The 288,358-nt window shown below is 48.5% G+C and overlaps 1 protein-coding gene and 1 long non-coding RNA gene across 4 annotated transcripts; both read left to right on the top strand.

The window, feature by feature from the left end:
- The first annotated feature begins 45,755 nt into the window (after nucleotides 1–45,755).
- Nucleotides 45,756–100,599, top strand: LOC146839404 (uncharacterized). Of its 2 annotated transcripts, none has more exons than XR_014981071.1 (4): nucleotides 45,756–45,914; nucleotides 76,674–76,793; nucleotides 80,986–81,248; nucleotides 100,234–100,599. It is a non-coding gene; the product is annotated as an uncharacterized LOC146839404 (long non-coding RNA). The 2 variants fall into 2 exon arrangements; XR_014981072.1 differs by having other exon boundaries at nucleotides 45,779–45,914; nucleotides 80,986–81,059; nucleotides 100,234–100,529.
- Nucleotides 100,600–103,031: 2,432 nt separating this feature from the next.
- SSRP1 (structure specific recognition protein 1) lies at nucleotides 103,032–271,069 on the top strand. 2 transcript variants are annotated; one of them, XM_085651439.1, is made up of 17 exons: nucleotides 103,032–103,224; nucleotides 128,567–128,727; nucleotides 158,756–158,941; nucleotides 159,514–159,619; nucleotides 159,747–159,937; nucleotides 167,170–167,400; nucleotides 178,932–179,035; nucleotides 179,518–179,646; nucleotides 208,205–208,426; nucleotides 213,235–213,307; nucleotides 235,522–235,654; nucleotides 236,517–236,562; nucleotides 236,929–237,055; nucleotides 237,878–238,048; nucleotides 240,558–240,652; nucleotides 254,273–254,486; nucleotides 270,343–271,069. In XM_085651439.1, the coding sequence occupies exons 2-17, from the start codon at nucleotides 128,674–128,676 to the stop codon at nucleotides 270,418–270,420; spliced, it is 2,160 nt and encodes a 719-aa protein (XP_085507565.1). In that variant the 5' UTR covers nucleotides 103,032–103,224; nucleotides 128,567–128,673; the 3' UTR covers nucleotides 270,421–271,069. The 2 variants fall into 2 exon arrangements, with proteins under 2 accessions (XP_085507565.1, XP_085507566.1); XM_085651440.1 differs by having other exon boundaries at nucleotides 103,091–103,224; nucleotides 270,346–271,069.
- The last annotated feature ends 17,289 nt before the right edge of the window (nucleotides 271,070–288,358 follow it).

The following is a 288,358-nucleotide window of genomic DNA, read 5'->3' as shown; positions in this document are numbered from 1 at the left end:
AAAACGATAAAGGCGGATTCTCCAAAGTCACAGGTCAATGGAGAGGTGGATGGGAGAAACATTAGCTTAAAACCAAATGTGGTCCAAATGGTAGCTGTTAAATATGAGCCAGTCCACCTCCTCAAACACACTGTGCCCCCGCGCTTGTGATCCTCCGCGGTCAGGAGTCTATAAGTAATGAGTCCCTGGCCAACCAGCCCCAACATACAAGGGTCTGGTCTGGGGAGAGGGGCCTCCAGGGACTCAAACCTGACACTACTGAGGTGGTCGTGGTAGATGTAGGGTCCTACCCTGGGCTGCAAAGTGTAACGCCCTGAACGTCTCGGGATCGTTTAACAGACACGATAATGAGGACGCAACCACTTGTGAAGGGTTAGTTATTTTAATGAAGGCAAAAATAATACAAAGAACAAACAAAAGTTATAGTCACTGGAATCCTCCAGGTTAAGTACGTTACCAGCCCACCGCACGGATGGTCCTAACCGTCCTCTGCATATACGCCGATCCCGGCGTATGCCAACAGAGGGCAGAAATGAAATGGCCGACAATGCCAATCGGTAGGCTGTGAGGGGCACGAAGAGTGTTGGGGAGAATCGAGGAGTCAGGGAAACACCCAGCCGGGGTCTCTACCTGAAGGGAGCAGCCGCTCAACCTCTTCCTCAGACTGCACCGGGACGCGGAGTCACCTCCTGGTGATGCGTCACCGATACCCCAATCAAAAAGCAAGAAGACTGAACCGAGAGCAGCCGCTCGATCGATCCTGTGGACTTCCGAGTCTGTAACGCGGCAAACACCTCCTAGTGTGCGTTACAGCTGGCAGTCCCTGTATCTCTGGTCTGGCTGGGAGTTACGACTCCAACCAGCAAAAGCGCCACTGCGCTTTGACTCAGCCGAGTCAAAAAGCGAAGCTCAATGGTTGACCGGTAGAGCTTCCGGGTCCTTCACAGGTGACGATGGGGCAAGACACGGCCCAGGGAGTAACGACTCGACCTACCTCCGTTCTTGCCTTACTGGAGCACCACTCCGGAACACTGCTCTTCACGAAGCAGGTACGTCGGTGTAAACACAATATCCGACAGCGTTGTACCTCCCGGTTCCTCCCTTTATAGGGCGTGTTTTCCTTGAGTTATGTAACAGCTCTCCTGTTTACATAAGGGCGTGTTTTCCTTGAGTTATGTAACAGCTCTCCTGTTTACATAAGGGCGTGTTTTCCTTGAGTTATGTAACAGCTCTCCTGTTTACATAAGGGCGTGTTTTCCTTGAGTTATGTAACAGCTCTCCTGTTTACATAAGAGCGTGTTTTCCTTGAGTTATGTAACAGCTCTCCTGTTTACCTAACCTCTCAACCGCTAAGCATCCTGGGAGATGTAGTCCGTTTTCGCTGGTTACCGTTTTCTTCCCCTCGCATGACAGGAATTCTTGACAGTACATCCTCCCTCTCAGCGGCTCCCCACGGGTCCAGCGCTGGCAGGAAAACGCCGATGGAACAAGGAGACCAAGCGCGGAGCATGAACCCCTTCAGCCGGTTCCCATGATTGCTCCTCCGGGCCATAGCCTTTCCACGCAACCAGGTACCACAGTGTGAGGGATTGCGCGATGACCGCCCGAGACTGACGTCACGGAAGCACTCTGGTCCTGACCTCACATACTCCGTCCCTCACTCCGCCCCTCTGAAAGAGAAGAGGAACGTACGGGAACCACAACATCCATGCTCCTCTCTGGTTTCTTCACAGACGGGAACCAAAGACCCGGAAGAGGGCGGGGTTAAACCCGGAAGTACTATCCCAGCACCAATGAAAGCCGGAGGAGAAGAAACGTCGTCGTCGAGGACCAAACGCGAGAAAGAGGAAGGAACCCGGAACGAACCACACGAGGAAGACGAAGACGGAGAAAGCGCTGAGGAGAGAGCGGACCCCGAGGACCACAAGCAGACGGAGGACCGAGACGAAGCGGACGCAGAGGATCGCTGGTACGAGGAATGGTGGTGCCCTCCGGAGGACGCTGAGGAGCGGCCGTAACTCTGGAGAGTTACGGCGGGGGTCGGTGAGTGAAACCGTCTCCGGGGTGTGAGCTGGAAGGGGGATTGAGGGAGGCAACGGAGGGACTGGGTCGAGACCTGGGAGGCCCGAGTTACCGTATAGTTGTCGGGACCAAGTAGAAATCTGTCTTGATAAATGTCTGACCTCACTACCTCTCATAGCCAAAGCTAACTATCCTGCTAAACTCGTTACTCCCAATACTTAGCCGGACAACGTTCAACCTGCATTATTTCCCTTCACGTCCATACTTCCCTTCACGTCCCTATTTCCCTCACGACCCCTCCTACCGATCCTGAACAACACTCGCTGGTGCGGTGACGGTGTTAAAACAAACGTATCGCAATATATCACCCTGACAACCCCTTTCTTTTCCCTCCTATGAGCCTCCGGGAAGACGGCCACGCCATCGCCAAAGAAGTCCCCGATACCTCCACCTTGAACCCTACGGAGTCTTCGGACCGGGAAGACAATCTCTCAGGAGGGAAACCAGAAGAACCAACATCGTCAGGATCTCTATTTTCACCGAAAATCAATAAAAAGCCTTCCTTAGGCAAATATATACAGCCTCCTCGCCTGTTCTTTAAGCCTGCCCTCCCACAAGTGGTGTCAGAAGTGGGATCCCAAGGCGTCATGGAGGCTGCCCTAGCGAAAATGGCTGAAAATCAGGAGCATCTGGGCAAAGTGATGGAACGCTTCCTGACAGTGGTAGAAGAAGACCGAGGCAAGTTGCAACAAGTACTTAGTGGACAGAGCGATACCCACGGGGACCACAAGCAGACGGAGGACCGAGACGAAGCGGACGCAGAGGATCGCTGGTACGAGGAATGGTGGTGCCCTCCGGAGGACGCTGAGGAGCGGCCGTAACTCTGGAGAGTTACGGCGGGGGTCGGTGAGTGAAACCGTCTCCGGGGTGTGAGCTGGGAGGGGGATTGAGGGAGGCAACGGAGGGACTGGGTCGAGACCTGGGAGGCCCGAGTTACCGTATAGTTGTCGGGACCAAGTAGAAATCTGTCTTGATAAATGTCTGACCTCACTACCTCTCATAGCCAAAGCTAACTATCCTGCTAAACTCGTTACTCCCAATACTTAGCCGGACTACGTTCAACCTGCATTATTTCCCTTCACGTCCATACTTCCCTTCACGTCCTTATTTCCCTCACGACCCCTCCTACCGATCCTGAACAACACTCGCTGGTGCGGTGACGGTGTTAAAACAAACGTATTGCAATATATCACCCTGACAACCCCTTTCTTTTCCCTCCTATGAGCCTCCGGGAAGACGGCCACGCCATCGCCAAAGAAGTCCCCGATACCTCCACCTTGAACCCTACGGAGTCTTCGGACCGGGAAGACAATCTCTCAGGAGGGAAACCAGAAGAACCAACATCGTCAGGATCTCTATTTTCACCGAAAATCAATAAAAAGCCTTCCTTAGGCAAAAATATACAGCCTCCTCGCCTGTTCTTTAAGCCTGCCCTCCCACAAGTGGTGTCAGAAGTGGGATCCCAAGGCGTCATGGAGGCTGCCCTAGCGAAAATGGCTGAAAATCAGGAGCATCTGGGCAAAGTGATGGAACGCTTCCTGACAGTGGTAGAAGAAGACCGAGGCAAGTTGCAACAAGTACTTAGTGGACAGAGCGATACCCACGGGGACCACAAGCAGACGGAGGACCGAGACGAAGCGGACGCAGAGGATCGCTGGTACGAGGAATGGTGGTGCCCTCCGGAGGACGCTGAGGAGCGGCCGTAACTCTGGAGAGTTACGGCGGGGGTCGGTGAGTGAAACCGTCTCCGGGGTGTGAGCTGGGAGGGGGATTGAGGGAGGCAACGGAGGGACTGGGTCGAGACCTGGGAGGCCCGAGTTACCGTATAGTTGTCGGGACCAAGTAGAAATCTGTCTTGATAAATGTCTGACCTCACTACCTCTCATAGCCAAAGCTAACTATCCTGCTAAACTCGTTACTCCCAATACTTAGCCGGACTACGTTCAACCTGCATTATTTCCCTTCACGTCCATACTTCCCTTCACGTCCCTATTTCCCTCACGACCCCTCCTACCGATCCTGAACAACACTCGCTGGTGCGGTGACGGTGTTAAAACAAACGTATCGCAATATATCACCCTGACAACCCCTTTCTTTTCCCTCCTATGAGCCTCCGGGAAGACGGCCACGCCATCGCCAAAGAAGTCCCCGATACCTCCACCTTGAACCCTACGGAGTCTTCGGACCGGGAAGACAATCTCTCAGGAGGGAAACCAGAAGAACCAACATCGTCAGGATCTCTATTTTCACCGAAAATCAATAAAAAGCCTTCCTTAGGCAAAAATATACAGCCTCCTCGCCTGTTCTTTAAGCCTGCCCTCCCACACACAGCTTCCCCCTGCGCCATTTGGACGCCCGTATGCCCGATACTTCATACTCCACCTCCGACTCCACGCATACCGGCCTAGGTGTCCCAGACGGCTTGGAGGGTGCAGGTTTGAGCAATGATACATGAAAGACAGGGTGTATCCGCAATGACTGGGGCAAGCACACCTTCACGTTCACGGGACCCATACACTTGGCAATTCGATAGGGGCCCATGTACTTGGGATGGAACACACTGTTCTTTCGAAACCTCATGTTTCTTGTGGATATCCAGACGTAGTCTCCAGTGCGGTACAGTGGCCCGGGCCTTCTCTTCCTGTCTGCCGCAGCCTTGTATTTTCTCTTGGCCTCTATTAGGACAGCCCTTGAGCGCATCAACGTGTCTTTTATGTGTGCCACCCTGTCCGCTGTGGCGGGAATCCTGTCCTCTCTGAACGGATGTAGAAATGGCAAGAACCTGGGATGTTGGCCATAGTTGCTATAGAACGGAGATGACTGTGTGGAGCTGTGAGTGGCGTTGTTATAGGCTATCTCTGCAACCCATAGCAAGTCGACCCATTCTTCCCTGCCCTGGTCCACAAAACATCGCAGATACTGTTTGAGCGTTTGGTTCAGGCGCTCGGTTTGGCCGTCCGTTTGAGGGTGGTAGCTGGTGGACAGGGCGGTCTTAACATGCAGCGCAGTGCACCAAGTCTTCCAGAATTGCGCAGTAAACTGCGACCCCCGGTCCGACACGATCACCCCAGGTAATCCATGCAGTCGTACCACATTCTTTAGAAGTAGTGACGCCAATTCCCCGGCCGTAGGGACTCTCTTGCAGGGGATGAAGTGCCCCATTTTCGTCAAGTAATCCACCACCACCAGTATTGCCGTCATCCCCTGGTCTACCGGTAGGCCCACCACGAAGTCCAGTGATATGCTATCCCATGGTCTATCCGGGGTCGGAAGTGGATGTAAGAGCCCTTGGGTTCGGCCATGGTCGGCCTTCATGGTAGCACACGTAGGACACTCCTGTCCTCACCTCCTGACATCCACTCTCATGGTTGGCCACCAGAAATGCCGTCCCATGCTAGCCACCGTTTTTTCAAAGCCCAAATGACCTGCGCATGGAGAGTCATGGCACCAGATGAATGCTTGTTTCCTTAGCCTAGGCGTGGGTATCAATAGGCACCTGCCCTTCAGGGGTATCCCGTCCTTCAGCTGCCATTCTCTGTGACTGAGGAGCCACCTCTGCCATGCGAACGACCTGATCCCTCTCTTTATTCCCCTCAGGAAAGTATCCGGTTGGATAACCCCCAATACCATCCTCGGGGAAATGATGGAACGCTCGGTCGCAGGCAATGGTTCCTTAACTGCAGATTGACGGGACAGGGCGTCCGCCTTCCGGTTTTCCGTCCCCGGCCGATATGTGATGCGGAAGTTGAACCCCGCAAAGAAGATCATCCACCGCAGCTGCCTGGGAGAAAGGTGTCTTGTGGCCGTCATGAACTGTAGATTCCGATGGTCTGTGTACACCGATACCACATGTCTTGCCCCCATCAACCAATGCCTCCATTCGGTGAAGGCGTCCTTGATTGCGAGAAGCCCCTTCTCCGCAATATGGTAGTTGCGTTCTGCGTCGTTGAGTTTGCGGGACATGTACGCAACGGGATGAAGCACCCCTGTGTCGTGGTTGCGTTGGGACAAGATAGCCCCCAGCGCCACATCCGAAGCGTCCGCTTCCACCACGTAGGGGAGATCCGGATCGGGGTGAGCCAACACCGGCGCCTTACCAAAGGCGCTTTTCAGGGCCTCAAAGGCTGTGTTCGCTTCAGGGGACCAGACAAACTCCTTGGACTTCCTCAGTAGCTGTGTGATGGGGGCCACCACTCTTGAAAATCCATCTATAAACCGCCTGTAAAAGTTGGCGAAGCCAATGAAACTTTGGACGTCCTTCACGCTTTGGGGCACCGGCCATTCTTTCACAGCCTTGATCTTTCGTTCTGCCATCTCCTGTCCCTCTGGACTCAGCATCACTCAGAGGAATTCCCCGGACGTGACGTGGAAGTCACACTTGCTGAGTTTACAAAACAGCTTGTTTTCCCTCAGCTTTTGGAGCACAGCTTTGACGTGGTGTACGTGCTCCTCCACACTGGACGAGTAGATGAGGATGTCGTCGATATATACGACCACGTAGATATCCAACTCCTCTCTGAATACCTCATTCAAAAAGTACTGAAAGGCTGCCGGGGCGTTGCACAGACCGAACGGCATGACGAGGTACTCAAAAAGGCCGAACCTGGTCTTAAAGGCGGTCTTCCACTCGTCTCCGTCCCTCATGCGCACCAGATGGTATGCCCCTTTCAAATCCAACTTGGTGTAGATACGAGCTTTCTTGACCTGTTCCAGAAGTACACTGATGAGAGGCAAGGGGTACCGATTCTTTATGGTTATCGCATTCAATGCCCTAAAGTCCACACAGGCTCTCAGCTCCCCATTAGCTTTCGGGATGAAGAAGAGTGGCGAGGCGGCCGGAGACTTGGACGGGCGGATGAATCCTAGCTTGAGGAGTTTATCCAGGTACCCCCGGAGATGCACGTTTTCAGGCTCCGTCAGGGCATACAGCCTGCCGCTGGGAACGCTGGCCCCTGGCACAAGGTCGATCTGGCAGTCAAACTGTCTATGTGGTGGTAGCACTTCCGCCTTTACCTCATCAAATACATCCTCAAAACTGTGATAAGCCTGGGGGAGAGCCACATCTTTTTCTGCCGCTGTAGCCACCGTCTGACTCCCGCTCTCATCTGCGTCAAGGGATTCCGTTCTTTTTCCACAATGCAGGATGCAATACGGTGACGTCATTTCGACGCGATGTGTTGGCCAATCCACAGAGGGGTTGTGTTTCTGTAGCCACGGCAATCCCAATATGACGCCATATTGGGGCGCTCGGATGATGTTAAAATCGATTTGTTCCAAATGGTTCCTCCCATATCTCATCGGAAGGACCCCCGTGTGCTGCCCGATGGGCCCCGTCACCAATCGCCTTCCGTCTACAGCATAGACGTCTTCGGGTACAGCTTTGGGAAGAAGCACTAGCCCTAGCCTGCATGCCTCGTTGTGGTCCATAAACATGCCAGTGGCCCCTGAATCCACCATGGCCACAACGGGTATCCACTGGTCATGCACTCCCACGTGCACCGTGAGAAACAGGTGTTGGTGTCCCTTAGTGACCGAGTTGGAAAGTGAAGGGATGGATGAGTGACTCCGAGATGCCCCTTCTTTTGTCTGGAAGTCCTCTAGTTTTCCGCCGGTATGTCCACCACGGCTGTTACCGACCGGTTGGCCCGATAACGTGACGTCTTCGGTTTGGCAGGGCATTCACGTACATAGTGGCCTTTTTTGCCACAATATAGGCACAATCCTTGTTTACGGCGTGACTCTTTCTCCGTGGCTGTGAGGCTCGCTCGTATTGCGCCGATGTCCATGGGTTCTCCCTTGGATGCGGTGGAAGTTTCAGGACTTCCCACCGTCACATAGGATGGAAGGGATTTTCCGTTTCTCCCATGATCCCCTTTTCTTTCACTTAGCCTATGTTCCAGCCGTAATACCAGGTTGATAAGGCCATCACATGTCTTGGGTTGAGGGTCAATATGAGCCACGGCGTCTTTGAGCTCATCGCACAGCCCATGATGGAAGAGCGCCGTCTGTTTAGCAACAGGCCACTTGGTTTCCGCAACCAGCCGTCGGAACGCGTTGAGATACTGCACCAGGTCGTTGGATCCCTGTCTCAACTCAAGCATTTCACGGTGGGCCGTGTAGGAGTCAGCCCTTCTGTCGAATACCTTCAGGAATTCCTCGCGAAAAGCACCCCAATCACATAAGATGGGGTCGTCCCTGCTCACCAGAGGTACGGCCCATTGTGCCGCGTTTCCAGCCAAATAGGAAATAAGGAAAGCCACACGAGCCTGACTCGTGGGGAACGCCTTTGGTTTGCACGATAAATGTAGCGCCACTTGTGTGAGGAATACCTGCACTGTGTTAGGATCCCCACTGTACCTCTCTGGTGTGGCCAAGGGGATGGCTACCGGCATTTCCACTACTACAGCAGGGGTCTGGTCCGTGAGGGAGGTGCTGGGCGTGAGCGGGTCCAAGTGGATAGCATCCAGTCTGGCTTTTACATCGGCTGTTTCTTGCCTAGAGGCAGCCAATTCAACTTGCACGGTCGCTAAAGCAGCCAGCACATCATCAAGTGTTGCCATGTCTGTTATCGACCGGGAGACAGTTAGTGTATTAAGGTCGGATATTTTGTAACGCCCTGAACGTCTCGGGATCGTTTAACAGACACGATAATGAGGACGCAACCACTTGTGAAGGGTTAGCTATTTTAATGAAGGCAAAAATAATACAAAGAACAAACAAAAGTTATAGTCACTGGAATCCTCCAGGCTAAGTACGTTACCAGCCCACCGCACGGATGGTCCTAACCGTCCTCTGCATATACGCCGATCCCGGCGTATGCCAACAGAGGGCAGAAATGAAATGGCCGACAATGCCAATCGGTAGGCTGTGAGGGGCACGAAGAGTGTTGGGGAGAATCGAGGAGTCAGGGAAACACCCAGCCGGGGTCTCTACCTGAAGGGAGCAGCCGCTCAACCTCTTCCTCAGACTGCACCGGGACGCGGAGTCACCTCCTGGTGATGCGTCACCGATACCCCAATCAAAAAGCAAGAAGACTGAACCGAGAGCAGCCGCTCGATCGATCCTGTGGACTTCCGAGTCTGTAACGCGGCAAACACCTCCTGGTGTGCGTTACAGCTGGCAGTCCCTGTATCTCTGGTCTGGCTGGGAGTTACGACTCCAACCAGCAAAAGCGCCACTGCGCTTTGACTCAGCCGAGTCAAAAAGCGAAGCTCAATGGTTGACCGGTAGAGCTTCCGGGTCCTTCACAGGTGACGATGGGGCAAGACACGGCCCAGGGAGTAACGACTCGACCTACCTCCGTTCTTGCCTTACTGGAGCACCACTCCGGAACACTGCTCTTCACGAAGCAGGTACGTCGGTGTAAACACAATATCCGACAGCGTTGTACCTCCCGGTTCCTCCCTTTATAGGGCGTGTTTTCCTTGAGTTATGTAACAGCTCTCCTGTTTACATAAGGGCGTGTTTTCCTTGAGTTATGTAACAGCTCTCCTGTTTACCTAACCTCTCAACCGCTAAGCATCCTGGGAGATGTAGTCCGTTTTCGCTGGTTACCGTTTTCTTCCCCTCGCATGACAGGAATTCTTGACACAAAGTTACTGACCATCAGAGCTTGGCGCTCACCCGGACCCGGACCAACCAGTCAGTCACTGTGAAGCAGCTTCAACTCGCGCCTTCTCTCGCCCCTCAGAGTCCTCCGTAGTCTCCCACTGAGCCTTTAATGTACGGGGACTGAGGGACGCCCTCGTGAAGGAACATTCACAGGCCGTTTCACAAACGAAGGAATCGCAGTGAGTTGCAGAATCACCTGCCGAATTAATGTTCATTGGCCAGGTGGCAATTTGTGGTCCCCTCCGATTGGCTGCAGTCACTGGGATGGTGGCCTGCAAGGGACAGCACACCACCAGTCCTGTAATGGCATTCCAATACGTGAAACTTGATTTAAAAAGCAGCCGAGTCCTTAAAGGAGTCAGGGATACTTCAACAAAAAATGTTTTTATTATTTGGAAGACTGGGGTGGCAGCAACGCAGTGGTGCCCTGGAACACACACTATTCCATCTGTAGCTGCCAACTTGATTACCAACGGGAAAGTGGTCCAAAGGAAATGGAATCCACTCCCCTTTTTCAATCAATTACCACCCGAAAATAGGAGTCGGTAACTGATCATTGGCTGCGACCGGAATTACAGTCACAAACCATTATTACTTAGGTCAGCGAAGGAACACACTGTCATCGTGTGGACAATGCAACAGTAAACAGAATAAAAAGGAATGGTAGTTTGACTCTGTCCCAAATTTGCCGGCTACATTCAATTAGCATGACCTAGAAAATCTACAAATAAGAAATTACTTCGTGTCTTTTCTTGCTTCCTTTGTAATTTTACTTTTTTTTTCTTCATTCTCGCTTCTCTAAGGAGAGTCTTGTATTTCCCTTTCCCCTCTATGAATACCTGCCATGGTATCCCACTCCCCTTCTCATAAGGTAGAAAACCAGACAACCTAAATCTTTATTTGTATTGGTTCCGAGCATCCCTGGCTCGGGTTTGTCTTTGGGCTCTGGTCAGAGTGTAGCGTACCACACCTTGCCTCTGTTCTACGTGTACAGACTATTGAACATGGCGTATCTGCCTGTCCTGCTTCACAAATGGATCAACACAGAGAATTCTAAAACCACTTTTTTTAAAAATGGAATTGCAATGGCAAGTGCTGCATGGACATGAAAACATGCCCAGTTATTGAAATAATGCTGTAAATTTGTAATTTTCTTTAGCTCCTTTTTAAATTTGTATTAATGAATGTGATTCTGTATCTCGTAGATCTCATTGAAAGATCTAACTCTTTCATAAAACTTGACCTTGTCTCTGTTGTAGACACATAAGCAGCTCTGTAGTAAAATGAGGAAGGTCCAATCCAGGTAGTTTTCCATGTAGGGTTTATCAAGGTAAGGAGTTACACAGGGGAGAAGCCCACCAGGAGCAGCCTCACTGCTGCTCAGCCCACCTCCAACTGACCCTCACACACAGGCTCATTCCATTCACCCACATTCTCCCTCCCAGGCACTCAGGCTGAGCAGCCGCAGTGTACCAAGCTCACTCCTGTTACTAGTGGGGAGCTTCTCCTGACACCTCCTGATAGCATGCGTTCTGAGTGTGGGCCTGATCTCGCGTGCAACTTTAAATACAAGCAAACCCAGGAAACCAACGAATAATCCTTTGCCGTCTCTGCTCTGACTCCCTTAGCAAAGAAAGACGCTACAAGAACGGCATGGCCACTCTAACATTCCCTTCCGTGCCTTCTAAACGCTCACAAGTTCTAGGCACCTGGTAGGCCACGGTTTTGTCCCGGATTGTGGCAGGAAAGATGGCTCGACTGGTGGAATGGCGGGGACCACCACCCTTCATCTCAGTCATCTTCAGCGTCTTCTAATTCTAAAGCGGAGTTCATGGACAGCCCATCTGTTTTGCGCGTGGCATCACGGGGTGCCAGCATCACCCTCTGAAGTTTCTGATCAGTGTCCTCACCAGGGATGGGGTCAGCAAAGCCTTCTCTCTGTCGGTGTCTGTGGCCTTTGTTCAGCATTCCTCGTCGGATCCACCTCTTCCTACTGTTCACTATTCATTGGTCCACTTTCTGTGTTTAAATGTGTACATTCTCTGTCCCTTAGTCTGTCTGCTCTCTCTATTTTATCTTGTTGTCCTTTCTGTGTTTTCCAACTCCTCTGACCCTATCAGTTTTTCCTTTCTACAGGCCACATGCAAGTCTGAGTTGGCTCTAATTCTGACCAGGTCTTAAGGGAGTCAGCTAAGCTAGGAAGGTGCTCTGTATGCTTCCTTACCCTACACATGCCCCGCAAGATATTCAGATGGCTCCCAGTCAACACCAGAAGGACCGCCACGCAGGCCCTCGTCACCAGCAGGCTGGACTGTGGGAGCACACTTTACGTGGGAATCACCCCACGCCTCCTGATGAGACTACAGACAATACAAAACTCAGCAGCAGGACTCATCTTCGACCTCCCAGACGAACCCACATCACATGTCCCTTCCAACTTGTGATTTTGTAATATCTGAATTCAGGTAGGTATCCAGGATTTGAGGACGGCTTTGAAGACCCCTGCGAGGCATATTCCTGTAAGACTGTGGTGGACCGGCCTGTGGCGCCATAAAAAGTATGAAACGTCTGGTTCAACTACAGGACTTCTGGCTCACAAGAGCCTGAGGCAGTTTTTACGTTTTTCAGCAATGTGAAGGGTTAAGGACGCTGCCTGGCATCTTTTCATGTTGTGTTAGCTCTCTGTTTGTCGCCAGTGCGCTCACCGCTTCCCGTACCCCCACCCTTGCTATTATTTGTTTCCCTTTACAGTTCCTCGGTATTCGGACTCGTTTGCCTGTTCAGCTGACCTTGCTCTTTGGATTCTGTTTTCACTTTGTTGCATTACTGTGTTTTCCCTTTTTAGGTCTCGCCTGACCCAGCGCATATGCTGGTCTGGCGAGACTTTTAGTAAGGGCTTAAAAAAATGCTACAATGGCCGGCCTACAGCATGTGCGCGGGCGGGCGCTTACGAGCAGAGGCACCATATGGCTTTACTCATCATGCTCATTAAGCAGCACGCACATGCACGCAAACTGTAGGCCGGCCATGGTAGCATTGTGATCGCGGTCACTTTCACTTTCACTTTCATGCGGCGTGCGTCATCACTCCTGGTTAATCTCTCCACTTCCTCTGTAGCCGTCTCTCTCTGCCTCACTTCCACTTCTGTATCTCCTCTGGACCCCTCAATGCACAGCCCTCAGCAAGCCACACTGCCAGTGCACACAGCCCTCAATACGCACAACTGACAGTGCATGCAGCCGTTGGTGCAAAAAAGACAACGTACCCCTCATCTTGCTTTGTTGCACTGATAGTGTAAGCTGCCATGAGTGTGTCCCACTGACAGTCTTCCCAGCCCGCACCACTGTCAATACACTGAGCCCTCCATGTGCATAACACTTGAAAGGCAGGCACCATCAGTGCACGTCGCAACAGTTCTGAGAGCGCATGCGACCCTTAGTACAGAACTTCATGCGACCATTGACCACGCCTTCTGTGAGTCCCTGTGACAGTCTGCACTGCCGTTAGTAAACATGGGCTGGCGGGGCACAGAGCCCTCACAGTGCAGCACAGCAGAAGATGACACTCACATTTATTCTGAGTAAACCGGCCTCACAAGTGCAACAGCATAAACATGCACACGCCTCTGTGTACGGCCTCCAGCATTACACATAGCCTTTACTTGACACAACATGACAGTGTACCCAGTCCTGCATGTCAGTATGCAACATTGTTACGAACTGCAGAAAACATGGGTGCACACACATCTCTCTGCGGACAAAGGCATCTGTGGGTGCACTCTGCCCTAGTGTGCAACAGATTGTCTGACAATGCATGCCGCAATAAGTGTGCAACTCTCTACACACAATGATCGGAGCTCCCAGTGAATGCTCACACGCAGCCCCAGTGTACAGCAGAATATCCCTAACATTACACATCTCATTAAATGTGCAAACAACTGCACACTGCAATCTGAGTTCCCCGTAAACACGCACACACTATCTATGCATGAGGTGCAACTCTAAGAAAATACATGGCCCAGTAGTTACAAAACAGTGAAGCAAGACTTGTTGTACACTAGTTATTACAGTGCACCGTCCTGCTCATATGCAAAGCCTTACTTGTGTTTGTGTAACAGCACATGCAATACAAGTACACATGTCTCAGAATGCAGGCAGCCCTCTCAGAGCAACACACTGCTCACAGCAGAACTAAACGCGCACCACGGATGGCATTTGCAGTTTATTTCCAATATGTACTTGTGACTGTGCTTAGCTTGAAGGATCATGTGATATGAATTTATTTATAATTAATAAAACTTTCTCAGGGGATGGAATGTTTACAGGAGAAACACATAGTTTTTATTAGGAATTTATTGTTTATTGAGTTAGGACCTGCTGGGCTACTAACAGTGTCACAGCCCTTACAGCCTTTTAGGCTTAAACACAATGGCTAAACCAGTAACTCTTACTAAACACTTAAAAGGCCCCACAGGCGAGACCTATTGGCTTTGCCAGTGCTTGTTTGTTTCCTGCTCAGAAGAGCCCTGGTTCGTTTCATGAGTCTTGGACTTAGCGGCACTTCTCCCACTTCGCTTAAGATCACTCTCGCCCGCCGTTCCGTAGCTGTTGAGTATACATGCCTACTTTGTGCATATTGGGAATCTTATGTGTCTCTGGTTAATACTAAAACACTGCACCTAGTTTCTCTAATTAGTGGGTGGTGCTATTAACAAACAGTCTACGCGTGCACCCATGCTTCAGCCGAAGGCGTAGCACCTGGGAGAGCCTTGCTACAAAATACATTAGCGTGCTGTGTCTTCCTCTAGCTCTCAAATCCATTCCCCTTACCCTCTGGTGTTTGGCTTTGGCTGGGACATCCTCCTAGGTACGGCTGCAGCCACCCTCTGGGAAGCAAGGCGGGCTATCCCTCGTCAGATAACATTTGCAACTCCTGACAAGTAGTGATTTTCTTAATGCATTGTAAAATGAGGTTAGTTCCATGGGTGTGCAAACATTATGCACTTGTAACGCGCGTAATTATGTGAAATGTTTATATAATTGAGCAAAATTATGTTATTTCATGCTAAAAAGGCACCATGAAAACAATTGGTCACATTCTGTTTTTCATGCGCGTTCAGGGTAAATCTTTACTATAAATGGCACATGCTCAGGAACTATTTACTGGGAATGGCGCGTAATTTCGCAACGTGGAGCTATGGAGTCATTTTGAGAATTTCATGTAACATGTGGAACCCTAAATTTCTGAAGATTAATTTAAAGTTCCTCCAGACTGAGTTAGTACATATGTAAAATAGGTTTTGGGGTCACAAAGCGTATCTTTAACCAAACAGGAGGGTTAGCAACCTCGGAAACCCTGTCCGGAATAACCAGGTTTTGTGGAGACTGGCCTTGCATGTGAAGAAGATGCAACCGGACCTCCACAGGCTGCCTGTGAGCCTGTGCCTACAGCAGCAGGGCCACCAGGAATAGCCTGGGAAGGTCAAGAGGGCGGGACTTCCAGGTCATGAGTGACAGCAGTGCTTTATAAACAGGTCACTTTATTTGGACATAAGCCTGGTGACTCTACTTGCTGCATTGTCTCCTACTCTGTCGCTCTACCGCGTTCACCATAGTACCGGAGTCCCTCGGTTCCATGACTTACTGCCTCTACCTTGATCCGTTTGTGGATTACGATTTGCCCTGGTTTGCTTTCTTTATCCTTTGCTTCCGCTTACCTCTCTCCCACGACTGACGTCCACCTAGAACTCATCATTTCCGATACCCGCTTCCTAACCGTGATGTATAAAATTAATTTAAAGTAAGTTAAATATATTTTAATAAAACGTATTGTTCCAGTTATTTATGAATTCAAAAATGGTAGCTAAAATATTTTAAAATTAAATAACATGTTTTATTTTTAGATTTTTTAAAACATTAAATTACATTTATTTATATTTTTAACCATTTTAAATAATTGTATTTAATTTAACACTATTCCTATGAGGGTATATTTTCAAGTCCCCATCTCAATTATTTTCTATGGCAGGGCGTTGCAGTACCAGTGGTGGCCATGTGTGTTGCTGGACTTATCTGAGCTGGAATAAGTCACTACTGTTTTGGGTTCTTTTTAGCTGTAGTCATTTTAGAAGTGCTGTTTATGAATAGCAATGGGCTTACTCTTTTGTGGGTGTCTGTTTATCCCTTCCCTATCCCTCTATAAACAGCTCCTTTTCCCGTCGCTCCCCCTGTCCCTCCTTCACAGGAGGATCTCCCCATAGAAATGAGTGGAGAGATGAAGACGAGGAGTTACACTGCTCCGTTTGTGAATAGCAACTCGCACTACATTTATAGTACTGTTGTAGTATGAATGAATGAAGGAAAATTTATAACGCGCAAACTAAGCCCAAAGGCATCAAGGCGCCTAACAAATAAAATCAGATAGACCCAGAACCAAAATCACGGATATGCCTTGACAAAAAGCTATGTCTTTAATGCCTTCCTGAAAAGAGGGACAGATTATTGAGTTTTAATTTCAATAGGAAGGGTGTTCCACAGCTTGAGGGCTAAAGAGGAGAAAGCCCTTCCTCCTCACTTGACTCTCCTGAATCGGGGCACTGATAACAAGCTCTTTGTCGAAGAGCGGAGATTTCTACAAGGGGCATATGGTGCCAGCAGGTCCTTAACCCCCCCAGCTCCAAAGCCAGATAACGCCCCGTAAGTCAGGCAGAGGGTCTTAAAAGTAATCCTGGCATAAATCGGAAGCCAATGCAGACTCTTCCTAGCAGCTGTAGCCGAGAAAAGCCTCGGGGCATCAAGCACGAATTTGGCTGCCGCATTCTGGGCGGTTTGCAAACGTTGCACAAGACCTTTATCTATACCAGAATAAAGGGCACTGCAGTAATCGAGCCGTGAGGCAACCAATGCAACCACAATTTGTTTGCGAGCCTGTGGAGCTAGGTAGTGTTTTATTTTCCTAAGAATATTACTGATGCCCCAACAGGTGGCAACCGTCCTATTTACCTGCTGAGCCATAGAAAGAAAGGGGTCAATCAGAACTCCTAGATTACGAGCCGAGTCCGTGGGAATAGGACACACTCCCAGAGTAGGAGGTCACCACTCAGAGGACCAGATGTCCCTCTTTCCACCAACGACAAGAACCTCGGTTTTTTCCCCATTCAGCTTCAGTGAGTTATAAATCATCCACTGAGAAACTGCCTCCATGCAATTCCTAAAGCTGAGAGCAGAGGAATTGCCCGAGTGTGAGAGGGACACCATGATCTGGGTGTCATCAGCGTAAAAAACCACCTCCATCCCGTAAGATCTTATTAACCTGGCAAGTGGGGCCACATAGATAGTGAAGAAGGTTGAAATAAGAGCCGTCCCCTGTGGGACCCCACATTGTACCGGCAGGGATGGAGATAGATACTCGCCCAGTTTGACCCTCTGTTCCCTCTGATCAAGGAAGGAGGCCAAAAGGCTCAAGGCCGAACCTTCCACCCCTATCTCCCTGAGACGAGATGTTAGAATCGAGGGGGATAGGGTGTCAAAGGCGGCTGTCAGGTCTAACAGGACTAGGAGAGTAGTATGGCCCTGGTCCACCTCCGTGCGGATGTTATTTAGCACAACCGTGAGAGCCGACTCCGTGCTGTGAAACCTCCGGAAACCGTGCTGGGACTGATCCAGGAGACCCGAAGTATCCAGGAAAGCCGCCAGATGTTCATTTAAATGAGTCTCCAGCATCTTTGCAGGTGCAGGGAGCAGTGAAATAGGCCGAAAATTCTTAAGAGTTTCAGGGTCCAAAGATGGCTTTTTTAAAAGCGGCTTGACCACAGCACTCTTCCACGGGGTGGGGAAGCTGCCCTCCTGCATTGCCCTGTTCATGATATCTAATAACAAGGGCAATAAAGTTTCCCTGCAATCCTTAAGAACTTTAAGAGGACAAGGGTCCAAAGGGGACCCCGACCTGGTCTTACTCAGCAGCACGTCCAGTTGATGTAAGGAAAGCGGGGGAAAGCTAGACAAGCTCGTCGAGGAGGTCAAGTTTCCATTTGCTGGGGGGGATGTGACAGAAGTGGGAGGGGAAGGCATAGAGGTCCTTTGCAGTTCAAGGGCAGAATAGATGTCGGCTATTTTAGAATGGAAGAACTGGGCGATCCTATCACAGAGATCTTGGGAGCTGACAATAGGGTCGGGCATTTGCAAGGTGCACAGAGAATCAACAATTCTAAAAAGGTCTTTGGGGGAGGATAGGGCGGTAGTTAACTTGGAAAAGTACTCCTGCTTTTCTTTAATCACCTCGGCCTTATACCTTTTCAAAAGAAGTTTGTGCTTTTCCCTCTCTTGATTGTCCCAGCTAACCCTCCACAGCCTCTCCTGCTTCCTGCAACCCTGCCTTAAGAGTCTCAAAGAGTCTGAAAACCAGGGGGCCGAAGGTCTCTTCCTGGCGGAGTAGCGCAGGGAGACGGGGGCCAACAAATCAACAGCCCTGGCAATGGAGGAGGTCAGTTCAAGAGCCGCCGTGCTGATATCGCTCACTGTGGCAATATTGCTATTAGAAATTAAAGGAGCCAAGGTATCGTTGGAGATCATCTTATAGTTTCTCTTAAGTTCTTTTCTACTAGGAGCACTCGGCCTAGTATTTGCAGGAGAGGCCTGGAGCTCCAGTGGGACAGCTAGATGATCAGACCAAACAAACGGAATAGGCAGGTCTGTTGATAACCTAGAATCATTTGAAAATACCCCTTCCAGGATGTGACCTGCCTGATGAGTAGGGTTTTTAACCAATTGCTGAAGGCCACATGCGGACAGCGAATCCAAGAGGGATAGAGTTTCCCTAGAGTCTAGGTTATCAAGATGAAAATTTAAATCCGCCAGGACCGTCAGCTGGGCACAGCCAAAATAAGGTTCTAAAAAGTTAAGCAGGGTCTGGCTGAACTCAGCTCTAGGTCCCGGCGGTCTATAAATCAAAATGCCCACAAAAGGAGCAGCGAGGGGGGAGGTTATTACAAAGTGTAGGGCCTGAAGAGAATCTGAGGGTGCAGATAGGGTAGTAATACGACAAGAATGGGATGTTTGGTAAAGAATCCCCAGCCCTCCTCCTCTACGTCCCACACGGCCCATCCTGACTAGCGCATAGCCGTCAGGAATGGCATCTCCCAAATCCGGGCCGGAAGAATCAGAGGCCCAAGTTTCCGTTAGGAAAACCCAGGAGGGTTTTCTTGCCGACACAAACTCACTAAAGGCAATATTATTTTTCACTTGCGATCTAACATTAATAAGGAAACCGCTCTCAGTCATGATGTTAGAGATGGCACTCGACTTAATGGGAGGACTAAAATAAGAGGCATAGTCTGACGGCAGCGTGCATTTTCCAGAGTGACAGCCACAGCCCAAAAAGTCCAGAAAAGCCTCCGGAGGGCAAGAATAATGACATTGTAATCGTAGGGGTCTACGGGCAACTAAGTCATGATATGTATACGTAAAGCTTACATGTCTGTCATCTCTATGCCCAGCTACCTTCTCGCCCTGCCCGTCCTCTAGCCCGTCCTTAGCGTGGACGGGTGCAGACGGGCTGGATTCTGGCGCGACTCTGGCGCGATTACAGCGCGCCCGCTGCGCGCTTGCATAATTGCCTTAAATAGAGGTCTAGCGAGTCAGCCTGACTGCTAGACCGCTACCCAAAATGGCGCACGCTATCCGTCCCTTCCTACCCCCAAGATGGCGCTAGGTGTCCGTTTCACCGCGCTGGGGACCCGCTGAAACCGCGGTGTGTCTATTAATTTTATAGTGCAAGTATGCAGATTTAAAAACAGGGAATAAGCCAGCGAAGAAAAATAAATAAAATACAGCAGAACGGGGTACTTTTAAAAGTTCAAATAAGGCACAGGTTCTAAGGAATTGAAGCGCAGTATGCCAAGGCACTAGCGTGGTTTGGTTACCTTGTCAAGGCTCACCCACCTGCTTCGCCGCCTTAAATACACATCTAGCGAGTCAGCCTGACTGCTAGACCGCTAGCCAAAATGGCGCCCGCTATCCGTCCCTTCCTACCCCCAAGATGGCGCTAGGTGTCCGTTTCACCGCGCTGGGGACCCGCTGAAACCGCGGTGTGTCTATTAATTTTATAGTGCAAGTATGCGGATTTAAAAACAGGGAATAATCCAACGAAGAAAAATAAATAAAATACAGCAGAACGGGGTACTTTTAAAAGTTCAAATAAGGCACAGGTTCTAAGGAATTGAAGCGCAGAATGCCAAGGCACTAGCGTGGTTTGGTTACCTTGTCAAGGCTCACCCACCTGCTTCGCCGCCTTAAATACACATCTAGCGAGTCAGCCCGACTGCTAGACCGCTACCCAAAATGGCGCCCGCTATCCGTCCCTTCCTACCCCCAAGATGGCGCTAGGTGTCCGTTTCACCGCGCTGGGGACCCGCTGAAACCGCGGTGTGTCTATTAATTTTATAGTGCACGTATGCGGATTTAAAAACAGGGAATTATCCAACGAAGAAAAATAAATACAATACAGCAGAACGGGGTACTTTTAAAAGTTCAAATAAGGCACAGGTTCTAAGGAATTGAAGCGCAGAATGCCAAGGCACTAGCGTGGTTTGGTTACCTTGTCAAGGCTCACCCACCTGCTTCGCCGCCTTAAATACACATCTAGCGAGTCAGCCTGACTGCTAGACCGCTACCCAAAATGGCGCCCGCTATCCGTCCCTTCCTACCCCCAAGATGGCGCTAGGTGTCCGTTTCACCGCGCTGGGGACCCGCTGAAACCGCGGTGTGTCTATTAATTTTATAGTGCACGTATGCGTATTTAAAAACAGGGAATAATCCAACGAAGAAAAATAAATAAAATACAGCAGAACGGGGTTCTTTTAAAAGTTCAAATAAGGCACAGGTTCTAAGGAATTGAAGCGCAGAATGCCAAGGCACTAGCGTGGTTTGGTTACCTTGTCAAGGCTCACCCACCTGCTTCGCCGCCTTAAATACACATCTAGCGAGTCAGCCTGACTGCTAGACCGCTACCCAAAATTGCGCCCGCTATCCGTCCCTTCCTACCCCCAAGATGGCGCTAGGTGTCCGTTTCACCGCGCTGGGGACCCGCTGAAACCGCGGTGTGTCTATTAATTTTATAGTGCACGTATGCGTATTTAAAAACAGGGAATAATCCAACGAAGAAAAATAAATAAAATACAGCAGAACGGGGTTCTTTTAAAAGTTCAAATAAGGCACAGGTTCTAAGGAATTGAAGCGCAGAATGCCAAGGCACTAGCGTGGTTTGGTTACCTTGTCAAGTTCCTAAACGTACTACCAAGTTCAGTTTGTGACCAGGCTTCACAGTCACTTTGGCCCACAAATATGCTCCAGTTAGTACGCTCTTAGCGGTCACAAAACTGCTCCCGTTCAGAGTAAGTAGGATGTGTCATGTAAGACAAGTAGTAACTGGTGGGGCTGTTAAGATCCTTCATACTATGCCAAGAGTCCGGAGATGTGTCTGCACATTCAGGGAGCAGGTGCCCATGGTAGACCAGATCAAGGCCATCTTCATTCGCGCTGAGGGGTTCTCCAACCAAAGGCCGGACCCAAATCCATCAGCGAGCAAGTGAGTACAGATCTAGCATGAAGAAAGGTTCATCGTCTTGTGATATTTCTCAAGCAACATCAAGTGGGAGTTGTTCTCATTGGCAGAAGCGCAGCTGCGGTCACAGGCCGATGCGGTCCAGTTTGCCTTCCTGCAAACTCCCCATTCCAGAGCTATGAGCTATCCCACCGGGAGCCAGAGGCTGAGGCAGCGGCAGGGGAAGGGGCCAGATTCATAGAGGGATGAAGCATCTGGGAGATCAACTCGGATGCAGGTGGTAACCAAGCGATGGATGCATCACTGCGGGGCATTGGAGGAGCAAGGCAGAGGGGCTGACTCCTTCCAGGGACACGCAGAGCTGGCCGGCTTCGGGTGTCTGGTCCAAGTCCAAGAGAGGAGGCAGGAGCTGCGTTAGCAGAAGGCCCTGGCCTAGGGCTTGGTGCAGGTGCGGAGATGGGCATAGGTGGGCAGGGGCCTTGCGGGGGTGAGCACGCTTGCACCAGGAGGAGTGGACCATTTCAGGCTGTGGCATGCCTGAGATGGTGATAAGCAGAACAAGATAGGGTCCCTTCCAGGGGGCTACAGTGCAGATGTCCTCTGGTGCACCTTCACGCACCCCATTCACCTGGCTCAGAGGTGTAGCAAGCTTCGGTTGGACAGTCAGATGAGGACGCTTGAACCTAAGAAGAGAAACTGTAGAAGCAGTGAATGGTTTACTAAAGTACTGGAGAACCGCGTCATCATTTAATGCAGGTCTGAGTCTTGAGGTGAGACTGATGAGGTTGAAGGCGACATCATAGGGCATCGCTTATCTAGTAGGAACTCAGTCTGGTTCCTTGGATTTGTAAGGCCCTGAAGGGCCATAGTGCCAAAGGCTAGGCTTCTCGCCACGTCAGCTGTGTCTCAGAACATATCTTTGCTGTCTTGTTCTTAAGCTTGTCGTTTTTTCGTTCTACCTTTCCTGCTGATTCAGGGTGATAAGTACAATTAAAGTGTCGCGATCCCTAAAGCTTTGCAAATCTCCTGTACTACTGCTGAAGAAAAGTGCCTTCCTCAGTTACTCATGGAGGGACTCAGGATTCCAAAATGTAGGATGAAGTCCTTAAGGAAGGGGCTGATTACGATGGCGGACGGACTTCAGTCTTTCCGCCATCGTATCAGGGATTGTGACCGCCCGCCTACAAGGCGGCGGTCCCACAGGGCCAATTATAATGTGACCACCACCATGGCGGTCGCATTGACCATGTTCTGCATTGCGGTGGGTGCTGCGCTCTGCAGCATCCGCCGCAATACAGAACCGAGACCCCACTCACATCCCTGCACTACATGGCAGGTGCCATATGGTGTCTGCCACATTGTGCAGGGATATGTACGGGGTGCACCATGGGTGCCCCTCAGGGCCCATATCTGGGGTGCAGAGGCAACGGGGTGCCCACTGCAGGGCCCCAAAGTCCCTTCCGGCCTGCCTTTTCATGGGGGGTTACCCGGAAAGGGACTTCAGAATCCCTACGGCAGTGCCTGGCATGATTCCCATCCGACAGTCTGAAGGGCTCTTTCCGACCGCCAAAGACATGTAATGTGGCGGGTGTAAAACCTGCATACGATGGTGGTGAAACCGCCCCCGACAGGCTGTCGATGGCGGTTGCACCACCATCGTGATCAGGCCCTATGTGCTTCGCTACAGTTATGGCATCTACTTTTCAACATAGATACGCTGCAAACCACCATCAAAATGATAAGAACGTAGGAATATGGGGCACATTTTCACATCTGGATAAAGGCCACTTGGAGATGGACAAAGGGGCCCCAGGGGAGGGAGGGGCTGAGCAGCAGAGGCGATCATGATTCCTTTACCAGTGATATGTGAGTAGCAGATGACACACATCTCTGTGTCAAGGGTTTTCCAAGTGCATGACTCGCCATCTCAGGCTGCGCCAGAACCAAGATGCCCAACTGGATATGAGATGCTCTCGCTTCCGTCATGCATAATCTCTTCCTCCATTGGCTGCATGTAAAAGTTTATGTAGCCTTCAGGATCTTGTATATTATTTGTCTGTCAATTGATGACTTCTTCCTTCGAGCAGAAATGCATCACGACTGACTTGCCTGGTAGACAGCTCAGATCTTCTTTGGCTCACTCCCTCTCAGTTCCCCAATACTACTTGGTTTGATTAGGTGGTCACAGCCTTTCAGTTCTAGCCCCTTCCCTCTGCAACTCTTGTCCTATTAAACTTATCGGCATCCCGTCGATCTTGGCTTTTTGGAACGCATTAGAGCCTGGGTTTGTCAAGGACCGCTAACTCTGATTATCTGAGAGTTCCACTTCCAACACCATGGAACCTTTAGGGGGCCAACACTTTACAGAAGTCTTTTAAGATAATGTGGGATGAGCACATGTCTAGACTTCGACCTGTAAGACATCAACCAGTCGTACAACATCAAAGAGCTCTACATGGCTCCTGTCTGTGTCAAGGCCGGTATACTTACATGGGAGCAGAATGCAACCACTCGCTACCTTCACCTCGATAAAACTGTTGCACGTGAAACAGCGACAACAGACTGTGGTAAATGTGCGGAGGAGTTTAGGAAGGAGGGGGCAGCCAGGAGTAGATCCAGTAGACGAGAACGTGTTGGCATCTATTATACGGATGGTCTTTGGATAATTAGGAACTTACGGAGAATCAAATGTAAGAACTTCCTTCCCTTTGGGATGGACTCTCACCCTTCATCAGAGGGCAGAGATATTCTCTTCTTTTGAAGATTGATGATCAGTCTCTCTCTACTCCCAAAAGGAAGAGAGGGTGATGCAAGCTGATGTGCTGCATATGGCCAGCTAGTCATCTGGAAATCAAACAACTGCTATTTCACTGCTCCATCGATCATCATTCAGTCTCTGATCAGTTCTAATTAGAAGCCTTCCTCCCCAAATTAGATCTACACAAACACCCAATTTTCATTCGAAGTCTTTCACATCTTTATAAATCCAGACTCTATGCTGTGGTTCCAAAGTGTGTTCGTCCATGGTCCAAGTTCTCATAGCCCTTACCCGGCACTCACAGTGCTATAAAACTCTGAGAGGTCCAGAAGCCCGACTCATCATGTTCTATTATAGAAGAATGTTTCCTAAGAGGGGGCGAGGGGGTTAACTTGACAACGTTGTGTTCTTTTCTTTTCACCTGATCCTGAAGTTTTCCAAATTAAAAGTGGAACAGTAGTGCTTGAGGGCTTGAGGATGACTGTGTGTAGTCTCTATACGCTCCAAGTGTCCGGGCTTGAATTGGCGTGATCAAACTAAGGGGCTGATTTAGCTCTCGGCAGACGGGATTCTTCGTCACAACGGTGATGGATATCCCGTCCAACAAAATTTAAATCCCATAGGATACAATGGGATTTTTATATCTGTGGATGGTATATTCGTCACTGTTGTGAAATGAAATGATATTGGTGGCAACTGTTGTGATGGAGTAACCCGTCCACCCAGATCTAAATTAGGCCCCAAGTCTTTCTTTCCTTAAGCTATATGATGACTTAATCAACATGAAAACCAGTCCCGTCTTTTCTGCACTTGAGGCTCAGTGAGGGAGTCGGTGCAATGTTCTTTTCTGATTCCTCAGGGCAGAGGGATCACGGATGCAGTCTCTCTTCTCCGCGATCTCTCCTCTGGGCAAGTTGCACAATAACTGGCAACTAGAACCGGGCGGGGCCTCATTACATGCGTGGGCCTCACCCAAGATGGCGGCGAGATCTTGCAAAATCTCACATTTCTCCTGCAACATATTGCCAGGTCTCTCCTCCAAGAAGCCTGCTGTCAGTAAAGGGGGACAGGGTTTGAAGCCCCAAAGAGACATAAATGTGGAAGGCTGCAGTAAAACCAAGGTTTATTCGGAGCACAGCAAACAGCGAGTACATGAAAGTATTGATGCTTAATCAAAAGATATGAAATGGTTATATAATTTAATATATTTATTGATCCAAACAGAAGCTAAACAAACACAGCTGGTATTAGCAGAAAAGGTGATGTTGTTATAATAGTGAAACCCAGGTAAAAAAGGTTTGTTCTGACAATCAACCACGCCCAACAGGCGACAGCTACTCCAGCCAACACGTGTTTCATCACAAAGAACGACTTCAAGGCTATATGACGCATGGCATAAGAAATAAGGGAAGTTACAACAAGTTATTAGATAAAACATGAGGAATGGACAGTCCAGATATCCAGAAGTTCAAAAGACCAGAAGGTGTTGTAGGATAAGAGCCAGATAACCTTAGTTAAGGTGCAAAATAGTGTACGAAAGTACACCTATAAAACTGTGAAATCCCAGTCTGGGAAGAAAGTGAGAGTTGGCTATCGACATACATACATACATGATGCAGAAACATTCATATCTAAGAGACACATAGAAGGGAAAGCAAAATTAGGATTCTAAGAAGATTTTGCACCTTCCTCAATTCCAACTTTCTGGAAACCAGAGCTTCTTCCAGCAAAGCAACCAACTCTGCTACTTTATTGTCCGGCATCCTCGCTTCCATGGCCATCATCTCCAATTCAATGCCCAGAAAAGTGAGGGTTGTGCTCGGTCCTACTGTCTTCTTGGGGATCAATGGCCCCACAGTTCTTCTGCCATACATTGAAATGTCAATACATCTTACCGCATGGCCAGCCTGTATCTCTCCCTCAAACAGAAAATCCTCTAGATCGTGCGTGAACATCTCATGACCTGAACCCGAGACAAAACTCCACTGCCAAAAAGAGCCAAAGGTTTCAAACAACTTGCAGGATATCATGCAGCCCATTGGCAATGCATTCTCGAGAAACATCTCTCCCACAAAGTAAATGCCCAGCAATGCAAAATCAACCCGATGAACCGGTAACGAACTGAAAGTCGACTCAACGTCACATTTTGCCAATTCTGCACCTACCTGTTCCACATTTCTAATTAAGTCAAAGCCACAACCACAGAGGCAAACTGCACCATCATATCAACCTTGAAGATGAAATTATTAACTGATTGACTCTCTGACCATGACAAGCTGAGGATCATTCTAAACTCACTGCAGTTTTCTTAGGCACCACGCCCAATGGGGAAACCAATACATTCTCTAGTGGCCAGATTGGAAAGGGGCCAGCCAGTCTGCCTTCTTCTATCTCGCTCTGCAGTTTCTGCCTGACAAGGAGTGGCGTTTGTCTAGAAGACTTCAGTTTGTCAGCAAATCTCTTAAACCTACGCCCTCGATATGCTAGCCAGAAACCTTCTCTGAAACCCTGTTCCAACCTCACCGCAACCTCTCCATTTCGATAATACGCCAACCATTGTTCCAACTTCTAGACAGCTCTTGTTGCCAAACTGAGATTGTAAGCCGTATTCTCTCCCTTGCGGAATTTATCCAGGCATTGGTGACTCCCCCAAACATTGCTTGATAGCATGTCTACGCCCTCACTTTGAACATTCGTGTTTGTGTCATCATAGGGTTTTGTTACAGATGCTTCTGTTAAAACCCCTGCATTGAAAATCTATCCTCTGCACCCAAGCCCCACCCCGAGGTTGGGATGTCCAAAAAAGGTCCTATAAGGCACTGATAGGCCACTGGCTGTATGTAACGCCAGGGCCGGTCTCATGGGGGCCATCAATTGGCGCCCCAGCTCATTGTCAGCTTCATCCCAGTATCTCTGGGGCAATGCTCAACCTGGTCTGAAACTCATCGTAATGCAGGCAAAACCACCTAAATCCATTTGCGCCTTTCTAATAATATCAATTTATATTCAAAGATATCAATTGATCTCTTTGGGTATTCTTCGTAAGGCACACTATCATATATTAGAAATGCAGCTGTCCGTGTATCTCTGTTAACCTGCCCTCTAGCCTCCTTGCTAGCCCCAGGCCTCCATCTTCAATCCCTCTTTTGCCTCGATCTCCCTATTGAGTAGCTTGGAAACATCCAGGGATTCCTTTGGCCGCATTAGCTTGATGTGCCCCCAGTGGCATGGATATTCCCATGTATGCATTGATGCCTTCATCCTGTCTTCATTCTGCCCCTCTTTTTCATCTTTTTCACAACTCTTTTTAGGCCCGATTTAGATCTCGGCGGACGGGTTACTCCGCCTCCAGGGTGACGGGTATCCCGTCTGCCGAAATATAAATCCCACAGGATATAATGGAATCTATATTTCGGCGGACGGGACATCCGGCACCGTTGTGATGGAGTAACTCGTCCGCCGAGATCTAAATCAAGCCTTTTATCTTTATCCAGCTCCAAATTAAGTTTCTCCTCCTTTATGAAATGTTGTTTCCCATTCTCGACTACCACTATTCCTGCTGATTTCTTATCCCCTTTCTTGTGGACTGCCCCCCCCCCGTCCCCTCCCCCTACCTCGCCCCATGCCCAAAGCCTTATCCACACTACACCACTTGATTTCTTGTACCTGCTTATCTGCCTAGAAATCAAAGTTGCTTCCCACCCCAGTGGAACGTTTTAACACACTTTCTCTGTCCTTTTCCCAGTCCACTTGACCCCAACACTCCCACCACTTTGACCCACCTGGATGCAGTCTTTCTCCCTGTGCATTATTCCTCGACCTCCTTCCAACCTCCTACCGTGTCTCAACTTCCTTTCTCTTGCTCCGCCATGTTCCTGAAAGCAGGGTGGTGTCATGTAAAACACAAGGCTTCTTCTACTCGTTAGCCAACCCTCCATTTGCCTGCCCACCTGTCCCCCTTCTTCGTCGTCGTGAGACGTCATACTTCACCAGCTCAATATCTCCCCTTCGTCCAATTTCTCCTCTGCTTCATCGTAATCCAAATGGAAGCCCCTTTCCCTTGAAACCCCATCTCTTCCCTGCAGGCACTCACCCCCAGGAGTTCACCACCACCCACACCACCTTCATACTCCACCCAGTCAGCTCTGACATTGGTGCTCTCTTCAATATCTCAAGCGCTTGATGGTTGGAAGGGCTGAGGTGGAGTCAGTCACATAGTACGCTGATGCGCTGGGGGAGGAGTCACACCTCAGGTTTATGAACAGGGGTAGACTCTGACTCTCTCAGGCTTATGTCACAGCAGGAATTTGCAGCTCCAAGTGTCACACATCTGGGGCTAAACTGTTGCATTTCCCCAAGGTCCCAGAATGGTCTCCTAAATCACCTGAACCAATTGCTGACAGCGGTGACCTTTAAATATCCTCCTGTTGGTGTTTATTGATTTGTTCCAGCCCCGTCCTAGCATGTACAGCCAATCAGGAGGTAGGCTGGGCAGTGATGATGCCAACGGTGGCCCCGCCCCTGCGCGGGGCTGATTTTCGGATTGGCTCCGCCTCTGTGCACTGACTATGATTGTTGGGTCTTATCTAGTCCTGGGAAGAATTTCAATTAAGCCAGAGTACTAAAAGTAATTTCGTTAATATTGCATTTCTGTTTTATGTGGAATTACTGATAATTACGCAATTACTCCTGCCTGTTATATTATGTTATGTTTAAAGTATTTGTAGAGCGCACTCCACCAAACGGTTTCATGGCGCTGAGAACGGGAAGGCGACAATGGTATGATGACAGAAGCTTTACACATATGCCTGAGAGAACAGAAGGGTCTTAAGGAGTGTTCTGAATTGGGCGTAAGAGGTCACACTGACCTCCGTTCAAAAGGAAGAGAGTTCCAGAACTGAGGGGCCACGAAAGAGAAACTGAGGCCACCGTATTATTTCCGTTTAAAGGAGGGGTTGGTGACCAGGTTCAGATGGGAGGATCCAAGTTCGCGAGAGGGGGCATAGCGATGGATCCTAGATGAATGCTGGACCGTGACCGTCAAGGGCTTTAAAGATGGCACAGCCCAGTTTGAATGCACCGCGTTTGGCCACCGGAAGCCAATGGAGGCTCTTCAACAGGGGCGGACATGTTGGTGTCTGGCTTGATGGAAAATGAGCCTGGCTGCTTGGTTTTGAACCAGTTGCAGACGGCGGAGTTGGTAGGCCGGAATGCTGACATAGAGTGAGTTGGCATAGTCCATACGAGAGATGACCAAGGTCAAAAGAACTAAGGTCAAGGCCTCGGTGGTCAGGAATCTACAGATCTTCCGGATTCTCCGTAGGTGGAAGAAGCAGGTAGATACCACCGCACTAATCTGAGATTTCATTGACAGATCGTTGCTGATTATGACCCCGAGGCTTTTTACAGATTCTACCGGGCGAGGGGGACTGCCTAGAGGAGGGTGCCAGAAACTTGAATTCCAAGGGTCGGAGGTGCCTCCAGTCAGGATCAGATCAGTTTTGTCGGGGTTGAGTTTTAGCTGGTTGGTGTACATCCATTCGCTAATAGAGCTCCTGGTGGATTGAAAGTTGGAGACTGAGGTGTTGGAAGAGTCCATTTTGAACACCAACTGGAGGTCGTCAGCATAGTTAAAAGTTACAGCTCTAGTTTTGCGTAAGGACCCCATCAAAGGTAGCATGTATAGATTGAACAGAAGTGGCGAGAGAGAGGACCCCTGGGGTACCTCGCAGGTCAACCTAACTTTCTCGGCTGAAAAGTTGGCGAGACGGACTGCCTGGAATCGATTGTGTAAGAAGGAGGAGATCCACCTCAGAGCCAGGCCCTGGATGCCAGCATTGCCGACACGATCGACCAGGAGATCATGATCGACCGTGTCAAAAGCGGCTGACAGATCCAAGAGTATCAGGGCCTGCGTGATGTTTTCATCGGCCCCCTTCCTAAACTCGTCCATGACTGCTAGGATGGCTGATTCCGTAGAGTGTGCTGGCCTGAATCCTGCCTGCTGGGGGTCGAGGAACTGAGATTGCTCAATGAATGAGCCAAGACAGTTTGCTTCGTGGGCCTCTAAGATCTTACGACGGTAGGGGAGTAAAGAAATAAGGCGAAAGTTGCACAGGATCAAGGGGTCAGCGTTGGGTTTCTTTAGGATTGGGACAATTTCTGCATGTTTAAAGGTGTCTCGCACAACGCCTTGTCTAACAGAGTTGTTGTCTGCATAATTAAGAATAATTGGGGGGGGAAATTGTTCTGTGAGAGCACATTTAGTGACCGGCCACTCGCGCTCCCTATTGTACTCTGCTGCATTTATCTCTGTTTCTTAGCACAAAGTGCATCCTCGTGCCTGGATATGGAGGTGCCTTTTGTTTTAAGATAATAGTGGTAATTGCAAGTGGTAAATTGGGGGAAAATCCTACCCCAAGAGCACAGTCGGCACAAGCAGCCGCTTGCACTGACTATTCATGCACTGTCGTGTTTAGCGCTATTTCTTAGTGCAGAATGCGTCTACGCGCCCATTTTAGTTTCAAGGGGGCATTTTTGCGCTAAGAAATAGCGCTAAATGCAGATACGCTTCTTGCGTAATTCAAGCTTAATCTCACAGAACTCTTAGGTAATTCCAAGTGATTACACTATATGGAATTACGTGAGTTGCGCCCACCCCTAATTTTACGTGCGCAAGCCCTTGCAGCGCACTCTTGTATCGGACCACGCAGGTCTCGTGATGTGTGGTTGTGGCAGGAGCCCCGGTGTGATGATGACCCACAAAGGACGGAGACGCATGGAGTGTGCCCGGCTACTGGCAGCGGGGTCTGAGATCTGCCTCTGAGCCGCGACAGGTGCCAGGGCGTGGCAGGGGTGTCTGAGGGATCTGGGGGTGCTCTGGTGAGAGCCCCCAGCCCGAGGCTTGTAAACAGGACAGTCTCGAGGACTTAAGGACTATCTCTTTCTTTCTTGCAGTTATTCTCTCCCCCTCTAGTTATCTCTTTTTTTAGTGTATGTCTCTTTTTACTTCACTTCTTCTCTCAAACTAGTCCCTCTTTCTCCTCATTCATTCACTCTGCCAGCCTGACAGGTCTGTGTTTCTTGTGCTTCAGTTATGAAGCGTCCCCTGCTGCTTCTGTTGGTGGCACATCTAAACTGCCTGTCCTGGCATCTGAGAGGAGGCCAAAGCCATCCCCAGGTGCCCTCCTTCCCTATGAAGTCAGTCAGACTCCACAGCTGGCAGCTGTGGTGTTCATGTGCTATCAAGGATGAACAAACAGCGTCGGAGAAGCACCTAGAGGCGTGTTTCTGCTGCAGAGGAGCACAATATGTATCTACTCCCTTATATGAACTCCAGAGGAGTCCATGTCACAGCCTGAGGCCCAAGGGGACCCATTACTGATCTATACGTGTGGTTACTTCTCAGGTAGTTGGCCTAATCAAATGTCAAACTTTACCTCACGCCAGCAATATCTAGTATTTTTACTTCACGTGAGCAGCATGTAAGAGCAACCTAGGACTGCCTGGCAGGATACTGATATAGAAAATAACAACTTTAGGCCCATAGGAATGAATGGGAGATGGCATGCGCAATTTGAGAGTACCAATAGGTACTCGCAAATTGCGCATGAAATTTCAAGGGTGCAAGGGTGTCAAAAGGACACCCTGTTGCACCTCTGAAATTGAACTGTGCACACATGTTGCACATATGTGTAACCTACAACTTTGAAAAATGCACTTTAGTGTATTTTTCAAAGTTTTTGGAAATTACCATCAAGTTCAAATTGATGGTAATTGGCTCCCCCTATTAGCAAAATTGCTATTTGCGATTTCATCATGCATTGCATTTAAGGAATAGCAATTTGCGATTCCTTAAATGCAATCGCAATTTAGGAAATCGCAATAAATTGCGATTTCTTAAATTGCGAGAGGCTTTCAGTTTCATGCATCGCAGATGCCCTTTTGGGGGCGCAAATGGCTGATTTTTGCGAATCGCACCGTTTGCACTCGCAAAAAAGGTTGATGCATGTGCCTGATAGTTTAATTTCTGTTTCAGATTAATTGGACAAAAAGCGCAAAATAATATACGATGCTAGGCAGACAAGCACAAACATTATGGAAGGAAGGATGTACCCTCCAAGAAGAAGGCGTTTGAGTCTTACAGAGACAGGAAATTGGAAATTTTAACAGGGGCTTTAAATCCAGGAAAAAAACACAAAATGAGCAAGGTTAATTGATAGAAGACAACCAAACTTTGTCTCTTATTTTGTAAATAAAGGTAGTCGCCCATTCCGATTGGTCTGTAATGTAGGAGAGTAGGATCTGCTTCCTATGCTTACCCCCACTTTTTGCTGGTGTTTCACTGTTTGTCGACTTTAGTCTGGCTGGGGCCCTGCTATTCAGGACCCCAGCCTAGCTGCTTCCTCTCTAAATTGATTCCATTTACCTTAGGTACATCACAGATTGGATTCTGAGGTGCCCTTATAAGTCCCTAGTATATGGTATACTATGTACCCAGGGCATGGGTACCCCACAGGCCTACCAGGGGCTGAAGCATGTATTATGCCACCCCTGGGAAGCCCTCCAAAATGACACCACATGTTTGCTACTGCAGCCTGGGTAAGGTGGTGTATGCACCCCTTACTGAGGTATAGGTTCACTATACCTCACCTATCACTGCACATAGAAACCTATCAGTCACCCCTATGGCAGGCCTTATCAATCCTGAAGGTAGGGTGCTTAGTTATATGTGAGAGGTTGCCCAGGCATGAGTTGAGCCCCTCTGCAGCCTTCGGAATCTCTTCTCTGGGGTTGTCAGTGGTGCAGCCTGACCATATACTCTTAAATGCATTATAACTAAACGGTTAATGCTAACTTTGGACTGGCTGCACGGAAACATGTCGTGTTTGGTGTCAAACACCTTTGAATCATACTCCCACACCAGTAACTGGTGTGGGAGTATGACCCCACCCTTCTAGAGGGAGAGACATGACAGCACCGGTATACCCGGTATCAACTTAAAAGAGCCCTGGCATCACAAAATGGATGCTGCAGCCACAGACACGGGTCTGGCCTCCTGCTGCTGACTGAAACTCCGGCAGAGGAGGCCTGGACAATAGGTTTCCTGTCACAGGGAGGTGTAACCACCTCCCAGACAGGCTGATGTGTATTGGCGCTGGGTGGGAGCACTCTCAGAGTGCTTTGAAGTCCTGCCCTGGGGGCACATTTGGTGTCCCTGTGAATAGGCCAGCTCAAACCAGTGCAGGGGATTCCAGACCCTGCTCTGGCGCAAAACTGGACAAAGGAAATGGGTGTAGCCACCCCTCTTTCAAAACCCTCCCATAGGTGGGTCCCCTGAGTTAGTCCAAGGTATAAGTAAGGAACCCCTGGCAACAGGACTTTAGATATCCCTGGACGATACTCTGCAACTGAATCCTGGAACTTCAACGCTCAACTCAAGATTAGAGGACTGAAGAAATCTCCCTTGGGGTCAAGGAGTGACTCCCCTGCTTGGCAGGCACCAACGAAGCAATTGCCGGTCTGCATCTTCGAAGCTCCCGACGGACTCCAAAGTATCTGCAACCCAGGAAGAGGATTTCCAGACTTCTCAGAGGCTGACCTGAGTCCCCAGCAAAGCTGAGACCCGCAGCCCTCGTGAGTAACGTGGAACCAGAACTCCTCATCACCGTGCACATTTGCAAGTACATTGTCTACTCAACGTCTCTTGAGGTCATGCTTGGGGTTACTTGTAGCCCCCACTTGAGCAGAGAATCCACTGAAGATTGTCAGCCTAGTCACCCCAAGTGACCCGTGGGCCACCATTTTGTGTTTCCTCCCGAGGCTCCTTCGCGATCCCTGGTCCGTCGACTGGTGAGTTCCTGAGAAGGCAACTTTGATTTTCTTAGGGCTTCTCTTGTTGCTCCAGACGTGCCCTGACTCCCTACCAAGTGGTGAGTCCCTCAGACCTTGCTGGTCTGCACCAAAGCATCTGTCTCCTTTCTGCGTGGGTTGCTGTTGCCAAGGCTTGTTGTGTCCAATCCGGGCACCGATGCTGCAGCACTCGACATCCTTTGTGGGACAGCTCGAATCCAGCTTCTAGTCATCCTCGATGCCTCCTGGTCCTCGTGGCTGAAGAGTCAAGCTTCACCTTCTTCACCTGAAATCACCCGACATCGGTGGGCATTAGCCTATCGTGCCCCTGGTCACTGGCTAGCGACCCAGACTCTGTCCCCTCTGCTTTCAGGTTCTTCTCAACTTCGATCCAGGCTTGGATCTCTGCGGACACTTCGCAACTTCACGGCAGCAGCACTTCTTTGCCAGCTCCCATTAAAAACGACGACGCGGCCCGACACCATTTGACACCTGTGCACCCGGCTTCCCTGGGTGAGGTAACTCGAGTACTCCGGTGCTCCCATGGGTGTTGACCCTAGAACTTCCTAAGTCCAAAAGGGTTTGGTCCTAGCTCATCTCTAAGTGTCCCTAAACTTTCAAAATCTAACCGCGACTTTCCCCATAGAAGCTAACAGGAGCTCACAGCTGTGTCACTACCTTGGGTGGTTCATTGGGGTCCCAGCGATTCTACAGGCTCTAGGCCTTGTTCTAGTTAAGTCGTGGTTCTTGTACAACTATTTTAGTATATGGTTGGGCTCGCCCCTAGGGCCTGACGTGTATTTGTGCTATTTTCTGTAACATTTGAAGTGTAACTTATGTTTTTGGACCTCTAGCCTCATAAAGAGACTAGTAGGGTGTGTTTAGAAATAAATACATATATTTTATATATATACCTGGTGTGGTTGCCTTTCATTTAGCCATTCAAGAGAATATAGACTGGTAAAACAAGCTGCTTTACATTCCTTCAAGACTTAGCCTGAAGGCTGCTCTCCATAGCTACCACTAGGATAGCTTACAATAAAGGTTGTCTTTAACCTATCATCAATAAGGGGTTGTTTGGACTGGTGCAAGGTGCCCACTATAATTAGTGGACAGCATATGCCAGGCCAACTTCTCACATGTAATCTTTGTTTCGACTTAGCAATCTGTACATTTTGCCTTTATTTCTCCTGGACCGTCTTTAACTTTTCCAATGAAACTTGATCTTCATGTCAGGCGCTGATCAAGAGCGCCTACCGAATGTACAGCCAGTTGAGGACTACGACACCCAGAATCCTCGGCTGTACGGAGGAGGGGCCAAACACCGAGTAAATACGCGGCTCGAGAGCCAATCGAGGCGCGTAATACTGGATAGTGATTCAAGCTGGGGCCGACGCCCAGCGCACAGCACGGAAGACGCGTGCACTAGCGTTTACGACTTACGGAGCATTGGGAGCTCGATTGCCAGGAGGATTGGGATCTTCGTAGGGAGAAGAAGACGCCGAGAACTATACAGCGGATGCTGTGGTTCCCTCATACAGGAACTTTAACGTGGGACGCTGACGTAAGCGTCGCCACGTCTTTCAGGATTTAAGGATTACCGGGGGGTGCCGTGAGAGACCGGAATGAAGCAGAGGATTTCGCGACTGGTTCCGTGAGAACTCACCAAGACATCCGATCAGAACAGAGAGATAGTTCAGCAGCCCGTGAGTAAGAGCGTGCGCTCAAAAGCTTGCAAGACTTTGTTGTGAGTACACGTTAGGGCAGCGCTCAGGACGAGCGTGGTGCTTCATTTAGGATGTACGAGACATTTGGTTACTAACGCTCTCGTCGTATTCAGGGGAAAGAGCGTGGGGCTTCATTTGGAATTACGAGACAATTGGATGCCAGCGCTCTCGTTGTACTCAGGAGAAAGAGCGTTGTGCGTTATCTTGATTTACAAGACATTTGGTTACCAGCGCTCGTTGTACTCAAGGGAGGTGGAGTTCACTTCAAACAGCGCTTAGTGTTATAATTTGCAAAGAAGGGGCAAGGTGAACCGGGGGAGTGTTAGCTCATGTTGTGCTTAAATGCTGATGGTGCAGCGGTATGCCTGAATGGACACATTTAGTGAGACCTAAATGAGAGTAGCTTGGTTAACTACCTTTTGTCATTCCTGATATACCTGTCCCTGCTTTCCCTTCCCTGTCCCTAGTCCCTCGCCTGATTACTCTGGTACTCTGTGTTTCTATAACCAGAGCCGGGGGCATCGGGAGGTGGACCCCTTGTGCTTCGCTCGAATCTACAGGAACGACGGCGGACGTGACAGAATTACGCGCCCACGAAATATTCCCTGGGGATTCGAGTGACACACAGAAATGGCCTCAGTAGACGAGGTGTTGCAGGCTCTCCTGGTGGTGCAACGGGAATTGGAGGCCTCAAGGGCAGAAACAGCCGCCCTGAAAGAAAGGTTGGACCGACAGAGTAGGAATCCGTTTGACGCCACCTTATCTTCGTCACCCATACAGGTGAATGTGTCTCCACCCATTCCCCTGGCTAGCCCGGAGAGATTCTCAGGGGATCCTCTAAAGATCCAAAACTTTTTAACGCAAATTGCCTTGCACTTTTCATGTAAACCCGCTTCCTTTCCGTCCAACCATTCACGAGTGGCTTTTACAATTTCGTATATGACGGGAGACGCTGCCAATTGGGCGGTGCCCTTGGTCAAATACGACGATCCCCTACTGTCAGACTGGAATGCCTTTCGGACAGAGTTCGAGAGAGTGTTCGATAGAAGGGCTACCACCTTCTCGGCAGATAGAGAATTATTGAAGCTTCGACAGGGGAAGCAGGACCTCGTGACGTATCTGAACCAATTTAATCGGCTCGTTGGGGAAACCGCCTGGCCAGAGGAAAAAAGAATGTCCCTTTATTACCAGGGTTTAAGCGACGACATGAAGGACGTGCTGGCCCAAATTGACCCACAGCCCACCACCTACACGGATCTAATGAACCTCACATTAAGGCTAGATCATAGATTAGCGGAACGCAAGGGCGAAAGGGTGTATTCTCCTGTCGAGAAAACGGAGAGAGAATCCCGACGGGTCGGGGCCTCTTCAGATGGCCAAGCCGAACCCATGGAGGTGGGTGCAATCCGAGCCCCGTTGTCTAGGGCCGAAAGGGAAAGCCGTAGGATAGCAGGCTTATGCATGTACTGCGGAAAAAAGGGGCACTACGTGAGGGAGTGTCCCGTAAAGCCAAAAAAGAGTGGGTATGCCGGAATGAAGAGGGTGGCGGTAGCCGCGTTGCAGGAGTCTCCCCCAGAGGCTCCGATCAGAAGAGAGGGAAGCCAGAGGCCCGCAGATCATACGTTACAGCTGCCATCTTTGGCGATTATAGATTCAATAGCTTCGGAGTCACACGTTGTGATAAATATGCTCTTAAAGGTGGGTTCCTCGGAACACATGGTCAGGGTGATGATCGATTCCGGAGCCACCGGGAATTTCGTGGATAGTGGGTTAGTGCGGATGCTGGGGTTAAGGCGCTGCCCGAGACAGAGTCCGGAAAAGGTATGGGCGGTAGATGGGAAGCCTCTTAAATCAGGACCCATTACAGAAGTCACGGAATCTTTGACCCTAACGAAAACAGGGTGTCTTTGGGATCACGTGGAGGAAGTCGCATTCAACATCATAGAAGCACCTCAGTATGAGGTAATACTGGGAATGCCTTGGTTAACCACACATAATCCCACGATAGATTGGAAGAGTAAAACAGTGGAATTCGAAACCACCTTCTGTAAAGAGGAGTGCGCGAACGCTCACCGAGCACACCTTCTGGCGCTTTCCCAGGGGTATCATGTTCTCACGGCAGCCGAGAAAGAAACTGTCCTCCCTGCAGCGTATGAAGAGTATAGGGACGTGTTTAGCGAAAGCGAAGCGGAAGTCCTACCACCCCATCGCGTATATGACTGCCAAATAGACTTGATCCCAGGGGCACAAATGCCGGCGTGTCGAGTGTACGCACTCTCGGATCTGGAGACGGAACATCTACGACACTATTTGGAGCACTATGTGGACATAGGGTTCATCAGGCCTTCTCGTTCTCCGGCCGCTTCACCCCTGTTCTTCATCAAGAAAGCTAATGGCGATTTAAGGACATGCATCGATTATCGCGTTCTGAATAAAAACACCGTGAGGAACAGGTACCCTCTTCCACTCATCCCGGTCTTGCTGGACCAGGTGAAGGAGGCAGCCATATACACTAGACTAGATTTGAGGGGGGCCTATCACCTGGTTCGGATAAGAGAGGGAGATGAGTGGAAGACGGCGTTCAAAACGCGATATGGTCTTTTTGAGTATAGGGTGATGGCGTTTGGGCTGTGTAACGCCCCGGCAGCGTTCCAATACTTCCTAGATGACGTGCTCAAGGAGTATATCGATAAAACAGCGGTGGTATACATAGATGATATCCTAATTTACTCCACGAACCCTAGCGCACACCACACTCATGTGGCCCAAATCCTGCAGAAATTAAGAGAGCACAAACTGTTTTGTAAGTTGAGCAAATGCGAGTTTGATGTGGAGAGGGTGGAATTCCTGGGGGTGGTACTGAGTCCAGCAGGGTTGAGTATGGCGGAGAGGAAAGTGACAGCCGTACAGGAGTGGCCAATCCCAAAGACAGTAAGAGACGTTCAGTGTTTTTTGGGTTTCTCAAATTATTACCGGAGATTCATTTCTCACTTCTCGCAGTTGGTCTCTCCTCTCACTCGGTTGCTGAGAAAAGGACACCCGTATTCTTGGACTCCAGAAGCGATGCAGGCCTTCAACGAGTTGAAACAGGCGTTCACTACAGCCCCGATCTTGCAACATCCACGCTCCGAAGCGCCTTTCATAGTGGAAGCCGATGCTTCCGACATAGCAGTGGGGGCGGTACTCTCGCAGAGAGAGGCGCAATCAGGACAACTGCATCCCATCGCCTTTCTCTCTAGGAAACTGACACCCGCGGAAGCAAACTACACCATCGCGGAGAAAGAGTTGCTCGCCGTCCGAAAAGCATTTCAGGAATGGAGGCATTACCTGTGGGGAGCCAGACATCCGGTAACTGTGTATACGGATCACCGGAATCTGCAATTCCTAAAGACTGCCCGACACCTTACGCAAAGACAGATGCGCTGGATGCTGTTTTTTGCAGGATACGACTTCGTCATTACCTTTCGACCAGGGTCAGAAAACAAGAAGGCTGATTCGCTATCTCGACAAGGCGGAGAACGCCTGTCTCCCAGGGAAGTCCCCGAGGCAATCATATCCCCGGCCAAAGTAATATGTGTCATCAGGGCGGATACGTATTTACAGGCAATCAGGACACATTACACCATAGAGCAGTGGCTTCAATGGGAAGACCAGGGGGTAGATCGGCGGATTGAGGGAGGTTTGCCGTTTTTCCGCAACCGATTGTTTGTGCCGTCAGGAGCGCTACAGCGGCAAGCTTTCAGGTGGTGTCATGAATCTCTGATGGTAGGTCATCCGGGGTGCGCAAAAACCCTTCAGCTTCTGCAACGACACTTCTGGTGGGATCACATGAAGGAGGATGTCAGAAAATGGATACATCAGTGCGACGTGTGTGCTCGAGCCAAGGGAGACCGCTCGAAAACGAAGGGCAAGTTGGTACCGCTACCTACTCCCGCTGGGCCCTGGCAAAACATCAGCGTCGACTTCGTGGTGGGCCTGCCAATGGACCAAGGATACGACGCGATCATGGTCGTAGTGGACAGCCTCACGAAGATGGGCCATTTTATACCATGCAAGAATCTTCCCTCAGCCAGCCAGACCGCCCAGCTATTGTTATCTCACGTGGTACGACTGCATGGTTTTCCGAGAGTTATCGTGTCGGACAGAGGCCCGCAGTTTATTGCTCGATTCTGGAAATCCTGGTGTTCGGCTCTGCAAGTGGAGGTGGCCATGTCCACCAGTTTCCACCCTCAGACGGATGGGCAGACGGAGCGTCTTAATCAGACACTAAAGACGTATCTACGCTGTTACTCCAAGGAAGCAAGCGCCTCGTGGGTGTCGCTGCTTTGGCTGGCGGAGATCTCCTACAACAACGCGTGGCATTGTTCCATCAAGGAGGCGCCCTTTCGGGCTAACTACGGCTATCATGCCAAGGTTCTTCCTTTGTCCTTCTCGGCGGAGGTCCAGAATCAACCGGCGTTGGCGGCCCAGTTGCAGATACTGGGGAGATTACATAAACGCCTAAGGATGAATCTGGAGCATGCAAAATCCGTATACAAATCCTGGGCAGACCGCCACCGGCAGGACGGCCCTTCCTACCAACCGGGCGATCGTGTATGGTTGTCTACGAGATATCTCCGTTTCAAGTTGCGCAGTATTTTCCATCCTCGATTCATTGGTCCATTCCTCGTGGTTCGCCGAGTGGGCGCGGTAGCGTATCGATTGGCGTTACCCGCCTCGTTACGTATCCATCCGGTGTTCCATTGCAGTTTGTTGAAACCGGCGGCCGGGGCCCGGAGGATGGCGGCTCCGCCGATATTCCGCGACGGCCATCTAGAGTACGAGGTGTGGAAGGTATTGGATTCCCGGTTTCGGAGGGGGCGACTGTGGTACCTGCTGGCCTGGAAGGGCTATTCGGCGGAGGAGGATTCCTGGGTGCCTGCCGCGGATGTCCACGCACCGGAGGCTGTGCGTACCTTTCACGCCCGCTTCCCGGCCAAGCCTGGTCCTAGGAGGCGCTCGGCTGGGGGGCATACTGTCAGGCGCTGATCAAGAGCGCCTACCGAATGTACAGCCAGTTGAGGACTACGACACCCAGAATCCTCGGCTGTACGGAGGAGGGGCCAAACACCGAGTAAATACGCGGCTCGAGAGCCAATCGAGGCGCGTAATACTGGATAGTGATTCAAGCTGGGGCCGACGCCCAGCGCACAGCACGGAAGACGCGTGCACTAGCGTTTACGACTTACGGAGCATTGGGAGCTCGATTGCCAGGAGGATTGGGATCTTCGTAGGGAGAAGAAGACGCCGAGAACTATACAGCGGATGCTGTGGTTCCCTCATACAGGAACTTTAACGTGGGACGCTGACGTAAGCGTCGCCACGTCTTTCAGGATTTAAGGATTACCGGGGGGTGCCGTGAGAGACCGGAATGAAGCAGAGGATTTCGCGACTGGTTCCGTGAGAACTCACCAAGACATCCGATCAGAACAGAGAGATAGTTCAGCAGCCCGTGAGTAAGAGCGTGCGCTCAAAAGCTTGCAAGACTTTGTTGTGAGTACACGTTAGGGCAGCGCTCAGGACGAGCGTGGTGCTTCATTTAGGATGTACGAGACATTTGGTTACTAACGCTCTCGTCGTATTCAGGGGAAAGAGCGTGGGGCTTCATTTGGAATTACGAGACAATTGGATGCCAGCGCTCTCGTTGTACTCAGGAGAAAGAGCGTTGTGCGTTATCTTGATTTACAAGACATTTGGTTACCAGCGCTCGTTGTACTCAAGGGAGGTGGAGTTCACTTCAAACAGCGCTTAGTGTTATAATTTGCAAAGAAGGGGCAAGGTGAACCGGGGGAGTGTTAGCTCATGTTGTGCTTAAATGCTGATGGTGCAGCGGTATGCCTGAATGGACACATTTAGTGAGACCTAAATGAGAGTAGCTTGGTTAACTACCTTTTGTCATTCCTGATATACCTGTCCCTGCTTTCCCTTCCCTGTCCCTAGTCCCTCGCCTGATTACTCTGGTACTCTGTGTTTCTATAACCAGAGCCGGGGGCATCGGGAGGTGGACCCCTTGTGCTTCGCTCGAATCTACAGGAACGACGGCGGACGTGACACTTCAGTTACAGGATAATCACTTTCCATGGGATCTGGACAGGATTTGACATGAATCCTGTTGAAGTGAAAAGGGTAAAAAGCCGGCAGAAGTGTGAATCATGCTATTGTCGGGAAATCTGCTGCAGGAAAGAGAGATTTCCAGTTATCTTGGGCAGCAGAAATGTAGCATCTTATGAACTCTTCAAAAGTTAGATTTAGTTTTTCAGTTTTGCCATTAGCTTGAGTATGAAAGCCAGAAGTCAATGTTCTTTGAATGTAAAGTTTGTTACTGAGGCTTTTCCAAAACTTAGAGATGTACAGAGGAGTGAGGTCAGAGATCATATTCAAGGGTAGTCCATGAAGTCTAAATACGTCTGAGGAGAAGATCGCAGCCATTTCTGGCACTGTGAGTAATTTGGGAAGAGCTGAGAAGTGAGCCGTTTTGGTGTACGACTCAACAGTTACCATTATCGTGGTGCGGTTCTCAGATGGGGTAAATCTACAATAAAGTCTATAGAAATGATTTCCCAAGGGTTGGAGGAAATTTCAGGCGTCAATAACAATCCTACTTTTCTTTGTGTTTCAGATGACAAAACTGGAGATATCCTGATGAAGAGTTTGCCACAACAATCTTTTCCTGAGACTCTCTTTCATTTTTGTCCAGAAATCAAGGAATCATGGCAAAGCTGAAGTTTGTTTTTGTGATTGTTTGGAAGAAATAAAGAGTTAATTGTGAACAAAAATCAGACCATTTGTATTCTTTAAGTGAATTTGAGGAAAATTTATTTCTAAATCTCTGAAATTAGCACCGGTGGTTTATTGATGGATAGTTTTGATACAGGAGGAAGCAATCAAGGAGATATACGTCTGTGGAGCAATGGTCTTCTCAACAGTCCGTGAATCCTCTGATTCAGGTTACCCCCTTGACAGAGATTCAGTGACAATATTTTCTGATCCAAGAATGATAGAAAAAAAAAACCTAATTTTAAAAAAAAATAATGTCCAGCAGGCTTGTTGATTATTCTTATATTCAGCCTGTTGGGGGACTTGATGTTTTCTATGTTCATTGTAGACAGTAACTCTAAACTGGGCTCCGAGTATGCAATGTCTCTCCCCAATGAAGGCTGCCTTAATAAAAAAAAGTTCCTGTTGTAAAGCAGAATCACTTCTTTCTGCTGGACAGAATTTTTTTAGAGAAAAAGGTGATGGGGTTTTCTTCATCGTCTTAAGTGAGCTGAATTATGAGATCTCCGATAGCTTGGTACGAGGTATGAGCATCGAGGATGGAGGGTTTTGCGGCATCAGGTTGTTGTAGTACAGGAGTTCAAATGAACGCTTCTTTAAGCCTTTCGAAAACAGCGGGGGCACTATGATTCCACTGCAAGTTCTCATGCTCTTTGAAGTAGATCAGTGACAAGAGAAACTAGTTTAGAAAAATTCCTGATTTACATCCGATAATAATTTATTAAACCAAGGAAACCTTGTTTCCTTTATCGAAGAAGGAAGGGGTCAGCTTAGGGTGTGTGAACTTTCCGGGAGTTCATACTTATGCCCTCTAAGAAAAGCGAATAACATAAATACTCCTCTCAATCCTTCCCAAATCAACATGTATCAAGCTTAGTCAACAACTTATTCTCCCTCAGACACTAAAGTACTTGTTTGACATAAGGTGAATGTTCTACAGGGTCTTGAGAAAAAATGAGAATGTCACCCAACATAGACGTGCACTGTCTGGAGGATAAGGTCAGAAAAGACGGCATTCATAAAGTGCTGGAAGATAGCTGAGGCATGACATAGGCTGAAGGACATTACCCGATATTCGTAATGCCCAAAAGTTGTTATAAAGGCTGTCTTCCACTCATCATCCGGCCAAATCGGATCAAATTATAGGCTCCTCTTAGATCTAAGTTAATGAATATTTTGGCCCTTTAAACCACCCCCGGAAATATCAGGAATGAGGAGTATAGGAAAACAATCTTTAACAGTTAATGAAATTAACTCTGTAATCTATACGTTGCTGGAGTTCAGAAGAGCCCTTCTTAATCACAAAAAATAAAGATGCTCCAGCAGTGTCTTAGATGAACCAATCAACCTGTTGTCTAAATTTGCGTCAAGATACTGTCTTAGAGCTTGTAATTCCACCAGGGACAGAGAAAAAAGACGACCATAAGGCCGATGAGAAGGTACCTCCTTAGTGGTAGATTCCTGAACCACATCTCGGTATTCTTGATAATTCTCAGGAATCTCGGTTAATTGAGCGACGTTTTGATTGATTTAGTAGGAAAGGAATTCCAAAGTTTTCGGTCGGAGAGAAGTGTACAACAGCACAATATGAGATACAGAATTCAGAGCCCAAAAATAAGGTCTGTTAAGACCAGTTGATGTACGGGTAATGTCAAGAAAGCCAGTTGATGCTCAAAAAGGACACGATAACGAGGAGAAGAAAGGTTGTAATCATCTTTTCATAATGTGGTTCCTTCTGTCACAAGACCAGAAGTCACTAAGGTACCATCAACAACTTCGATATCAACAGCTAGGGCATTCTTTTGAAGAGTAATGTGATGATTCATAGCCCACTGAATATCAACAAAGACACTAGAAGCTCTACAGTCAATAAAGACAGGAGCAAAGAGATGTTCATATTGAAATAAGAGTTCTTCTTTAGGCAGAAGAAAGTTAGATGACTTGAAAGAAGAAGGCAGAGATGATTTATTAAGACTTGCTTCTATTTCCTGCACAAGGGGTGAGCCTTCTAGTTTTCTGACTCCTTTGATTGACGACTCGGGCATAGGGGCCAAGAGTCCAAAAGTTGACCCTTCCCTCAGCAGTACAAATAAAACCCATGTTTATGCTGCCTAGATCTTTTTTTGGGAAGTCCAAGGGCCTCTAGTAAAACTCACTTGCATGGGTTCATCTTCGGAATCAGTGGTCTTGAGAGGTGTCTTAAATACAAGTTTGGAAAGAGGTTCAAGCTGAGGATGTATACGATCTTCCAATCTTTGTTCTTGAAGGCGACTTTCGATCTGGATGGTCAGCTTAATAAGATGTTAGGAGAATGCTGCCCAGCAACTCTCACAGGTTCATCCTTCAGCTCATCATCGAAAGCCTGCTGAAACAAGGTGAAGACCGCAGAGTCCGGCCAGTCAATCTCTCTTGCTAAACTCTGAGATGAAAGTATGCAAATCCATGGACCCTTGTCTTCTTTCCAAAATCTCCTCTTGGGTGGAATATTTTAGATCGAGACAGTCAACTGTCTCCTTAAATTCTGTAAGGAAGGCAGGGAAATTATCCAGAAGTGGACTAACATCTAAAACTAAAGGCACAGCCCAGCTCAAGGCATTTCCAATTGTGTCCCTGTGAAGCCTACCTTAGATCTGTCCGTGACGTAGATGATGGTCTTAAATATGAAGTGGAAATTGCATGTTGTATGTTGTATGTCCAGACTCACCGAGCTGGGACAACTGACTGATAAGAACAGGGAACAGACCAACAATTCCCGGGACATACACATGGTCCTGACGAAAGCCCGGGACCCCAACACCCCTTTCCTAGCAATCACTGAAACATGTTGATGCAGATAAGGGTGTAGGGACATCATACCCCATTAGCAACCTACACATATTTTTTCTCCATACCACAAACACCCATTATTAAAATGGGATATCTGGGTGATTTGAGTTTTTTTTTAACTCCTTTAGAAGACCAAGGACCACTATCTCAAAGTGCTCCCTTGAATATGGCTGTGTCCATCCAGGTTTTATGGGCCAGGATGCACCCGATGATGACGCATGCCACTGCTAGAGTAGGTGAGGGCTTTAAACCAACACCTAATGGTTTTTATCCACATGGGTCTATACCATATACTTTGCCATGACGTACATCTCAAGTCTTCAGGCAGCAAGGCTATAGGATACCTTTGAAGTGTACATGAATGAATTACGGAGACAGTATCCTCTGTTCCTGAATTTCTCTCTCCTCTTCCCGTCTAACAATCGTTTAGTTGTATTCTAAGTTGGTTAAAATAAACCACAGAGGACCTGCCAGCGTGATGACACCCGCAGACCTGCAAGACGGGCTGGGCGACTTGGACTGGAGGCAAAGCAGAGCTGGTCTGAGAGGAGCCGAGAGCTTCAGTGTGATAGCGCTGCCAGACCACCCCCAAGGCCAAGAGGAGGCTTACCTGGCAGGTGCCTGAGTCTGCAGCCCGGTGACCCCCAGCACACCCACATGAGCCCGCCAATCACTGTCACCAGGTGAGTACAGCTGGGGGGTCAGAGTCACATTTGGAGGCGGAGTCCAAGACTTAGTTAAAAGAGACTGAGAATATATATTTATATTCTGTCATTTTGTTGGTCATTCACCTTCAAATAACTCTATATAAAATAACGGTGCGCACGCCTCAATATGAAAGAAGTGCGAGTTAAAGTAAATGTTAGGAAATGATCTCTGAAAGATCACTGTTTAATGCAATCACTGGTCATGTCTGTGTGTGAGTGTGTGTGTGTGGTGTGTGTGTGCTTGTGTGTGTGTAAGTAACCAGAGAGTAAAGGGAGGATACACCAGTTCACTGGGAGGGTGGCGGGAGGAGGAGAGATGGTGACTTGTGTATTTATAATGCTACAAAGGTCCCAACCTGTGACTGAAAGCACTGTGAATATAAAAGTCATTATTTTATTACTGGACACACAATATGAAAAAGGCTTCCAGAAAATGTGCAGGTATTGTGTTTAATATAAAGCAAGTGCTGGCAAAATATATTTTTTTAGTAAAATGCCATCAGACTGTACGTAGTGCAAACCTTCTATAGAATGATATGTATCTCTTTCCATGCACTTCATTGCGTGGTTTTACTCGTGAGAAACTGTGGGCCCGATTTACAGAACTAATTTACGACAAAATCCTAAACTTACTACTTTTGGTGTTCATAGAAGGCATTTAGTAGTCTTAAATTAGGATTTTGTCTTAAATTAGGATTTTGTCTTCAGTTAGGATTTTGTCTTAAATTAGGATTTTTTCTTAAATTAAACTTAAGTTGGTCTTAAGTTTAATTTAAGACAAAATCCTAATTTAGGACAAAATCCTAATTTAAGACAAAATCCTAATTTAGGACAAAATCCTAATTTAAGACAAAATCCTAATTTAAGACAAAATCCTAATTTAAGACTATTAAATGCCTTTTATGAATACCAAAAGTAGTCAATTTAGGATTTTGTGAATCGGCCCCGTCACTCTAAGTGGTTTTACTCGAGAGGATGTGCCACTCTAAGTGTCAAACAGTTGTCAGTAAATGTCACTCATAAGTACAAAGAAACCATTGAAATGTCACACATGATCAATATGAAAACTTGACAGTTACATATCTGCAAAGATTTCATTTTGGAACAGGAAAGAGGGAGATTAAAAAGAAAGTTGGGGAATTTTCCTGTCCACTGACTTACATTGAAGCAGAAGCGGTTTAAGTGGGCAACAGCTTAAATAAAGCCATTTTGGGCTTAAGGAAGTCGGGAGACTCCCGACTGAATCGGGTCTGTTGGCATGTATGTTATGAGTTTGTTATAAGCCAGGCCCCAACCCTTCCAGACTTTCTGAGGCATTAGCCTCTCTGGAGTCCTCCTGCTTTCTCAGTGACCAAGTGTGGTGATCAGAATGTTTGACTCACTGCTTCATCTCAGCATCCTAATGGCCGTTATAGCAGAGAAAGTGAGACGCAAAGTCCAATTCCAGTCACAGGGGGCTCCCTAATCCCTCACACAGACCTCGACCATCTAGAGGGGTCTCTGATTATTCAGGACTGCCCCCCTCCACCTGAGTGGCCTGAAGACCTGCTGGGGGCTCTGGGAACAGAGGTGCCAGAGGCCCTACTTTGGTGCGGATTGCGTGGCATTGCCCCCACCCCTCCTATACTGTGTGCTGGACATCGCCCTCTGGAGAGAAATGCCTGGAAGACGCTGGGCCCCTGTAGGGGGCACTTACTTCCACCCCCACACTCCACATTTCTTTGAGCAGAGGGTGCCTGCTCTTTTGATCCACTAGAACGTCTTTGAAAACTTCTGCAAAGATGCTCTCCATGTTGAGAGCCGAGGTAATGATTTTTAGGTCAAAGTCGACCTGACAGCACAGCTGTCTGCTTAAGCAAAGAACTCTTGTGGGCATTCTAAAAGCTTTCCTGAAAATGCATTCGACCCTTTCGCTATCCCTCCGTGTATTCTTCCCCGAGTGCTTGGTTTCTCTAAACAGGCCTTTAAAGTTTGTTCTTATCTCATCACCTTTGCTGTGCGGTGTTTACTTTCTTTTCTTTCTCTGACATTCTGAGAGGATTTATGTGACAATCTTGCTTGGTATTGAGGAAGAAAAGTTATTTTTCTAACATACAACAAAATTTAAATGTATTTAAATGAACTGTGCACGCTATGTGCATCTTGGCCGCTCTCCAGTAGGCCTGGGCTGTAAATTCTGTTCCAGTCGCGGAATTTGGGTAATTTCGCATTCCGCAGAGAATGCGGAATTGCCAAAAATTCTGCGATCCGCGGCTTCGCGGAATTTTTTGCTTGTTCGCGTTTTTTAAAATGCGCGTTCGCAAGATATTTCCCCCCCGAGCACGCAAACAGCGTTCGCAAACAGGAAAAAAGCATCGCGAACGGGCAGAAGAAGCAATTCTGCATGTTCGCTGAATTTCTGCATGCTCACGGGGATTTTTTACAGTTTCACGGAGCTTTGCGTAGCGCGACTATGCAAATTACGCCCACCCCTACTCTCCAGGCACTTCCGGTTCCCTCAGCCACCTCCAGGCCTTGGGGTCAAACTTCAGGCCACTTGAACGGAGGGGGGCGGGGGGGTTCTGGTCCTGAATTGTGTGTGAATACCCCCCTCACTGGATGAGGTCTGTGTGAGTGTGTGAGCACCTCTAGGCACGGCATTGGGTTTGCTTTTCACTGTCTCTGCAGTAATGGCCATTACATCACTCAGGTAAAGGAATGTGAGAGTCAGACATTCTCATCTCTGCACTCGGTCGCTGTGAAGGTAGGAGGGGTCCAGAGAGGGCCCTGCCCTGCAAGGTGGAAGGGCTGGGCCTGCCTTATAAAACCCCCTCTAGCATATAAGCCTGCGAAGAGACATTCTCATCCCTTATGCATTAACTGAGATGTGACTGCCTCCCTTTGCATCTGCGAGCTATGTGACTGACTCCACCCCAGCCCTCCCAGCCATGAAGCAGCGAGTCCAGCCTGCTCTGCCATTGAAGGCCTGGCCTCCAGCCCGCTGTAGGACAGCGCTCCCGAGGCCCCCGGACTGGAGCCAGCCTGCCGTGGCTTTACCATGGAGACGACGGCGCCATCGCCAGGCCCCACCCCACGCAGGTGAGCATCCTGCGGCTTGTTGAAGGTATCTCCAGGGAGGTGTGTCTGCGGTGTGGTCAGCCCCCACAGCCTCCCGAGAGCCACAGGGACTCGTATCCCAAAGGCAGCGGCAGAGAGTGGCCGTGAGCCAGACTCAGGTGGGCGGAGGACGAGCCGGTCTGACAACTTCCAGGATTGCAACATATAGAACACTGAGGTCAGACAACTGCAAACACGCACCTGGGAATGCACAGTGTGCACTGAGTTCTGATCCGTTGTGTACATTCGGTGGGTTCGTCAGACATCTCACGTCTCACTGAGCGCGTCTTCCCACTCCTCAGAGCACGATGCACTCGCTGAGTGCGAGTCTTACTCCTCAGAGCATGGGTGCACTCACTGAGTGTGAATCCCACGCCTCAGAGCATGGGTGCACTTGCTGAGTGTGAATCCACTCCTCAGAGCATGGGTGCACTCACTGAGTGTGAGTCCACTCCTCAGAGCATGGGTGCACTCACTGAGTGCATCATCCCACGCCTCAGAGCATGGGGGCACTCACTGAGTGTGAGTCTCAATCCTCAGAGCATAGGTGCACTCACTGTGTCATCCCACTCCTCAGGGCACGGGTGCATTCACCAAGTGTGAATCCCATTCCTCAGAGCTTGTGTGCACTCGCTGAGTGTGAGTTCCACTCGTCAGAGGACAGATACATTCACTGAGTGTGTCATCTCACTCCGCAGAGCACGGGTGAACCCGCTGAGTGGGAGTTTCACTCCTCAGACCTCGGGTGAACTCAAAGAGTGTGAGTCTCACCCCTAAGAGCACTGGTGCACACACTGTGTCATCCCACTACTCAGAGTACGGGTGCACTCGCTGAGTGTGAGTCTCACTCCTCAGAGCACGAGTGCAGTCACCGTGTCATCCCACTCTGTTGAGCACAGGTGCACTCACTGTGTCATCCCACTCCTCAGAGCACGGGTGCACTCGCTGAGTGTGAGTCTCACTTCGCAGAGCACGAGTGCACTCGCTCAGTGTCAGCTCACTCCTCAGAGCGCAGGTGCACTCACTGTGTCATCCCACTCCTCAGAGCATAGGTTCACTCACTGTATAATCCTACTCCTCTGAGCACGGGTGCACTCGCTCAGTGTGAGCTCACTTCTCAGAGCACGGGTGCACTCACTGTGTCATCCCACTCCTCAGAGCATAGGTGCACTCACTGTATCATCCCATTCCTCTTAGCACGGGTGCACTCAATGAGTATGAGTCCCATTCCTCAGAGCAGGTGTGCACTCGCTGAGTGTGAGTTCCACTCATCAGAGGACAGATACATTCACTGAGTGTGTCATCTCACTCCGCAGAGCACGGGTGAACACGCTGAGTGGGAGTTTCACTCCTCAGACCTCGGGTGCACTCACTGAGTGTAAGTCTCACTCCTCAGAGCACTGGTGCACACACTGGGTCATCCCACTCCTCAGACCTCGGGTGCACTCACTGAGTGTAAGTCTCACTCCTCAGAGCACTGGTGCACACACTGTGTCATCCCACTCCTCAGAGTACGGGTGCACTCACTGAGTGTGAGTCTCACTCCTCAGAGCACGAGTGCAGTCACTGTGTCATCCCACTCTGTTGAGCACAGGTGCACTCACTGTGTCATCCCACTCCTCAGAGCACAGGTGCACTCAATGTGTCATCCAACTCCTCAGAGCACGGGTGCACTCGCTCAGTGTCAGTCTCACTCCTCAGAACACGGGTGCACTCACTGTGTCATCCCACTCCTCAGAGCATAGGTTCACTCACTGTATAATCCTACTCCTCTGAGCACGGGTGCACTCGCTCAGTGTCAGCTCACTTCTCAGAGCACTGGTGCACTCACTGTGTCATCCCACTCCTCAGAGCATAGGTGCACTCACTGTATCATCCCATTCCTCTTTGCACAGGTGCACTCAATGAGTATGAGTCCCATTCCTCACAGCAGGTGTGCACTTGCTGAGTGTGAGTTCCACTCGTCAGAGGACAGATACATTCACTGAGTGTGTCATCTCACGCCGCAGAGCATGGGTGAACAGGCTGAGTGGGAGTTTCACTCCTCAGACCTCGGGTGCACTCACTGAGTGTAAGTCTCACTCCTCAGAGCACTGGTGCACACACTGGGTCATCCCACTCCTCCGAGTACAGGTGCACTCGCTGAATGTGAGTCTAATTCCTCAGAACACGAGTGCAGTCACTGTGTCATCCCACTCCTCAGAGCACAGGTGCACTCACTGTGTCATCCCACTCCTCAGAGCACAGGTGCACTCACTGTGTCATCCAACTCCTCAGAGCACGGGTGCACTCGCTCGGTGTCAGTCTCACTCCTCAGAGCACGGGTGCACTCACTGTGTCATCCCTCTCCTCAGAGCATAGGTTCACTCACTGTATCATCCCACTCCTCTGAGCACGGGTGCACTCGCTCGGTGTCAGTCTCACTCCTCAGAGCACGGGTGCACTCACTGTGTCATCCAACTCCTCAGAGCACGGGTGTACTCACTCGGTGTCAGTCTCACTCCTCAGAGCACGGGTGCACTCACTGTGTCATCCCACTCCTCAGAGCACGGGTGCACTCGCTCAGTGTCAGTCCCACTCCTCAGAGCATAGATTCACTCACTGTGTCATCCCACTCCTCAGAGCATAGGTTCACTCACTGTATCATCCCACTCCTCAGAGCACGGGTGCTCTCAATGAGTATGAATCCCACTTCACAAAGCATGGAAAACTCCTCAAAGCACCTGTTCCCTCACTGTGTGCGAGTCGCACTCCTCAGAGCACAGGTGCACTCTCTCAGTGTGAGCCTCACTCCTCAGAGCGCGGGTGCCCTCGCTGTGTGTAAGTTTCGCTCCTAAGAGCATGGGGCACTCACTGAGTGTGAGTCCCGCTCCTCAGAGCATGGGTGCGCTCACTAAGTGTGAGTTGCACTCCTCCGAGCATGGGTGTACTCACTGAATGTGAGTCCCTCTCCCTAGAGCATGGTGCACTCACTGAGTATGCTTATGAGTGTGAGTCTCACTCCTCAGCGCACAGGTACACTCGCTGAGTGTGAGTCTCAATCCTCAGATCACAGGTGTACTCACTAGGTGCGGTATTCCACTCCTCAGAACACAGGCGCACTCGCTGAGTGTGAGTCCCACTCATCAGAACACAGGCGCACTCGCTGAGTGTGAGTCTCACTCCTCAGGGCACGGGTGCACTTGCTAAATGAGTCCCACTTCTTAGAGCAGGGGTACACTCGCTGAGGCCGAGTCCCACTCATCAGACCATGGGTGCACTCAATAACCCTGGAATTTGTAAAGTGTGAACTAATCACCCGTAAGGGTCTCAAGGCGCCGGGGGCTGTCAGGGAGATTAAGTGAACTATTGCCCAGAGTCACATGATGCTGAGCTGATTTGCCTCTGACGCTGGGGATCGAACCGCGAGCCCCGCGCTCTGGAGTCAGCCTCCCTAGCTGCTGCGCCACACCTCTCCCAGTGAGTGTGAGTCTAACTCCTCAGAGCACGGGGGCCTTCGCTGGGTGTGAGTCTCACTCCTCAGAGCACGGGGGCCCTCGCTGGGTGTGAGTCTCACTCCTCAGAGCACGGGTGCCTTCGCTGGGTGTGAGTCTCACTCCTCAGAGCACGGGTGCCTTCGCTGGGTGTGAGTCTCACTCCTCAGAGCACGGGGCACTCACTGAGTGTGAGTCCCACTCCCTGGAGCATGGGTGCATTCTCTGAGTTTGAGTCTCACTTCTCAGCGCACGAATGCACTCGCTGAGTGCGAGTCTCACTCCTCAGAGCACAGGTGCACTCAGTGAGTGTGAGTCTTACTCCTCCTAGCACGGGTGTACTCACTGAGTGTGAGTCCCACTCCCTGGAGCATGGGTGCACTCTCTGAGTGTGAGTCTCACTTCTCAGCGCACGGATGCACTCGCTGAGTGTGAGTCTCACTCATCAGAGCACGGTTGCACTCACTGTATTATCCAACTTCTCAGAGCACAGGTGTACTCACTGAGTGCGTCATTTAACTCCTCAGAGCATGGGTGCACTCACTGAGTGTGAGTCCCACTCCCTAGAGCAAGGGTGCACTCGTTGAGTGTGAGTTTCACTCCTCAGCGCATGGATGCACTCACTGAGTGCGAGTCTCACTCCTCAGAGCACAGGTGCACTCAGTGAGTGTGAGTCTTACTCCTCCTAGCACGGGTGTACTCACTGTGTCATTCCACTCTTCAGAGCACAGGTGCACTCGCTGAGTGTGAGTCTGTAGTAACGAGGTATACGCAGGTAATAATAATAATAATCCACATTTGTAAAGCGCGAACAATCACGTGTAAGGGTCTCTAGGCGCTGGGGGCCGTCAGGAAGATTAAGCAAGCTATTGCCCAGAGTCACATGGTGCTGGGCTAATCTGCCGCCGGCGCCGGGGCTCGCACAGTGATCCCCAGATTCCGGAGTCAGTCTCCCTGGCCGCGGCGCCACACCTCTTCCCAAAGTAGGATGTAGTTTAAGTAGATTTATTGAAGTATGTTACATGAAGATGTGTTCCTGTGAAGCAGCCCCACCAGGAGCAGCCTGCCTGCTGCTCCGCCCACCTCCAACTCTCACACTTCACCTCACAGGCACCCAACATTCCAATACAGATCATCACTCCACCATTCCAGGCAGCACACAGCACATCCACACTGGCTGAGCAGGTGGTGAACATGGCAGAACATTAACAAGAGCAGAATACTACATATCCCCCTTACTTATACAACAGATGCTTAAGTCATGTATCTTAAATAAGATATAACAATAAGAACCCGGGGAAGGGATACATGAGAGGAACACTAATGCAACAGAATAAATGTAATAGAAATTAACAAATAGGAAAGAGCGAAGAGATGGGTGGAAGAAAATGGAAAGGAAATACTGGATAAATATACACAAAAGAATATGAACCATCCTCTCTATCTAAAAGTTTCAAACAAGTAGAATAAAGTGAAAAGACAAAAGAAACCACAAATAAGCAGATGGATGAAAACGCACCAAAGGCAACCCCCAAACACACCCACTGGCCAGGAAGGCATGCAGGGAAGGAAGACATAGCACGATACGAACTGAAGACAGGCTTTACACCCAGCCACACAGAGTAGAGGAGAAGGGATCTCCTCTAGAACATAAGAGAAAGCGAAACACACAACAATGAGGGAAAGGCTATGGACAAAGGAAGAACAACAATCAAACTATAGTCCAGGTTCCACGGATGAAAAGAAAATGTAACATCACAAGGAGAACTGAACAAGTGAGAAAACAGAGAAGAAAAGAAGGAAATACAATCAGTATAACTCATCCTCCCCCATTTTCAAAATCAGAAATAATACAAGTAATTGAACAGCAAAGTCTAGGCAAAGTCCAGGCATAGACTAAAACAAAACAGTTCCCCAAACGGGGATAGATAATGTAAAGGATAGTGACGTGAATACTGGAAATGGGAGTAAAACCCAAAAAGACACACCCAGTGTAAGGGTAATGAAGTAACACTAGTACGGGAAGATGGAACTAAAACCCATGACCTACCCCTGACATAAGGGTGGATAGCTTATGACCTAACCCTGACATAAGGGTGGATAGCTTATGACCTAACCCTGACATAAGGGTGGATAGCTTATGACCTACCCCTGACATAAGGGTGGATAGCTTATGACTTACCCCTGACATAAGGGTGGATAGCTTATGGAAATGGGACTAACACCCATGACCTACCCCTGACATAAGGGTGGATAGCTTATGACCTACCCCTGACATAAGGGTGGATAGCTTATGACCTACCCCTGACATAAGGGTGGATAGCTTATGGAAATGGGACTAACACCCATGACCTACCCCTGACATAAGGGTGGATAGCTTATGGAAATGGGACTAACACCCATGACCTACCCCTGACATAAGGGTGGATAGCTTATGACCTACCCCTGACATAAGGGTGGATAGCTTATGTAAATGGGACTAACACCCATGGCCTACCCCTGACATAAGGGTGGATAGCTTATGACCTAACCCTGACATAAGGGTGGATAGCTTATGACCTAACCCTGACATAAGGGTGGATAGCTTATGACCTACCCCTGACATAAGGGTGGATAGCTTATGACCTACCCCTGACATAAGGGTGGATAGCTTATGACCTACCCCTGACATAAGGGTGGATAGCTTATGGAAATGGACTAACACCCATGACCTACCCCTGACATAAGGGTGGATAGCTTATGGAAATGGACTAACACCCATGACCTACCCCTGACATAAGGGTGGATAGCTTATGACCTACCCACGACATAAGGGTGGATAGCTTGTGGAAATGGGACTAACACCCTGTGATTGTGTACGACCATCCGACAGCGGCGGCGACCAATCCAATATGGCCGCTGCCGAAAAACCAGGAAGTGAAGTCAGCGGTCTAGCTGACTCGGGAGGCTGGGCGGACGTAGCCGCTAGAAAGGACTGCTGGGAGGCGGAAGAGACGGGTGGTGTGCGGGAGTCGGAGGCGAGAGAAGGCGAAGAGTTGGGAACGAACGGAGCAGACAGCGAGAAGGAAGAAACCAGCGCCGGCTGCAGAAGAAACATCCCACGGGACCTGCCTACTGATTGAGTGGAAGGCGAGGAAGACAGCGACAGCTCGAGGAGCACTGCCCATGAGACCACTACTCTCCCGGACAACGAGGAGACTGGGTCTCCCAACGCCACGGCCCAGGAGGCTCGTGGAAGCAGGCAAATGCCGGGCATTTATTCTTCACTGATAAAGGGGCTGTGGACACGCATGAAGGGCACCCACGAATAACTCACAAACATCCCCTGCACATTAGGCACCACACCGACAGTAGGGCTCTGGTGACAGTATACACTTCCCCTCCCTGTGTTCTGAGCCTTGGAAACAGATAGCCTGAGTTTCTCCTATTTTTTTGTTTTCCTTTATTTGGGTCCGCGAGTGCCTGACACGGAAAGAAGAAGGAACCTGGCGCCCAGAGAAGCCTACAGTAGCAGATCCACAAGCTGTAAGCCCTCTCCCTGTGCCTTTCATAGGCTGATTTTGTTTACTTTATTCAGCGCATGTGAAGATAACATACGCAGAACAATAAAGAAGAGAGTATACACTCATAGAGCATTGAGAATACTTATTAAGAAAGGGGGGGAGAAACCCGCCCAAGGGTCCCGTCACACACCCATGACCTACCCCTGACATAAGGGTGGATAGCTTATGACCTACCCCTGACATAAGGGTGGATAGCTTATGACCTACCCCTGACATAAGGGTGGATAGCTTATGTAAATGGGACTAACACCCATGGCCTACCCCTGACATAAGGGTGGATAGCTTATGACCTACCCCTGACATAAGGGTGGATAGCTTATGACCTACCCCTGACATAAGGATGGATAGCTTATGTAAATGGGACTAACACCCATGGCCTACCCCTGACACACCCATGGCCTACCACCTGACAAATAGGAGGGAGCAACTGTAAACTGAACTGACCCCCAAAACCTACCCCGGGTTATAGGGGTAAGGAGCTACTGTAATGGGACTAACACCCATGTCCTACCCTAAGACTTGAGGGTGGGAAAATGTGTGTAAATGGGACTGTGACCCATACAACGATGCCCTGTGTGAAGGTTGAAACCGTAAATAGCCCATGTAGGCAAATGTGCTATATGAGAATGGGGATGGAACCCATTCCCGTCCCTAATGTAAGGGAAGAGTAAAGTGTAATGTATGTACATGGGAAATGAACAATGAACCCATACCCATGAAGAAGAGGTATGTATCCAATGACCAGAAATGTAAGATAATGTGAACCACATTCCACTGAACAATCCCATGCAGGATAAGTGGGCAGCTCAGGAGGTATGTGTAACAATGTAAAATATGTAAAGCAGAGTATGGCACATTACCAGAGAATGTCACTGAACACAAAAACCATTAGTGCCAAATGTCACAAGCATAGGTGAAATGATGTGACCTTAATAGTTCCAGCCAAGACTCAAGATGTAAATGGAATGCCCAAACGATTTGTAAATACCCACAACTGGTATAATGTTCTGCAGACTGGCACAGAGAAATACGTCCAGCAGCAACTGCATAATTCCAAATGTTGACTGATAAGAGCACCTGTGAGGAATACTCACATGAATCAGCTCAAAGGTTGTACAAAGGTACTGATGGACTGATGAAAGAGACACAAAGCGCTAAAGTACCTCCATGCTGTTAACAGTGTGTTAAAGAAGTAACAGCAGTAGGAAATGGTGATGTCGGTATGCCGATCGTCAAGAAGATCCACAGAGGAGATCCAATTCGGTGCACACTGAGAGAGAAAACGCTGTGTAGCCATTCCTGAAGACGAGACTGACTGTTCACGAATGTACAGTGCAGTGTAAGATGGCAGCACGTACCTGACGCCGTGCAGGATGACTCTTGGCGCGCACAGGCGCCAAAAAGTATCCCTCAGGCGTCAAGATGATCCGCGCGGTTCTCTGCATGAGGTAAGCAGCACGAGCAGCGGCACACTGACTAGCAACCGAAATAACGGTTAAAATGGTTGCAGTAATGGCGGACGTTGAGTTGTGATGAAAACAAATGATGTTAAGGCACTAACCTCGAACCATGTGTAGAGGGTGATGAAACTCTGACAAGCGTGGATTGACACCGCAAGAGCAACCTCACTCCTACTGTCTTTCAAGATTTCTGTTCCCCGGAGAGGTGAAGAGAATGTGTACAAGAGCACACAATGTAGACAGCGTGTGAACAAACATGCCACACAAGGGTAGTGTAATGAATGTGCTTTTCACTAAAAGGACACACCCAAACCCTGCATTCCCACCTGGGAGGCAAATTTACCACTGCACCTTTAAATAATACACGTTTGCACAGCACTCCCACTCTGGAGGCAAAAAGACAAATTCAGGTGCTTTTTAAAATAACACACAGAAATTTATTAATGCAATGTTTAAAAAGGTAGGCCAAATATATCAATAAATGCAGATTACCAAGTATCAATTAACTACAATGAACAATTAGAATAAAATGCAGTATGTACAGGTAGCAAAGAGTAGAAAATATATACAAAATGGTTAGGAACACCTCACCGATTGAATTTACATCATCCGTGCCAACTCTTGGGAAGCCCGTCAAAAGCCCAGGAAGGAGTTTCAATCAGGACTCAAGTTCCTTCACTTCCACAGCAATACGCCTATTCTGTGGTGAACTTCCACCTGGCCCCCGAAGGCTCCCAGCTTTAATACCATTACTCAACGTGAGGCAAAACTTCTAGAAAACCTTGCCCCCTTCTCATGAGAAAGAACCGAGCTGGCTGTACCAGTCTACATCAAAGCCAAGACGGAGGCGGGCCATGCTCCCGTATTTTGACTTCGCGGCAGAGTTGCACATCCCACAGACACTTCCCACAAAATATTCCAGTTCACTCTGGTCGGTGAGGTGCGAAAAACAAGTGAGGAGCAGAAAGACCTTGAATATGAATCGCAAGCACTATTGTGCGTGCAGGAGCAAGGCAAAGTCAGACATGAGGCCATGTCAAAGCCAATAGTAAGCACTTATAATTCAAGCACTGCTGTACACGCAGAAGCAAGGCAAAGTCAGAAAACAAGATGACATAAGACTATGTCAAAGCCAATAGTCAAAGTCAGAAAACAAGGTGACATGAGACCATGTCAAAGCCAATAGTAAGCACTTATAATATAAATGTACTGTTCTACTCCATGACAGCTCCCACTAAAAGACAGCAAGATTACAAGACAGAAGAGAAGCAGGCATATGTAGGATCATCCTACATTAAGGCTAGGGTAAAATTACACACTAAAGTCAGTTAAAATGGTGGTAGGCGAAGGTCATCATAGGGTGCCCAACCACAACAGTGGCTCTTTCACTACAGGTAGTTTGCCCAATCCTGTATGTCAGCCGCAATGCACCCAAGACACGTACTGCCAGACAATCCAAACACCAATCCAATGGCATAATGGTGTGTGACCTCCATACAAGTGCGCACGCCAAACTTGACTGAGAGCTTGCCAAGGGTCACGAAGAGGACATGAAAACATTCACTGCATGATCCTCTTCATGATGTAGACTGAATATCCATGCGTTCAGTGCAACGCGTAATACAAATACTTGTGCAATGTAGTATTCAGCAAAGTCTTCCACAGAAACGTCATCCTCTCACCGGCAAATATATATGTTGATATGACAACTGCCAGTAAGTGGTAGTGAGGTTACCACAGACTGATGAGGAAAAACCAAACACCTTTCAAAAATGTCATTGAGCGCAGAACGCTTAGACTGGGGCTGTCTGATGGAAAGACACTGGTGGGGCTGCAGGGCATTGCGCTTCATTTTAACTTGTTTCTCGTTGACATCTTCGTTATTCTGAAAGGAACATCTTGCTTTCTTCCTGTCGTCTTTGTTGTACTGTGACGAACATCTTGGTTTCTCGCTTTTGCTTTTCTGTGGATACCTCCTCTTTGTAGTACACGTTACGTTGCCAGCATCTGTAGACTCTGCATGAAACTCCATCTTCAGGTCCTCTTTTCACAGCCAGGTCCCTGAATTCCAGTTGTAACACGTAGGTAGTCACCAACTCGTCGCCAAAATAATGTAGTAACGAGTTCTACGCAGGCAGGATGTAGTTTAAGTAGATTTATTGAAGTCTGTTACATGTAGATGTGTTCCTGTGATGCAGCCCCACAAGGAGCAGCCTGCCTGCGCTCAGCCCATTCTCAACTGTGCCACCTCACCACACCGACACCCAACATTCCAATACGCATCATCACTCCAGGATTCCATGCAGCACACAGCACATCCACACTGGCTGAGCAGGTGGTGAAAATGGCAGAACATTAACAAGAGCAGGATACTACAGAGTCCAACTCCTCTGAGCACGGGCGCACTCGCTGAGTGTAAATATTTGGAATCTCTTCCCGTGTGACACACACTCCCAGCCAGGATATCAATGACAAAAGATGTTAGCGATGGCCCATTAAAGAACGGCTTCCCGCATCTCATTTTGTTTCTACTGAAAACAAAGCACTGCTATCAGCATAATGCTTCTTTTGGCAGAGGCTGGGCAGGTGCCCCCCTCTCGGGGATCGCTTGAGGCCCCCTAGAAGGTCTGCCCACCCATTGTGAAGACCCCTGGCCCAAGGTGAAAGTATAGGCGGCATGGGTAAGAGGTAGAAGAGTGGGCAGACCAGCAACTGTAGGGTGAGAACATATGATCAGAATATGATGCTCCTCATGACACTACACCAGCGTTGATGGGGACCAGAAAAGTAGAGGCTCGCCTAGTAATGCTCTTCGTCACTGTCAGGTCCCAGCCCCGGTAAACACTGATGGAGTCGCAAGGGGCAACCAGGAAGCAATTGAACCCTCTCAAAACTACATTCCCAACAGGCCTAGCGGCGTCGCGTCACACGTGACCTCCGCTACGCAGGGAACCGGATATAGGCGAGCGAAACAGAGCTAGCGCTGCCGATTATTCTCGTCCCGGATGGCGTTCCGAGTAATGCCAGTTCCTCCTGAAGACCCAGCGGTGTGAGGCCGCATCGCTTTGGTGCGGTACCGTGAGTACACGGAAGTCTGTGTTCTGGGTGACGTTGTTGGCGCTGGCGCTTCGCTCGTTCTTCTGTTGGTGAGACAGCCTACCGGTGTCTCGTGCAGAGGAGCGTGCTTGCGCCCTTGAAAGCTTCTGTGTTTTTGGTAACTTTGTTGGCACTGGCGCTTCGCTCGTTCTTCTGTTGGTGAGACAGCCTCCCGGCGTCTCGTGCAGAGGAGCGTGCTTGCGCCCGTGATTACTCCGCTGTTTTGGGTGCACTAGACTCCCGAAAAAACTCCTGCACCTAAAGCACGCTTGTATTCCGTTTCTCTGTTGGCGAGCCGGCACAGTAGAGGCTCTTGCAGAGGAACAACAGAGAAAGAGGGGGAACAGCTCTTCTCCCCTCAGACTCCTCTGTTAGAAGAGACCACGGAGTCGTAGGCCTCCTTGCAGAGGAGATTCCAGAGGGATCGCTGTATCCCTACCTTTCATTGCCTTTATTCACAGGGAGTCCTGCTGGGTTTCGAACATTATCTCCTGCGTTCAGGAACCAAACCAATACTCGGGGGGACTTAGTGTTGACATATCGCTCCCCAATGTATGGCTGTCTTTGGTCCGGAATTGTTGTGCTCGCAGCGCGCCCCTCTTCTATGGTATACCCTGCTTTCCAGTATATCAGTGGCATAAAGAAAACCCTGTGGAGTAAGGTGCAGTACTATTAGCCGTGGAAACAGCTATAGCAGTACCTATGGATTATTGCAGCACTGTACAGAAGATGAATGTACTGTAGCTGTTGAATCACGTTGTTTTGATTTGCATATTATATATCATTTCCCTAGGAGAGAGAGTCATTGGAGGGTGTGTCAGTAGCCGCTGGATTGCACTATCTACAGATCCGTACTTACCTCTGGGTAGGTTGAGGGGGAGGAGGATATAGCCTTTGTGGGTCGCAGTAAGTGAACCGTTGCACATGTGCCCTGTTTATGGTATGTTCTCTTTTTTCCCAATAGTCTCGTGTCGGATGTGTGCAATCACCCTCGTCTCTCTTCGGGTATCAGTTATCCACTCTTTGTTTCAGGTAGGGGGTTCCCCATAGCATCCAATAAGTACTATGGGCTGTGTGTAAGGAGGTGGGGTGTTGTGAATGGACAGCAGGGGCTAACCTTGTGATCTTGTGTCCCCTCAGGTCTCCCTCCCTGCAGTCCTCATCCTTTCCTTCCCCCGCTTAACTATCTCACTAGTCCGAGTATATTGCTCTTCGGACTTGGGGCAGTTGAGAGGTGGACCCCTTTGAGCATCAGCACAATCCCGAGGACTTCGGACGGCGGACCATGACAGTCACACTACAGCAGTGTTGATGTGACCAGAAAGGTAGAGGCTCTCCTAGTAATGCTCTTCGTCACACTACACCAGTGTCAATAGTGACCAGAAAGGTAGAGGTCCTCCTGCTAATGCTCTTTGTGACACTACACCAATGTTGATTGTCACCAGAAAAGTAGAGGCCCTCCTACTAATGCTCTTCATGAAACTACATCAGTATCAAGGGTAACCAGAAATGTGGAGACCCTTCTAATGATGCTCTCTCTGACACTACACTAGTGTCAATTGTGTCCAGTAAGGTAGAGACCCCCTTAATGACGCTCTCTGTGACGCTGTACTAGTGCTAAGGGTTAGCATAAGGTATGGACACCCTTTACGATTCCAGATGACCAGAAAGGTAGAGGCTTTGTTAATGATGCTCTCCGTGACACTACACCAGTATCAATGGTGACCAGAAAGGTAGAGACCCTCCTAATAATGCTGTCTGTGACACTACACCAAAGTCGATGGTGAACAGAAAGGTTGAGGTCTCCTTAATGATTCTCTTTGTCACACTACACTAGTGTCAACGGTGACCATAAAGGTATGGACCCTCCTACTGATGCTCTTCATGACACTACACCAGTATCAAGGGTGTCTAGAAAGGTAGAGACCCTCCTAATACTGCTCGTCGTGACAATACACTAGTCGCGAGGATGATCAGAGGTAGAGGCCCTGCTAATGATGCTCTTCATGACACTACAACAGTGTCGATGGTGACCAGAAAAGCAGAGACCCTGGTAGAGGCACAGCTAACAAGGTGTTTGTTCACTGTTTCAACCCCACTTCCATGAAACTTCCTTATGACCACTGTGGTCGTGTGTGGGTGGCGGGCTGGAATGACAGACGAGGAGGCCGGATGTAGTGGGCAATAGTGATTGTCTTTAATGAACACAAGTTCCGATTACACTGGATAGAGGGGTAGGGGTAACTGGGGAATGGTCTCCAGCCGAGGTCGTCTGGTGTCGATGCTTCTCGGGCGTCTTCACTCTGGGTTGTAGCCGGGGATTGTAGACCAGGCGGTTGCTCCTCGGAGGACCGGAAGAGAAAGAAAAGAGGAGCCGTTAGTCCTGCTGGGACTCCGAGGCAGGTGCCGTACCTGAGACCAAAAGGTGGTGAAGTGGAAATAGACCGTGCGGAAAAAGGGGAAGAAGGGGAAGGGCGAGGCTTGGAAAAGGAAAGGGTGCTCGGAAAGGACCGTGAGAGAAACGGAACTCGCACAGTGCAAGGTGCTGTATATTTTTACAGGGTGGCTGGACGTGACTTCAAAAGAGAGGGAATCTATATACAGGAGGGGGGGGGTTACTTCTTTATACAGAGCACCTAACGTGCTGAGGATATGGTGGAAGGTACTCACGCGCCCGCCGTAACTCTCCTCCGAGTTACGGCCGCTCTTCAGCAACCTCCGGGGGACTCCACCAGTCTTCGGACCACTCCTCGAGTTCTCCGCTTCCGTCTTCTCTTTCCTCCGTATCGCCAGTCGAGAGTTCCTGCCACGATCTTCCGACGCTCTCGGTTCCTGCAGTTCCGTCTTTTCTGTTGTCGTCCGTCCGCAGGGGGGAGGGACTTCCGGGGCACCGGTCGAGTCCTTCCGGTCCGTCGTCACTCCTGATTGGACCCTGTAAGAGAGAGAAGGGCGGGGTCTCCGTTGTCACGGACGCTTTGGTGATCGTTCTGTTTTGGGTGTCCTGGAAGGGAAAACGCCGTAGAGGTGATAATCCGGGCGGTGTGCGTGAGGGTTTGGGGACCGGGGAAAAGGGTCCATCACAACCACCTTTGACAGTCGTCAGTCCCTGAGTAGAACAGCCCACTCTGCGGAGGGATACTGAGGGAGGCAAACACTTGGTTGTACTGGCACAATAGATAGCTGTCCCTGAAAGGAAAGTAGATATTCACACAGTTGTAGTTATCAAGCTTCATTTAATGAGTAATCCACGTACAGGAACAGGTGTGCCAGGTCCAGCAGCAGCAACAGTACTGAGCTGGAACCTTACAATAGAACACGAAGGGTCATAGAATAGAACCTGAGTGTGTCACTGCACTCTATAGGAGAATGCAATCACAACACATCCCCCTCCTTATAACAACTAAATGTGTAACAACTAACACCCACCTCATTACACAACAACACGACCAAAAACAAACAAAAAAGATCAACCCACAAGAAAGTCTTTCAACCATGCAGGTAAATTCCTTTTCCTTCCACATTTACCAGCAACTCCACATCGTGCGCTGTCATCTACCCTCCCATCCACCACATCGGCACATTCACCCACTGGATCACTACCGCCATCATTTTGTACACCAATGTCTTCACCGATTGGCCCACTAATGTCAGAAGACCAAAGGGGGTCAATTCTTTCATCCAACTCCACATGACCTTATTTACATACTACAACCCGTTTTAGATTCCATACTTTCCCATTCTCGAAACGGACAGCATTTTTAAAAACCTCAGTCAATTTTTCTGGGTCAAAGAATTTGCTTACACCTTTTGCCACTTTTACAGGTTTTTTAACTCTTACCCAATCACCAACTTCCACCCGAACCACCTTGACCTTGTTACGTAAATAATAATATTCTTTACTCTTTTGTTGATTTTCCACCAACCTTCCCTTCACCACTTCAGGCGACCACTCCAAAACAGTACTGTCACCTAACCAACCAGGATTGAATTTGCACCTAGGAGATCTACCTCTCATCGTCATAAATGGAGACAACCCTGCCACATTATTCTTGGTGATTCTATACGCCCACACAGCTTTCTTGATGGCTAATCTATAATCCATTCCTTTGGTAACCTCTCCTTGAATTATACCTTTAACCACACGGTTAAACCTTTCAACTGTGTCATTACCACTAGGGTTGTAAAGGGCGTGGTTTTGTGTTTCACTCAACTCTTGTAAAATATGTTTTGGCTGCCAAAGAAGTTAACTGCACACCATTATCACTTAAACGTGGCAGGAATACCTTCTGACCAGAAGGCTTTATCCAAATATTCTAATACCGTTGTGATGTCAGCTTTTTCCACAATATCCACTACAGGCCACTTAGTGAATAGGCCAATCAATACAATTACATACTCCTGCAGTTCACCCACAGGACCCATCAATTCAATGGCAACATTCTCCCATGGTTGATTTGGAATATCAACATCCGACATGGGAGGTCTCAGTGTACTTAAAGTTTTATCTGAAACAGAACAAACACCACAACTACGAACACATTTTTCCACAGCTTTGTCGACACAAGGCCACCAGAAGGATTCCTTAACTACATTCTTCATCCTCAGAACACCAAAGTGTCCTTCATGACATAACTCCAATATCCAATTTCTTAAGCCTACTGGAGGAATTATTCTGCGACCTCTAAAAAGTATATCCTTTTCCTTAGATAGTTCTGATCTGATTTCCCAGAAGGCTTTGCATTCCTTGGATAGCAATTCCTTCTTGGGCCAACCCTCAGTCATGTACTTTACAACTTCCAGTAGGACATTATCCTCGAGATGCTTATCCTCCCAAACTTTGCGCTCAATGGCCGGTGAACCAGAATCATGTATTAAAGCTGCTTTAAAATCATTCCATGGGTCATCCTCACACACCTCTAACGGATTAGGCAACCTGGATGAACAGTCAGCCATTAAGTTTTCTTTCCCTGGGACAAATACAATACTGTAGATATAATCCTTCATCCTCATAGACATTCTAGCTAATCTCGCTGAATCAGACAAACTACCTTCTGTAGTAAACAATTTTATGAGTGGTTTATTAGGTCTCAGCTGGCGTGGGCTGCGCACATGTGCAGTCTCGCTGGCGAGATTTAAGGTTTTGGGGTATTTTCTGTTAAGGGCTTTAAGCCCCGCCCCTCTTTTCCATTGGCTGGCGTCACCATTTATGCTAAACGGTGGCCAGCCATTTGAAAAGAGCTGTTCATGACGTTTACGTTTGGCTTTTTGAGCCGTCCCATTTGGACGGGCTCGTCTGCCTTTCGTGCGTCGCGAAAGGTTTCTTATCTTTATGGGGCCATGTGTTTCAAACAGATGGCCCCATAAAGATAAGAGATCGCACTCTGTAAGGATTCTTCGCTTTCTTTTTTTTCCAGGGATGCCCCGAATTCTGATGGTGAAAACATTCTTGCTATTGTGAAACATGCCGTCGACCCCCCCCCCCCACACACAAGAAATGTCTGGCAGGTCATTTGTCTGTCTGATGAATGCCAATGAATAAATAACTTGAATGAAGCAAGTCGGGAAGAAAAAGTTACTAGCTCAGATTAAATAAATTTGCTCTCCGAAGGATCCAAAGCGTTAAATGGCGTGGGGCATTGAGTATGTTTAACACTATGACAGTTTCACACTCGGCTCACAAAAGTGGCAGTCAAAGGTTACGGTCAGTGTTGCTCGGCTTACTGAGTTTTCTAATTCAGCATGGAAGTGGCTACTGGCTTTGGCGATTTATTCACGAAATCAGATTAAGACACGACAGCAACTCTTGTTTAAACGACATTCTTTAGTCTTTAAATACCGATTATTCAAGAAGCATTTGACTTGTGGGCAGATATGTCCCCCAAATGTTAAAATATTCACTGTGGAACTAGGCCCTACTTAAAGTTTTGCACCGGAGCAAAACAAGTCAAAAACACATTTTACACCATGTTTCGCCGAAGTAGGGAAGGCGCCTACAGAGATCAGATCAAAGCTGTAGTTTTGCGCCAGGTAGAAAAATAGAGCAAATGTATTTACTCTTTTTGTTTGTGTACCATTTAGCTCAAATGGAAGTTTCCCGCTTTGGAGATGTGAATTCAGTGGGCCACGTTTTGGGCAAAATACGTATTTCCCACTCACAGTATAAAACACAAACAAAACAAAACAGGTTATTAATATTTTCAAAGAAAGGTATTCATGGACCCAAGTTGGTTGTCAAGAAACACTATTAAGCACCCAAAACGATTTTTAAGCACTAGATGTCCCGTGCAGTTGTTTCTACGTGTCACCCAATCAATCTCTCCATGTTTGCTCAGGTAAAAATACATATATATATATATTTCCTTAACATTGAATGGAACAAACTATGTCTGCTCCATTCCTATCATGCAAGCAGGCAAAATGTCGCAAAACTTTTTTTTTTTTAAATATATTTTTTTCGGTCAGTTATCACATAGCGCTATAACTGGGATTCTGAGCGCTGCAATAACACTCCCAGCTAGGTCCCAGAGATGATCATGCTACCGACTTTGTAAGGTAAAGGCACAACGAGCCTATATACATTGGCACATGTGGCCCAAAAGTCACGCGCAGATCTCTACAGTTGGCTGCCTTTGCCGCGTGCCTATTGTTTGTGTTATTTGTGAAGGGATGTACAGATCAGTGTGCATTACAGCTGTTGCGTGCCATAGAGCGGGTTATGGTTCCCCTTGGGTGATCCGAGTCAGCAAAGTGAGTGGGTGGAAAATGCTATTTTTAGGCATTTACGGCAAAGCGCAGCCTTCGCCCTAAAACCGCAGGCCTCGGCAAGGAAGTTGATACACCGGGTTTTAGCGTGTTTTAGCAGCTTTGCGTTGACGTCACATGTGTAGCACCTGTACATATAGCGTTTAACCCCAGCTTATGCAAAACACCCCCGTCCTGCAATGGTGCCGCTGATAAACACGGCAGAAAACAGTCACCGCGCGCTGCTTAATTCCAGGGCGAGGGGGCGACGAAGTGGCACTGCCCATTTCTTCAGCACGCGCCATAAACTGAACTGACTCCTGACCCTTAAATTGTAGCTGTTTCACTTACATGACCGGCGCTCTTTTTATCACCCAAGAGATAACGTTTGAGCTTGGACTGCAGGTCTGTGCTCCGGCAATGTTTCTTAAAAGGCACGTGCATTGATCTGTAGAAGATAAAATGCGGAGCTGCCCATGCAAACTGCAAGTTGCACACAGCGCTATATCCTCTGCATGTTCAACCCACACAGCTGTTCACAGTTACTAACCAATTGCGCTGGTTTGTCTCTTTTGTATGAGCTACATCAAGCCCTGGCGTTTGTTGAAAGGGGAGGGTGGCTTTTGTGTAGGTGCGTGTGAGAACTGCAGAGGGTGAAATCCCATCATAAGGCCACGTGGACGGCTCACTCCAGCCTGGCATTCTTCATTTTATCGTGACGTCATGCCAAACCGAACCAAAACAGAACTGCGAATCCCAGAATGCAAAGCGCAGTAGGCTCAAAAATGGCATGGAGGTGGAAGACGTCACACAGGATATTTAGCCGCTTTCCAGGCATGTGCACATAGGACCCTCACGCCCTAAACACCAATGGGATCCTAACTAGAATTATTTAGCATTAATTTTTAGGTCACAAAAAAAGATAAACATCCAGCGCTATTAACCACAACTTACCGCCACCTGTAGTCAAGAATTCACACACGTCTGTGGACTGCTCTCTCTTTCAAGTGCGGCTCTCACGGAGGGTTCCCTGTTTAAACAAGCATTAAGAATAAAATTTGTCTCGCCGTCTATTAAGTTAAACCCATTTGCTTTGCTATACAATACCATTAGCAAAGCAAATGACTTTAACTTAATCAAAGGCGAGACCTATTGCATTTTCAGCGCTTGTGATCACTGCGAATGACCACAGGCCTTCCCCCAATAAAAGCTCTGAAGTGATCTAGCACCCATGCACATGCTAATGCCTCCCTCTCTATAATAGGATACTTCTCATCTGAGGGCGATATAGACCTGGATGCAAACAGGCTGATGTTTTCCTTGCCCTGCCCATCCCTTTGAGAGAGAACGGCCCCCAGACCCTTATTGCTAGCACCCACTGTGATATAATTATCCAAATCAGGGACAAAACTAGGCAAATGTGGTACTTTCTCCAAAAATTCCTTAATATAATGGAGCTCTTCTTCACATAGGGAATCCCAACAAAATGTTGCATGTTTCTTGAGAAGTTGTCTGATATTAAACACTTTCCCAGCAAAATTAGGGATACATTTAGCACAATATTCTGCCATTCCAAGGAAGGACCTTACCTCATCCTTACTCGTGGGAGATGGTGCACTTGTTATGCCATTAATCAAAGCCTGTTTAGGCTTAACACCCTCTTCACTAATTACAGAGCCCAAATAAACCACACTTCTTTCTGCAAATTTACTCTTGCTCAACTCAATTGTCAATCCCTTGCTTTCTAAAATTCCCTTCACGTTATGCAATCTCTCATCATGCTTGATTTTATCCTCCCCAAAGATTAAAATATCATTTTGAAAGAATAATACACCCTTTTCCTTCCCAAACAAATTATGCATAAGTCTTTGGAATACAGCCGCAGCTGAAGCTAGGCCAAAGGGCATTCGTTTGCAAAGGAAACATCCAAATGGCGTGATGAAAGAAGTAATTTTTCTGGATTTTTCTGAGAATAGAACCTGGTAATATGCACTTGAAAGACCAATGGTTGAGAACCATGCCGCACCTTCAAAGCTAGACAACATTTCAGTAATGTTAGGTACGGGACAATGGTCAATAAGGATGTTGTTGTTAATGTGGTGCAAGTCAACACATAAACAGATTTGTCCGGTGCTGGGGTGGGAAACAGCCACCTGAGAAATCCAGCCAGAGCAATCCACAGGTTCAATGATATCCTTGTCTTTCAATCTTCCTAGCTCTTTAGAAACTTCCTCACGTATCATTATAGGTACCATTCTCATCTTATGTACTTTAGGGACTGCATCACTTTTTAGAATGATTTCATGTTCAAACCATCCAGCATGCCCAACTGTTCCTTAAACACCTTTGGATACCTCCTCTCAATTTCCTTACAGAGGTTCCTTTGTGTACTACCATAACTTTATCATCACTATTAGGGTCTAAAATGATATGAAGATTTCCTTGATCCTGCCAACCTAGTACAGATGGACCCCTCTTTGCCACATACAGTTTCCCTCTGTCATGCCCCGCGGTTCAGCCCCCAAGCCGTTCCAGTATTTAAGGAGCCTCAACGCAGACGAGCGCGCTTAGCGTTCTTGCTTGGAGCTCCGTTTCCGTCCTTATTCCGTCCTTGATCTTGCCTGACTTCCGGTATCTCGTTTCCTGTTTCCGTCGGCGGCCCCTAGCGGGTGGTGATCCTCCCCTAGCGGGTGGTGATCCTTGCCGGCTACTGGTGCTGACTAACTATCCTGGCCCCGGTGTTCTGCCCCGCAGCTCGCTCTTCCTACGCTGCCGGGCCGGACACTTGTGTTGTCTAACTATCCTGGCCCCGGTGTTCCGCCCCGCAGCTCGCTCTTCCTACGCAGCCGGGACGGACACTTGTGTTGTCTAACTATCCTGACCCCGGTGTTCCGTCCCGCAGTTCGCTCTTCCTACGCTGCCGGGCTGGACACTGCCATTATATATACGATTGCATTTCGAGGAAGAAGTACCTCATAACTCCTTTCTTCCACGTGTTCCTCTACTATTAGTGCTCCGCCCCGCGGTCAGGGCTTCTCCCTGCGGCCGGGCCGGGCACGGCCCCTTAACTCCTGTTATTCCGATCTCCCTATAACCCTATCCTGGTGCTCCGCCCCGCGGGCGGCTCTGTCCGTACCGCCGGGCCGGGCACTGCCTGTGTGTTCAGCCTTGCTCCTTACCTGGTGGCTCTACATGATTGAGGGATTCATTCCCTTGCCTGTCACACAAAGAAAGAGAGTCCTGTTGTTCATTTGGGAGACTTACGTGAACCACTGTGCAGTTCAATCTCAGTACGACAGAATCACGGTAACAGCGCTGTGCGCTGCCTTTTTTCTATACCTTGGTTCATGATACCAGTAAAGGGGGCACTTAGTCTTGCTTTGTTCTTTCTGCAGATTGTTCCATACTTCTCATTCCTAGTGGACCTAAGCTGGAGTACAATCCGATGTACTAGTAGTAGTCCAGTGAGTTGCACGTATTTGTAGCCTAGATTTTGGGGGAAAGTGGAACATTCTTCTAACGCTGTGTTCTCTATTATATAGGTTGACTCAATGTTGAATCTCTAACGTAATTTCCCTATTAAACGACTAGATGTAACCAAACAGTGGTAGGTGTGGTCAAGAGTTAGTCCTATCATTGGGTCATTCTATGAAGGCATAAGTTAACACAGTCTTTGTTTTACAGCGGGGTTCTTCTTCGCCTATTCCTGTCCTGCCGCCAGCCACGCTACAGGAGTTTCCCCCACCTTTCCTTGTTTTGTTTCCCTGTTTTCCCCTGGCGTGTCTTCCGATACTCTAGAGTCTGATAGAGTCGGAAGGCCGTAGGGGAAGGCTGAGGCATTCTCTCCTGGTTCCTGACGCTCCTGCAGAAATCTCCTGGCAGTCCTCACACCCTCTTGCACGTCTGCCTTTGAACGCAAAGGACAACCACCTGTAGCCACTAATGTCAATTCTTTCCCCAGTAAAACTCTCTGGTTTATTGTCGGATGGAGATAAGTACTTGCTAATTTTTTCTATAAACTTATCTCTCCATACTTCTTCATTCACTATCGTGAAGGGTGAACCAGAATCAGCAAAAATCTTTATTATACCGCCACCAATAGACATGTTACATTCCGGTTCCTTTCCCCGATATTGAGTACAAATCTCTCTTGTAAATTCATAACACTTTTTGTTTGTTGTTTTCCTCCTCACTTTCACTGTCAATTGAACCTTTAGCATCATACACACATTTCAACGTAGCTTCTTTTTGCGGTAAACTTTGGCATAATGTCCTACAATTCCACAATTACTACATCTTTGCTTAATTGCAGGGCATGACTTACTGTACGCCAAATGTTCCTTGCTGCCACAACAATAACACCTTCTGTCAGTGGTTGCTAAATTACTTTTTTAATCATACTTTCTACCATACTCACCTTTGCGAGACGTAACCTTGCATACACATGACAAATCCTTGTCTGGTTGCTTTAATTCTGTAGCACATCTCCCAGACATCTCTGATTTACGCACAATCGTAATAACTTCTTCCAATGGAGAGTCTCCGTTAATCCATAAACGTTCCTGGATAGTTGCATTATTGGCATGCATCACTAACTGATCCCTTTTTAAGCCATCATGAATGCCTCCACATTTGCAATCAATGGCCAAATGTTTAAGTTCAGCAACATAGTCATCCACAGCTTCACCCCTGTGCTGTTTGCGTTGAAAGAATTTAAACCTTGGCGCAAAATATTTGTCTAAATCTTGTAAACCTGCCAAAAATACATTTGTATCGCCCCCAACAATTGCTTTGGGCATTCGATTGTAAGTTTTCAATCTCACTGGACCTAAAGCGTGTAAAAGAATTCTTTTTTTCTGGTCTGCCAAACATTTTTTAGTATCATCAATTGCTGCAATATAGTTTTCGAAATATTCCTTCCTTTCTACCCACTTCATGGAAGGTTCCGAACCAGAAACACAAAAGCTGTGAGGAGGATTAATTGAAAATGTTTGCTGGGCCATTACAATGTAGAGCTTTGTTATTGTATAGTTTGAAACTGTTGTTAAATCCAAACAAGGGTATATATGAACAGAAACTGTCAATTTCTGCTGTAAAATAACCCCAAAGTCACGAATACTACTGGCAGAATAAGTAAAGAATTTCACATTCAAAAATATTCATGCCCATGAATTTCTCTTTTAAAAATATTCATGTCCATTTCATGAAGAAATTGTCTTGATGTATGGTTTTAGCAAATGTAATAATATATGTAAAAGAAAATGAGTCTTCGCACACGTAAGCATACGTTTTAGTAGTAAATGTGGGAGTGACAGAGGGGGTACTTGCTATTAAACGGGAGGGGGTTAGGTATGGGTAAGGTGGGTTAAAGGTGGGTAAGGGAGGTCTTTTGGGAAGGATGTGAACCCACCAACAAAAGAGTAAGGGCCTGATAACGGTCTTAGCGGATGGGTTAAGGACTTAAACTAAGATCCCAGAGGAAATATAATTAAATTATTCAAAATATAATTAAATGGTAAAACACATATTAAAATGGTACACATTTCTTCTTTTTTATATTTATTTAAAACAAAATGTTTTTACAATTACCTAATTAACTTGGAAAATATTGTATATATCACTTTTAATAATTATTGATGTGTAATGGATTATTAAACAAATCTTTAGGTTAGATTTTTTTATTAAAACTTGAGTAATTTTATTTTATAAGCCAATTCTTTTCAAATGCATTCAATATTGTATTTTTTAATCATTGTACTTTTTAAATATTTACATAAAAATTACTTTTATTGATATTTACACAAAACATATTTTTACAAACTTTTACCAGCACTTTACCAAATGGGAGACTCCACATTTGAGTATAGTGAAAAAGAAATATGTTCATGATACTTGGTTCCAGTGGTAAAATGAGCACGGACCCACATCTGGGCACACCTATCGCACTTATACACTGAAGTATACAAAAAAGTGGTAGGTAGGATGCTTGAATTAATCTCAGCCACTGGTAATTACTGGTAATTACTCCGGGCGCATCTCAGTCCATCGTTTTTTTAGTCCACAATTCCACCTCAGATCAGACCCAGATTTGTGCAAATCACTCTTCGCCCAGCTCCAACAGGAACCGTCCAGCCTAATGATGGCCCCATGTGGGGTGAAAGCAGTGTGGGGTTGCATGTGGTCCCATCTGGAACAGGCCTCGCCTGGCAGATCATGACGGACTGTTCCCATGAGCAGCGGGGTCGGAGCTGATTTGCATAAGGCGGGTCTTCCTCTAGAGTGCCACGTGGATGAAAAAAAATAGATTGGAATGCAGCCCCAAGCGACTGCTAGAGGTTGAGATTAGTTCAAGCATTCCACCCTTCACCTTGTTGTTGTTGCAATGATAAACATGCTCCATCTAACACACTATGCATGCATACCACCCTGACACAATTATGTTGAATATGCATAATGCTTCTAACTAACATGCTGTGCTCAAGTGAAAATATATTGTCTTTATATGTTCCCAAACATTGTATCACTTATCCAGACCAACATTCACACACACTCTCATGTATGACACTCAGGGCTAGGGCAAGCATTATTAAAAAAGAATTACACAAACATGTATTCGATTCAAAAACATCTCAGATTAGATCTTATCAGTCTTTAACCTTGCTGTGTTTTGGACTACATGTGGTGCAGTTCGAGTTCCTCAATTTCCCCTTACTACCACGGACAGAGTGAGTTCGCAGTCACACACACACATACACATCACACGCTGGTGGGGCCCATAACACCAACATTCATTCTAATCAATCTATCCGTACCTTTACTCAGAAGGGGATAAACATTTGGTTCCGAACTACACTGCTTCCCTTGATGGGAACTCGCTAACATTACTAACAAAAATCCCTCTACTCTCTTCCCATCAAGGAGAACCTATCTCGGTCAATTAATCATTTAGTTGGAATTAGCTTAATGACTCTTTTAATTCTCTTCATCAGTCAATAATACATTTCAATGAAAGAACAACCCGACACATGAATTCAATTAATATTTCTTTATCTAAATCAAATGCAGGTTAAAACCTAATTAATAAATTTTATCTTTTGTCATATTTACCTATTCTGGCTAGTTGTCGTTTTCTAAGTCAGAATCTGGTCCTCAGTCAAATCATCAAAGTTCTGCTCTATCATACAGAGTCACCGTCCTCTCCGTCAGCATAACATCAGGATACTGGACATTATGAAGTGCGTTCTAAACGACCCTCTCTAGTCTACTATTATTTATACTAAAAATTACATTCTAAATGTTACAATCGTCATTTTCAGAGCTTCTCATTAGACAATCAAAGTACATCCTAATTCATCAGGAAACATTCGATGTCGTTCCCACATATTAAAAGTTCCAAAACGAATGTATGGGAACATTGGCAATCCATAGTTTAGGTTGCAACAATTTCTGTTGAAGGGTTGGCCTTTCGCCCGGAGCAGCCTTGATGGGCACAGCGATGACAGTTCACCGGCAGGTCGCAGCTGCTGAAGTTTGCGCAGGCGCATTTCTCCTTTCCCTTCATGGATATTACTTCGTAAATGTCTGATTCAGTCGGCGGCCATTTTATAGCAGACGCAAATGGTCAACTTAAGCAAAGAAACACAAAAACGTCATTAATACATTAAAATGGTTAAATAGTGTTATTTCCCCTGCTAATACCCATATGTGTGTGCACTTATCTAGCCATATGCCACGTTCAAAGCCATTAGAACTCGTTTATTTAAGCATAATTCACAATAACATCACATAAGCAACGTTTATCCTATTAATATGCATACAGACTTAGTTTACATATTATTTTTTTAGCCATGCAAAGCAATCCCACATGTATTCTCTCGGTTAATAAGGTTGATTAGTTTTTCATACAACACTCTGTTAATTATTATGATTAATCATTAGTCGTTTTAATACAAACATACATAAATGGATTGGATATATAAAAAGAAAACATTTTACCCACTCCATCAAATGCACCGAGTCTCCCTCCTGTCTTCACCCGTGAGCAGAGTTTCTCCTTTGTACGTACTGTGGACTCTTTGCACTCAGGGCGGAGCTCTCCGCCTACTTCAAATAAACAGGAAATGACATACAGCAACAGGAAGTCAGGGCCAGGAAGTCGCCATGTTATTTTCATTCTGCGCCACTCTCTACTGCAAGAAGAATCCTCCTCCATACTGCTGCTCCTTGCCACACTCTTGCCCTCAACATGGCTGAGGGACTTGAGGAGAAGGCCCACTCCATTTTACAAATCCAAATTGAACATCAAAATGGAGCAGCTTGTAGTCAAATACCCTCAGCTTTATGGGGCACCAGAACCCCATCTAAGCAATACAGAATGGGGCCAAATCTGGTGGGACTTCGCCACATGCAGCAGTGAAGTGTCCACAAACGGCGGGTGAAGACATGCCGCAAGCGATGGGAGGACGTATGTTGCTGGGCCCGTAGAAAGGTCCAGGGCACAATGCATCTGTCCTCACCAGCCACACAGACTGCACTCCCGCACGGCACCATTGTACGGGAGGGTCCCGAAAGCTGCCTAGATGACTCTCAGCTGGAAGAGTTTGAGCAGCAAAGAGATGGTAAGCACATGTCTATTAGTCTTTGGCACATAGGTGTATGTGATTTTTTTAGAGTGAAGTCCTGTCACTTGTTCACTGTGAGCTTTGTCATAACCTTACTAATTCTCTTTAACATGTTTTGTTGTTGTATGAAGTTTTCAAAGCTCACATTTGATAACGTATGCTTATTCTTTTTCTTTGGCTTGAATGCTAATCTGTTTTTGACATTATGTTAATGCTGACCTTGGTTTAATGCTGACGTTGGTTTGCCGCTACCTTACTCCTAAACCACTATACGTTTGCTATGTATTATTTTCTAAGTTCACACAATTATGGACTAATATGTGGAACCTTTGACGTCCAAAAACCTAGACAAGTTCGACCTCTTTTAAAATACTTTGTAAACTGATGGGAGACACGTCTCCTCAATGCTAACCAATGTGTGGAACCTGTTTTGAACTTACATTTGATAAAGGAAATAAGACATATTACATAACTCAACTACGACCTATTCTTTGTCGTACTATGGCTGGAACCACAGTTATATTGTAAATTAGCAATTTCAAAGTCTGCAGATCCACAACATTTTAGTAGCATAGCACAGGACGAAGAGGGATATGGTAAAGTCTCCACATTGTAAGCTGCAAATTGTAGATATGCATTATTGATCCAATGATTTAACAAAGTGGTTTGTTACATTCTTTTTCAGAAGACCGGGCTGGCCAACCAAGGTCAGAGGAGGACCAGGGTCATGAAGAGACATCCTCAGCTCAAGGGCGGGCATGACCTCTACATACAGCCGAGGCGACAAAAGCCACCATCAGCAGAGGTAGTGCGCCTACCGGAGATTTACTCGATCTGCATCCAAGTGACTCCAGGCGGAGCCTGAAGAGACACTTGTGGGGGGCAGTGTATGTGGACACCACCAGCCAGGAGGAGGAAGTTGTTGTTCTCCTCCTAGGGCCATATGTAGGAAGCCAAATTGCGATCGCAAATGCTGAAATTCGCCGAATTTCGTTGTCATCGCAATTTGGGCAGTGTGCTATGTAGCACACAGAAACCCACACGCAAAATAAGGAATCGCAAAATTTGCGATTCCTTATTTTGCTAATGCATTTAAGGAATTCCAAATTGTGATTCCTTAAATGCAATGTAGGAAGCACCCAAGTTGTGCAATTTTGGCTTAAGGAATCGCATATTACCACCAACCTCAGGTTGGTGGTAATTTGCGATTTCTTTGAAAAATGCACTTTTTTGCATTTTTCAAAGTGCCGTGTGGCGCACATACATGCCATTAGCGCATGTATGTGCGCCACATGTGCACACATGTTTATTTCAGGGGTGCAAAAGGGTATCCTATTGACACCCTTGCAACCTTGAAATTGCATTCTCAATTTGCGATTCTCTAATTGAGAATCGCAAATTGAGAATGTCTTCCTATTCATTCCTATGGGCCTTCTAGCCCATAGGAATGAATGGCAAGGTATTCCTTATTTGCGAATCTCAATTTGGGATTCGCAAATAAGGAATAGGTGGGAATCGCAAAATATTTTGCTAATCCTACCTACATTCCGTTTTGCAATTCTCTAATTGCGATTCCCTAAAAATTGCAATTAGAGAATCGCAAAACACGTTTTACCTACATATGGCCCCTAGTGTCATAAACTCCCAAACCCAGACTTCATTTTGAGAGCGTTAAGTTAGCCTGTCTGCCTTTGACCACATTCAGTATGTCATTATCTTTCACCTAATTCGTGAAAGTGTCAAATGATCTAAACTATGGCTTTGCTAACACATAAGGTGACACAAGTCTGCTACAAGGTTCATGAGATCTGCCATTCAAGTGGATGTGTAAAATTAACATGTAGTCTGAATGTACTTGTTCCCATCAAGCTGATTCATACCAGTTATAACTTGGATTAATGGAAAGTCCCCCAATGTAGGGTAAAACTCAGTGGTCAACCCTATATAAACCATATGAATTGACCACTGAACTAGAGAGGTGTTCACCCCAGGTTATCACAAGAGGTCCTGCTAGATTTTCACATCAACTATTCTTATGCTGAGAGCCGATATAGAGAGTGGAGAGAAGCTGAGCCCAGCTGATGTGTTTTGCCTCTGAGAAAACACTCTCCCTGGCGGACGTCTGATAACCATAGCTGATCTGTTGTGAGTAGGTATGCAGCGCGCTGACATCCAAGAAACTCTAGAGGCAAGTTAACGAGTCCATGCTCTCATAGTGTAGCACACAGAAGTAGCCTTTAGGGTGTTAGGATGCTGAGAATATGGTAATTATGTTAGAACTGTTCCTATTATTTTCATTACTTGTAACATGCATGAGTGCTGTTTTGAATATATTCTGTGTGTTTATTACTCATGTACTAAGCAACAGGATGAGACTGTTGAAATAAACACTTTTAAACATATATAGTCTCATTTCGTAGTACAATACATGTGGGTGCTATTCTAAAGAACGAAAGTGGGTTTGAATTGCCAATGCATTCCTGAAACCTTTACAGGACTGTTAGTCACCAGAAAGCATGGACATCACACCAGCAGGAGTTGTGTGGGGCTACAATAAACTGAACTTCCCCGCTCAAGCGCTAGTGCACTGAGCTCAGTCTAGGCACCCAAAGACAAGTCTTGTAGACCTAGGCCAGAGCCCTAACTTTTGCAATATGGTGCCCAACTTCTGACTTTCAGATTGTTTGGACCTTTGAGTAGGCTTTGAGTTTACCCACACAAGAGAATCATCATTACAAGTATATAGAGACATCTGTAGTAATTATGGTAACAGTCTACTGTTGGTTAGTCAAACTTGACTCTTAAAAAAGTTATTCCAAAGCTGTGATTTTCTATGTTTTTGACTCTCTCATTTTGCTGAATCCATTTGATTAAAATGACGGCTCTTCCAATTGTGTTAGAAGTAAATTACTGAGAGGCAGTCATATTCCGTCTCAGGAATAGAGGTGCTTCCAATGCAGGGGGGCGTTATATTCGTATTAGCTGCACATGCAGTGTGAGCCTTTAAAACATTTTACTCATGGGTGGAATTTGAGGCTATAGACGCTGCCTCAGGGAAGTTTCAGGCTTATAAACCAGCAGCAGCGCCTGTAGATTATAGAGATTACCACAATCTGTAAATCTCTTTAATTTACCAAGAACACCAGAATAGGTTTGCTGGTGAGATACCAAACACATGCAGGAATGTTCGATTGGGTCTTCCGAGTAATGAAGGGGCTACATGGCCAATATTAGCTAGGTATAAAATCTTACCACTTGCTGACATTGTAGGAATCTTAAATGATACACTCTCATTATACAGGACACTCACACAATGTGTGGTATGAACCATAAACGCTAAAGCAGCTCTTACAGGCCCAGCAGTGCAGGAGCAGACTGCTGTACGAGCAATCAGTCCACAGACAATAAACACTATTGTAGCAGGGATTCTGCTCTGAAACAGAACTATGTCTGGGACCACAGGGCATCAGTCTGTAGGGACTGAGCCACCATACCACATCAGTACCTATGGGCCCAGATTTGACTCGTTAATGGTGCCTCACTCTCCCTCCTAACCTTTCCAGAGAGACAAGTGATTTGGCATCCCAGAACACAACACCCTTGATCCTCTCAGGGATCGCGGCAGCAGGCCATCACCTTTCGTTCTCTCACTCCTACACGTCCACAATAAATGAAAAGAGACATGAAGGAAGCTGACAACATTTATCGAAACTATTGTGGTCTATTATGAAGCAACTGTGCTGCAATCAGAAAGCATATGCAGGTCAATAGTGTGATTAGCATAATTAGGAGACCATCCACGATAGCAGGCCCTGTCATATTAGCTGACAGACTTGCCTAAGCCTTCCCTCACTATGGAGAACAGTGATATATCATAGATCTCTGGGATTAGTGGCAAACCCCATCGTGCCACATATAGATAGTTGTTCTACATCTCAGCTGGCGCAGCTCTCTCCTCTCTGGACATTTGCTCGATGAGAATGTCTTCGCTCTGTGTGTTTTCAAAACGACAAGCTCCAGATTATATGATAAAACTTACGTGGTCAACAACAGCAGCTGGACGTCTCTATTATGTCTGGATGCCAGTGTCAGACCACAGAGAATAATAAGGAGCAGTGTTGTTTGACCTCGCATGAGATGTTCCCACTAAATCCCAGTAGAAGAACAAAATCCAAAAACACGTGCAGCTTATTTGTAAAATTACAAAGTGACACAAACACATGCGTGATATTTTGTAATGTGAGCAAAGCAAAAGCGGTCTACAGTGTCCACAGTTAGGCTACCATAGTGAAAATAACACCGAGCTCCATAAGGAACACACCACACTGTCATTGGAAAGATGCCCGCGAAGCATGATGAGTTGCTCGCAAGACCCACCAGTTGAAAGCGTTTACCCTCACACAACACCCCAAGGCAAGCAGTGAATACGGACTCTGTGACTTCCCCATTCGAATGATGCCACCTGAAGAAGAGCGTAACAACTGGGGAAGTATATTTGCATGTATTTACACAACACGCATTGCACACCCTCACTAGCAGTTCTCTCCAAAGCATTGAAACAAGTACAATATGAGCACAGGGTGCACCGCCTCTGGACGTAGGTGTGAAATGGAAAGGAAATATTTGTACACGTCCCTCAATCATCCTAAGCTACATTAAGGGAGAAGTGTCAGAGGCCTGCAGCAGTTCTAGTTCAGAAGCGTGAACGAGACATATTGAGAATAATATCTGACGTTTATGCCTCTGTGGACCGTGATACTTTAGGTACGCAGACAAATAAACCACATTTAGAACCTAAAAGTGATGTTGAGAGTTCCAGCAAGGATAAAACTGTAGCTGAAGGCAAAAAGAAACAGAGGGGGAGAGAGAAAAGACAGATTGGATCTCCTGTAACTCGGGAGCCCAGCCGGAATAATTATAATTTGGGGGACCGCAATAAAATGTAAAAACCCAGAACTGTATCAGTATTCTAATAGCTCTCTTCCTGTTCTTTTCAGGGCTCGCAAAGTAAACAAACAAAGAGGAGGTCGGACAGAGCAGTGAAGAAAAGAAGACTACAGCAAGCAGAAAGGTGCAACAGACTGAAGTCAGTGTAAAGAGGGAACAGAAAGATTTGGACCCTAAAACTCAATTTAAAAAGGGGAAAGTGGAAGGACTTTCTAATAGCAGCTACAGATACTTCTGTGAAATGGGACCTGGGCTTCTAGACAGTGCAGCAGAAGTAACAATGGTGCATCAGACTCCCTAGAGGTTTCTGGCGGTAAGTCCAACTGAGAAGTTCATACAGATTGAAACTCCAGATAAACATGTAGGGCCCGATTCACAGAACTAACTTAAGACAAAATCCTAAACTTACTACCATTTTGGTATTCACAGAAGGCACTTACTCATTTTGGTATTCACAGAAGGCACTTACTCATTTTGGTATTCACAGAAGTTAGGAGTCCTAAGTTTAGGACTCCTAAATGCCTTCTGTGAATACCGAAAGTCTTAAAATTAGGATTTTTCGCAGTTTAGTAGTAGTATAGTTAGGACTCCTAACTTTAGGACTCCTAAATGCCTTCTGTGAAAACCGAAAGTCTTAAAATTAGGATTTTTCTCAATTTAGTAGTAGTAAAGTTAGGACTCCTAACTTTAGGACTCCTAAATGCCTTCTGTGAATGCCGAAAGACTTAAAATTAGGATTTTTCTCAGTTTAGTAGTAGTATAGTTAGGACTCCTAACTTTAGGACTCCTAACTTTAGGACTCCTAAATGCCTTCTGTGAATACCGAAAGCCTTAAAATTAGGATTTTTCTGAGTTTAGTAGTAGTAAAGTTAGGAGTCCTAACTTTAGGACTCCTAAACTGAGAAAAATCCTAATTTTAAGACTTTTGGTATTCACAGAAAGCATTTAAGAGTCCTAAAGTTAGGACTCCTAACTTCTGTGAATACCGAAGTGAGTAAGTGTCTTCTGTGAATACCAAAATGAGTAAGTGCCTTCTGGGAATACGAAAATGGTAGTAAGTTTAGGATTTTGTCTTAAACTAGTTCTGTGAATCGGGCCCGTAAATCCTCCCGTTAGGGTTTATAATTCAGATATACAAATTGAGGGGGATACACTGCACACAATTGAAGCAGTCCTCTAGCCCTATTTATCTGAAAATGAGGACATATTTTAGCAGAACATAACTGGCCCATGGTGTTTATTAGGAGAGCACCCAGAGAGGAGGAGGAAATATTAGTAGCCATTTCCTTCACAGTACCTGAGGATGTCGGGGAAATCTATTCAAGAGAGTGGGCTGTCAAACAAGCTTCATCTTTATACAGAAACTAAGCGGGCGGGATAAACACTATCCCATGTCATTCATGTATGCCGTGAGCATCAAGTACAGGCATAATATCCCATGAAGTCAGAAGCAGAGTGCAATATAAAAGGAATCTTAAATCAACTGCAATATCAGGGCATTGTAGCACCTCGTCTTTTACCAGGGAACACTCTCTTTATCCTGTTTTACAACTGATGGATCCTTTGTCTTGTGTTTCCCTATATGGAAGATTTTTGGGAGATTACCATTTTCAAGCTGGACTAATGGGAAACCTCCAACTTATGTTGATCCTACTGAGTGGAGAAAATGATTGATGAACATCCCAATGACATAGTCAACAAAATAGACCCACCGCCCCCTCAGCTTAGCCCCTTTTACCATCTTACATTGGTTGGCCTTCTAGCCCCTCTGTACCTCTTATCCCCTTCCATACCTCTTCTGTATGTCTGAAAGAGTTATTTCATCTCTTCTGTCAAAGCTATGATTTTTATCCAATTAATTTCCTGTAGAGTTGCCACCTTTTTTGAGAAAAATACTCCCTATTTCTGCCTGTTTTGGGGTTTGGAAGGGCCATAGGCTGAAACTCGAATAACAGTGTGTGATATCCTCTGCATTAATTTTCATCCTAACAATCCCGCCTCTGTTTTTTAAAAAGCCTTTAAGAACAGTCTAGGCAGCGTGAGAATTCTTTTCATGTGTTTTAGTCTTGCATTTATGGCTTTCAGTTTATTCTCCAAACAGCAAAAATACCGGATTTAAATGGAATTGTTGCGTTTCTTACTTGCTGGGGCATGATAGTACTAGCCAAACTTGTAAAATACTGGCCAGACTTGTAAAATGCTGGTCAGACCTGTAAAATACTGGCCAAACCTGGTGCACAAAGACGAAGGGGGCCACTTAAAAACACACTCCACAGGAGGACTTAAAGCGAAGTCCGGTGGGTCTCCTTGAAAAGAGGAGGTTGCAAGGGCTTGTGGACCATGGGAGCACAGCTTGTTAGTCGGTGCCAGGGTCGGGTGCGGAGCGAACAGGTCAGCCGGGCGTGTGCATCTTGAGGTCCTCGCTGTCAGGAGCAGGACTTGGAAAGGCGATCTCTGGACACCTGGGTCACTCAGGAAGTGGGTCTCGGGTGTCTCGACGTCCCTCAATGGGTGCTTGCTTCTAGTGCTTTGGGAGTCTGGTGTGGACTCTTTTTCTTGGTGTTTGCCGTTGGGGGTCCGGTACCCCAGGTTTTGGTGAGCCGCATATCAGGGAGGTCCTGGTGACTCCAAACTTGGTGTGGAGTCAGATCTGACCCTCCGGAGCGGTTGTACCTTTTCTTACTTAAGGTCTGCGTCAAGGTCGTCAGGGAGCAGCAAGTCGACAAACCGGACTTCAAGGGACAGGTGCCTATGGGGTGCAGGGGAGTGATACCTTCACGCAAAGGAGCTTCTTAGCGATTGGTTGAAGGCTGGAGTTGCTCCATGGTTCTTGGAGTCCTTTCAGGCTCAGGATGACACAGCAGGCAATGATTATTGAGTCCTGAAGGCATCAGGCGCCTTTTTCTTCTGCAGCAGAGCTTCAGTTCTCAGGAGGTGGGTCTTCTTTGTCCTGGTCTTCTCTTGTCCATAAAATCTGATGTTCTGGTCTCAGGGTGCCACCTAAATATTGCATTTAAGGGAATTACAAAAGGAGATACGTGGTAGCCAATGGGCTACTTACCTTTAGGGTGTCTACACCCTCTAGTGGCCTCTTCCCGTGGGAAGGGGAACTACCCTAGCCCTGATAAGTTGTTTTCCACCATTCCAAGATGGTGGAATTTCAGGAGAGGGGTTCACATCGCCTGCCCTAGGGGTGGTGCAAGCTAAGTGGGAATGTCATGCTCCTTCACTCGCGGAGCCAAAGACGAAGGCGCGTAGGTCGCGTCCTCCTGTTCCGCGTCAAAAGGGGTATAAAGACTACAACTCCCAGAGGCTGGGCCATTTCCGGGTGAGGACCCGGAGAACCAGGAAACCAATAAAAACACTGCCAAGACACGAAACGGCGCTTGACAATCCGTTCCGGACCCTGGCTGCTAGCGGACGCTTTCTTTTCCGCGGATAAAGTAAGCAGAGAATCGTTGGTGCATACCTTGAGGACTTCACAAGACTCGTGGAGCGGTGAGGACTGCACAAGACTCGTGGTGCGGTGAGGACTGCAATCGTGGTGCGTTGAGAACTGCACAAGACTCGTGATGCAGTGAGGACTGCACAAGACTCGTGGTGCGGTGAGAACTGCACAAGACTCGTGGTGCGGGGAGGACTTCACAAGAGCGGAGGTATACATGCCGGAGCCTCCGAATTCCTACGCCTTCCCTGACGAGCCTCATTCCTCGAACCTTCAGGTAACGTGTTGCCCTACTTCCTGAGCACTGTGTGTACTCCCCCCTGACTAATTGTTATGATGCAAAAGGGGGCTTCAGGACAGCGTTAGACTCACGAAGCACTGTGATACCTTTGGGGCTGAGACCAGTAAAACTTTAACTCAGCCACTGTGAAGAACCAACAGTGTCCAGACTACTATGCGGAGGCACTCCTGTCAGCTGTGAGGAAAACAGCGCAGGCGTGACGCTTAGGACAGTTCTCAGCGGGGACAACAGACCTACAGGTACGTCTGTGACATTGATCACCAGAAGAGGTGAATTAGGATCATTTAGGGCAGTGGTTCCCAAACTTTTGACTCCTGAGGACCCCCATTGAGTCACCACTGGAAGTCGGGGACCCCCAAGCAATTTGTCAAAATTAAAACAGTAATTCCCAAAAAATACACACACATGTGCACACTTTTTGCGACATTACAGTGTCGATAGAGGCTTTATCTTATTTACAAGGCAGCGTTAAGCCACATAACATGGCTTAATGCTGTCTTTTAAATAAGGCCCCCCTGTCAGGCACTGCCACCGCAACACCCATTGATTTTGACACTGTCCCCTATTTACAAGGGCAGCATGAATAGGAGGCAGCGCCAAAATTAAGACCAGGGAAAACCAGGTCTTAACTTGGCACAACAAGGAGAAATCCCTTATTTCTCCTCGTTTTTGCTTTTTCCATGTGGCTTGCCTTGTACAGCACACATGGAAAAGGCAAAACGCCTTGAATTGTTTAAGTTTAGGAAGGTGACCCTTCCCGCACATAAACAATCTTTTTAAAAAATGCCATTAGGCAGCACACATAGAAGTGACAAAACGGCATTTCAAGATTGTTTATGTGCAGGAAGGGGGACCTTCCTGTACATAAAGAATCTTCCCCTGCATGCACACACCCTTCCCATAGCGCAAGGGAGACTGCATTGGCGCTAAACTGCTAGGTGTAGCGCCAGCATTGGGGGAAACGCAGGGCTGCACCATATTCTTGTAAATATGGTGCAGCCCTGGGCCAGACTGGAAACCCAAAGCAGCCCTGGCAAATGTTTTCAAACCAGTCGCCATACGGTGCACACCAAGTGTAGTGAGTGAGCCTGACCACTACAAAGGGGGCTTTGGGAGGCTCTCCCCCCAAGAAATGTAGGAAACAATGGTGCATTCTAAAACACATTTATCATTATATATTAAATTGTATTAGCTTTTAACGAATAGTAAATGAAGACCTTACTATACACTAGGATACGACATTCTTTGTTGGGGTTCTTCAACGATTCCCTTATTATCACCCTTCAACAGTGCCTCTCTTCACCCAGTGGTCAGCATTGACTTACAATAAAAATATATTTCCGCCCAAATAAACCTTTTTAGCAGCATCAGGATAATGAAAGACTGGGAAAAAACATAGGTTACTAACTTGTACCATGCAGTTTGCAAGCAGCTCTTTGATGACAGTTTATAGGTCACTGTTCTAGATTTTGGTTGTCACTTATGCACTGCACAGTAACAAAATAATCTCTGTGACAAAAGCAGTAACACACTCACCTATGCACATAAAATACTGTTTTTCAAAATGCGTGGTACACGTTCTTTGCAGCAGGCATATTAACCCTCTGTGCTACACTAGATAACTCAAAGCTGCCACTGGACAAACTCTCATCTCTCCAGCAGGTGCATTAATCACTGGCTTTATTTTGACACTTTTATTGCTGCTCGAAAACTGCTAATTAGACAAGGAACTTTGCAGTGCTTTTAAAACTGCCTCCTGCGGACCCCCTGGGAATGTGTCACGGACCCCTGGGGGTCCGCGGACCACAGTTTGGGAAACACTGATTTAGGGGGTAATATAGAGTACTGCTCTTCCCTAATGCGTGTTTCTGTGTCCTTCATACAGGCAGTTGAGACTCCCTCGTAGACCAGAACCCTCTAGCCAGAGACCCTGAAGACCTGTTGTTCTGTTCCTTGTCCCCCGGGTGCGTTCCTTCATAGCTGTATTCTATTACACTCTGGGAGAGAACGTGTCCGGTGGCGAAGGAATCATATTCTTCTCGACATCGTCCCTGCTAGCTGCTACGCAGAGGTTAGTGGGCTCTCTTTTCCTTCTTGAGCTGCTGACACCTGACAGATTGTCAAGCCCAAGAACGACGCCCAGCCCGGACGATGGACACGAATGTTGTGTTGTCCTCCCTGTTGGAGAGCTTAACAGCGCTACAACAGGAGGTGCAAACTTCACGCCTAGAAAATCAGGATTTACGTAAAGAAGTGAATACCTTAAGACGAGAAGTCGCAGGTTTATCCCGTAGGCGCCCGAGTCCTTACATCAAGGACGCAACACTCCAACCCCCTTCTCACCCCACCCGACTTCCCTCAGTCGTTGATACACAAGGGGGTGGGTTCTTCGCAGCCTCTCCTAGTCCCCCAACAACCTCCGAGACCGTTCCAGCGATCCATGTGATCCAGAATCTCAGTATTCCATTGGCGCCGCCAGAACGCTTCTATGGAGAACCTAAAAAGTTTGAGACGTTCCTCAATCAATGTCGACTGCACTTTTTGTGTAAACCGTCGGTCTTTCAGGAGGACACGGCAAAAACAGCCTTCATGATGTCCTACATGGGAGGGAAAGCGGCCAGTTGGACCATACCCTTAATGGAACGAAATGACCCGGTGTTGCACCGCTTTGCAGACTTCTGTGTAGAGCACAGAAAACTCTTCGATGGGAAGTCCCATATGATGTCCCTGGATCGCGAACTCCTTACCCTGCGGCAGGGGTCCCAGGACCTCTTAACTTACATCACCTCTTTTAACCGGTAAGTGGTGGAGACCGACTGGCCACAGGAGAAACGGACCACCCTTTTTTACCAAGGGCTAAGAGGAGATCTGAAAGACGTTTTGGCACAGGTGGTTCAATTGCCCCCCACGTGCGAAGAACTGATAGATCTTACCGTCCAATTGGATCACCGTTTGCAGGAGAGAAAAGGGGATCGGAGCCGAGGGGAGATGCGTCCTTTTCTCCCTCACCCAAAAAACTCAATGGAGGAAAGCCCCAAAGGAACTGAAGGACCCGAACCGATGCAAATCGGGGTGATCCGAGGTCCCCTCACTCCAGAGGAGTGAGAAAAACGGAGAAAAATGAAACTCTGTTTATATTGCGGTAAAGGAGGGCATTTCATATGGGAATGCCGAGCCCGAGCTCAGCTCCCCGAGCGGAGCAGCTCACCAAGAACCATAGCCTCCATGGAAAACCCGGAACCAGCGGAAAACTAACAAACCCGAGTCAGACAGAGATCCCTGATTCGGGTGATTTATGTTTACCGATCTCATCTATCATACCAAACATTCTTCAACCGGCTGTAGCACATCTGAATGTAGGTGTTTCCTTGTGGGTTACAGAGTCGAAAGCGGTGCATTTGGAAGCTGTGCTCGATTCTGGGGCGACAGGAAACTACATGGGCCAAACATATGCACGACACCTTGGAGTGGCGTGAGAAAGAAAAAAGAACCCTGACAACGTGAGAACCGTGGACGGCTCAGAGCTGACGTCCGGACCCGTCGTAAACCGGACCCCTCGCCTCCTGATGCGGCTCGGTAAGGACCATTACGAACGCATCTCTTTTGATCTAATCGATGCCCCCAGTTTCGTCTCATATTGGGCATACCATGGCTTACTTTACATGACCCCAAGATCAGCTGGGCCGACCGCACGGTCTCCATGAATTCCCCATATTGCGAGGCACACTGCACCGAAAAGACTGCCAGACCAGAGACCAATTCCACGTCACTCGCATTACTGATGGCAGACGCGTGTAGCCCATCAACTCCTGAAAAACCAACCTTGTTACCTGAGGCCTACCATCAGTACCGGGCTCTTTTTAACAAACAGAAGGCAACTCAACTACCTCCACACAGAACCCATGACTGCCGTATCGAATTGATTCCCGGAGTGGACATACCGTGCAGCCGTGTTTACGCCCTGACAGAGCCCGAAACACAATACCTCAAAAACTTACTTGAACGAAAACCTGGTCTCCGGATTCATCACTCATTCTTCCTCGCCGGCATCATCCCCATCTCTTTTCTTTATTCCGAAGAAAGATTGTGCCGAATTGAGGACTTGCATAGACTATAGAGCGTTAAATCGGGTCACAGTAAAAAACCGCTACCCTCTCCCATTGATCCCGGTACTTCTAGACCAGCTGAAAGGCGCCAGGTTTTTTACTAAATTGGATTTAAGGGGTGCATATCATCTCGTCCGAGTACGGAGTGGGGACGAGTGGAAAACCGCCTTCCGAACCAAGTACGGGCTTTTCGAATACCGGGTGATGCCGTTTGGGCTCTGTAATGCCCCAGCGGCTTTTCAATATTTTATGGATGAGGTGTTGAGAGGCCTCCTGGACGTCTGTTGTGTGGTGTATATCGACGATATCCTCATCTATTCTCCCTGTCTTAAGGATCACGTCAGGCATGTGACGGCAGTTTTGGAAAGACTGCAGCAACATTCCCTGTACGCAAAGTTGGAGAAATGCCTGTTCCATGTGCAAGAGGTGGCCTTTCTCGGCTACGTGATTAATGCGGAGGGTTTTCAGATGGATGATACGAAGGTGGAGGCGATCACCCGCTGGAAGACTCCCCAGCATGTCAAGGCGGTCCAAAGTTTCTTGGGATTCGCAAATTACTACAGACGTTTTATTAAAGACTTCTCCAAAGTAATCCAAACCATAACTCAGTTGCTACGAAAACATGCCCCATTTGTGTGGGGAGAAGAGGCCGAAAAGTCGTTTCAGGACTTGAAATCCAGATTTACCCAAGCCCCCATTCTAAGACACCCTGACTCTTCTCTCCCATTTGTGGTGGAAACGGACGCTTCCTAGTACACCCTAGGAGGGGTATTATCCCAGCGACACCCACAAACAGGACAGCTACACCCGGTGGCCTACTTCTCCAAAAAACTCACTGCCAGCGAACTTAATTACTCCATCTCAGACAAAGAGTTGCTAGCCATCAAAAGGGCATGTGAGGAATGGTGCCATTATCTCTTGGGGGCCCAACACAAAATCGAAATATACACCGATCACCGGAATCTGTTGTTCCTCAAAACAGCTAGAGCGCTTACACCCCGCCAGCTTTGTTGGACCTTGTTTTTTGCTGATTATGATTTTGTCATCAAATACAGACCAGGCTCCCAAAATGGGAAGGCGGACGCGCTCTCCCGCCTTGAAGACCTTGAGAAACAGGGAGACACGGAAATGCAGGAACCTCCCTTGATACTAGCGGAGGGTACCGTCGCGGGCTCAACCCTGGCGGTACTCACCACCCAGACCTTCCTCGAGGAAGTCAGGACAGGACTTCCCTAGCCGATATTGATATACAGGCCTGGATCGAAGAAGAACCTGAGCATAGAGTCCTAACTGAGGACTTATTGTACCGACTTCACGCACTATACGTACCTACGGCGAGTCTCCAGAAGCAGGTCCTGGCTTGGGTTCACGATACCGCGTTAGGAGGACACCTTGGAACCTCCAAAACCGTTGCCAGTATTGAACGCTCCTTCTGTTGGCCGACAGTCAAGAAAGACACAAAGGAATACCTTAGTGAGTGTTCGATATGCGCGCAAGGAAAGGCGATACACTCTAAACCCATGGGACTTCTACGCTCTTTGCCCATTCCTCCCAGACCTTGGCATACCGTCTCTATAGATTTTATCGTGGAAATGCCCCCCTGCAATGGATACACAGCGGTGCTAGTAGTGGTGGACCATTTGACTAAAATGGGGCATTTCATACCTCTGAAAGGGCTACCTACCTCATCCGAATTAGCCCTTATCTTTCTCCAACATGTAGTCAGAGCCCATGGCATACCAAACGTTCTCATCACAGACAGAGGACCCCAATTCACCTCTCGGTTTTGGAGAGAGTTATGCAAGGCCATGGACATCGATGCCAGGCTGTCCACCAGTTATCATCCCCAAACAGATGGCAAAACGGAACACCTCAATCAGACTGTGGAACAGTACCTTCGATGTTTTTCCCTCCAGAGTGCTACAAACTGGATTACCCTTCTATGGACAGCGGAATTTACATACAATAACTCCGAACACTCCACGTTGGGATGCTCTCCCTTCTTCTGCTTGTACGGGTACCACCCAAACATGCTCACCTTTGAGTGGCCCATTCAATCACCAGTTCCTAGCATTCAAGAACATCACGCACATTTACGCGCCGTGCTACAGGAAGCGAAACAACACCTCAAGAAGGCGCAGGCGGCACACAAGAAATTTGCAGATCGAAAAAGAACAAAAGAACCAGCATATAAGGTGGGGGACATGGTCTGGCTGGCTACGAAAAACTTACATTTAAAGGGGGCCAACAAATTTAAACCCAAATACATAGGTCCCTATACCATAGTTGAAGCCATCAACCCGGTAGCCATGAAACTGTCCTTACCCCCTTCATGGCGCATACACCCCGTATTCCATGTGTCCTTACTACAACCGTGCCCTGACCACATTAGATTGCCAGAACGACCCCCCCCCCAATAGAAATCGAAGGACAAGAGGAATACGAGGTACAAGAAATCCTAGATTCCCGGCTGGTAAGGGGTAGGGTTCAGTACTTGGTAGACTGGAAAGGGTATGGGGTCGAGGATAGAACCTGGGAACCCGTACAGAACCTCCACTGCCATGATCTCGTAGCACGATTTCACGAGGCTCACCCTGGTAAACCAGGACGACCGCCGAGACGGCGTTTCTTACGAGGGGGTTCTGTCATGCTCCTTCACTCGCGGAGCCAAAGACGAAGGCGCGTAGGTCGCGTCCTCCTGTTCCGCGTCAAAAGGGTTATAAAGACTACAACTCTCAGAGGCTGGGCCATTTCCAGGTGAGGACCCGGAGACCAGGGAAACCAATAAAAACACTTCCGGGACACGAAACGGCGCTTGACAATCCGTTCCGGACCCTGGCTGCTAGCGGACGCTTTCTTTTCCGCGGATAAAGTAAGCAGAGAATCGTTGGTGCATACCTTGAGGACTTCACAAGACTCGTGGAGCGGTGAGGACTGCACAAGACTCGTGGTGCGGTGAGGACTGCAATCGTGGTGCGTTGAGAACTGCACAAGACTCGTGATGCAGTGAGGACTGCACAAGACTCGTGGTGCGGTGAGAACTGCACAAGACTCGTGGTGCGGGGAGGACTTCACAAGAGCGGAGGTATACATGCCGGAGCCTCAGAATTCCTACGCCTTCCCTGACGAGCCTCATTCCTCGAACCTTCAGGTAACGTGTTGCCCTACTTCCTGAGCACTGTGTGTACTCCCCCCTGACTAATTGTTATGATGCAAAAGGGGGCTTCAGGACAGCGTTAGACTCACGAAGCACTGTGATACCTTTGGGGCTGAGACCAGTAAAACTTTAACTCGGCCACTGTGAAGAACCAACAGTGTCCAGACTACTATGCGGAGGCACTTCTGTCAGCTGTGAGGAAAACAGAGCAGGCGTGACGCTTAGGACAGTTCTCAGCGGGGACAACAGACTTACAGGTACGTCTGTGACATTGATCACCAGAAGAGGTGAATTAGGATCATTTAGGGGGTAATATAGAGTACTGCTCTTCCCTAATGCGTGTTTCTGTGTCCTTCATACAGGCAGTTGAGACTCCCTCGTAGACCAGAACCCTCTAGCCAGAGACCCCGAAGACCTGTTGTTCTGTTCCTTGTCCCCCGGGTGCGTTCCTTCATAGCTGTATTCTATTACACTCTGGGAGAGAACGTGTCCGGTGGCGAAGGAATCATATTCTTCTCGACATCGTCCCTGCTGGCTGCTACGCAGAGGTTAGTGGGCTCTCTTTTCCTTCTTGAGCTGCTGACACCTGACGGGGAACTCTCCTCCTAATCAAACAAATGTTCCCGCCTTTCGTGCTACCAAAAGTGGAGCAGGAAAGGAAGCTTGGCTTCCCTATCTGGAGGTTCCTGGGTTGGATTTCAAAGGCGTTGCAGCTTCCTGCCCAGGAAGGCCACCCTGTAGTGGAGAAAGTGTGAAGCACCTCCGCCCACAGCAGGCATTGTCTCTGTCCTCTAAGAGCGCTGACTCTCACCCCATGAGGTTAGAAATATGTCTGGTGGTGGCAGACTGGCAAAAACAAGTCAGGGACCACACCAGTGTTTGAAAGGTTTCATGGGACCCTCTAAAAGGGTCTCCTGTGTGAATTTATTAATAAATTCAACACTGGCAACAGTGAGGATTTATGAAGATAAGATGTTTGGTACCAAACATCTGAGAAACCAGTGAAGCCATCATGGAGCTAAGAAACCTGTGTTGACAAGTATCCAGCCCAGGTGTCATCGGCGTAGGAAACCACCTCCATCCCGAAAGATCTTATTAACTTGGCAAGTGGGGCCACATAGATATTGAAAAGGGTCGGACTAAGGAGGAGTGTGGCTCAATGGTTAGAGCGGCAGACCCTGAAGCAGAGTTCTGGCCAGGGACCATGGTTCGATTCCCGCCTCGGCGGGACTCGGGCTCAATTTCCTCGGACCTGTCTGTTCTCGCCTCGGTGCCTATTCTAATCACGGGCCCCATGCTGCAACTCTGGGCAATAGCTTGCTTAGCCTCCACACCGGCCCCAACAGCGCTAAGGATGCCTGGCTTCACCCTGGGGGTGCCCAGGAGTGGACACTTCACAGGGAAAGCCAGGAGGGGTTCCACAGCGGTATGAGTATCAGCGCCAGGAAACCGCAAAGGCGACACCGCAAGGTGGCCGTCTGGTGACAGTGCGCTCTATAAGTACCTTGACATTTACATTTACATTTACATAAGAGCTGACCCCTGTGGGACCCCACATTGAACAGGCAGGGATGGAGATAGAAATTCGCCCAGTTTGACCCTCTGTTCCCTCTGATCAAGGAAGGAGGCCAGGAGACTCAAGGCCGCGCCTTCCACCCCTATCTCCCTAAGACGAGATGTTAAAGTCGAGGGGGATAGGGTGTCAAAGGCTGCTGTCAGGTCTAACAGGACCAGAAGAGTAGTATGGCCAAGATCGACCTCCTTACGGATGTTATTCAACACGACTGTAAGAGCCGACTCCGTGCTATGAAACCTCCGAAAACCATGTTGGGACTGATCCAGGAGACCCGAGGTATCCAAGAAAGCCGTCAGATGTTCATTTAAATAAGTCTCCAGCATCTTCGCTGGTGCTGGAAGCAATGAGATGGGTCGAAAATTCTTAAGAATTTCAGGGTCCAACGTTGGCTTTTTTAGAAGAGGCTTAACCACAGCACTCTTCCACACGGTAGGATATACACCTTCCTGTATTGCCCTGTTCATGATATCCAAAAGAGGGGGCAGTAAGGTCTCCCTGCAATCCTTAAGGACTTTAAGAGGGCATGGGTCCAGAGGGGACCCCGACCTGGTCTTACTCAGCAGCATGTCAAGCTGGCATAAGGAAAGCGGGGGAAAGTTGGACAGGCTCGCCATAGAGGTCCAGTTTTCATTTCCTAGGGGGGAAATGGCAAGAGTGATAGGGGGAGGCAGAGAAACCCTTTGCAGTTCCAGGGCAGAATAAATATCAGCTATTTTAGCATGGAAAAACTGGGCGATCCTATCACAGAGATCTTGGGAGCTGATAATAGGGTCGGGCATTTGCAGGGTGCACAGAGAATCAACAATTCTAAAAAGATCTCTGGGGGGGGAAAGAGCAGTAGTTAGCTTAGAAAAGTACTCCTGCTTTTCTTTAATTACCTCGGCCTTATACCTTTTCAAAAAAAGTTTATGCTTTTCCCTCTCTTGATTGTCCCAACTCGCCCTCCACAGCCTCACCTGCTTCCTGCTTCCTGCAGCCCTGCCTAAGGCGTCTCAGAGAGTCAGAAAACCAAGGGGCCGAAGGCCTCTTCCTAGCAGAGTAACGTAGGGAGACAGGGGCCAACAAATCAACAGCCCTAGCAATGGAGGAGGCAAATTCGCGAGCCGCCATGCTGATGTCCTTCACGGTGGCGGTCTTACTATCAAAGATTAGAGGAGCCAGGGTCTCGTTGGAAATCATCGTTTAAGTTCTTTACTACTAGGAAAACTGGGCCTAATATTAGCAGGAGAAGCCTGAAGCTCCAGTGGGACAGCCAAATGATCAGACCAGACCAATGAAATTGGCCAGTCAGTTGATATCCTCGGGTCATTAGAAAATACCCCATCCAGGATGTGACCTGCCTGATGAGTGGGGTTTTTGACCAATTGCTTAAAGCCACATGCGGACAACGAGTCCAGGAGGGATAAGGTTTCCCTGGAGTCAAGGTTATCCAGGTGAAAATTTAAATCCCCCAGGACTGTCAGATGCTCACATCCAAAATAAGGTTCTAAAAGATTAAGCAAGTTCTGACTGAACTCGGTTCTAGATCCTGGCCGTCTATAAATCAATATGCCCGCAAAAGGAGCAGCGAGATGGGAGGTTATTACAAAATGTAGGGCCTGAAAAGAATCTGAGGGGGCAGATAGGTTAGTAGTACGACAAGAATGAGACGTTTGGTGAAGAATCCCCAGCCCTCCTCCTCTACGTCCCACACGGTCCATTCTAACAAGCACATAGCCGTCAGGAATGGCATCGACCAAATCCGGGCCGGAGGAATCAGAGGCCCAGGTTCCTGTTAGGAAAACCCAAGAGCGCATTCTAACCAACACAAACTCGCTAAAGGCTATATTATTTTTCACCAATGATCTGACATTAATAAGGAAACCACTCTCAGTCCTGATGTTGAGAGGGGCATTAGACGTAATAGAAGGGCTAAAGGAAGGCGCACATTTTAACGGCGACGTACCTATTGGCAAGTAACAGCTACAACCTGTTACTTCGGAGGGCAAGAGTGATGACAATTTAATCGTGGGGGTCTGAGAGCAGCTGAATCATAATACGTATACGAATAGCTTACATTACTGACATCTTTATGCCCAGCCATGTCAGGGACTGCATAAGGACAGAAGTCCAAAAGATGTTGGAATTGGGAGTTATTGAGCCCTCAGATAGCCCTTGGGCTAGCCCAGTAGTCCTGGTACCCAAACCTCACACCCAGGGTGGCAAGAAAGAGATGAGGTTCTGTGTAGACTACAGAGGACTCAATGCAGTCACTAGGACTGATGCACATCCCATTCCCAGAGCAGATGAGCTCATAGATAAGTTGACCTCAGCCAAATATCTGAGCACATTTGATCTGACAGCTGGCTACTGGCAGATAAGGTTAGCTGAATCTGCAAAAGCCAAAACAGCATTTTCATCCCCTGGTGGGCACTATCAATTTATTGTAATGCCCTTTGGTTTGAAAAATGCACCTGCCACTTTTCAAAGGTTGGTGAACCAAGTCCTCGCAGGCCTGGATGACTTTAGTGCAGCATATCTAGATGATATTGCTGTCTTCAGCTCCACCTGGGAGGATCACCTGATCCACCTGAGGAAAGTTTTGGAAGCCCTGCAAAAGGCAGGACTCACTATCAAGGCTACCAAATGCCAGATAGGGCAGAGTCAGGTTGTGTACCTGGGCCACCTTGTAGGTGGAGGCCAGGTTCAACCACTACAGAGCAAAATCCAGACCATCATGGACTGGGTTGCTCCAACCACCCAGACTCAGGTCCGAGCTTTCTTAGGTCTGACTGGTTATTACAGAAGATTTGTAAAGGGATATGGATCCATTGTGACCCCCTTAAATGACTTAACCTCTAAGAGGATGCCCAAAAAGGTTCAGTGGACTGTCAGCTGTCAGAAAGCTTTTGATGACCTAAAACAGGCCATGTGCTCTGCTCCAGTGCTCCAAAGCCCCAACTATTCCAAAGAATTCATAGTTCAAACTGATGCATCCGAGGTGGGGGTAGGTGCTGTATTATCACAACTGAATGAAGAGGGCCAGGATCAACCAGTAGCTTTTATTAGCAGAAGGTTGACCCCCAGAGAGAAACGTTGGTCAGCTATAGAGAGGGAGGCCTTTGCTGTGGTCTGGGCTTTGAAGAAGCTGAGGCCATACTTGTTTGGCACTCAATTCATTGTTCAAACCGACCATAAGCCCCTCCTATGGCTAAAACAGATGAAGGATGAACACCCCAAACTACTCAGGTGGACCATTTCCCTACAGGGGATGGACTATACAGTGGAACATAGACCTGGGAGCAACCATGCCAATGCAGATGGCCTCTCCAGATATTTCCACTTAGAACAGGAAGACTCAACTGGTCAAGGTTAGTTTAATGTCCATGCGTTTGTGGGGGGGGGTTATGTAGGAGAGTGGCATCGACTGCATAGTTGCCCCCAACTTTTTGCTGATGTTTTGACTGTTTTTTGACTCCAGCCAGGCTGTGGCCCTGCTATCCAGGACCCCAGCCTATTTGCTTCCTCTCTAAACTAATGCGAGTAATTTAGGTACATACCAATTGGATACTGAGGACACCCTGTGAGCCCTTGTAGATGGTACCCTAGGTACCCAGGGAATGGGTCCCTCAGAGGCCTACCAGGGGCTGCAGCACTTATTGTGCCACCCCTGGGACAGCCATACAAACTGACACCACCAGACCACTACTGTAGTCTGGGTAAGGTGGTGCTTGCACCCCTTACAGGGATATAGGTATCCTGTATCCCACTTAAATACAACACATATATCCTCATAGGTCACCCCTAAGGCAGGCCTTGCTAATCCTACAAGGCAGGGTGCTGAGATATGTGTGAGGGGGAACCCCTACCTGAGTAGGGCCCCTCTGCATCCTTTGTTAAAACTATTGCGAGGTTGTTTGTAGTGCAGCCATACCATATGCTCTTAACCGCATTATAAGTAATCGCGATAGCGTGATAACTTGAGAGTGGCTGCACAGAACCATGTCATGTTTGGTGTCAAACATCGTGGAATTATACCCCCAATCCAGCCATGGGAATGAGGGCATGACTCCCCCTGCTAGAGGGGTGATATGGTAAAAGCGGCAGATTTTAGACACCAATTTAAAAGAGCACACATAGTACAAAATGGATGCTGCCCGCCACCCACACGATTCTGGCTGCCTGTTGCTGGGCAGAACTCCAGCCACGGCAGCTGGACAATAGGGATCTTGTTGTAGGGAGGTGTCCCCACCTCCCCAGACAGACTATGTGGATTGGAACTGGGAGGGTGCACCTTAGGATGTCTTTCAAACTTGCACACAGGCTTCTCCAGTGCCTACTTCTGCATACACCGCCTCAAACCGGTTCATGGGCATCCTGTCCCCTGCCCAGGTAGGAAACACACAAAGGGGAGAGGGTGTAGCCACCCTTTCCCGCCTGAACTCCCATTGGTGGGCTCTGATTTAGACACTCCCCTAATCCCTGGATAAAGGTGGGTGCAGGGTCCCCAGAGCCTCAGATTAATCTTGGACGAGAACTTTGCTTCAACGACTTGAACCTTCGACGAGCTGCCGCTCAGCTGAATGAAGAAATCTCCCTTGGGGTAAAGGAGTTACCCCCCTGCTTGGCAGGCACCTGAAACACTGCAAGTGACCCGGTTGGAACTCCGCTGCTCCTACGGACAACGAAGACTTCTGCCTACCCTGAGGTGGGTTCCCAAGCATCCCAGAGGCCAGTGAGTGTGCACAGCAAAGCTTAGCACCGTAGACCCCGTGGGTGCCGAGATAACCAATACCCCAGAACACCGGCCACCTCTTGCACAGCACACAAACCCGACCAGTGGGGAAGTTGTGCTTTGGCCCATCATTGAGCCAACCTCTCAGCATCACCTGTGCCAAAAGACGACACTCCAGCCCACTCCGGCGACCCGTGGGCTCATCTTTACGCACTCCGAATTGCTGCCTCACGCGGTCCCTTGTCTCTCGACTGGTGGGCCCTAGCGGAGGTCAATCCTTACTTTAAAGGGCTCCCCTGGTTGCTCCAGGCCGGCTCTACAGTCTCCTCACTGGAGACCTCGCTCAGATCTTGTGAGTCTGCACCGTAGCTGTTTTCTGATTCTTGCGTGGGTTGCGGTTGCCAAGGCTTAGTGGATCCAATCCGAACACTAACACCACAGTGGCCTACATCCTTCGTGGGCAGTAGCCCTCCAGAAGCTGGCCTTCCTTGAAGCCTCCTGGACCCTGTGGCTGCTGATCCAACCTACCCGTCTTCCACCTGAAAACACCCGACATTGAAGGGCTCTTTCTCCAAAGGCCCCTGGTCACTGGCTAGTGACCCAGACTCTGTCCCCTCTGCTTTCAGGTCCTTACCTTCAAGATCTACATCTTCAATCTGCACGACATCTACGACGCTTCACGCCAGCAGCAGTTCTTCACGTTTATCCATTGAAAACGAGACATCAACCCAACACCGAAAACGACTTATGCACCCGGCTTCCCTGGGGCAGGTAACAGTGGTACCTCGGTACTGTCGTGGGTGTGGGCCCTCCAAGAGCTTAACTCTAAACTCCTGAACTTGAGCTCCTGCTAGAAGTGTCCAGATTCTTGCAATTTCCAACCGTGACATTTATCATAGGGTTTAATAGGGATCCCGACTGTAGTTTAAACACTGCACACGCTTCCCGTGGGTTCCCTTTCTCACTACCTTGGGTGGTTTCGTAAGGGGCCAGCGATCCTAAGTGCCCTAGGCACTGTCTGCAGAACTGTCGTGGTTCTTATACCACTTTTTTAATATATGGTTTGGTCTCCCCCTGGGGCCCTGTGATTCCAGTGCTATTTATTGTTGTTATAAATGCTTTATTGAATTGTATCTGTACCTCCAGCCTCACAAGAGACTAGTGGGATTTGTTCTTAGAATAAATACATATATTTTGAATATATACCTGTGTGGACTACTCTTTCATTTGGTCATTCAAGAGGTTATCCATGGTAAAACAATAAGCTTAACACTCCTTCAAGACTTAGCCTGAAGGCTGCTCTCCACAGCTACCACTAGGATAGCTTTCTTTAAAGGTTGTCTTTTAACCTATCACCTTAAGAGTCGAATTGGACTGGTGCAAGGTGTCCCCTATAACTAGTGGACAGCATATGCCAGGCCAACTTCTCACAGCACACATGGCTATGTGCCATGTCGGCTCTTCGGATTTCTCTGCACCAAGATATGCAGCATGCAATGGCAGAGTGCATAGCCTTGCTGCAGCCCCTTAGGACCTTGTTCAGTACCTATGCCCTATGTACCAGGGGTACCATTTACTAGGGACTTACAGGGGTAGCTGGAGGGGTGCCAATCATGGTACAATGCTTGGGAAAGAGATGTGGCACTGGGAACCTTGTTAGCAGGGATCCAGTGCACTTACAGTTCGAAATCACATCAGGTAAAAAATAGCGGATAACCATGGAAAAAGAGGCACTTTCCTAAAGGAGCACTAAAGTAAAGTACTTTTTGAGACTAAAAACATGTTTGCCTTTCAGTATATGTTTTATGTTACAATGAAGAGGTCCCAGCATCCTGTTGAGCAATAAAGTTTGTAAAAGCCACAACAAAAACAAAAATTGCTGGAAGGCTGAAGACCAATGCCAGGCGTATTGGCTTTGCCAATGCTTGTTATTCTAATGAGTATTAGTAATTGATACAATTGCTTGGAGGCAGCAGTTACATTTAAGTTTCTATTTCAGGGAACAAACAGAAGCAGGAGTAATGATGGCGGTGGTACGAGGAGTAACCATGGCAGACGAAAATCCTCAAGCTTCAGAGTGAGCTCAGTGGCTGTCAGTCTCTGGCAAGGGCGAACCGTTGTTCCATCAGACACCAGAACAGAACTGAACAGAACAGAAATTCAACATGGAACTGACTTTTGTTACATAGAATTTGAAACTTTATCCTATAACTAGAAGACGATTTTGAAAATAAAGAGGAAGCAAGATGCAGGTTGTAGTATTTGGAGGACTACATTTTGACCAGCTAATGTTTAGATGGGAAATGTAGTTTTGTACAATGAAGGTTTTGATTGGCTGCTGTTTTCACACTAAAGAAAGAAGCCTAATCCTCGCCTCGGTGTCCTTAATAGAATTGTACATTTTTAGGACTCGCCTGCGTTGCAGCTTGCAAGCGCTGCTTCGCCTTGGCGAGATGTATTGTCATCGCTTTCGTGTCCGGCTCCTCTGGAAGCGGGGTTGGTGTCCGCCCTGTCGGCATTGCAAGGCTGCCCCGGGGGGTATTTTGTTTTCATCGCGCTTTTGAGGAAGCATTCTCTGCATTCCTTGTCTGCATTTTTGGCACTAAAATAAACGCACAACTCGTGGGCTCCAATGCCCCCGTAATTCGTTTCTAGTAACAGTTCCAGTGGGGCATGTGTTTGTGTTCTAAAAGGACACTATCTGTTCCTCGGCTTAGTGTTTCACCACAACGTTTTATCGGCGATGTTGTATTCAAAGTGGACACTTTACACACAGTACTACCTAAAAAAGATTAAACCGCCGTTTACATTAGTAGAACTAAAGCGCCACAGTAATACATCACGCATAGCGCGTTTTTTTGCAATTGTATTTCCCATCGGTGGTGTGATATTTTAAAATACGGCACTCACAGCGTTGTTCAATTCAACAAATGCGGCCCTTATATAGCTGCCTAAACATACAATTTTTGGGACAGCAAGGCGTATTTATTTGTTGTTGTTGCTGTGTCGCTTTTAAACAGTGTCTATGCTGTTGTGTCTGCTTACAACTCCTACTGGGATTTACATCAATCAACTTGACTCCGCCTATTTGGCTAAACCTAACTGTCTATTATTTTAGAGCCGGGCTCTTTACTAAACTTCTCCTGGATATTTTGTTTTCACTTGCTCGCGCTTTTAAGGAAGCATTCTCGGCGTTCCTCGTTCTTTAACCCGGGTGCTTCTCTCACGTCCATGCTGTGCACTTTGCTTGACAACATGGCCACTCCCTGGGGCTCTGATGGTGTTTGGGTGGACGCGGCCAACTATTTTCTGGGTCAGTTTCAGTGTTTTCTGTGTCTTTCCTTGAGTAAGTGACGTTATTTGCAGTAAATATGAGCCTTATCTGTCTGCTCTAAATGTGAGTGTTTGGTGTACACAATGGAGCACATTTCGGAGTCATGCGGCACTGCTTGGTGTCAATAGTGAGTAGTTTGCCTGCCTCCGTAGACACCGATTGTCTATATATAGAGGTGGCAGTGAATATTTCTAACCATATTTCTAACCATCTGTGGTGATTTGAAAGTAGTCGGTGTAAGTGAGAGCACCATGTTTATTTCAACATCCGCACAAATCGAGCTGCTCGGCGAGTTTGTAAACTTGACATGAGCGGCTCTGGGTCTGTGTGGGTGTTTGTCAATGCGTGTCTGTTCGGCTCTCACAGGCTGCGACGTTGCTGGTTTAGAGTTGCTGGGGCTGAGGCATTCTTGCATACACGTGTGAACATTGTGGGCCCCTCTGAGGCAGTTGTGAACGTTTTGGCGCTGTGAGGGCGCGCAATTTAAATATCTGTGTATTTTGCGCTCGGAGGATCTGGCGGTATGTTGAAAGTATGTGCATATTTTGGCCGTCAGGCGCGGGATGTGACCATATTAGTTATGAGCGCGCGCCGCCTGGTCTCTGAAGCTGTGTTGAAGATGAGGACAGGGTTGCATGCTATTAACATTGCAAATGACAATGTCTTTTATCATTGCAGGTTTTTTTAAACACAAATAAAAGGCATTGTCATTTACAATGCCAATAGCTCAAAATCTCGCGATTGCGAGACCTATTGCATTGCAAATTCTTGTTGACACTGTAGCTCAAAAACATTTAGATGTCGCACCTTACGCTATTGGCAGTTTGTTCTACCATTCTGCCTCCTTGGAAGCGCTTTTACTTTTTTAGAAATGATTTCATCTGAATTCATTGGGGGCTATTTTAGAGCATAAAAGTTCATCATACAGAAAGCAATCCAGTTAGCTTCCTATTACTTATGTATTTATGCATATTTACATAGCGCCGACATTACTCAAAGGGACCACAGCGCTTTACAGTACACATGGGTCATTCAAGAGAAATTAAAGAGGGTTCTGAATGACTAATATCACCAAAAAATAATTAAAGGAGGCTGAGAATTACAAAATAGTAATTCATTACAGAAAAGCAAAATGTGGAAATATACAGCACTGGCAAGGCCGATAAGTCAGGCTTATGTGGGCACCCATGGTGCATGCCAATAGCTCTTGTCCCGTGCACACCATCACAATGAAGCCAGGCCTATTGGCTTTGTGCCTTGGGTGCGAAGATCTGTCCTCCTAGCGCACGTGGTATTGTGAACCATAGAGCTTTCTTCTTTACCGTAGAGTTGTTGTTGCCTGGTACCTGGTGGCCATGATGGGACGGTGAGCATCTGTAGGCCTTGGCCTGTCGCGAACCTCATGACGTGCAAGGGACGGGTTTTAGATGTAGTCCCATATAGCGGTACGCTCTGTTGTGCCTGATTTAGACATGGCCGCCTCGGATAGTTATACACATGCGCAGACTGAAGCCTTCGCTTTCTGTGACTTCACCGGACGGCGTCCGCGCGCGTCTTGCGTCACGCATGTCTGTGCGTGGAGGGTGCGCGGGAAAGAGACCGGTGTCCGGGACAGGCTTGGGGGACAGGGAAGCGGCGCGGGAGCCTTGTGGGCCGGTAAGTGGGCCCGTGGATGGAGCTGGCGGCACTGGGTCTGCAGATGGTGAGAGGGCCATGGTGGAATGAGAGGTCCACGGAGGAATGAGAGGTCCACGGAGGAATGAGAGGTCCATGGAGGCTGGGGAGGTCCATGGAGGCTGGGGAGGGCCACGGAGGAATGAGAGGTCCACGGAGGAATGAGAGGTCCATGGAGGCCGGAGAGGTCATGGAGGAATGAGAGGTCCATGGAGGAATGAGAGGTCCATGGAGGAATGAGAGGTCCAATGTAGCCGGAGAGGTCCATGGAGGCCGGGGAAGTCCATTGAGGAGGGAAGAGGTTCAAGGAGGCTGTGAAGAGGTTCAAGGAGGCTGTGAAGAGGTTCAAGGAGGCTGTGAAGAGGTTCAAGGAGGAGGGAAGAGGTCCATTGAGGCTGAGGAGGTCCATTGAGGCTGTGAAGAGGTCCATTGAGGCTGTGCTGTGAAGAGGTCCATTGAGGCTGTGAAGAGGTCCAAGAAGGCTGTGCAGGGGTCCAAGGAGGAGGGAAGAGGTCCATTGAGGAGTCTGCAGATGGGGCGAGGTCCATGGTGGAATGAGGTTCATGGAAGCCGTAGAGGTCCAAAGAGGAGGGAAGAGGTGGCCTAGGAGGCTGGGGAAGAGGTGGCCTAGGAGGCTGGGGAAGAGGTGTCCTAGGAGGCTGGGGAAGAGGTGTCCTAGGAGGCTGGGGAAGAGGTGTCCTAGGAGGCTGGGGAAGAGGTGTCCTAGGAGGCTGGGGAAGAGGTGTCCTAGGAGGCTGGGGAAGAGGTGTCCTAGGAGGCTGGGGAAGAGGTGTCCTAGGAGGCTGGGGAAGCGGTGTCCTAGGAGGCTGGGGAAGCGGTGTCCTAGAGGTGTCCTAGGAGGCTGGGGAAGAGGTGTCCTAGGAGGCTGGGGAAGCGGTGTCCTAGAGGTGTCCTAGGAGGCTGGGGAAGAGGTGTCCTAGGAGGCTGGGGAAGAGGTGTCCTAGAGGTGTCCTAGGAGGCTGGGGAAAAAGGTGTCCTAGGAGGCTGGGCAAGCGGTGTCCTAGAGGTGTCATAGGAGGCTCGGGGAAGAGGTGTCCTAGGAGGCTGGGGAAAGAGGTGGTGTCCTAGGAGGCTGGGGAAAGAGGTGGTGTCCTAGGAGGCTGGGGAAAGAGGTGGTGTCCTAGGAGGCTGGGGAAAGAGGTGGTGTCCTAGGAGGCTGGGGAAAGAGGTGGTGTCCTAGAAGGCTGGGGAAAGAGGTGGTGTCCTAGGAGGCTGGGGAAAGAGGTGGTGTCCTAGGAGGCTGGGGAAAGAGGAGGTTTCCTAGGAGGCTGGGGAAAGAGGTGGTGTCCTAGGAGGCTGGGGAAAGAGGAGGTGTCCTAGGAGGCTGGGGCAAGAGGTGTCCTAGGAGGCTGGGGCAAGGGGTGTCCTGGGAGTCTGGGGCAAGAGGTGTCCTGGGAGTCTGGGGCAAGAGGTGTCCTGGGAGTCTGGGGCAAGAGGTGTCCTGGGAGTCTGGGGCAAGAGGTGTCCTGGGAGTCTGGGGCAAGGGGTGTCCTGGGAGTCTGGGGCAAGAGGTGTCCTGGGAGTCTGGGGCAAGAGGTGTCCTGGGAGTCTGGGGCAAGAGGTGTCCTGGGAGTCTGGGGCAAGAGGTGTCCTGGGAGTCTGGGGCAAGAGGTGTCCTGGGAGTCTGGGGCAAGAGGTGTCCTGGGAGTCTGGGGCAAGAGGTGTCCTGGGAGGCTGGGGCAAGAGGTGTCCTGGGAGTCTGGGGCAAGGGGTGTCCTGGGAGTCTGGGGCAAGAGGTGTCCTGGGAGTCTGGGGCAAGAGGTGTCCTGGGAGTCTGGGGCAAGAGGTGTCCTGGGAGTCTGGGGCAAGAGGTGTCCTGGGAGTCTGGGGCAAGAGGTGTCCTGGGAGTCTGGGGCAAGAGGTGTCCTGGGAGTCTGGGGCAAGAGGTGTCCTGGGAGGCTGGGGCAAGAGGTGTCCTAGGAGTCCAAGGAGGCCGGGGAGGAGGTGTCCAAGGAGGAGGGTAGGAGGGGAAAGGATGTCCATAGAGGCTGGGGAGAGGATGTTCACGAGGCCCATGGAGGATGTGTAGTGGAGGTGGGAGTCCTTGGAGGAGGGAGATATCTATGGAGTTAGGACAGGTGGTGGAAGGACTGGGGGCATCTCTAGTATAGTAAGGGATCCAGGTGTAGGAAGTGGTCAAGGCCCTGGGACTGAGCTGTGGAGGGAGAGGGAGCTTTGAGTCAGAGTTCAGTGTTAAGTTATGTTAATTTGATTTCTTAAGCGCAGCAGTTGCCCTGTGATGGCCTGGCGCTGAACACTCCCTAGCGGTTTGCTGAGGTGTATGGTGCCTATATGCTGAAAAGCCAAGTTTTCAGACCTTACCTAAAGGAGAGTAGCACGGTTGATTTTCTAATATGGAATGGAAGCTTGTTCCAGGCCCTAGCGGCGCTTGTAAGAAAATTCCTGCCACCCCAATTCGCATTTTTGGCTGGGGGTACGATCACTACTTCTGTTCCCATGGAGATGAGGGCCCTTCTGGGGACATACCATTGAAAACGGTGTTTCAGGTGGTCAGGCCGACTCCTTGGAGGGCCTTAAAAACTGAGCAAAGGGCTTTGAATTGAGTCTGTTGTTTGACTGGGAGCTAATGTAGCTGTTCTAATTCTTTCTTAATGGAGACGAACTTGTGTGTCCCAGTCAGCAATCTGGCGACTGCGTTTTGCACAAGTTGGAGTCTATTTAGGGGCTTTTTTGGGGGATATTCAGATTAAGACAGTTGCAGTAGTCCAACCGTGACATGGGAGCAGATGGGAGTATGGTGGGGATGTATGCTGCGATAGTGTGAGAGAGAGCCCAAATGGGTGGAAGGATGGTGGTAATGCATGGAAGACTGTGGGGGACGCTGGGGATCTTATTCAAGAAAGCCGGCAAGAGTGGATATTGTGTTACTGTGCCCCCTGTGGGAGAGTGGCAATCATAGAGCCTAAAATGTGTGTTAAAAGACATTGGACTTGGTGGAATAGAGGTCCTGGGGATGGAGGGTGCAGCAGTGGTGTATGAGACGGGGAGAGGTACATGGTGTCTCTGCGATAGGTCCCTCCAGGTATGTATAGCTGTCAGTGGTGAAGGCGCTGGGGTTTCCGTGGGATACTGAGTGGTGGGCTGTCCTGACGTCCTGGACTGTACAAGGATCCAGGGATGTGCACAGTGGTGGAGGCACAGGAGCTTTTGTGGGGGTAGAGAGAGGTACAAGGAAAGGGGGGCACTTGGGTCCTGCATTGCCTTTAGATTGAACAATGAGGATGGTGGTGAAGGCTCTAGGGCAGATCTATGAGAACTGCTTCTGATCAGTGAAAATCGTACAAAGCTAATAATGACTTTGATCGTTGTTGCAGCAGTGACCGCATTAGTGACCAGACCTTGCAGGATTCTAGTAGTGACCACCCAGATGTATTTCACAATATCAAGCAACAAAATACAGTCTGTAGGAAGGTGGGTTTCTGTTAAATTACCACCCCCGTGTTTTTTTACCTGATCTTGATGCACTTTGACTGAGTGTGCACTGGGTCTCTGCTAATCAGGTTTCCAGTGCCTGTGTTCTTTCCAAAAACGGTACCTTTCTTTTCACAATTGGCACACCTCTGGCAACAGATACAAGCCCCTTGTAAAAAGTACCAGTGGTACCGAGTGCCTTGTGACCAGAGAGGGTCTCTGAGGGCTGCAGTATATATTGTGCCACCCTCCGAGACCCTTCACCAAACACATACCCACTGCCATAGCAAACTGGGTGTTTTGGTGCAGCTAAAACTGAAGTCGACATGTCACACATCCCTGTGTGTAGGAAAAAGAGCTCCTGTAAACTATAGATAAATGATTTTATTTAATGTGTTCAGCATTATATTAAATTTTGGCACTGGGTATGCATTCTTTTATCATTTTCAGATAAAGTTGTGGCTACTCCTGACTAAGGCGTGTACGCCGAAACACGCGTGGAAGATCCAAATCATTGCCACATTTTGTTTTTTAATGTGTTTTCATAAAAAAAATCATAAATCATGTTTTGAATAATATGTATTTTTTTAATAAAATTATGATGTTTTTAAGAATTGGTTAATAAATAATTTGAAATATATCCTAACATTTCTTGATCTGTTGCGTTCTATATAGATACATTTATTGTGTTTTGTTAAACTGTTAAGTTGCCTAGGAGCTCTTTTTAGGTCTTGCCTGGCGTATGCTGCACACATGCGCAGTCTCGCTGGCGAAATTTAACGTTTTGGGGTATTTTCAGTAACCGGCTTCAAGCCCCGCCCCTCTTTTCCATTGACTGGCGTCACTGTTTATGCTAAACGGTGGCCAGCCATTGGGAAAACAGGTGTTTGTGACGTTTTCGTCTGGCTTTCTGAGCCGTCCCTTTTGGATGGGCTCGTCTGCCTTCCTTTTGCCGTGAAAGCTTTCTTATCTTTATGGGGCCATGTGTTTCAAACAAATGGCCCCATAAAGACAAGAAAGCTTTCGCGACGGATGAAAGTGAAAGCGGACCGTGCTTGTTGACATTGGGAAGCGGTGCAAGACAACTTTACTTTGTTGTAGTAAGAAGTGTAGTGGAGAGATGTAACTTGATCAGTATATGTACATTCAGGAGATGTTTTTGCACTCGCTTTTCACATGGTACCGATAGCTTGGTTCTAATGACAAATGTTTGAGATTCATAAATGGCGAATAGCTCGTCAACTGTGACGTCATGCCTCCATGATGCTTGGGTGATGTAGTTTTGCTCCTGCTACATGGTCGCGATAAGTAATGGAACGTGGATAAAAACGAATAGGTGCAACTACGCCCGAAACGGGTAACTTAAGTGTAACATATTATTAGCTGGAAGTCTGGTGAGTCAGAGTATATTGCGGTTTATCCTCCCTTCTTTCAAAGAACCTATCGAGTTGAGCGTTCTAGCGCCGCACTTTAAACTCCATTCCGCTCAACAATCAAACCATAAGGGCCTCAGAACTGGAATGATGGTGTCTTTGTTTTACGATGCATTAACAGCAACTCGGCACAAATGCACTTTCAACTTCTCCTCATGCTGTGCAAACTCACAACAAAGGGCTTTCCTTGCACTGTGCGAAGAGAGCAGAAGGGGAACGTTTTATATGCCAGGGAGACCTATGTATTCATTTCAAAAGAAGTCCTTTTCGCTCGCTAGATGGTAAATAAATATTGTATATATTTATGGAATACGGATGGATTAATCAGTGATGCCTCTTATAGCTTTAGCATCCTTCCCCCATCCTGAACTGTACCATTCACTGATGCGCTATAATTTATCGATCTGCCGTAGTTTGACAATGCCGATCCTTGCCTGCATTCTGCACTGTGCACGTGCGCTGAGGCGTCCGCTGAGCTCCAGCAGTGCAGTGCGCCTCTATCTTGGCTCCCGTGATGCACCTGTAGTAGCCCAGTGCGAGTACATCCACGTAGCTCCCACAATGGCTTCTGATTTTGGGCGCACTTTGGCTGTCTCAGCAACGAGTCAGCAACCGAGCTCTCTCGATGCCCCTCGCTCTATTCTATTTGAATTATCTGCAGAAAGCACTCCAAGAGCGTGCTTCTTGTCAGCACGGTCTGTATATGGACTTTAAGCAGGGATTTAAGTGGGCCGAGATGGTCCCTATCGGGCTCTCCATTTATACCCTCAGGGTGAAGCAAGAAAAAGAAAATACTTAACTCTGCAATAGTTCCACCCAGAGGCGCAACTAGAGCCACATTTTAGAGAGGGGGGGGGGCTACTAGAAATTTGGGGGGGGTGGGGGTAATTCTTCCAGCGGTAGTCTGAGTGCAGATCTAGGGGCTCTAAGAAGAGGTGGAAAAAGCCTTGTTAGCAAGTGTTGGTCTTTTAAAAACCTGTGAAGTGCTCGGGTGAGCTGTGTGTGTGCCCGGGAAGCTGTCTCAGCCCGGCTGCTACACACGAGGGGAGGTGTTGTGGGGGGGGGCACGAGGGGGGGCTGAAGCCCTTTCAGCCCAATGGACGTTGCACGCATGGTACCATCCCACACTGCTTTTGATGCAACTTCTGGGACTGTGTTTCAGTTTTATACAGTGTAAACTTGGAACGCTTTACATGAGCACAAGTTACATTACACAATGACCCACTTTGAATCACCGGATGTTGAGCCGACGTCGGGCCTTACCCCACAACCTCGCCCACAAGAACTGAAGCATTTTTAAAATTGTATATAACAGTCATAGTTGTTGCTTATTTATCGTATGCAATTTACAACCTTTGACAAAGCCAGTAGCTCTGGCTTGTTGTAGGTGTAATGTTACTTGTGTTATATATCTGGATCAGTACTGCACTGGGAACAGAAACCGGCCCTTGCAAACTGCTCGGCCCCCCCCTCCCCCCCAACACCTCCCCCCCACCTCCCCCGCTCTGTTGGGAGGGGGGTGGTGCAACTGAGCTGTTTGAGTGCCGGTTTCGGCCGATTTTGTTATGGGGGCCGATATTGCCAACCCCCAGTAACAACAAGCATTTGCAATGCAATAGGTCTTGCAGTTGCACGAGTTAAAGCTATAGGCATTGTAAATGACAATGCCTTTTATTTATGTTTTTAAAACAAACAAATATAAAAGGCATTGCTATTTGCAATGTCAATAGCTCAAACTCGTGTAAATGCAAGACCGATTGCATTGCAAATGCTTGTTACTACATATATTTACCCTGTCCTAGGAATTGTCTTATCAAATGCTCCTACAATGCCTACGTCCGTTCACAGAAATTGTAAGTGCATTGAAGCTATATTGAGTACATGGGCTGTGAGTTTGACATTACGAACTCCACAGCTCTATGATAGCTTTACTGAATGTAGGCTCTGTCCATAAAGAAACCTTCAAGAAGAGCTCCAGTGCCCTGCTGAACTGCACAACCTGACCTTCCTCTGCACCAGACGCCTCTTGCCCAAGTCAAATTAGCCCACCGGTCCTAAGAAGGTTCCTCAGCAGTCCTGAGCTCGAGCCCACCCCGGAGAGACCTCTCCTGGACTCCACTACAATGCCTGCAGCCTCAACATGAAGGGTCCCCCAACCGCAACCGTCCCCGGAAAGGATCTTCTGACCTCAAACGACACTTCGCAGCCCCCAAGCCTTGTGGAGCCTGAGTGGTGCCCGTCAACATCCCAACTTACATCTAGAGCCACCAGTTCCCTTCATCCAGCTTCCTGGTCCGAGGCTGCAGCCTATGTTCAGAATCTTCTGTCTCCATTGCTTTACATTGGGTGGCCAATGCTGTGTTGGCACTCTGCACCCAGTCGCCTCTGTGCTGCTGAGCGAGTGTAAAAAAAAAAAAAAAAAAAAAAGAATTTTGTTTGAGTTTCAAGAAAAGGCACGTCATAAAGCTGCCACGCAGGGCGGCATACAATCAACCACAATAAAACAAACAATCAACCGAGTGAGCTGAGGGTGTGTGTTTGGTGCTGCCTTGTGCCCCCCCCCATCCCCACCCCCCCCAATGCTGGTCCTAACCCTTTAAGACCCCCCAACTCAGATTTTACCTACCATCAACCAGCACCTCTTTGTATGCCCCCAGTCTCCATTGACTAACATTGGTCCCAGTGACTGGAATTGACCTCTGCACCTGGCAGTCCCAGTGCTGCTGGTGGTGCAGTCTCTACTTTTACCGGACCCTTGCCCAGTGTTGGTTCTAAAACCCAAATGCTGGAATTTTTAGTTTGTGTACTTACCTGTAAAAATACAACCTTGTTTTTCCACCATAGGTTAACATTGATCTGTTTGAGAAATGCAATGGACACTTTTTAGGTCTCGGGACCATCCGGTCTGCCGAAGGCAGAACCGAAGTCCGGAGATTTAATGTTTCTGAGAGTGGCTCTTTAGCCCGCCTCTCTTTATGGCTCTCCTCCATTGGCTGGCTTCCTAAACGGAGGCCAGCCATTGAAGGAGAGAGCCGTCCCTCCAAATAGGCTCCGTCTTTTTCAGGCGTGTTCCATGCTGTTCTTTCCACTTTTTAGCCACACCCTTTCTCAGGCGTGTTTTTCTCTCCTCCAGCCAATGGCAAGAGGAGAGAAAAAGAAACACGGCCCCGAATCTGAAAACGCCGCTGCGTTTCTCCGAGGCATTTCTGCTTCGCCTGGGAGAAAGGCAGTGGTGTGCTTGTTCTAAAATGTTTGCATGTATGGAACCTCTACCCAAAAGAGGTGACATGGCATGTTTTCAGTTTTTTTTATTCGGGTCAGTCCTTATAAAAGCTGGACTACTTCAGGATTGTTAGCCTGCATTTATTTATTTAAAATACTCGTGCCACGCCAGCCGTGAGAAATTACGCGTTGGCAAGCACAAGCCACCTTTCGCTTTTCTAAGCATGATTACGGTGGAAACTACTGCACGACTCCGAAATATCAGTGCAATACAGCTTGGTAGAAAGTTTCAACACAAGTAGTAGTGCAATGTCATAAGACCTCCAACCTCCTTCCCATTTGAAACTTTTGGCAAATTAAATGTGTTCTTTTCGATTGCCCGGAGGCAGGGAATGGTTGCACGTTGCGTTTCGCACATTGAATAAGTCAACCCATTTTCCAAAGTGAAATAAAAGCAGCATTTTTACACTTTTACTTTTCATATTATAACGTCTTTCCAAAGCAACGGTAACGATGCGAACCTGGCCGGGCTGGCCCTCATATACGCACTCTTTAACTTGCTGCTTTTTTAACTACCAGGACGAGTCTAATGGAATGGGCGATGGGCCTACTGTGCAGCGGGGCTTCTACCACGGCCCGACAACAGACCTGCTACCAGCCCTATTGTGATGCGCTAGCAGAAGCCCCGTCGCGCTCGAAAGAAAGGCCTAGAGTTCTCCACCGGCGACGTCCGCCATCACAAATCCCTTCACCGGTTTGACTCCGTAGGCACCCCCCCCCCTCTCCTGTGTAAGCACCTCCCTCCCAGTCTGGGCCGCCCCCTGACTGAACGGGTGGAGACGCCGCACATGAGTGTCGTTGTGACAGGTAGCAGTACGCATGCGCGGCACGGTCGCCATTTTGGCGGCTGAATAGTAGTCGGGCGGATAATAGAGCGGTGGAACCAGGCCCCGCACACTGCACCGTGCGCGGGACGGACAGCGGCAACCGTGCCATAGCGAGCAGGAGGAGGGGCAAGAGGGGGAGCAGCGCCCGGCTCCAGACATGGCCAACATCGCCGTGCAGAGGATCAAGCGCGAGTTAAAGGAAGTGCTTAAGAGTGAGGAGGTGAGTGCTGACAGCTCGCGACCCCACGGGGAAACAACTTGTGCTCCTCCCGCGGTGACACCTTGCTTGGTTACTCGGCTAGACCCTCTGGGAGACATTCTCCATGTAACGATACCTTACTTCTCTGGGCTCCTCCCGTGGTGACACCTTGCTTGGTAACTCGGCTAGACCCTCTGGGAGACATTCTCCATGTAACGATGCCTTACTTCTCTGCCACCACTTCCATTGGACAGACCTTGCTGTGGAGGAGACACGTGCCGGCCCCCTTTTAGGTAAATCTCCTAACCTCAATCCGCAGAGATGTTACTTTGTACCAAATTATGGGTGTCAGTACTTTGTAAGTCTTGGGTTCTCCTGGGTTCTTGCCATCTCCCTTTAGGCTTGATATATCCCCTTCTCCCAGTAGTGCCTTGTTAAAAAATAAATTGAGTGGAGTAAGTGTCTCTACCGACATCTGGCAGCCTGAGATCTCTAGCCCCGTGATGAGTCTCCCACGCACGTGGAGTTACTCTGGTGGTCCCTTTGCCCCATGGTTCCCCGAACTCACGTTCCCCCAGGCTGACCCTAGTGTGCTGGATGGGCGTTGTGCTAATCAGAGGCTAGGCTTTGACAGGAGGCTTTTGACACGCGTGTGCAGAGCCCCCACACTACCAGTCTCAGCCGACACATAGATCTTCAAAGATGCTTGCAGCAGGGGTAGGTTTGGAGCAGGCTTTGAGAAGGGCCTAACCGGCGTAGGTTTTGTGAATATAGAGCTGTGGACTGAAAATGGTTGATTGTTTTACGCGGCGAGCAATAGGTGCATGGACTCGTTATGTGGAAGGGCAGGTCGCACTGTCTTTTTGTAAAGGATAGTAGCATGGACGTGACCAGTATTCGGGATACAGCTGGAAAGGGTATGTTATGTTAATTTGTATAGCGAACTAGTCATCCGAGAGGGTATCTTGGCTCTTGGAAAGAGTTGTAGGTGTGAGGTCCCCAAGGTGCTTGTATGAAGATCCAGGCCTCAATTTCTTGCTGAACTTGAAAAGTGAGGAGGAGGCTCTGATGTTTTGGGTGATGAAGAGCGTAACAGTTTGGTAGGTTGGTGAAAATGTGGCTGTTCAGGTATTCTGGTCCTGTGTTTTGTATGACTTTGTATTTGTGCGTGAGAAGTTTGAATTGACTGCATTTGTGAATGGGGAGCCAGTGAAACTTCTTGAGGTGCGGTTTGATGTGGGTGTGGCGTGGGAGGTCGAGTATCAGTCTTGCAGCAGTGTTCTGGATGGTTTGGAGTCTTCGCAGGAGTTTGGCGATTCTGGCATAGAAAGTGTTGCCGTAGTCAAGTCTTCTGATGAGTGCTTGCGTGAGAGTCCGTCTGGTGTTATGAGACAACCATTTGAAGATCTTTCATAGCATGTATAGGAGGTAGAAGCAGAAGGTACACATTGCGTTGACTTGAGCCGTCATGTTCAGCTTGTCATCTAGGAATATCCCTAGAATTCTAGCATGGTCTGTGGGTTTGGCTGCTAGTCCTAGCCCCAATAGCTGCCTTGTGGACTCCCATGGGGAGGTCTTGTTGCTAAAGACCAGTTGTTGGAGTTTAGCCTGCAGGCAGTTGGTTAGCATCTAGTCTTCTACCATGGTCATGCAGTTCGTGAAGTTGGTCTTGGTTGTCTTGTCCATCAGGGATCGGGTGTGTTGGATGATGACGGTGATGTCTTGTAATCAGACTATGTTGGCGTGCAATGTCATGTATATGTTGAGAAGGGTGGGGCTGAGGGACGATCCCTGTGGGATTCCGCATATCTTTGTCTTGGTCTTTGATGTGAAAGGTGACAGACTGACCCTTTGGGTTTTTCCTGTGAGGAAGAAACATACCCATTTGAGAGTAGATCCTTGTATGTCAGTCTCATGGAGTCTTCTGATGAGGGTGTAAGGGGAGATGGTGTTGAAGGCAGCGGAGAGGTCAAGCAGGATGAGGTTGGATGTTTCTCCTCTGTTCGGGATGATTCGAATGTTGTCAGTGGCCACGATGAGTGTTGTTTCGGTGCCGTGGTTCTTTCTGAATCCTGGTTGAGTGTTGTCTGGAAGATGTTCTAGTTGGAGGTGAGTTGCTTTTGATGGCTTTCTCAAGCACTTTGTCTGGCTATAGGAGCAGGGAGTTGGATCAGTAGTTACTCAATTGGTATGGGTCGGATGTGGACTACTTGAGTATCGCTTTGATTTTTGCAAGTTTCCATTTAACCCGGAAAAGTGGCCGCCATGATGGAGGTGTTGATGAGGTGGTCAGGGTGATGCTGATTGGTGATTTTCCCGGTTGTAGATGTAATGGGGGCATGGGTCCGTTGGGTGCCCCCGAGTGGATGGTCTGCAGGATTGTCGGTGTTGTTTCTGGTGAGGGTTGTCCATTCAGTCAGGTGGCCATCTTGGTTGGTGGTGGGTAGGTTAGCAAAAAAGTTCTCTGAGGTTGGGTTGGTGTGGGAAGTTGCTGTAGATGGTTATGATTTTTCTATGGAAGCAGTTGGATAGGTTGACAGTTGTTGGGATGCAGCGATGATGTTGACAGTGGCTAAGAGCAAGGTGAAATTCTTAACGCTTGAGAAAATCTTATCACAGCTTTTGGACCCTCCTTTGACGTGGTTAAAAAATTAGCATAGTTGAAGAGTTTATTATTCTGCTTTGCAAATTGAGTAGCAGTATTAGACCTTTTAGTGTAGTATAACTAACTCGCTCTATGGTCAATTGATGAAAGAGGTAAGGTTTTAAAATGAATTCTTGTGAGCACCTATTTCATCCCACCCAGACGGTAAGTTGTCTGCTTTGTCCCTATAGGAGTTGGGTTCATTTTATTATTTCTACAGGAGTGGAATTTGAACGCTCGGTGTAGAAGCTTTACATCTCCTTCCTGATGTAGGCTATTTCTTAAATAAAGTGTTCCTTTGGTACAGGTATGTACAGTCATTCTCTCCACCTCTTACCTAATGCCCAGTTTCACACGCAAGGACAGCCATAAGCAACAAAGAGACCAGTTAACATTTAAACAGGAGGTGAAGTGGGTGCCACTTCTGCTTTGGCTCCCAAGATCAATGTGTATGTGTCTAGATCTGTGTGGGTGTGTGGCTCTCTATGTGGGTGTGTGGCTCTCTATGTGGGTGTGTGGCTCTCTATGTGGGTGTGTGGCTCTCTATGTGGGTGTGTGGCTCTCTATGTGGGTGTGTGGCTCTCTATGTGGGTGTGCGGCTCTCTATGTGGGTGTGCGGCTCTCTATGTGGGTGTGCGGCTCTGTATGTGGGTGTGTGGCTCTGTGTATGTATGTGTGGCTCTGTGTGTGTGGCTGTGTGTGTGGTTCTATGTGTATCTAAGTATCTTTGTTTCTAAGTAATAAACATACAAAAAGTAATATTTTTACAAATTATTGTCTTGGATTTAGTAGTGTGTGCAATCATTCCTTGTCTGACTGTGCAACAAATGCTTAACAGAACCCACTGATAAGCCTAACTGCTCTCCTACACTACCACAAAAGAGAGCGTGCAGATTATCTTCTTAAACCTCTGTAAAGCCTCTCTCTGGGAATCCACTTAACTCTGCACGCTATACCTTACTTTAGTATAGTATATACCGAGCCAGTTTCTACACCATCGGCCAACATTATGTACCTAGTACTTGGTTTGCATTACACAAATGTAGTGTTGCATAGGTTTAGATTTATTACTGTTAGCTCAATTTTTACACACATTTGAGCTGTGTAATGGCTTTAGGCATCTCTTTAGGATATGCAGATGTTCAATTAAAAATCTATACCTATCTATATGTACTTACCTTCATGGTGTTGTGGTTGCCGATATTCTAAATACAGTATTTTGACAGGACAGAATTTAAAACTCGCCATTGTGATAGAACACCAATCACCCTAACGCATAACTAATAAAACAGCAGCGACGGCAGCCGCTGCCACTTGGCGCAAAGCAAATACTAACAGCCATAAATTCCCCTTACAATGAATGATGATCGAAAGCAGTTTTAAATATGGCTTGTATTTTCAATTGTTTTGTTATGAAACGCCAGTATACCACTTTCTCACAATACAAATGTTTCTATTAAATATTTTTTTATTTTGAGTAAAAACAGCCCAAAACATCTTTTCTTCACACTCTGTATGACAGAGTGGGGCTTAAAAAAGTAACACATCTTCATGTGACTTTGCTAAACTGAGAGTGGAGACGGGTGATGTGCCACGTTCCCCAGGCGGTCAGTCTGTGTTCGCATGTAAGCATAAGGCCCTGCCATTGTTTGGATAGCTATCTCTACAGGTCTGGAAATGTTAGGGTTGCCTTCTTTAGTGTGGCTAGACCGGCTGGTTTGTACAATGTGCTGGAGTGCACTCCAGTAACCTATTTCTGGTGAGCTACTAGTATCTCCCAAGCTGCCATTTGGATACCTGTGCTCAGGAGCTGTCCAAGCGAGAAATCCACTGCACAGGACTTTGAGAGATGTGTCCATTGAAGTGTTGATGGGTGAGATACATAAGCTGGGCTTGTTGTGGGAACCTAGAGGTTCTGTGTGATAGCCGAAGGGCTGGGGTACACCGATGTCCTGGAGTGTGCTCGAGGTCATTCCACGAAGGTGTGGATTAGAGAGGTCCTTAGACTAGGCCTGGGACTGATGGTGAATGCCTTTCAGTTGCAGACACATCCATAGAAAGGGGGGCTGATTAAACGTTCACTGGGCACAAAGTAGTGATATTCGGGACTCAGTTGTCTATGGGATTTTTGATTGTTGAGGCCCAGGGACCTGAGAAAGGTGGGCGGTGGTGCGGGCACTTAAAAGCAGAGTCTCCTTGGGAACACAGGATTGAAGGCCTCTATCGGGAGCGGTCCACGGGGTGGGGTTAAAGCGGGGAGACAGCAGAGGTCTGTGAAAGCAAGAACAGGCTCTGTTCCAAACTTACAAATACAAGGATTTTCAATAATGAAACCAACCCTATAAGTATTGTTTGGAGTGGTTGCTTGCCTTATTTGTAGATTGCCATCTGGTTCACTATCTCCATACATCTTCACCCAAAACGTATTATATCCCATTGGCTGCAGGGGACCGTGTGCCTCTCCTTTGTTTTTGGCCTGACTTTGGCCAAAGCTTCAAATCCCAGGAAGAGTGTCAGTTTCCTTTTGTCAAAATAGCATGTTGAAAAAAGAGGTGCTTTTTATTTTTAACGAACTTTGGCGCCACGTAGATGGTGCACAATATTGCTTCTCTCTGGAGTGTCTTGAAATTCACTTTACAATTTTACTAGATCTTAAGGTGAGAGAGGCCTTTGCCTCCCTTTATTTTTCCAATTTCCAGAGGCCTGTTGCATCAGTTACTAATGTGGATTCAACATTAGTTTAATCTTTATTTTTCCAAATACTATGCATAGGCTTTGAATTTTGACATGCTGTATAATTGTTTTTGTTCACTTTACTCTGTGGTTCTACTCAAGGTGTCACAGAATACTTTATATTTCCAGCCTTCATCTTTGAAAGTTAGATTTATTCCCATAATCGCTACAAGACTTGTTTATTGAAATCCACTTTGAGGATGCCGGCTGTGGGGCGATATAACTGGTCATTAGACATCAATCACTAGCTCTCAAAAGCAGTGTTCTGTGGGTCATTGGCACAAAAGCAGCGTATGGGACCTTAAATAGCAGGAGGGAAAAAGTAGAGAAAAATGTTGTCTTACTACGTCCCATTAGCAATCCCTACAAGCTGATAAGCCAGTTGATTATCTCTTTACACAAGTCTACTAAAGATGCACACTCAAGGTGTCACAGATGTGGAGTGGCGCTTGTGGATGAAGAGGTATACCAAAAGTCTTTTGGTCCAACAGAAGTACAGAACAGTCGTAAGTGGGAGAAGTCAGCGTAGCATGATTTTACCTTACAAAATAGGTTTTAAGGACATTTCTCAGACAGCTGTTTTCTTTTTATTATGGCTTGAATCCCGGTGTTATAGGTTTCAAGATCATCCGTTCTGGTGTGTTCACCACCTTGGATTAGGAGTTTGGGAATCTATCTTCAAGTAGGTAGAGAGTGTGAGAGCCAAGTGCTGGTACAGCCAGTGAACTCCCTGGTGCATCCGTGTGCGTTGGGAGAAACACTGGAAAGATGAATGCACAGCTTGCAGTGGCGAGCACCCAGTAAGCCTGTCTGTTGCACTGATTTCAAATAATGCTGATACTCCTAGATTGCATCTTGGCTATGAATAACAGTATCACTGGCCGGTGGTGGTTCGGACAGAAGGCTCTGCTGGCATCACGACTGGGGTCAGCCTCACCATACTGCATTTATTTTCCTATAAGTCTATTGAGGTGTGAGCTTATGCTTTCTGTCACTGTTCTGTTTAGTAGCATTCTAGACTCTCATAAACTTTGTTAAATTCAATGTATAGTAGAACCTGTTGCCGAGAGAGGCTGGAGCCCAGTTACCAGCCTGTTGGTGGGCTGGCAGCAGTAAACTAGTTGCAGGAGTCAGTCTTTTTTCTTTGCTCCTCTGTGCTGCATGGTGGAATCCAATTGGTCTATTAACTGGAATGATTGTCCTTCAAACATTGCGGTAATTTTGCAAGGATAGTTCCAAGTTTATTGGATTTGTCAACCTTCTGAATTTCATAGATGTCCCCCTTTACCTCCCTCTCATTATAGTGTGCCGATTATTTTTTAGGTCTCGCCTAGCGAACGCAGCGTATACGCTGCTTTCGCTTGGCGAGACTATTGTTGTCGGTTTGGTTAGTGAAGGGAGACCAAACATGAGCGTGCCCGGACAGCTGATGTGCACGCTCATGGCGTCTGCATCAGCTTGGGCCCGGACAGCACATGGGCACGCGCACGGCGTGTCTTTCAGCTTGCATCTGGACAGCCAATATGCACGCTCGCACGATCACGGCGTCTCTTTCAGCTTGTTCCGGATAGTGTCGCGGCTGAAGTAGAGATTGGAGCTGGAGACATGGAGCTGCTTCCCAGCCGCGTAGTCCCCTTGATACCCCTTGCGTCCGCCGAGTGCTGTGCAGAGAATCTGGGGGAGACCAGTATTTCCGTGCGAGGGAGCAGGTAAGATCCCGTGGGATGTTCATTAAAATGTGCACGCGTACGGACAGGTCGCGGCGTTTCAGCACAAAGTGCTTTCGCTTGTTTCTGTATCTCCCTGCCGCTGCTAAGAGGCTTAATGGAAAAGAATGCTTTAAATCATCGCAGGGAAGGTGCACTTTAATACTGGTCCGCATCAGAGGCCCAGGATTGCATTCCGCTGCTTTAACCATTTGTTTTTATCTGGCAAGCCAGAGGGAAGAGCGCTTGAGCTCAGAGGCCTGGGGATTGCATTTCGCCGCTTTAACCATTTGCTTTTATCTGGTTTTGTTATTACATCTTGAGCGGTTCGGTCTTACTATTCTTTGTCTTTGCCAAGCTCTATCTAGAGAACGAGTGGCTGCCAGGTCAAATATAATAAATAAGTTGACATGTAAAGTAGGATTTGCACTGGCTCAGTTTAAGATATTTCTGGCAGCCCCTGGTCGCAAAAACGTGGTAATAACGGTGGCTTATGATAACGTCCGGACACCAGATCAAACAAAAGGTTCATTACGCTGGCCTGGACATCGAATTTGGGCGCTTTCATGCTTTTCCTTCTCTTTTATTGCGTCTCCTGTAAAAAGAACAGGCAGGTATAGCACGACCAGCAACAGCCAAAGAGCCTTCTGTGAACACCTGGTGCTCCTTGAGCTGTTTCTGACGCCCCCTGCATCAACGAACCTTGAGTTTTACACTCCCTCACACCCCCCCCCCCTGCAATTTTCAACAAGCATTGGCATAGCCAATGGGTCTCGCCTTTGGGACCTTGTAAGTGTTTAGCCATGCAACAGTTGCGTAACTAAATACTTATAAGGTCCCAAGAGCGAGACCTGTTGGCTATGCCAAGCGGCCTTGCGGCTGAGAAAGTGAAAGTGATCGTGATTGCGATCGGGATCAACATCAAAGCGGCCTTGCGGCCGCGAAAGTGAAAGTAATTGCGGTAAAACGCGGTGCCCGCGCACATGCACTGTAGCTCTATGCTGGCCTGGTAGCACTTTTTGGAGCCCTCTCAATAAGGCTCGCCAGACCAGCGCATGCGCTGGGTCAGGCAAGACCTAAAAAGCATTTGCAATGCAATAGGTCTCGCATTGACGCGAGTTTGAGCTATTGACATTGAAAATAACTGCCTTTAATTTTAATTTTTTTAAAACATCAATAAAAGGCATTATTTACAATGCCAGTAGCTTAACCTCTTCAGTGCCCATGACGAGATACTCTCGTCATGGAGCACGGTTGCGCTGTGCCCATGACGAGACTATCTCGTCATGAACCCCACCCACTAGTGCAACGCCCGGCACAGGAGGCGGAAAGGGCCTGGCACTGAAGGGGTAAACTGTCGTAACTGCGAGGCCTATTGCATTGCAAATGCTTGTTTCTATTGAATACACACTGCCACCTTTTAGATAAATCATTTCCACCTGGATGTCCGATGAAACACTCTGCACCTCCCTCAAGGCAGGCTTTGACCAGATACTTGTAGGTTCTTGACTGTGTTGATGTGACCCTCAATGCTAGGATTACGGAGCCACCCCAGCTGCTGAACCCTGTGAGAACGAAGGACAGACTGCACTGTATGGGACAGACGTGGGCCTGACCTTCTGGATCAGACTCAAAGGCCAATTGACACCTTTGCGGTGAGGGCGTGCTTTAGAACTGTCTGACCCGCTTCCTGTGATGACCAAGAAACAAGAACACGTAATCAGTAGGACTGTGAGGTAACCTGCAGCAGTGACGTCTGGCGGGTGAACTAGTTCTGTCTACTTGTGCATCCCTTCACCCCACTCCTTGCAGTCTGACTTAGGGCAGAGTGGAGTTGTTTTGGTTGTGGGCAAGTGTGGCTCTAAAGTTGCATGATTTTGTCTGCACTTAAGTACACAACTGATGGATAGATGCTTGAAATAATCTCAGCCACTGGTCACTCGGGCCGCATCCCAGTCCGTCATTATTTTGCACACCATGCCACTTCAGTTTTGACCCAGCCATATGCAAATCACTCTTGACCGTCTGCCAATGGGAACAGTCCAGCCAAACGTACTTTTAGGAAGACAGTGCCCCACATCAGAAGACTGTTTAAAGAAACAAGAACCCATAACCACTAGGATTTAGAACGGTTGGGGAGCCTATTGCGATGATGCCTGACTCGCGGACCTGCTCTGTTTATTTGTATTTCACCTCACTCCTGGCAGTCTATTTGCTAGGCTGCATTTGTCTTGGCTGGGAGCTAGTGTGCATCTGAAGGCGCAGAATTGTCGTGAATGTCCCAAAATACAGCTCAGTTTGAAAAGCCTTTAACCAGGAGGTGGCCGCCTTCAGTCAGTCCAGCTTGACCAACATTATTATCTCCTTGTCCTCCTGGACCTGTCTGCAGCCTTCAGTACCTTCCACTACCACTGTGCTTGCAACTCTTTCTTTCTTGGATATCACTTGCGCAACAGTGAAATGTTTAATCTGTCTGAGTGCCTGTCGCTCTAATCTCCATAGATCAGGCCTCCAGGCTGCCTCTTGCTTTCCCTTTCTACAGTTTCCTTTTTGATTTAACATATCACCTATGTGGATGATTTCTGTGTCATTTTCTCATTTCTTTCTTTCCTTCACACCGACTCTTCATATTATCCGCAGCTAGATGCATTTCAAGGAACATGGTCAACCACAACTAAACACCATTGTGTTTTACCTCTGTCACATACCTTCAGTTCCTATCAAACCAGAATGGTGCATTTCTGAATTTGTAAAATCTCTGGCTACACACACCAAACACAAACCACAGGTAGCCTATAATTGTACGTGGATAACCGAAAAACTAATGTTGTGAGTGACATCCTGGCCTTTGTTGTAAAAATCTACTGAGTTGTGTAGTTGTCTATAATTTGGCTCTTTATGGCTGTGTAGGAGAGTAGGGTCTGCTATCCTATGGTCACTCCAAATTTTTGCTTCGCTGGTTTTTGACATATTGAGGCTGTGGGCCTGCTAATCAGACCCCCAGCCTGCTGTTCTCTCTACTAAATTGACACTATGCATCAGGTGCATAACCAATTGGAATTGGATCACCCTGTGAGCCCCTGTACCAGTGTACACTAGGTACCCAGGGCATTGGTGTATCTAAGGCCTGCCAGGGGCTGAAGCATGTATTATGCCACCCCTGGCCTGGCCTAGCAATTTGACACAACTGGCTGATCACTCAGCTGGGGTAAGTTGGTGTATCCACCTCTTACTTAGGTGTAGTGTACCTATACCTAACCTTAAATGGGACACATGTTAACCTATAAGTCACTGCTATGGCAGGCCTTAACAATCCTGAAGGCAGAGTGCTTGGTTTCATGTGAGATGGTGCTCTGGCATGAGCTGTGCCTGTCTGCAGTGGTCGGAACTACTTCCTTCTACCGTTTCCAGATATCGCCATACCATATACTCTTAAGTGCATTATGAACCTCGTGGTTAAATGCTATCTTTGGTTTGGCTTTATCAAAACATGTTGAGTAAGGTGTCATACGAATTGGAATACTAACCCCTCGCCAATTCTAGCGACGGGGTTAGCATTCCACCCTTCTAGAGGGACACAACATGTACAGAACCTGAAACCCGGGTAAAATCAGACATAGCCTCAGCTGCCACCACAGACACAAGTCTGCCCTCCTGCTGCTGGGAGTCCTTCCAGCTTGGGAGACGTGGACAAAGGGTTTCCTGCCAGGGGAGGTGCGAGCACCACCCCAGACAGGATTTTGTGTATTGGTCAGGTAGGGCTTGAAAGGAATCAGACATGCCTGAGGCTCACAAGGAGCCTCGGTGCATATGCCAGTTCAAACCGGTCCTGGGGCACACCAGCCCCAGACCTGGGGCGAGCTGGACAAAGGATTGGGGGTGTAACCACCCCCCTTCCTGGTCCCACCCTTAGGGAGGGACCTAGCAGGTAGTCCGGCCCCTAGAATCCGCTTAAAGGTAGGAGCTGTGTCCTAAGACTTCAGACATCCTGGAATCAACTTAACCACAAGAAGAAGACGGGAACTTTGACGCTCTGCTGCACAGAAGACTGAAGGAATTCTCCCCTATGGTCAGGGAGTGACCATCTTGCTAACGCAAGCACCAACCAGCGAATCGACGTCTGCTTTGCCGCCGCCTCCCGCCCGAGCCCAGAGACCGACAAGAACTGGACCTCCAGACCTCTCACAGCCCAATCCACAGTCCCTGCAAAGAAGGAACCCGTGGAGGCACCGAGACACGTGGAGCCAGCCATCTTGGAAGACACTCGACAAGCTGCAAGCGCGACAACAGAGGCTACCTCCGAGTTGTGCTTTGGGTCCTGAGAAGCCCAACACCGCCGACAGCGAGAGCCTGCGTGGGACAGCTCGTGAACAGACTCCTGGACGTCGTCGACCTTCAGGGACCACGTGGCTGCAGAGACAAGCTACACCTCTTCACCTGTTTGCACCCGACATCGCCTGGTACCTACCTGGTGCCACGCCGGTCACTGGCTAGTGACTGTGAACACTGTCCCCTCTGCTTACAGGTCTTCTACAACTCCGATCCATCCTTGGATCCACCGCATCTCTTCTGGACCGACTGCCTGCAGCATCTTTGTCGTCAGGCTCCATTGAACATATAGACGAAACCCGACGCACTTCAAGCCCTATGCACCCGCTTCCTGTGGGTGAGGTAAAGCTGGCACTCCGGTGCACAAGTGTAGAGTAACATCTCTAATGTCTAGGTTTGAAGTCTTGATTTCGTAGTTCAACCAGAAGACCCTTCTAGCAGTAACTTTTGAACTTTTACGCACCCGTTGAAAACCTATGGGAGCCCGCGTGTAACTTTCCTCACTGCACACGCGACCCGTGGACCTCCTGGTCACTAACTGAAGTTAGCTCCTTGTAGGCCCAGCGATTCCAGATGCCCTCGGCCTTTTCCCTTTCCTGTTCGTGCTACTTATACCACTATTTTAGTATATGGTTTGAGCGGCCACCAGGGCCTATCCATATAAAGTGCAACTTCTGTATATTGTGATACTTTCTTGTTTAACGATTTGTGCTTCTGTGCTCATAAAGAGTCTAGGGGATACTTTGAGTAATAAATACATATATATTTTGAATATATATCTGTGTGGTGTCCTTTCATTGGTATAAAAGGGGTTTACATATGGTAAAACAGCTTGCTTTACATGCCTAAACGAGTTTAGCCTGAAAGACTGCTTAGCCTACGCTACCACTAGGGCAGCTGGTCCGAAAAGGTTGACTTACAACCACACCATAAGGGTTGCTTGGCATGGTACAAGGTGGTCACTTTAACTAGTGAACATCATATACCAGGCCAACTTCTCACAGGCTGTCCTTGAGAGCCAGTAGTGTGACTGCTGTATTCTAATTCTGGGTATTCAATGCCGCAGTGTGGTGTTGCATCACAAATGGACATACTGGCTTACAGGTTGTTCCAAAGCTTTACCCCGGTTTTCAGAGTCCTGAATGAAATGGTGGCCGGCAATCTCATTAGGCCGTTTCCGTCTCTCTCTGGAGTTAGAATAACAAGGGCCGCACCATGCCTCACTGCATTGTCTGCTGGCCATGGTTCTCTGCCATGGTGCAGACTTGGCTCTCAGGGAGCCTGTCAGTGGGGCCACAACTCTTTCCTCCACGGTGAGCAGAAAGCATATCTGCGGCAGGGATTGGGAAGAAGGCACGTGTCAGGAGGCCAGGTTCCCTTTATAAATATTTGGTATAGACCGGAATTGAACAGATGGCAGTGTGGGAGGCAGGACTATAATATCGGGTGAGGAAGGGGATGCGGGCGCGGCCATGTGGTGTATGGCTCCTGTCAGTACTCTCACGATTAACCCCCTGCAGAGGTGATGTATAGCTGCTAATGAAATTTTAGGAGCGTACATAACCTAAAATAATAATGTGTAACTGAATAAATGAGCTATTGTTAACCTATGTGCTAACAGAGCAAGTCATAGTCAACTGGATATTCACTCTCTGTATCCATTTGATGTCGCTCTGAACCCCTCTGTGTAAACCAGTGCAGTTACTCAGTTATTCAGCTATCATTCTACCTGTTAGATTGAGAACCATTGTTTCCAAAGACACCTTCATATTAATATCCTTCAGGAGACCTCTCAGCCACTAATCCTCATTAATGCCTGGTTTAAGTATCCCCTTCTAGATCAGACTTGCGAAGGATGATCAATGAATTCTTTTTCTTCACCTTTTGATTTGTCGTTAGAACACCACACATTCTGTATGAGTTGATGGGAGTCCTTTTTACCTCCTATTTATGTAGGGAAACATTATGTTCAGTTGTGTCCTTTAAAACCATGTATCAAAGTGCGAGAAATGCTTGTTTATTTCTCACACGGGACCTGCCAAAGTCAGTTGTTTGTCCCAGAGCTTGTGCCACGGTTTGGGGAGATGTCCGCACTACCTAAAGAACTGGCTTCAGTCTTTAAACTATTATTTTTCACGAGTCTTTACCGAAGACTTTTTTTTACGTCTTTGAAAGAGATTTAATAGTCCCTTGTTATATCTTATCCATACCTTAAACTCACATAGTCTGTTTTGTGACAGCTCAACTACAAGCTGCAGGGCATACCAGGAAATTGGTAGGTATATCTGGTTCAGAGCATAATAGTACAATACAAGGATTTCAATGCATTTGTAGGAACCTGGAAAATGCTGCATCTGCTTGCATGAAGAGATCCGCGTCACTTCAAAATTGTCTTTCTCCAGTAGCAGGGCGGATGTGACAAAAGCTTCTTTTGGAAACTGGTTGTCAGGCATGCCATTCTGAAGGGATTTGGTGAACGTTTTAGTGTTTCTCTTGTGAGCTGAAATCAACAGAAGGTCCTCGAGGGAACATGTTGCCTGATGTCAGTCAAGCACTGGTGGTATTAATCCTAAATTGCTGTGGAAGCCAGCTCTGACCGGACAGACTCGTTCAGGATTAACCTTTGCCAGTTTCTCACTACGTGAACTTGTGCCTATCTGTCGGGTACTTCTGTTTCTGGGCTTATGCCCCTTTTCCCTACTCCTTCACAGCATCACATTGGCTTTACCCATCGTTTCTGGCTTTGATGCCTTTTCCCTCCAGAGGCTGGCTGATCTGTGCTGTTAGGTCCCGACGGCCATTGTGGTGCTGGGCCTTTATTATTTCTTCTGAAAAATTGAAGGAGGGTAAATAGGCAAATCACTTCTTGGTTAAACCCCCACCTCCTGCAAATTTTCCTGAACTCTGAGTACGAAAATCAAGCTGGGCAGCTGTTGCTCACCTTCCTGAGTGAAAGTGAGTGTGATGCTGTTATATGAATGCTTTCACAGTGGAGTCCCTCGGGAACATTTTCGGTGTTAAATGTTGCTGGAGTTTGAGGTAGATTATATAGTGAACAAGGCTAAGAAATCCCTGTTGAAGCTGGTTGGACTTGTGAGTAGTGTGGGTGGTTAATGGATTGTTGAGCAAAGAAGGTAGCACACCCTGTCCGATATAACTCTTAAACTTGTACAGAAGTATTTCGCTCTTTAACGCCTTTGCCAAACTAACTCCTCTCACTTATACCACTAGCGGTGTTGTGGGGCAGTGCCATGCAGGCATATATGACAGACGGAGAAGGTAGGGTTTCTACTTGTATACCGTAGAAATACACCTCCAACAAAAATGGTGTGTGAGCGGGACGTGCTCAGAAGATAATAAATGCATCTCCCGATGTTGAATTCGAAAAAACTATTGCATCGTGCCCAGTTGTATAGCCTTTATGTACAACATCGTACCGCCTAACTAAAAGCCAAGAGTATAACTTTCACCTTCAACCATTGCTATGAATGGGTCCTCATCAATGTGATCGCTTGTAAAACCCCACCCTATCTCAATGCTTAGCGGTGTTTAGGTAGTAGTCACTAGGAGTAGCTCTTCACCCTACAAGGAAACATGAGTGTGCTTTGACAAAAGGGACAGAGATCCTCAAAGCACTTTCACCTGTGACATGTTCTTATGTCATCCAACCTATCCATGCTGCATGGGTCATATGTACATCCAAGTTCCATAACACACTACACCACCTATGGGCTACACCTTGAGATTTGGTGTAGCTGTGGAGTTGGAGGGGTGGGTACGTCTGTACAGGTTTGGCCGTCCTGCTGCGGCTTGTCACTTTTCCTTTCTCATCTAGTAGAACCTCCCATCTCTGAAGGTTACCCTGAGACAGCGAACTGCTGTTATATAAAGAGAATGGGGTTAGTCTGCCACTGTTTATAATTTAACATCTTGTCCTCTAGCCTTTGCCAGCTTTAGTTGTGCGCTTAATTGTGAGGTGGGCCAGTGTTGCATTTTTTTTTTAATAAAGATCTGGAGTGTAGATAAATTGTAATGCATTGTTACAGTGTGATGACTGAGTCTCTCTTGTATATGCCATCTTGGTGCAGATTAGAGTTGAAGGAGGGGTAAGATAGCATGGGAGTGGGCTCCAGCAGCCTTCACATGGGTGATCCACTTGTGTCCAGGTTGCAGGAGCTCCCTCTTGCCTTTGGTAGCTCCCCTCCAAGCTACTAAAGGCTGCGTTCTCTTCCAGTCCAGCGTACCTGTTCACTGAGATTGTCATCCGTGTCCTCTCCTTGTCCAAAAGTGTTGGTGGATGTGAATTGGGGAGTTGCCTGTCGCAGAGCATAACCGTAGTGTTCGATCTTTGTATGGAACATCGGAGGATATCATCTCTGGTGTTGCGGAACTGCTGTCTACAGTGTGTTTGGCACGGAATCCCAGAAAATCAATTTTGGTCTAAAAGCCTACATTTAATAGTACAATTTAGTTCTGAAATATAACTTGTGAAATATTCCTGTACTTTGGTTAGGGTATAATGCCCAGGTACACTACTACTCTTCAGTAAAACTGTATGGGTCCATCAAAGGATTTTCCACCCATTGGAGGTGCATGCAGCGGGGGAGTGTTGAGTGAGGGAGGATCGTTGTTGGTGACGTCTCCAGGTAAGATGGGTTGAAAGCATTACTTGAGCAGGATGAGCATGCTCCCACTCAACAATTTATTTGTATTTGCAGAGCCGAAAACCCTCCAGCGTGGTGCTTGTGGCTGCCCAACTTTGAGTGTTACTCATTTGGCTGCATCGTAACCGGGGTGTGGCTTCACAGAACAATCTACTGAAACCATGGCGGACACACTGGAATTCAACGAAGTCTATCAGGAGGTCAAGGGTTCCATGGTAAGGGGATTGAGTTTATACCAAGAAGGTGGAATACATTGGTATGAATACTACGGGTTGTGGTTTAACTGATTTGTTATGCAGTTTATCACCCATACTCACACCTCCAGAAATAAAGAAGTTTGAGGTTCCTCAGAAAAGCACTTTTTTTTTTTAAATCAAATTGTTCAATATTACCCTCCTTGACAAAAACTTAGCTCCTCCTAGACATCTCTTCATGCCTTTGGGGGGGGGGAAGGGGCTGATTGTTGCCCTCCATATTACAAAGACCCTGACCTGGTATGGTCTTCACAGCCCTTTGTGCACCTTTTCTACCAACCCTACCACTCGTTTGCTCCCTTACATTCAATGCCATTGTGTGGGTAACGTATTTTGTTTGTCAAGTGTGCTCTATAAATATGCCGGTTGTGTCTGTTAACTTGCATCTTATCATGTGATACAGTACTGCTGAGCCAATCAGAGATGAGGGTGCTTGGAATGTGACATGCAGTGCCCCAGCTCAGTTGCTTTTTCTAATGCAAACTGATGTAGAACTGATTCTGCCCCCGCATTGCTGACCTTTCAGAGGTAATGCTGACATATCCCTGCCCAGCTCTACTAATCTGTCAGTGACGTGACTGAATCTGAACTAGTCCTACCAGTCTTTCAGAAGCAGATCTGGTATATCACTGACACTTTCACACCTAATCAGTTTGTTCTGGTGATCGTGAGAAGTGACTTCTCCCAAGTCCTGCCAGCCTACTAATTGTAATGCTGACATAGGATAAACTCTCATCCATGTCTGCTCGCATTTAGGAATGATCCTGACAGGTGACTGCAGTGTGGACAATTTGCCCCATGCGAGTTGTGACCGCTTCGGCCAGTTTGTGCTTTTTAGAATCAAATCTCTTTTTTTATTGGCCGAGCAGTTAAGAAGGCAATTAGACAGCATGCCACCTACAACCCTATTGGGTCGGCCGCGAAGTCTGGTAAAGTGTAATAGGCACAAGTAACATTATAATGGTCCATACATTTGGGCTAATGGTTGCACAGAATGTCGCCTACAACCCATTATGGGCCGGCCGCGTCTCAGGAGGGGGTGCAAAGCACTTAGTAACAATGATCAGGCTAATTAGTGAATAGAGCCACGCTCCGTCTTAGGTTACAACTCGTGAAGAGTCATTGTAAACGCATAACTGCTGAAGCAGCCACGTTAAAGATTTCAAACCGAAACAAGTAAAAACACAAAGAGAAACCTTCCCCAGATTAAGGGAAAGCTAAAGCCTCACCCTCCTCCCTTCCGAATGAGGCAACTGCTAAGAATTGATACAATCGGGGGAAATGCCATGAATCCTAAACCAGTCTAAAGTCCTAGTTGGGGCCCTGTCGTCTGCCTGGGAATCTGGAATCAACCACAGACTCTGTAGGTAGTTCGAGCATGTCAGCTCCCGGAACTCTGATGAAAGGATAGTGGTGAAGGGGGCCCAGATTTTAGTATATGCCAAATTATCCGCACAGGTCGCCATCAACAGCCGCTCCATGCCCAGTAGTGACCAGAGCTGATGAAGCCACTGCTGATGGTCAGGGACTTGGGCTATTGCTGACTAGTTGGGGCACAGACAACTTGCGGCATTAAGTGCCAAGGCCATCTGCCTTCCCTTGATGGAGCGGAGCAGGAACGTGAGTGCATTGGGGAGGCCTAGAAGAGTATATGCAGGGAATCTGGGGATTGTAGTATTCAAAGTTCTATCAATGTCATCGAGGATCTGATCCCAGAATCTAGTCAGTTTCTGGCAATGCCAGAGCAGGTGGATCAGTGTATCATAATTGCCACACCCTTGCCAGCATTGGACATCGCATTGGGCATTCCATTTCTGTATCCGTTGGGGGTGTAGTACCAATAGGAAGTAATCTTGGAGGCCGTTTCCGTGTGCCATGTATTGTGTGCTGCTCTCTATAGAAAATGTCTGCCCACTCCTTATCGAAGAGTGATCAGCCTAGTTCTTCCTCCCTCCGTTTCTGCCCAGGGGCACTGCATTTTAGCGGCACTTTTGTTAGGTGAAGATAGATTTCTGGGATGAACTTCTTGTCATCTTTCTTAAGCGGCCACTTCTCTAACAGGGTAATTGGTTCACCTGCTTTAGGCCAGGTGTCCGTGCCTAGCACCCAGTGTGTCAATTGCGTGTGTGTGAAACGGTCTGTTTCCAGCAAGTCATAGTCCGATTTGAGCTGATTGTGAGAAAGTGGCTCTGTATATACTGTTCCCTAATAGGTACAGGGTGTACAGAGTCCACAGTCCCCCAGAGGCTGATAGAGGTCAAAGTTAGGTATGACCTTACTCTCAAAAGTGGTAGCTTGGTCGAGCAGTAAGGCAGTACCAGAGGACAGTGTAAAGCATTTATTGTACACACTCAGCCAGCAAATGGTTTCACACACTCAATAACTGAACTCTAGGCCAATGGTTTATATATATAAAATATATGCTTGTTTTATTTTTAGAACCACAAAGGGAGTAAAAATATACTTTCTCAGAATGAGAGGTTGAATATAAATACTTTTGTCTTAAGCAATAAATTTGTGTAAACAGTCACAGTTGGTTGCAATAAACAATCCTATTTCCTAAACATAACAATGCATTGAGCTCAATGGTAAATTCAGGTTATATGTAACAAATTACTTTTCAGATTACTTTTGGAATTCCAGGTCTGGCTCCTAGAACCAGCCTGGGGTCAGTATTCAGAATCAAGTGATGAAAGTCGACTTAATAACTGTAATGATTTTTAAATAATATTTAGCTATTTCAAAAGTTAGCACTTAGAAAATATTTCCCAGAAAACATTCAATGGATCTCTATGGCAAGAAATTCAAGTTGCAGGTAGAGTACTTTATCGTTACTTTAGTAATCCAGGACTGGGTGCCTAGACCCAGGACTGGGGTCCTTATCAAAAGCAGGTAAGTAATTTCGTTTGCAGAAATGGTACGATTTTTAAAGAATATTTCAAATTTTCAAAAGTAGACACTTAGAAGAAATTTCTCAGAAAAGCAGACAATGGTTTCCTATGGGAGAAAAATGAGTTAGAGGTAAGTATAGTTGTGAACACTTTTCAGAGTCAGGGCTGGGCACCAAGATCCAGCACTGGGAGCTCACCTAGGAGCAGGTGAGTAAATTCGTTTTTGTCACTTGGCTGATTTTTGGTGAATTTTTGCAGTTTTGAAAAGTTGACACTTGGAAGATTTTTGAAGAAAAAGCCAGTCAATGTTACCCTATGAGGAAAATGAAGTTAGCGGTTTAAGGGTAAGTACTCGACTGGCAGAGTTGAAATTCCGGGCATGGACTCAGGGGTCCCCCAGTGTCAGGTAGGTACAGTTGGTTCACCCTCAGCGGTTTCAGGACGGCCGGGTGCAGAGAGAGTTAGGCCCAATGTTATCCTATGAGGGATAGGGGGGCCTTGGTTGGTGGCTGCTGTCTGGCAAGCCACGCGGTTGTGGGAGCTGGGCTCCTGGTCACTTACTCAGGGCAAGTGGGGAAGTAGGTTAGTGTAGAGAGGGCACTGCCAGGGCCACTCGGGCGGCTGGGTGCAGGGTGCTTTTGAGCCTTCGGGCGCTCAATGGAAATCAATGGGAATGTTCCGGTTTGGAAAAAGGCTGCAGGCTCGGGGACGAGGAGGTTTCAGGTGCCACCACCACTTCGAGAGGTAAGTTGGGTAGTTGTAGGTTAGGTGGGTACCCCGGGATTGGGCACAGGGGGCCGCAGGGCGCCGGGTGCAGGGGTGCCTTTTGACGTCGGGAATCTTACCCTCTAGTTGATCGCGGCTGGGGTGGCACTTGGTTCTGAGGCTGCAGGCTTCTTCCGGGATGTCGAGGGGGGTCCTTGGGTGCCGGACTCTGGGTCACAGTCGCCGTGGGGTCGTCCTCTGGGTCTTTGTCCACTCCGGCACTGGCCAGGCTTGGCTGGTGCAGAGTGTGTTGGGTCCGCGGTCCCGGGCTGGTGCCAGGGATAGCAAATAGGTTTCTTGAGTAGAGCCTCTACTCGTGGGAGTCCCAGGGGCTTAGAGCTAAAGGGTAGCCAGGTCCTCCGGGGTTGGTGAGGTTGCTGGCCACGAGGGATGCCGCGCTGGTGCAGGTTCGAGAGTCGACAGGCCGGTAGGGCTGGGGCCAAAGCAGTTGGTGTCTCCGTCTCTTTTTAGCAGCTGCAGGGCAGGTCTTTGTTCTTCTTGCTCTTCTTGTCGTTTTCTATCTGGAATCTCAGGAAGGAAGGTTCAGGGTGCCCCTAAATACTAGATTTGGGGGCGTTACAGGTAGGTGAAGGCCAGGGACCAATGGGTCCTTGTCCTGGGGTGGGTACACCCCCTATCCTGCCTCTCTCCTGTGGGAGGGGGGCAGTAGCCTAATCCTGATAGGGTAGGGCCTCCCATCTTCAAGATGGCGAGAGCCCGGAGATGTGCTTCACCTCGCCTCCCCCACCTGAGGGGTGGGGTGGGCAGGCTGGCACATCCCCTGTCCTTGTATGGGGTTTCCGGCCAAGCTTCCCGCCAGAGTGGGGGGTTGCAGTGGCCTGGGGAAACTCCAAATGGCGGCATGCCTTTGAAGCTTCCCTTGGCTCATCCTGGGGGAGGAGATTTCTCACCTCACCCAGGATGTGCATTGTTGCAGGCCCGGGAGAGCAGGGGCTCTTCCACCCAGGGGTCCAGCAACGTGTCTGCTGTGTGGCAGCCTGGGCAGCCTCAGAGCAGACGTGGATTGTAAGTTAGCTGTAAGGGGGCATCTCTAAGATGTCCTCTGGGGTGCTTCGTACATTAAATCCCACACTGGCATCAGTGTGGGTTCAATGTGCTGAGAAGTTTGATACCAAACTTCCCAGGCTTCAGTGTTGCCAATATGGTGCTGTGGAGCTCGTGTTTGACAAGCTCTCCGCACCATGTACTCTTAAATGACAGCACTGCACTTACAGTGCCCAGGAATGGACCCGGGTACTGTAGGGGCACAGGGCTCCTGCTCCTGTGCCCACACCATAGGCGTAATGCACCCAGCTAGAGGGGTGGCTGACATATGCCTTGGCAGTGTAGTTGATGGGCATGGTACACAGTGATGTGTGCCATGTCGACTCTTTGTTTTCTCCTGCACCCAGACACCCAGCCTGCAAGGGCAGTGTGTGTGTAAGGGTACAGGGCCTCTGAGGGTGGCACAATGAGCGCTGCAGCCCTTAGAGGCCTTCCCTGGCCACAAGGCCCTGGGTACCTAGGGTACCATTTACTAGGGGCTGACATGTGGCTAGGGTTTGCCAATTGGGAGTTTGTGTGGTTTAAGGAAGGAACATAGGCCCTGGGCACCTGATTGGCAGGAGCCCAGGGTACACTCAATCGAAGTACATTCAGCAATTTAGCAAAAAGTGGGGGCATACCATGCAAGAAAGATGGCACTTTCTCACACTGATCAAATGATATTAGGCCTTTGTGGTCAGAGACATCCCTCCACCCATTGTTTGACGGCACTCGGGGTCATGCCATGGGTGAAATCTGGATTAGAAAATAGAGGCATCATGGGTGAAGGGAATGTGGTAAGTCTTGCTGCAGTTGCTACCTTGTCCCAGATCTGGAGCATCGGGCGGGTTACAGGGGAGCAGTAGAGCCCCCAGGCTCGGTAAGGTCGAGGTAACCACACCTCACTTCAGATATGTGATCCTGCCACTGTCTGGTCCATGAAAATCCAAGGCTTCTCTGTAAGTGGCCGATTCCACTCCACCAAGTAGCACAGCTGCGGGGTCTGATAGTAGTGAGCTAAATTGGGAACTCGTAGCCCCCCCGCCCAATCCTGCTTTGAATGCTGCAGAAGCTGTTTCTGGAGCCTCAGTTTCGCTTTCTCCGAGATAAAGCGCTCAATCTTCCTCTGAAGACTAATAAGCCAACAGGAGTAGCTAGAGGAAGAGTCTGGAAGACATACATGGCAGTAGGGAGGACATTAATTTTTACTGCAGCAATTCTCCCAAGCCACGCGAGCGGAAGCCGTTGCCATTGCATCAGGTCTTTACGAATTAGGGTGAGAAGCTTTGAGTAGTTGGCCGCCTTGGTTTTCAGAAGACCTTTGCTTAGGACTAGGCCCAAATATGGGAGATCCTCGTTGACCCAGTGGAAGTCAAATTGAGATCGCAGGGCGTGTTCTGTGTGTGGTTGAGTGTGGCGATTCAAGATTGTTGGACCCGGCCTCGTGGCGTGGTCCTTAACCCCATGGATTGTGCCCGTTCCCCGACCCGGCCTTCACGGGCCAACCGTCTGAACTGCACCAAGGCCCTTCATCCTGAGCTGCACGCGGTCGCATACCCCTCGTGGCTCCGCCATCTTGTTGGCATCCACGTGACTCTGTGCACCAGCCAGCGCGACCCCGCTCAACCCGGCCTCGACCCCAGCGAAGCCCCGACATCCCGGCACCACAGACTGGCCAGGGGGTGCCGCAGGAACCATTCATCGCCCCCGGCGGAGGACAGTATCGATGGGACCCCCAACTGTCCTCCCCTCTCGAGGTGTGATCGCCCTGCAACTCCCTTGGGCCTGGCGCCTCTCCTGCTGGGCGTCTGGCCACCTCCACCCGGCCGCTCCGCCCCCCCCGGGCTCCTGGGTCCGGACATCAAAGGGCTCCAGACCTATATCTGGGGCGACCCCTCCACAGATCGGCAGTTGTATCCCGGAGTCGAGAGCCCTGCTGATTGAATCGCGGCTGACCCTACGGAGAAGAACTCTTGTCGGAACCATCACGAGCCCTGCTGACTGCGTCGCGGCTCCTTCTTGTGAACACTTTGAACCACCTGGAACATCGGAGCCCTGCTGACGCTGTCGCGGCCCAACCTCGCTGAAACCTTCCTCGGAGCCCTGCTGACGACGTCGCGGCTCGAGCTGAGCAGAAACCATCTTGAGAGCCCTGCTGATTGAATCGCGGCTCTCCACGAACTGTACGCCAGAGCCCTGCTGACGCCGTCGCGGCTCGACCCCTCCGAGATCCGGAGGTCCTCCAGCTTGAGGATAAGAACTGGGCCCCAGGTACCCTCGTACCGCATTCTTGCCAAAGACTGTCCCGCTACCCCTACCCTTCCAAAGAGACACTGAGACTTTTGGTGGATCCCTCGATCACTTCGTGTAAATATTGACCTCGTAACCTTTTTATTGATGATAAAGAATTGCTTGTCGTAAGACAACCTCCTTGAGTCCTGTGTGGTGGTGTTACTGTGCTAGTACGTGATAGGAGAAGGATCTCTCAGGAGACTTCTCGGCAGCGCTCGGCTACTTCGTACAGTGTGAGGGCCCCCCTTGGTTGTCTCGCCGACTCCTCGGGGTACGCCTTCCAACATTTGGTGGCCAGCGACGGGATCCGAGCCGAACGCAGTACGTACCAGCCAGTACCCACTAGCTACCCATCCAAACGAACGGCATCATGAGCAGCCAGGAAAACAAAGCGACAATGGAGTTCCAGCCCGAACGGCTGGAGGAATATACGCACAAAGAGTTAAAACAGTTCTGCAAGGACAAAGGCATTGCAACCACCGGCCTAGGTACCAAAGAGGAGATGCAGAAAGCGCTAAGGGCATGGTGGGAGGCCGGGGCAGGCCCCTCCCAGGAAGAAGGTCCCTTGCCCCTGACTGAGACCATATCAACCGCACTGACTCCGGCAACCGGAGGAAGAAAGAGCCTAGAAACCGGCCTCTCCGAAGACGAAATACGAGAGCGGGAGAGGGTCCGGAGCCACGAGCTAGAGCTCGCACGACTGCGGCTGGACGGCGAACTCCAGCTGGCAGAAAAGAAACTGGCCCTAGAGCAGCTACGGCTTCAAGAGGAGATAGAGGAGAAGAGACGACACCGGGAGTTGGAGGAGAAGAAACTGACTGTTGAGCACGAGCGCAGTCTCAAGGAGCTCGAGATCAAGGCCAAGAACGGAGGGACCAACGCCCCAGTACTAGAGACACTCTACCGCCTTCCGAGACCAAGGTACATATCCCGAAAGAGGTCGTCAAGGAGTATTACAAGAATGACGACATCCAACAATGGTTCAAGGCCTACGAGGTGGCCATGACCTCTCATCGGGTGCCCCGAAAAGACTGGGGCGCGGGCCTGTGGGGGCGGTTCCTGAGTGAGGGTCGAGACACGCTGCTCCAGCTGCCGGAGGAGGTGATGACCTCCTACGATCACATGAAGGAGGCCCTGCTCACCCGCTACGGGCTAACCGCGGAAATGTACCGCCAGCGGTTCAGAGACTGCAAGAAAATCCCGGGTACCACCTGGGTGGAATATGTGGACTTTTTCAGTCGGGCCCTAGAAGGGTGGATCAAAGGGAGCAAGGTAACCACCTACGGGCAGTTGGTCGACCTCATCGTGTGGCAACATCTCTCCAACAATTGCTTCGTGGAACTGAGACAGCACCTCCTCGACAGCAAAATGACCGACCTGCGAAAACTTGCCGTCGAGGCCGATCGATGGGTCAACTCCCGGGTCCCCCGGAACTCAATGGGGGAGTACCAGAGGAACCCCAACGGACCCCCCCGCCAGCGCGGCGGAGGAGGAGGGCCGAACAGGAACCGAGACCCTCCCGCCGGGGCCCCCCGGACCCCCCCTCAAGGGCCACCGCAGCAACTCTCCCCGAGCCTAGCCCGAAGGGGGGCGGGCCCGGCCCGACCCGGACCACGGCCACCAGTGACCTGCTACGGCTGCCAACAAACCGGACACTATGCCAGTGATCCGGTCTGCCCCCTGAACCGAAGAAACTGGACCGGCGGGCCCCCGCCCCGACAGCTGGCGGCCGCCGCCCTGGGAGAAGGAGAAGAGGAAGAGGAGGCCCTCGACCGAGGGAACACTGAGTGGGAGCCGGCAGCCATGTCCCTGGTCTGCCTGGGTAGCCGAGAAATGGTACCCTGCACCCCCATCCCAAGCAACACCCAGAAGTACCGGCAGCAGGTCACGGTCAATGGACAACGGGCCGAAGCCCTTCGTGACACAGGCGCCAGTATCACCGCTGTCCGCTGCCACCTGGTGACCCCTGAACAGATTCTACCGAATGTACTGTGCCCCGTACGGACGGCCGACAACAGTGAAAGCCTGTGCCAGATGGCCCTGGTCCCCTTCGAGTGGGGAGGGGTGACGGGCCTGCTGAAGGTGACGGTGCGCGACGATGCCCCGGTCGACTGCCTCCTGGGGAACGACTTGGAGAGTTCCCCCTGGGCTCAAGTAGAGCGACGAGAGCACCTCCGAATGTTGGGACTAGCTGACTGGGCCTGCGCCATCACCCGGTCCATGACCGCCCGGGCCCCCCGCTCATCCTCGACCTCCGGGGCCGCCCAAGCCGAGGGGCTCACACCCCCTCCCACCAGCAGCGAGGAGGAGGCGGACACCGACCCTGGACCCAGCGAATCCTCCCCCGAAGAGATGGCTTCCCCGAGCGCCCCACCAGAGCTGACACAATGGCGACACGAAGGGGGCCCCACCCGAGAGCAGTTCCAGCAAGAACAGCAGTGCGGGGTCACATACAAGTTCACGACCCCCTATCACCCTCAGGGGAACGGACTGGTTGAGCGTTTCAACCGAACATTAAAAGGGATGATCCAGGGCCTGGAAGAGCCCCTCAGGCGGGAATGGGATGTCCTGCTGCCGTGCCTCCTGTTTGCCTATCGGGAGGTCCCGCAGAAGTCCCTGGGGTTCAGCCCGTTTGAACTATTGTATGGACACCCGGTCCGCGGACCGCTCAGTCTGGTTAAGGAGGGCTGGGAGATGAAGCCCCAAGGCGCCCCTCCTGACGTCTACCGATACCTCCTGACCCTCTGAAACCAGACCCGCAAGTTCCGAGCCATGGCCGAAGCCAACCTCGAGGCCAGCCAGGAGCACATGAAGCGGTGGTACGATCGAAACGCCTCCACCATAGAATTCGAGCCAGGTCAGAAAGTATGGGTCATGGCCCCGGTCGAACCCGGCGCCCTCCAGGACAAGTGGACCGGGCCCTTCAAGGTGGTGGAGAAGAAAAGTCCCGTCACCTACCTGGTCGACCTGGAGTCCCCCCGGAACCCCCTCCGGGCCCTACATGCTAACAGGCTAAAACCCCACTTTGCCCGGACCGAACTGAGCCTGCTGCTGGCGACCGACGAGGGGGGCGAGGACGACCCCGAGCCCCTGCCCGACCTCTTGCAGTCCGACATTCATGATGGATCGATCGAAGGGGTCCAACTTGCCTCTTCCCTGACTCGAACAGCGCAACGGCTGCCAGCAATTGCTGCGGGACTACGCAGCCCTCTTCTCCCTCACCCCGGGGGTGACCCACTGGTGCGTCCACGACGTCGACACCGGGGAGAGCCCCCCCGTGCGACACAGAGCCTACCGGGTGCCTGACCGAGTGCGGGCCTGCATCCAGGCCGAAGTAACGAAGATGCTGGCCCTGGGGGTCATCGAACCCTCCGACAGCCCGTGGGCCAGCCCTGTCGTCCTGGTGCCCAAGGCCGCAGCTCCCGGACACCCCCCAGAGTTGCGATTCTGCGTGGACTACCGAGCCCTGAATGCCGTAACCAAGACAGACGCCCACCCGATACCCCGGGCCGACGAGCTCATCGACCGCCTGGGGGCCGCTCGCTACTTGAGCACGCTGGACCTCACCGCCGGGTACTGGCAAATCCAGCTCACCCCCGGCGCCCAAGAAAGATCCGCCTTTTCGACCCCGGATGGGCATTACCACTTTCGGGTGATGCCCTTCGGAATGAAGAACGCCCCGGCCACCTTCCAAAGACCGGTGAACAAGGTTTTGGCCGGGCTTGAGGCCTTCAGCGCGGCCTACCTCGATGACATTGCCGTGTACAGCAACCACTGGGCAGAGCACCTCCTCCACCTTAAAGCCGTCCTGGCCGCCCTCCAGCGGGCCGGGCTCACAATCAGGGCCAGCAAATGCCAAATCGGCCACGGATCCGTGACCTACCTGGGCCATCAAGTGGGGAGCGGGCAGGTGGCCCCCCTCCAAGCGAAGATAGATGCCATCCAGGCCTGGGAACCCCCCACTACCCAGACCGCTGTCCGGGCCTTCCTGGGTCTCACCGGATACTACCGGCGGTTTATCCGGGACTATGGGAGCATTGTTGGCCCCCTCACAGAGTTAACGTCTAAAAAGCAGCCCAAGAAGGTGCACTGGACACCCCGCTGCCAAGCAGCCTTCGACACCCTAAAGACAGCCATGTGTACGGCTCCGGTGCTGCAGGCCCCGGACTACAATAAGGAGTTCGTAGTGCAGACGGACGCCTCCGAGTATGGGATCGGGGCCGTCCTATCCCAAGCCGACGAAAAGGGGCTCGACCGACCAGTGGCCTTAATCAGCCGACGACTACTGCCCCGAGAGCAACGATGGAGCACCATTGAGCGTGAGGCCTTCGCTGTAGTGTGGGCCCTCAAGAAGCTCCGGCCCTACCTCTTTGGTACCCACTTCCGGGTCCAGACCGGTCACCGGCCCCTGCGGTGGTTAATGCAAATGCGGGGCGAGAACCCCAAGCTGCTGCGGTGGTCCATCTCGCTACAAGAGATGGACTTTGACGTCGAACACCGGCCCGGCAATGACCACGCCAACGCCGACGGCCTGTCCCGCTTCTTCCGCCTTGACGAGGAGAATCCCCAAGGAGATGGGTGACTCTCCATGCCTTCGGCTGGGGGGGACGCCTGTTGGACCCGGCCTCGTGGCGTGGTCCTTAACCCCATAGATTGTGCCCGTTCCCCGACCCGGCCTTCACGGGCCAACCGTCTGAACTGCACCAAGGCCCTTCATCCTGAGCTGCACGCGGTCGCATACCCCTCGTGGCTCTGCCATCTTGTTGGCATCCACGTGACTCTGTGCACCAGCCAGCGCGACCCCGCTCAACCCGGCCTCGACCCCAGCGAAGCCCCGACATCCCGGCACCACGGACTGGCCAGGGGGTGCCGCAGGAACCATTCATCGCCCCCGGCGGAGGACAGTATCGATGGGACCCCCAACTGTCCTCCCCTCTCGAGGTGTGATCGCCCTGCAACTCCCTTGGGCCTGGCGCCTCTCCTGCTGGGCGTCTGGCCACCTCCACCCGGCCTCTCCGTCCCCCCCGGGCGCATGGGTCCGGACATCAAAGGGCTCCAGACCTATATCTGGGGCGACCCCGCCACAGATCGGCAATTGTATCCCGGAGTCGAGAGCCCTGCTGATTGAATCGCGGCTGACCCTACGGAGAAGAACTCTTGTCGGAACCATCACGAGCCCTGCTGACTGCGTCGCGGCTCCTTCTTGTGAACAATTTGAACCACCTGGAACATCGGAGCCCTGCTGACGCTGTCGCGGCCCAACCTCGCTGAAACCTTCCTCGGAGCCCTGCTGACGACGTCGCGGCTCGAGCTGAGCAGAAACCATCTTGAGAGCCCTGCTGATTGAATCGCGGCTCTCCACGAACTGTACGCCAGAGCCCTGCTGACGCCGTCGCGGCTCGACCCCTCCGAGATCCGGAGGTCCTCCAGCTTGAGGATAAGAACTGGGCCCCAGGTACCCTCGTACCGCATTCCTGCCAAAGACTGTCCCGCTACCCCTACCCTTCCAAAGAGACACTGAGACTTTTGGTGGATCCCTCGATCCCTTCGTGTAAATATTGACCTCGTAACCTTTTTATTGATGATAAAGAATTGCTTGTCGTAAGACAACCTCCTTGAGTCCTGTGTGGTGGTGTTACTGTGCTAGTACGTGATAGGAGAAGGATCTCTCAGGAGACTTCTCGGCAGCGCTCGGCTACTTCGTACAGTGTGAGGGCCCCCCTTGGTGGTCTCGCCGACTCCTCGGGGTACGCCTTCCAACAAAGATTAGTTACTTTTGCAAAATTACATGAAAGCCCAAGAGCTCTCCGAACACTGAGTTCCGCGACAATAGCCGAGAGAGATGTCAACGGCTGAGTGTTTGAGAAGATGACATCGTCAGCATAGAGGCTGATCAGATGTTGGTCCAATGCAAAAGAGCTGCCCCTAGCATTAGGGTTGCCTTTCAATCTCTGCGCCAAGTGCTCCATATAGAGAGCAAAGTGAAGTGTCGAGAAAGGTCAGTCTTGCTTCGTACCTCGGGCAATAGGAAAGCCACAAGACCATACGGCATTCACACACAGGCCGCCCTGGGGGAGCAATAAAGGCTCAAAATCCAGTTCCTAAAGCGCGTGCCCATACTGAAGTGTTTGAGAGTCGCGAAGAGATAGGGCCAGTGCACTCTATCGAATGCTTTTTTTAGCGTCCACTGCCAGTAACAAGGTTTTTTCCAGAGAACGCTGTACCTTGTCTTATCAAATGACAGATGCGTTTAGTGTTGTCACCAACTTGCGACCGTGGTCAAACCCTGAGACGATGGACTAGGATGCTAGCAAACAATTTCGCATCCATGTTCAGGAGTGAAATTGGACGGTATGAGCTGCAGTGCTTTGGGTCTTTCCCGGGCTGAAGGATGACTGAAATCGAAGCTTGAAGCATCAACTCTGTAAGGGTGCCCAATTTGGCAAAGGAATTAAACAGATGAGTGAGTATGGGGGTGAGTTCCGAGCAGAAAGCTGTGTAGAATAACTCACTGAATCTGTCCGGTCCTGGGGAGTTCAGGGGCTTCAGGCGAGCAATCGCTGAGATCCTCTTCAATGCAAATGGGCCTGTCTAATGCTTCTGCTTCAGCTTGGGGAAGTGGGGCAATCGCCGCCGCCTGTAGATATCCCTGTGGGTCTCTGAGATTTCCGGGTATACAATTCAGCATAATAGGCCTGGAATAAATCCGCAATACATCCGCAATGCTGTTGGTCACTTCAGCCCAGGAAGCCGTCTGGACCGTTTTAACCGCATGTGCAAATTGCTTAGTGCGGAGGCGATGCGTGAGCATATGACCACTTTGTTGGTCCCTACGTAATATTTGTTTTAGGCGCAACATTGCGTACTCGCCTCTATTCAGATCGTGCATCCCGCACTCCTCCAACCATTCCCACCCCCTGCAAATAAAGCCCCAGTGTCACCAGGTCCAAGGCCAGAACGGTCTCGCTTAGCATCCATCACTATGTTTAGGTTGCCTGTACTCCTGCGGTCTCCTGGGCCAGAGCTGGAGTACCACCAAACCACAGGGGGAGGGGAAGAGGATGCATCACTGACTGCCCCCAGCCCCTTGTGATTAAAAGGGAACTTAGAATTATACTAATTGGGTCTCCCTTCAACCGCAACCACTGTATGCATAGATCTCGGGCACATGTCCATCTGTGTCCACACTACAGTTGAAAACCCCTCCCTTAATCTTTCTCATGAGGGATTATTGGCATCTGCATGTCTCCCATTCAGCTATAGTATGCGTACATAATTTCTGCTGCTTTACTGTTATGTAAGGTACAAAGATTGTACTCCCCAAAGAAAAGACATCTCATGGAAGCTATCAAGGGATCACTGATGTTAAAAAATTTTGTATTCCACAATTCTCATTGGTGCGCTCCTGAAGGAGAATTGAGAGCTGTGGGTATGTCTGCAATTCATATTTATACTGAGCACGTAGTCGAGCACGAATTGTCAAGAGTGTGGTGTTTGTAGCCCCAAACCTGAAATGACCCACATACTCATCTATGCCCATCCTTTGCTGAATGTGTGCGGAGTCTCTACCCCCTGTAGGTGTCGCACAACACCACTACAGACTCCTTTTTACACTCTCATTGTGAAGGTTACATTTGCTCGCATGCCACCCAGCACATGATTAAAAACACAAGGCATGTTTCCTTCCTAACGTTACAGGACAGTTGCAGAAATCTGTTACGGGTACTTTAGTGTAATGGTTGGTGGACATGCCAAAAGTCCCTCGTCACAAAGAGGATCTGTAGGAAAGTACTCTATTTTTTATTTTTTTTTTTGCATGGTTGCGCCACACTTTTTGCCTGATGATGTTTTTTGACTAAGTGTGCCCTGGGTTACTGCCACCCAGGTACCCAGTGCCTATGTTCTTTCCCTAAAACTGTACTGTTGCAAACCAATTGGCAACTCTCTGGCCACATGTAAATCCCTTGTGAAAGGTACCAAGGGCACTGTGACCAGGGACGTCGGCTAAGGACTTATAGCACCTATTGTGCCACCCTTAGAGGCCCTGTACCTTCACACACACACACACAGCCATTGCAGGTTGTGTGTTTTGGTGCAGAGAAAAGTGAAGTCGACATGCACACATCACTGTGTGCCATGCCTACAATCCATTGCCTATGGCTTAGGTAAGCCAAACCTCTAGCAGGGTGCACTGTTCCACTGGTGAGGGTACAGGTGCATGAGCCCTGTACCTCTACAGTGTCAAAGTCCATTCTTAGACAATGTAAGTGCAGTAAAGCCATAAAGAGTAGATTGTCTGGGAGTTTCTCATTACGAACTCCACAGCACCATAAGATCTTTCATGAAACCTGGGAAGTTTGGTATCAAACTTCTCAGCCCATTAAACCCACACTGCCAGTGTGGGATTTAATTCCAAATGCACTCAGAGGGCATCTTGGCGATGCCTCCTGAAAAACGACCTAACTCAAGTGTCCTGGCTGAGTGACTGCCTGCCAGCTGCCACCACCAGACTTGTTTCTGGACACCTGGGTCGAGAGTCTCCCGCTCTCGAGGTCTTGAAACAGAACATATCCTGGGTCGAGGTGCCAAGCCTCCTCCCTCAGGATGGGCAGGGTCCACAAAGGGGAAGCTGCACAGGCCTGCTGCCTTTCTGAGCTAACCCAGCTATTTGCTGCTCCCAGCAAACTGTTTTCTACCGGCTCTGACCCCCACTTTGGACGGAGAATCGGTGGGAAAACCAAGATGGGAGAGGTGTGCCCACTTTTGCCAACCCCACCCCTCGGGTGTTGGAGACGAGGCGAAGCACAACTCTGTCCCTGCTATCTTGAAGATGGTGGGACCCAGCCAACCAGAGTGAGGCTTATGCCCCCCTCCCACTGAAGGTTGGCATAATAGGGGTGTAGTCACCCAAGGAAGGGACCCATTGGTCCCGATCTGTACCTACCTGAAATGCCCCTTAATTTAGTATTTAGAGGCAACCCCGAACCTTGACTCAGACGAGCAAGAAGTGGAAGGACCGAAGAGCCGTGCTGAAGGAAGAAGAGGACGACACCCACTACCTTGGCCCCAGCCCTCCCGACCACTCTAGACCTCGACCTGCTCCAGCGCAAACCCAGCTTGTCCTGCAGCCCCCTAGAATCCGGAGGACCTGCCCTGCCTCCCTACAAAGAATTTGTCTCCCGTGAGCACCGGACTTGCTCAAGAAACCAGACTCTGGCTCTGGCCAAATTCGTGAGTCTGCACCACTACGCTCTGCACCAGACGCCCACGGCCAGAGTTCGAGTGGCCCAACACCACAAGGAGGTCTCCCTAGTGAACTTGACCAGGGATCTGGTGATCCCTGGGGTACCCCGACCGAGACTGGAGCTGGTAAGCAAAACCAGATGCCTAAAGACACCCCTCCACCTGAAGCACCACGGCCTTTGGTAGCCCAACCGACGGTGTCCAGGCCTCCCCCTGCTGCATCCCAACTTACCTCTTCAACCAGTGGTTGCCTCCAGAAAGTCTTTGTGCCAGAGCCTGCAGTGTTTGTTCTGACTGGAGCTTCCCCATTGAAACAAACAGGACACCCAACATCGATCCTGCACCCGGCTGCCCCTATGCCACTGTGGGTGCCCCATGTGTGCTAACTTGGACCCCTCTTTGCCCTGCACAAAATCCTGAACTGTAGCTTTCAGGAGTAGGTGAGGAAATCAGATTTGAGAGCATAAGGCTAAGCTCAGTGGAAGGAGTGTGGGCCTCACAGATTGTGGAACTCCTCTGCTACCGGAGTCAAAAATTGTGAACCTGCTCCATCACCGACCCTTTCTGTAGGCTGCCTGTACCCATTTTCTCAGTCGCTTCAGAACAACCACTAAGACGGGCTGTCTTCAGCTCCTGGTTTTGGAGCCGGTTTGCCTTGGTTTGAAGAGAGAGTCTGGAATCCTGAACTATTTGAGCTATCATTCTGGCCTTTGCAGTTCCAGAACAAACGATATTTGAAGCTGCAGTCACCCATTTCCTTAATCTTACCAAAGGCTCTCTGTGCCAGCACGATTGGCTGTCGGAGCCTCGCCTTTGAAAACCTTCACCACATCCGGCATTTACTGAGACGCAGGACCATGACACGCAAGGATACTGAATGCAGGGATAAATCATCAAGTAGTCTTTTGGCGCTATAAAATCAATCGCTGGAATTCAGGTGGGCCATTAACTGAACTCTAAAATACAGACCTGTATTTTACCCCCTCATCTGGGTGCCAGCAACTTGATACTTTCCCCAGGAAAATCATCTGAAGCTCTGAAAAATGTCTTGCTGAAGGGCACCTCATGTTGGTTGTGCATTTTTGCCCAGTGTATGTGCTCTGACCCCTTAAACATTTTGAGATTGGCTTAAAATCTGATTGGCACATTTGGCTTTTATTTAAGGCCATAGTATATGGGGAAGAACTACACTCATGATTGGAAAGGCAAATGCAACTTAACTGCAGCATCCATTGTGCCACCCACTACAGGGGCAGTGAAAGCATGGCTTTACTCAGTGTCGCCTGACAGCAGCAGTTTGAACCCTGCTGTGCAGAACTTTCATGTTAACATCAGTCTTAACAGGTAGGAAACCTTATTTTAAATATCAAATAAGTCATCCCGTAGCACATTTTGCTGCCCACGCGGGAGGGTGAATAACACATGAGTAGAACATGTGTGACATTAGGAATGACATGTTGCCACAGTGGCTTGGCCTAAAACTCTATTGTCACTGGTCAGACTTTATCTGGTAGATCGGAAAAGTCAAAGTACAAACAACAAACTCTATTCTGCAACTTTTAATAAAATTCCAATCTTAAAGTCAGATTTTTATTAAATATGTGGGGAATGTAGCTTTTGGAAAGTTACCTTTAGCCTACTTGAAGCTGCTGCATGCTGTTTGGTATTAGTTCTTGAGTAACAGCCCAGCCTTTACTTGGCTGAAATTTGGTGTGAAGAATTTTGAAAACTGCTTCCAGGGAAGGGACTATAGCTTGGGAGCAGGAGGTGTTTTCCTCCTCTGGCAAGAAAACCAGTTGGGTGGGCCCATGGATGTAATTAACTTTAAAGGGGCCTGCCCTGTTGCAAACAAATATTAGCTAGCACTTGAGAAACCTCAACCTTTGTCTCCCTAGCCATGCTGGCATGAACCCCAGTAGGAGTAAAGCTACCCCTGAACAGATTTTAAGTGACCACAGAAGAGCAGATTGCTCATTACACAGGTCACATACACCTGTGTGTGGGGGCACAGGCTCTCCATAAGGGGAGAATTGTTGTTTATCTTCGATTTTGATGGTAAGGGTCCCTGGGATTGTTTGCAGTAGAGCAAACCGGAACCGCTAAGAAAGTGGGTAGGGTTGCTCACGGGAACTTTTAACCCATAGGTTAGGGAGTACCCAGCGCTCACCCCTCACGTACTAGGCATAAATGTGTCACCACAATGCATGTCCTCAGAACACTTTCTGACCCTTCCGAAGATCGGAGGAGGATTGGACCTGCTGTCTGACCTGATTGAAGTCCTGAAGGACTGGACCTGCTCACTCTTGTACATGGGACAAAGAAGTGAACTTTAGGGGTCAGGTGGCTGACCTCCTGTGTGGTCTAGGGGACCATTAGTTGCTGGAGGCCTTTTCCTCTGACCACTGACAACTTGACTTTGCTGTGTACTCTGCCTAGCACCCTGAGAAGTCTCCAAGTGCCCTCCCTGGAGCTTTAGAAGTGTGCTCACACGATTGTTTAGGTACCAGAAGAAAGTTTGGAAGCTTTGAAAAACTTTTCCTTCAGAGCATCAGCTGGCTCTTTACATGTTATACCACTAAGTGGTCATATCGTGCACAGAGTCCAATGATACAGGGCTCAATGCAAACCCAAAGTGCTCCATTTGTAGTAGTGTGGGCGAGCAGCCTTAGGCCTAACATGGAGGAGCGCAAGACATTTGTTATACACACATTGACTATTAAATGACACAACTCTAAAAGGAGATCCACACCAATGTTTTAAAAATAAGCCTTTCTTAAGATTTATTTTAAGATCAATATCTTCCTAAAAAGGTAAGTATGTGTTTGAGGCAGATGAGCTGCAGATTACACACTGTGCATAGATCGCCATCTGGTGTTGGGCCTTGATGTTTGCAGTTGTTAGGTCTCGCCTGAGACAGCGCTTTAGCGCTGCTCTGGCGAGACTTATAGTAAGCGAGTTTTGGAAGTGCAAACAGTGGCTTTTCAGGCCTCCAAATACAGTGCATGTGCCCCGGGCGCGCGCACCATTTGGCAGCCTGAAAAGCACTGCCTGATCACTTGCTTTGATGTCCTCAGTGAGCCGCGCGGCCACTGAGGACATCAAAGTGCACACCATTTGCCACCCCCTTGTTTTTTCCTTTGATCCCTATCTTTCCCTTCCTCAATCTCACCCTCTCCCTGCCTTTTACAACTGCGGCCCGCACCACTGCGCCCGCCCCCACTCCCCCCTCCCATTCCCTCCTCGTCAGCTTCAGTGCGCTCTTGTTCTCTGTCTCCCAAACATCATCCAGCAAGATGCCATGGCTGGTTTCACTTTCTTTGTTTAATCACTGTGGCCTTTTATTTACCCCTCCCACCTGCCAAACAGCATCCAGCAGCATTCACCATGGCTTTTTATTTATGTAAAAGAGCGCCCGTAATGCTAGTTCATGATAAGCAGTGACGATGTGCGTGTAAGAGAGAGAACAAGGTGGGGTTGGTATCCGAGCAAAGAAGTATTTCCGTTTATTCGCTCGGGTGTGGCATAAAGTCCACATTTTACTTCTAGCACAGATTATCTGATGCACTCATTCGCCAGCAACCACGTATTCATTATCAATTTAACATCAACAAGTTTTGTAAAGTGCGTCTAATCGCCCCCAAGGGTAACCAGGCGCTGAGGCTGCTGCGGTGGGGGTTTCAGTTGAACAGTCAGGTCTCGAGTCTTTTCCAGTCCTGAGCTTTCGTTTAATAATGTGATGCATTGTGGGAGCCGTAGTCCTGCCTCACTGGAGTTGCACCAGTGGGATTAACAGATCTGCTAACAGTGATTTATAAAGTGAAAGGGCTGGGGCACGAGCCCCAGTGTTGCAATTACTGGCGGCCTCGTGGGGCAGCACGTGGTGCACTAGTTAAAAGCCGGGCGCTTAACAGTGGTGGTGTAAGCGCACCAGCTAATGGCACCAAGCTGTAGGCTGAGAATGTGATCTGAAATAGCGGACTCTATTCTGCCTCTGTGTGTCTCTAGACCCATGTTGTGCTGGTAAATGGTATTATATTCAGTGTTTAACCCATTAGCAGTGAGATGCTTGTATTTCATGTACTGCTGCATGCCTCACACTGCTGCATGCCTCACACTGCTGCATGCCTCACACTGCTGCATGCCTCACACTGCTGCATGCCGCACACTGCTGCATGCCGCACACTGCTGCATGCCGCACACTGCTGAATGCCGCACACTGCTGAATGCCGCACACTGCTGCACGCTGCACGCCGCACACTGCTACACAAAACACTGCTGCACGCCGCACACTGCTGCACACTGCTGCACGGCACACACTGCTGCACGGCACACACTGCTGCACGGCACACACTGCTGCACGGCACACACTGCTGCACGGCACACACTGCTGCACAGCACACACTGCTGCACGCCACACACTGCTGCACACTGCTGCATTACTCACTGCTGCATGCTGCACGACACTGCTGCACGCCACACACTGCTGCACGCCTCGTACTGCTGCACGCCTCGTACTGCTGCACGCCTCGTACTGCTGCACGCCTCGCACTGCTGCACGCCTCGCACTGCTGCACGTCTCGCACTGCTGCACGTCTCGCACTGCTGCACGCCTCGCACTGCTGCACGCCTCGCACTGCTGCACGCCTCGCACTGCTGCACGCCTCGCACTGCTGCACGCCTCGCACTGCTGCACGCCTCGCACTGCTGCACGCCTCGCACTGCTGCACGCCTCGCACTGCTGCACGCCTCACACTGCTGCACGCCTCACACTGCTGCACGCCGCTGCACGCCTCACACTGCTGCACGCCTCACACTGCTGCACGCCTCACACTGCTGCACGCCTCACACTGCTGCACGCCTCACACTGCTGCACGCCTCACACTGCTGCACGCCTCACACTGCTGCACGCCTCACACTGCTGCACGCCTCACACTGCTGCACGCCTCACACTGCTGCACGCCTCACACTGCTGCACGCCTCACACTGCTGCACGCCACACACTTCTGCAAGCCGCACACTGCTACACGAAACATTGCTGCACGCCACACACTACTACTGCTGCACGCCGCACACTACCGCACGCCACACACTGCTTCGCACACTGCTGCACGCCTCACACTGCTGCACGCCTCACACTGCTGCACGCCTCACACTGCTGCACGCCTCACACTGCTGCACGCCTCACACTGCTGCACGCCTCACACTGCTGCACGCCTCACACTGCTGCACGCCTCACACTGCTGCACGCCTCACACTGCTGCACGCCACACACTTCTGCAAGCCGCACACTGCTGCACGCCGCACACTGCTACACGAAACATTGCTGCACGCCACACACTACTACTGCTGCACGCCGCACACTACCGCACGCCACACACTGCTTCGCACACTGCTGCACGCCTCACACTGCTGCACGCCTCACACTGCTGCACGCCTCACACTGCTGCACGCCTCACACTGCTGCACGCCTCACACTGCTGCACGAAAAACACTGCTGCATGGCACACACTGCTGCACACTGCTGCATTACTCACTAATGCATGTTGCATGACACTGCTGCACGCCTCACACTGCTGCACGCCTCACACTGCTGCACGCCTCACACTGCTGCACGCCTCACACTGCTGCACGCCGCACACTGCTGCACGCCGCACACTGCTGCACGCCGCACACTGCTGCACGCCGCACACTGCTGCACGCCGCACACTGCTGCACGCCTCACACTGCTGCACGCCTCACACTGCTGCACGCCTCACACTGCTGCACGCCTCACACTGCTGCACGCCTCACACTGCTGCACGCCACACTGCTGCACGAAACACTGCTGCACGAAACACTGCTGCACGACACTGCTGCACACTGCTGCACGACACTGCTGCACACTGCTGCACGACACTGCTGCACACTGCTGCACGACACTGCTGCACACCGCACACTGCTGCACGCCGCTGCACGCCACACAGTGCTGCATGCCTCACACTGCTGCACGCCGCACACTGCTGCACGCCGCACACTGCTGCACGCCGCACACTGCTGCACGCCGCACACTGCTGCACGCCGCACACTGCTGTATTCCACACACTGCTGCACTCCACACACTGCTTTTAGGCGAGTTTATGCTACTGACATTGTAAATGACAATGCCTTTTATTTGTTTTAAAACCAAAACATAAATAAAAGGCATTGTAATTTTGCAATGCCAATAGCTCAAACTCTTATAAATGCGAGACCTATTGCATTGCAAATGCTTGTTTTTCCTCTTGGAAAGTCTTTGGAAGTCACGAGGTATGTGACTCCTCCTTTGGATCGTATTGCGCATGGGCTTCGGCTCCATCCTCAGATTGTTTTTTCCCGCCATCGGGCTCGGATGTGATACTGTTGGGGTGAATGTTGTACAGTTGTGGTCAGTGTGGTGGGGCGGTCACTGCACTACGTCCTGATTTGGCTGGAGGGCGGAGTATTGGGGACGGGGATTGACTGCATTTTGTTCTGTGACCTAATAGTCTATTTTAAAAAAAAAAAAGGGCTCGGATGTGATCTTCGCGCTCCGGTTCCGAACAGTTTCCAGTTCTCCAATCGACGCGCAATCCTCACCCCTTTTCGCGGTATTGTTTTAGATCGCGATCCCCGTGGCTCTCATCGATCAAGAACTTCGATTCCAGTCGTCGACGACGGCCTTCGGGCCTACCCAAGCTCCGGTCCTGGCTAATGGAAAGGACTCCCTTGAAGAAGTGCCCTCGATGTGGGTCCAAATTCCCCCACACCGATCTTCATGAAGTATGCAACGTCTGCCTCTCCCCTGAACACGAGGCTCGAGACTGTCCGGCGTGCAAATCCTTCCAGTCCAAGAAAACCATTAGTCCGAAGGGCACGAAGAACTATGGCACACTCGTCGACGGCGATCCCAGACGACATCTTCGGAGAAGTCAGCGCCTCCGAAGCCGACGATTCAGATGTGGAGGATGTTAGACGGACCGGGAGGGTCGGCCGAGGACAAGGGGAGAGGTCTCCGGGGAGAGCCGTCTCCAGCGGTCGTACAGATAAATAACTTCCCCCCCCCCACAGACAGACACCACACAAGGAGAAGATTTAGCGTTCTTTTATAGGCAATTTCTTAAGGTACGATAAAATGGTACAAGGAGGTCTGGACGCAGGGGTCCCCTCGATTCGAGTCTCTCAGGTTGGGGAAAAGGGGGTAGCGGGACAGTCTGGTTACCAGTCTGGTAGCTGAGATGGTATGGTGGATAGCTCACAATCCTCGAGCTCGGTGTTCTAGCTTGGACGGGCCGCGCCAACAGGTCCCGGTGAAGATGGTCGTTACACGGTCCGCGGCAGCGCCAGCAGGTCCCGGTGAAGATGGTCGTTACACGGTCCGCGGCAGCGCCAGCAGGTCCTGATGAAGGTGGTCGTTACAACGGTCCGCGGCAGCGCCAGCAGGTCCCGACGAGGTTGGATGTTGCAGAAGGCCGCGGCAGCGCCAGCAGGCAGGACGATAGTTCACAAGGCAGGGCTACGGCAGCGCCAGTAGTCCGTCAAGGCTGAGTTCTCTCGGTGTCTCTCGACTCCAGGATACAACTGCCTTCCTGCTCCGGAGCTGCCCTAGTTATAGGTCTGGCGCCCTTTGATGTCCGGACCCTCGCACTTGGAGGTCGGGGGGTCCGGGATGAGGGTGTCCAGACACCCAGCAGGGGGTGGAGCCAGCGCCTGGGGGAGCTGGAGGGCGATCGGCACCTGGCGGGGGAGAGCCCTTGACGCTTCTTTCTCCCATTGACCTGCCAAGTGGTCCGTTCACCTCCTGGGTGGATGGTGGTGCCGGGATGTCGGGGCCGGCCAGGCCCAGGGTTAGGGTCGGGTGGAGGCCACGCGGCCTCGTGGCGCAGGGCCCAAGATGGCGGCTGATCCGTCCGGGGGAGCCGGTGGTGGTTCGGTCCCGTGATACATGGAGGTCCGGGGGCAGGAGTCCCGTTGGGAGACGGGGTGTGGGTGATTCTTGTGGATAACACCTGGCGGGCCGGGGCTTGGGCCCTGTCATGCGGGGAGGGAGCCAGCCCTTCGTGTGGCCTGTCCAACAGAGGACATCACTCCGGCACAGAGGGTCGTGAGTACCAAAATCCCCCCTCCCCCCACACCCTCGATGGCACCGAAAAAGGCTTCGGTCACGCATTCGCCTCCGAGCCTAGGCACGCCCAATAACACTGCTTCCCACATCGCACCTTCGGGACCGATGAAGCTTATTAAGCCTTCCGGCGGCCCGGGCTCGAGCCAGCCCACTGTCGGTGCCGAGAAACACTACTCCGCACCGATGCCGAAAAAGAAAATGGTGTCCTCCTCGGCACCGAGCTCCTTACCGAAGCACTCTACGCCGAAAACTAGCTCAAGCTCCTCGACACCGTCACCGGAACCGAGCAAAAAACACAAGGCTCCGACACCCATATCTCGAAGCCGAAAACCATCTCGGAGCCGAGTAACCAACCAGCCCTTTCAAAGGCGCATAGTGCAAAACAGCGCACTACTGCAGACTCTAAAACCAAAAAACCTACGGCCCGATGCCTTCGGCGCCGACGGACTGGCCACTCTCAGAAGAACTTTTTAAGCCTGATCCATTGCAAAAATCACTGGTCAAAGATCCCAAGACTGGACATTTGATGCTCAGCATCAAAAAGATATATAAATAACCAGAGGTGTATCTGGTGGTACCGAGTGCACTACTACAATACACAATCCAGTGTACGTATCTCAAAACCTTTTGTGACAGTAAAGAAAGAACTGTTTCACAATCAACGAACGACTGTTTGGATTTATTTGATTCATGGACAAATGTTTTGGTTCAATGATAACAGTGAGATGTATGTGTTTAATGTGATTGATTTATCCTTTTGAGATACGTACACTGGATTGTGTATTGTAGTAGTGCACTCGGTACCACCAGATACACCTCTGGTTATTTATATTACTTTTGTATTCAGTGGTCCGCAGAACCACTTTTCCTGGTGCACACAACTCTTAAAGTCATCTTGAAAATGTAAAAAAATGATATATGGTTTAAACTAGAGAACTGTTTCGAGTGCAACACAGCTGTTTTTCTCCCAGCATCAAAAAGAGACAGCTGGACAAGCCTGCCCCAGCTCCACCTCCAAAGAGGAAAGACTGTGCTACTTCCCCTCTAAGAATACCTTCACCCCCTCTACCTGCCCCTCCTCCACCACCTCCTTCCCCCCCCTCCCCCCCCTCCTCATCATTCCCCCACACCCTCTGCTGATGATGACAATGATGATGTCTATGACGATATCGGGGACGAGCCCCATGACCAACCTACAGGGGACTCCACTCCCACAGGCTCCCCAGACCGATGGGACGTCTATAACATTCCTGACATTCCTAACGTCCCTCAGGAGGATCTCTACCCTTCGAGACCATCCCCACCAGAAGATTCATTAGGGTTCAACCACCTACTCCAGAGGGCTGCACACCACCACGGTGTGGATCTCCATACCGACCCTGTGGAGGAGGACTTTCTCCTTGATACTTTTGACACGACACACAGGGCCACCTCCATCATGCCCATGCTCAAAGGAGTTATCGTGCACGCGCCGGAGGTCTTTAAAGATCTAGTCAGCCAGGATCATCAACCCCTGCATAGACAAAAAATATAAGGCCGCCCCTACAGATCCCGCCTACATCAGAAGGCCAGCACCACTAGATTCCCTAGTAGTGTCTACAGCACGAAACTCCCAAGCAGCAGGCGCAGCACCTCCACCTGATAGTCAAAACTCTTGGACGCATAGGGCAAGTGCACTGCATCCCAGGCTGCCAAAATATGGCGCATCGCAAATACACAAGCGCTTCTGGCAAGATACGACCGGGCCCATTATGACGAACTAGAAGCCATAATGCAACACCTCCTTCACAAATATAAAAATAGAGCCAATTAGGGCAATTAACATCAGCGTCGTCCTCCGTCGCCATGCCTGGCTAAGGATTTCAGGTTTCAAACCAGAGGTGCAAGCTTCCATCCTGAACCACCCTTTTGACCAGGAACATCTTTTCGGCCCAAAAGTAGATGAGGCCCTGGAAAAAATGAAGAAAGACACAGATACAGCGAAATCTATGGGAGCCTTACAATCACACACTCCCAGGCTATCTTTTCGCTGCTCTTCCTTTCGAAGCGCATCCAGAGGCTACTCCTCAGACACCGCTTCCACTTCATATTAAGCCCCTACCCAATCCACCTTTACAAGGGGTTATAAAGAGGCGGCTACAGAGGCAACAATAATAAAGGCAGAGGCAAGACAAACACCGCCCTTTCTGCCTCCGCACCTACCCAATGACTCCCCTCCACTCTCCCCAGGCCATCCCACTCCGGTTGGGGGCAGACTCCACAATTTCCTTTCTGTCTGGACTACCATCACCTCAGACAAATGGGTAACACAAATAATTCGGTCAGGATATTGCCTCGAACTAACACCTACCCCCCCAAACATTCCACCCAAACATCGCCCAATGTCACAGGAGCATTTAACACTAAAGCAGGAGGTAATCTCCCTCCTACAAAAGGGGGCAATAGAACTAGTTCTTATCAACCAACACAATATAGGGGTTTACTCCCTATATTTTCTCATACCAAGAAGGGACGACACGCTAAGGCCCATCTTAGACCTCAGGCCCCTGAACCAATATATCCACTCAGACCGTTTTCACATGGTCACACTCCAGCAGGTACTTCCCCCTGCTCTCCCAAAACGATTTCCTGGCCACTTTAGACCTCAAAGACGCCTATTTCCACATTCCTGTTCACAACGCTCACAGGAAGTTCCTCAGATTTGTGGTGGACGGCTAACATTATCAATTCAACGTGCTTCCATTCGGAGTCACCACAGCACCACGAGTATTTACCAAGTGTCTAGCAGTAGTGGCCGCACACCTGTGAAGACGACAAATCCATGTCTTCCCATACCTAGACGACTGGCTAATAAAAGCCAGCTCATACAACCAGTGTCTGCAACACACGCACGCCACTATCCAGCTACTTCACGACCTGGGCTTCACAGTAAACCACGCAAAGTCCCATCTACAACCATCCCACGTAAAACAATACCTCGGTGCCACCATAGACACCTCGAGCGTTAGCCTACCCCAGTCCTGCCAGGATAACAAGCATTCAGGCTCTACGCACCAAATTTCTGCCACAACACTCTTCCAGCTTGAGTGTTCATGCAAGTAATAGGGATGATGGCCTCTTGCATATTCATAGTCCCTCACGCAAGACTCCAGATGCGTCCTCTCCAAGAGTGCTTAGCACGCCAATGGAACCAGGCCCAGGGTCAACTGACAGATCTGGGGTTGGTAGACGGTTGTACCCATCGCTCTCTGCAGTGGTGGAACACCACAAACCTTTCCAAAGGGCAACCGTTCCTGGACCCGGTTCCTCAGATAGTACTAACAGCGGACGCATTGCTCTCCTGCTGGGTAGCTCACCTACTACATCACGCCATGCAGGGCAGGTGGACACCTCAACAAAAGTTACTCCACATCAACCATCTGGAGTTACTAGCCATATTTTTAGCCCTAAAATCTTTTCAAACGCTAATCTCAAGCAAGGCTGTCCTAGTCCGCACAGACAACATGACAGCCATGTACCATATACAAAAGCAAGGAGGCAGACACTCTCCACAGCTCTCAGCTAGCACAGAGCATATGGAGATGGGCCATACCCCGAAAAATCTTTCTCCTAGCCCAACATGTCCCAGGACTCAAACACTATAGCAGATCTCCTGAGCAGACAAACTCAACAAATCCACGAGTGGGAACTCCATCCACAAGTTCTTCACCCGTACTTTCAAATGTGGGGGCATCCACAGATGGACCTCTTCGCCACCCCAGAAAACACCAAATGACCAAGCTTCGCCGCCAGGTATCCACACCCATTGTCCAAAGGCAATGCGATATGGATGAACTGGTCAGGCAGATTTGCGTACGCCTTTCCGCCTCTCCCACTCATTCCATTAGTGGTGCACAAATTACAACAGCACTCCCTCACACTAATCCTAGTAGCTCCAACTTTGGCCAGACAACCGTGGTACACCACACTGCTGGAACTATCAGTAGTACCGCACCAAAAGCTACACCTCTCTCAACCCAGAATTCAAAGCTCACACCATCCCTCACACAATAAATAACAAAAGAATAATGGCTGTTTCATAGCAATTTAGAATAAAACGTCAAACATGTTGTATAACCACTGTGCTGTACAACACAGCTAAAGTAAACTACACTAATGGCTCTTGCAGAGGCAAGGTCTATTGGCTTTGCCAGTGCTTGTTTCTTTTTACTACAATGAGTAAGAGCATCCTAGGGAGGATCTCTTACCAGCAGACTGCCTCCCACCACTCATAGTTGACCTTGGATTTCCTTTCTGTATTCTCCTCCACCACCTCTTGACCTGTACCCTGATGTCGCGGGACTGCTCTGGGGAAAAGCCCATAAACTATTGTCCATCAGAGATCCCTTCTCAGGGTAGGAGGCAGACGGGCAGTCATTAAGGTCCTAATGCAGCAATCCGCACAGTGTGCCGGCAGCTAAACTCTGCTGAGTGTCCTGAATAGCGTGCATTTCCCAGGCACACTTTGACTATGGGTTAACTTCAGGTATGAAATATTGACTTGCTAATAGATTGGGATAAATGGAAAATATGGCAAGTCTGATCATCGCATCTACAAAACGGCATAGCCCCTGGGAACAGCACTGCACCTGGCCTATTTTGGAAAAGGGAATTGTAAAATCCGATGCTGTGGGTTTTTGGCGCTGGGTCAGGACGGGGATTGTAATGCCTGATCTAGCCTAGGTCCGAGCTTGAGTTACAGGGGTGCTAGCTTCCTGCTGATCTAGCCTAGGTCCGAGCTTGAGTTACAGGGGTGCTAGCTTCCTGTAATGCCTGATCTAGCCTAGGTCCGAGCTTGAGTTACAGAGGTGCTAGCTTCCTGTAATGCCTGATCTAGCCTAGGTCCGAGCTTGAGTCACAGGGATGCTAGCTTCCTGTAATGCCTGATCTAGCCTAGGTCCGAGCTTGAGTTACAGGGGTGCTAGCTTCCTGTAATGCCTGATCTAGCCTAGGTCCGAGTTTGAGTTACAGGGGTGCTAGCTTCCTGTAATGCCTGATCTAGCCTAGGTCCGAGCTTTAGTTACAGAGGTGCTAGCTTCCTGTAATGCCTGATCTAGCCTAGGGCCGAGCTTGAGTTACAGGGGTGCTAGCTTCCTGTAATGCCTGATCTAGCCTAGGTCCGAGCTTGAGTTACAGGGGTGCTAGCTTCCTGTAATGCCTGATCTAGCCTAGGTCCGAGCTTGAGTTACAGGGGTGCTAGCTTCCTGTAATGCCTGATCTAGCCTAGGTCCGAGCTTGCGTTATAGGGGTGCTAGCTTCCTGTAATGCCTGATCTAGCCTAGGTCCGAGCTTGAGTTACAGGGGTGCTAGCTTCCTGTAATGCCTGATCTAGCCTAGGTCCGAGCTTGAGTTACAGGGGTGCTAACTTCCTGTAATGCCTGATCTAGCCTAGCTCTGAGATTGAGTTACAGGGGTGCTAGCTTCCTGTAATGCCTGATCTAGCCTAGGTCCGAGCTTGAGTTACAGGGGTGCTAGCTTCCTGTAATGCCTGATCTAGCCTAGCTCTGAGCTTGAGTTATAGGGGTGCTAGCTTCCTGTAATGCCTGATCTCTGCACAGTTACCTGTATATTGACATTTCTCTTACGTTCCCTTTAGAACGATGGGCGTTTACGTCTGAACCGACAAGGTATCATCTTCAAAAACAACAAGACTGGCAAAGTGGACAACATCCAGGGCACCGACCTTTCTGAGGGTCTTTGGCGCAGGGTGGCGTTAGGCCATGGAATCAAGCTCACCACGAAAGCTGGCCATGTCTACAAATATGATGGCTTTCGCGATTCGGTAAGATCCTCGTGAACTGTTTCTGTTTGAGGGATGGTTGGGTCCATGGTTACCTCTTGTAGGGCAGAAGTAAGGGTAGCAGTGGTGACACATCTCTCCTGGCAATGCCAAACATTTAAATCTGTAAGATTGTGTTTGAAGATCTGTACAGTAAGATTGATTACTCTATTCTTGCATGCATAAAACGTAATGTGTGTAGCTTGAAGGGTTGTTAATCTGTCTCATTCCAGCAAATTAGCTAATGTTGACATGTAAGGAGACTGGGCTGTGCCGTGCCCGAACTGAATGTTGTGTGGCCTGATGCCCCAGACCTAACCCTGTAGATTTGCTTAGCTCTGTAGCCACGTGCCAGACCTTGTAATAGGTCTATGTTTAGTGCCTCTGATCGTTCTGTTGGTAGAATGGCCTGCGGTTAGAGACAGTGACCTATGCCGCCTTGTGACAGACCATCAGTGGGCCTATTGCAGTTCCTTCGCAGGAGCTGGGTGGGCTACTCGTATCCGTCTCCACAATCCCCTTCTGTAGCATACACTGACTGGCCTCAGATCATTGCACGCTTCTTGTTGTTGCAGGAATTTGACAAGCTATCGGATTTCTTCAAGTCTAACTTCCGGGTAGATCTGGTGGAGAAGGATATGTGTGTCAAGGGCTGGAACTGGGGGACGGTGCGCTTTGGAGGTGAGTTAAACAGAGGCACTTAGGAGGTTTCCCAGTGAAGCCCTTGGGGTTGTCAGTGTTCGAGTGTGTCTGTCTTCAGGGTCTGGATCTAGTCATTCATCCTCTTTCCCTGTCTTTCTTGCTTCAGGTCAGCTGTTGACCTTTGACATCGGGGACCAACCAGCCTTCGAGCTGCCTCTTGGTAATGTCTCGCAGTGCACAACGGGTAAGAATGAGGTGACGCTCGAGTTTCACCAGAACGATGATGCTGAAGTCTCCTTGATGGAGGTGCGCTTCTATGTCCCTCCCAACCAGGAGGACAGTACAGATCCTGTGGAGGTAGGTACATGCAATGCCATAGGTTCCATGCCGGGGTGGGTGAAAGATTACAACTGTTTCTGCTGAAGGTGAATGTTGCCAAATATTAATCCCTTGCAGGGTGAAAGCCAGTGTAAATCTGTCTGATGAAGGTGCCCGTCAATACTGCGCCAGCTTGATTGTAGGTGTATCTGTACAGCACCCAGGCCCGACAGAGCTGAGCAGCACCCTAGACCTCCTCCTTAGGTGGTGTTATCCCTCACAGAAGCATCAGTGCCCTTCTGGGCTGGTTGTCTAACGTGGTTGCGAAGGGGTTTATCACTTTACTTCATAATGTCCTGCAGGGGTGAATGCAAGTCTAACCCTGCATTTTCTGGAGGCGGCTGTCTCTGCACAACAGTGCCACACAGGTGGGTTGCAGTCTAAACGTGTATCTGTCTGATAAAGCTGGCATTTAAACTGCTCATGGTGGGTGTAGCTATCTCTGTATAGGGTGTGGATACCTGTGAAAAATGAGTATACTGGAGTTGGGCATAGAAGCACGGCATCGATTCCCTACGTAGGTGAGCAACAGTCTGATCACAGGTCTGAATGCGGATATCCCTGCATCGTGTGGCGTCTTTCAGGGGTGGGTGCAAGTCTAAACCTGCATCTGCTGGCGGTCACGCCTCTGTTCAGGGGTGGGTGCAAGTCTAAACCTGCATCTGCTGGCGGTCACTCCTCTGTTCAGGCTGGGGGCAAGTCTAAACCTGCATCTGCTGGTGCTCACTCCTCTGTTCAGGGTGGGGGCAAGTCTAAACCTGCATCTGCTGGTGGTCACTCCTCTGTTCAGGGTGGGGGCAAGTCTAAACCTGCATCTGCTGGTGCTCACTCCTCTGTTCAGGGGTGGGTGCAAGTCTAAACCTGCATCTGTTGGTGGTCACTCCTCTGTTCAGGGTGGGGGCAAGTCTAAACCTGCATCTGCTGGTGCTCACTCCTCGGTTCAGGGGTGGGGGCAAGTCTACACATGCAACTGCTTATGCCCACTCCTCTGTTCAGGGGTAGTGGGCAGGTCTAGACCTGCATCTGCTGGTGCTCACTCTTCTGTTCAGGGGTGGGTGCAAGTCTAAACTTGCTTCATCTGGTGGTCACCCCTCTGTTCAGGCGTGGGACAGGTCTAAACCTGCATCTGCTGGTGCTCACTCTTCTGTTCAGGGGTGGGACAGGTCTAAACCTGCATCTGCTGGTGGTCACTGCTCGTGTTCACTCTTCCGTTCAGGGTGGGGGCAAGTCTAAACCTGCATCTGCTGGTGCTCACTCCTCGGTTCAGGGGTGGGGGCAAGTCTACACATGCAACTGCTTATGCCCACTCCTCTGTTCAGGGGTAGTGGGCAGGTCTAGACCTGCATCTGCTGGTGCTCACTCTTCTGTTCAGGGGTGGGTGCAAGTCTAAACTTGCTTCATCTGGTGGTCACCCCTCTGTTCAGGCGTGGGACAGGTCTAAACCTGCATCTGCTGGTGCTCACTCTTCTGTTCAGGGGTGGAACAGGTCTAAACCTGCATCTGCTGGTGGTCACTGCTCGTGTTCACTCTTCTGTTCAGGGATGGGGGCAAGTCTAAACCTGCATCTGCTGGTGGTCATTCCTCTGTTCAGGGTAGGGGCAAGTCTAAACCTGCATCTGCCCGTGGTCACTCTGCCGTTGAGGGGTGGGTTTAAGTCTAAACCTGCATCTGCTGGTGGTCATTCCTCTGTTCAGGGTGGGGGCAAGTCTAAACCTGCATCTGCTGGTGCTCACTCCTCTGTTCAGGGGTGGGTGCTGGTCTAAACCTGCATGTACTGGTGGTCACTCCTCTGTTCAGGGGTGGAACAAGTCTAAACCTGCATCTGCTGGTGCTCACTCCTCTGTTCAGGGGTGGAACAAGTCTAAACTTGCATCTGCTGATGCTCACTCCTCTGTTCAGGGGTGGGTGCAAGTCTAAATTTGCATCTGCTGGCGGTCACTCCTCTGTTCAGGGTGGCGGCAAGTCTAAACCTGCATCTGCTGGTGCTCACTCCTCTGTTCAGGGGTGGGTGCTAGTCTAGACCTGCATCTGCTGGTGCTCACTCTTCTGTTCAGGGGTGGGTGCAAGTCTAAACCTGCATCTGCTGATGCTCACTCCTCTGTTCAGGGGTGGGTACAAGTCTTATCCTGCATCTGCTGGTGCTCACTCCTCTGTTCAGGGGTGGGTGCAAGTCTAAACCTGCAACTGCTTATGCCCACTCCTCTGTTCATGGGTAGTGGGCAGGTCTAGACCTGCATCTGCTGGTGCTCACTCTTCTGTTCAGGGGTGGGTGCAAGTCTAAACTTGCTTCATCTGGTGGTCACTCCTCTGTTCAGGGGTGGGACAGGTCTAAACCTGCATCTGCTGGTGCTCACTCTTCTGTTCAGGGGTGGGACAGGTCTAAACCTGCATCTGCTGGTGGTCACTGCTCGTATTCACTCTTCCGTTCAGGGATGGGGGCAAGTCTAAACCTGCATCTGCTGGTAGTCATTCCTCTGTTCAGGGTAGGGGCAAGTCTAAACCTGCATCTGCCCGTGGTCACTCTGCCGTTGAGGGGTGGGCGCAAGTCTAAACCTGCATCTGCTGGTGGTCATTCCTCTGTTCAGGGTGGGGGCAAGTCTAAACCTGCATCCTGCATCTGCCCGTGGTCACTCTGCCGTTGAGGGGTGGGGGCAAGTCTAAACCTGCATCTGCTGGTGGTCATTCCTCTGTTCAGGGGTGGGTGCAAGTCTAAATTTGCATCTGCTGGCGGTCACTCCTCTGTTCAGGGTGGCGGCAAGTCTAAACCTGCATCTGCTGGCAGTCACTCCTCTGTTCAGGGGTGGGTGCAAGTCTAAACCTGCATCTGCTGGTGCTCACTCCTCTGTTCAGGGGTGGGTGCAAGTCTAAACCTGCATCTGCTGGTGCTCACTCCTCTGTTCAGGGGTGGGTGCAAGTCTAAACCTGCATCTGCTGGCAGTCACTCCTCTGTTCAGGAGTGAGTGCTGACTGAAACATTGGTGTGCTGAAGTGAGCCATCACTTCTTGCATTAATGCCCTGTGTAGGTGGAGGGTCATCCTGGATTAGAGGGGAGGTATTTCTGCTAGTGTTGATGCCCTACTGCTGAATTTTGGTATTACTTCATGGCCTCTGTACCGTATATGGGCGGGCAGCAGTCTTAATTCCCATCTGAACATGTATATATTTGCATGTCCTAGATTTCCTACAGAGGCGGACGCCAGTCTAAACCTGCATCTGCTCTGGTGGGAGTCACTGCACAGTTTTTAAAATTGTACATATTCCAATACCCCATGAAAAAGGCTTCAGTAAAGTGTGAATGTCACCTGAAGTGAATAATTGGACAATTCCATAGCCCCTGCAGCCTAAGTGAAAAACCTGCAGGCTGGTATGATGAAGTGCCAATAGTGCATAAACTGGAATGCTGCCAGGCCTCTGTACCATGTGGACGCCCAACCAGCAGTATCCCTAGGGAACTCCGCTAAAGTGCAGATATCACCTAAAGTCCTTAATTTATTCACCCCAGAAACACGTTGGGTGCTTTAAGGGCCTCCGGAAGATTGGTAAACTCATAAGTCTTCAGCAATTATAACATAACAAATTGTCAAATCTAGAAGATTGCGCTCAGATCCTTGTAATCTCTAACGCAAAGGACGCCCTGTAATGCTGCTTGAAGTCAGGCTGCCTGCAGTCTTGGGCACTTGTAAAATGTTATTAGCACCAGGGGTCTTATTGCCTCGGGCTAATCAAGTCATGATACTATCCAAGCTGGTAAAAAAAAAAAATTCTTTACTTTACAAGGGACATTTAAAAATAAAAATGGCACCAGAGGCAAAATTGACATTTTAATAAGGGAGGTGTGACCTATATTAGAAAGGGGGAGAGAATTCCAAATATCCAGACCGAGCTGAATTTTGCTTAAAACAGGAGTGTGGTTTAAGTAGTAAAGATGTAACCTTAAATCCTTATAACACCCCCACCCCCCTACCCCCCTAAAACCTCTTCGGATTCAGATCGTAATTATCCCTAAGCTTGGGTGGTAAAACACCTGAAGTAGTGTCGATCAAGAGTCTCTGTTTTAGATTTGTTCATTTTATACCCCCCACACTCACGAGTATACGGCTGAGTTGCTTGCAATGCGGTCTCCATATTCTTTCTGGAAGCGTAAAAGCTGTGTCGTCAGCATGTAGTTTGAATTTAGCGCCACCTGCTTTAGGGGGTAAAATTCTCTTTTGGAAATGGATAAATTGAGCTAATGATTCAGTAAATAAAGCAAACAAAATCCGGGAGAGGGGGCCGCCTCGCTGAGTACCTCAGGTGTGATATACTGTACCTGCACATGCGTTATTTATAATAAGTGCAGGCCAAGGTGTTCTCATGGAGCTGAAAGACTGGCCTCATTAGCTTTTGTGGAAACTTAAATTTCTCCAAGATCCTAAATACAAAAAATAAAAAAATCCCAGCGGATGATGTCAAACGCTTTCTCTGCATGGAGCAGAACCATGGTCGGGGCTCAGCGTTGCTGCGGCACCAGGATGGAAAGCAGTTGTGATATTGATCGATAGGTGACCCGTTCTTCCTGGAGCGAGGCATCCTTCGCCAGCCGTCCAGGTAATGGCCTTCTGAAGGAGCAGGGGAGTCCAGGCTGCCCTCAGTTGTTCTGGCTCTGTGACCTCTTGGTAGGAAGCTGCCTCGCTCCTTTCTGTTCGGGAGCGACCACCTCTCTGGACAGCGCGTCATACCCTTCCTAGCCGTACGATGCAGCAGGTGGAACAGCACGGTGAAGGTAACTACCTTTGCATTGAAAGGGCGAGTGAAGGCGCCCTGCCTGGATTCGATGTGCCGAAGAGGCACCGCACAGCCCCAGTCTGCAGCAGGGCCGGACTGGGAACTGAAATCAGCCCTGGCAAAATTTGGCAGACCAGCCCCCGTCAAAATTGGCAGACCAGCCCCCGTCCAGCGCGTAGCGAGCACAGCGAGCGAGCCCGACCGCTATCAGGGGTGTTTGGGGGGGTTCTCCCCCATGAAAATTTTGGAAAACAACCGACCAAAATTGTGAATTTTACAGCACATTTTTTATTACATATTCAATTGTATCAACTTTCAAACCACAGTAAATAGTAGATGATGACCTTCAAGAGCACCAGGTTACCCACCCAGTCATATGTACCCATAGACATTCTTTCAGAGCGCACCAAAATTGGGCACAAGTAGTAAATCAGAGAGAAGTAAAAGTGAGACCAGGCCACACATGGTGTGTATCGAGCAAGCGTAGTGAGCAACCACTACTAGGGGGTACTATGGTGTACATGGACCTGCTCCTAAAGGGCTAAATGGATCCTTTATCAAGCTTATGAGTGAACAGGACGTCTTTCTCGTTATCTCCTCCCAAGTTTATCCCCCCAAATTTCCATTATTCCCCCCTTTCCTTTCCCTCCTCTCCAGCATTTCTTGGCTTTAATTGCGTCACTGGGGGATTTCAACATATGACACTGGCCTTGTAACCATAACATACAATTATCTCCTTTATCAGTACAATTTAGTGATCTTGTGTCATGGGGGGGAGGGGTCGCAGTGGTGGACATTTAGTGTGGTATGGTAAATCTGGTCCCATTCTCAACAGATCAGTGTTACAATTATTCAGAGATAGCAACAAGATTGTTGAGCAGGCAATGCAATGCAAACTGTAATGGTAATGTTTTGAAAAGTTAGGTAGAAACTACAAGGCGGAAGGCCGGTGTTATTTCTACGAGACTGCGTGATTTCTGCTACGGTACGGTACCTGTGCCAATCCATGCCTCTTAAGTGATGAATGTGATCTGTCCTCAGGCTCTCCTCCTTATTGCAGCATGATGTTCTATTTATATCATTTTGTAGTGGCAGGCCACATGAAGTGAGTCAGTGTAAAATTGCGATAGATTTCGCATATTTGTGTGATTACATATTTGATTGCCGGCCTCAGCGAGGTAGCAGTACTTGCGAGATAAAGAACACAGCGCGGAAATAGAAGCAACTGTTTTGGGGGAGATCGCAGATTATCTTGTTGAATCAATGCGCTGCTTCAGAATGTACAACCGCATAAAAAGCTGCACCGTATAGAAGTGCGCGATCCCGGCTACTTGGAGAAGTGTCCAATAGCAATTGGTTTCATCATGACAAAGAAGTAATACCTTTCCTGGAAAGGTATTACTTCTTTCCTCCCCTTCAACACTGAAGCGACCAATTTCGGCTTTAACTTGCTGGTATAGTCACGCCTGACTCTGCAGCCGACTGATAGGACGGCGCTCGCGGCGCTAGGTTTGTATTCGGACTGCCCGCACTATCCTAGAGAGACCACTCCTAGTCTGTGTGTACTGCGCAGCTAGGCAGTTCACACGCAGGGGAGTTGCTGCACACTTAGCCCCGCTGAGATCTCTTGCAGGTTTCTGCGACTGTTCTGGTAGACCACCTGTTGACCACCTGATCTCCCAGACCAGTTGCATGCCTGTGACTTGCCTCGCATGTTACACTGGGTGTAAAGTTAGAGACCACACAGTAGAAATGCCAAATGGGAAGGGCGCGTAGATCTTCCTGGCCTGGCTAAGGATTCATTCTGTTGAGAAAGCACACGCCTGGAGGGCGATGCTCTGTAGGTTTGATTTAGTAAGCCTTACTCCTGGCTAACCCGCGCTCTCTGCTCCTGTGAAGACCAGCTCGATATGTTTGGGATAAATGAAAGCTATCACTGCATGATATGTCCTCTGATGGGGTAGTTACAGCACTGCAGAGAGAAAGGGCACACCTTGAAGGATATCTGATGAAAGTGCTCTTTTCTGTGCTCTTTTCTTAACCTCTGACCCTCGGATGCTCCGTGTTTCTGCTGGTCTGTTCCTTTGCGAAACGTTATTCCTGTGTGTATCAATGTGTGGTTCATCTGCTCCTCGCAGTCTGCTTGGTGTTCATCTGTGCTTTGTTCTGTATTTGTTCATTTGCTTGCATTGAGAATGTGCACATTTATTGTGGCTCTGTCCTACTTTTTGGGTTTCTCATTCATCCTTCTGGCTTTTGTTGGGAGATGTTTTTTTTGTCAGTCACAGGGTGATGTGTAAAGTTATTGTTTCAGGTGTGGGGTCCTCCAGAGTGTATGGGGTGTTCTTTCTTTCATTTTGTGTGTTGCAGCTTGTTGCAGTGTCTCGATTTGTGTGGTATTTATTATTTCTTGCCTGTGCTGATACGTTTTCTCTGATCTCTCAAGGCCTTCTCGCAGAACGTCCTCTCCAAAGCAGATGTCATTCAGGCCACCGGGGATGCTGTATGCATCTTCCGGGAGCTGCAGTGTCTCACTCCTCGAGGCAGATACGACATCCGAATCTATCCTTCTTTCCTACACCTTCATGGCAAGACCTTTGACTACAAGATTCCCTACACCACTGTGCTGAGGCTGTTCCTGCTGCCACACAAGGACCAGAGGCAGATGTTCTTTGTGGTACGTACACCGGGCAAGGAACGACATACTATTGGCAGCTTTGGGGCATGGCTGGTTGGCCTCTCCACAGCATGGGTTAAGTGTTCATGGGGATGGCAAATGGCAGTGATGACCTCCATACGTTTATCTGTTGCGATTCATTGGTTGTATTTTATGCTGTAGATGATTGATTCATTTCAACAATTTCATGGTCTGCATTTATTAATATCCCATTTACGACTGCGTCACGAACCCTGGAGAGTTGTATGTTAATTACACCGCAACTTAAAATTCGACACCCCCCAGATTTGGAATATTCAGGTACAATAATCCTCTATAATTACAGGTTTGTCGGTTGAAATGGAGGAATACATGTCCATAATGGTGCTTTCTGCACCAAAATCCCCTTTGTTTGTTCACTGGGGCTTTTTTCTCTTCTCATTTTTCTTTAGGTTTGACTGGCCTTTGAAAGAATTTAGGGGGTGTACTTTATTGCACCCAGTAATTATCCAATGTAGTATCTCTCTACTTCTTGTGATGAGCTCTGCACAAACAGATCTAAGTGCAGGGTATTGCAAAACTCCTGGGCACGTGTTATTGTGCATTTAACAGCAGCAGTTTTAGTCGAAGCCTTTTGCAATGTCTTGGCGCTAGCATCCGGTGTTCTTTCTGGGTGTGTGGCTTGATTATTCAATCCTGGACTGATGGGGTCCCCTGGATCTTACATTGCCAAGTGGAAATGTAATCCGAAATTAGTTTTGAGGGCATCTCTGTATTTTAAAGGTTGTTTGATATTGGGAAGATCCCACCGCATAACATTCATCACTTTTATCCCACAGGCCATAACCTAGCGTGTGCTATTCCCAACATTGTAAAAGCTGGGAGAGTGGGAGCCTGGGCAGTCGAGGTTGCTTGGTCTGAAACTATGCACAGCCAAAAGGAACACAAGCCCACTTGATGAGCCTGCATGTAGGCCTTTATTGGAGTATTAAACCTGATCCTTTCTGCAAGAGGCAGCCAAAGCCCTCTGGCCTTGTTATGGGCCGGTCAAGGGAATGTAAAGACTCTACCCAAACAGCCCACACTTTCAAACATGCTGTGGCATATTCAAACAAATAATGTGCCGTGAGTTACAATCTTTAATCCTTCTTCCTCACTAGCATGCTTAGAGTACCGAAGGAACCGCCTGAGTTTAGTGCCACCTCCTGTGGAGTATTGCAAGACATGCGCAGCTTAGACCTCTTTGATCCTTGTTTGGTCATTGTCATTCCATGCATTTTCTTCAACAAGAAGGTTGTTATGTTAAAAGCATTTATTAAGCGCGCCTACACCAACGGTTTCTTGGCGCTCCGATAAGGATCACGGCAGTGGCAAGGAGATTGCTTAATCAGCGTATGCTTGAATGAACAACCAAGTCTTTAACTGTTTCATGAACTGGGCAAGGGAAGTCAAAGACCTAATGTCCGCCGGCTGTGAGTTCCAAAATTGCGGATCGAGGACAGAGAACCTTAGTCCGCCATACTAACGTTTGGCTGAAGGAGTTTCCAACAGATTCAAGTGGGAGGACCTAAGATTACGAGAGGGAGTGTAGCGGTGCAAGCGGGCCAAAATAAAAGCCGGACCGTTGCAATGTAGTGCTTTAAAAATGGTGCAACCCATCTTTTTTCTTTTTTTTTTTTTTTTCAGTTAAATAATTTTTATTGAGAATAGGGAACACAGAAATACAAAAACAGTAATAACGTTCAGATAAGGATATAAATATATGATTATATAGTAAAAAACATTTGTGGAACAAAGATATTAAAAGATATGGGAACATAAGACTACAGAAGCTTAGAATACCAATCAAAGTAGACTCTGCACAATCTAACCTATAAACTAAAAAAAGAGAATACTGTATCTCTGTGGAAACAATGGGTGAGTAAGCTACATTAGATAGTTTAACTAAAAAAGAAGAGAAAGATTTAGAGAGAAAGGAGAGTAGGAAAAGAGAATAAAAGAAAAAAGAAAGGGAAAAGCATTGGATAGAAGAACAGAAGTTATAAGGAAGGAAAAGTTAACAGACAATTCGTGAACGGTAACCATAGTAAATCAGATTTAATCTGCAGATGGACAGAGGCATGAGATAGAGAAGCAATTCTATGTTCATCACATATTACATTCCACCAAAATAGAAAAGATAGTTTAGAGTTGTCTTTCCAACAGGATAATATAACTTTAAAAGCAACAGCAATAAATAAATCAAATAGCATTGATTTGGAAGGAGAATGTTCAAAATCTGGAGACAGAGTACCTAAGAACACATTTTGGATATTAAATTGAATATTAGAAGAAAAAATCGATAAACATTTTGACCAAATAGTTTTCCAAAAAACATGAACCTTAGGGCAGTAATAAAGTAAATGTATTAAAGAACCATCAGCATTAAGACATGTCCAACAAGAAGGTGAAACAGAGTTGTTAAATTTATGAATAAGAATGGGAGTGAGAACGATTCTATTATAAATAAAGTAGAGAGACTGAGTGATATTTGCAGCTTTGGAAGACTTGAATATTTTTTGCCATAATTTATCCCATTGAGAAATAGATAAAGTAAGGGATAAATCCTGTTCCCATTCCATCTCAATATTGGATTTATTACGTGTGCCATGGGGCAGAGATAAAGACTTCTAGATGAATGAAGCACTTGTAATGGTTTTATTAGGTACTTGGTATAAGGGTGTGACAGGTGTGAATGAAGTGGGAAAGGGCTGAGATATGAAATTTTGTAAACATCTCTGGAGAGATGGGACTAAAGTGTTATATTGTCGAATATATGAGTCAGGTAGATTAAAGGTCTGTTGCAATTGGGGGAAAGGTAAAATCTCATTGTTAACTATCAACTGATTAACATAAAAAAGACCCTTTTCTCTCCAATGTTTGTAGTAAAAAGACTTATGGCGAAATTTGATGTATTTATTATACCATAATGAGGAGGCTAAAAAAGACTGATAAGCGTCAAAATGTTTAAAAAAGAGTGTGTGTAAAAGGTAATGGGAATATTTTAGGATTGGGTATTAAGAAATAAAAGTACAGTTGGTCATGAATATAACATCTTGTAAGGAAAATTCATTTAATAATGAACATTCAACAGAAACCCAAGGAGGTTTAGGTAAATCCTGATAATCTTTGGACATAATAAAAAATTGACGGGTTAAGAAAGCAGTATGATACAATCGAAAATCAGGAAATCGAACCCCCCCCCCCCCTCTGTTTTGGGCCGAATTAATTTGGTTAAGGAAATGCGCGCATGTTTATTATTCCATAGAAACTTAGAACAAATAGAATTTATCTGCGTAAAATAATAATTGGGAATTTTGAATGGTAGCATTGATAATATAAACAGCACCTGAGGGACAATCATCATTTTAATTGTATCTAACCTGCCCCACCAAGATAAAAATAAAGGAGACCAAGAAGTCAACAAATTAGTAATTTTAAGTTTTAGAGCAGTAAAATTATGGGCTAAAGTATCACGGATATTAGAGGAAAACCATGTTCCTAAATACCTGATTTTTTGAGGACACTACGTAAAATTAGTAGAATCAAACCTATGTTGATAACATGAGGAATTTAAAGGTAAAATTTCAGTCTTGGAGAAATTTGATATGTAGCCAGAAACATTAGAGAACGATGAGATTTCATTCAAAAAGGGGGGTAGAGAAGAAATAGGGTTAGACATATAAATAAGAATTTCATCTGCATATGCAGAGTTTAATTTGGTGGGATTGCAATATAAAACCTGTAATCAAGTGATTATTTCTAATTCGTTCAAGAAAAGGTTCCAAACATAACAAAAAAAGCAATGGGGATAGAGGGCAACCTTGACGAGTACCTCTTTGCAAATAAAAATACGGGGAAAAGAGACCATTAACAAAGACACATGCTTTTGGATCTGTATATAATAATTTGATAAATGAAATGAATTTTGGACCAAATCCAAACCATTGTAGAGTATGAATCAAAAATGCCTAATTTATTCGGTCAAAAGCTTTTTCTGCATCCAAGGATATTGCGGCTAAGGGAGAGGGATATTTTTTACTAAGAGCGAGAATGTTGGAGAACATTCTAGCATTGTCAGAAGCTAAGCGACCTTTTACAAAACCAGCTTGGTCTGGGTTAGTAAGTAAAGGAATAACTTTCTCCAAGCGGGTAGCTAAAAGTTTTGCATACATTTTACAATCATAATTAATTAATGATATAGGGCGAAATTTTTTACAATAGGATGGGTCTTTATCAGGCTTGGGGATAACAATAGTAAGGGCCTCTAAAAAAGAGCCACAGGCTTTAGAGTTAGATAAAAATGAATTACAAATTTCTAATAATTTGGGGGCAAAAATTGAAAAGGCTGAAAATAATTCTACTGGGAAGCCATCAGGACCTGGAGCCTTAGATTTTTTCAAAGAATTGAGAGCATTGATGATTTCTTGAAGGGAAATATCCTCTTCAAGTGAGGAAAAAACATCAGGGAGAACCTTAGGTTTAGGAATATTTTGAAAGAAAGATACAAAATCTTCCTCAACGGGATTGGTAGTTTCTGTGTATAGGAGATTATAATACGATTGAAAAGTATTAATAATATCAGAATCGGAGGAGAGGAGTTGATTATTCAGCTCTGAACGGATAGGGCCGATATTTTTACGTTCAGATTTAATTTTTAAATAATTCGCTAACATTTTCCCTGCTTTGTTTTGACCTCCATGGTATTTTGATTTAACCTTAAGAAGGATGTTACATGCATCAATAGTGGCAAGTTTATTTAGGGTAGATTTAGCTTTAATCAACTCTTGGAGTGAGGTAGGGGATTTGGAAGAAAAATACCTATGTTCCAAAGTTTTAATTAGTAATAGGGTTTCGTTAGCTTTTTTTTCTTAGAGGAATAGGCAATTGTAAAAGCTCTAAAAGATGCTTTGAACGCATCCCAATTATTGTGAATTGAGGTATCCGTAGCATTGTTATGAACAAAAAATTCATTAATAAAAGAAGTTGCTTCTGAAATAAAAATACGATCTGATAGGTGAGTATTAAAACGCCAGCGGCCTTGCTTGCAAATAGTGGTGGATAAGTCAATAGAGGTGAAAACGGGAGCATGGTCAGAAATAAAAATAGAGCCAATTTCCGAGGAAAGGAGGGATGGTAGAAGTGACTTGGAAATTAAAATATAAGCAATACGAGATCTTGTATGGTGCACAGGAGAAAAAAATGTATATTCTGTGGCATCTGGGTTACATGTTTTCCATACGTCAAACAGGGGGTGGGAAGACATGGCAGATTGGAATGATTTGTGAGTTTTATCTGGTTTAAACTTACAATTAGATTTTCTGTCTGAAAAAGGATCTAACCAATTGTTAAAATCACCACCAAGCACCACATTAGCATTGTATATAGATACAAGTTTTGTTTTTACAGAATACCAAAAATCTGGATCCGGTTTAACAGGACCATAAATATTAAAAAAGGTAAGTTGCACTTTATTGATGATAGCATCAACCAGCACCCAACGACCATTGGAATCACATTCTGACGATAATATTTGGGCATTAGTAGATTTATGAAATAATATAGCAATAATATAGCAACACCACCATGACGTTCAACAGCAGGAGAGAAAACTATTTGATTAACCCATTGGCGTTTGAGCTTGAGAGATTCAGCATCATTACAGTGCGTTTCTTGTAAAAAAGCAACTTGAGCATTAAGTCTAGCTAAATGAGACAATACCTTTTGACGCTTGACAGGGTGACCAAGACCACGTACATTCCACGAAACCACATTAACCATGTTGTTGGATTAGGGTGTACAAGAGGAAACGGGAACACGCGACTGCATAATCAACAGAAAGAAAAAAAGAGACATCGCTTAATATGTGATGATGAGAAAGCTACAATAGAGGAAAAACACATACCAAAAAATAAGACTAAACATAAAAAACAGTGAAGAGGGGAAAGAAAGAGGAAGAAGAGAAAGGAGAGAAACAGAGAAAAGAAGCAAGCAAACAGATCAAGGAGTAACATCCAGATCTGTAAGGAGAAGGAAGAACTATGAAAGAGGAACATAGTGACACCGAAGGACACGGACCACAATAATAGCTACAGAAAATAAATGAGAACCTCATTAATACAATAAAAACAGATAATCAGAAGATAACAACCAGGCAAAGATATTTTATAAACAGTAAGTAATTTTAAAGTATAAGAGAAAAAAGAGTCAAACATTTGTATCCATGCCCTGGGAGGAGAGACCATGAAGAAAAAGTTTAAGTTTATCCGGATCATCAAAGGAACGTGACCGACCATCATGTGTAATTTTACAAAGGCATGGATGAAGAATTCCATATTGAATGTTAAGTTGTTAAGTTGTCTCATCTGAGGACGAAGAGCAAGAAATTCCTTGCGTCGAGCATTTGTTGCATTGGAAATATCCTGAGATATGAAGATGTTATGGCCTGACCAGATAAGACTGCGTTTGAGTCTTACAGCCTTAAAGACTTGCATAAGCTCTGTGAATTCCAAGAAAAGCATTATGATTCCACGTAGTTTGTTGACACTAGGAGGAGGACGCCCCAAACGGTGAGCTCTTTGTATATTGAGGGGATTCGATGATGTTTGAAGATCTAGCAGTTCTGGAAGAAATTTCTGCAGAAAAGCCACCATATCGGGACCCTCAACATTCTCCGGAAGACCATAAAGGCGCAGGTTATTTCTACGATTGCGATTTTCCAAATCCTCTGTGTGGATTTTTAACTTATGGATTTCTTGTTCCAGTGACTGGAACTGGAACTAGAAGTGATGTCTTGTAAGTCGCTTACACGCTGTTCAAGTTCCACAACCTTACCCTCCATGGCAATCCATCTCTCCTCAATTTGCTTTAACTTTTTGTTAGTCATGGACATAAAGGGTTGAAGGCCACGTACCTCGTTTAGTATAGAGTCCAGGACTGGGTTTTGTGAGGAGAGAATAGGAGACGGAGGATCATTTTTGTGTCTTTTTGGTTTTGTACCGGAGGAGGAAGATCGAACAGCATGGGTATCACTAGCCATTGTGACTAAAAAATGTTCAGCGATGTACAAAATTTGGCACAAAAATACGTATATTGTTATAGAGCACACCAAGCGTCACACAGTAGAATAAATATATAGCTTAGCAGGCATATATTGAAGAAAAAATGCCGATCCAGATCAAGAAAATGCAATATGAAAAACCGGATACAAATTCTGTCAAGACAAAGTGTGAGAAGCGCTGAAAGAAGCTAGTGGCTTAAAAAATAAAAAGAAAGTCTCTATAAGGTGTTTACTAATATGAACTGCCATGCCATTAGTTTATGCAGGATAGCGCATTGAAGAAGTCTTTGCCTCCAACAGGACACATACAAAACCTGGCATCAGTACATTACACCAAGTGACACACCAAAAAGAAGCTGGGGTGAGCACTTAGAGCGTATGGTGCAATCATTATTGTAATGAGAATCAGTAGGCTAGGTTATGCCAGGATTAATTCAGCGGTCGGCAAAAGGAGAAACGTGGGCGCCGTGATACAAAATGGCGGGCGCCCGCGAGTACTGAGGAGAAAACGCCGCTGCAGCGTATGGGTTCTGTTGCGGTAAAATGATGATCCGACAGCGGTACTAAGACTCACCGCATCGTCGCCCAGCCAAGCCCGCTTTCCAAACTCAGGAAAAACATCCGTACAAGGCTGTATGGAAGGTGGAGGCCCCGCTTCGCTGCAGGGCCTACGCCAGGTCTGCCATTTCACTTCGGCGTCCAAGCCACGCCCCCTCGGTGCAACCCATCTTAAAAGCACAACGCTTACTCACTGGAAGCCTATGGAGGCTTTTCATTAATGGGCTGACATGATGCCGTTTAGACTGAGCCTGGCCGCCTGGTTCTGAACTAGTTGGAGGCACCTCAGTTGGCATGCCGGAATGGCAACATACAATGAGTTGGCATAATCCAAGCGAGAGATCCCTAGGGCTAGAATGGCCAAAATTATAGCTTCCCTGCTCAAGAATCTACTGATCTTCTTTATTCTACGCAGCTGAAAGAAACCAGCAGAGACTAACGAGCTGATCTGAGCCTTCATGGACAAATCATTACTGATAATGATCCCCAGACTCTTAGACGTGGCAGCTGGCACAGGGGGAATACCTAGTTTCGGGGGGCTAGAAATTGGAATGCCATGGATTTGCTGACCCACCTGTAAGATTCAGCTCAGTTTTCTCCGGGTTCAGCTTCAACTGGTTATTGTTCATCCAGTCACTTACAAAAACCATTGCGTCTTGAACGTTGGACTCGGATGAAGCAGAAGAATTAACATTAAACACCAGTTGAAGATCGTCTGCGTAGTTAAAAATTCCAACATTCTTTTCCCTCAATGAATGAATTAAAGGAAGAAGATAAAGATTAAAAAGGAGTAGGGAAAAAGAAGAGCCCTGATGAACCCCACAGGTAATAGCTCTTTTGTTGGAAGAAAAATTGGCAAGGCGCACCGCTTGAGACGATTGCTCAGAAAGGAGGAAAGCCTCTTCAGGGCCAGACCCTGAATTCCGGCATTGCTGACACGGTCGATCAAGATACAATGATCGACCGTGTCAAAAGCTGCCGAAAGATCCAGGAGAATCCGGACCTGGGTGGTACCTATATCCGCCCCCCACTGAGCCCATCCATAACAGTAAGGATGACTATCTCGGTCGAGTATGCAGGTCTAATGCCGGCCTGGTGAGTGTCTAAGACCTGGAAGTGTTCAACAAAAGAGCTGAGGCAGTTAGCTACATGGGTCTCTAAACCTTTTCCCAGATAGGGCCGCAAAGAAATACGGCGCTAGTTGCTGGGAGCCGACGGGTCGGCGCCCGGTTTCTTCAAGATTGGAATAATTTCAACCCTTTAAAAAGAATCTGGAACAATGCCATGCTCAAGCGAGTTATTCAGAAATGATCGGGGCGGGTCTGGGCATATGGTAAAGGCTTCCCGAAGAATAGGAGGGAGACAACAGTCCAAGGAAGTCTCCTCCAAAATAGGAGGGATTCGGTCAAGACGATGAGGGCTCAGATCGATATTAGGGTCCTGTAGAGCACCGACCACAGCAGAGATACTAGCCTTGATGGTGGCTATCTTCTCTCTAAAATATGAATTAAGAGTCGCATAGAGACTGAGAAGGACCAGGTTCAGGCGTGACTCTATCTGGTTTTGAGAGTTGGTCAACTATAGAGAAAATCTCTTTAGATTTATTAGATGCATTAATTTTTACCTAGAAATAGTTAGCCTTAGTTTGAATAATCAGATTTTTATATTCTTTTATCAGGACTAGGTAGGAAACGTTTTTATCTGGGAGGTAGTGACGACGCCATTGGCGTTCTGCTTGTCTAAGTTCAAGTTTCTTTAATTTAAGATCTTCCGAGAACCACCGTTGAGCGTCGTGAGGTCTCATGGTCTTAGTTTTTTTGAGGGGGGCGACACAATCACTGGCTGACTCCAACCATAGTTTAATGCTCTCTGCCTGGGTCTGAAAGTCTTCTAATGTAGAGGGGAGGTGCTCATTAGGCATGACCGAAAATGGTCCATGTCTGCTCTTCTCCAATTTCTGGACATTTGATTCTCTATTCGTTGGGATTTTGGAGAAGGAATACATCGAAGAGTAAATCTAATCAAGTGATAGTCGGACCAGACACACGGAGATATCAGAGGAGTAGAAATCTCCAAATTCGAGGTCCAGACTTGATCTAAAATATGCCCTTTTATGTGGGTGGCGTCCCTCACATGTGAGGTGCAATTCATCCCTGAAAGCAGGTCAATAAATTCCCACGATCTAGGGCTCTGCCGATTGTCGCTAGGCCAATAATTGAAATCCCCAATTATGAGAATTCTGGCATGGTTGATAACAAGGTTAGATATCCTCTCTCCCAGTGCCTGAGGAAAGGTAGGCATATTACCAGGAGGTCTATAAAAGAGGGCACAAATAAAAGATAACTGAGGAGATTCAAATTTTAAAACCAAGAAATCAGCTGATGTTCCTTACGGATTATGGCAGCAACCCCGCCTCCAGCTTTCCCCAGAGATCGATTAACCTGAAGGATATAATAGCCATCCGTAATTGCCACTAAAATATCTGGGGCACAATCATTGGTCAACCAAGTTTCAGTTAAAAGGAGAATGTCTGGATTTTCTGATTGTAGAAGTAATAAGATTTCAACTTGGTGTTTCACCAAGGATCGGGTGTTCAGATAGCAGACTGTAAATCCTATAGGTTTCTGACCCTTGGGGAGGGAGGGGGTAGGTCGGGAGTGAGTTCTTGAAGGGGGGGGGGGGGTGACTTCTAAAATTAATTCTTGAAAGTCATATCTATGTGTAAAGATTTCTGACTGTTCAAGAATGAATTTAATGTTCCCATTAATTTGAAAATTACGCTGCCACGAATTCAGTTTCTTAGGGGAATAGTAAAAAAATTGGGCATAAGGAGTGGCCCCTGGCCCCGCTCGTCCGCGGATGGGCGCAGACGGGCTTGCCTTTGGCACGCCATCAGCGCACCCGTTGCGCGTCCGGGAGAGCATTTCGTTTTATGCCTTCCAAAATCCCGCCAAGCAGTCCGCCAACCAACAGGAAGTGGAGGTGGTCTGGAGGATAGAGGGAGTGAGGCCGACGCGTTTCTCTGTACAACCGGCAGCAGGCAGCCATAATGGACCGGAGACGTGAGCACAGGCAAGTAAACCACTTTATGTTAAAAACAAATGCGGAGAATCAAATTGTGCAAAACATGCAATTTTAAAAACACAGTTCTTTCACAGTAACTGTTAACAGGTTAAAATACATTGACGCCTTTAAAATGAGGTCCGATATAGCCCAACCCTGCCAACAGACCTTAATCCCAACAGACCTAATCCCAATCCAAGAAGGTGGGGGTAATCATTAAATTGATCTGCATGACCACAGTGTTAGCTTTAGTAAATGCACGTATGCTTGATCTCGGCTACTCTTGAATGTCCACTAGGCACTTTGAGTAGATTATACTTGTCGGGGTAAAAACACCCGGTACTGATGGCAAACCTTTTGTCCAAAAATCTTTAAATGTCACCCAGAAATTGGATATTAACAACCAATAAAATGCTATTGAATGCGAGCTGGGAATAAGTACACTTGCACATCCTTTTAGCATGAGTCGCAGCAGTAGAAGAGGAATGCTTCAAGATTTGTGTGGGCAACTTTCAGTCCCGTCTTTTCCACTACATCACTGAGGAGAAGTTTCAAAAGCACTTGCAGGGTGCTGCTGTCTAGACGTTACATTGTGGCAAGAGACCAACCTTGCAGATTTCAACCTATTCCGGCTCCAGTCTGTGGATGGCAGTGTGGTTATGCAACCGCACACCTGCCATTACACCAGAGTAAGCTTGGTACCGTTAGATTGACAGGCTATTGAGTTTCTACAGGCTAGGGTCATGGGTGGTGGTTTTTGCTTTGTCTTGAGAAGAATCCGGTCTCTTTCTGTTGGTCTTTGACGTTTGCAAATGTCTCTCCTTCCTTCTAGATCAGCTTGGACCCCCCTATCAAACAGGGACAAACCAGATACCACTTTCTGATCCTGCTCTTCTCCAAAGAGGAAGACATCACCCTAACCCTCAACATGAACGAGTAAGGCCAGTCATGAGTTTTGTTTCGAGTGTTTTTTTTCTTTTGTAGTGCTCTTCCCTTTCTTTTGTAGTGCTCTTCCCTGTTTGAGGGAGAAGCCATTCTACCTCTTGTTGGGACTTGGTAAAATGCTTCTCTGTAATGGTCTACCCCTGTTTGTTTTTAGGATTCTGCTCCATCTGTCACCTCTTCTTGCCACTGTACCTCCTGCCACATTTCCATGTTTGTCTCCCCTAGAATTAAATAATTTGTTTTGGTTATCTTTTCCTTTTCATTCCGTTATCCATAAGGGGCACAATACTGCTTTGTACCCCGCATCCTCTACTTGCCAGCCTTTTAGTTCTCTATTCTCGAAGGTTCACTGATTCTCCTTATCACTCATGAGCACTCAGTCTTAAACACTCTGTATACATCTGTTTCTCTTATCAATTCTCCCACTGTTTGCTACCATCTAATATATCTGATGATTGAATTTTGCTCTCTAGGGAGGAGGTTGAAAAACGTTTTGAGGGCAAATTGACGAAAAACATGTCTGGGTCGCTCTATGAAGTGGTCAGCCGTGTCATGAAGGCTTTGGTGAATCGGAAGATCACCGTTCCGGGCAATTTTGTTGGGTAAGTGAGTGGAGATTGTCATTTTGTTTCTATTTCTGCACAGGTCTGGCATAGATCAGCTTTACTAGTGTTAGCAATACTTGAGTCTTTCAGAGTATGGATCCAGGTGGTGAGCAACCTCTGACAAAGTCTCACTCCCACCCACTCTCAAACGCAGTTCTGCTTCTCTCCTAGTTTCCTCAAGTGCATACTTCACATGTCATCCTTCCCTCGTCCACTGTAAACTCATACCGTTTGTTTTCTGTGAGGAAATGGGTGTATGATATGGTGTGGCAGTGCGACCTCAGTGTAATACATTTAGCAATCCCTTTAGGGCCAGTAGATTTTGTTTGTCAAACCTTTAGCTCAACTCTGGGTGGCTGTGGCACTCCGCAGAAAGGCTTAAATCAAGAAACAAGTGTCCAGGATTTAAACTGCACCAAAACAACTGAAGAAGAAATTGACAAGACACTCAAGAAATCCGACACCAATTTATTAAACTAGTCTATTTTTAGACACCACACGGAAAAAGACCCACCGGAGGGTTCTCGAGATATAGAATGTATTTGTTTTATTTATTTACGGCATTTGTAAAGCGCTTTGCAACCCTACGGGCATCCTGGCGCTGTGTACATCTAGCTGAAAAACGCTGTGCATCAGGGGCAAAAGGGATATCTTATGAAACTAAAAAGTTAGATTTAAGGGAAAAGCCATGTTTTCACCTTTTTCCGGAAAGCCATCAGTTCATCTGTTTTCCTGATGTCAATAGGAAGTCTATTCCACAGATGAGCTGCCGCAATGCTAAAGGCTCTGCCCCCACAGGTGGCTTTCCTGATCCTTGGTATGCCAACAAGATTAGAAAAAGAGGATCGAAGGGACCGAGTGGGTTCATACCACTTAAATTTGTTTTGAAGTGGTCGAGGGCCCATCCCATGCACTGCCTTGAAGACCGTGCATAAGGATTTAAAAAGGATCCTCTGGTGTATAGGTAGCCAGTGTAAATCGGCCAAAGCGAGGGTAGTAGAGGATCTTCGCCCTCGGGATAGTGCCAATTTTGCTGCAGCCGCCTGGATGCTCTGAAGTCTGGAAATCAGATAGGCAGGGGATTCCAGTAGCAGAGCATTACAGTAGTCCAGGCGGCTGAGAATGGTACTCCTGACTATAGTGGCTCTAACCTGTGTTAGTAAAAGGGGCAGCAGCTTTCGAAGTCCTCGCATTAGGGCAAAGCAGCTCCTAACCTGCTTATTGACATTGGTCTCTAGACTCAGACGGTCATTGAAACTAACTCCGAGGTTCCTCACTGATTTCACTGGAGTTAATGACTCGCCTGGCTCCAAAGGCCAGAAGTCCGTGGGAAGACTTCTAGTGATTCTACCTACTTTGCAATGCATTATTTCGGTTTTGTCCCTGTTGAATTGTAATGAATTCTGATTTAACCAGCATGTCATCTCCAACAAACAGGTGAAAGGTCTCAAGTGAGTCTGCGTGGGCACCATCAAGAGAAATCATCAGCTGCGTGTCATCCGCATAGTTGATCACACTTATGCCGTGAGCCTTGATGATGCCCATCAGGGGTTGCATATATACATTGAAAAGTATCGGACTAATTGCAGACCCCTGTGGGACCCCATGTGGAACTGTAACAAACTCTGACTGGTACGGCGGAATTGCTACTGCCTGCCATCTGTCCGACAAATAGGAGTGAAACCAGTCGAGCGCAGCTCCCCCAACTCCAATGCTCTTCAATCTTGTCAGCAGAATGTCATGACTCACCGTATCGAATGCGGCGGACAGGTCCAGCAAAATTAAGATTGCTGACTCTCCCCTGTCCGCCCTCATTCGTAGATCATCCAGAACCGTCAGTAGAGCTGACTCGGTTCCATGAGCTGGTCTGAAGCCGAATTGCTCCTCTTCAAGGATGTTGTTAGTTTCCAGGAAGAGGGCTAGTGCCCTGCTGACCAGCCGCTCCATGATCTTGATTGGATATGGCAGAAGCGATATAGGTCGGTAGTTTTTATAGCAATTCGGGTCTAGATTTGATTTCTTCAACAGGGGGGTAACAACCGCCAATTTCCAGTCCTTTGGTACAGTGCCTGTGTCAAGGGATTGAATACACAGCTGTCGAAGTGCTGGAAAGAGTTCGTCCCCGAAATCCTTTACTATTTTGTGAGGTAAAGGGTCCAAAGGGGATCCTGATGTTATATTAAGGGCTGTTCTAATAAACTCTTGATCTGTCGGAGTCTCAAAATTCTCCAAGATGGCCTTTGGGGTGGGGCGTCTTACATTTCCTTCGCTCTTCTCCCTATTCTCGGTGTTATTGTTATACTGCGCTAGAGGAATGGATACATCCTTCATACCCTCGATAATTTTGGTGATTTTTTTCTTGAAAGAAGGATGCTAGAACATCACATCATTCTTGTGAGGGCTTAATTTGGCTGTTGGCACATTCAGGATGGGACAGCTCTTTGATTATCCTAAAAGTGTCACGAGATTTGTTGGAACTGCTTAGTATTAGGTCTGCGAAGTAGTTTACTTTGGCTATGGTGATCTCTTTCTTATACTGCACAATTGTCTGCCTCCAGATCGGTTTCTCCTGCTCTATATAATTTTTTCTCCAAAGCCTCTCCGCCTTTTTACAGGCATTTTTCAGTTCTTTTAATTTATCCGTATACCAGGGCGCGAAGGGTTTTCCTCTGTTTCTAATAGCTTTCAGTGGTGCTATATCTTCAAGTTTCCTAGTTACCTCTTTACATAGTAGATGATAATTAGTGGTAATATCGTTCTCTAGATCAAACGAGTTCCCAACTTGACCGAAATCGAGCTTCCCTTCCTCTTTCCTTTTTAGCAGACCCTTCCAATCACGGCTAATAAAGGTCCTGGTCTGCGTGTATGTTGGTCCTATATTAATCAAGGTATGGATGTTCAAAAGTAGGAGATGGTGGTCTGACCAATCTACTGGTAGTGTTATTCCCATAGTAATGAGATCCTCTGCAGCAAATATTAGGTCCAGTATATTTCCTTGCCTATGTGTGGGGGTGGTTATCCATTGTTTCAGAACTAGGTTGTTACAGGATTGTATAATATTGTGAAAAGGCCATATGTAGTTGGTCGTTGTCCCACAGGTTAAAGTCTCCCAGTACCAGCAGTCTGCTATGTGAGATTGACATGTTACTGATAACAGAGATCCGTTCCTGCTGTTGCATTGCATTGATGTGCCCCGGTGTCCTATAGCAAATTAGGCCCGTGAGGCAATGGCCTGAATCATGTCTGATCGATATCCCAAGAACCTCGGCACATGAGACCATATCGATACACAATGTTACAATATTTAACTCTTCCCTGAAGATAATTCCTATTCCTCCACCTCGTCCCGTAGTCCTGGGTTTATGAACAATCTTATATCCCACCGGACATGCCGGCCCCAGCTCTGATTCCATTCCCGCCGTTGTCCATGTCTCGGTTAAGAACAGAATATCCAGGTTGTTAGATTCGATCAGTAGCTGTATTTCGGTGGCATGTTTCGGGAGGGATCTAACATTTAGTAATCCACTAATTAGTTCTCCCTTAGTAGTATGCCTATATTCAGCAAGCTTTAGCGGGATATGCCTGTTGCCTGAGGTCTGATCCAGTTTAGATAGTGAATCAAGTGTGAGGGGATTAATAAGGGGCAAACGCCCTAGGCAGTTGGGGCAGAGGTGTGAGAAAGTGCCATCTTTCTTGCATGGTATGCCCCCACTTTTTGCTAAATTGCTGAATGTACTTCGAGTGAGTGTACCCTGGGCTCCTGCCAATCAGGTGCCCAGGGCCTATGTTCCTTCCTTAAACCACACAAACTCCCAATTGGCAAACCCTAGCCACATGTCAGCCCCTAGTAAATGGTACCCTAGGTACCCAGGGCCTTGTGGCCAGGGAAGGCCTCTAAGGGCTGCAGCACTCATTGTGCCACCCTCAGAGGCCCTGTACCCTTACACACACACTGCCCTTGCAGGCTGAGTGTCTGGGTGCAGGAGAAAACAAAGAGTCGACATGGCACACATCACTGTGTACCATGCCCATCACCTACACTGCTAAGGCATATGTCAGCCACCCCTCTAGCTGGGTGCATTACGCCTATGGTGTGGGCACAGGAGCAGGAGCCCTGTGCCCCTACAGTACCCGGGTCCATTCCTGGGCACTGTAAGTGCAGTGCTGTCATTTAAGAGTACATGGTGCTGAGAGCTTGTCAAACACGAGCTCCACAGCACCATATTGGCAACACTGAAGCCTGGGAAGTTTGGTATCAAACTTCTCAGCACATTGAACCCACACTGATGCCAGTGTGGGATTTAATGTACAAAGCACCCCAGAGGGCATCTTAGAGATGCCCCCTTACAGCTAACTTACAATCCACGTCTGCTCTGAGGCTGCCCAGGCTGCCACACAGCAGACACGTTGCTGGACCCCTGGGTGGGAGAGCCCCTGCTCTCCCGGGCCTGCAACAATGCACATCCTGGGTGAGGTGAGAAATCTCCTCCCCCAGGATGAGCCAAGGGAAGCTTCAAAGGCATGCCGCCATTTGGAGTTTCCCCAGGCCACTGCAACCCCCCACTCTGGCGGGAAGCTTGGCCGGAAACCCCATACAAGGACAGGGGATGTGCCAGCCTGCCCACCCCACCCCTCAGGTGGGGGAGGCGAGGTGAAGCACATCTCCGGGCTCTCGCCATCTTGAAGATGGGAGGCCCTACCCTATCAGGATTAGGCTACTGCCCCCCTCCCACAGGAGAGAGGCAGGATAGGGGGTGTACCCACCCCAGGACAAGGACCCATTGGTCCCTGGCCTTCACCTACCTGTAACGCCCCCAAATCTAGTATTTAGGGGCACCCTGAACCTTCCTTCCTTAGATTCCAGATAGAAAACGACAAGAAGAGCAAGAAGAACAAAGACCTGCCCTGCAGCTGCTAAAAAGAGACGGAGACACCAACTGCTTTGGCCCCAGCCCTACCGGCCTGTCGACTCTCGAACCTGCACCAGCGCGGCATCCCTCGTGGCCAGCAACCTCACCAACCCCGGAGGACCTGGCTACCCTTTAGCTCTAAGCCCCTGGGACTCCCACGAGTAGAGGCTCTACTCAAGAAACCTATTTGCTATCCCTGGCACCAGCCCGGGACCGCGGACCCAACACACTCTGCACCAGCCAAGCCTGGCCAGTGCCGGAGTGGACAAAGACCCAGAGGACGACCCCACGGCGACTGTGACCCAGAGTCCGGCACCCAAGGACCCCCCTCGACATCCCGGAAGAAGCCTGCAGCCTCAGAACCAAGTGCCACCCCAGCCGCGATCAACCAGAGGGTAAGATTCCCGACGTCAAAAGGCACCCCTGCACCCGGCGCCCTGCGGCCCCCTGTGCCCAATCCCGGGGTACCCACCTAACCTACAACTACCCAACTTACCTCTCGAAGTGGTGGTGGCACCGGAAACCTCCTCGTCCCCGAGCCTGCAGCCTTTTTCCAAACCGGAACATTCCCATTGATTTCCATTGAGCGCCCGAAGGCTCAAAAGCACCCTGCACCCAGCCGCCCGAGTGGCCCTGGCAGTGCCTTCTCTACACTAACCTACTTCCCCACTTGCCCTGAGTAAGTGACCAGGAGCCCAGCTCCCACAGCCGCGTGGCTTGCCAGACAGCAGCCACCAACCAAGGCCCCCCTATCCCTCATAGGATAACATTGGGCCTAACTCTCTCTGCACCCGGCCGTCCTGAAACCGCTGAGGGTGAACCAACTGTACCTACCTGACACTGGGGGACCCCTGAGTCCATGCCCGGAATTTCAACTCTGCCAGTCGAGTACTTACCCTTAAACCGCTAACTTCGTTTTCCTCATAGGGTAACATTGACTGGCTTTTTCTTCAAAAATCTTCTAAGTGTGAACTTTTCAAAACTGCAAAAATTCACCAAAAATCAGTCAAGTGACAAAAACGAATTTACTCACCTGCTCCTAGGTGAGCTCCCAGTGCTGGATCTTGGTGCCCAGCCCTGACTCTGAAAAGTGTTCACAACTATACTTACCTCTAACTCATTTTTCTCCCATAGGAAACCATTGTCGGCTTTTCTGTGAAATTTCTTCTAAGTGTCTACTTTTGAAAATTTGAAATATTCTTTCAAAATCGTACCATTTCTGCAAACGAAATTACTTACTTGCTTTTGATAAGTACCCCAGTCCTGGGTCTAGGCACCCAGTCCTGGATTACTAAAGTAACGATAAAGTACTCTACCTGCAACTTTAATTTCTTGCCATAGAGATCCATTGAATGTTTTCTGTGAAATATTTTCTAAGTGCTAACTTTTGAAATAGCTAAATATTATTTAAAAATCATTACAGTTATTAAGTCGACTTTCATCACTTGATTCTGAATACTGGCCCCAGGCTGGTTCTAGGAGCCAGACCTGGAATTCCAAAAGTAATCTGAAAAGTAATTTATTACATATAACCTGAATTTACCATTGAGCTCAATGCATTGTTATGTTTAGGAAATAGGATTGTTTATTGCAACCAACTGTGACTGTTTACTCAAATTTATTGCTTAAGACAAAAGTATTTTTATTCAACCTCTCATTCTGAGAAAGTATATTTTTACTCCCTTTGGGGTTCTAAAAATAAAACAAGCATATATTTTATATATATATAAACCATTTGTGAGAAAGTGGGTTTCTGTTGCAGTAACCCCCCCCTTTTTTGCCTAATAGCTGATGCACTTTTCCTTGTTGTGCCCTGGGCTCCTGCCAATCAGGTGCCCAGAACCTGTGTTCCTTCCCTAAAATACAAACTCCCAATTGGCAAACCCTGGCCACATGTCAGCCCCTAGTAAATGGTACCCTAGGTACCCAGGGCCTTGTGACCAGGGAAGGCCTCCAAGGGCTGCAGCACTCATTGTGCCACCCTTAGAGGCCCTGTACCCTTACACACACACACTGCCTTTGCAGGCTGAGTGTCTGGGTGCAGGACAAAACAAAGAGTCGACATGGCACACATCGCTGTGTGCCATGCCCATCTCCTACACTGCCAAGGCATATGTCAGCCACCCCTCTGGCTGGGTGCCTTATGCCTATGGTGTGGGCACAGGAGCAGGAGCCCTGTGCCCCTACAGTACCCAGGTCCATTCATGGGCACTGTAAGTACAGTGCTGCCATTTACAAGTACATGGTGCTGAGAGCTCGTCAAACACGAGCTCCACAGCACCATAATGGCAACACTGAAGACTGGGAAGTTTGGTATAAAACTTCTCAGCACATTAAACCCACACTGATGCCAGTGTGGGATTTAATGTACTAAGCACCCCAGAGGGCATCTTAGAGATGCCCCCTTACAGCTAACCTACAATCCACGTCTGCTCTGAGGCTGCCCAGGCTGCCACACAGCAGACACGTTGCTGGACCCCTGGGTGGGAGAGCCCCTGCTCTCCCGGGCCTGCAACAATGCACATCCTGGGTGAGGTGAGAAATCTCCTCCTCTAGGATGAGCAAAGGGAAGCTTCAAAGGCATGCCGCCAGTTGGAGTTTCCCCAGGCCACTGCAACCCCCCACTCTGGCGGGAAGCTTGGCCGGAAACCCCATACAAGGACAGGGGATGTGCCAGCCTGCCCACCCCACCCCTCAGGTGGGGGAGGCGAGGTGAAGCACATCTCCGGGCTCTCGCCATCTTGAAGATGGGAGGCCCTACCCTATCAGGATTAGGCTACTGCCCCCCTCCCACAGGAGAGAGGCAGGATAGGGGGTGTACCCACCCCAGGACAAGGACCCATTGGTCCCTGGCCTTCACCTACCTGTAACGCCCCTAAATCTAGTATTTAGGGGCCCCCCTGAACCTTCCTTCCCCAGATTCGAGATAGAAACCTGCAAGAAGAGCAAGAAGAAAAAAGACCTGCCCTGCAGCTGCTAAAAAGAGGAAGACACCAACTGCTTTGGCCCCAGCCCTACCGGCCTGTCGACCCTCGAACCTGCTCCTGCTCCAGCGCGGCATCTCTTGTGGCCAGCAACCTCAAAAACCCCGGAGGACCTGGCTACCTTTGAACTCTGATTCCCTGGGACTCCCATGAGTAGAGGCTCTACTCGAGAAACCTATTCCTAACTCCTGGCAGCAGCCCGGAACCGCGGACCCAACACACTCTGCACCAGCCAAGCCTGGCCAGTGCCGGAGTGGACAAAGACCCTGAGGACGACCCCACGGCGACTGTGACCCCGAGTCCGGCACCCAAGGACCCCCCTCGACATCCTGGACGAAGCCTGCAGCCTCAGAACCGAGTGCCACCCCAGCCGCGATCAACCAGAGGGTAAGATTCCCGACGTCAAAAGGCACCCCTGCACCCGGCGCCCTGCGGCCCCCTGTGCCCAATCCCGGGGTACCCACCTAACCTACAACTACCCAACTTACCCCTCGAAGTGGTGGTGGCACCGGAAACATCCTCGTCCCCGAGCCTGCAGCCTTTTTCCAAACCGGAACATTTCCATTGATTTCCATTGAGCGCCCGAAGGCTCAAAAGCACCCTGCACCCAGCCGCCCGAGTGGCCCTGGCAGTGCACTCTCTACACTAACTTACTTCCCCACTTTCCCTGAGTAAGTGACCAGGAGCCCAGCTCCCACAGACGCGTGGCTTGCCAGACAGCAGCCACCAACCAAGGCCCCCCTATCCCTCATAGGATAACATTGGGCCTAACTCACTCTGCACCCGGCCGTCCTGAAACCGCTGAGGGTGAACCAACTGTACCTACCTGACACTGGGGGACCCCTGAGTCTATGCCCGGAATTTCAACTCTGCCAGTCGAGTACTTACCCTTAAACCGCTAACTTCATTTTCCTCATAGGGTAACATTGACTGGCTTTTTCTTCAAAAATCTTCTAAGTGTGAACTTTTCAAAACTGTAAAAATTTACCAAAAATCAGCCAAGTGACAAAAACGAATTTACTCACCTGTTCCTGGGTGAGCTCCCAGTGCTGGATCTTGGTGCCCAGCCCTGACCCTGAAAAGTACTCACAACTATACTTACCTCTAACTCATTTTTCTCCCATAGGAAACCATTGTCTGCTTTTCTGTGAAATTTCTTCTAAGTGTCTATTTTTACAAATTTGAAATATTCTTTTAAAATCGTACCATTTCTGCAAACGAAATTACTTACCTGTTTTTGATAAGGACCCCAGTCCTGGGTCTAGGCACCCAGTCCTGGATTACTAAAGTAACGATAAAGTACTCTACCTGCAATGTGAATTTCTTGCCATAGAGATCCATTGAATGTTTTCTTTGAAATATTTTCTAAGTGCTAACTTTTGAAATAGCTAAATATTATTTAAAAATCATTACAGTTACTAAGTCGACTTTCATCACTTGATTCTGAATACTGACCCAAGGCTGGTTCTAGGAGCCAGACCTGGAATTCCAAAAGTAATCTGAAAAGTAATTTATTACAAATAACCTGAATGTACCATTGAGCTCAATGCATTGTGATGTTTAGGAAATAGGATTGTTTATTGCAACCAACTGTGACTGTTTACAAAAATTCATTGCTTAAGACAAAAAGTATTTATATGCAACCTCTCATTCTGAGAAAGTATATTTTGATCCCCTTTGTGGTTCTAAAAATAAAACGAGTATATATTTTATATATATAAATCATTGGCCTAGAGTTCAGTTATTGAGTGTGTGAAACCATTTGCTGACTGAGTGTGTACAATAAATGCTTTACACTGTCCTCTGGTACTGCCTTACTGCTCGACCAAGCTACCACTTTTGAGAGTAAGGTCATACCTAACTTTGACCTCTATCAGCCTCTGGGGGACTGGGGACTCTGTACACCCTGTACCTATTAGGGAACAGTATATACAGAGCCACTTTCTCACACCATTGGCCTAGAGTTCAGTTATTGAGTGTGTGAAACCATTTGCTGACTGAGTGTGTACAATAAATGCTTTACACTGTCCTCTGGTACTGCCTTACTGCTCGACCAAGCTACCACTTTTGAGAGTAAGGTCATACCTAACTTTGACCTCTATCAATCTCTGGGGGACTGTGGACTCTGTACACCCTGTACCTATTAGGGAACAGTATATACAGAGCCACTTTCTCACATTGGTGGCAGCGGTGGGATCCAAACTTGCATTTGTTGGACTACTTGGTTACCATCTGATCACACGACAGAACTCTTAAAAATTGCCTTTAGAATTCTGATTGGTTTTTCCAAAATTACTAAAAGTCTTGCTAGGGCCTTGCTCAAGTCCCATTAGAATTTTAGAAAAATAAAAGTCACTATAGTCAGGGTAGAGGGTTAGAACTGTCAGGTTAGAATGTCTCAAACAAACCCAGCTATTAGTGATAATAATAACATGGACCTGGTGGAGGAGCTCGACCTCACACCTTACTTACACTTGTCTTTCAAGGAATTGAGGTCCTTATGTAAACTCAAAAATTTACAAATGGGTCTGCATCCAACCAAACAAGGGCTCCAGGAGCTCCTGGCTGAGTATGCTAAAGACCACCCATCTGAACATGGTGATGGCCAGTCAGATGAGGAAAGGGAAACAGGGGAGGTGGACAACAACCTCCCCATACTATTTCCTAGGGAGGAGATGGCACCCATACCCTCCAACTCAAGAATTAGCATCTGGGCACCTAGAGACCACACAGGTGGCTCTGGTCCCAGAGACAACACTGGGGGACCCCCCAGTGAAGAGGACAGCCTTGTGAGGCTGGCCAAAAGATTAGATCTAGAGTCCAGGCTCCTGGCTCTAGAAAAGGAAAGGAGAGAGATGGGTTTAGCACCCATCAATGGTGGCAGCAATAATAAAAACAAGGATAGGGAGGAAACTTCTGACCCTAAAATCCCCAAAGGGATGGTCCCTAAATTTGAGGAAGGTGATGATATCACCAAATGGTTCACAGCCTTTGAGAGGGCTTGTGATATCAGGAAAGTAAAGAAACCTCTCTGGGGGGCACTCCTGTGGGAACTGTTCTCTGGTAACTGCAGGGACAGGCTTCTGACTCTCTCTGGGCCAGAAGCAGGATCCTATGACCTCATGAAGAAAGCTCTGATTGAGGGATTTGGATTCACCACTGAGGAGTATAGAATTAGATTCAGGGGGGCTCACAAAACCCAGACCCAGTCCTGGATTGATTTTGTAGATTTCTCAGTGAAGACACTGGATGGTTGGTTAGCTGGACATGGTGTGCAGGATTTTACTGGATTGTACAATTTATTCATGATGGAACATATTTTGAGTAACTGCACAAATGAAAAGTTGCATCAGCATTTGGTAGACCTAGGTCTAATTTCTCCCCAAGAATTGGGAAAGAAGGCGGACCACTGGGTCAAGACTAGGGTGACCAAGACAACCACTGGGGGTGACCAAAAGAAGGTGGTCACAAAACCTCCCCAGGGGAAAGGTGGTGAGAATCCCCAAGATAAAAAGTCTGAGTCTTCCAAAGGGCCCCAAAAACCTGTTCAGGTGGGTGGGACCCAAACTACTCCCTATGTGCCCCAACCATATAGGGGGAAGAACTTTGATCCCTTAAAGGCCTGGTGTAATACCTGTAAGAAGCAGGGACACCTAACTGTATCTTGCCCCCAAAACAAAGCCCCTAAGGCACCCAGTACAGCCACTCCTGGGGCAGCAAGTATACAAATGGGATCAGAGGTGTACCCTGAGCAAATCTGGGAACACACTGAAGCAAGTTTAGTCTCCTTGGGAGAAGTGGAGTTTGCCACTGTGGCTGTGTGGCCCCCCAACTTGAAGAAATACTTACAGTACCCCTGGGTGAATGGAACTAGGGTAGAAGCTCTGAGGGATACAGGTGCCAGTGTCACTATGGTGAAAGACACACTGGTTTCCCCTGAGCAATACTTGATTGGGAAGTCTTACCCAGTCACCAACGCTGACATTGTCACCACTAGTCATCCCATGGCCATGGTAACATTAGGCTGGGGGGGGGTTACTGGCCTGAAACAGGTAGTGGTCTCTCCAAAGTTGCCAGCTGCCTGTCTGCTTGGAAATGATCTGGAAACCTCAGCCTGGGCTGAGGTTGAGTTAAAGGCCCATGCAGCCATGCTGGGCATCCCTGAATTGGTGTGTGTGCAAACCAGAGCACAGAGCAAGAGGAAGGGTGAAAAAGTAGGTTTGGAGCCTGGAATAATGGCCCAACCAACCAAGAGGAAGGGCAAGAAGACTGGGGGACCAGCTTCTGTACAGCCAAACACTCAGAACCCCTCTCCCCCTGGAGAGGATGTAGATACCTCTGAGGGAACTGAGTCCATGGAGCTTGACCCTTACCAGGTTGAACTCTTGGGCCCAGGGGGACCCTCTAGGGAAGAGCTGTGCCAGGGTCAGCGAGACTGTCCCACTCTTGAAAGCCTTAGACAACAAGCTGCTTCAGAAGCCAGGGGAGATGTCAGTGGTACCCACAGAGCTTATTGGGAAGAGGGATTACTGTATGCTGAGGCAAGAGACCCCACTCCTGGAGCCACCAGGAGGGTGGTAGTGCCACAGAAGTACAGGGAGTTCCTCCTAACTTTGGCTCATGACATCCCCCTAGCTGGACATCTGGGGCAATCCAAAACTTGGGAAAGGTTAGTGAGTCACTTTTACTGGCCCCAGATGCACCAAAAGGTGAAGGAGTTTGTCAGCTCCTGTGTTACCTGTCAGGCCAGTGGCAAGACAGGTGGCCACCCAAAGGCCCCCCTCATTCCACTACCAGTGGTGGGGGTCCCCTTTGAAAGGGTAGGTGTGGACATTGTGGGTCCACTCGAACCTCCCACAGCCTCAGGGAACAAATTCATTCTAGTAGTAGTGGATCATGCTACTAGGTACCCTGAAGCAATTCCACTTAGGACTACTACAGCTCCTGCAGTAGCCAAGGCCCTCCTGGGTGTCTTCACCAGGGTGGGTTTTCCTAAGGAGGTGGTTTCAGACAGAGGTTCCAACTTCATGTCTGCTTACCTAACACACATGTGGAAAGAGTGTGGAGTGCAGTACAAGTTTACTACACCCTACCACCCACAAACCAATGGCCTTGTTGAGAGGTTCAACAAGACATTGAAAGGTATGATCATGGGACTCCCTGAGAAACTCAAAAGGAGGTGGGATGTCCTGTTACCATGCTTGCTTTTCGCTTACAGGGAAGTGCCACAGAAGGGAGTAGGTTTCTCACCCTTTGAACTTCTGTTTATTCATCCTGTAAGGGGACCACTGTGTCTTGTAAAGGAGGGCTGGGAGAGGCCTCTTCAAGAACCCAAACAGGACATAGTGGACTATGTGCTTGGCCTAAGGTCCAGAATGGCTGAGTATATGGAAAAAGCATCCAAGAACCTTGAGGCCAGCCAGGAGCTCCAGAAGCACTGGTATGACCAAAAAGCTGCACTGGTTGAATTTCAACCAGGGCAACAGGTGTGGGTTTTGGAGCCAGTGGCACCAAGGGCTCTCCAAGACAAATGGAGTGGCCCTTACCCTATCCTAGAGAGAAAGAGTGAGGTCACCTATCTAGTTGACCTGGGCACTAGCAGGACACCCAAAAGGGTCATCCATGTGAACCGCCTTAAACTCTACAATGATAGGGCTGACATCACCATGCTGATGGTGACTGATGAAGAACAGGAAGCAGAGAGTGAGCCACTCCCTGACCTCCTATCCTACAGCCCAAAAGATGGGTCAGTAGATGGTGTGATTTTTTCAGACACCCTCTCTGCCCAACAGCAGACTGACTGCAAGCAAGTCTTGCAACAATATGCTAGCCTCTTTTCCCTGACCCCTGGTCTGACAAGCTGGTGTACCCATGATGTGGACACTGGTGACAGTGCACCTGTCAAGAACAAAATCTATCGACAGTCAGATCAAGTCAAGGAAAGCATCAAAGCTGAGGTCAGCAAGATGCTGGAGTTAGGGGTCATTGAGCCTTCAGAGAGCCCCTGGGCTAGCCCAGTGGTTCTGGTCCCCAAACCTCATCAACAGGGTGAAAAGAGAGAGATGAGGTTCTGTGTGGACTATAGAGGGCTCAACTCTGTCACCAAGACAGATGCTCACCCTATCCCAAGAGCAGATGAACTGATAGACAAATTGGGGGCTGCCAAATTTCTCAGTACCTTTGACTTAACTGCAGGGTACTGGCAGATTGGCATGGCCCCAGGAGCAAAAGAAAAAACAGCATTCTCCACCCCTGATGGGCATTACCAGTTTACTGTGATGCCCTTTGGGTTAAAGAATGCCCCTGCCACCTTCCAGAGGTTGGTGAACCATGTCCTGGCTGGGTTGGAGTCCTTTAGTGCAGCTTATCTTGATGATATTGCTGTCTTTAGCTCCACCTGGCAGGATCACCTGATCCACCTTGGGAAGGTTTTAGAGGCTCTGCAGAGTGCAGGTCTCACTATCAAGGCGTCCAAATGCCAGATAGGGCAGGGCACTGTGGTGTACTTGGGCCACCTTGTAGGTGGAGGCCAGGTACAGCCCTTACAACCCAAAATCCAGGCCATCATGGACTGGATAGCTCCAACAACCCAAACCCAAGTCAGGGCATTCCTTGGCTTGACTGGGTACTACAGGAGGTTTGTGAAGGGGTATGGGTCCATTGTGACCCCCCCTCACAGAACTCACCTCCAAGAAAATGCCCAAGAAAGTTAACTGGACAGTTAGTTGTCAAAAGGCTTTTGACACCCTAAAAGAAGCAATGTGCTCGGCACCAATTCTAAAAGCTCCAGATTATGCCAAGCAGTTCATAGTGCAGACTGATGCCTCTGAGCTAGGGATAAGAGCGGTCCTATCCCAGACCAATGATGAAGGCCAAGACCAACCTGTTGCTTTTATAAGCAGAAGACTACTCCCTAGAGAGCAGCGTTGGAGTGCCATTGAGAGGGAGGCCTTTGCTGTGGTTTGGTCCCTGAAGAAGCTGAGGCCATACTTGTTTGGCACTCACTTCCTAGTTCAAACTGACCACAGACCTCTCAGATGGCTAATGCAGATGAAAGGGGAAAATCCAAAATTACTGAGGTGGTCCATCTCCCTACAGGGAATGGACTTTGAAGTGGAACACAGACCAGGGACCGCCCATGCCAATGCAGATGGACTTTCCAGGTTCTTCCACTTAGACAATGAAGACTCCATAGGACAAGGTTAGTCTCATCACCTTTCGTTTGGGGGGGGGGTTGTGTGAGAAAGTGCCATCTTTCTTGCATGGTATGCCCCCACTTTTTGCTAAATTGCTGAATGTACTTCGATTGAGTGTACCCTGGGCTCCTGCCAATCAGGTGCCCAGGGCCTATGTTCCTTCCTTAAACCACACAAACTCCCAATTGGCAAACCCTAGCCACATGTCAGCCCCTAGTAAATGGTACCCTAGGTACCCAGGGCCTTGTGGCCAGGGAAGGCCTCTAAGGGCTGCAGCACTCATTGTGCCACCCTCAGAGGCCCTGTACCCTTACACACACACTGCCCTTGCAGGCTGAGTGTCTGGGTGCAGGAGAAAACAAAGAGTCGACATGGCACACATCACTGTGTACCATGCCCATCCCCTACACTGCCAAGGCATATGTCAGCCACCCCTCTAGCTGGGTGCATTACGCCTATGGTGTGGGCACAGGAGCAGGAGCCCTGTGCCCCTACAGTACCCGGGTCCATTCCTGGGCACTGTAAGTGCAGTGCTGTCATTTAAGAGTACATGGTGCTGAGAGCTTGTCAAACACGAGCTCCACAGCACCATATTGGCAACACTGAAGCCTGGGAAGTTTGGTATCAAACTTCTCAGCACATTGAACCCACACTGATGCCAGTGTGGGATTTAATGTACAAAGCACCCCAGAGGGCATCTTAGAGATGCCCCCTTACAGCTAACTTACAATCCACGTCTGCTCTGAGGCTGCCCAGGCTGCCACACAGCAGACACGTTGCTGGACCCCTGGGTGGGAGAGCCCCTGCTCTCCCGGGCCTGCAACAATGCACATCCTGGGTGAGGTGAGAAATCTCCTCCCCCAGGATGAGCCAAGGGAAGCTTCAAAGGCATGCCGCCATTTGGAGTTTCCCCAGGCCACTGCAACCCCCCACTCTGGCGGGAAGCTTGGCCAGAAACCCCATACAAGGACAGGGGATGTGCCAGCCTGCCCACCCCACCCCTCAGGTGGGGGAGGCGAGGTGAAGCACATCTCCGGGCTCTCGCCATCTTGAAGATGGGAGGCCCTACCCTATCAGGATTAGGCTACTGCCCCCCTCCCACAGGAGAGAGGCAGGATAGGGGGTGTACCCACCCCAGGACAAGGACCCATTGGTCCCTGGCCTTCACCTACCTGTAACGCCCCCAAATCTAGTATTTAGGGGCACCCTGAACCTTCCTTCCTTAGATTCCAGATAGAAAACGACAAGAAGAGCAAGAAGAACAAAGACCTGCCCTGCAGCTGCTAAAAAGAGACGGAGACACCAACTGCTTTGGCCCCAGCCCTACCGGCCTGTCGACTCTCGAACCTGCACCAGCGCGGCATCCCTCGTGGCCAGCAACCTCACCAACCCCGGAGGACCTGGCTACCCTTTAGCTCTAAGCCCCTGGGACTCCCACGAGTAGAGGCTCTACTCAAGAAACCTATTTGCTATCCCTGGCACCAGCCCGGGACCGCGGACCCAACACACTCTGCACCAGCCAAGCCTGGCCAGTGCCGGAGTGGACAAAGACCCAGAGGACGACCCCACGGCGACTGTGACCCAGAGTCCGGCACCCAAGGACCCCCCTCGACATCCCGGAAGAAGCCTGCAGCCTCAGAACCAAGTGCCACCCCAGCCGCGATCAACCAGAGGGTAAGATTCCCGACGTCAAAAGGCACCCCTGCACCTGGCGCCCTGTGGCCCCCTGTGCCCAATCCCGGGGTACCCACCTAACCTACAACTACCCAACTTACCTCTCGAAGTGGTGGTGGCACCGGAAACCTCCTCGTCCCCGAGCCTGCAGCCTTTTTCCAAACCGGAACATTCCCATTGATTTCCATTGAGCGCCCGAAGGCTCAAAAGCACCCTGCACCCAGCCGCCCGAGTGGCCCTGGCAGTGCCTTCTCTACACTAACCTACTAACCCACTTGCCCTGAGTAAGTGACCAGGAGCCCAGCTCCCACAGCCGCGTGGCTTGCCAGACAGCAGCCACCAACCAAGGCCCCCCTATCCCTCATAGGATAACATTGGGCCTAACTCTCTCTGCACCCGGCCGTCCTGAAACCGCTGAGGGTGAACCAACTGTACCTACCTGACACTGGGGGACCCCTGAGTCCATGCCCGGAATTTCAACTCTGCCAGTCGAGTACTTACCCTTAAACCGCTAACTTCGTTTTCCTCATAGGGTAACATTGACTGGCTTTTTCTTCAAAAATCTTTTAAGTGTGAACTTTTCAAAACTGCAAAAATTCACCAAAAATCAGCCAAGTGACAAAAACGAATTTACTCACCTGCTCCTAGGTGAGCTCCCAGTGCTGGATCTTGGTGCCCAGCCCTGACTCTGAAAAGTGTTCACAACTATACTTACCTCTAACTCATTTTTCTCCCATAGGAAACCATTGTCGGCTTTTCTGTGAAATTTCTTCTAAGTGTCTACTTTTGAAAATTTGAAATATTCTTTAAAAATCGTACCATTTCTGCAAACGAAATTACTTACTTGCTTTTGATAAGGACCCCAGTCCTGGGTCTAGGCACCCAGTCCTGGATTACTAAAGTAACGATAAAGTACTCTACCTGCAACTTGAATTTCTTGCCATAGAGATCCATTGAATGTTTTCTGTGAAATATTTTCTAAGTGCTAACTTTTGAAATAGCTAAATATTATTTAAAAATCATTACAGTTATTAAGTCGACTTTCATCACTTGATTCTGAATACTGACCCCAGGCTGGTTCTAGGAGCCAGACCTGGAATTCCAAAAGTAATCTGAAAAGTAATTTATTACATATAACCTGAATTTACCATTGAGCTCAATGCATTGTTATGTTTAGGAAATAGGATTGTTTATTGCAACCAACTGTGACTGTTTACTCAAATTTATTGCTTAAGACAAAAGTATTTTTATTCAACCTCTCATTCTGAGAAAGTATATTTTTACTCCCTTTGTGGTTCTAAAAATAAAACAAGCATATATTTTATATATATAAACCATTGGCCTAGAGTTCAGTTATTGAGTGCGTGAAACCATTTGCTGACTGAGTGTGTACAATAAATGCTTTACACTGTCCTCTGGTACTGCCTTACTGCTCGACCAAGCTACCACTTTTGAGAGTAAGGTCATACCTAACTTTGACCTCTATCAATCTCTGGGGGACTGTGGACTCTGTACACCCTGTACCTATTGGGGAACAGTATATACAGAGCCACTTTCTCACAAGAGGTTCTTGTCCTCAGATATTATGTTAGGGGCTAGGCGTCGGCAGATCGCTCTGCCAGCTAGTGGATCCAACAGCATCAGCGCTTCCCTACTGTATCTGTATAACTCCAAGTCCGGAGACGGTCGGGTAGGGGAGGTTGCCCTAAGCCCGGTCTCGGCGCGGACGAGCGCAGACAAGCTTGCCTTAAGCGCGCAATCGTCGCGCCCGCTGCGCTCGTCCGCTGCGCTTCCGGCACATACACATCCTTAATGGTGAATGAGGAAAGTGAAACAAGGGGCGTGGCTGGTGTCAGTGGGCGTGCCTTTGATTCCGGCCAATGGCGTCCGGTCTTCGGAAGCCACCCACCCGCGTCAGCGTTTTACCCGCTATGCGGAAGAAACAATGCCTTAGACCCTTCAAAACACGCAATTACTGCACAATTTACATAGATTTAAAAAACGCAAGAGTCCTGCTCCCGGCTGTGCCTCAGGAGATTCAGCTAAGATTTCACTCAACCTCGAATAAGCACTGGCAGATTCAAAGGATTTGACACTTAGAATCTTTTTTACTTAAAAGTTGTGCTAGTTGTAATATGGTCACCTGGTCACTTATGGTGACCAACTCCAGTAAAGAGCCAGTCTGGGGTACCAGCAAGGTCCTCAGAAAACATTACCTCCACAGACGAAGCAGTCTCCTAGCAATTCCAGGCAGTTTATCCCCTTTGCATTATGCCGAAGGCTTCTCTTTGTTTCTTAGCTGGAGGGTGGGACAGCGGAAACTTTCTGTCGGTGCCGACCTGAGCCCAAAGGGGAAGGGGGTACTGGAGCCTTTGTTTTATGTTGACTGAGCACAGGGGGACCTGTACTCGCTGTACGCTGACCCGGAGTAATGCGCTGTTCTTCTTCCATGTTGGAGTCTGCTTTGGACACGGAGACTTGTTCTTCCTCGGCTCCTTCAACTGGATGTTGGATATCGGGATCTTCGAAGATATTCGGTACGGAGCCGCTTGGATGTTGCATCTCGTTGAGTCGAGCCCGACTATCACGAATTGTCTTTTTCGATCGGAACGATCGACATGGGCCACAGTCCTTTTCGTTATCCAGTATTAGGGGTGTCTTTCATAGATTCACATGCCTGAATCATTCCCAGTCGTCGAGACGGGAGCCTCCGGTACATAAAAAAGTAATGTCCTATAGACATACATAGAGAAAAAAATAGGCCTAAGGGCCTTCCCTTAGGAGCCTATCCTAGTCCTTATGTGAAAAGGACCAAACTCTTAGAGTCAGCCAATCAGCTGTCGCCTCCCTCTAGAACCTTCCTGGCAGGAGCCTCAGTCCCTCCGATTTTCTACCGCACGTTGTGCTAGGGAGTCTCCAACCTGAGTTCTCCTCAGGATCTCTTTCAAGCCAGATTGTTCACGTTTTTGGTGACTTTCTTCTTCCAGGATTTCAACGCTGACTACTTCAGGCCTCTTATTGCTGCAGTGAGTGTTTAATTAATCTACAACTCCTGGCATGTCTGAATCACTTTTCAGGGCTTGCTCTTCATGTGGGAAGAAGAGGCTTCATGTGGACGACAAGCATGAACTATGCTTGTATTGCCTTTATCCGGACCACGTCCCTAAGGACTGTAAAATATGTCGGTCTTTCCCACATAAGACCTTGAGAGACAGGGAGGGCCGCCTGCTTATCTGGCTGGACAGGCTCAAGGACCGAGAGAGTGTGGTGTCCTCTGAGGGGAGCTTTTCCGGAACCTCTGAAGTCTCCCTGAAGAGGCAGAGAGTGACATCTCCTGGCCCCTCAGACGCTCCTCCTATGAAGACACACAAGAAGTCTTCAGAGGCAAGATCTTCAGTGTCTGACAAGATCTCTCTCACTTTCAAGAAGCCTACTCTGTCGGCCACAAAAATTGCGACACCATCCTCAGCGCTCAAAAGGCCAGCAGGACATGTCTCCACAGCGACGACGACCGTGTCCACATCCACAGCGGCGTCGGTCCTCTCGTCGACGACGACGACCCCTTCATCGTCGTCAGCAGGTACCCCTATCTCGTCTATTATACTGTTAAAACCGTCGTCTAAGTCATCGTCGACGAAGATGGTCCCGTCGACGACTACCTCGTCGATGAGGAGCCCACCGTCGACGGAAGAGTAGATGACGAGGATGTCGATGACGAGCGCGTCGACGACTAAGGCATCGTCGACGAAGATGTCGACGACGAGGGCATCGTCGACGAGGGCGTCGACGACGAGGGCGTCGACGACGACTGAATCGTCGACGAGGAAAATATCGTCGATGGGGACACCGTTGGTGACAGCCATACCGTCGACGACTGAGCCGTCGACGGGAACGTCGTCGTCGTCCATGGGACGGAAAACTGCGGAGGTTTCTGTGCAAGGATCTGCCTCTGGCAAACTGTCCAGACCACAGATTACACCGGAAACGACATCTCCAAGCAAGGTTCAAACCAATCTGCCTATGGAGATTCTGCAGAGTGAAGAGTCTGAAGAGGAGCTCTTTGAACAGGCTACTTCCCCTTCTGAACTTTATGTCAAATGTCAAAGCACGGATGAGGAGCAGGAAGATACAAGCGCGCAGGAGCGCCCCGTCCAGGAACAGGTTCGCACGGAGGTCACCCCGATGGTATGCCTTCCTCTGGCAATAGTCTAGGACCTCAAATTCCTTATCAAGGACTATAAACAACGTTTCCCGGAACCACCGAGGCTGGATGCAGGGGTCCCAGTGCCAACTATAAACCAACCAACGACAGCCCCAAGGCAACCACGGCCGGTTACGCAGGTCTGCCACGAGAAACCGCCACCTCAGGTGATGTCATCGGATGAGGAGGCTGAGGAGATGGAGAAAGGAGAGGTCCAGGGAGACCAGTCGGACCATGATGAGGAGGAGGAGTATGTAGCATCCTCACCACCTTCCCCACAACCGCGCCAAGCTGAATCACCGCCAGTGGATATTGGTGGTTTTCATAAGGTAGTTGAACGGGCCGCGGCGCGGTTCCATATGGTCATGGAGTCGGCGGAGACGGAGTGCTTCCTGCATGACTTTAAAGAGCAGACGAAGAAGACGACCAAATCGATCCCTATCATCGACTTTCTCTGGGACCAGGGAAAGAAGCTAATGCTAACACCGGCCTCTGTTCCTGCGGTTGTCCCACGCCTGGATAAGAAGTATAAGGCTCCGTCCACGGCACCAGCTTGCCTGACCGGCCACCCGAAACCGGATTCGGTCGTGACCCAAGCGGCCCAGAAAAATTCTCGAAATCCCTCCTCGCCTCTGTCAGCACCACCGGACAAGGAGGGCAAAAAATTGGACACCATTGGCAAAAGGTTTTCGCCCACTTCGGCAATGACCATCAAGGTGGCCAATTCCATAGCCCTTTTAGGGCGTTATAACCGCCAACTTTGGGGAGGATATAGCCCCATATTTAGCAGAACTTCCGAGCACGGTTCAGGAGGAGGTGAAGGCACTACTTTCCGAGGGCCAGACCTCTGCGGCCGAGATCATCGACTGCGCCATAGACGTGGCCATGACGGGCTTCCGTCAACTGGCTGGGGCTGCGGTCCTGCGCCGCCAAGGATGGCTGAAGGCGACATCGTTCCGGCAGGAAGTGCAGACGAAGGTGCTGGATATGCCCTTCGACGGACAGCATCTATTGGGAGATAAAATTGACGAAGCGCTCCAAGCCATTAAGAAGGACACGGACACGGCTAGAGCGCTTGGAACCTTGCAGGCAAGGAACCAGTCCTTTCGGGGCAACAAATCTAGAGGCCAGTCCTCCTACAGAGGATCCTTCCAGAATAGGTCCTCGTATTCCTTTCAAAATAAGACCCAGTACCAGCAAAAGCAACAACAGGGTCGACAATCATCTTATGGAAGATCTAACTTTAGGGGTAAGAACCAAAAGAGGGGCACCGGCGGACGCCAGTGACCGCTTACTCCAGCCAGTCCAGCTACCATCTCCTTCTTCACAAATTGGAGGAAAATTGACCCATTTCCTGAAAAATTGGCGCATCATCACCTCAGATCGTTGGGTGCTCCAGCTCCTCAGATTCGGCCATTCCCTAGAATTTACCACCATCCCGCCTGCAACCCCTCCCCGCAGGTTTCCACACAGGCATCTGCGACTGCTGCTCCGGGAAATATCGGAGATGTTGAGGAAAGGAGCGATCGAGCGAGTTGCATCGGCTCAGAGGGAGAAAGGATTCTACTCCCGCTTCTTTCTGATACGCAAAAAAGAAAAGAAGTGGAGGCCCATTCTAGATCTCAGGGCACTCAACTCTTTCCTAAAGAGTCAGTCGTTCAGGATGGTGACGCTCCAAGAAATAACTAGGCATTCTAGAGGAAGGAGATTTCATGACATCCTTAGATCTTCAGGATGCCTACTATCACATCCCGATACTCAGGGGGCACAGAAAGTTTCTACGTTTCGAGGTGGCAGGACAGCACTACCAATTCAAGGTCCTTCCGTTTGGCCTCAAATCCGCTCCGCGGATTTTCACCAAGTGCCTTTCTCCTGTGGCAGCTTTCCTACGTCAAATGGGTCACCAAGTTTTCCCCTACCTAGACGACTGGCTGGTCAAGGCGCCCACGGCTGTAGGCGCAACCAAATCCTCCAACGCTTGTACCAATCTTTTCCAACATCTAGGATTGACTCTCAATCTTCAGAAATCACATATGTCCCCAACAAGAAGCATCACCTTCCTCGGGGCGACCTTGAATACGGAATGCGCAAGAGCATTTCCTTCAGACGAAAGAAAGAACAGGATCATATCGCTGGCCACGGCGGTGGCATCCAGGAAGTCCCTAAGAGTTCGCACCTTCAAATCGCTCTTGGGAATGATGTCTTCTTGTATACTACTCCTCCCTCACTGCAGGCTGCGGATGCGTCCATTGCAGGAAGCTCTCACGAACCAGTGGACTCAGAGCACAGGTTCGTTCGAGGACATTATGAGCATAACACCGCGAATATCCAAGAGCCTCGAGTGGTGGAAGGATTGCAGAAACCTGTCGAGGGGACTGCCGTTCCTGCTTCCAGCAGCGCCACTTATGATCACCACCGATGCATCTCTAGCGGGCTGGGGAGCTGTCCTTCAGGACCTCAGAGTAAGTGGCAAATGGTCAGATCAGGAGCAACGCCTCCATATCAATCTGTTGGAGTTGAGGGCTGTGTACCTAGCGCTGCAAGCCTTTTTACCACGCATCCAGAACTCCCAGGTGCTCGTCAGAACGGACAACACCACGACGATGCACTATCTAAACAAACAGGGAGGAACGCGTTCGCTCACTCTATCGCGCGAATCGCAGAAGATCTGGAACTGGCTTGTTCTCCAGGGGATCACCCTCAGGGCGGACTACGTCCCGGGAAAGGACAACACCATTGCGGACGCCCTAAGCAGGCAGAAATCCCTCTCCCACGAATGGGAGCTCAACGAGAGTGCACTAACACACGTATTCTCGGAATGGGGGGCCCCAGGAATCGACCTGTTCGCCACCAGGGAGAACGCCAAATGCCCAAGCTACGCAAGCTGGCATCCCCAACCGGAGTCGCTCGGAAATGCCTTTTCCATAGGCTGGTTCAGCGTATTTGCGTACGCTTTTCCACCATTCCCGATGATCCCCAGGGTCCTCAGGAAGATGAAGGCGGAGCCCTGTACCCTAATCCTGATTGCCCCGTACTGGCCGAGGCAGCACTGGTTCTCGGACCTTCATCGCCTCTCCATCAGGACACCGATTCGTCTGAACCAGCACCCGAACCTGCTGACTATGTCCAACGGGCAGGTGCAGTACCCGAACCTGCAATCGCTCAGGTTATCGGCCTGGCTCCTGAGCACAGAGAGTTCTGCCATTTGAACATCCCGCAGGAATGCAGGGACGTGCTAGCAAGAGCAAGGGCGGACAGTACCAACAAAACCTACTCTCTCAAATGGAAACGCTTCTGCGTATGGTGCTCGGAGAAGGGCCTGAGACCACTTCATATCACGCCTGAACAGATATTGCCATATCTCCTGCTCTTGGCACAGTCCGGATTAGCGCATGCATCCATAAAGGTGCATCTGGCGGCAATTTCACGTTTTACCAGGACTTTCAAAGGCCCGTCCCTCTGGTCCAGTAGACTTATTAAACAGTTCCTTAAGGGTCTTTATTGGTCCTTTCCAAGACCTCGACGGGTCCCACCGACATGGCACCTAAACTTGGTCCTTAACCAACTCATGAAGCACCCCTTTGAGCCCATTCACCGAGCTTCCATCAAGTACATCTCATGGAAAACGGCTCTGTTACTCGCTCTAACATCTGCCAGGAGAGTCAGCGAGTTGCAAGCTCTCTCCATTCAGGAGCCCTTCATGCAGTTCAAACAGGACAGGGAGGTGCTGAGGACAAATCCAAAGTTCATACCGAAAGTGCCTTCAGACTTTCACCTCAACGAGCCGGTGGTCCTACGTTCCTTCTTCGCCAACCCTACCACGGCAGCAGAAAGGACGCTACACTCTCTGGATCTCAAACGGTGTCTTAAGTTCTATATAGACAAGACAAAAACCTTCAGAAAGTCATCGCAGTTATTTGTGGCCTACAGCAGGCCGAGGCTGGGTATGCCTCTAACAAAACAGAGCATTTCAAGGTGGATCTCTTCTGCAATAGCATTCTGCCATGAAGGGGCCGGACGGCCTTTGCGAGACAGGGTGGAAGCACACTCCACCAGAGCGATGTCCACATCAGCAGCGCTGTTCGCTGGAGTGCCGGTTTTGGACATCTGTAGAGCGGCGACGTGGAAGTCACCACATACCTTCTCCAGACACTACTGCCTGGATGCCGAACTTACGAAGGATGCGGCAGTGGGCCAGGCAGTGCTTCGCCATCTATTCCAGTGAGGTGAGCCTTCCAACATCCCGCCATCCTGGTATGCACATTCTTTACTGATTTACTGTTTTGATGTATGCCAATGTTTCGAACTGTGATGATAATAGTGTATTATCTCAAATACCTTTATGGCATGTTACATCAGAAATGTGCATAATGTATTGCTAACTACTCTGATTCAGGCATGTGAATCTATGAAAGACACCCCTAATACTGGATAAGAAACGCGTTACTTACCTGTAACAGCAGTTATCCAGTATTGGTGTCTTTCATAGATTCACATGCAACCCTCCCGCCTCCCCTGGAAGGACTCACGCCTCTCTCTAACTATATTACGACTACCTAGCTTGGTGCGTACGAAAATCTGAGGGACTGAGGCTCCTGCCAGGAAGGTTCTAGAGGGAGGTGACAGCTGATTGGCTGACTCTAAAAGTTTGGTCCTTTTTACAGAAGGACTAGGATAGGCTCCTAAGGGAAGGCCCTTCGGCCTATTTTTTTCTCTATGTATGTCTATAGGACATTACTTTTTTATGTACCGGAGGCTCCCGTCTCGACGACGGGGAATGATTCAGGCATGTGAATCTATGAAAGACACCAATACTGGATAACTGCTGTTACAGGTAAGTAACGCGTTTCTTGTGTTCCGGGGATAAGCAGAGGTTGCAGACCTCGTGCAAATCGGAGCATGGAAACTTAGCACGACACCCGGGACATAGTTTAAATGGAGTCTGTTCCATCGACCGCTAGCGCGGTTGGCACGGGTAGGCCCAATGGCCCGCTTCGAGTTTCTCGATTGAAGGTTTTCTCAGTTGAAACGATGCGCGTCGAATGGGGAACCACGATCGATAATACCTTGAGGGTAGAGGATTACGTGTCAAGGGAGTTCGAAAACCATACCGGAGCGCAGCAATACACATCCGCACCCGATGGCGGAAATAAACAATCTATGGATGGAGTCGATGCCCATGCGCACTGAAAGGAGGAGTCTCCTACATTGTGACTGGAAAGACTTCTTCGAAGAAAAACAAAGTGCAAACATCCAGACCCAACACTAGATGGCGATCTATGCTAAAGCATATAATTCTACAGCTTTATATGCCAAGAACAGAGGCATAGTTGGTACGTAGCATTTTCCTTCCTACACCATTTATTAGGGACTTTCAGCTAAGTTATCCGATGCCAATTGGGTATAGCCACTGTAACATACTCGTTTTAGGTTCAGGGCACTGGCAGTGAAGTCTGGTTAGCATTCCTCAGTGCACTCAGTCGCCAAAATAGCAGAATCAATTGGGAAAACTTGGGGGTGACCATACAAAAGAGTTCAGACTCTCCCTTTCCTGTGCTACATGTGAAACTGTCATTATGTAACCGTGCTTTACACCTGCATACTACGTAAATACATATCGGTGCTGCCTTAGAGAAAAGCCATCATTTGTTTATTATGAGCCCTTGCATAGCTCAACATACCGTAAGGTGTTCCTCTGCACTATAATATGCGTAGGGTAAAAACTTTGAAAGTCCGGTTTAAAATAAATGTCTACAGTGTGTTAGCCGGTACTGTATGTGGATCCACTCTGCACTTTCCAAAGCGGCTCGGGTTGATATCCGAAGCAGCTTGGGTTGATTCTTCTTTTAAATGTCCTATCGAGGCTGGTTTTCAGTCACAGCCTTTGTGCAGAGTGAGGCTCTTCACAGCCGAATAGTCTCCAGTCTTGAATACCCACAACCAGGGGCCGTATTACGTATATGGCGCATTTTTCTGGTTCGCGCTGGTCTCACGTTTCAATAGGTGAGCTTGCGCTAACAGGAAAATGTGCCGGATTATAGTGAATGCGCTGCTCCCAGGGAAGGCGCGAACTCATGCTGCCCTGGGGGCAGCACATTTAGGTAAAAAACATAGCGGCTGCTTTGAAGCGCTCCGTGTTTCACTCTTTGAATAGGGATTAGAGACCCCCTTGCAGGCGGGAGCGGTGAGTGACTGCACCCACCTGCAGGGTGATGTCTGGGATGTCCATGGCACACACTTTCTCCCCTCCAGAGGGCTGCCATCAGGGGGCGCACTGACAGTGTGCCACCTTTTAGGTGGCCCACTAACCGTGCGGCTCCTGACAGCTTCTTTGCATCTGCACCCATGTCTGTAATGTGGCGCAAAGGGATTCTCTCATTTGCCTGGGGCCAGGCTCACCCTTCACCACCTTCTACCAAATGGCAGTGCTTCAGAAAGACTAATCAGCAGCTCCTGTCAGCTAAAGGCCTAGAATTTCTAAAGGAGCCTTGCCTCCTGTCCCTCGCTTCCTTGCCTCCTGTCCCTCGCTTCCTTGCCTCCTGTCCCTCGCTTCCTTGCCTCCTGTCCCTCACTTCCTTGCCTAGGTGAATTCCCTACACCTACAGGAATCCTAGGCTTGGGTTATCCAATATGGATCCATTACTCTGGTTCACTCATAATGATCATCCATGTGCCATGTAGGCTACACACACAAACTGGTTAGTGTTAGGATCCTAGTTCGCACTTAGAAGCAGGAATTTACAAGAGTGGGCCAGTAGACTACCACTCCAGTGATGCATATAAAAGATGGATTAATAAAACGCGGTATGCTACCACCACCGCTTCTCGTTTTAAACACTGTTAGTACAGTGAAGGGCATGCTTGGTGTCTGTATCCATGTGGCAAGTCCAGGACCTCACTCGTGTCATGGGACCGTCTAGGCCTCTTCGTGCATAGTGCGAGGCCACGGCCAAAATCAAAACATGATGCATGCAGTTTGGCACTGTGGACAGGGAACACATCTGTGTTCAGGGGACAATCCTAGCGGTCACATTTAGGGTGTCTCACTTAGAAACGCAAAAAGGTGATTGGTGGAAAGCTTGAGTTAATCTGAGCTACTAGTAATTGCTTGAGACCTTGCATACACTGTCACAAATGAGCACTTAATATCTGCCTTAATGTTTCTAGTTCGAGTGCAAGTGATATAGTAAAACACATACTTACACAGACCCCAGCGATGGGAGATGGGATGGACCTATTCAGGGGAGCCTGAAGGAAGTCTCTTCAATCTGAATGCACTTAAGAACGCCCTGCGTCCTTGAGGTATAATCTGGTTTGGGTGCCGTAGTAAAAGTGGGAGCACTTCTGTAGTTTTGCAGGCTGTAGGTTCTGAACAGACTATGCTGGGGGCAGCACAGCTCCTCCTAACTCTGCGGAGGACTAATGTCCTAAAACAATGGCTCTATTGCAGTGGGCATTTCTTGTAGCATTTTATTGTGGGCTTTGAACTAGTTCCTCTGTATTTATCAGTGTGCGTGTCTTTAGAGTTTGCTGCTGCGTCATTTGATCAGTAATGTTCCATGTTTACCCCTTACTTCTCTCCCTATGCAGACATTCAGGGGGCCAGTGCATCTCCTGTTCATACAAAGCGAGTTCTGGGCTCCTGTACCCACTGGAACGGGGCTTCATCTACGTGCACAAACCACCTGTGCACATCCGCTTTGATGAAATCTCCAATGTCAACTTTGCCCGTGGGACCACCACCACCCGCTCCTTTGACTTTGAAATCGAGACCAAGCAAGGATCACCGTATACCTTCAGCAGCATTGAGAGGTGAGCTCCTCCATGTCATTCCCAAAGTCCTTGGTGAACCTTTAGCAGCATCGGGAGGTGAGCTCCCCCATGCCATTCCCAAAGTACTCAGCGTACCTTTAGCAGCATCAGGAGGTGACATCCCCCATGTCCCAAAGTCCTCAGTGAACCTTTAGCAGCATTGAGAGGTGAGCTCCCCCATGTCATTCCCAAAGTCCACAGCGAACCTTTAGCAGCATTGAGAGGTGAGCTCCCCCATGTCCCAAAGTCCTCCGTGAACCTTTAGCAGCATCAGGAGGTGAGCTCCCCCATGTCATTCCCAAAGTCCTTAGTGAACCTTCAGCAGCATCAGGAGGTGAGCTCCCCCATGTCATTCCCAAAGTCCTCAGTGAACCTTTGGCAGCATTGAGAGGTGAGCTCCCCCATGTCATTCCCAAAGTCCTCCGTGAACCTTTAGCAGCATTGAGAGGTGAGCTCCCCCATGTCATTCCCAAAGTCCTCAGTGAACATTTAGCAGCATTGAGAGGTGAGCTCCCCCATGTCATTCCCAAAGTCCTCAGTGAACCTGTAGCAGCATTGAGAGGTGAGCTCCCCCATGTCATTCCCAAAGTCCTCTGTGAACCTTTAGCAGCATTGAGAGGTGAGCTCCCCCATGTCATTCCCAAAGTCCTCCGTGAACCTTTAGCAGCATTGAGAGGTGAGCTCCCCCATGTCATTCCCAAAGTCCTCAGCCTACCTTTAGCAGCATCAGGAGGTGACATCCCCCATGTCCCAAAGTCCTCAGTGAACCTTTAGCAGCATCAGGAGGTGAGCTCCCCCATGTCATTCCCAAAGTCCTCAGTGAACCTTTAGCAGCATTGAGAGGTGAGCTCCCCCATGTCATTCCCAAAGTCCTCTGTGAACCTTTAGCAGCATTGAGAGGTGAGCTCCCCCATGTCATTCCCAAAGTCCTCAGTGAACCTTTAGCAGCATTGAGAGGTGAGCTCCCCTGTTTCATTTCCAAAGTCCTCAGTGAACCTTTAGCAGCATCAGGAGGTCGAGCTCCCCCATGTCATTCCCAAAGTCCTTGGTGAACCTTTAGCAGCATCAGGAGGTTAGCTCCCCCATGTCATTCCCAAAGTCCTCAGTGAACCTTTAGCAGCATTGAGAGGTGAGCTCCCCCATGTCATTCCCAAAGTCCTTGGTGAACCTTTAGCAGCATCGAGAGGTGAGCTCCCCCATGCCATTCCCAAAGTACTCAGCGTACCTTTAGCAGCATCAGGAGGTGACATCCCCCATGTCCCAAAGTCCTCAGTGAACCTTTAGCAGCATTGAGAGGTGAGCTCCCCCATGTCCCAAAGTCCTCCGTGAACCTTTAGCAGCATCAGGAGGTGAGCTCCCCCATGTCATTCCCAAAGTCCTTAGTGAACCTTCAGCAGCATCAGGAGGTGAGCTCCCCCATGTCATTCCCAAAGTCCTCAGTGAACCTTTGGCAGCATTGAGAGGTGAGCTCCCCCATGTCATTCCCAAAGTCCTCCGTGAACCTTTAGCAGCATTGAGAGGTGAGCTCCCCCATGTCATTCCCAAAGTCCTCAGTGAACATTTAGCAGCATTGAGAGGTGAGCTCCCCCATGTCATTCCCAAAGTCCTCAGTGAACCTATAGCAGCATTGAGAGGTGAGCTCCCCCATGTCATTCCCAAAGTCCTCTGTGAACCTTTAGCAGCATTGAGAGGTGAGCTCCCCAATGTCATTCCCAAAGTCCTCCGTGAACCTTTAGCAGCATTGAGAGGTGAGCTCCCCCATGTCATTCCCAAAGTCCTCAGCCTACCTTTAGCAGCATCAGGAGGTGACATCCCCCATGTTCCAAAGTCCTCAGTGAACCTTTAGCAGCATTGAGAGGTGAGCTCCCCCATGTCATTCCCAAAGTCCTCAGTGAACCTTTAGCAGCATTGAGAGGTGAGCTCCCCCATGTCATTCCCAAAGTCCTCTGTGAACCTTTAGCAGCATTGAGAGGTGAGCTCCCCAATGTCATTCCCAAAGTCCTCAGTGAACCTTTAGCAGCATTGAGAGGTGAGCTCCCCTGTTTCATTTCCAAAGTCCTCAGTGAACCTTTAGCAGCATCAGGAGGTCGAGCTCCCCCATGTCATTCCCAAAGTCCTTGGTGAACCTTTAGCAGCATCAGGAGGTTAGCTCCCCCATGTCATTCCCAAAGTCCTCAGTGAACCTTTAGCAGCATTGAGAGGTGAGCTCCCCCATGTCATTCCCAAAGTCCTCAGTGAACCTTTAGCAGCATTGAGAGGTGAGCTCCCCTGTTTCATTTCCAAAGTCCTCAGTGAACCTTTAGCAGCATCAGGAGGTCGAGCTCCCCCATGTCATTCCCAAAGTCCTTGGTGAACCTTTAGCAGCATCAGGAGGTTAGCTCCCCCATGTCATTCCCAAAGTCCTCAGTGAACCTTTAGCAGCATTGAGAGGTGAGCTCCCCCATGTCATTCCCAAAGTCCTCAGTGAACCTTTAGCAGCATTGAGAGGTGAGCTCCCCTGTTTCATTTCCAAAGTCCTCAGTGAACCTTTAGCAGCATCAGGAGGTCGAGCTCCCCCATGTCATTCCCAAAGTCCTTGGTGAACCTTTAGCAGCATCAGGAGGTTAGCTCCCCCATGTCATTCCCAAAGTCCTCAGTGAACCTTTAGCTGCATGAGGAGGTTGAGCTCCCCCATGTCATTCCCAAAGTCCTCAGCCTACCTTTAGCAGCATCAGGAGGTGACATCCCCCATGTCCCAAAGTCCTCAGTGAACCTTTAGCAGCATTGAGAGGTGAGCTCCCCCATGTCATTCCCAAAGTCCTCAGTGAACCTTTAGCAGCATTGAGAGGTGAGCTCCCCCATGTCATTCCCAAAGTCCTCTGTGAACCTTTAGCAGCATTGAGAGGTGAGCTCCCCCATGTCATTCCCAAAGTCCTCAGTGAACCTTTAGCAGCATTGAGAGGTGAGCTCCCCTGTTTCATTTCCAAAGTCCTCAGTGAACCTTTAGCAGCATCAGGAGGTCGAGCTCCCCCATGTCATTCCCAAAGTCCTTAGTGAACCTTTAGCAGCATCAGGAGGTGAGCTCCCCCATGTCATTCCCAAAGTCCTTAGTGAACCTTTAGCAGCATCAGGAGGTGAGCTCCCCCATGTCATTCCCAAAGTCCTCAGTGAACCTTTAGCAGCATCAGGAGGTGAGCTCCCCCATGTCATTCCCAAAGTCCTCCGTGAACCTTTAGCAGCATTGAGAGGTGAGCTCCCCCATGTCATTCCCAAAGTCCTCCGTGAACCTTTAGCAGCATCAGGAGGTGAGTTCCCCCATGTGATTCCCAAAGTCCTCAGTGAACCTTTAGCAGCATTGAGAGGTGAGCTCCCCCATGTGATTCCCAAAGTCCTCAGTGAACCTTTAGCAGCATCAGGAGGTGAGTTCCCCCATGTCATTCCTAAAGTCCTCAGTTAGCCTTTAGCTGCATCAGGAGGTTGAGCTCCCCATGTCATTCCCAAAGTCCTCCGTGAACCTTTAGCAGCATCAGGAGGTGAGTTCCCCCATGTGATTCCCAAAGTCCTTGGTGAACCTTTAGCAGCATCAGGAGGTTAGCTCCCCCATGTCATTCCCAAAGTCCTCAGTGAACCTTTAGCTGCATGAGGAGGTTGAGCTCCCCCATGTCATTCCCAAAGTCCTCAGCCTACCTTTAGCAGCATCAGGAGGTGACATCCCCCATGTCCCAAAGTCCTCAGTGAACCTTTAGCAGCATTGAGAGGTGAGCTCCCCCATGTCATTCCCAAAGTCCTTAGTGAACCTTTAGCAGCATCAGGAGGTGAGCTTCCCCATTTCATTTCCAAAGTCCTCAGTGAACCTTTAGCAGCATCAGGAGGCGAGCACTCAGTAAACAGCAGAATTCTACAACCCATTGAAGAAGAGAATTTAAAGTTAAGAATCCTATGGCACCTTGTTCTCCTCATTCAAGCTAAGCAGGGGTGCCACTTTCCAGCAGTAGCATTGAACAGAGAACCCCTCTTTCACCCCTTTAGAGAAATTTTTAGAAGATTTTAGCAGTGTTGCGCTAAGGCAGTGAAGCAGTGTTGACACAGCACCTTTTTGAGATGAAAGAGCATTTCATGCTCCACCTGGCTCCCAGATTCTGCTTCAATCAAGCCTCACTGAGGTACAGAATCCCTTTAGCAGCATCAAGTATTACCCACCATCAACGTACTGTATGACAAACCAACCAGGGGGACGCAGAATGTATTGTTTTTCAGGATCGTTTATCATCTTTACTGGGCTCCTCTGACCCTTATCCCTTACTGCTCTTCCATTGCCCTTTTCTCCAAGTAATGGTCTCCTGTTGAATACCTTCTCACCCTTTCCGGCCTGCTGCTTCATTCTCTCACCTCCCCTTTACCGCAGTGCTGCTCTCCTGGTCTCTGCTCCTTCCCCTCCCTTTCTATCGATATTACTCTGCTGTTCTCTGCTCCTGTTCCTTCAGTATTTACCTTTGTCTCGGAAAACCTAGTATTGGGTTCCGGTTCCCCTTCCCGCATTACTGAGCTCCTCTCCTCTCTGCTTCCTTACTAATGGATTAGTCAATGGCTGTCTGCGCCTTTACCCCTTTCCCTCCGTATTGCGCTACTGCTCCCTTTTCTGTCAGTACTAGGATCCCTCACACCTTCATCCTCCGTATTAGCCTCTACTTACGGCTCCCACTTAGTCTTGCTTCTGTCCCTTCCCTCACTCAACCTGCCCACCTTTCTGTTCTGCGCCGCCCCTTACTATGCTCCCTCAGTTTGACTCTCCCCGCTGTCTCCTGGTTTCATCCATTCTTTCCTTTTAGGGAGGAGTACGGCAAGCTCTTTGACTTTGTGAATGCGAAGAAACTGAATATCAAGAACCGAGGACTGAAAGAGGTACCTAGTGTAGTGAAGAGGGGTGTGGGTCTTGATGGAGGGTGCGGGTGTTGGCCATATTTAGTCTTTGTTTTTCATTATTCATGCTGCATCACTGGCCACTAGACATTTGCATTTATTATTTCCCAATTCATAACCTGTAGGTTTTCTCTCCCACTCCCATTGCTCTTGCATTCCAAAATTCTGCTTACTTTCTTTCCATTGGGCCATTGATCATCTCATTCTTCCATTTTGTTTCTGTCCTTTTAGAAGAAAGAGGTTAGTAGCTACACTCGCCTGTGCCAGGTTAACATGCATGTGTTTAATACATAATTGTCTGCATGAGGAAACACTAACCAATGTTACATTGGAGGACCTGCAAAGTTTGGCCTAACTAGATTGTCCTAGTCTGTGTTCCTTAGGGAGAGCTGTTAAAGCAAGACTTCAACTGCTGCTCCCCTACTGAAGGACCCAGTGATCTGCAGGAGGTTATCCCCCACCCAAATGCAACCGCCCACCTCAGGACAGGAATTAACCAGGATAGCTGCTGTTTATATAAGATGGAAATGCCTCAGGGTGTTCATCTGTAGAAATACAGTCCAGGAGTTTCCAGTGGAGCACTGGATATATCTGCAAGTAATCCTGTATTCCAAGCCAGGCACTGAGAGACAAACGCTAGGACCCTTCCATACATGGGCAGATTCTATATTGAAGAACCCCAACCCGCCATCAGGACCAAGGCGTGTGGTGTACAGCAGCCCTTGGTTCGAGGTTTTATCTGTGGCCGATACTGGACTGGAAAATGCAAACTCTGCACCTTCCTGTTCCCACACAGGTGTATAGGAGTACATAGACTTTCTGCAACCTTCCTTGGCCCTTACTTTTCAAGTTGGGTGCAGGGCCCAGCTTGAACACAGTGGGCCTTTAACCCTACCAGCAACCAACTCTTTTCTGATGTGTAGAAAGAGCAGGATAGTCCAGCCCTACTCCCAAGCCTCTATTCATTCAGGCCACATGTTTGCACAAGTACACAGCCGTACCACCATGTATCTGTTATTATCAGGACACACTTGTTACAGTCCCTCTCGAGTATGGCTGGTCAGTATATCCAGTTACAGATGATTCTTCACTTTAGTCGCTAACTCACCATCTAATCCTTTGATTTGCAGGTCTGTGTGCATGTGGATGGAAAGGTTTGCTGCTTAAACAGCCTTCTCTAACTTTGGAAGTGCATGGGCCTTGTTATTATTGGATTGTGTATGTGCTTGCAATGCTAATATAGCTTTAGAAAATCTGGACACAAGGATATTGATTGTGTATTTACTGTTCCTGCATTGTTTTCTGCTTGAGGAATGGTGAGCTCATGTGTACAGACTCAAATTGTGCACCAGAGGTCTTTTATTTACATTCATGCATCATACACGGTTGTGAGGCTGGATATTTTGCCTCGAGTCTTGTACATGCCATAAGTATAGCATCTACTCCTACCTGACCCTAGGTGCTCTCACCTTTCCTTCCCTCTAGACGTCCTATTTCTACTGCTTGACATTTACTTGTTATGGCGCCTGCTTTAATATTTTGATTTGTGGCCATGTTAAATACTCAGGCGCGTCTGTGTGATGCAAGTGCCACTCTAATAAATAAGTTAAGGTATGCAGTATTCAGCATCTGGTAACCTACATGCCAGGGTGTGGAATTTAATAAAATATCTACCTGTCCAAGGGATAGGTTGCTTCGTTAATCTGCTTGTCCTGTGAAAAAGCCCACTTGTCCTTTTGGTGCCACGTAGTGCGTCGTCATATTGCGACGGTCTTATTACATGAGAGCTCAATAATAACCTCTCTGCTTATGCCAGGGCAAATACTATGTAAGAGGGTTCAAATTTTAGCAATTTACTGATTTTGACACCTCTCCGAACATCTACATCCTGGGGCTGGCAGTAGCAGTCAGCAGTAGTTCTAGCTTTGCAATGTCCTTTTGAGTCTGTGGACACCTACTAACTTGCATGTTTTAGGGCTCTTCTCTAATCTTTTTCCATACTGAGAGAGGTTGCAAATTTACTCTTGACAAGGGCAGAAGTAATAATTCTCCCAGAGTTGGAAAGAAAGGGATTGGAGGAAAATTGATCTTGTAAACGCTCAGCACATTGTCGCATGAGCAAATCTACACATGCAGTTCACAAATATTTTCCAAGACCATTTCCTGGCCTACTTATTAAAAATTCATGAAAGCTGTAAATCTGCACTAATGCAAGGACATATACCATGGGTGCATTTTTGTGACATTCCTTAAGAATTTGCCCCAAAATCGGTCTGGCATTAACCAAGACCTTTTGTTTTTTTAATATGTTCGAGGCATGTGGGCTGCTGAATTCATATCTGTGCATAGATCGCCGCCTAGTGTTGGGTCCGGATGTTTGCACGTTGTTGTCCTGGAAGAGTCTTCGAAGTATCCTTGGATAGGTGACTCCTCCCCTGGACTACAGTGCGCATGGGCATCCTCTCCATCCTCAGATTGTTTTTTTCCGCCATTGGGTTCGGATGTGCTATCTTAGCTCAAGTTAGGAAAATATTTTGTCGAGGCCAAAAGGCCTTTAGTTCGCGTCGGTACTGTTTATCGATCGGGTTTCGATAGAATTTTGTTAGTTTACTAACTTTCAGCACCGACTTCTTTCGCATTTACCTGTCCATCGACTACTTCGACGATGGAATCCAGGACGCCATTCAAAAGGTGTCCGGTATGCAATGCGAAGTACCCACACATCGACGTCCATCCGGTGTGCAACAAATGCCTTTCGCCGGACCACGACGAATCGACATGCATGGCCTGTGCCCGGTTCCGTTCCAAGAAGACTCTACGGAACCGAAGAGCGGCGAGACTCGAGGCGCAGCACGCGGCACCGGCCCCAACAGACATCTTCGACGAGGCCGACGTCGAAGAATTAGAAGTCATACCCTCCAGTCCCGTTTCCGAACACGAACCCGGATCGGACGAGGTCGACGAGTCACTCTTACACAGAGGTGAAGACGACACCGAGGTAGGAGACGACGAGGAGGCCTTAGGGGCCGAAGAGAGTAGCTCCAATGATGAACAAGGCCTACCTGTTCAAACCGAAGAAACACCAGTGCCACAGCCTTTGGCTCCGGTCGAGGGATCGCCTTCGGGCCTTACCCGAGACCCATCCCGCAGTTCTTCGGCCCCGCCCTCGGGCCCGGCCTCGGACGTTCAGCGGCAGCCATTGCTGCATAAACCAGCTGGTTTCCCTACCGCAAAACCGAAACCGAAAGCTGCTCCGGTTCCTACGAAACCGAAACTGGCGCTGGTCGGAGCGAGGCCTTCCACGCCTTCGACGCCAGCGCAACGCGTCGGCACCGACCGCACCAAGAGGGACTTCGGTGCCGAACTTGAAGCGGGCGACATCGGAGTCGACAAACGGAAAAAGGCCATCGGCACCGAGAAACCTACTCGGCTACCGACGCCAACGACACCGAGGGCCATACCGCCTGCTTCGTCTCGCATCGCTCCCTCGCCGACACCGAAGCCTCACGTATCGAAGACGTCGACGGTGATCTCCACACCTCGACTCGAGGAACCACCGGCACCGAAAAAATCCACGGCCGGCTCTACGAACCTGCCCGGTGCCAAAGCCTCAAAGACGCCCCAAGTACGGCCTGGTGCGACGCAAAGCAACAAAACCACGGCGGCCCTCCAAGACCCGTCGGGTTCCGGTCCGATCGGAGCTCCAGCAGCCTCTACGGTGCCAGCCAACATTACCTTCGGCTTGCCTCCGTCAACAATCCCAAAGATGTTCCAACTCAGGACACGGGTCACCCAGACTCCGGTTACACCGGCTGAGACGTCTCCGTCACGTGTCATCGACGCCGACACTGGCAGGATGATTCTCCACGACCGAAGAATAACTTCGGAACCGCCATTGGACCCTTTCAGGATCCCACTAAAAAGGAAGCTGCCTGTAGAATCAGAACCTCTCCTTTATGAACCTTTCCATTCCTCCTACCAGGATCCACACCGGTTCTCCCCCACACGCTCCGACACGGATGCATTGGAGGACTACATGGATGACCAAGCACCCTACCATGTAGACACAGACCCTGATGACCAGCAAGACCCTGATCAAACTTGGGGCGACCCTGTAGACCCCAGTGCACCTCTCGATGCACAGGACCCACAACTCTATGGGGCAAAAACATCTCCCACGGAGGATACTGCGGCGTTCAACGCTCTTATTGAACGTGCTGCAAATAACCATGGGGTACAGCTTCACTCAGATACCATCGAAGATGACTTTCTAATGGACACCTTTGCATCCTCAGAAAGACATGTAAAGACTCTGCCAATGTTGAAGGGGGTCCTCAAACCAGCCAAGGACATTTTCAAGGAACCCACCAGGGCACGAGTGATAAACCCCAGGATTGATAAAAAATACAGATCAGCACCTGGGGATCCTACTTACATCAAAGGCCAATTACCACTCGACTCCATCGTCGTAGCGAATGCTCGCAAGAGGGCACACTCGCAAACGACAGGTGACGCTCCTCCCCCGGACAAAGAGTCCAAGGTGCTAGAGACCTCCGGCAAGCGAGTTGCCGCCCAGGCTGCCAACATATGGCGCATAGCCAACACTCAAGCGCTCCTCGCTCGCTACGATAGAGCGCACTATGACACACTGGAGCAACTACTTCAACACCTCCCTGACCCCTACAAAGAAGGTGCAGAAATCCTTATCAGAGAGGGACAGCTACTCACAAATGCTTCCATCAAATGTGCACTAGATGCTGCAGACACGGCTGCCAGGGCCATAAACACAAGCGTCATGCTGCGACGACATGCCTGGCTACGAATCTCAGGATTCAAGCCTGAGGTACAAAACAATATACTCAACCAGCCCGTCAACCCCGACTATTTATTCGGCCCAGAGGTTGACACCACCCTCAAAGATAAAAAAGGACACGGACACTGCAAAGTCCATGGGCGCCCTCCAAACTCAGTCCTTTCGGAGCGGCTCCTTTCGTCGCCCCGGAAACAAGGGGGCAGGTAGAGGACAGGGGTCACAACAAACGTATAACAAAGGCAATACACAGACCACCTACGATAAAAACACCCGAGGTGGATATCGTGGCTCCAGTACAAAGGGCAGAGGACGTGGCTACGGCAACACCAGGTCCTCCCCCAAGAACAAGCAGTGACGCCCTCTCCCTTCCTCCCGACCACATAACACCTGTCGGGGGAAGACTACAAAGGTTCCTGTCCACGTGGAACTCCATCACCACGGACAGGTGGGTCAAAGATATTGTAAAATACGGTTACTGTCTGGAGTTAACCTCCACTCCACCCACAATACCACCAAGAAACCGTCCTATGTCCTCAGAGCACTTAACGCTCTTACAGCAAGAGGTGCAAAGTATGCTTCTAAAAGGCGCTATAGAGGTCGTACCCATCCACGAGCAGGGTACGGGGGTTTACTCCCTCTACTTCTTAATTCCAAAAAAGGACGGGTCGCTCAGGCCTATATTAGACCTGAGACCCCTGAACCAGTACATTCTTTCAGAGCACTTTCACATGCTCACTCTACAGCAAGTCCTTCCGCTTCTCAAGCAGGGAGACTTCCTAGCCACACTGGACCTCAAGGATGCGTACTTTCACATACCCATCCACCCCTCACACAAAAAATACCTCAGGTTCACTGTTCAGGGGCAGCACTATCAGTTCAAAGTCCTTCCCTTCGGCGTGACAACAGCGCCCAGGGTTTTCACGAAGTGCCTAGCTACGGTGGCAGCACATTTACGGAGGCAGCATATACACGTCTACCCCTACCTAGACGACTGGCTCGTTCAAGCGAAGTCAGCCCAGCAATGTGCAAGCCACATGTCCCGCACCATTCACCTTCTTCACAGTCTGGGATTCTCACTAAATTACCCAAAGTCCCATCTCCAGCCCGCACACGTACAACAGTACCTAGGTGCGACTATAGACACTCTGGCGGCCACAGCTCAGCCAAATTTAGTGAGGATCAACAGCATACAACTGCTGATCTCCAAGTTCAAACCCAATCACTCACTTCCAGCGCGAGTGTTTATGCAGTTGATAGGCATGATGGCCTCCTGCATCTTCATAGTCCCGCACGCGAGGTTACATATGCGCCCACTTCAGGAGTGCCTAGCACGTCAGTGGAATCAGGCTCAAGGACAGTTGAAAGACCTAGTGTTGGTGAGCGGTCGGGCATACAACTCTCTGCATTGGTGGAATCCACAAAACCTTTGCAAGGGCCGACCATTCCAAGAGCCTGTCCCACAGATAGTACTGACAGCGGACGCGTCTCTCCAGGGATGGGGAGCTCATGTACTCCACTACACAGTGCAGGGACTATGGACAACACAACAAAAGAAGATGCACATCAACCTTCTGGAACTGATGGCAATCTTCCTAGCCATGAAGGCATTCAAAGTACATCTATGCAACAAGGTCGTGTTGATCCGGACGGACAACATGACCGCAATGTACTACATACAGAAACAGGGAGGAACACACTCTCCACAGTTGTCTCATCTGGCTCAGAGCATGTGGAAGTGGGCCATTCAAAGGAACATGTTCCTTATGGCGGAACACCTCCCTGGCAAGGACAACCAGATGGCGGATCTGCTCAGCAGACACAGCCACCAGATGCACGAGTGGGAGTTACACCCATCAGTACTCCAACCGTACTTCCAGCAGTGGGGTCATCCAGAGATAGACCTATGCGCGACAAGCGAAAACGCAAAATGCCAAAGCTTTTCCGCCAGATTCCCACATCCGCAGTCGCAGGGCAATGCGATATGGATGAACTGGTCCGGCAGATTTGCGTACGCTTTTCCCCCAGTGCCGTTGATACCGCTGGTTGCTCGCAAACTCCGACAACACTCCCTGACACTCGTCCTAGTTGCTCCCACGTGGGCACGCCAGCCGTGGTATACCACCTTCCTCGAACTTTCTGTGGTGCCGCATCAAAGACTGCGGATCAAACCCGCACATTTGACGCAGAACCATGGAGAGATTCAGCACCCAGATCCGCAACAGCTGAACCTGGCGATCTGGCTCCTGAAGTCCTAGAGTTTGGCTATCTCAACCTGCCACCTGACTGTATGGACATCATCAAGGAGGCCAGGAGACCCACTACCAGAGCTTGCTATGCAGCCAAATGGAAAAGGTTCGTCATTTATTGCGGTAATAATGACATCAACCCGCTGGACGCATCCATCCAAAACATCATCTGTTACCTCTTACACCTATACCGATGCAATCTGGCGTACACCTCTATACGTGTCCATTTGACCGCAATATCAGCCTATCTGCAAACCAGGCAGCACCTCTCTCTATTCAGAGTGCCTGCCATCAAAGCATTCTTGGAAGGGCTCAAACGAGTCATTCCACCTAGTCACCCACCGGCTCCAATGTGGAACCTCAACTTGGTCCTCACACGCCTGATGGGTCCACCCTTTGAACCTCTACACTCATGCGAGATTCAATTCCTTACCTGGAAAGTGGCCTTCCTGGTAGCGATCACTTCCCTAAGAAGAGTTGGTGAACTCCAGGCACTAACCGTTCAAGAGCCATTTATACAGGTTCAGGCCAACAGGGTCGTACTACGTACCAACCCCAAATTCATGCCCAAGGTAATATCGCAGTTCCACATGAATCAGACTATTGAACTGCCCGTTTTCTTCCAAAACCCACAAACTGTTGCAGAAAGGGCACTACATACACTAGATGTACGGAGGGCCCTCATGTACTACATCGACAGGACTAAACCCTTCAGGAAGACAAAACAACTGTTCGTTGCCTTTGCCCCACACCACAAAGGTAACGCCATCTCCAAAGCAGGGATAGCCAGATGGATAGTTAAGTGTATTCAAATCTGTTATCAAAAGGCAAAACGCACATTAACTATTCCACCACGAGCCCACTCAACACGTAAGTTGGGGGCTTCCATGGCCTTCCTAGGAAATATTCCCCTGCATGATATATGCAGAGCAGCCACATGGTCCACTACACACACATTTACAAAACACTATTGTGTAGATGTGCAGTCAAAACAGCAGGCAGCTGTAGGACAGGCTGTTCTCAAGACACTTTTTCAGACCGCTGCAGCTGGCACGGGTAGCCGCCGCTAATAGAGGGCAATGCTATGTATTCTATGCACAGATATGAATTCAGCAGCCCACATGCCTCGAACTGAATATGCTACTTACCAGTATGCATCTGTTCTTGGCATGTAGGGCTGCTGACATTCATATCGCCCTCCCTCCTCCCCGGCGCCTGTCGCAGCTGCAGCTCTCAGAATTACTGCAAGCATGGTCATCACTTTCTGTATCTACTCCATCACTGCCACAATGGCGAAAAACAATCTGAGGATGGAGAGGATGCCCATGCGCACTGTAGTCCAGGCGAGGAGTCACCTATCCAAGGATACTTCGAAGACTCTTCCAGGACAACAACGTGCAAACATCCGGACCCAACACTAGGCGGCGATCTATGCACAGATATGAATGTCAGCAGCCCTACATGCCAAGAACAGATGCATACTGGTAAGTAGCATATTCATTCTATCACTCTGTCGGCTGGCTTCACTGTGAGGGACAGCATTCTGCTCTTTCACAAGGGGTATATCTGCATGTAAAGTAGTTTTGTTCAGCGCCAGGCACTGCAGGATTAATGCCTGCTTTTTAAACCCAAAATTATTTTTGCTTTTTGCTAATGTTTGTTATAATGGTGGGAGCCTGGCAGGTCCCACAACAATGTTTTACAAAAACCATGTCAAAACCAGACCCGCATTGACACAAGGCTGACCATCAATGCCAGATCTATTGGCTCTACCAATACTTGTTTATTATCTTGTTTAAGTTGGTTAGACTGATTTTCCATAATGAATATTTTTGGAAATACTAACATGCATCAAAACATTTTAATAAGCAATGTTTTAAAGAAATGGTACCTACATTTTAACAGTGGTTTAGCAAAACTTTTTTTTTCCTAGTGACATTTTTTTGTACACGTTTTATTTTGCAAGCAATAATCAATCTTGCTTTCAAGCTTCTGCAAATATTTGCATCTAATCAGAAATTTGCATCTAATCCCAGAGTATTCGGGGAAACCTGTGTATCCTCATTGTTAAAGATGGCAAACGTGTACACATTTTTATACTGGAATCAGTCAGTACTGCAGTCAGAGCTTACATTTTCTTGGAGCGCTCACCTTAATATTAGCTTTGCATTAATGCAAGTTCAAAACGCATTAACATTTGGTCAGATATTACCATAACTGGCGAAAACGTTCTCCCCAGATCCGTAAAGTGGTACTGCAGCCTGGCGGCCAAAGGGGGATGTGCTGCAGGGAGTTGGCACTACTTGTCCCAAGTAAAAGATAAACATGAAAACTTGTGTTCGAGGCATATGAGCTGCAGATCACACACTGAGGATAAGATCGCCATCTGGTGTTGGGCTCGGATGATTGCAGGTTGTTGTTGTCTTCGGAAGAAGCCTTTGGTCACGAGGTTGGTGACTCCTCCCCAGGACAACAGTGCGCATGGGCATCCACTCCATCGTTAGATTGTTTTTTTCCGCCATTGGGTTCGGATGAACTTTTTTCCGCTCCAGCAGAAAACTTCTAGCAATCAATTTAACTCCTTAATCTTCATTCCATCGACGTCGAACTCAACTCGGACCGGTTCCGCCAGCGGCTGATGGACAGGACACCCTTCAAAAAATGCCCCCAGTGTGGAGCGAAGTTCCCCCACAGTGACCACCACGAGGTTTGTAACCTCTGCCTGTCGCCGGAACACAACGAGTCCACCTGTCCAGCTTGTTCCGCTTTCCGTTCGAAGAAGACCCTCCGGGACCGAAGAGCTCGACGCCATATTATGGCCAAACCAGCTCCAGAACCGGAGGACATCTTTGCTCAAGATGTTCCCGAAGACGACACCGAAGATCTCGAGATCGTGTCCGAAGCCGACGATTCCGATGACCTCATCACTCCAGGGCAGCGTGTGAGTACCACCCCCCCTGCCCCTGCCCCATCCAAAAAAGCATTGGTCAAGACTCCGCCAGCTGGGCCCAGTCGCGACCGGAAATCCTCTTCAGAAGCCCCGCCCTCGGGCCCAGCTCCGAAGACATCTAAGCCTGTGGGTGGCTCGGGCTCGAGCAAACCTCACCTGATTGTGCCTTTAACACCCTCGGCACCCAAAAAACCACTGTCGGCACCGAAACAGGCTCCAAGACCGAAATCTCCTTCGGCACAGAAACGTTCCTCGGCACCGAAGTCTCCACCGGCACCGAAACGTTCTTCGACATCGATGCCTAAAAGTCCATCGGCACCGAAACATACATCGGCACCGAAAAATCCATCGGACCCGACACATCCTTCGGCACCGAAAACATCATCGGCACCGAAAACTGCGTCCCCACCGAAAAAAGCTCATAAAGACCCGAAGCGGACATCGCAGCCACCACCTTCGGAGCCAGATGAACTTTTTCGACCAGATCCTACTCAAAAGCGGATCTACATCAATCCTAACACTGGACATGTGACTGCCATCCCATATAAAAAGCGGAAGCTGGACACTACACCTCCCCCAGCTCCCATACGGAAAAAGGACTGTGCCACTTCACCACTTCGTCCTTCCTCTCCTGTATTACCTTCTAACCCGTCCCCCCCCCTCCTCCTCCTGATTCTCCTTTACCTTTACCTTTACCATCTCCCTATCATTCACCTCCTCCACAGGATGATAATGATGACTTAGGGGGAGGGGCGGACCCTGATTTATTTAATGATCCTGTTGATCCAAACGACCCTTTTACGTTCCCAGACCCAGCACCCGTGGATGACTGGTCTTATCCTATACCTGACATGCCTGACCCCACTACCTACCCCTCCAAGCCCTCCCCTCCTGATGACCACCTAGGGTTTGGCCAACTTATAAATAGAGCAGCAACATTCCACGGCGTCACAATGCACACAGACGCCCTTGAAGAGGACTTTCTCCTTGATACCTTTGAGCAGTCACAAAAGACTGTTCACATACTGCCCATGATCAAAGGGGTTATAAAGCATGCTACTGAAGTCTTTAAAGACCCTGTTCGAGCTAGGGTTCTCAACCCACGCATCGAAAAAAAGTACCGACCAGCCCCGCAAGACCCTGCATACATTAAGGCCCAGCTCCCTTTAGACTCCTTAGTCGTATCAAATGCCAGGAAGCGCGCTAACTCACAGACAACTGGAGAAACGCCTCCCCCAGACAAAGAGTCTAAGCTTTTAGAAGCCTCAGGCAAACGGGTCGCCGCGCAGGCGGCTAACCATTGGCGTATTGCGAATACCCAGGCCCTGTTAGCCAGGTATGATAGGGCGCATTATGACCAACTTGAGGACCTTATGCAACATCTGCCTGAACCCCTTAAGTCCCAGGCCTCTGACCTCATCCAAGAAGGCAAATTAATATCTAATGCGCCTTAGATGCAGCAGATACTGCTTCTAGAGCGGTCAATACTAGCGTCTTACTCAGACGACATGCCTGGCTCCGTATTTCCGGTTTTAAACCGGAGGTTCAAACCGCAATTCTAGCTCAACCTTTCAACCAAGAGCAGTTATTTGGCCCTGCAGTGGATACTGCATTAGAAAAAATGAAAAAGGATAATGAAACTGCCAAGTCTATGGGAGCACTGCAGTCTCCTCAAAACCGGGGTTCCTTTCGTCGCTCCTTTTATAGAGGAGGCTCCAAAAACACATCAACTGAGACCACGTCCACCTTTAAAAATTCTGGACAAACATCCCTTAACAGAGGTTATTTCCGGGGAGGTTATAGGGGAAACAATAACAAAGGTCGAGGGCGGGGCAACAACAACAACACCCGCACCTCACCAGCCACCAAACAGTGACTTGCCACCACTCCCCCCAGACCATTCCACTCCGGTCGGGGGGCGACTCCAACAATTCCTACCTGTCTGGACTTCCATCACCACAGACAGATGGGTAAGACAGATTATCCAGTCTGGCTACTGCCTCGAACTCATACAATCCCCCCCAAACATACCGCCCAAACAACGTCCAATGTCCTCACATCATCTCTCTCTCCTCAAACAAGAAGTTCAATCCCTGTTACAAAAACATGCGATAGAACCAGTCCCCCTTCAACATCAGGGAAAAGGGGTATATTCTCTATACTTCCTCATTCCCAAAAAGGACAAAACACTAAGGCCCATACTGGATCTCAGACTACTAAACCAGTATATACATTCGGATCATTTTCATATGACCACTCTCCAACAAGTCCTCCCACTTTTACAACAGGGAGACTTCCTCGCCACATTGGACCTCAAGGACGCATACTTTCACATCCCTATGCATCCCGCTCACAGAAAATATCTACGATTTGTGGTAGATGGGCAACACTATCAATTTACAGTTCTCCCATTCGGAGTAACAACGGCACCCAGAGTGTTCACCAAGTGCCTAGCAGTCGTGGCAGTGCATCTCAGAAGACAACAGATCCATGTCTTCCCCTATCTGGACGATTGGCTCATAAAAGCCAACACATACCAAAAATGCGTTCTCCACACTCATCGCACGATTCAAACTCTCCACGATTTGGGATTCACTATCAACTACCCCAAATCCCACCTACAACCCTCCCACTTACATCAGTATCTAGGAGCAGCCATAGATACCTCCAAAGCCATTGCTTATCCCAGCACTGCCAGGATAGCCAGTATACAAAACCTCATCTCTCAATTTCAAACTCATCCATCTCTTCCAGCAAGAGTGTTCATGCAGCTCCTAGGCATGATGGCGTCATGCATCTCCATAGTCCCACACGCACGACTTCAAATGCGTCCCTTACAGGAATGTTTAGCACAACAGTGGAACCAAGCTCACGGACAACTTACCGATCTGGTGTTGGTGGACAGTCGCTCACTTCGCTCACTGAAATGGTGGAACACCATCAACCTGTCCAAAGGGCGACCGTTCTTAGAGCCTCTTCCACAAGTTGTACTAACTACAGACGCATCTCTCACAGGGTGGGGAGCCCACCTTCTTCACCATACCACTCAGGGCAGATGGACCAGTCAACAAAAACTGCTCCACATCAACCACCTGGAACTCTTAGCAGTGTTCCTAGCACTAAAATCCTTTCAAGTTCACCTAAAGAACAAAACTGTCCTCATACGCACGGACAACATGACGACAATGTATTATATACAGAAACAGGGAGGGACACACTCTCTCCAACTGTCCCAATTGGCACAGCAAATCTGGAGATGGGCAATTCCCCAAAACATCTACCTGTTAGCAGAACATCTCCCAGGAATCCACAATCAAGTGGCCGACCTCCTAAGTCGCCACACACAGCAAATCCACGAATGGGAACTACACCCCAAGGTTCTACTCCCCTTCTTCCAAAAGTGGGGACAACCAGACATAGACCTGTTCGCCACTCCCGAAAACACAAAATGCCCAACCTTCGCCGCCAGGTTTCCACACCCACAGTCGAAGGGCAATGCCCTATGGATGAACTGGTCAGGCAGATTTGCGTACGCCTTTCCGCCTCTCCCACTGGTTCCATTTGTGGTACGCAAACTGAAACAACAGTCACTAACACTAATACTAGTGGCTCCCACTTGGGCACGTCAACCGTGGTTCACCACACTTCTGGAACTATCTTTAGTTCCACATCAAAGGCTACGCCTCTCCCCGGATCTATTAACCCAGAACCATGGAGAAATCAGACACCCAGATCCTCAAACACTGAACCTAGCGATCTGGCTCCTGAGGTCTTAGAGTTCGGCTACCTCAATCTCCCTCCAGACTGTATGAATATCATAAAGGAAGCCAGACGCCCTACTACTAGAGCGTGTTATGCCGCTAAATGGAAACGATTTGCCATCTACTGCGCTAATAATGACATACATCCATTGGATGCTCCATCCAAAACATCATTTGCTATCTACTACACTTGCAAAGATGCAATCTAGCGTATTCCTCTATACGTTTACACCTAGCAGCCTTGGCAGCCTACTTGCAAAATAGGCAACACCTGTCCCTTTTCAAGGTACCAGCCATCAAAGCGTTTATGGAAGGTCTCAAAAGAATTCTTCCCCCAAGATTGCCACCTGCACCAGTGTGGAATCTCAATGTGGTTCTAACAAGACTCATGGGTCCCCCATTTGAACCTATGCACAAATGTGAATTGCAATTCCTAACATGAAAGGTAGCTTTCCTTATCGCAATCACTTCCCTACGCAGAGTAAGTGAAATACAAGCCCTTACACTAGAGGAACCTTTCTTACAACTACACCGTAACAAAGTGGTTCTTAGGACAAACCCTAAATTTCTTCCCAAAGTGATTTCCCCTTTCCACCTTAACCAATCAGTAGAGCTACCGGTCTTTTTCCCAAACCCAGACTCCGTAGCTGAAAGGGCCCTACATACCTTAGATGTCAAAAGAGCCTTGCTTTATTACATCGACAGGACAAAACCCTTTCGAAAGACAAAACAACTCTTTGTTGCTTTCGCACCACCACACAAAGGCAACCCGATCTCCAAATCAGGAATAGCCCGGTGGATAGTTAAATGCATCCAAATATGCTACCTCAAGGCTAAACGTACACTTACAGTTCCCCCTAGGGCGCACTCCACGCGTAAAATAGGGGCTTCTATGGCCTTCTTAGGCAACATTCCCTTAGAAGACATTTGCAAGGCAGCCACGTGGTCTACCACGCATACCTTCACTAAACACTATTGTGTTGACGTGCAGGCCAAACAACAGGCCTCCGTGGGCCAGGCTGTCCTAAAAACTTTATTTCAAGCTGCTGCAACGGATACAGGCGACCACCGCTAAGGGGAAGCACTGCTGTATAATCTATCCTCAGTGTGTGATCTGCAGCTCATATGCCTCGAACGGAATATGCTACTTACCAGTATGCATCTGTTCTTGGCATGTAGAGCTGCAGAGTCACACACGCCCGCCCGCCTCCCCGGGACCTGTATCTGTTCCAGCATCCGTCTTACTTAGACATTACACATGGACATCCTTTCTTTCATTTCTATACACTCCATCTTTTCCCATCATGGCGAAAAACAATCTAACGATGGAGTGGATGCCCATGCGCACTGTTGTCCAGGGGAGGAGTCACCAACCTCGTGACCAAAGGCTTCTTCCGAAGACAACAACAACCTGCAATCATCCGAGCCCAACACCAGATGGCGATCTTATCCTCAGTGTGTGACTCTGCAGCTCTACATGCCAAGAACAGATGCATACTGGTAAGTAGCATATTCCTCTCCTTCTCCCCAAAAAATGTTTCGGGCGTTGGGCTATACAAATTCCACACCCCTGTGCATGCAATACAATTGGCGTAGCATTTGTCTACGCTTCTGGAGTTCTCGTAAGATACTGTACATAACCTTATAGAAATAAACAGTAAAGCGTCTGACATTTTCGAAGGGGTAATGTTGACCCGTTATCTCCATGCAGAGACATGGACATTCCTTCAACTTGCCCCTTTGGGTGGTGACTTTAAAGAGCCCTGTGGGGAGAAATTCCACCAAAATATGAGCAGGTATTTCTTTTGGGGTATGAGTTTGTGACCAGATTATCTCTGTAGAATGCAAGTTACATTTCAGCTGATGGGGGAGGGGTTTGTCTCTTCCCCTGGTTACAGGCTGCTCTAGGTCTAAAGAACTCCTCAAACATCACAATCCAAATGAAATATCGTTTAGTTTGAAAAACTTTATTCGATGCATGTGAATCATAAAAGTACATGGTTACAATAATAAAACACTACTTAAAAATAGTATTCCATATTACATTTTACACATACGAAGTATAGCCAAACAACATATAAAATCTCATAGTAGGGTTTTCTATAAACTACCATTCTCTTTATATCAATCCAAGGGTGTCATAATAAATAAATAACTAAAATTACTTGAGGCCCTAGTTCCAGGTTTCCCTATCACAATTCATATCTTTTCCTGATTCGCAGAACAGTTCTAATAAAATTTAACACAGCACAACATGTGACGGCATTGGGCAAAGAACGCAAATAATTAAAACCATCCTGATATGAGCAAGGGTCGATTTCCCTCCGGATGGGCCTAATAAAACAAGCCCTTATATCTTTATATAAAACGCAAAACAGCATAATGTGCAATGTACTTTGTTTAGCTAAGTTATTACAAGGACAGGGAGTCAGTCACTCACACCAACTCATCTGATTGGGAAAAGCCACAAGAAAGTGCAATGTACAGAGACGAAACCTCGTCGGAAGGAAGCAGGAATGTGTACGAGTGCTAAAAGATAGGTAAAATTGTTGAAGATTTATCAACCCATGGCATGGGGTCTCATCAGCCAGGTTAGATGTGACTAACTCGTTATAATAGGCATTTTTAATCATTGATTTTCTATTAGAGGGTATGCCATCAGGATTTTCAAAATAATTTCCTAGGCGAATCTTGCTTAAAGCATTTTTAACATAACAGAGCCAGGGAATGGACGATACGTGTTCTAAATTTAAACAATCTCTAATAATCGCTCTGGTAAATGATAGTTCTTCCGATGACCACACGTTCCCCTATAAAATCAGGGGCGCGACTTTAACTCTATCTTCAACAAAATCCAATCCCAGCTCAGAATGACAACATTTTGTAGGAGAGCTAATGGGAACCATCAGCAATCTTTTTATAAATTTGTTTTCCAAAATTTGTAATTGACTGGTTTTTTGACTTGCCCCATAAGTTGTAACTGACCGGCATTTTGATTTATATATGGTAAGAATTTCTGCCACTGGCTTATGTCCTAATTTGCACGCCAAGCAAAACAGGCCCTCTATAATTCTACTGGTCTGTTGGGCCCTGGCCGTAATCGAGTTGTCCCAGTTCAATTTGATGTTAAAAACATGCCCTAAATATGTAAAAGAAGGGACCTTTTCAATGGTTCTACCGTTTACCACAAATGTTTTTGTATTTTTAGGGCCACAGACCATGATATAAGACTTTTTAACATTGACCTTAAGATCCAAGTCCGTCATAAAATCAGTAAAATCAGTGTTTTTTTAAAGACTTTTGGCCGTTAAGGTCAGCAATACGGTGTCATCCGCGTATGATAACAAGAGAACCGAGCATCCTCCTACAGTCAGATAGTCCAAGTGCTGCTCTATTAGGAATTTCTCCACCCCATTTGTATATAAAAGAAATAAAAAGGGGGACAAAATGCATCCCTGTCGTACGCCCTCTGTTGATGCGATGGACCTAGATGTTTCTCCTCCTGGTCCACAGCGTATAGAAACGGAGGTAGATGAGTGCATCCTACGTAGAAGGGTAATAAGTGCCTCCTCAAAGCCCATCTTTTCCATGAGCAGCCACAGCTTCCCCCTATTCACCGTGTCAAATGCGCTGGATAAGTCCATGAAGGCCAAGTGGATCGATTCTCTCTTGGCCTTCATGTACTTGCCCATGACTAAGGACAAATTGAGGCATTGTTCGTTCGTACCCATACCCTTTCTGAAGCCGTATTGTGAGTGGGATATCAGGCTGGACTCATTAGCCTAGAGCTCAAGACGGGCCAGAATTACCCTCCCCAAGACTTTGCATGTTGCGTCAATTCGGGAAATAGGCCTATAGCAAATAGGATCATTCCTACTGCCCTTCTTATAAATTGGGACCACCACGGCTTCTTTCCATGAGTCAGGGATGCGGCCCACTATTACTGATTTAAAAACATTTGCCAACAGCGCTGCCCATATTAGGTGATTACCTTTGAACATATCTAAAGGGACACCGTCCGGCCCTGGGGCTTTTGCAGAAATGCCCTTCAGCAATGCATCTTCAACCTCACCAATCGTAATGGACATACTCAGTAGAGTCGTAGTTGCGAAATTAACGGCTATATCATCTTTTTGATCTTGCAATGATACACCCTTGGGATTAAATATTTTTGAAAATTGGACTACCCATGCGTCTTCAGTTATTAACGATTCCATGTTCCTAACCTCATTTGAAAAAATCTGAATATTTTGAAGGGGAAATATTAAAGTAGGAAGACGGGTATCACAATATACATGAAACGTACAATCTTAAGACCGCTGCATATGGGTCTGCCACTTGCTATTTTTTGAGCAAATGTAATAGCAGTAGAATGACCGCCCTCCACGTCACCAGAGGTCGTGTTATACAGTCTGGTGCACCAGTGTTGTCCACCATTGTTGATATATTTGAATCTTGTATCTAGCCTACCTTACGCACAAGTGGGGAATAGATTTCCAAAGTAGCGAATGGTGAAACCAGTCTTGGAGTATTCCTTAGGCACCAGTGAACACATGATCAACTTGCGGAAGTCTTCTTGATGGCAGCAATGCCTTTTTTAGGTTCTTGTTATAGAGTTTGTGTAGGAAACTGGGTTTTTGTTGCAGTGTCCACCCCCCTCCCACACCACACACATTTTGCCTAGTATTTGATGCAACTTTGACTGAAGTGCACCAGGTTCCTGCTAACCAGGGCCCCAGTACCAGTATTCATTTCCTAAAAATAGTACAACTGTTCTCCTAATTGGCAAATCCTCTAGCACCCTCTAAATTACTAGTAAATGGTACCCCGATACCTAGAGCCTGAGGTACTAAATAGGGCCCCTAGGTACTGCAGCAAAACTTCTGCCGCACTAAGGGACCCCATAACAAGCACATGCGTGGCTGGCACTTCAGGCTGCATGTCTTGGTGCGGACCAAAGTGGAAACACATATCACACAGTGTGCCATGTCCCCTACCACTGCATGTATTTGTTAGTCACCCTACAGCAGACCTAACAGCCCTAAGGAAGGGCACTGAATATTGCATGTGAGGGCATACCTGTATGAGCAGATATGCCCTTGTGCTCTTCAGTCTTATTACTGCCAGTACAAGTGACCAGGGAAGCCGTTTTAAAACATGTGCTGGACACTGGTGAAAACGAGGTCCCGGGCTACATGATGGCTTCACTGAAAATAGGGATGTGTGCATCAAACACCTCGTATTGTTGAACCAACACTGATGCCAGTGTCAAATTTACCAATACATGTACTTGGAGGGCACCTTAGAGGTACCCTTTGAAAACCTACCAGCCTCTGGTGTGCTTGCTGACTGGTTTCTGCCAGCCTGCCACCTGAGACTTTGTTCTGACCACCTAGGGTGAGAGCCTTTGCTCTCAGGAGACCCAGAACAAAAGCCTGTCGGGGAAGATGGTGTGACACCCCTCCCACAGGATGACCTGTTCATTGGCCTCCTTGGTCAGGCGAGCTTCAAAGAAGCTTCTACCGTTGTAATGCCAATCTGGCTTCCCTCACAGGAGAGGAAGCCCCCGTCCTCCCCCCGACCAGAGCCCCTTAGGCACCTGGACAGACTGGAAAGTTAGCTATTCATGTAGGCGTGCCATCCTCAGGCTAACACCACCCCTAAGGTGGGCTACTGTGAGGTGGACATGATTTTTTAGGAGAATCCATTTTTGTGATGGCATACCTAGGAATTCTGGGACAGGGTTATGCCCGCTTCCCACAAAGTGATCATATAGGGGGCGTAGTGACCCCAAGGGTCACTAGCCCATTGGCTACTACCCTACAATCCCCTTACGCCCCATAATTCAGTATTTAGGTGAGCCCCTGGCACCAGAGTAGCAGATCCGGACTACCTTAGAAGAGAGGACACAGAAGAGCTACAAAAGCAGACCAGAAGCAGCCGACCTGGTACCAACCCTTCCGGCCTCTGCATCCCTCATCGAAAGCAGCGCCAACGTTGACTCGTCCTGCAGCTGTTACTCCAGAAACTTGGGAGCACTGTCTGCCTTCGGAAAAGACTCGAGACCTCCTGTAAACAGCTGACCTGTTCTGAAGAAACTCCAAAGTGAAGACTGAGGCATCCGGACCTGTAAAAACCTGACACCTGAATCCACCACTGCAGCCGGCTCCTCTGGGCTGAGTTTAATTGGGCCACTGGTGCACGATTTGCCTCTTGTATGCGTTCGCTGTTGTCCTCTAAGAAGGTTTCAGGATAGGAATTTGTCAAGTGGAAGCACTGTGACTAAACTAAATTGTTTTACATGGTGCTCTTCAGCCATGCCTAGAGCAAAGAAACCCCTTTATTTAGGGTGTACTATTCAAATGGCCTCACCACTAGCAGAGTCTAAATTGCAGCGCATCTGTGATGTTGCCGTCCAATTTGGGAGAATGCATGCCAAGAGTCTACATCAGCCTGTTATGAGCACAGAGGAAGTACTGTGCCATAAAGGAGGTCGCGCCTATGCTCCGGTCCCGTATTAGCCCTAAGAGCACTCATCCATGTTTCAGTCCCGTATTAGTGGTAAGAGCACTCATCCATGCTCCAGTCCCTTGTTAGTGCTAGCGCTCCAGCAGTCATACATAGTATAAAAACGCACTCTGAGTGAGTTGCATCGCTTGGCTGTTGCAGTGCAGTGGGTTCCCTCAGCTGTCATTGCTGTGTCTACAACAAATTGGTTTCATACCCTGCTGCCAGCACCTCAATGAAGAAAACGACCATTTTGCAGTCACCGGCTTACATTGAGGAGCTTGTCGTGGCATACTCTAGCCGGGCAGTCTCCTCCTCGAACCAGAGTCCTCGGTGGGTTTGAGAGGACGATCTTTGAGAGAGTTCGCCTCAAACTTTAGCTGTATAAGATCATCCCTGTTAGTCATTAGTCAAGAGGTTCAGCCCATGCAGGCACGAGGCAGAAATCGGCTTACACTCAACCCTACCCTCGTGTAAAGACTCTTGGTAACTAAGGAATTAAGTGTGGATCAGACACTTTCAGCAGCAAGTCAGTGGTTCGTCTGGCTCCAGTCTGGTGCCTGCCTCGTTCCGATTTCTCTCACGAGACTGTAGCCGTTCCTATGGAGAGGTCAGACTCCCAAAAGGGCCGGCCACTGGACTTATGAGAATGACCAGAGAACTCTCTGGGATAAGTCCCTTACCCAAAACTTGGTTGCTCCTGGTTGGTACTCGTTCCTGCCACACACGAGCTCGAATGTGACTGAAATGTGCAGGATGCGACTCTTGAGCACAGGACTGTACTGCTGATGGTTTATGGGCATCTTGAACCCTCGGGAAAGAGAGGCATAGATGCTTGCCACGATTCTCTTCATTTACTTCCCATAGTCTACAAGTCCATGGCATGCGGATTCAAGCACAAGCGAACCTTTGTCTTGGTAAAAGGTATCTTTAGGATTGCAGAACTCGCCAGGGAAAACTTAATCCCCCTACCTCCAGAGTGTAAAATTTAGCAGGATTAGGAATCTGCTGGAGCTGCCGAGGGTGGACTGATTTGCCTTGAAGAGACAGACATCCGGTATCACACAGTATGTCTCCTGGATAGATAAGAAACCTGTGTTCCTGTTAGAAAGGTGAGGTAGGATGTCGCCCAAGCAGTCTCTCAAACAAATGCGCAACCAAATTTACTGTGTTCCGTAATTGCTGTTCTGCAATATATTTTGTAGCATCTACACTCTCTCTGCAGGGAGGCGCACTCTTTTGCCTCAGTTGAAGAGCTTCACCTCAAATTCTGTGGAAATGACTGATGGCCCAATTGTCTGTTAGAAAACTTGATCCGTTAGTCAAAGACAGGAAAGTATGAGTATGGTGCTTGGTTTTTGCTTCGTACTCTGATAAGACGGTTGAGGATTTGTGCTCATTAGGTGACTGTCTGATTCTTGTGCTAGTTTTAAGGTTCTGTTGTGTGCTGTTTGGAGCAGACAGGCCATTGGGAGACATGTTTCCTGTTAGAAACAATGGTTCTAAATAGGCTTTTGATATCTGCTTAGGTTCCCAGTGTGAATGTTTTGCCTTCATAGGTGCTTTATCCATTGATATTCATGGGAGCTGTTTTATCAAGCAGTGGGACTGGCCTGTGCTGTACAGTGCCTGGAATGCTAGATGTGCGTCACCTTGAGAGGCGAGATGGAAAGTGTGCCTTTTGCCAGCATTTACTTAAAGCCCTTGATATTGTAGGGATACCCCTCTGCATGCTCTCACCAGGTGGTTGGTTTGAAAGCCATGATATCTCCTGTGCTCACATGTGTTGCCTGAGGTATAGGCTTTTGCCTGCAAGATGCCTGTGTGTATCACCTGGGGCAGTAGATGTATCGGCTGCTTGTGCCTGGTGGGTGGTGATTTGTTGCCAGTTTGTTCTCTGACCTGTCTCCATGTTGCAGGGCATGAAGCAAGGCTATGATGAATATGCGGATTCAGATGACGATCAGCATGACGCCTACTTGGAGCGCATGAAGGCGGAAGGCAAGATCCGGGAGGAGCATGGCAGCAGCGATGACTCTGGTGATGAGACTGGTAAGCTGCCGTTCTGTTCCCTCTGCAGCACCCACTATCTGTGCCTATCGTCCTCGGATTGCGCTCTCCCAAATGGTGTCTCCTCCAGGCAGTTAACGGCATTTCAAGGGTCTCCTCTCTAACATGGCGATGACCTCTCTCAGCTGCCACCCTGAGGTAGAGTGTCAGCCTTCCCTCGTGGGGAGAGCACCCTCTCCATGGCCTGCTCTCCCTCCTGGTGAGAACATAGCCCAGTAGCGAGAGCGCACCTCAAGGTTGGTGCTCTCCAGAATGAAGAGGACCACCCCTTGATGTTTGACTTGCCACATAGAACACTCCCCACCCCCCCCCCCACTGCTGTATTACTCATTTAAGCATCTGATGCCAAAACATACTTGTCTAGTAGCATGCCTCTCCACCAGCTATTCTGTTCTTATTACTGAGCTAGTTATTAGTGCTCACTGCAGAGTAAACAGAGTGCATTTTAAGACTTACACAGTGTTGCTGCATCGTTGGGACATGACACTTAGGGCATCTCCTACTACCACTGCTTTTGGGATGTGGAAAGATTGTATCTGGTCTCCCCAACCACAATGTGAGGGCATACACTAGAATTGATGATTGCAGCCTTTTTAAGTTTGAGATTCGGGGCAGTGCATCCCCGTGGTCGTTTTTTGCAGGTTTAGAGAAATGTCTTGTATTGCTCTGACACTAAATACAAATGGCAGATACAAACAGTCCTCAATGAGATTTGGTTTAATTTCCAAACCGGTAAAAGTAGCCACCGCCCTGATGGAGATATGATGGTTAACCAGCGCCTCTCCCCTAGTATGCATTCCTGCTTCAAATTTAATTTGCACCAACCCTTCTGTTTTGCTTTCAGATGAATCTTTCAACCCCGGAGAAGAGGAGGAGGAGGTGGCTGAAGAGTAAGTGTCTCCTGGATCCAAAGCAGTTCTATCTTCATGTCTGTTACGGGTACTTGACTAAGCGTGCGCTTGGTTCCTCCGTTTTAGTTCACGCTGTGCATTCTCCTCTTGCTCTATCCTGGTTTCCCTCTGTGGCTTAAGGGCTTAGGTCCATATTCATCAGTGTCTTCAAACGCAGCACCTCCTCTCAGAACTGTTCCTGTGTGTGTCTCCTTTTGTAAATTGCCAGTGCTGACCCATTTCCTAGACCCATTTTACTGCCACAGGCACTCTACAATTAAAATATGACCATGTTTCTGTACCCTCAGCAGTTGCCCTTCTAATTATATCATGGAAGTAATGTAAAGTGACTCTGGCTTTGTATAGGTTTGACAGCAACGTCTCTGCAAGTTCCTCTAGCGAGGGCGAGAACAGTGATGGAGAGCCTAAACCAAAACCTCCCAAAAAACCAAAGGTGGTGAAGGAAAGGAAGCCACGGAAGAAAGCATCAGAGGTGAGATCCTAGAACCACAGGGGTTTATCAGACTTTCAGCTGTAGAAAGCATTGTCGTAACCTTTGGGCATGCGCCCGATTGCGCCTATGCAGGTTGGATGGCATTCCAGTGGGAGTGAAATGATTGATTAGTAATATGAGTGGAAAGCACTTGGAGTTTGAGGAGTTGTAGAAAACTCTACCTGCCTATCTTGGGGCATTCAGACTGCGTTAGGTCTGCGTCGATGGAGGCGGTGGTGAATTTCTTTGATGGAAAGGATGGACAAAGTGATGCTTAAATGCCAAATTGCGGTGACCTATCAGGTGGGGTGGGATTGGGGGTGGGGGATGAATCCAGAGGATGTAACTATGATTCTGGAACACTTTTTTCTCGTTTTGACTGCAATGTAGTCTTTTGCAGCATCTTATGTTTAAACTTCAATAAAAAAAACTGTCCACTTCATTTTTTTTTTTTTTAAAGTGCTTAGGTTATAACTTCCACTCCTGACTTTCACGGTGCGAAATGATAAATACCTCTGGTTGTTCCTGTGACCATAGAACACTTGGCAACATGTTGACTTGGATTTATTAAAGCAAATTTGCGTTCTTAACCTTGATAGATGCTAACACATGCTGACCCACTTATGTTATAGTCCCCTGGACCTCCACGTTTTGTTCAGTAGGTGGGTTCAAAATAAGTTTTGAGAGGTGAAGTGAAAAGAGACGGTAGCATTTGGTTTAGCGCTTATCTGCGGTTTCCTTTGCTCAAAAATGATCTCGCGAAGAATAAATGTGCTTTATTCTTAACATGTTGTTGACTGTTATCCTTTCATCCTCATCCAGGGTAAGAAGACCAAGGACCCCAATGCCCCCAAGCGACCCATGTCTGCGTACATGATCTGGCTGAATGCCAGCCGAGAGAAGATCAAGTCTGATAATCCTGGCATCAGCATCATTGACCTGTCTAAGAAGGCAGGGGAGCTGTGGAAGGGCATGACCAAGGACGACAAGGAGGTAAGACGTACGATTAGCAGGTGTGAATGACATGACCAGGCACAGCAAAGAGGTTGTCTCTGAGGGAGAGGTGTGGGAGTGATGGGCACAGCCAAGGGAAACACTGAAAGGATGAATGACAGGGCTGTACAGTCTGTGCCAAGCGGAGGGTTCTGAGCATCTGAACCTACAGGCAGCTAAGGGTTTAAAGTATTAATCACCAAAAACAAGGCCATGACTTCATTAAGAGATGGTGGGGCAGGGGTTCCAGAGAATGATGACTTGGCACAGCACAGACTTTAAAAAGGTTGTAGGGCAATGGTATAATGGGGGGTGCAGTGTAAGAATGGCCAAAGATAGGAGGATGTCCGGAAGTCCAAGGGAAGCCAGTATGAGTTTTCGAAGGGCAAGACCAAGGGTGAGAGTGCCACGAGGAGAACCCAGTTTTACAGCGTGACATCTAGAAGGAAAGACCCATGGGTGAGTGTGGTTGAAAAGACCCTAGTTTTTCGGCATGAGATCAAGAAGAAAATACCCTAGTTTGCCAGCATGAGATCTAGATGGAAAGACAATGAATGAATGATTGAATGAAAAAGCACAAAGAGCGCACAGCTACCCGGAGGCATCCCGGCACCTAGCGGTGAAACTGAAGCGTCAAGAATGACTTGGGAAAGAGCCATGTTTTCAACAGCTTACGGAAGGCCATGTGATTTAGTTCCTTACGTAGAGGGAGGGAATTTCAAAGTTTGTCAGCATTGTATGAGAAAATCCGGCCACCGGTTCTGGCCCTCTTGATTCTGGGGACAGGGGCCAAAAAGTACTTGTCTGAACGCAGCCGCCTGTTAGCTCGGTAGAGCAGGACCATAGAGGAAATAATTGATGGTCCTTTCCCTCCTATCATATTGTGGGTGATACACAAGGCCTTGAATTGGACTCTCTCCCAGACCGGGAGCCAGTGGAGAGCTGTCAATGCAGGTTTTGCAGACTGCTGGGTTGGAATCCCCACAACAATCCTTGCGGCGCAGTTCTGCACTGTTTGAAGTTAGCAAGGACCGAGCTCGGGGCACCAAGGTAAAAGGCATTCCCGTAGTCCAGGCGGGAACAAATAAGTGCCTGGACCATGAGTTTTCTCGCCTGGGAGGGGAGCAGAGGGAGCACTTTACGGAGCATCCTTAAAATGTCAAAGCAGGAAGCCACGACCTTCCTGGCTTGGGCTTTAAAGCTGAGGTCTGTATCAAGGCAAACGCCCAGGCTCTCTATCTCTGGCTTAGAGACAGGTGCGGGGCCCATGGAGCTGGCCACATTGTGTCTGCCTTAAAAAGAAGGGGATTGCCAAGGAGCATAAGCTCGGTCTGATCAACATTCAATTTTAGATGCGAGAGTTTCATCCATTTGGCCACTTCTACAATGCAGAGACAAAGGCGTCTAGAGATCTGTCAGTGTGGTTTAGCGCAACAACCACTTGGGTATCAGCATAGGTCACAATATGCACCCCAAAGGGAAGAACGATGTCCGCAAAAGAAGCCATGTACGCATTAAAAAGAGTGGGGCTCAGGAGCGACCCCTGAGGAACCCCAAAGTGGAGAGGCAAGGATTTTGAAATAGCCTCACCCTCGAATGCCTGGAAGGATCCATGGATGAGAGTGCAGGGAGAAGACCCTAGTTGCCAGAATATTTCCCCACAATTTATTGCTGTAGCCTGCCTCATTACTACATATAGGTCTTTGTAAGTAGTTTAGCTTCTAGATACCTATTCGGTTTTTTTCATAGTTTAGCCCCAGTAATTGAGCTCCAGTTATCCCTTTCACCTGTGTTCTTTTTGAAAGGACTCTTTCCCTCTCTCGATTCCTCTCAGATTCTTTCCCTCTGATCTTGTTTGGGTGTGTTGCCTTCATTGTCCTGAGATGTACTTTTCATATCAGGTTGATGTTTGGGTATCTGTATGTCTCAGGTTATTGCAAGAACAGCCTCATTAATTATGTATTCAAATTGTTTTTTGCGCTTGCTTGAGACAAGTGTGCAGCCTCTCTTCTGAGGGAGTAAATCGGCTGGTAGGTGACTAAGACATTCAAAGCCAGCATCCTGTGGGTTAGATGTGTCTGGCAGAATGTGCCACACAGATTCCGCCACTCATCCTCCGTTGTGGATCTTCCAGATGAGGCCACACGTCAAGTTTACATCATCCCCTTCCTCTGGAACGGGCTGAATCAACCTCCAAACTAAACTTTAATTATGGAGAAGCTTTCACTCTTAAAATGTATGTTGGGGGTCAGAGTCCGCAGGTTCAGAGTATGACGCTGCGTTTTTCTCTTATGAAGGTCCCAGTCTAATCAGAAGAGTGGTCTGTCCGATTTGGTACCTCAGTGAGCAAGGCGCTCCGATGCATCGAGAGGAGGGTTTCTGTTATGATTTTCATGGAGCCTGGTGATTGCTGGGTGTACAGTCTGACCACAGTCCCCCTCCTCCCAGTTGTTGTCCCTTCCATAAGTCACGTATTGACTGCTTTGTTCTGTGTTTCTCTGTCTCGTAGGAGTGGGACCGCAAGGCGGAAGTAGCAAAGAAAGACTACGAGAAAGCCATGAAGGCGTACAAAGAGAGCGGTGGAGGAGCAGAGTCAGACAGTGGGTGAGTAAGGGCCTTGCATTGTACAACAACCCTTTGATATGAGCGGCAGGCATAAAACAGCTTAAATCATTTGTGACCCACAGTGCAGACACCACACTTAACAAGATTAGTCCTGAAACCCTGAATGTGGTAAAGATTCTCACTGGAGCATGCAGGCACTTCCACAAGCTGTAAGCGCACAAAATGCACCCGCAAGGCACATCAAAACCTAAAGCTATTCAGAGAAAGCAGGAGAAAACTAAATGGGAAAACCAGACACTGCCTTTCAGCTACGGCAGTGCTGGTATATACCCGTTGTATTTAGAGGGTATATTAGGTTATTATCCCCGGGCTGTATAACTGTGTCCAAGAGGGATGCTAAACCACCATCTAACTGTTTAATGTGTCGATTTAAAAAGTGAGAAAACTCACTCTCCCGAGCTGATGTGCTTCATCATAGGTTTGCACCTCATCTTGAAGGCAAGTCCAAGACATGCCCTTTTCAGGCTCTGAGGATTGAGGTCTTTACATCCTTTTATTTATTTTATGTTTTAAATGGTTGTGTATATATATATTTGTGTGTGTATGTATGTGTGTGTATGTATTATCTACTGGCGGTCGCCAGTAGATAGTTATAATTAGGACCGTGTTTCCATAGGAAATCCGCAACATTCTATTTGGAATAACTTTGGCGCCGATTGATGAATCCTCGCGAAATTTTCAAAATAGGTGGGGCGCTCCGCTCCTACCCTGAAAGTCTCGGGGGGATTCGTCAAGCGGGGGCTGAGAAAAAAGGGGGGTCCCAAAACGCGTTTTTCCCATGCGGACCTTTAGTCCAAGGTACAGCCCAAACGGCTGAACAGAAGTACTTTAAATTTGGCAAAGAGGTAGTCCTCAGGTCAGGGATGTGCCTTTTGCATATCTGGAGTCAATCTGTTCATTAGTTACTGAGAAAATTGCAGTTAAAAGTACATACATATCTATAGCCTCGCACGGTGACGTGCGCGAGCGCAATTCTGATTGGTTGTTAGATGTCAGTAAACATTCGAATCGGTCGAAATCAGGAAGTGTCGGCCGCCATTTTGTCTCTCGCAGTCTGAGGCAGTGAAAAACAAAGGTGGAGAACGTGAAAAGGGGGCAGGGTGGACAGTTCCCGACCTCCTAGCCTTTGTCAGGGGGTCACTGAAGGACCCCCAAGCGTGAAAAAAAACATTTTTTTTTTTTAAAGCGCGGGGAGCGCGCACGGCACAAACAACGCATCGTGGGTGCTCGAGTGCCCACAGCGCGCGCACGGTGCGAAAAATCTGAAAAAAAAAATATTAATAAATACATAACTTAGCATTTTAAAAAAACGTACAAATTCACTTAAAAAACCATAGGTTTCACACACGTTATAGTTAAGAATTAGCATTTAAAAAACCTTGCAAATTCACTTAAAAAACCATAGGTGTCACACATGTTCTAGTTAGCTGGACATTTCCCTCGTAATAAAACAATGAAATTCCCCCGTTATAGTTAGTGCAGGCAACTATAACTCACGCGACCGCAATCCTCTGCTGATGACGTCCGATATTACATCACTGATTACATATGTGTCTTTCTGGAAAATAAATGTTCGAGGCATGTGGGCTGCTGAATTCATATCTGTGCATAGATCGCCGCCTAGTGTTGGGTCCGGATGTTTGCACGTTGTTGTCCTGGAAGAGTCTTCGAAGTATCCTTGGATAGGTGACTCCTCCCCTGGACTACAGTGCGCATGGGCATCCTCTCCATCCTCAGATTGTTTTTTTCCGCCATTGGGTTCGGATGTGCTATCTTAGCTCAAGTTAGGAAAATATTTGGTCGAGGCCAAAAGGCCTTTAGTTCGCGTCGGTACTGTTTATCGATCGGGTTTCGATAGAATTTGTTAGTTTACTAACTTTTCAGCACCGACTTCTTTCGCATTTACCTGTCCGTCGACGACTTCGACGATGGAATCCAGGACGCCATTCAAAAGGTGTCCGGTATGCAATGCGAAGTACCCACACATCGACGTCCATCCGGTGTGCAACAAATGCCTTTCACCGGACCACGACGAGTCGACATGCATGGCCTGTGCCGGGTTCCGTTCCAAGAAGACTCTAAGGAACCGAAGAGCGGCGAGACTCGAGGCGCGGCACGCGGCACCGGCCCCAGCAGACATCTTCGACGAGGCCGACGTCGAAGACTTAGAAGCCATACCCTCCAGTCCCGTTTCCGAACACGACCCCGGATCGGACGGGGCCGACGAGTCACTCTTCCACAGAGGTGAAGACGACACCGAGGTAGGAGACGACGAGGAGGCCCTAGGGGCCGAGGAGAGTAGCTCCAATGATTAACAAGGCCTACCTGTTCAAACCGAAGAAACACCAGCGCCACGGCCTTTGGCTCCGGTCGAGGGATCGCCTTCGGGCCTTACCCGAGACCCATCCCGCAGTTCTTCGGGCCCGCCCTCGGGCCCGGCCTCGGACGTTCAGCGGCAGCCATTGCCGCATAAGCCAGCTGGTTTCCCTACCACAAAACCGAAACCGAAAGCTGCTCCGGTTCAAACGAAACCGAAACTGAAAGTGGCCTTGGTCGGATCGAGGCCTTCAACGCCTTCGACGCCAGCGCAACGCGTCGGCACCGACCGCACCAAGAGGGACTTCGGTGCCGAACTGGAATCGGGCGACATAGGAGTCGGCAAAGGAAAAAAGGCCATCGGCACCGAGAATCCTACTCGGCTACCGACGCCAACGACACCGAGGGCAATACCGCCTGCTTCGCCACGCGTCGCTCCCTCGACGACGCCGAAGCCTCACGTACCGAGGACGTCGGTGGTGATCTCCACACCTCGACTCGAAGACCCGCCGGCGCCGAAAAAATCCACGCCCGGCTCTACGAACCTGCCCGGTGCCAAAGCCTCAAAGACGCCCCAAGTGCGGCCTGGTGCGACGCAAAGCACCAAAACCACGGCGACCCTCAAAGACCCGTCGGGTTCCGGCCCGATAGGAGCCCCAGCACCCTCAACGGGGCCAGCCAACATTACCTTCGGCTTGCCTCCGTCAACAATCCCGAAGATGTTCCAACTCAGGACACGGGTTACCCAGACTCCGGTTCCACCGGACGAGACGTCGACGTCACGCGTCATCGACGCCGACACTGGCAGGATGATTCTCCACGACCGAAGAATAACTTCGGAACCGCCATTGGAACCTTTCAGGATCCCACTGAAAAGGAAGCTGCCTGTGGAATCAGAACCTCTCCTTTATGAACCGTTCCATTCCTCCTACCAGGATCCACACCGGTTCTCCCCCGCACGCTCCGACACGGATGCATTGGAGGACTACATGGAGGACCAAGCACCCTACCATGTAGACAGACCCTGATGACCAGCAGGACCCTGATCAAACTTGGGGCGACCCTGCAGACCCCAGTGCACCTCTCGATACACAGGACCCACAACTCTACGGGGCGAAAACATCTCCCACGGAGGATACTGCGGCGTTCAACGCACTTATTGAACGTGCGGCAAATAACCATGGGGTACAGCTTCACTCTGATACCATCGAGGACGACTTTCTAATGGACACCTTTGCATCCTCAGAAAGACATGTGAAAACTTTGCCTATGCTGAAGGGGGTCCTCAAGCCGGCTAAGGACATTTTCAAGGAACCCACCAGGGCACGAGTGATAAACCCCAGGATTGACAAAAAATACAGATCAGCACCTGGGGATCCTACTTACATCAAAGGACAATTACCACTCGACTCCATCGTCGTAGCGAATGCCCGCAAGAGGGCACACTCGCAAACGACAGGTGACGCTCCTCCCCCGGACAAAGAGTCCAAGGTGCTAGAGACCTCCGGCAAGCGAGTTGCCGCCCAGGCTGCCAACATATGGCGCATAGCCAACACTCAAGCGCTCCTCGCTCGCTACGATAGAGCGCACTATGACACATTGGAGCACCTCCTCCAACATCTCCCTGACCACTTCAAAGAAGGTGCGGAAATTCTTATCAGAGAGGGACAGCTACTCACAAATGCTTCCATCAAATGTGCGCTAGATGCTGCAGACACGGCTGCCAGGGCCATAAACACAAGCGTCATGCTGCGACGCCATGCCTGGCTACGAATCTCAGGATTGTAGCCTGAGGTACAAAACAACATACTGAACCAGCCCGTCAACCCCGACTATTTATTCGGCCCCGAGGTTGACACCACCCTCAAAGATAAAAAAGGACACGGACACTGCAAAGTCCATGGGCGCTCTCCAAACTCAGTCCTTTCGGAGCGGCTCCTTTCGTCGCCCCGGAAACAAGGGAGCAGGTAGAGGACAGGGGTCACAACAAACGTATAACAAAGGCAATACACAGACCACCTACGATAAAAACACCCGAGGTGGATATCGTGGCTCCAGTACAAAGGGCAGAGGACGTGGCTACGGCAACACCAGGTCCTCCCCCAAGAACAAGCAGTGACGCCCTCTCCCTTCCTCCCGACCACATAACACCTGTCGGGGGAAGACTACAAAGGTTCCTGTCCACGTGGAACTCCATCACCACGGACAGGTGGGTCAAAGATATTATAAAATACGGTTACTGTCTGGAGTTAACCTCCACTCCACCCACAATACCACCAAGAAACCGTCCTATGTCCTCAGAGCACTTAACGCTCTTACAGCAAGAGGTAGAAAGTATGCTTCTAAAAGGCGCTATCGAGGTCGTACCCATCCACGAGCAGGGTACGGGGGTTTACTCCCTCTACTTCTTAATTCCAAAAAAGGACGGGTCGCTCAGGCCTATATTAGACCTGAGACCCCTGAACCAGTACATTCTTTCAGAGCACTTTCACATGCTCACTCTACAGCAAGTCCTTCCGCTTCTCAAGCAGGGAGACTTCCTAGCCTCACTGGACCTCAAGGATGCGTACTTTCACATACCCATCCACCCCTCACACAAAAAATACCTCAGGTTCACTGTTCAGGGGCAGCACTATCAGTTCAAAGTCCTTCCCTTCGGCGTGACAACAGCGCCCAGGGTTTTCACGAAGTGCCTAGCTACGGTGGCAGCACATTTACGGAGACAGCATATACACGTCTACCCCTACCTAGACGACTGGCTCGTTCAAGCGAAGTCCGCCCAGCAATGTGCAAGCCACATGTCCCGTACCATTCACCTTCTTCACAGTCTGGGATTCTCACTAAATTACCCAAAGTCCCATCTCCAGCCCGCACACGTACAACAGTACCTAGGTGCGACTATAGACACTCTGGCGGCCACAGCTCAGCCAAATTTAGTGAGGATCAACAGCATACCACTGCTGATCTCCAAGTTCAAACCCAATCACTCGCTTCCAGCGCGAGTGTTTATGCAGTTGAAAGGCATGATGGCCTCCTGCATCTTCATAGTCCCGCACGCGAAGTTACATATGCGCCCACTTCAGGAGTGCCTAGCACGTCAGTGGAATCAGGCTCAAGGACAGTTGAAAGACCTAGTGTTGGTGAGCGGTCGGGCATACAACTCTCTGCATTGGTGGAATCCACAAAACCTTTGCAAGGGCCGACCGTTCCAAGAGCCTGTCCCACAGATAGTACTGACAGCGGACGCGTCTCTCCAGGGATGGGGAGCTCATGTACTCAATTACACAGTGCAGGGACTATGGACAACACAACAAAAGAAGATGCACATCAACCTTCTCGAACCAATGGCAATCTTCCTGGCAATGAAAGCCTTCAAGGTACACTTGTGCAACAAAGTCGTGTTGATCCGGACGGACAACATGACTGCCATGTACTACATACAGAAGCAGGGAGGAACGCACTCTCCACAGTTGTCTCATCTGGCTCAGAGCATGTGGAAGTGGGCCATTCAGAGGAACATATTCCTCATGGCGGAACACCTCCCCGGCAAGGACAATCAGATGGCGGATCTGCTCAGCAGACACAGCCACCAGATGCACGAGTGGGAGCTACACTCCTCAGTACTCCAACTGTACTTCCAACAGTGGGGTCATCCAGAGATAGACCTATTCGCGACAAGCGAAAACGCAAAATGCCAAAGCTTTGCCGCCAGGTTCCCACATCCACAGTCGCAGGGCAATGCGATATGGATGAACTGGTCCGGCAGATTTGCGTACGCTTTTCCCCCAGCGCCGTTGATACCGCTGGTGGCACGCAAACTGCGACAACACTCACTGACACTCATCCTGGTTGCTCCCACATGGGCACGCCAACCATGGTACACCACCTTTCTGGAACTTTCCGTGGTGCCGCACCAAAGGCTGCGGATCAAACCCACGCATTTGACGCAGAACCATGGCGAAATTCAGCACCCAGATCCGCAACAGCTGAACCTGGCGATCTGGCTCCTGAAGTCCTAGTTTGGCTACCTAAACCTACCACCTGAATGTATGGATATCATCAAAGAGGCCAGGAGACCCACAACCAGAGCTTGCTATGCGGCCAAATGGAAGAGATTTGTCATTTATTGCAATAACAATAACATTAACCCGCTAGATGCATCCATTCAAAACATAATCTGTTACCTCTTACACCTATACCGATGCAATCTGGCATACACCTCAATACGTATCCATTTAACCGCAATAGCAGCCTATCTCCAAAACAGGCAGCACCTCTCTTTATTCAGAGTGCCTGCCATCAAAGCCTTCTTGGAGGGACTCAAACGAGTAATTCCCCCAACACACCCACCAGCACCAGTGTGGAACCTCAACTTTGTCCTCACCGACTGATGGGTCCACCCTTCGAACCTCTCCACTCATGTGAGATTCAATTCCTCACCTGGAAAGTAGCTTTCCTAGTGGCAATCACTTCGTTGAGAAGAGTTAGTGAACTCCAGGCACTAACCATTCAAGAGCCATTCATACAGGTTCACGCAAACAGGGTCGTACTACGTACCAACCCCAAATTCATGCCTAAAGTAATATCGCAGTTCCACATGAATCAAACGTTTGAACTGCCTGTTTTCTTCCAGAATCCACAATGTCGCTGAAAGAATGCTCCATACACTAGACGTCAAAAGAGCCCTCATGTACTATATAGACAGAACTAAAAGCTTTAGGAAAACAAAACAACTTTTCGTTGCCTTTTCCCCACAACACAAAGGCAACGCCATCTCCAAAGCAGGTATAGCCAGATGGATCGTTAAATGTATTCAAATTTGCTATCAAAAGACTAAACGCACATTAACGATTCCCCCACGGGCCCACTCAACACGTAAGTTAGGGGCCTCCATGGCTTTCCTGGGAAACATTCCTTTACATGATATATGTAGAGCAGCCACATGGTCCACTATACATACATTTACCAAACACTATTGTGTAGATGTACACTCAAAACAGCAGGCAGCTGTAGGACAGGCTGTTCTCAAAACTCTTTTTCAGACCGCTGCAGCTGGCACTGGTAGCCGCCGCTAATGGGAGGTACTGCTATGTATTCTATGCACAGATATGAATTCAGCAGCCCACATGCCACGAACTGAATATGCTACTTACCAGTATGCATCTGTTCTTGGCATGTAGGGCTGCTGACATTCATATCGCCCACCCTCCTCCCCAGCGCCTGTAGCAGCTGCAGCTCTCAGAATTACTGTATAGCATGGTCATCACTTTCTGTATCAACTCCATCACTGCCACAATGGCGAAAAACAATCTGAGGATGCCCATGCGCACTGTGGTCCAGGGGAGGAGTCACCTATCTCAGGATACTTCGAAGACTCTTCCAGGACAACAACATCTTTAATTGCATAAAGAAGCTCAGACTTAGTTTTCCTACAGATGGAGGTGTACCAAGACGGAGCACAAGTCTTTTTCCTTCTAATAGGCAGGGCCGGGTTGAAGACATCTGCGAGGTCCCTTACTAGGGCCTGGTGAATGCCAGATAGTCTCATTATAATCTGCGGGTCTAGGTTGGTTGATGAGGGCGTCCACCTCCTGGAACCTAGGGAGTGCTATACCATAGAGGTTTGTTATCGCCCACCCTCCTCCCCAGCGCCTGTAGCAGCTGCAGCTCTCAGAATTACTGTATAGCATGGTCATCACTTTCTGTATCAACTCCATCACTGCCACAATGGCGAAAAACAATCTGAGGATGGAGAGGATGCCCATGCGCACTGTGGTCCAGGGGAGGAGTCACCTATCTCAGGATACTTCGAAGACTCTTCCAGGACAACAACGTGCAAACATCCGGACCCAACACTAGGCGGCGATCTATGCACAGATATGAATGTCAGCAGCCCTACATGCCAAGTACAGATGACTGGTAAGTAGCATATTCATTATCCTTGGTAACCACAGCTTACTTTAAAGCTTGACCGGTTGGACCAAGTGATTTCTCAAATGTTCATTATCCTTTGTAATCAGAGCTTACCAATTCCAATTCCAAAAATTCTTTATTTCGGTCATATAGACCATAAAAGACACAATAAAAACATTACAGACAATAAAACATTATTAAAATACATTTGAATAAAAACGACTCTCCCAGCGAGGAATGAGTTAAAATTACATTTAGAAGAATCTTTAAAAAAAAAAAAATTCAAGGAGCTTCAGACAATTTTTTTCCTTCTAATCAACCAAATGGCCATAAGAAATTTGGAAACAGCAAACACAATGTGGCCCAGGGTACTAGTTTTCAAAATCCTGTATGCTTGTGCATACTCTCTGAATCCCAGGTTCTTACAGATTGGCGCTATCCAGTATTTTCTGGGCCTTTGGTATGCAGGGCACACAAACAAAATATGGGGGTCATCTTCCACATGGTTATTACAGCAGGGACATATTTTGTCGCCCCCATTTGACCACTTCGAAGTGTATGAATTAATAGGTAGTGTGCTATACCTCCACTGAACATACAATTTCCTTGCCAGGATGGGAAAGATAAAATCCATAAAAGGTTCGAAAACGTAAGAATTTTTGGATTCTAAAAATTGCAAGGTTAAGGTGCCACTATTTTGAGCAGCCGTCAAATGTGCAAGGGACCTGGCTTTATAGATTTGTGCCAGAACCTTGCGCGAGATTGCACGGCAGCCTCGTGCAGGGTCCTCCCACAGGACACGGAGGTTAATGGCAGACAGCTCGTTTTCCACAAAGGTGAGCCAGGGGATTTTACCGCTAGAGTTTAAGCTCATGACATGGGTAAGATCCTCCCTATAATGATGGAGTTCGTCCGTAGACCAGAGCCTGTGCCAGAACTTCACTGGCTTTGACACAAGCTCCTCTGCGATAGGGGGGAGACCCATGTCCATTCTCAAAGGCTGGAGTGGCGTGGCACTTGGAAGGGCTAGAAGGCGCCTTTGAAAGCTATTTTCCACTATTGATAGGCCCTTCACCGTTTTATGTCCCCATAGCTCACTGCCATACATGGCCGCTGCCTTGGCCTGGGTCTTATAGGTTTCAAGGGCCGGGCTTATGGGCTTGAAGGAAGAAGTGTTAGCCACTTTCAGGATTGCACCCGAGAGTTGGGATAGTTTAGCCTTGGATCGTACTATCTGTCGGTCCCATGCCAAGGTTTCCTGCAATGTAACCCCCAGATATATGAAGGTGGAGACCCTCTCAAGGCTAGCGGTCCCCAGGGTAGGATTAGGCCTAGTTTTAGTTGGTGGGTTAAAGATCATAAACTTGGTCTTTTCTGTATTCACCTCCAACCCATGCTGATGGCAGAAGAGACCAAAACCATCCAGGATCCTCTGGATCCCCATTGGCGATTTTGAAAGGAGGAGGGTATCATCGGCAAACATGATTGCCGGTACCCTCCTACCTGCCAAACAGGGGGCGTCGTTGTCCTTGACGTTTTCCAGATGTGAGATGACATTATTGATGAATAAACAAAACAGGGTCGGTGCCAAGACACAACCCTGCCTCACACCTCGGCACACAGGAAACCTGGATGAGAGACTACCATCCTTCCCACACCTAACTTGCGCATAGTTGTTCTCATGCAGCCTGACCAAGATGTTAAGTAGCTGGGGGGGAATGCCTAACTTTTCCAACACCTCCCAGAGTTTCCTGCGCGGGACTAGGTCAAAGGCTGACCTCAGATCCACGAAGACCATGTACAATCTCCCGCCCTCGATCCTCACCGTCTTCCAGTAGAGGAGAACTAGGCGGAAGATCTGGTCCAGGGTCGATGTGTTTCTCCTGAAGCCAGCCTGCAAGGGACTCAAGATGTCATTTTCCTCGACCCAGTCTAAAAGGTGGTTCAGAATGAGGCGCGCAAAAAGCTTTTGGGGCACATCTATCAGGCTGATAGGCCTGTAATTTGCAGGACTCAAGGGGGACCCTTTCTTATAAATCGGAACTATTTCAGCCCCTAACCAAGAGAAAGGGATCGCCATACCTCCCAAAATGGCATTGAAAAGGACTAGTAAGTACGGAGCCCAAATGTCAGGGTGATATCTGAACAAATCACCGGGTAACTTGTCCAGCCCTGGTGCCTTCCCCAGCGCTAAGCCCTCCAGTGCCAGCTTCACCTCCCCCAAAGAAAATTCCAAGGCCACATCTGGCAAGCAGGGGGACTCTACCATCATCCCTTCCGGCCAGAAAGTGGATTCTTGATATAGAGACCCAAAATGAGCCTCCCAAACAGAGGGGGCAATATTGGGTTCTACTGCAGACAACAAATCCCCTGTTCCATTGTTTACAAGAGCCCAAAATTTTCTAAAATCTTTAGATTTGAGGGCTCCAGACAGGTCATGCCAGTGATTCCAATCCCACTCTGCCCTTGCGTTGGCCAGTGCTACCTTGTACTCCCTCCTAAGGGCAGCGATCTTCACCTTATCACTACCATCTTTAATTGCAGAAAGAAGCTCAGACTTAGTTTTCCTACAGATGGAGGTGTACCAAGACGGAGCACAAGTCTTTTTCCTTCTAATAGGCAGGGCCGGGTTGAAGACATCTGCGAGGTCCCTTACTAGGGCCTGGTGAATGCCAGATAGTCTCATTATAATCTGCGGGTCTAGGTTGGTTGATGAGGGCGTCCACCTCCTGGAACCTAGGGAGTGCTATACCATAGAGGTTTGTTATCGCCCACCCTCCTCCCCAGCGCCTGTAGCAGCTGCAGCTCTCAGAATTACTGTATAGCATGGTCATCACTTTCTGTATCAACTCCATCACTGCCACAATGGCGAAAAACAATCTGAGGATGGAGAGGATGCCCATGCGCACTGTGGTCCAGGGGAGGAGTCACCTATCTCAGGATACTTCGAAGACTCTTCCAGGACAACAACGTGCAAACATCCGGACCCAACACTAGGCGGCGATCTATGCACAGATATGAATGTCAGCAGCCCTACATGCCAAGTACAGATGCATACTGGTAAGTAGCATATTCATTATCCTTGGTAACCACAGCTTACTTTAAAGCTTGACCGGTTGGACCAAGTGATTTCTCAAATGTTCATTATCCTTTGTAATCAGAGCTTACCTTAAACCTGACCGGTTGGTCCTAGTGATTTCTCAAATGTTCTTCATTATCCTTGGTAACCAAAGCTTACCTTGACCAGTTGGCCCTAGTGATTTCTCAAATGTTCTTCATTATCCTTGGTAACCAAAGCTTACCTTGACCGGTTGGTCCTAGTGATTTCTCAAATGTTCTTCATTATCCTTGGTAACCAAAGCTTACTTTAAAGCTTGACCGGTTGGACCAAGTGATCGGACTGGTGCTGCACACTCACTACATGCCATCTAAGAGGAGTGGCAGATTTGATCTCTGCACAGCATTTCAAGCCCTTCATTTCAAATCTGTTTGGATGTTCACTGCCTGTAAGTCACTAAGAAAATATGATCAGTTGAGAAAGGGCGAAGCTTTGGGATGTGTGAATGTTTTGAGTGTGGCTCTTCGGACTGTGCAAAGTTGTCGGTTCTAGAAGCCTTCATAAAAAGGGTTGAAGCCTCCACAATAGGTTGAAAAATACTGAACAAATAGTAGTGCTGACTTGATCGCCGCGATATTCTGTGCGGACACTTCTAAAATAAGTGCAGCATCAGGTTTTTCCTTTTTCCTGTTGTGACCAACATCTTGAGCGGTTGCGGGTTTCCTTGTTTAGTTTTTTAGGTTGATTTAAGCAGTTGTCTGTACATTGTGCTTCAGGTACTTCTCCCTTCCCAGATCCAGTCGACTGATGACACTCCATGCACGCTTGTTTGTGTGCTTATTTTGGTCTTTCTAGCGGCGGGAGGCTCCTTCCGAAGTGACGGCAGCACTCTATAAATATATAAATCAAATCTTCATGGATTAAAATTCTATGTGTGTGCAGGATTAACCCCCAGCTTATAAAACAATGCTATAGATGGCGCATTATGCCTCTGTGATCTGATTGGACGAGAGCTTGGGTTACCTACATCTGTATATTAAACGTGGCATCCTCAGCAACACTTTTAAAAATGTACTTGGTGCAATTCATCCTTGCCACAGTGCTTGTTACAGCAGGGCTGCAGTGACGATCTCTCTTGTTGTGATGTATTCCCAGCACGTCAGAGAAAGCGGCTCCCTTTCTGCAAGCACTTGCAGTTACTAAGCTCACACCCCCAATCGTGGCCGGTTCGGGCCATATGAGATTTCACTTCTCTGTAGGTGATATAGAGTTCCTTTTCCTTGTGTCACATCCAATAGCCGCACATTATCGATGACTCCGCATCCACAAGTGGGGAGTAGAATTAAAAGCATGCTGGCCGCCTAGATCCAGAGGTAGATGCGGGGGTTTATAAAACCTACACAGATACATTTGGACTTTGGGTAATAAAGGAGAGACACACTGTGTGCTGTGCTCTTGTAAAACTCTTACTCCAAAAATGCTAAACGAATTTGTGTAAATCGATTTCTTTAAATACGAACAGCGAGCTTTGAAAATGGATTGTTTGCAATTCATTAATTCATGTTTTGGTATCACTTGCATAAAGTTTCACAGCGTTATTTGTCATTTATGAAAAGTCACAGCATGGACTTACTTGCAAGTAAGTTTTTGTTTGGCTGGTAAGCTTTCCTTGAATCTCGTACTCTGTATGGCATATCAATTTCTTGGCAAGCTGCTGGGGTAAATTCATTTTGTGAACTCTTGCTAGGGTGTATGAATCATGTTGGTGATATGCATGTTTATAAATATAGAAGTTTGCTTGTGCCTGTTTTGTACCAGTAGCTGTATCTGTATTACTTGGAATTAATGCACTTAGTAGCTCTTGGATGTGTGTATTGTCTGTATCTGTAATTCTACTTTGAATATTTCTCTGGTATGTTACTCAGTTTGCAGTATGTAAATTGTCATTAACGGATTACCTGCAGTCGTAAAACTGTGACTATTGAAGTTTCTCTAGACTGCTAGTACTTTTCGCTGTCTCAGTAATCGTGTGTATCCTCTAACCCTCTGTTTATCCTTTGTGTGCACCGTTGGCCGAGCAGATGTTGCCTGCGCCCAGATCAGTTGCCAGAAATGTTCCTCTTAGTGAGATGTGAAGTGTATACTAGTATGTCCTCTGTTGTCGGTATGTGTTTGTGTTGTGCTGTTGAGTATTGTAGCACCCTTCGCTGTTTGTATTGGCTCAGCAACTGCTGTCTGGACGTGATCCTGCCAGGATCTTGTTCTTCTTAGACCAGGTGCATGCCTTCTACTCATTCGAGATTCTTTTCCAGGGATAAGAAGGAGAAGAAACCAAAATCCAAGCCAGACAAGAAAGCGGACAAGAAGCCAGACAAGAAGCCAGACAAGAAGGCGGACAAAAAACCGGACAAGTCTACTCCAACGAAAACTGCAAACAAGTCGGTGAACGAGAGCTTCAAGAGCAAAGAGTTTGTATCCAGTGATGAGAGCTCCTCGGATGAGAGTGGGAGCAAGAAAAAGAGCGAGGTAAAGGGAGCGGTTTGGTCCCTAGCTTCTTGTGTATTGAATTGTACTCTTGTCAGCTAATCCCTCTGGTGTGACAATTCAAAAGTGTCTTTTATAGGATGCTGTCCGCACTAGGCTGTGGATTACAGCTTGTAACTCCTCCCATGGCTTTTCATGATTATCGAAGAACTGCTTACTGCCACCTTGCCCCCAACTTAGATTGTTTTCAATACTTTATGAAGTAAAAACGTGTATAGACCAAACTTGAGGCAAGGCATCATTGCATGGCACACCCTGTATGGAAGTAACTCTCGGGTTCCCGGGCTCCTCACAACCCTCACACTGACTTCTCTGTGTGATACTTGTCTGAGGAATAATGACTCGCAGCCCAGTCCACAGAGCTATGCAGTTTTCAGTCACCGGTGTCTCACTGGGCTCCACAGTTGGGAGTTTAGCTGGAAAGAGTACTGTAGGTAAATACATCCACTATTATCAAGACTTTACAGTGTCGGTACCACATTTAAGAACAAAATGCAAACTCAATAAGAAAAATAAAGTAAGCAAACATCAACTGCAACAGGTATGGCAGAAAAATGGTTTAAAAAACAATTAGAGTGGGTGAAGGTAAAGCGGCAAAGTCTTTGAGGTATAAATATTCCTTCACCCGCTTGGTGTCTAGCAGGCGAAGTACAAAGCGAATATAAAGCACACCGTTTCAAAAGACTTGGTGGGAATGGTATCTCAGTAATGCTTAATGATTAGTGCGCGGAACAGTCAATATTCATGACCAAACAGCCGTCCGCAAGTGTCCACTCAAAGGTGGCAGTGCCCAGAAGTATTCACTAGGAAACCTCTTCAGAACATTCTTCAGAAGCTGAAACGCACGAGTAGAAGCAGTATACCTTGATGCTTTTGCTTTTGCTTGGAGATATCGGGCATTCCAAGCTGCTTTCTGTAAGAAATGCTCAAGTCCGGGCATTGGTGACTGGCCGTTTGCAAATCAGGTGGTAGGATTGTCACACAGGAGCCACGCCTTCGCTTCCTCGAACTGGTAATCCCTCAAAGATGGTTACAGCCGATTTGAGGATTCCTGTAGTCCTTCCCTGCCAGGGCTGCGTCCAGGCTTGAGCAACTGGGAAAGGCCAAGATCCCTTGGGGGAAAATCCAGACATGCTTTGGGAGCAGGGATCAGTTGGCCCTGACTGTTTTTCACCAACGGGATGTAATAGAGGTCCAGGGATATTTGTCTTAAGCCTCGTGAAATCTCATACACTGACAACTACTCTTGCAAAGGAAGACATTGGATAATAGATGTTATGAAATTACCACATTTTAAAACCTGAAATTGCTTCTTAAATCTGATTTTTTTCTTTTTTTAAACTGCACCGATTATCTGAACATTAAAGCGCTAGCTTTGAGAATAAAGACTACATTGCAGTAAGCTGGCAGCATACTTTTGTGGTGTGCTAAAGAAGTAATTTGTGGTGAGTCAGTAACGATTATAGCTCCCTTCCACTCCCTAAACCTATCCATAGTGACCCTGGTCACAGGACAAGGAGCTTGTCCATTTACTCTTAAAAGAATCCAAAGGTGCAATCCCTTTTAAAATGCAACCCCCCAGTGCCAGCCTAATGTCAGAGACAGACTGACTTCAGGAGCTGTTGGGGAGTAACAACCATGTCATTGTCATAATATGTACATTGTCTGAACTGTTAAGCTTGCCCCACTGCATCACAGGCAAAGAGTTTCAGATAGAAAAAGGATAAAACGAGGATTTTTTACAAGGCATAGTTTTCTATGTTTTATTCAAATTCCCTATTTGCAAAAAACACAAACACACTGTAGTTCGCACTTGTTGTGTCTCTTTACTTTAAAATGCTTTGTTTAGAAAAGCCCAGTGTAAGTAAGTCTTGTGTGTCTTCGTAGAATGTTTGACTGTAGATAAATCTCCTCTGCATTCTTCTGCCAACTCGTATTGGGCCCGGACATTTGCAACTTTTTGTTTTTTTATATCTGAGTCACAAGTCCTGTTTTGGTTCCATCCTCTGTCCACAATGCACCATCACACTGGCTAAACCTCAGAGTAGTATAGTTGGAGAAACCATCAAAATGTTTGCAACCTCTGCCTCTTCCCCAGACCATACCAACTTCTGCATTGCCTGCCTCATTTTCTTCTGCAAATCCTCCTCATCCACTTTGGTACTTGGGAGGCTGGGCGATATCTGCAGTGACCTACCCAGGGGAGTCAAAGTGCACCAGGCTTCAACACTGCATCTGCCCTAAAGCTCCAAAGAGTCACACACTGAGCCACAGTGGATGCCACAAGCTCCTGCATCAAAGCCAGCATCAAAGCACCCTTTTAATCCAGGGGGGTCAATCTTTGAGAAGCTGTCAGAGGTCATAGATACAAAGCAAACAGTGGTCTTAATTCACCCAGATATGGATTTAATTCTTGCCAATCTCTGCCTCAAAGACTCATCCAGATCCCCAAGAAACACCTGCTGGCCGTTGAGACAAGACCTGGACTCCACCATTTCAGACTGCCAAGTCCCAAAAGGGCCAGCGATTTGGCATCTAGTCCTATACCACTCCCACCTATAGTGATACTCCACCACCACTGCCCCCACAGTTCCCCACATGGCTGTGATTTAATTTACAGCACCATCAGGTCAAAATGTATACAGTGCATGGTGAGGTTGACTTCTTGGCTAAGACCCTTTCCAAGATTGAGCCTGCAGTGCCTTATCTTCTCATGTTGAAGGAATGCTTAGGTTAACTACAGCAGTTCGAGGCATATGAGCTGCTGCAGTCACATTATTGCATTAGATCACCGCCTAGTGTTGGGTCCGGATGTTGCACGTTGTTGTCTTGGAAGAGTCTTCGAGATCTCACGAGATAGGTGACTCCTCCCCTGGACTACAGTGCGCATGGACAGCTCCTCCATCGTCAGATTGTTTTTTTCCGCCATCGGGTTCGGATGTACTTCTGCGACGCCAACTTCGACTCCGAAGTTCTCAACTTTCTTCACAGCAAATCCAAGTATCTCGATGGGATTGCTCTCCGGTCGATACCCTAGAACTTTACGAGACTTTATTTTCTCATATTTCCATCGATGCAGGCCTCCAGGCTTATCGACGCCACTCGGGTCTCGGGCCCATGGAAAGGACCGCCTTCAAAAAATGCCCCCAGTGTGGTGCTAAATACCCACACACGGATCATCACCCGGTGTGCAACAGATGCCTATCTCCGGACCATAGAGAAGAAGACTGCTCAGCCTGCGCACTCTTCCGTTCCAAAAAGACAATCGGGAACCGAAGGGCACATCGACAAGCGATGCAGCGGCACCGGAACCGGACGATATCTTCGACGACCCCTCGGATGCTGAGGACTCGGACGATCTACAGCTCGTCACAGTCTAAGAATCTGACTCAGATGACCCAATCCCATCGGGGCAGCACGTGAGTACCGATGCCCCTGTCCCAATCACCCCACATAAGGCTCCGGTCAAGACATCGCCACAAGGTCTTCGTCACGATCGAAACATCCCTTCGGAAGCCCCACCCTCGGCCCGTCTCCGAAGATAACAGAAAAGCCTTCCAGTAGCTCGGGACCGAGCAAACCGTATCTCCCTACACCCAAAATGCCTTTGGCGCCGAGAAACACATCTGGCTCCGGCGCCGAAAGACTCGACCGTTCTCAAGAACGTCGAGCCGAAGCTTCTCGAGTCGAAAAAGGTCGATCCCAACAAAAATATCGACCCGAAAAAGTTAAACGACCCGAAAAAGACTAACGACTCCAAAAAGGTCAACGAGCCTAAAAAACAGATCGAACCCAAGAAAACGGTCGATCCGAAAAAGGACGTCGAAGTCCAGAAAGCTCCCGAACCGAACAAAAACAAGGTTCCCGAGCCAAATAAGTCGAAGCCTACAAATCCTTCGACTCCCAGCAAAAAACACCAAAAATCTTCGGTGCCGAAACCACCAAATACAGAGGAGGAGCTGTTTTTTCCGGATCCTGTCGATCCAAAACAGAAAAGAATCATCATAGACCTTAACACAGGTCATGTGGTGCTTCACAAGAGGAAAATTCATCCTGCATTACCCTCTCCTATTCCTCTAAAAAGGAAGGGCATTGCTACTTCTCCTATTAGGCCTGTCATCCCTCCTCCTCTCTCTCTCCTATCCTGCCTTATGTGCCATACACCCCCCCATGCCTCCACAGCCTGTTGGGGACCCAGATGACGACCTATATAATGATCCACAGGACCCTTATGACGATCCTGATGACCCAAATCCCAATCTGGACACATGGGGAAACACATATTCACCAGACAATAACGCACCTCTTCTAGACCCCACACCATACCCTTCAAAACCATCCCCTCCTGATGACACCATTGCATTTCATCAGTTAGTGGACAGGGCTGCTAGTTTCCACGGGGTAGATATGCATGCTGATCCTCTGGAAGAGGATTTCTTGCTGGACACCTTCCCAACCACAGAAACAAGTGTCCGCACTTTACCCATGCTCAAAGGGGTTCTAAAACATACACCAGAAATATTCAAAGAGCCCATTAGGGCTAGAATACTCAACCCTAGACTGGAAAAGAAATATAGAGCAGCACCCTCCGACCCTACATACATCAAGGGTCAACTACAGCTGGACTCTTTAGTAGTTGCCAACGCACGAAAGAGGGCAAACTCACAAACCACTGGCGATGCCGCACCACCAGAAAAAGAGTCCAAACTACTAGCGGCATCAGGGAAAAGGGTGGTTTCACAAGCAGTCAACACCTGGAGAATAGCTAACACACAAGCATTGTTAGCTAGATATGACAGGGCACACTATGACAAACTAGAGGAGCTGCTACAACATCTCCCTGACCCATATAAACAACAGGCAACTGATCTTATCCAAGAAGGAAAGTTCATCACTAATGCCTCGATAAAGTGTGCTCTAGATGCAGCTGACACAGCCTCTAGAACAGTCAATACAAGCGTAATGTTAAGAAGACACGCCTGGCTTCGCATATCAGGTTTCAAACCTGAGGTGCAAACCACTATTCTCAATCAACCCCTTAACCAAGATTTCCTGTTCGGGCCTGAAACAGATGTCTTACTAGACAAAATGAAAAAGGACACGACACCACTAAATCTATGGGTGCACTGCAGTCTTACCAATCCAAACGTTCCTTTCGTAGATCCTCCTATAGAGGTACAGGGAGAGGGAATAACACACAAACCTCTCAACCCTTCCAAACTACCTCTCAAAACACATTTCAAAAAGGCAGAGGAGGATATAGAGGAAACAATACTAAAGGCAGAGGTAGAGGTAACAACAACAAACGTACCTCCACCACTCCCAAACAGTGACCTCCTACACCTGCCCCCAGACCACTTAACACCAGTCGGAGGCAGATTATCACAGTTCCTACCTATCTGGGAATCCATCACAACAGACAGGTGGGTGAAGCAAATTATCCATTCTGGTTACTGTCTGGAACTTACATCTACCCCACCCAACATACCACCCAAAATCAGACCAATGTCAGAGGAGCATACCATACTATTGCAACAAGAGGTCTTAGCAATGCTACAAAAGCACGCTATAGAACCAGTTCCTCTGCAGCAACAAGGAAAGGGAGTTTACTCCCTCCATTTCCTAATTCCCAAAAAAGACGGCTCCCTCAGGCCCATTCTAGACCTTCGTCCCCTCAATCACTATATACACTCCGATCATTTTCACATGATCACACTCCAACAAGTACTACCACTACTACAGCAAGGCGATTTTCTCGCCACGCTCGATCTCAGACGCATACTTTCATATACCCATTCATCTCGCACACAGGAAATACCTCAGATTCGTAGTGCAAGGACAGCACTACCAATTCAAAGTCCTACCCTTCGGGGTAACAACAGCACCAAGGGTGTTCACAAAATGCTTAGCAGTAGTGGCAGCACATCTACGGAGACAACATATTCATGTGTTTTTTATATAATTAGACGATTGGCTGATAAAGGCCAAATCACATCACCAATGTCTGCAGCACACTGTGACCACAATCCATCTATTACACAATCTGGGATTTTCCCTCAACTACCCAAAATCCCATCTACAACCCTCCTATATACAGCGGTATCTGGGAGCAACAATAGACTCCACAGTAGCAAAGGCTTACCCAGCTCCAGCCAGGATACAGGACATTCAAGCAATGATCCAAAAATTCCAACCTCAGACTCTCTTGACAGTAAGAGTGTTTATGCAACTCATAGGCATGATGGCATCTTGCATATTCATAGTCCCACATGCTCGGCTACAAATGCGTCCCATACAAGAATGCTTAGCAACACAATGGAACCAGGCTCACGGGAAACTAAAGGACCTAGTGTTGGTAGACAGTCGTACCCATCGCTCTCTGCAGTGGTGGAACACACAAAACCTTTCAAAAGGACGACTGTTCCAAGAGCCAGTTCCACAGGTAGTGTTGACAACAGACGCATCACTCACAGGGTGGGGAGCCCATCTACTTCAACATACAGTGCACGGTCTATGGACACCGCACCAAAAGATACACCACATAAACTACCTAGAATTACTGGCAATATTTCAGGCAATGAAGGCTTTTCAAAAACACATAGCCAGCAAGACTGGGGGGGACACACTCTCTGCAGCTTTCACGCCTAGCGCAAAGCATATGGAGATGGGCCATTCCACAAAACATCCATCTCCTAGCAGAACATCTCCCAGGAGTAAACAACCAGATTGCAGACCTATTGAGCAGACACAGTCAACAGATCCACGAATGGGAACTTCACACAGAAGTCCTACTCCCGTTCTTTCCAGCATGGGGACACCCAGACCTAGATCTGTTCGCCACAAAAGAAAACGCAAAATGCCCATCCTTCGCCGCCAGGTTCCCACACCCGCAGTCGAAGGGCAATGCAATATGGATGAACTGGTCAGGCAGATTTGCATACGCTTTTCCGCCAACCCCACTCATTCCATTAGTGGTATGCAAACTAAAGCAACAAACACTTACGATGATCCTGGTTGCTCCCACATGGGAACGACAACCATGGTACACAACACTCCTAGAACTCTCAGTCGTCCCTCATCAACGACTACACCTCTCTCCAAAACAACGCACAAAGAACCATGGAGAGATATAACACCCAGACCCCAATCAAATGAACCTAGCAATCTGGCTCCTGAAGTCTTAGAGTTCGGATACCTAAACCTGCCTCCTGATTGTATGAATATCATCAAAGAGGCAAGACGTCCCACTACCAGAGCCTGTTACGCAAACAAATGGAAAAGATTTGTTATTTACTGCCAAAATAATTCAATCAATCCTCTAGATGCTTCTGTCCAAAACATAATTTGTTATCTGCTACACTTACAAAGATGTAATCTAGCATATTCATCTATAAGATTACACCTAGCTGCTATTGCAGCATACCTTCAAAACAGACAACACGTGTCTCTCTTCCGCATACCACCTATTAAGGCGTTTATGGAAGGACTCAAAAGAGTAATCCCTCCAAGAGCTCCACCTTCTCCAGTCTGGAATCTTAACATTAGTACTTACTAGACTTATGGGCCCACCCTTTGAGCCTCTACATTCTTGTGAATTACAGTTCCTAACATGGAAGGTGGCATTTCTAATAGCGATCACTTCACTCAGAAGAGTAAGTGAATTGCAGGCACTAACAATTCAAGAACCTTTCATGCAAATACACCAAAATAAGGTAGTTCTCAGGACAAACCTTAAATTCCTACCAAAGGTCATAACTAGTTTTCACATTAACCAATCAATTGAGTTACCTGTCTTTTTTCAAAAACCACAGTCAGTAGCGGAAAGGGCACTCCACACACTGGATGTCAGAAGGGCCCTACTCTACTACATAGACAGAACTAAACCATTTTGAAAGACAAAACAGTTGTTTGTGTCTTTCTGTCAACCTCATAAGGGTAACCCTATCTCAAAGGCAGGGATAGCCAGATGGGTAGTTAAGTGCATACAAATATGTTATCAAAAAGCTAAACGCACATTAACTATTCCCCCAAGAGCACATTCCACGCGCAAAATGGGGGCATCCATGGCTTTTCTAGGAAATATCCCCTTAGAACACATTTGTAAGGCAGCTACATGGTCTACCATACATACCTTCACAAAACACTATTGTGTTGATGTGCAAGCCAAACAAGCTTCTGTAGGCCAGGCTGTCCTTAAAACACTTTTCCAAACTACTGCAACTGCCACCGGTAACCACCACTAGAGGAGGAACTGCTATACAGTCTATGCAATAATGTGACTGCAGCAGCTCATATGCCTCGAACGGTAAATGCTACTTACCAGTATGCATCTGTTCTTGGCATGTAGAGCTGCTGCAGTCACATGCCCACCCTCCTCCCTGGTGCCAAGCACAGTTGCAGTACTATCTTATTTAGATACATTTACATGGACACCTTTCTTTCTATTACTATCCTCCATCTTTGCCACAATGGCGAAAAAACAATCTGACGATAGAGGAGCTGTCCATGCGTACTGTAGTCCAGGGGAGGAGTCACCTATCTCGTGAGATCTCGAAGACTCTTCCAAGACAACAACGTGCAACATCCGGACCCAACACTAGGCGGCGATCTAATGCAATAATGTGACTGCAGCAGCTCTACATGCCAAGAACAGATGCATACTGGTAAGTAGCATTTACCTTAAAGTGCTAGTAAAGGCCAGCGTGGTTACTCCGTAGCTTGAAAAAAATATAACCCTGCCTCTGATCCTCCTTGTATCCGTGGGCAGATTACCCTGACTTCTGGTTGTTCACTTGGCAGATATAAGGGCTTCAGCCTATTCTGCAGGTATGGCCGGTCCACCTGATATGGAGTCCAATTGGATTGACGCCACTAGGAAGCAGGCAGTGCTTGGGACAGCCACTCATAGGTGCATTGCAAACTTTGTGGGTCTCCTCTCCAGGTACAACTGTTGGTACTGGGCGGAAAGGGAAGAGCTGGTAAAGCATCTCCCAGCGACCCATCGTAAATGTAGACAGGACTTGGTAGCTCCAATGGCAATATGAGATAAAACCTCAACATGACCGATACGGATGCAAGAGGTTTTAAAGCCAGCATCCTCCTCGAGTCATGCCTGGCTTTGGGTATCTGGTTGTAGGCCCGATGCACTTAACAGCACTTATTAAACATCCCTTTTTTTAGGAAACATCTGTTCGGCCTCCAGGTGAACAAGATGGTCGAAAAAATCAAAAAGGACTTTATATAACCAAATCCATGAGCACCCTACTACTCGCCCAGTCCCAAATCTGCCTTTCATAGGCCCCAAAGCAAGGAAGTTGAAAACTTGCGGCCTCAGGTCAGAGACCCCCATACCAACATCCTTATCAATCCTCTCAGGATCCCTAGCAACCCAAGACCTTACAAAGAGGGGTCTATAGGGGAAATGGGCTTGGGGAGGGCAGAGGTGACTTAGCAAGTGGTGCAACCGTTGCAAAACACTGGATCCTCCTCCCTCCCTCTGACCACATCACACCTGTCATAGAAACACTGAGGTACTTCCTTGCTCAATGGGATAACCCAGATGGTCCTCTCAGTTGAGCAGGAAGGGAACTTCCTCTGTTTCCACACAATCGCACCTCATCCCCACGTACTAACTTCAGACAACCCTAACCTTCTCAGAACCTGTACACTAGAGTACACCCCTGTAATACATTACTATCTGTTAGAGACAAGTTAGTGATAGATTCCTTACCTTAGAATATCCCCAGGCGTCAGACTGGATCTGGAAAGTTTCGCTTAGCAGTACCCCTGCGCGACAGTAGGTGGCGTTGTGCGGCTCCGGGTCCGTCACTGGCGTCATAAGTGCCGAGATGACGCCACAGAGAGTACTTAGGCGCCACCCATGCGCGCTTACGTCCGTTCTTTCTTTTTCCGCACAGGCAAGCGCAGATCCGGATTTAGGATGTACCTTAGTCACTTTTTGACTACTATTTTGAGACTTTGTTTCCTCTTCTTTCTCCTGGTGCACGTAGGGATGCCCGACTTTAAGTCCTGTGGGGCCTGTCGCCGGAATATGTCGGTGGTGGACCCCCACGATGTTTGCCTCTACTGCCTGGAGACTGCACACGACTCCCGGGACTGCCGACCCATGGCCCCCAAGGCCTTGCGGGAGCGGCGTTTCGAAGTTGCTGGAGGTCCGGCATTCGTCACGCCACCGCTCCGGGTCCAGGAGCCGCTCCCTGGACAGTTTGCGGGACCGTAGCTGTCGCTCCTCCGGCTCCAAGTCTTCACACTCTGATTCCGGTAAGCGACGCCATAAAAAGAAGTGGAAGAAGCTAGTTCGCTCTCCGGCGTCCCCCCGTCGCTCCCCGGAGCCTGACGCGTGAGACAGGGGCTCTCCCCCGCCGGCTCCCCTGGAGCCTGAGAGTCCGGCGGCCTACCCGCCATACTTGGGTTTGTCGGCGACTCCCAAACAGGTGCAAGAATTCCTTGCTACCATGGACTGCCTTTTTAGGCCTAGGGCTCCCGCCGGCACGCCTTCGGGCCCCGCGGTCCTGTGTCCAGATCCTGTTGGCCCAGCGGCTCTGCCCCCGGCGCCACAGGATCCTGCGCCAGCGGCTCCGGCGCCACGAGGTGCGGCATTGCCGGCTCCGGCCCTCGGCGCCACACTGGGTGCCGTTTATTCCTTTCTTGCCCCGGTTCCAGGACCATTTTGTTCCGACCTGGAATCCGCATTGGGAGACGGCGCCGGTCCGACCCCGGCCAACACCGTTCCCGACGCCGTTCGTCCCTGCTCCGGCTTTGCCGCCGCGAACGGCTCTCTACGCCAGAGGTGGACGAAGACTGGGAAGGGTCCGAGGACCCTCTTGCTCAGCAATGTGACTCCGAGCAGGATTGGGTGGACTTGGAGGAGGCGGGGGACCTCGATGTCTCGTCGGACCCGGGGTTCGGGTATGCGCACCCACAGTCCATGGGCAAAGGACTGGTAAGAACTGGTCAGGGATATTTGCCTATGCTTTTCCAGCTCTACACCTCATCCCTAGTGGCACTAACCTGGCAAGATAGCTTTGGTGTTCAGTGATCCTAGAAATGAGTCAGTGCCCCTTTGAAGCTCCTGCCAAGGCCAGACCTTCTCTCTCCGCATCAGTGTCGTCTCACGAGCTGACACCAGAGTTCACTAGAATTCGGCTAACCTTGTTTCCTGAAAAATGCCTGGCTATTCTGCAGGAGTGTTACGTGGCTAAGTGGAAAAGGTACAGCATCTCTACACAGTTAGACATCTTTAAGTTTTCTGTGCAGGAGACTTTCTCTTACCTCCTGCACCTGTACAAGGCAGGCACTATCTACACTTTTATACGACTTGACCACAGTTGCGGTGTACTTTTACATCAGAAAACACTCCTCTCTTCGTCCAAAGACATCGCCTGTACCTGTGTGGTTCTCACTTGACCATGGGCCCTCCTTTTGTACCCCTACACTTATGTGACCTGCATATTATCTTGGAAGGCGGCTTTTCTGGTCTCAATCACTTCCTTCAGACGCAGGAGTGAGCTTCAAGCTCTTACCGTACAGGAACCATTTATCTAGGTTAACAAAGATAGGGTAGTTCTTCTTACCAACCCTATGTTTCTGCCCAATGTTTCACCTTTTCACATAAACCAGACCATTAAGTTGCCCATCTTTGTCAAACAGTCTGTAGCAGAAAGACCCCTTCACATGTTGGATGTTAAGCGGGCGCTCATGTATTACATTGATGGAAATAAGCCTCTTGGGCAGTCCAAATAACTTTTTATAGCCTTTGTTAAAGTCCACAGGGGCCTTGCCATCTTTAAAGCTGGCATTGTGAAGTGGATAGTTAAGTAATCCAGACTTGCGATTCTAAGGCCAACTGCATATCCCCTGCCCACCCTACATGCAGAAAGGGCACCATATTCGCTTTTTTAGGTAATATCCCTTTAAAGGATATCTTCAACGCTGCAACTTGGTCAACACCACACACCTTCACCAAGCATTGTGTGGATGTTGTAACAAGTCAGAAGGCTTTAGCTGGCCAAGCCGCCCTTAAGCATCTGCATCATCTGTTCACTAGCCACTTCTCTGGAGAGGAACTGCTTAATTGTCAATGCAGGGCCTGTTCATCTACAGCTACTCGCACTGAATTAAAAAGATTGCTTATCCTGTAATCACCTTTACGTAGCATGCAGTGCTGCCACCCTCCTCCCCCAAAAGCCAGTGATGACCTCCGATTTTATTTTTTATATTCTCTTTACTATGCACTCCACACTCTTTACACTGTACTTCATTTACACTAGTCTCCCGCTGAGCAGAAGACAATCTGAGGTGGAGCCCATGTACTGGTGCATTGTGGGCCAAGGATGGAGTCACAGCAGCTCTTCTGATTTTCTTCAAAGAAAAACAAATTTCAAAATTGTGGGACCAATACTGCATAGCTGGAGTATGCAAAGCATGTATATCTACCATACTACAGAACGATTGTTACAGGGTACGTAACATTAACCTTTCGTCACATTTGTTTTTTTTAGGATACAAAGTATATAAAAGGTAGCATACAAGTTCATGGTATTTACTCCTTTCAAGATCAAAAGAAGTGGGGCTGACCCACTTTATACAGTGGGTAAGAGCTCCCCTTCCGTGTCTCACAGCTCTTAATCTAGGGTTTGTGGTGTGCACATTTGCTCATTCTAACTTAACGAGTGAGAAATGTATGAGGGAGGTTGTGGTTTCACACTGCCTGCCTCGCTTACTACTCTCTTCCTTCATCCGCCACGCGCAAGCTGTCTGTCCTTCGTAGCTCCTATGTTAGTGTGCCTTTTGTTCATCTCACTTCTTATAGACCAGTCTTAGGAATCCTAATGTGTTGGCAAACAATTGCTTGCAGGCCACTCCAGTGTGTCCAGATTGTCGTAATACCAGACTATGCTTCGACTTGTATACGTTCCAGACTGGTATTATTCTTGGAGGCCCGTCCATGTATACATTATCCTGTGAAGACCCATATCTAGTAGAGAACTCTTCCCACACAACTCGTACTGAAGTATATCAGGCCTACGGTGGCCCATGGGGCGGGTGGGCAGAGTATGTCACTTCCAAAGCAAATCATTGCACGCAAGATGGAGTGTTTCTACCATTTAGGGAAACTCCAGCATAAATGGATTAGTCAGTCCTTTTTCTTTCCTTATCCACAAGCTGACACTGTAGTGCCTTGTAAAAGAATATAAATATGGGCACCCAAATCTCGTGTTACTTAGCCACCACTCTGTTCTAATTGTAAAGTGGCGGCTCATGCTTCAGTTCTGCACTCTTCATCTTTGACTTCAGTGGTACTGGGAGCTGGTCAGCTGTGTCCAGTGGTCTTGAACCTCAAGATCGCTAAAAAGTGCTGCTATTAAATAAAATCAGTGGTGAGCAGTTACTCACGTGAAAGAACTATTTGAGCTTGAATCTGGTTTGAGCTACACTGTGAAAATCAAGGATGCTTTTCCCACCAGCTCGTTTCGTATTCCGAATATCCGTAAAAGTCATACCCTGTGTGTTTTACGCCTACCCTGCAGAGCCTTCCTTATTGTGAATTTCTCGTCTCCTGCAGTGGAGCAGTCCTTGTTTACGACGGTCATTCGAATCAGATCGGATTCTGCTCTTCAGCTATTTACAGTTGAAAGTCAGAAAAAGCTTTTTACAAAAAATCCTTTCTGTAGAAGGCCTGGCCCCTTGAACCCTTTGGTGTGGCTGATATGGCCCTGCCCCTACTGAAGAATCTAGCTGAGCCTTCAAAGAGTCTAGTTCTTCAGGCCTCTTTGGAGAGGGTTAGACCCATTGTGCATCTGAGGCTCCCAAAGATGGCTATGAATCTAAATGCATTGATACCACTAATCGGACGATATCGGCATCAGACACTTGACTTGTTTCCTGTTGAAAGCGTTTAATGCTCCCGACAAAGTACTCCCCACCCTCTGGGAGACTTGCCTGCCTTGCGATTTCTGGTACATATGGGGTGATCCTTTTTGCAGCTAGTCAAAGCTAAATTACTCACACCAAGGCAAAAAGGTACAATCAGTGTGGACATAGGTGGTGATGCTGTCAGTCGGTATTGTTTTTGTAGACAAGCTTAGGCTTTAAAAGTGGTGACTCTACCGAAAAAAAGCTTTACAAAGGTTCAAGCATAGTGGAGGAATAGCTTGCTTCTGGTGCAGGCATCATTGACGGCAAAACCCACAATTATTAGTTATGGTGTCTGCTCTGATATTTATAGACACTTCATATGCTTTCGTAATGCCAGAACACACGTAGGAGACAGATAATTTTTAAATACATAATGCTTAATTTAAAGTAAATTTTATTGCAATTAGTGGAAATGGGGCTTAAGTTGTCAAAATAAGGTGAAATAAAATAAACCAGGAATTTCATTGCATACTGTAAACAAAATGAATGGGCACTAGGCAGTGCCTTGCCAAGGGCAAGAGAAATTGCCCTGGCAGGCACCCAATCCTTCTTGCCAACATACATGAATATCTTGATGAACCAGGGGTTTACCTGGTCAGAGTGGCTATAGAGTTGATCCCTTTGAAAAGTGTCAATGGTTGTTACATGTTGTGCTTCCTGAAGCCTGAGAAGGAGGGTGCGGTTAGGACAATTCTTGATCTGTGCTTTCTAGAAAAGGTTATCGGAAAACAGATTCTGGGGTCATTGTGTTGTGATTTCAGGTACAGGAAGATCAAGACAACCAAAGCCCACCATTTTAGATAACAAACGCTAGTACAAACAAGTTTCTGGTCAGAGGAACGGATTTTTAGTTGGAGCTCTGCAGATTCTGTACTTCATATTTCCTTTAGACATGGTGTCAGATGGTGTCAGATGAGCGCTCTGCAGTAAACCCTCTGGTCTCAGTGTCACAAATACTTGAGCAATTTATTGATGGTGAAGACCACCTTTGAGGTAATCTGCGTTTGTTGCCGTTTCTACTGAGGTAATCTGTGAGCAACCGTCCCTCTTGGCCCGCATGGTTCAAAGTAATTTAAGGCACCTTTCTTATCCACTGGGACCTCACTTAGGTGACCGGTCAATCACTTTCTGTAGCCGGAAGGAAATGCCCCTTTGAAAATATAAAATATCCGATTACAAGCTGATAGTGTAGCATTTCAGACTTTATTTCCTGTGCTACTGGGTCTTAGAGTGCGAGTCCTGGCACACCCACTGGCTCTACCTTAAATGAACAAGAGAGGAGCCGTAGAAGCAGCCACTTAGTAAATGGAACGTGGATGGTAATGCCCTCTGTAGTAGGTGGGTGCCACGTAAGGGTCTGATGGGTCATGGCTGATCAGAGGATCCCATCACTGGGCTGTTTTACCTGAAAACGTGTGTCCTAATCGTCCTTTGACTTTCATCACGGTGACTCTGAGGGATGTAGTTGGGCTTAGACTGGACATTAAGGCCTCCTCATGTATTATATCTTACTTGCTCCAGATTGGAAGTTGCGGTACTTTGGTAATGCTTTATTTGAGTTATGTTTCAAAGAGGCTACACATCTGTGGACTAGGTAAATTAGACAAGACCAACATCTGGTGCAGATTGCTCCTTTTTAAGCGTCCTCATGACTTTAGAAGCGACACCTGTCTGCGGCTGGCATAACTGCCGCATAACCTTGCACCATACAGGGACTTGCTGGGTGTTCTTCTAAATGAGCAATATGGGCATACATCAGAAAACGTGCGATTACCTTGCTCTTTGCTGCTGTTTTTTTGACTGCTCCCCCTGTAGTTTATTCTATGCCCAGGTTTTAGTTCTTGTTATGGAAAAACATAGCTTATTTCTTTTTGTTAACTGGCCTTCTTTCATATCTCAGCAGGGCTCTGAAGGAGAGGAGGAGGAGATCCTTAGCACACCGCCAAGCTCGGAAGCGTCTGGATCCGATGAGGAATAGATGGTCTTTGGAGAGCAGGCTGAGGTTACACATTGAAGCGTCTTTCCCCAGCTAAATCAGCCTGAGGAACAGTGTGTAGAAGTCTCCTGCCTGTTTTCCCTTCAGTTCCTGCCAGCAATAGACTTCACACCCTTTACTCCTAAGGACAGCTATGTTGGCATCTCCAGCATACCCCTGGCGACTTGAAACATTTGCCGAGGTGGATAGACTGCAGGGTATAGACTAGAGGGATTCGCTTAGCGGTAAATTTTCATCTGACCTGTCAGATGACCTGTCAAATGGTGTGAGGATCTAGAGAAATGGACGTGAGCAATCAAGCCTGTGTTCTGTAATCTTACAGCTGATCTTGTCCTGCCATCATGTGCCAGAGACTCTTTGAACATAATGAGCAGGCGATGGTGTAAAACCGTGGTACAGATACCAGAAGCCTTCCAGAGCTAGGAAGACTTTTTTTTAGTTTCCAGTCCCGTGGACCGAGAACTCTTGCCACATGCCTCGGGGTGCCGGGGTTTGGGACCAGCGCATCCTCTTGTCCCCATTACTCTCCACACTTCATTGATTTTCCTTATTCTTGTGCTATGTTATGTATTTTCTGCTATTTGGATTTAATAAAAATCTTTTAATAAAGGATGATCTTGGCAGCGGAGAATTATTTTGTCGTCTTGCTTTTTTCTTTCGTGCTCAACTGATTATCAATGTAAGTTTTATTTCAGAAGCAATACCACCAATCTTGACCCGAGACAACCTAGACTATAGAGTTCTGTGGCATGAGTGTCTAAATCAGTCGGTCTTAGAGTACACATCATTCCTCCAACACATCTAATGAGATGTTATGTTGAATTGTATAGTGCACTAGTCACCGAGAGGTTATCCAGGTGCTTGGGAAAGGTGAGAAGGTGTGTGTTCCCAATGTGCTTGTATGCAGAGCCAGCTTCTTGCGAAACTCAGGAAGTGAGGAGGAAGCTCTGTGTTGAGGGAGGTCGTAACATGTCTTGGTTGCAGTGTAGGGGAATGAGTGAACTCCAGTTTTTCTTTTGCAGATTCAGGGAATGTATGAGGCAGAACATAGGTGTGTGGTGGATTGGTGAAAGTGTATGCGGCTGTTCAGGTATTCTGGTCCTCTGTTAGGTAGGGCTTTGTATGCGCCTTTCATCCCTACGAGATCGATAAAATGAGTACCAATGAGTTTTTACAGAGCACCAAGTTACCCATGGGTGAATGAACACTTTACAAATACACGTTGTGTCCGAAGTTTGAATTGTCTTCACTTTTCAATGGAGAGACAGTGAAGATTCCTGAGGTGTGGTGTGGGTGCGGCGTGGGAGTTTGAGTATTAGTCTTGTGGTTGTTCTGGATGGTCTGGAGTCCGTGTAGGAGTTGTCTGGAGATTTCAGCGTAAAGTGTTGCATAGTCCAGCCTTCTGGCGAGTGGTTGCGTGACTGTCTGTCTGGTGTTCTGAGACAACCATTTGAAGAATATTTGCAGCATGTGTAGGATGTACACTACGCTGACTTGAACCATCTTGTTGAGCTTGTCATCTAGGATGATCCCTAGATTTCTTCCGTGGTCAGTGGATGTTGACATCTTGCTACTACTGCCACTAGGTGAAATCCCATGGCAAGGTCCTGTTGCCGAAGACCAGTACTTCTGTCTTGTTGCAGTTGAGCTTCAGGCAGTTGGTTCGCTTCTGCTACCATGGTAATGCAGTTGGTGAAGTTGGTGCTAGCGTTGTTTGTTTAGTCTGTTAGGGAGAGGATGAGTTTGGTGTCATTGGCGTAGATGAGTGATATCTTGTGACCTGATGTTGATGCGTGATGTCATGTGTATGTTGGAAGGAGTTTGGCTGAGGGGCGATTCCCTGTGGGACACCGCATATCAGATTCTTGGTCTCTGTTGTCAAGGGTGTGGCAGCCTGACCCTTTGAGTCCTTCCCGTGAGGAAGGAACTGATCCATTTGAGAGCAGGTTTTTGTATGCCAATCTCATGGAGTCTTTTGAAGTGAGTGTTGTGGGAGACGGGGTCTAAGGCTGCTGAGAGGTCGAGCAGGACGGGGGCCACTCTTTCTCCTTGGTCCAGGATGTTTCAAATGTAGTTGGTTGCCGCGATGAGTGCGATTTTGGTGTTATGGTTTTTTTCTGAATCCTGATTGTATTGTCTAGAAGATGGTCGTTTGAGGTGGTTTTTGAGGTGCTTTTTAACCCCTTCACTGCGTCGGACGCCCGGGAGCTGTCTGACGCATACGTGGCCATGTGCGTCGGACGGCTCTCGCGCATCTGATGCCATGACCCAAGGAATCCCTCGGTGGCTTCCCCAGCTCCCGAGGCCCCCCTCCCACCCCTTATTTCCCTGAAATGACGATCCGCGCGCACGTCGCACTGACGTCATTTCAGTGAAACTGAAATGAGAAGAGGCTCATTTTAGTTTCCCTTTCTACGTGCTCAGGGGGCCATCTCAGCCACTGAGCTTGTAGAAAGTCAGGAGAGGTATCGTTGGAAAGGGGAAAATCTCCCCTCTCCAATGGTACCCCTCCCTAGTGGATCCCAGGAAGGCGATCCCCAAGCAGAGATCCACCCACTAGACACCAGGGAAGGGGGAGCAGCCCCTTGGGCCTTTGCGCCACCCATAATAAATTGGACACATTTAGGTTTTCTGCCCCCCTGCAGAAAGCCCACTAGACACCAGTTATTTTTTTCTCCCCCTGATGAATTTAAGGGGGGGCGGTTGCCCAAGACAGGCATGCCAATGCCCCCACCCCAACCCCCACAAAATTCCATTCTTTCTGCTCTCACTAGGTTCTGTTACCCAGAATCCTTTGCAAACCCCGAACTAACACATTTTCCTCACATTTGTGATGGAAAGTTCTGGAATCTGCATGGTTCCTCAAAATTCCACCCACCCCGCAATCCCCAAAGTCTTCAGAGAAAAATGGTACCTCACTTGTGTGGGTAGGCCTAGTGCCAGCGACAGGAAACGGCCCAAAACGCAACGTGGACACAACACATTTTCACAGTGAAAACTGACACTTTTTTTGCAATGTGCCTAGCTGTAGATTTTGAACCCAAGCTCTGCCGGCACCTAGGGGAAACCTAGCAAACCTATACATACATTTTTTTAAACTAGACACCTAGAGGAATGCAGCAAGGGGTGACTTGACTGGCTCTCACCAGGTTCTGTTACCCAGAATCCCTTGCGAACCTCAATTTGTCAAAAAAAAAAGACATTTTCCTCATTTCTGTAGGGGAAAGTTCTGCAATCTGTGTGGATCCACAAAATCCCTCCCGCACCCCCCCCCCCCCCCCCCCCCCAGGTCTCCTGATAAAAATGGTACTACTTCACTCGCGTGGGTGGGGCAAGGGCCCAACATGTATTGAGGAGACATCAAAATTACCTATCACAAAACAACCGGGTTTTGCAAGGGGGTCACCTGGGTTTTTGGCCCCGGGCTCGGTGGCCATCTTGGCAAACTACCAAACCTACACATTTATGAAAACTAGACACCCGGGGGAGTCCAGCGAGGTATGGATTGCGTGGATCCCCCAACGTTTTCCTACCCAGAATGCCCTGCAAACCTCAAATTTAGCTGAAATAAACACATTTTCCACATTGTTGGGTGGGATCACCGTGCCGACACATGTCCTACCACACAGCGTTCCCGTCAGTCTCCCAAGTGAAATGATACCTCACTTGTGTGGGTGGGGCAAGGGCCTGACACTGGGAAGAGCCCAAATCATAGGGAATAAGGGTCTAGCACGAGAATTCTAAGCGCTACATTTTTTTAAAAATACGTGTTTAGCCAATTCCGCATTGGACACCCACACAAGTGAGGTATCATTTTTATTGGGAGACCTGGGGGAACGCTGGGTGGTAGGAAATTTGTGTCAGCCCGGTGACCCTACAGCTTCCCCCACACAGGAATGTGACAATGATTTTTTTCAACAAAATTTGAGGTTTGCAGGGGATTCTGGGTAGGGAAATTTTGGGGGGCCCACGCAAGCCATACCTTGCTGGACTCCCACGGGTGTCTAGTTTACAGAAATGTGTGGGTTAGGTAGGTTTCCCTAGATCGCCGCCGAGCCGGGGCCAAAAACACATGGGATCCCCCCCCCCTTGCAAAACCAGGTTGTTTTGTGATCGGTAATTTTGATGTTGCCTCAATAGGTTTTGGGCCCTTGCCTGTCGCGGGTACTTGACCCACCCACACAAGTGAGGTACCATTTTTAGGTTGAGGACCGTCCGGTCTGCCGAAGGCAGAACCGGAAGTCGGAGATTTAATGTTTTGGAGAAGAGGGGCTTGAACCCGCCCCTCTTCTCCCCTCTTCTCCATTGGCTGGCCTCTTGAATGCTGGCCAGCCATTGGAGAAGAGGCTTTGTCACTCCGATCAGGCCCCGTCCTTTTCGGATTCGGGGGCGTGTTTTTTCAACTTTTCTAATTATCTCCTCCAGCCAATGGCAAGAGGAGAGAAAAGCAAAACACGCCCCCGAATCCGAAACCACCGCTTCGAGGCATTTCTGCTTCGCCTCGGAGAAAGGCGGCGGTGGAGAATGGTGGCGGTGTTCATGGCTTAGCTTTGGATCACAGAAAGTGACCCTGGTTAATGCAGTGGTTTTCGTGCCCTTACTCTCCTGTGCCGGTGAAACATTAGCAGATGCTGCGGCAAGGACACACTGATTCCGGCCGCGCTGCGGAGCCATAATCTTCCCCAGGTTGAGGCAGGCGCTGCGATCTAGGTGAGCCGAGAGTGTAGACGTTACGAGGGCCGTGGTCGCAATTCAAATTCCACCGCGATAGTGCCCTTAGGTTTCTCTCACATCCCTCCCAGGACCGCAGGGCAGGAGCTGCAGCCCTGGACTGAGTGAAGGAGCACCTAGGCAGCGAGGACAGTACGCCGGGCAGGACCGTAGGACAGAGAGAAGGGGGACACAAGCAGAGATCTCTCCGAGAGCAGGACTGTGAACGAAACAACTTCTGGCCGGGACAGGGTGAAGGGGCAAAGGGGCGCAAGGCAGTGCTTCCGGGCAGGAGTGCAGGGCCCACGCAGACAGGGATGGGCCGGGTGAGTCCCGGCTCCCCCGCTCGGTTCTGCACCTGGTACTCGCTTCTGCTGCTGCTCTTCGTACCTCCTGGGCACCCCGGAACCGTGACAACCCCGGGACCAGGTAAGAACCAACTGTATCCGGGGGGCACTGCTGGGCCGGGGTTGGGGTCTTCTCCATTAGGGGTCACATACCCACCTGACACCCACAGGGGGCGGTCCTGTTACAATGAATATGAGGGATTCATTCCACACCGAATGCATTACTTTTAGTATAGCGCTGCTAAGCGCTCACTCCAAACTGAACCAGGCGCTACCGGTGTTTGAGAGAAGGAAAGGATTCGGGGCGGTATCGTGATATTGTCAAGGTCACACAGTGATGGCAGGTAGAGAAGCCAGGATTACAGTGCCATGTTTGCGGTTTTTGAACACTGGTGTAGCTGTTAACCAACAAGCGCTGCGAGACCGCTCCTGCGCTAGAAGTGTGCTTTACTACACATGGCGTCTCATACATGAGTTACTAGCTACTGTTCCAAACGTGACCTCCGCGCACTGAAGTGGGCAGTGGGAAACTGCCCACATATTGACTAAAGAAGTAACCGGGCAGGACCCTGGGCAGGGCAGAGCTGCGGAAACTCTCGGGGTGTCAGGAGGGGCAGGTGACAGCCACCGCCCTTGGTACCTTCCCCTGTTGGATGCAAGTTTTTCATGTAGCGCTTTGGGTTGACATTTCTTCTAGCCCTTCCTCTAAACGCTACTGGTTGGCAGAGATGACACTTCGGCATAGAAAAATGAAACAGTTTGCCAAATTGTATTGCAATTAAACATAGCAAATGGCAACAGCCCACAGAAGTGCACATGGGTATCGAGTTCAGATGAAGGATCAAAAGAAAAAACTCATGCGCAAGTGCCTGGCGCAGCTCGCTCTTCAAATCTCATTTACCGCTGACATTTGAATCGACTGACTAAGCAACAAGCATTTACAATGCAATGGTCTCGGCATTGGTAAAGTTAGAGCTATTGGCATTGCTCATGACATTATTTTTGTTTGTTTTGGTTTTTAAAACATTTAACCTCTTCAGTGCCCCGCCCTTTCCACGCCCTGTGCCGGGCGTTTCATTAGCGGGCGGGGTTCATGACGAGATGGTCTCGTCATGGGCACAGCGCAACCGCGGCCCATGACGAGACCATCTCGTCATGGGCACTGAAGGGGTTAAAGAAACGGCATTGTTATTTACAATGTCAATAGCTTAATCACTCTCAAATGCGAGACCTATTGCATTTGCACCCACACACAGAGCCACCTACACACACACTGATTAAGCTATTGACATTGTAAATAACAATGCAGTTTCTCTACATGTTTTAAAAACAAAAAAAAACAAAAATAATGTCATGAGCAATGCCAATAGCTCTAACTTTAACAATGCCGAGACCGTTGCATTGTAAATGCTTGTTCTCAGAAGACTTTGGGGAAAGCGGGCTGGGTGGAATTTTGTGGATCCACACTCATTCTAGAACTTTCCACCACAGAAATGTGAGTAAAAAGTTTCTTTTGACAAATTATGAGGTTTGCAAAGGATTCTGGGTAACAGAACCTGGTGAGAGCCAGACAAGTCACCCCATCCTGGATTTCCCTGGGTGTCTAGTTTTCAAAAATGTATAGGTTTGCTAGGTTTCCCAAGGTGCCGGCAGAGCTAAGGTTCAAAATCTACAGCTAGGTACTTTGCCAAAAAACGGTCCGTTTTCACTCTAAAATGTGGTGTGTCCACGTTGTGTTTTGGGCTGTTTTCTGTCACAGGCAGTAGGCCTACCCACACAAGTGAGGTACCATTTTTCTCGGAAGACTTTGAGGAATGTGGGGTGAGTGGAATTGTGTGGATCCACGCAGATTCCAGAAATTTCCTTCACAGAAATGTGAGGAAAATGTGGTTTTTTGGACACGTTTTTAGGTTTGCAAGGGATTCTGGGTAACAGAACCTGGTGAGAGCCAGTCAAGTTACCCGTTCCTGGATTTCCCTGGATGTCTAGTTTTCAAAAATGTATAGGTTTGCTAGGTTCCCCTAGGTGCCGACAGAGCTAGGGTTCAAAATCTACAGCTAGGCACTTTGCAAAAAAAGGGTCAGTTTTCACTGTAAAAATAAAGTATGTCTATATTGCGTTTTGAGCCGTTTCCCGTCACGGGCACTAGACCTACCCACACAAGTGAGGTACCATTTTTATCGGGAGACTTAGGATAACACAGAATTGTAGAGCAACTGTTATTAGCTATTGACTTTCGTTGAATTTCTGCCTTCCAAATAAAAGACAATGTGTAAAAAAGAAGTCATTTTGAAAAATGATCTATAATTCTCATGCTAGTATGGGTACTCACAATTTCGGTAATGTGCAAATATCTACTGATTCTAAACTCTATATTTTGTTCCAATTTCAGAAATACATAGGTGTGTCATACTGATTTTTCCATGTATATATTTTCCCAAATTAATTGCTATATACCCGGTACATAATAAAAAACCATTGCAAGACGCTGCTCAGTTATTGGCTCTGGGTTCTTGGTGAACCTACAAGTCCCATATATCCCCGCAACCAGAAAGGTCCAGCAAATGTAACGGTATAAAGCTGTCATAATTAGAAGTTGTTACAGGTGAAATCGTTGACACACATGGCTGTTTTTTTTCAGCTAATTTTCCATTTTTCCTATGTTCAACGGTTAGTTTATATAAAGACACCTTGAAGGATCTACACAAATGATTCCTTGCTGAGTTCAGAATTTTGTCTACTTTTCGAAAATGTATCTCTTTCCAGGATTCACTATTGCTTTCATACCCATTTCTCCCATTAACTGGAAACTAGGTTGAAATCACGCAAAAATAGGCTATGTCCCAGAAAAATGCCCAAACTGTGTAAAACATTTTGGTTTTCTGACAAAAGTCTGCTTGTCCCTGAAAGCTGGCAAGATGGTGATTTCAGTACCACAACCCCTTTATTGATACCATTTGCAGGGAAAAAAACAGACGCTGTCATCTGTAGCCCTTTTTCCCCATTTTACCAAAAATACCCAACATTTAGCTGTATTTTGGCTAATTTCTGGTTCCCCTCCAGGGGAATTCACAAACCCTGGGTACCTTTAGAATCCCCATAATGTTGGAAGGAAAGAATGCAAATTTGGCGTTGATACCTTATGTGGTCAAAACGTTACAGGGGCCTAAGCGCGAACTACCCCAAATAGCCAAAAAAAAGGCTTACCATGGGGGGGGGGGGGAGGGGGAGACAGAGAGGCCTAGCAGTGAAGGGGTTAACTGGGTGTGTGTGTGTGTCTCTCGTCTGCGTTCCTGTGGCTGGAGGGTGGAGATCCAGACACTAAAGTGAGCAGGATGGAGACAGGGCTTCCTTTGAAGATTCCATAAAGACTTTGGTAGCATGTGGCTGCATATCAGCTCTTTAGGACTACAGTAAAGTGGGGATGTTTTTAGGCCAGGCCTTCCTTTTTTGCCAGCTCCTGATTAATGTCTCGGACTTCATTTGGGTCTGTTTTGCATGCTCCTTTCTTGGGGTGAGCCGCAGTGCCCCCTGCTGTGAGAGCCATTACTTTAGTTTACACAAACACTCTGTCTGGAGAGCAGCCTGGAAAGGACATTTGAACGGGAACCACCCTAAGGCAGTTCTATAACCTGCAGTAGTAGGTTCACATGCCCGGTCTGGAAAACGTATGTAAAGGGGGCACCCAGAGCACCCCACTGTGCTGCATTTCAAAGTCCTTCGAGATGTGAGTGCTCTTCGGAGTACTCTGACTGCTGTGTGACCAGTGCCGGTGTCTGCCTGACAGACCCTCTGCAAGCGGAAGTGTCACACTGCCCACTGGCAGCCGCTGTGAACTGGTGCTGCCATTGCAGATGCCAAAGAGGAAAGAGCTGCGTGAGTGCTGAACTTTGGCCTCGCAGGCTACCACTGCCAAAGTCATTGCCCTTCTCACTCATAGGCCCGGGGGCTGCAAGTGCATTCCCTTAGCCCAGTCCACACATGCCTGGAAGGGTCGCAAATGGGGAAGATGTTGTGCCGCTATGCCAGGACCTATCGTGCTGAAGTGATTCTGGGTCTGAAGTGGTCACCGTAAAGCCTGGAGACGCCTTGCCCGCCAACCCACCCAAGATGCAAAACGCCATTGAACAGTTAAAGGGGAGGGGCCTAGCCTGCAAATGGACTAGGAGACCAAGAGTTGCAATGAGAAATCGAGTCAGGACTTGAGCCTTTTTAATACCTGGGCTGATACCTGTGGAACTGAGCTGCGGCTATAGTCCTTGGGGGGGGGGGGGGGGTAAAAGTGAAATAATGTGCCCCTACGCCTTACCATGTCCCCCCCCCACACAGCCCCAAATACGACGGGCAATAACTATTACGGCTACCAGAGTTGGGAGCGAGTTGGGCTGTAACGATCCCTGATGGTCAGAACCAGGAATGCACTCTGTATTTAATAATTGAATTGTATAGTATTTAATTCTGTTGTGCGATTAAAGTACTTTCTTTTCACCTAAAGGTTTGACCATGGTCTGCTGGCTGTCTGCTTCTCCAGTATTTGAATCTAGATTCACATGCTTGTATCTTCTGTCGTCGAGGTGGGAGTCCCACTGTAATTAGTAGTAGTGGTGTAAGGCTTTCATCTCGATCTACTAGAATTGTACTTCCCTATAGGATTGAGTAGCAATCCACATCATGTTGTACCTGACCAAGGTCTGACCAATCAGAGCGGTGCTTGCACCCTTCCCTTCTGTGCAGTGGCTTCACACCTCAGATTTCTACCGCATGGTGTGGAGAGGGAGATTCCCTGAGCGCCATCATCTATTTCCTCACAGATTCTATGGTTGGATAGTTACCCTCAGGTGAACTCTCCTTGTTTTATTTGACCTGTATCCCTCTCCTCTGACGCAGTCTGCCATCATGTCAGAAGGGTCCAAGAAGGGATTATTTAGAACATGCAGAACTTGTGGGAAAACTAGGGTGTTCTCTGTCGACCCTCAGACTGCCTATACTCCCACCAGAAACCTAAGCCTACAAATATTTTTCATTGGGGGAACACGCCTGGTAGGTGTAGCAGTGTGCGACCAATCTGGTTTAACTGTATATTCAGGCTCCCTTGAGCCGGTGGAGTCGACGGACTCATGGTTACGCACCTGCGCGCTACGAGAGGTACTAGACCTGATAACGATTTTAGCAGCTTACACAGCAACCCCACACATTTTCCTACTCCCTGCTGACGAGAGGCAACTACCTCGAAACACGTGTCCAGGGATGGCACACGCCACGCATACTTGCATTCACACTCGAGCATAGGTGTATCCGCCGACGCTGACCTTCAGGGACCATTTTCATTGGGGGAACACGCCTGGTAGGTGTAGCAGTGTGCGACCAATCTGGTTTAACTGTATATTCAGGCTCCCTTGAGCCGGTGGAGTCGACGGACTCATGGTTACGCACCTGCGCGCTACGAGAGGTACTAGACCTGATAACGATTTTAGCAGCTTACACAGCAACCCCACACATTTTCCTACTCCCTGCTGACGAGAGGCAACTACCTCGAAACACGTGTCCAGGGATGGCACACGCCACGCATACTTGCATTCACACTCGAGCATAGGTGTATCCGCCGACGCTGACCTTCAGGGACCATTTTCATTGGGGGAACACGCCTGGTAGGTGTAGCAGTGTGCGACCAATCTGGTTTAACTGTATATTCAGGCTCCCTTGAGCCGGTGGAGTCGACGGACTCATGGTTACGCACCTGCGCGCTACGAGAGGTACTAGACCTGATAACGATTTTAGCAGCTTACACAGCAACCCCACACATTTTCCTACTCCCTGCTGACGAGAGGCAACTACCTCGAAACACGTGTCCAGGGATGGCACACGCCACGCATACTTGCATTCACACTCGAGCATAGGTGTATCCGCCGACGCTGACCTTCAGGGACCATTTTCATTGGGGGAACACGCCTGGTAGGTGTAGCAGTGTGCGACCAATCTGGTTTAACTGTATATTCAGGCTCCCTTGAGCCGGTGGAGTCGACGGACTCATGGTTACGCACCTGCGCGCTACGAGAGGTACTAGACCTGATAACGATTTTAGCAGCTTACACAGCAACCCCACACATTTTCCTACTCCCTGCTGACGAGAGGCAACTACCTCGAAACACGTGTCCAGGGATGGCACACGCCACGCATACTTGCATTCACACTCGAGCATAGGTGTATCCGCCGACGCTGACCTTCAGGGACCATTTTCATTGGGGGAACACGCCTGGTAGGTGTAGCAGTGTGCGACCAATCTGGTTTAACTGTATATTCAGGCTCCCTTGAGCCGGTGGAGTCGACGGACTCATGGTTACGCACCTGCGCGCTACGAGAGGTACTAGACCTGATAACGATTTTAGCAGCTTACACAGCAACCCCACACATTTTCCTACTCCCTGCTGACGAGAGGCAACTACCTCGAAACACGTGTCCAGGGATGGCACACGCCACGCATACTTGCATTCACACTCGAGCATAGGTGTATCCGCCGACGCTGACCTTCAGGGACCATTTTCATTGGGGGAACACGCCTGGTAGGTGTAGCAGTGTGCGACCAATCTGGTTTAACTGTATATTCAGGCTCCCTTGAGCCGGTGGAGTCGACGGACTCATGGTTACGCACCTGCGCGCTACGAGAGGTACTAGACCTGATAACGATTTTAGCAGCTTACACAGCAACCCCACAAATTTTCCTACTCCCTGCTGACGAGAGGCAACTACCTCGAAACACGTGTCCAGGGATGGCACACGCCACGCATAGGTGTATCCGCCGACGCTGACCTTCAGGGACCATTTTCATTGGGGGAACACGCCTGGTAGGTGTAGCAGTGTGCGACCAATCTGGTTTAACTGTATATTCAGGCTCCTTTGAGCCGGTGGAGTCGACGGACTCATGGTTACGCACCTGCGCGCTACGAGAGGTACTAGACCTGATAACGATTGTAGCAGCTTACACAGCAACCCCACACATTTTCCTACTCCCTGCTGACGAGAGGCAACTACCTCGAAACACGTGTCCAGGGATGGCACACGCCACGCATACTTGCATTCACACTCGAGCATAGGTGTATCCGCCGACGCTGACCTTCAGGGACCATTTTCATTGGGGGAACACGCCTGGTAGGTGTAGCAGTGTGCGACCAATCTGGTTTAGCCTACAAATATTTAACTTTTTTTAGCCAAAAGATTAAAATATCGGGAAGCAAGGCGGTTACTATGGCTTGAAATGAAAAAGGTGTAAAAAACTCCAGCTCTGGAGATAACAAACTGCAAAAAGACTGAAGGATCTCAAAAAATGGATAGATCTAAAAAAAAAAAAAGATGCTTCTTAACCATCAGAAAAGACACTAAAGGCAGAAAACCAGTATCAAAGAATAAATCCCCAACGCCTTCTGCAGATACAAGAGAAAAGGTCTCACTAAAAGCAAGCAAATCAAAATCTGTTGTTGACAAAATTGACGACTGCTCTGTCGACGGTAAAGATGTCCACGTCGACGAGACTCGTGACGTGTCTTCTGCCTCGTCGACGTGTACAGTATTGACAACCTCGTCGACTGCAACAGTATCGACAACTAGACCTTCGTTGACAAATGGTTCACCTATACCGTTGTTGACACAATAGTTGGGCGCGCCAACAGCAGCGCCGACGCCCATTCAATTCAAGTCTTTCCTGTCATCTACAGGACAGTACATGACATATTTTTGAGACTAGAATTGACGTCACCTAGTAAGGTGTCACCATTACCACGAGTGTGCCTGCTTGAAATAGGTAATGCAGGTGAGGAGGAGGATGGAATGTTCGGAGATGCCACCAATTCATCTCAACTGAATGTAAAATGTCTGCACTTGGAAAATGTTTGGAAATCACATTACATACGTGGTGATTTTTTTATTTTCAGACCGATCTCAACAGGACAAATGCTATGAGGAACTTATGGTATACAACAATTTTGAGGATACTGTTGAGGCGGAACACCCACAGGAACCCACAATGCAAATACCAGCGCGTTTAGTATCAGGTCTTCGCCTGATGTTACATGACTACCACAGAAGGTTTTCTTCTAAATTGGATACACCACCTAAACCAGAAGGGCCAACTCTGCCTCAAAAGGAACCCGTATCTCACCAGCCCACACAGAGGGTGCACTCGGTCAAGATAGCACACACAACAACCAAAGTCAATTATTATCCACGATGACTATATGGATCAAGGGGATTGTGAGAAGTAGGCCTGGTATATGCTGTCCACTAGTTATAGTGGGCACCTTGCACCAGTCCAAACAACCGTTATTGATGATTAGGTTAAAGACAACCTTTATTGAAAGCTATCCTAGTGGTAGCTATGGAGAGCAGCCTTCAGGCTAAGTCTTGAAGGTGTGTAAAGCACCTTGGTTTACCAGATTATAACCTCTTGAATAACTAAATGAAAGGAGAACCACACAAGTTATATATATATAAAATATATGTATTTATTTCTAAACACTCACTACTAACCTCTTTTTGAGATTAGAGAACAAGGGACACAATAATACAGTTCTAAAACGACAGTAAATAGCACAATATACAATGGGCCCAGGGGGAGACCAAACCATATATTAAGAAAGTGGTATCAGAACCACGACTTGACAAGACACAGTGCCTAGAGCAGGTAGAATCGCTGGGCCCCCAAGGAACCACCCAAGGTAGTGATACAGGAGACCCACGGGGACTCCTGCAGTGTGAGAACACAGCCGCGCGCTCCATACAATCCTATGGGAAAGTCGCGGTTGGAATTTTAGAGTTTAAGGACACTTAGGAGTGGACTTGAAGCAAACCCTTTTAGACTTAGAAGGTTCTAAGGCCAGCACCCACGTGAGCACCAGAGTACTCGTATTACCTATACCAGGGAAGCCGGGTGCATAGGTGTCAAATGGTGTTGGGAATCTTCGATGTCGTCAATGGAGAGTTGCTGTAAAGTGCTGCTGCCGTGGAAAGGAAAAGTGTCCGGTGTGATCCAAGCCTGGATCGAAGATGTGAAGAACCTGAAAGCAGACGGGACAGAGTCTGGGTCACTTGCCAGTGACCAGGGGCACGATAGACGAATCCCACCGATGTCTGGTGTTTCAGGTGCAATGAGGTGAAGCTTGACTCCACTGCCACGGAGACCAGGAGGCGACGACCACAGTCTGCAGGCGAGCTGTCGCACGAAGGATGTCGAGTGCTGGGGGGTCGGTGTCTGGATTGGAGACCAACAAGCTTTAGCAATGGCAACCCCCGTGGTGAGAGTAAAACGGCTTTGGTGTGGACCAGCAAGGTCCTGTGGTCTCCCCCTGGCGATGGAGAGTCAGGGCATGTCTGGAGCAACCAGGGGAGCCTGTTGAAAGTCAAAGTACCCTTCTCAGGGACCCACAAGTCGACGGACCAGGGATCACGAAGGGAGCTCGAGAGGAATCACTTGATACCAGCCCACGGGTCCCTCGAGGAGTGTAGGCCAGTAATCATCGGTGGAATCACTGCTCGGGGTCTGGACTGCAAGTAGCCCAACCTTTTACAAAAACAAGGGAACCCAGAAGGTAGATAAGGAACTTGGGTAACAGTTTAGTATTAGAACAGTGGTCCTGAAATGCAACAGTTGAGTAAATAGGATAATTATAGACTTGAATCAGTACTATAATGCGAGTGTCCAGCCGGACAATCAATTTAATAAATTAAAAATGTCAAAGAACAAAAATACAAACGTAGCAATTACGTGGGACACAATACTGCATCTTACATGAACACATGATAAATACATTTAGAACAAAAACATATCGGGCAAGATGGGGTAGCTTGTGGAATATTGAGCACAATTTCTAACAAGCTTGGAGAAACAGTAACTGCACTTTTTTTTATCATGTGCGATTAACGTGCAAACTGTTTACATTAGTCGACGACGTTTTGATCCTTTAAAAACAATAATAGGATCATCATCAGGACAGTTAAAGTGCAAGCCTAAATCAATGAAAATAGCCTGGATAGTGCTTGCGGGAAAAGAATAGCCGGATGCGGACTCCGGAGGGGCCGGAGCTGCAGTAATGATGGTTCTGCGGATAAGGTGGTGAAGATATTTGGGTGTTTTTCAGCAATACGTGATCGTATATTCAATAAATTAGCATGTGGCGATGCACAGAATGATGTGAGATCCGATGCTCAATAGCTGGGAACCAGTAGCCCAAAGCACAGCCTCAGGGATCGGCAAGAAGCATATGCTGCTGCAAATGTGCACGGTGTCCAGGGGTTCGGGTTGCACGGTCCCCACGAGGGCTTTGGATCTCAGGATTGCTGAGACCACGGATCAGCCTCGGAGAAGCTTGGAAACCCACCTACTGTATTGCAAAGTCTTCGGGAGTCCTTCAGGAGCTGCGTAGATGCAAACTGGACAGATGCGTCTTTGGTGCCTGCCTTACAGGGGAGTAACGCCTTTACTCCAAGGGAGATCCTTTGGTCATCCAACGTCGTGTAGATAGTAGAAGTTCTGGGATTCTGTAGCAGAGTTTCGTCCAGGTAAATCTAAAGTCCTGTAGTCAGGGGTTCCCACTTTATTTCCAAGGAAGGGGTGGTACAAACTCAGGGGACCCAACTATGGGAGGGTCAGGACCGAGGGGTGACTACACCCATATCCTTTGTCCAGTTTCATGCCAGAACAGGGGCTGGTAGCCCCTGCAACACGGCGGTTTGAGCTGGACTATGCACAGGGACACCAAATGTGCCCCCCCAGTGCAGACATCAAAGTGCACCCACCCAGCCTCAATACACTAAAGCCTGTCTGGGAGGTGTTGACACCTCCCTGCGACAGGAAACCTATTGTCCAGGCCTCCCCTACCGGAGTTTCGTCCAGCAGCAGGAGAGTAGATGCGTGTCTGTGGCTGGCAGCATCCATTTTGTTATGTCAGGGTTCTGTTAAGCTGGTACCGGGTGTACCGGTGAAGTCATGTTTCTCCCTCTAGTAGGGTGGAATCATACCTCCCCCGCCAGTTTCTGGCGGGGAGGTCTGATTCCAAGGTGTTTGCCACCAAACATGACATGTTCCCATGCAGCCATTCCAAAGTTGGCATTTACCGCAAGGTTATAATGCACTTAAGAGTATATGGTCTGGCTGCATCACAAACAACCCTGGAATAAAGGTTCCGAAGGCTGCAGAGGGGCTCTGCTCATGCATGGGCACCCTCTCACGTAAAACCCAGCATCCTGCCTTCAGGATTGATAAGGCCTGCCATAGGGGTGACTGATAGGTTTATATGTTTAGTGATATGGATAGATATAGGGAACCTATATCTAAGTAAGGGGTGCATACACCACCTTACACAGGGTGCTGTAGCAGACCTGTTGTGTCATTTTGAATGGTCTCCCAGGGGTGGCATAATGCATACCACAGCCCCTGAGAGGCCTCTGGGGTATCTATGCCCTGGGTATATAGTATACCATATACTAGGGACTTATAAGGATACCCCAGAATCCAATCTGTCCTGTACCTAATGTACTTGCAATCAATTGAGAGAGGAAGCAGATAGGCTGGGGCCCTGGATAGCAGGGTCCCCGCCAGACTGAAGTCGAAAAACAGTGAAACATCAGCAAAAAGTGGGGGTAACCATAAGAAGCAGATCCTACTCTCCTACAGGGATGATGACAATGAACAAGAAGATGGAGAAATGACGCTGGGTCATACAACTACTGTGGACGACGATTGGGATGACTATAACACCCCCATATCTTCTCCATCACCTTTAGGTGCCATTTCACCACCTGATGACATGGAGGGTTCCATGTGCTTACAGAGAGCTGCGAGACATTTTGACCTTCCAGTGATAGTCCGTCAAACAGACTTTCTTATATGATTTCACAGAGTGTTGCAAGAGTAACCCCAGTGAGACCACTCCTCAACTAAAGCCCCAGAGAACTTCTTAGCCTGCCTGCTAGGTCATCCTAAGGCGGACTCTGGTTATGCAGGCAGCACAGAGAAGATAAAAAAATCCGGCTGCCCCATGTACAGCCCCCTGATAGAGGGCAGGTGGCTAGGCAATATAGGGAAAATATTTTCAGCTATAGCAGCAATAACGATAAGAGCCTCCTGGGTAGGTACAATCACCAAATGTGGTCAGATCTGGCCCAACTTCTTGGTTCCTTACCCGAATACAAAAAACAAGAAGCAAGAATATTGCAAGAAGGTGAAAGAATCTCATCATGAATGAATACACTCGTCAATGGACATAGCCCTTACGGGGTTCAGACAGATAGCTGGGGCAGCAGTTCTACAGAGACAGGAGTGGCTTAAAGCAACCTGCCGACTGGAAGTGCTGTCTAAAATATTGGTCATGCCTTTCAACGCTGAAGCTTTATTTGGTTAGCACTTCGATGAAGCGATGGATTCCATGAAAGCGGACACAGAAACAGAGCATGCTCAGGGAATACTTCGCCAAAAAGGATTCACTTGATATTGAGGTGGTAGAGGACCGGGTCCATACTCCTTTCGTGGAGGCTACCAAACCTATCAATATCAGCCACACCGCCAGCAAAAACAGGGATATCGCCAACAGTACTCAACCATACAGGCCTTCAGAGGCTTCCACTTCCTCCAGGCACACTGGACGGAAACGTTCTGCAGCCACTGGATAAGGGTCACCTCCCAGCCTCCACCCTATCACATTTCAAAAACACTTCTCTACTGCTTCACAAATTGGACATCTACATTCTCAGACAAGTGGGTCCTGGATATTATAAAGTATGGTCAAACCCTAGAGTTTCTCCGGGAAACCTCCGTACCATCCACCTTTCAAAAGATCTCAACACCTTCGATTAAGAGATGAAATCAGTCCCTGCTT

This window comes from Triturus cristatus, chromosome 4_1 (genome assembly GCF_964204655.1).
Source record: "Triturus cristatus chromosome 4_1, aTriCri1.1, whole genome shotgun sequence".
Lineage (NCBI taxonomy): Eukaryota > Metazoa > Chordata > Amphibia > Caudata > Salamandridae > Triturus > Triturus cristatus.
Note: the sequence above shows the minus strand (reverse complement) of the source record. Positions and strands in the feature narration are given on the sequence as shown.

Excerpts from the sequence above, each read along its gene's own strand:
- SSRP1 (XM_085651439.1), top strand. The coding sequence starts at position 128,674 with ATGGCGGACACACTGGAATTCAACGAAGTCTATCAGGAGGTCAAGGGT. Across the intron at positions 158,942-159,513 it reads ATGATGGCTTTCGCGATTCG|GAATTTGACAAGCTATCGGA; the intron begins GTAAGATCCTCG and ends TTGTTGTTGCAG. Across the intron at positions 236,563-236,928 it reads GAGGAGGAGGTGGCTGAAGA|GTTTGACAGCAACGTCTCTG; the intron begins GTAAGTGTCTCC and ends GGCTTTGTATAG.